The sequence below is a fragment of the Chelon labrosus genome (assembly GCF_963514085.1).
Source record: "Chelon labrosus genome assembly, chromosome: 8".
Classification (NCBI taxonomy): domain Eukaryota; kingdom Metazoa; phylum Chordata; class Actinopteri; order Mugiliformes; family Mugilidae; genus Chelon; species Chelon labrosus.
In genome coordinates this window covers 2,809,663-3,098,020 of record NC_140358.1, presented here as the reverse complement: position 1 = coordinate 3,098,020, position 288,358 = coordinate 2,809,663, and the positions used below count along the sequence as shown (strand labels likewise).

At 39.6% G+C, this 288,358-nt stretch overlaps 6 protein-coding genes across 8 annotated transcripts; all 6 read left to right on the top strand.

Moving 5' to 3' along the window:
- Nucleotides 1-23,473: 23,473 nt before the first annotated feature.
- Nucleotides 23,474-35,300, top strand: qdpra (quinoid dihydropteridine reductase a). The gene is made up of 7 exons (XM_084549610.1): nt 23,474-23,766; nt 23,863-23,955; nt 24,825-24,921; nt 25,644-25,784; nt 29,609-29,717; nt 32,043-32,126; nt 34,422-35,300. Exons 1-7 carry the CDS (start codon nt 23,683-23,685, stop codon nt 34,522-34,524), a joined length of 711 nt encoding a protein of 236 aa, XP_084405736.1. The 5' UTR covers nt 23,474-23,682; the 3' UTR covers nt 34,525-35,300.
- A 30,803-nt stretch (nt 35,301-66,103) lies between these two features.
- ldb2a (LIM domain binding 2a) lies at nt 66,104-158,395 on the top strand. 2 transcript variants are annotated; one of them, XM_084549972.1, is made up of 9 exons: nt 66,104-66,346; nt 91,943-92,045; nt 126,731-126,903; nt 135,933-136,055; nt 141,993-142,076; nt 147,593-147,716; nt 149,477-149,530; nt 150,201-150,331; nt 158,018-158,395. In XM_084549972.1, exons 1-9 carry the CDS (start codon nt 66,215-66,217, stop codon nt 158,246-158,248), a joined length of 1,155 nt encoding a protein of 384 aa, XP_084406098.1. In that variant the 5' UTR covers nt 66,104-66,214; the 3' UTR covers nt 158,249-158,395. The 2 variants fall into 2 exon arrangements, with proteins under 2 accessions (XP_084406098.1, XP_084406097.1); XM_084549971.1 differs by having other exon boundaries at nt 150,189-150,337.
- Nucleotides 158,396-161,815: 3,420 nt separating this feature from the next.
- tapt1a (transmembrane anterior posterior transformation 1a) lies at nt 161,816-187,500 on the top strand. 2 transcript variants are annotated; one of them, XM_084550280.1, is made up of 15 exons: nt 161,816-162,149; nt 164,198-164,328; nt 165,507-165,625; nt 167,441-167,473; nt 171,098-171,260; nt 172,330-172,465; nt 172,639-172,736; nt 173,014-173,083; nt 174,670-174,750; nt 177,140-177,249; nt 177,354-177,413; nt 177,533-177,601; nt 177,770-177,846; nt 179,690-179,859; nt 184,233-187,500. In XM_084550280.1, the coding sequence occupies exons 1-15, from the start codon at nt 161,960-161,962 to the stop codon at nt 184,541-184,543; spliced, it is 1,818 nt and encodes a 605-aa protein (XP_084406406.1). In that variant the 5' UTR covers nt 161,816-161,959; the 3' UTR covers nt 184,544-187,500. The 2 variants fall into 2 exon arrangements, with proteins under 2 accessions (XP_084406406.1, XP_084406407.1); XM_084550281.1 differs by lacking the exon at nt 167,441-167,473 and having other exon boundaries at nt 161,818-162,149.
- prom1a (prominin 1a) lies at nt 187,266-269,763 on the top strand (the record flags this gene model as incomplete). Its single annotated transcript, XM_084549223.1, has 32 exons — nt 187,266-187,396; nt 188,010-188,192; nt 188,302-188,545; nt 190,918-191,201; nt 191,318-191,604; nt 223,598-223,656; nt 224,121-224,147; nt 228,478-228,683; nt 245,661-245,781; nt 247,042-247,105; nt 247,562-247,651; nt 247,931-247,954; nt 249,964-250,193; nt 250,781-250,855; nt 250,991-251,054; nt 251,261-251,420; nt 251,861-252,013; nt 252,602-252,725; nt 253,805-253,908; nt 254,624-254,708; nt 257,436-257,582; nt 258,526-258,597; nt 259,164-259,256; nt 261,062-261,079; nt 261,516-261,569; nt 261,655-261,735; nt 261,822-261,890; nt 262,405-262,494; nt 263,841-263,956; nt 264,596-264,619; nt 265,025-265,093; nt 268,202-269,763. The coding sequence occupies 32 exons, from the start codon at nt 187,266-187,268 to the stop codon at nt 268,269-268,271; spliced, it is 3,618 nt and encodes a 1,205-aa protein (XP_084405349.1). The 3' UTR covers nt 268,272-269,763.
- A 7,955-nt stretch (nt 269,764-277,718) lies between these two features.
- fgfbp2a (fibroblast growth factor binding protein 2a) lies at nt 277,719-279,074 on the top strand (the record flags this gene model as incomplete). The annotated part of the gene is made up of 2 exons (XM_084549475.1): nt 277,719-278,390; nt 278,569-279,074. One exon carries the CDS (start codon nt 277,719-277,721, stop codon nt 278,379-278,381), a length of 663 nt encoding a protein of 220 aa, XP_084405601.1. The 3' UTR covers nt 278,382-278,390; nt 278,569-279,074.
- Nucleotides 279,075-280,792: 1,718 nt separating this feature from the next.
- Nucleotides 280,793-281,636, top strand: fgfbp1a (fibroblast growth factor binding protein 1a). The gene has a single exon (XM_084549291.1). It carries the CDS (start codon nt 280,994-280,996, stop codon nt 281,621-281,623), a length of 630 nt encoding a protein of 209 aa, XP_084405417.1. The 5' UTR covers nt 280,793-280,993; the 3' UTR covers nt 281,624-281,636.
- The last annotated feature ends 6,722 nt before the right edge of the window (nt 281,637-288,358 follow it).

Below are 288,358 nucleotides of genomic sequence, written 5' to 3'. Positions count from 1 at the left end.
TGAAACATTTGACCACTTGTACCTGCTAGCGCCTCGAAAAACTGTTTGGATGAAACTGTTAGGAGAGGAAGTGTCTTTTACAAGAAGATCTGAGTGAAAAAGACACTGAACAACTCACTTAATCTTTAATGGTCCGATGTTTTATCATCTGTTTTAAGGTAAAATGTTAATCAGTACCAGTAACTGTCATATAGTAGTGCTGGACCACAAAGCACAATATTTCCTCCTGAAATGTAGCTGAGTAAAAGTATTACATAGTAATAAATTGAAGTATAACTAAAGAAACTACTTCAAAATTGCATTCAGTTCTTCAATATGTGTGGTTAGACAGAGAATGTGTGTTAAAGTCACGTGTAAAGCTTGAAACCAGAGGAGAAGGAGATAAACTGAGGCTCAAGGAAACAGATCTGGATCAGTACCAAGCTCTGACAGGAAACACAATGAATCTTCGGGGGTTTTTTTCTTTCTCCTCCGCACAAAGAAATCAAATGAACAGAACCGCTCCATATGGACAGATGTGATAATATGGATGTAAAAATATACTCTGCATAATGTGCATTTTGTAATCGTGTGGATGCTAATCTGCAAATGACCACCTTAGGTGTCAGGCCCCACACGTGCAACGACAAAAACACACTGAGGTAAACACACATTAGCAGAAAGAAGCTTCGGCCTGATGCCAAAACGCACCAACAGGAATAAGAACAGCGAGGGATATTCAAATGTTTCTGTTCGGAACAGTAAAACATAACCCAAAAAGATGGATTCCTTTGATGAATTCTTAACTTTGATGTTCTCTAATGAATGAGTTTCTATCTTTATATTTGACCCTGAAGTCTGATGTTAAGCTTGTGATATATCTGGATGCGCTATGTGAGTTATGAACAATCCAGTCACAGCTTTATACTTACATCTATGATTTATATGCACGCCTGCATTCTGTCCATATTGTGATCAGATCTCATTATGCAAAGCAAGCGAACATGGCAGCTGTTGCTCTACAACCTCGACTTAATTTTGCTCTTGCTGCAGAGGTGGGTCCGCTTCTCACAGCAAATGACTCTCTGGCGAGGGGAGACAGAAGTGACAACAAGAAAGGCCACACTGATGATTTATTTAACAGTTTCCAGGAGGATTATTGGCCTTTTGGTAAGCACGCTCATAGTGATGCTGCTTCTTCATGAAGGTCAGAAGTTAAAACACTTGACTTATCGTGAAATTTCTCTTCAACTGTGACTGCTCTGTGCAATTTGTATGACTTTTCTATGTTGGGACGAATAAACCAAGCCAAGAATAAACACAGACAGCACAGACTACAGCCAGCTGCATATACAACTCCACACCAGCAGGTGGCAGCGGTCTGTATTTGTCATTAAAAAGGGGAATCAGGAAGAGCCACTATTAGCTTTCACGCTAGCAGGCTCATGCAGCGCTGTCTTCAGTTGGTGCACAGTCTACTGAGGATGTCTACGAGTCTATGAAGATGAAAACTGGGAGGGACTTCTGCATGTGCCCTTTCAACATTGCTGTTTTGTTCACTTTCTGTTTCTCGTCTCGTGCACTCGTTCACTAAAAATTTATCAGCCAATCAGTGAGGAATCAGTGGTCAACCACGAACATCGGCTTGGTGTGTCACAGCCTTAGGAATATGCAACATAAATAAAAATAAACCATCTTAGACAAGGTTCATACTGTCCTTTAATGATTCATGTTGCAAGAATTTTGCCTGTTTGGATAGCCTAGATTTGTCTCTGAATAACATCCGATGGGCTGACTAGTCACATTTCCTCAGCAAAGAACCATGGAGGCAGGAAATCAATGGATAAAGAGGTCAGATATGTAGATATTAAGCAATCCTTCCGATATATTATTCTTTCCAGTTGTTTCACTGTTTATTTCCTTTTATTGTGCCCATCTGTGATTTCCAAGAAAAAGAAAAAAGTACTTTTTGTCTTCTAACTTCACATATGCTTTTTAATGTCGGGTCATCTTCACAAAGAAAAATGGTGATAATTAAGCAATCAGACATGTGCAATGTGTGGAAGCTGCAATTAATCTGGCAAACCGTTAGCATAGGTATTGTGGTGCAAAAAGGAAAAAAAACTATATCAAAGTTAATTAACAAGAGACAGACAAATTTAAGTTTGCATAGAGAAAGCCTTTTACACAGTAATTAACAGAAGCAGAAATGTGTTTTTAAGTGACTTAATGCGTGAACGGACATGTTTATCACGTACAGCGTTTGGCTCTTGCCGAGTTTCAGCTACAGCTGAAAAAGATAAATAATGAAGCTTCAGGGTTCTATTCTTAGTTCATTTGACAGTGATGGAGTAAAGTGCAAATGTGGCATCTTAAATCATTTAGTCCTTACTGCCTTCCAGCCCATCTGTCGTGTCATTACTTTCCACAATAATTACTGCAACAAACTGTTTGTTCATTACAGTTTAAAAAAAAAAAAAAAAAAAAAAAACTAAGCTCCTGTTTTAAATGCAGTAAACTTACAGTATAATTAATGAGTTGCCCCTACTTAATATTTATTTACATGAAAACTTGGTTAAACAAACACACCTCTAAGAAAAGAGAGTATGGTGGGATTGAGCACATTAAGATGAATACAGAAATGCTGTATCTGTACAGCAGAAGAAAGAAATGTAGCACTTTCTCTTTTGACTGACAGGATATATCATCATATGGTGCAAATATCTGAGCTCTAACCTTTTCCACAGAATATGCTCAGCTGAATGAAAACAGGGGCATTAGGATTATATTGTGCATGGAAGGATCACTGGTTACCACCAGGCTGCTTACAAGAATAATGAAAGTATGACTACGCCATCATCATCTTTCTTTTTATGCTGCAAGGTTTTCATGTTTGGTGGTCTTTTTCCTTGGCACTGCGTGACCTGTGAATATCCAAAAAAACTGTTGATTTCCAACTCTTACATAAAATATGGTATGCGGCTCTACTCCAGCCCTGCAAATTGCTGGAAACTTCCAGGGCTGACAAAATAAAGCCAACCCAGACGTGCCAAACGCTGCAGTCCCTTAAATGACCACTTGAGGCTGGCTCCAAAAGCGAATCATTGCCAGCATATCCCATTTAAAAACTGCCAACCTTACAGAAAAAAATACACACAGGCACAAAAAAATATGCTTCAGTCTGTACAGCTCATTTCTCCATTAATGGCAATGGTTTGTGGGAGAGTGTCCATGTAACTAACCTGTTTAAATGATATTGAGACTTAGAATTAGAGTTATACCTAAGGCACTGCCAAGATGGTGACGCCTGGAGACGCCACGCAGAGCTTCAAAACTGCTCTTCATGTAACTACAGGTGATGGAGGGTTTGTCCATCTTTATATGCAGTCAGTGGGTAGAGCTGACAGGAAACAAGCAACAGTCTTAATTTGAAATCAGACGATTCAGTTTACACATCTGACATCAAATTTTGGAAACACATTAAGCTGCAATATATTAAAGTGCGTGCGAAAATGTTCAATGTTGGGGGTAACACAATCTGTGACCACATGTGAATATATCAGCGTGTTAAAAGCTTTTAAGGCATCCAAGTCCAGGAACTCCTGAAGGAAACATCTAAATCCTCTTTAGCTGATAATTACTCCAACATGTTCACCAACTGGTTGTTAACTTTCTCTGCCTGCTGTTTGCTCCTCAGCAGGTAGTGTACAGTAGATTTATCCAAAGCTTTTTTCACAGAAAACTAGCTCCCTGCTGCTTCGGGAAATGATGTTGTGTGAGCTAAAAGAACTGCATATTTGAGTTAATAATAATAAAAATATTGATTTGAAAAGCTTTAAATAAAGATGGCAGATCTTTGTGCTACTGTATCTTACTTTCCTTTTACAACACTTTTTCTTCTATGTCTACATAGATGACACTCATATATTCCTGACCTAAACCCCAGTGATGTTGCATTTCCGACAGACATCAATGCAGCATCTTTGAAAAGATTTCTGAAGCTTCAGGACTCAGCACGCCCGAGTCATCAAAGACGATTTGTCCTGATATTTGGCTGTAAATGTCAAACATCAGTCAGAACCCAGGGCGTTATCTTTTTTGTTCTCCTGTTTCCGACACTGAAAAGAACATCAACATAAATACAAAATCTTGTTTTATCAGCCAGAAAACCTTTGCGAGATAAGTTACCCTTTTATCTTCTATCTGTTCACATCGGTATTTATTTTCCCGTTGCAGCTTGCGGCCAACATTGTTAAAAAACAGACGAGGACGTTATTTATTTCTTTTCACCGATATTCTCACAAGCCCGAACTTTAATTTAGAAAACGTCGCTTTCAACATCCCATTTTTAAGAAAAATAAGCATTTATCTGTTTTCTTTTACACCTCGGTTTCTCTGTCCTCCAGCACTGTTTGGACCGGTTTATTGAAGCACAAACTTTTCTTAATTAAAGCAATCTTTTACCATCACCAAATAATTTTCAAATTAAGCGAGACTCATAATTTTTGCAAATAAAAAATAAATGTCACCCATGTGACATTTAACTCGGTGTCCTGAGCCAGCCAATCAGAAGATTCAGGTGAGCAGGATAATACACGGTGAAGTGATTTTCTTTTGGCTTAATTAATCATGCCCACAGTTTGGACACGAGGGAGCAGCTGCTGGCGGTTTCACAGTAAACTCTTTCTCCTTCTTTAAGCCCAAAATCCCCGACACAGATGTATCAATCCCGTTCTCGATTCTTCCCCAACTTCATCTTGATTGTTTCCTCACACCGAGGAAAGCAAGCACCTGAGCAGATGCTGGAGATTCCCTGGGATTTTACATCCAATCTCTCTCTAATCACAGGTTCATGTGAAAGCTCTCTTCCAGGTCCCCCTCCCACCGATCACTACAGTATCACACTTTATTGCTTCTCCTCGCTGATCTTAAGTCTCACTCCAGGCGAGCTGTACTTTTATCCTGCAGCAGTTGCCGGCGTTTCTTCCTCTGTCTACCAGCAGATTACCCTCTTTTCCTCCCCATCTCTCGCCCTCTAGTAAACTTCTGACACCAATATCAGCTTCGTAATCCACTTTAGGGCAAGCTGCTGTGAGATCTGAGACATTACGCCCCTCCAGCATCACTATCTAATCCCCTCTGTTTAGATCACCTGGCCCACAATGGCACACGGCTTTGTTTTCTGAGCTCATACTTTGTCTACAGGCCTCTGCGATGCTACGGGATGCCCTGCGTTTAACCGGGGCGTTTCGTGCTTTACTTCCCATTAGCACAGTCGCTTCTCTGCATAATCTCTGTGTAATCTCTTCATTTGCATCGACATTATATGTTCTCAAAGGCAAAACGGCATGTTCGATCATTTTTACAGGGATTTTGGAGAGGCTGTGTGAAAATGCCAAGAGCTCGGGCTGGTAACGTTTTTATCAAAGGCTCATGGGGACATCTAGTGTTGACTGAGAAAAAGCAATGGTCCTGTTATTTTTCCTGCACAAAGATCAGACACACTCCTTTCAGTTACAGTCATCATTCAAAAGACAAAAAGGCACAGATTTCAGGTTCATTCTTATAATAACCATTGAAAAAAAAAAAATCCAAAACAGGGAACATTTAATTCATATTAAAAAGCTTACAGATTACATTTTTTACTGTGACTATTTATTTTATAATCTTAAAAATGCTTTGTAGATGTTTTTCATCCCCTTTTAAATCATTGCATGCATCTGTTTTATAATATTTTGATATCTTTACACTGTTTATCAGTTGGCTGTTTTTCATCTCTTTGTGGTTGTTTTTTTAATCTATGTGGACAACTGGACTCTAGATACAGCTGAGATGTTTACATACACTGTGTTAAAAGACACAAACATTTTTTCCTCACTGTCTGAAGTTAAATCAGACAAAACCTCTCCTGTTTTAGGTCAGTTAGGATTACTAAAATTATTCCTATTTGCTAAATGCCACAATAATGAGAGAGAGAATTTCTTCGAGAATTTTTTATTACGGGCGGCACAGTGGCACTGATGCCTCACAGTGAGAAGATCACCGGTTCGAATCCATGGGCCGGCTGGGCCTTTCTGTGTGTTCATATGGAACAGTGGTGTTGCGATTTGCACTCATGCCTCACAGCGAGAAGGGTCTGGGTTTGGCCTTTGTGTAGTTTGCATGTTCTCCCTGTGTCTGCGTGGGTTCTCTCCAGGTACTCTGGCTTCCTCCCACTGACCAAAGACATGCTCATTAGGTTAATTGGTGATTCTAAATTGGCCATAGGTGTGAGCGTGAATGGTTGTCTGTCTCTGTATTAGCCCTGCGATGGACTGGCGACCTGTCCAGGGTGTACCCCCGCCTCTCGCCCGATGACAGCTGAGATAGGCTCCAGCAGACCCCTGCGACCCTTAACAGGGTCAAGCAGGTACAGAAGATGAATTAATTAATTTTTTATTACTTTCTTCAAAGTCAGAAGTTTACATACATTTCCTTAGTATTTGGTAGCATTGCCTTTAAACTGTATGACTTGGGTCAAACGTTTTGGGTATCCTTCCACAAGCTTCTCGCAATAGTCTGCTGGAATTCTGGTCCATTCCTCCTGACAGAACTTGTGTAACTGAGTCAGGGTTGTAGGCCACCTCGCTCCAATGTTGTCATGATGCCGTCTATTTTATGAAGTGCACCAGTTCCTCCTGCGGCAAAACAGCCCCACAACATGATGCTACCACCCCCATACTTCACAGTTGGGATGGTGTTCTCAGGCTTACAAGCTTCCCGCTTTTTCCTCCAAATGTAACGATGGTCATTATGGCCAAACAGTTCCACTTTAGTTTCATCAGATCACAGGACATGTCTCCAAATATTAAGGTCTTTGTCCCTGTGTGTATTTGCAAACTGTAATCTGGCTTTTTTATGTTACTTTTGGAGTAATGGCTTCTTCCTCGCTGAGTGGCCTTTCAGTTCATGTCGGTACAAGACCCGTTTCACTGTTGATAATGACACTCTCTTACCAGCTTCAGCCATCATCTTGACAAGGTCTTTAGCTTTTGTTCTGGGGTTGATTCGCACGTTTTGAAACAAAACACGTTCATCTCTGGGACATAGAACCCGTCTCCTTCCTGAGCGGTATGATGGCTGGACGTCTATACTTGCGTATAATTGTTTGAACAGATGAACGTGGCACCTTCAAGCATCTGGAAATTGTACCCAAAGATGAACCAGACTTGTGGAGCTCCACAATTCTCTTCCTGATATCTTGGCTGATTTCTTTTGATTTTCCCATGATGTCAAACAAGGAAGCAGTGTGTTTGAGGTGTAGCCTTAAAATACATCCACAGGTGTGCCTCCAGTTAACTCAAATGTTGTCTGTTAACCTGTCAGAAGCTTCCAAAGCCATGATATCATCATCAGGGCTTTCCTTCATTGTTTAAAGACATAGTAATCTTTGTGTATGTAAACTTCTGACTTAGCAAATAGAAATAATTTTGGTAATCCTAACTGACCTAAAACAGGAGGGGTTTAGTCTGATTTAACTTCAGACAGTGAGGAAAAAAGATTTATGTGTCTTTTAACACAGTGTATGTAAATATCTGGTTTCAACTGTAGTAGATATTTTGATTCTCTGTCCAATAATTTGAGACATTAAGTCTCTTTATTGTCATTTTGTGTTTTTTGAATCCCATTTTAAATATTTTACATTTCTTCCCAGGCAATTAGAGGCGATTTTGTGGTTGTTTTGTGACAATTCAAGACCAAGGTTTCTTTATTAGGACCCAAGGGTACAAATCATCAGAACGAGAATTCTGGCCGGGGAGTGCCCAAATTCAGGCACATCCAGGAGGCTCATTTATATCCCTCCACTGACCTCCTGTTATCTATCTCTTTCCTCCCCTGCTGCTTCGTGCTTTGATTAGCTCCCATTAACAAACCACTCCAAGGCGCTCAGCTACTCAACACATTTACAACTTATAAAGTGTTGCAATCAACAGACTCGCACTAGGACGACGCACTCCACACGTCTATTTGGGGACTGCCACTGAGAAAGACAGGATTCAAATGGCAGCAAAGTGGTGCTTGACACAGCTCAGGGATGAATGAAAACGCTGCTGCGGATTTATGTCATCAAAGTCCACGAGAGAGTGAGACCCTGGGGTCGTTTGGATGCCAGTATGTTCTCTGTCAATATCGAGGGAATGAGTCCAAACTTTCCCACTGGATGTTGCTGGCTGCCGCACATGGAAACCAAAACAATAGCAACATTTGTAAGTGGCAAAGAGGGAGAACGCAGCTAATGGATTTTGCAGAGTTTCATCCACAGCCAGAAGATTATGAGAAGCAAACGTAGCAAACTGTTAAAAAATGCATTCACCTTGGATCTGCGATAGTCTGGCACAACAAATGGTGTTTGGTTTCTTTTTTGTTTTGTTTTTTTTCTGAGCAAAAGAGTTCAGATCTTAGTGCACTGAGTGAGCAAGAACTTACAGTGACACTGAATGATGTGAGGAGAAGGATTTATGTCAGTAAAGGGGAAGCTCTATCTAAAGGTAGAGTAATTACATTAAACTGCTAAAATGTTAATATGATGCTTTTTCCGGTATAATGTGAGACCTCTTGTCTGCTCAGAGGGACGATTAACTGCAAATCAATGCAGAGTCATCACTTTTGTCCAGTGATGACACAGATCTATCCCGATGGGAAGGGAGATAATTAACTATGCTTTTATTTTATCCACTTTTATAGCAGCCTTTTCACTTGTCTCAGCTGATTTGTTTACAAGTGGTGTAGAAAAGTAGGAAAGGATAAGTGGTCAAGGAGGTTATATGAAACTTAATAGACTTAATTTCAGTTTATAATCAGATATTCATTCATTCATTCATTCATCTTCTGTAACCGCTTGTTCCTGTGAAGGGTCTGCTGGAGCCTATCCCAGATGTCATCGGGCGAGAGGCGGGGTACACCCTGAACAGGTCTCCAGTCTATCACAGGGCTAACACAGAGAGACAAACAACCATTCACACTCACGTACACATTCACACACTGAAAAAAGGGGAAAAGGGGGATTGTTCAATTTACATGTATACATTTCGTAAGGAAGACATGATTGAGTTATGTTCTCCTCTGAACATGATTCAATCATGTATAATCCCTTAAATCTTGGTGGATGCAAAATCTGCATTCTCAGTCATGTTAACAAAACAGAAAATAGTTATGTTTCCTCTGGAAACTCCGCCCCCTCGGAAAACGTCTGCAGGAATTTTGGCCGCCATCTTTTCACCCTCACTGGACAAATTGAAGTCGACTTGGAGAGTTATGGACAAGGTAAGGACAATTAAAACTTATCAAATGTTTGTCAGAGTTCACGGTAGTCACTTTAGACGTATAGTTTTCATAAAGCCGATGTTTTTATCAGCCAGGAACATTGAGCAACATGAATAAGACGATGTTAGCTAACATTTACTGGAGTTTACGTTTAGTGGAGAGGGGAGGGTCATAACCGCCCTGTTAGCCTGCGGAGTCATATCCGCGGTCGCGAGGTGTAGAAAGTCAAAGTCGCCCTGGAAAGTTTTGGGGAAACAGCTACGGCTGCCTTTAGTTTACTGCAGATATTTACAGTGGACGCCCCTACTCGGCCGAAGTCCATCCACGTTATCCGATGACAGAAAATTGTTACCACGATGAGTTATATCAGCCTTAATGAGAGAAAAAAAAACGTTCACAGTACAGGCTTCATATTCAGCACATGAGGAAACTGTACACTGCTCTAATAACTGACCCATAGTGAGACAAGGAGGAGCTAACAGGCGCTAGTTATTTACATTTAATTATATTCATCACATGGATTCCTGTCTTCCACATCCAGTTAGTACGGTGGCCCTGAAGGTCAAAACACAGCATTTCACAAGACACAACAACATTTGGAAATGGCTGGAACAACCAACACTTCTTGTTTCCGATTGGACAGAACCCGACAGTGTAACGTCATTTCCTGTTTATACTTCACTGTGTCCGTGCACGAGTTTTAAACCGCGTTGGAATAAATGGAGGACGAAATGGCATTAATAGATTATTATAAAATATTCAGAGGGATTCAGAGATTTCTATATAATATTAGTGCAGACATTCAGTATAATGCTTCAAGTGTATATATTTAATGTGTTTTGTTTGATCTCACTTTGTTACTTTTGTGACTGTGCGCTCTGCATGCCACGCCAGTAAGGGGCGGGGCCAATGGGCCACATCGTGATGACATCACATGGCTATGCCCGTAAGGGGCGGGGCCAATAGGCTACATCGTGATGACATCATTATGACGTCATCGAGTTACCAGCAAAAGTTTTTAAATAGGACTCACTAATAGTCTGTAGGTTAGGATCCAAGGGCTAGGATTCGAATCCAGGATAGCATCCAAGGACAAGGGATCGAATCCAGGCTAGGGTTCCAATCCAGGATAGCATCCAAGGACAAGGGATCGAATCCAGGCTAGGGTTCCAATCCAGGATAGCATCCAAGGACAAGGGATCGAATCCAGGCTAGGGCTCGAATACAGGATAGCATCCAAGGACAAGGGATCGAATCCAGGCTAGGGTTCCAATCCAGGATAGCATCCAAGGACAAGGGATCGAATCCAGGCTAGGGTTCCAATCCAGGATAGCATCCAAGGACAAGGGATCGAATCCAGACTAGGGTTCCAATCCAGGATACCATCCAAGGACAAGGGATCGAATCCAGGCTAGGGCTCGAATCCAGGATAGCATCCAAGGACAAGGGATCGAATCCAGGCTAGGGCTCCAATCCAGGATAGCATCCAAGGACAAGGGATCAAATCCAGGCTAGGGCTCGAATCCAGGATAGCATCCAAGGACAAGGGATCGAATCCAGGCTAGGGTTCCAATCCAGGATAGCATCCAAGGACAAGGGATCGAATCCAGGCTAGGATTCGAATCCAGGATAGCATTCAAGGACAAGGGATCGAATCCAGACTTCGAATCCAGACTAGGGTTCCAATCCAGGATAGCATCCAAGGACAAGGGATCGAATCCAGGCTAGGGTTCCAATCCAGGATAGCATCCAAGGACAAGGGATCGAATCCAGGCTAGGGCTCGAATCCAGGATAGCATCCAAGGACAAGGGATCGAATCCAGGCTAGGGTTCCAATCCAGGATAGCATCCAAGGACAAGGGATCGAATCCAGGCTAGGGTTCCAATCCAGGATAGCATCCAAGGACAAGGGATCGAATCCAGGCTAGGGTTCCAATCCAGGATAGCATCCAAGGACAAGGGATCGAATCCAGGCTAGGGCTCGAATCCAGGATAGCATCCAAGGACAAGGGATCGAATCCAGGCTAGGGTTCCAATCCAGGATAGCATCCAAGGACAAGGGATCGAATCGAGGCTAGGATTCGAATCCAGGATAGCATCCAAGGACAAGGGATCGAATCCAGACTAGGTTTCCAATCCAGGATAGCATCCAAGGACAAGGGATCGAATCCAGGCTAGGGTTCGAATCCAGGATAGCATCCAAGGACAAGGGATCGAATCCAAGCTAGGGTTCCAATCCAGGATAGCATCCAAGGACAAGGGATCGAATCGAGGCTAGGATTCGAATCCAGGATAGCATCCAAGGACAAGGGATCGAATCCAGACTAGGGTTCCAATCCAGGATAGCATCCAAGGACAAGGGATCGAATCCAGGCTAGGGTTCCAATCCAGGATAGCATCCAAGGACAAGGGATCGAATCCAGACTAGGGTTCCAATCCAGGATAGCATCCAAGGACAAGGGATCGAATCCAGGCTAGGGCTCGAATCCAGGATAGCATCCAAGGACAAGGGATCGAATCCAGGCTAGGGTTCCAATCCAGGATAGCATCCAAGGACAAGGGATCGAATCCAGGCTAGGGTTCCAATCCAGGATAGCATCCAAGGACAAGGGATCGAATCCAGGCTAGGGTTCCAATCCAGGATAGCATCCAAGGACAAGGGATCGAATCCAGGCTAGGGCTCGAATCCAGGATAGCATCCAAGGACAAGGGATCGAATCCAGGCTAGGATTCGAATCCAGGATAGCATTCAAGGACAAGGGATCGAATCCAGGCTAGGATTCGAATCCAGGATAGCATTCAAGGACAAGGGATCGAATCCAGACTAGGGTTCCAATCCAGGATAGCATCCAAGGACAAGGGATCGAATCCAGGCTGGGGTTCCAATCCAGGATAGTATCCAAGGACAAGGGATCGAATCCAGGCTAGGGTTCCAATCCAGGATAGCATCCAAGGACAAGGGATCGAATCCAGGCTGGGGCTCGAATCCAGGATAGCATCCAAGGACAAGGGATCGAATCCAGGCTAGGGTTCCAATCCAGGATAGCATCCAAGGACAAGGGATCGAATCCAGGCTAGGGTTCCAATCCAGGATAGCATCCAAGGACAAGGGATCGAATCCAGGCTAGGGTTCCTATCCAGGATAGCATCCAAGGACAAGGGATCGAATCCAGGCTAGGGTTCCAATCCAGGATAGCATCCCAGGACAAGGGATCGAATCCAGGCCAGGATCCTAGTACTATGAGAATAGGATCCTCAGATCCTCGGTGTCGAATCGAATCCGGAATAGATGGACTGATAGATGGATAGATTGATGGATAGAAGAATAGATGAATAGATGGATAGATGAATAGATGGATTGATGGCTACATAGATGGATAGATGAATAGATGAATGGATGGATAGCTGGATAGATCGATGGATGGATAGATAGATGGATAGCTGGATGAATGCATGGATGGATAGATAGATGGATGTATGGATAGCTGGATGGATGTATGGATGGATAGATAGATGGATACATGGATAGCTGGATGGATACATGGATGGATCGATAGATGGATACATGGATAGCTGGATGGATGTATGGATGGATAGATAGATGGATACATGGATAGCTGGATAGATATCACAGTAAAGGCTTCATATTCAGCACATGAGGAAACTGTACACTGCTCTAATAACTGACCCATAGTGAGACAAGGAGGAGCTAACAGGCGCTAGTTATTTACATTTAATTATATTCATCACATGGATTCCTGTCTTCCACATCCAGTTAGTACGGTGGCCCTGAAGGTCAAAACACAGCATTTCACAAGACACAACAACATTTGGAAATGGCTGGAACAACCAACACTTCTTGTTTCCGATTGGACAGAACCCGACAGTGTAACATCATTTCCTGTTTATACTTCACTGTGTCCGTGCACGAGTTTTAAACCGCGTTGGAATAAATGGAGGACGAAATGGCATTAATAGATTATTATAAAATATTCAGAGGGATTCAGAGATTTGTATATTATTAGTGCAGACATTCAGTATAATGTTTCAAGTGTATATATTTAATGTGTTTTGTTTGATCTCGCTTTGTTACTTTTGTGACTGTGCGCTCTGCATGCCACGCCAGTAAGGGGCGGGGCCAATGGGCCACATCGTGATGACATCACATGGCTATGCCCGTAAGGGGCGGGGCCAATAGGCTACATCGTGATGACATCATTATGACGTCATCGAGTTACCAGCAAAAGTTTTTAAATAGGACTCACTAATAGTTTGTAGGTTAGGATCCAAGGGCTAGGATTCGAATCCAGGATAGCATCCAAGGACAAGGGATCGAATCCAGGCTAGGGTTCCAATCCAGGATAGCATCCAAGGACAAGGGATCGAATCCAGGCTAGGGTTCCAATCCAGGATAGCATCCAAGGACAAGGGCTCGAATCCAGGCTAGGGCTCGAATCCAGGATAGCATCCAAGGACAAGGGATCGAATCCAGGCTAGGGTTCCAATCCAGGATAGCATCCAAGGACAAGGGATCGAATCCAGGCTAGGGTTCCAATCCAGGATAGCATCCAAGGACAAGGGATCGAATCCAGGCTAGGGTTCCAATCCAGGATAGCATCCAAGGACAAGGGATCGAATCCAGGCTAGGGTTCCAATCCAGGATAGCATCCAAGGACAAGGGATCGAATCCAGGCTAGGGTCCGAATCCAGGATAATATCCCAGGACAAGGGATCGAATCCAGGCCAGGATCCTAGTACTGTGAGAATAGGATCCTCAGATCCTCGGTGTCGAATCGAATCCGGAATAGATGGACTGATAGATGGATAGATTGATGAATGGATGAATAGATGGATAGCTGGATAGATGGATGGATGGACAGATAGATAGATGGATAGCTGGATGAATGTATGGATGGATAGATAGATGGATACATGGATAGCTGGATGGATGTATGGATGGATAGATAGATGGATACATGGATAGCTGGATAGATATCACAGTAAAGGCTTCATATTCCGCACATGAGGAAACTGTACACTGCTCTAATAACTGACCGATAGTGAGAGAAGGAGGAGCTAACAGGCGCTAGTTATTTACATTTAATTATATTCATCACATGGATTCCTGTCTTCCACATCCAGTTATACGGTGGCCCTGAAGGTCAAAACACAGCATTTCACAAGACACAACAACATTTGGAAATGGCTGGAACAACCAACACTTCTTGTTTCCAATTGGACAGAACCTGACAGTGTAACGTCATTTCCTGTTTATACTTCACTGTGTCCGTGCACGAGTTTTAAACCGCGTTGGAATAAATGGAGGACGAAATGGCATTAATAGATTATTATAAAATATTCAGAGGGATTCAGAGATTTGTATATTGTTAGTGCAGACATTCAGTATAATGTTTCAAGTGTATATATTTAATGTGTTTTGTTTGATCTCACTTTGTTACTTTTGTGACTGTGCGCTCTGCAGGCAGAAGATGAAGCCCTCCTTCCAAGGATCCATTGAGGAGAACATGGTGGGGGAATATATGTCGTTAGACATGATGCTACCAGTAAACCTGAAGACATTGTGGTTGTCTTGGAAGGCCAGATGGTACTGCATGATCTGGACAACATTGCATTAGATGCTGCCATGTTATTTGGCCTAATGTATGCTTTGAACCTCAGCTACCCTCCTGAACTGAAGTATTTTTTGAAGTGCTTCAGAAAGTTGTGATGAAGTTGGGCGAAAACACGCTCTCTAAGAAAGCCCAAGTCCTCAAATACAGACTCTGTGGGTCTGTATTTGAGGTTGGTCTTTTGTTCCTGTTGTACTGGAGTTTGGCATATATGCTGTGTTTTCATTTTCTTCCAAAATGTACCTTGCAGTGTTCTTTGACAAAATAAAATCACTAGTAAGTTTTTCTTTATGTCTTATTTGTTTTTGGAAATTTCATGGTAAATGCTGTTAATAAGAGCTTAGGTTGGATCAGACAGAAGGATGTACAAAATGGATTTATTTAAGTAACAGAAATTAGTGCACAATAATTTTATCATGCAATGGATGAGCAAAGTATGTAAAAGCTTTATAACTTAATAGTGTAAGATTTACTTGTCCGGGTCAGGTAGATTGAACAGAACAACAGTGTGTGTAATTTATGTAAAAAGCTTATGTTGCTTTAACAGATGATAATTGAATATAACAAGCATAAAAAGCTTTAACGTAACATTTAAAATAATTATGTTGGTTTAACATAGAGTAATTGAATACACTTAAAATTAAAGAAAATTGTTGAATTAACATACAAAAGTCATGTTTCTTTAACAAAAAGTAATTCAGTATATTTAACGTGAATAAATAATTATAAGGAAACGTAACTTTAATATGTGCAACCGATGTACATACTTTTTTCTTTTAGGTCCAACGGCCCTTTTTTTTCTGTGCACCTACGGACAATTTAGAATCACCAATGAACCGGACGGTGGGAGGAAGCCGGAGTACCTGGAGAAAACACACGCAGACACAGAGAGAACATGCAAACTCCACACAGAAAGGCTCAGTCGGCCCATGGATCCAAACACGGGAACTTCTCGCAGGTATTTGGTGTGAGGCATCGCCGTGAGGCATCAGTGCTAACCACCTCGCCACTGTGCCGCCCTATAATCAGATATTTATCCATATAAGCTGGAGGATCACCAACTAAATATCTGCTCTATAAAATACATGATAATAGGTTTATATTAAAAAGGTTGGTTAGGAAACTGCATTTGCTGCACGTAAAACAGTTTTGCTGAATTACTGGATTTCAAATGAGCCACAGAATCTCAGATTAAGATAATGTAACATTCAACCTGCTGCCCATGGAATATCTGACATAGGAGGAAAAATTTACTCTGGAACCACATAAGGATGACTAAATGCTGAGAGGGGATCTAATTAGGAGAAAAAGAGAACTAAATTAGTTCTTTATTTGGAATACGCAGTGTACTTACGCTGTTGGAAGGGGTGATTATTGTTAAATATGAGTGAACAGGTTAATATAGTGAAGCAAAAGTGAAAATGTTAATAAAGACATTTTCAAAATCATTTGAATTTTTTTTTAAGGCTTTTCTTCACTCTGCCCACTAAAAATAAAGTCTCTAAAGACCACTGATTGAGGTTTGTCATGCTGAGATGGTTCTCAGTCATCCAGGTCACGGTATACCCAAAAAAGCTGAAACGAAGGTAATTGGACTTGTAGAGTTTCTTGAAGATGTGTTTTGCAGCTGCAGAAATGTTGACTTGCCACAGTGTGAAATTCTGCCTTGAAATGAAACTAAACTCACACAAAATCCTTGGTGTTCAAAAGACATTTAAACATGCTGCTAGGTAACTGGTAACTGGCTAGAATCCTCCGTGGGTAACTGTTCCAGCCAACGACTGGTTAACTTAATGAAAGGATGACGCTGTTGGGAATATCAACGCTTTCCTCAGACATATTATAAAACCATATCTCTGTATGACTACCAGCTTAACTTACCTCCACCCTTTCTGAAACAGACGCATCAAAACGTGACCAGACAGAAACTTTCCACTTGTTTCCATTTGTTTTGGTTGTGAATAGCACAAGAGGTGGACATTCATATGAACTTTTCTTGTAAACGCTGTAAACCAAGGGTGTGAAACTCATTATAGTTCAGGGGCCATATCCAGCGGGCCGGACCCGTAATCTAATAGTGTAATAAATAACAACAACTGCCTTTGTTTTAGTGCAAAACAAATGTACATAATGTAGAACAAGTACATAATGATGAACTATCCTTTTACAAAACATTTAATGAACAACCTGCCATTTTTATAAGTACAGTCTTGGCACATTGCTGTCTGCTGTTTAGCTATGTTGTGTTCTTTTTGCTACTCTTAGAATAGAAATTAGTAATAGCAGTTACTTTGGTTGAAAAATTGTTGTTAAAGTTGCAAATTCATGCTGTGGGGCCTAATACTGGAGACCTCTGCTGTAATCACAACCCCATTAGAAGGTACCAAAAAGCAAAGGTGTTACTGATAGAATTAAAGATATCTTAAAAATCCATTGTGTAAGAGCAGCTGCCTTTAAATGTGGCGATGTTCAAGAAGAAAAGTACAGCCCCCCTCTTGTATTCACCACCTCAAAAGTCTAAATCTTTTGTAAAGGTCCAAGATCATGTCATTGTAAGTTAATATATTGTAATTTAGCTGCGTAGAGTTTTAATTTTATAACATGTCAACAGTCCCATTCTTTCATTATGCCTGCATTTCCTTTATTAAGTTAGCCGGTCATTAGCAGGCTAAACCGTTAGCCCCAGTGACTTCTCGACGCCAACAGGGACATTCAGAATTTCCATAGATATAAATCCCCCTGAAGGCAGCGGTGTGCTCAAACATGTGAAGAAAACCTTTATAAAAGGTAAGAGCCACTTATTAACTGAACTGCATTGTCATGGGTCATTTCAGAAACAAATTTTACAAAGTGCTGCACAACAGATAAATACACACGATCCACACTATTGAACAAAACACGGCACAGTGCCGGTAGATATGTAACAAAGCGTTGGGGTAAAGGTGCACTCTTTCAGGCTGTGTGTGAGGTGAGGGGGATTAAAACAAAGCAGCAAAGTGGAGTAATAGTGAAAATGACAATAAAATCACTTATATGTAAATTGGTTGAAAGACCGACAACATTTTCTAAAGGTTAAACTGTGGGGTTTTGTTCTCTTTCAGTCCAAAGTGTAGGATATATTACTCCATTTACATACCCGTTACTGGATTTGAGACATCGGAAAGAGAGCAAACCTTTACATTTCATATGCAAAGTTTTTCATGAAATGTAATACTTGAGGAGTTCACTTTTTACTTCTTTCTGTCAGGTCAAATGAAGTTAATGCCATCTCAGCTGCTTGCAAGCCAAAATTCAATGAGCAGTTTGTGTCTGGAACCACATTTAGGAATGTAACAAAAGACTTCCAACTTTGAGAATATAGATTTGATATAAAAGATATGCTATTCAGCAACATAAGTTAAATTCTTAGATGCTTTGTTTTCTGCTTGTATCAATATTAGAGAAGGTAAAGTCAATTTTAAGTCAATTTTAAGTGGATAAATATAAAGATAAACTAAAAGTTTTGTAATATTTGTTGCTAGTAGTGATAAATTACTGACTGAATTTCCTATTTCCATCAAATTACAGAGCTTTAAGGCATCTTTTAGCTCATTGTTTTGTGTAACTGTAACATTTTGGCTCTTAAAGTAGTCCTGACACTGGTAAACCAACTAAGTAAGTGTAGACAGCAGACAAACACAGTCAGTGGAGAAGTTTAGCAGCTACAAAAGCAGATATTTCCCTCAAGATGTAACAGATGGACCTAACTAAGACTGAATATTGGAGAAAATAAAATGACTTTGTTATGCTGGAAGAGTCAGGTACATCAGTTAAAACAGAAATGACAAAATCAGTTTGTAGACAAATGATCTGTAATTACAGATCCAGATGTACCATGTTGTTCCAGAAATACAGCAAACCAATTGTTGGCAATTTACAATTAAAAATACGTCGACTTCTTCTCATCAAAGCTGTGCAGTTTCATACGCAAACTGTTTTTTTATAGTTGTCCAGACTCCAAAAGGTTTCAAACTGAATTTACTTAAATGATGAAAGGCAGCAGATATAGACAGACACACAAACTACAAGCTGTTGCTTTCCAAGTACGTATTGTTGTTTGTTTTTTGTTGTTGTATTTTTGAGGGGCAGTAATATCGACAGGCGACATGTCTACAATCATACTCAAGAATCTAGAGGATGAAAGGCAGGGGAAGAGGCTCTTACTGCTGTCACATTTTCAAACTGGAGCTTCTCATTTCATTCCTTATCCTCTCCTTAATCACTGAAGAGTGTGTATGATACAGGGATCCTCTTCTAAGCTTCTAAGTCGATGACTAGATGGGCAAAGTGTTATAAACAAGAGTTACTGCTGCACTCTGAGGTCCAAGTAAATTATTTGACCTAATCTGAAGTTTCCACCCACAGGGTTTTGAATACCACAAAACAGGGAGGTTCATCTGGACTTTTCTTTTGAACGTAGTAAACACAACCCCTTTGGAAGACAGAAAAAGTGTTCACAGTGAGTCTGTGCAGAAAATGTTACTCAAATCTTATAAATAATGTCTAGCAGCTGAGGCAGATTAGTGTAAAAGCAAAGGATAAAACCATGGCTCTACTGTAGCCTTGAGTGGACAAAACAAACACTAAATCTAGAGTTAGTCTTTCACATTTTTGAATAAAATGCTGAGATAATGAAAAATATCATGAAGTCACCACTAGATGTGTCTAAATCCTGCACGCTAGTCTTTTAAAGCATGAGTACAGGATGTTTATTCTACACATTCTGTTTTTAAAGCAGGATTATTTTTTGCCTGGCCATAGGGAGGCAGCAAAGCTTTCAGAACAGCACTGGCATAGTACCTGTTAAGCTAATATTGCAGACCTGTTAGCAAACAAGTTTTATCTACATAAGTGGCAGCAACCAGATCAACATTAGTATTCATCTGTGGGTTCATCACAGCGAGTTGTTCAGACACGTTTGAAAGGATGGATGAAGCCGAAATTGGCTGCTGAATATAGTGTGGGCGAAAGTTCAGTAAGTAATATCTATTTCCTCATCTCGTCCGGTTTATTACGCTGTCAGAAATCATTCCATTCGGAATATTTGCTTCACCATTCTTGTCAAATGACCTTTCCCCCCCCCCACCGTCTCTGATCGAATCAATCACAAAGTCTCTGCACTTTAAATTCGTTGTGTCGCTCCACTTCTCCACCTCCCACTGGTTGTCCTAAGAGTCTTTATCTGAGGTCTCGTTCAGAGATCTGCTGCTGACTCTACCACCAAAATACTTTTCCAAAACCAAAATAGCATCATGTTCACTGCCACTAATCAGCCCTCAAGCCCTACAAATCCACATGAGGACAAATTCACAAAACCCATAATGTGCCGCTAAGTAAATTACATGCATTAAGCTATTTCCACTAGCACATTAATATCCTCATTTTAGATGATTACACACATCACATTCCATCACATTTTTTCCTGTTTGGCATCTGAACACATGCTACCCCTCTCTTCAGTCTTAAACTTGGTGTTACAGGGAACTTTTAAAAGGTCTTCAGTCTGTGTCAGGGCTGTTTTACCCAAACACCTGGCAAAGGAGACACAGCAGAGATGACAAAAAAAAAAAAAAAAGACTCCAGATATAATTTCAAGATTCAATTTTTCACTCAGCAACAAAACACTCCTGCACATTTAGCATGTAAAAAAGAGTTGTGACTGATGTTTTGGGGCATGTAAACGCACAACTTATCAGATAATTTTGTATTGCCTCAATTGAGTAAGAATCTCTAAACAGGATGATTTTAGCCCATTTGAAGACATATTGTGCATCTTAGTATAGTTACTTGTTATCATTGTCAACTGTAGAGTAATGCATTGTGTTAGCAGAAAATTGTACACATGTCATGGACATTGCATTTTATATGTAGTAGATACATAACTCAGAGATGAGACACTCGAGAGAGACAGGGCAGCACTGCAGTCATTACAGCCATGCTGCATTGCTAAAAATATTAGTAGTCCTGCTAGTGTTAACTAGACAACGAAAGAATAAAATGCAACCATCAGAACAGACATCTGCCATTAAGCTCCTTCAGCTACCTGGAAAAGGTTGTCATGCTACCCAACCACTTGTGTCATATTTACAGTACATATCATATATCAGTTGTCAAGTTTTTCACAGTTCTTGGTCCTGCTTTCAAACTATCAACTTTTCTGGGCGACCGTCAGTCTTGTAACAAACGCCACTACTACAATAACCTCCCCTACTATAGTCATTTCCATGTCCACGAGATGCTGAGCTGCTGACATATCAGCCTGGCACAGATTACTTTACCCCTAATTTTGTGTTTGTCGAGTGTCAGGAATCAGCAGGACGTGTCTTCCAGGCCTGAAGCACACAGCAGGGCATAATTATTGTGTGCTTCTCCGGTACGCCACCCAGCTCTCGAGGAGAAACGAGCTCCCATCACCCAAACAGCTCCTCCTCATCTCACACTCTAAAGGAAATGTGTGTGTTTGTTTGTGCATGTGTGTTTCCTACATTTTCTCTGGGAGATAGGAAGACAGGCAGGAAGGGATGGCATAATACTTTTGTTTACAACACTGGGAAAAGTGTGTATTTGTTTTTCTTGCGCTTTCTTTCGGTGTGTGCGTGAATGTCAGACTAGACAAACCAAGCATTTATTCCCGGTAGCAGAACTGTGTGTCATATCCAGGTGAGTGTGACAGATCGGGGGCTGCACTAAAGTGACAGGGGAGCCAAGGCCATCTTGTTTGTATTATTCATGAGGGACTTGTTGGCATGCTGCTTTGGCACAGCACTGATAGCACAGCAGCCACATAACGGGAAGATGTAGCTGACTGCTGTGTCATCAGCAGCACACAATCGTATAGCAGCACCTAGTGCTCACTGTACTGTATGTAAACTAAAGGCAGGGAGCTGTGCGACATTCTGACTTTTTTTCAGGTGAAATACTCTGGGTTTTTCTTTTCTGATTACAGTACTCTCGAAATGTAGAGCTGCATGAATAGTGAACAAAAGCTTGTGATGCAACTTGAGATCTTGGCTTAAAAACTACAAGTTAGTGTTTCCTGAAGCTGTGGGAAGTATTGGAGGCTTTGCTGATTGGGGGCAGTAAAGCCATAAATTAAAACACACTTTACTGAAATGTGTAACTGGAGTTATGTCCACACTCTGTGTGAATGGTCTGGAGGGGTCTGGTAAGGCCAGTGTAGGAGAAGACTGCTGATCCTTCCATGAACTATTGCAGCTATGGGTGCTTGGTAGCAATTTGGTTCCAAGTAAGACATTTGTTCTTGTTGTTGTCCTTCCTTTTCATCTTCTTCTTCTTCTTCTCATTACAAATAAGGAAAAGGAATACATAAAGTGAACACATAATTGCCAAGCATGCAGACAATGATGATTTGTATACTGACACAAGTAAATGCCAACAATGAGGATACAAAAATAGTTTCTTATTATTATTATTATTATTTGATGCCGATTTTATTTATATTTTGCCAACTTCATTGAAGACTAGGGAGACAGACTTTGACAGAGACACCAGCCATCTGAATGTGTTCCTCCAGTGCAATAAACATAAGTCTAAGAAAAAAATAACAATATAAAGTATATATATATAGAGAGAGAGAGAGAGAGACAGAGAGAGAATATATAGAATATATAAAACATCTGATAAAAAGTTTGGATTTAAATGACTGTTTTAAGTAGTAAAATAATGGTATACCATTATGTATACCTTAATTGTTCAAGATTCAAGATTCAAGATTCAAGATTCAAGATTTCTTTATTGTCAATTTCTCAATACGTTTGCAACATACAGAAAAATCGAAAAAACGTTTCTCTCTCTTTCTCACATAATAATAAATAAAATAAAATAAAAACCTAAATAGACCTAAAGTGGGTGAGGTTGGCAGTGAAACAGTTGCTATGTAAACATCTGTATATAATATAAATATAGTGAATAAATAGAAAAAGAAATTTCTATGTACATCAGTGCAATGTATAGTTACAGCTTGGATTTTTATTTATTTTATTTATTTTTTTATTTTTTTATTTTAAATGTGCAAAGGTGCGGTAAGGTGCAGTTTGCCGTCAGAAGGCAGGTGAGGTAGAGTCCCTGTGTGATGGGTGGGTTATGGTCCGGCAGGGGGCATGAGGCGGGGGGGGGAGGGGGAGCATTTGTGCATTGACAAATGAGGTGAGTTAATGACACAGGTTGTGATTGTGACTTCAGTTGAATATTATTTGAATATTATTTATCAGATATTCAGGTTGTAAAATCGCATCTCATTTTTTGCAAAATAAGACCATAATTCCCCTGAAATCAAAACATTGCTATTAATTTACATTATAATATATAAAACTCACTAACACTAAAACAATAATATTGGAATATGGAAAATTTGATGATTTCAGTCACTGACTGTCTTAACAACTCATCGAACTGATAGAAAGTCGGTTTAGTTCATTCAGTGTCATTTTCATAATCCACAACCAAAGAATCGCTTTTCTCGTATTCGATAATTTTGGGCTTCGGGGCTCTCCTTACAACTTCCGGGGTGCGAGCTTCGCACGGATCCACAGAACGCGCGTCCCTCGCTCTGTTTTTCGGGGGAACACATCCCAACGAGGGAACTGGTTCAGACAGAAGACCGTCAACCTGTTGCACACAGCACAGAAACGCCCCCCACCGTTTACCGTCTCCTCTCTCTGTGTAATTCAGCAAAAGCTCTCACTGCTGACGGAGGAACCGGAGCGTTAACATGGCTTCTAACCGGGTGATCGTGTACGGAGGGAAAGGCGCTCTGGGCTCAAAGTGTGTCCAGCATTTCAAAACCAAAGGATGGGTGAGAGACAGCGGCTAACGGTAGATGCTAACGCTGCTAGACTGTAAACGCTAACGGTGTTTTTTTGTTGTTTTTTTGTTACTGTTTCTGAAACAGTGGGTCACTAGCATCGACATGGCTGCAAACGAGGAGGCGAATGAAAACGTGATTGTGAAGTCGAGTGAATCTTTCACCGAGCAGGCAGGACAGGTGAGCTGCAGGTGACAGACAGCACGATGCTACAGGTGTCAAACTGAGGAGCAGTTAGCTTACTGAAGTCTAACTTGTAAGAAGAACTTCATTGTCATTGCACACAAGTTATAACGAAATGTTGTTTGGCAGCAATGTCTATGTCTAGTAGCAGCTTGAGGTCATGTGTTTATAAAGGTAATACATATATTTAAAAAATATTAAATTTTATTTTTGAATATTTTAATTGTAATTATTGTAATAAAATCTCTGTAAGTGTCTATGAAATCTACAATATAAATGTTTTAATATAAATAAATAAATATTTTAAGATTAATTAACATAAAAAAATCTCATTTTCATTTTCTTCATTTTATATTATTATTATTGAAAACATTGAAATACAACAAAATCTTAGCTTCTTGAAAGTTATGTGGTATTCAGCATTTGATTAAAATAACTGAGAGAGCTGTTGATTTAACTGTGTTTTCGTTTTGGAGGCTGTGGTTTGTAACACTATTGAATTGTGTTGTGATTCTGTTATTTTGACATCCACATTGTTTGCCATGGGAGCATGGCTAAATAACAGAAACTCTTATGACTTTATGTCAAAACTGTTTAACAGTACAGCACCACAAACTACATCCTCCAAAATAATCACAAAGTTACAAAACACCCTTTGTGTGTATGTGTGTGTGTGTGTTTAAAAAAAAGCAACAGCTGCTGTGAATGGTTTCTAAATATCCTTCTTTTGTTTGTAGACCTGAACTAACATTGTCCAGGTGGCGTGCAGCCTCAAACGTAATTGGCATTTAAAGACCTTTTCAGTTTGTCCGCGAGCCCGGTCGCTTTATGAAAAGGCGTCAACAGTTATCTCTGGTTTTGTGCAGGTGACGGCAGATGTGGCCCAGTTGCTAGGGGAACACAAAGTGGATGCCATCTTGTGTGTGGCGGGTGGCTGGGCAGGAGGAAACTGCAGTTCCAAAGGTCAGAGTTCATCCGTTTTTTGGTATTGTGTTAATCATTAGTCATTTTCATTTCTGCTGCTAGTCATGGTTAAACCTGAAGTCAAACTAAATGGATTTATGTTGCATGTACTCTGTTAAATCATCTGGTTTCATTTCTGGTGGACAGTTAGAAGAGAACACAGGAACCTTTCACAGATCTGCTGCTGCTGTTATTTTGTTTATTACCTTGGAATCAATAACTTAAACACCTCTATAATTCAGTAGAGTGCAGAAGCACAAACTGCTTCCTCCAAAATGACAGTAAATCCGAATCAACACTTATTTTAGACACTTATAGGAAAAATCTGAACATGATGAAGGTTTGATAAATTAGTCTGCATTGGGTTTACTTAATAAACTGCCAAGTGAGCGTATCTGCCAGCATATTTCTTGGCTCTGATCAGTTGTCAGCCGGCCAGGTGAGACTCCAGAAAGTTGTCAGCCAAGAAATAGCCTGTCTTGTCATTTAAAATGATGATTTCTTATTTTTACACTGTGGCTTTTATACAGATGAAACAAATATCTCAATTTATCAGTTGTAGAGGTGCTGGTAGAAAGGTTTTGGTACTGTTTCAAAGTTGCAATCCAGCTCTTTCAGTAGTGTAGCTTTCGACAAGAACGCAAATTAGCACATTTCCCAACATATGGAAAGGCTGACATTGTTTTATCAATAATATATGGTAATACTGTCTTTTCCTGCAGACTTATACAAAAATACAGATTTGATGTGGAAGCAGAGTGTGTGGACCTCAACCATCTCCAGCCACCTCGCCGCTCTGCACCTAAAATCAGGCGGACTGTTGACTTTGGCCGGAGCTAAAGCCGCCCAGTCGGGCACTGGAGGTGAGGCCCGCTGTTGTGTTTACTGTTCTCATCATAATGACCTGATGACCTGCTTCGCTTGTGCGTCACGTCATGGTTACAGGCTTTGGCCATGCAGGGAATTGACATCCTGATCAGGCACGGGGAAAAAGCTCGCCCGGCTCACAACAGGCAGGGGGGAAATGTGTCAATAAAATGGATCCAAGAAACAACGCAAGAAAACAAAAGCTGATGAGCTGTGAGGCTGCAGTGGTGCTCAGTCGTTAGAGTCTTTTCCACAAACAAGAAGTCATTGGTTTGATTCCCAGAACGACCTGTTTGTCCATCAGGAACCTAACCCATCTCTCTCTGTGTGGTTGAGCTATTGATTCAGCCCCGACCCGCTGACTCGTTTGAAGAGCTGGTAAATATTTAAAGAAATAAGATTCACTGCAGCAGATAAATTAGGAAACTAGCCAGAGAAGATATGTCAAGTAGCATAAATTAATTCAAAGAGTCTTTATTGTTATTCTGACCATGAAAAACATTAAAAGAACGAATTGTAGAACTCAGATCTGTCTCAAGTTAATTCATTTATTATCCTTAATACACAATCTAGGCTACAAGTACTACAAGACTCTTAGTTTAGTGACGAAATATAAGTATAATATATATTTATTTTAAGAAAATTATTACATTTGCATATGCAGTGCCCATATATATATATCAGAAAGATGTCATTAAAATGCATATTGCTGTTTATAATCATTGCCGTCGATATAAAATAAAATTAATGGTGAGAGCTATTTCAGTTCTGGTTGGTTCGACACCACCTGTCGTTGGTGGTAACAAGGTCACAGAATTCTTAGGGCAGTAAAACAACTGCTGTTGGTTTAATAAAGAAGTTAGGCCATAGTTGGACTCTTTTTCCATCTTTGTGTGAGCAACCATGATCTGATGTTATGCTGCACAGTGAAAGGTGTTGCTTACCTGCAGCTCTTCATCTAACAGCTCACTGTGGCTGCTCCTTCCTGTTCCATTACTCCCTGCAATAATCCAAACTGATTCGCTGTCAAAAAATAACAAACATGTCATGTTGTTTTGTAGATACATTTTTGTTTGCATTCTCTGCTTCGTAATGTCAGCTTTTATTTGTCCATTTAAATAATTTTAATGGGAAGTTGCAGCTGAAGAAAATGCTCTAGTCACGTTAGCAGCTGTCTCTGTACTGGTCCCTTATCAGATGAGGATTTAGCATTCTGCATTCATATTCAGATATCTGTTTATAAAGATTACATTAGCATGAAGACAGCACAGCATTTTTTCCTCAAAAGTTGCCGCAGCTCATAATAATAAAAATATATAAACAGTTCAGATCGGTTTAATTGTTCTAGTTTGTTAGTTGCTGCCTTATTAATATGTGACCAGTCCAGATCATCAGCCTCATCTCGAGAGGCTTTGGTGTGTGTGGCCATGTGATGAGCAAACCCCTCTGTAACCAAGCCAGCCATGTGATGGGCTGTGATCCAACTCAACAGCAACACAAAGCCCTGGCTCAGCAGTCCACACAGAGCTCACAAGCTCATTGTCTGCTGGCTTAGGAAGAGAATGACTCAGCAGATATAGCTCCTCACACAATAACCCCCTGAAACGGACAGAGGCACCTTTATGGCTATTGTTCTCTTCGCCCTGTGTTTTTATAGAGCTCTGTGATTGCAACAAAAAAATCTATCTCTTTAAACTCTAATTAAATGTGAGGCAATACCAGGAACCAAATGTTAAGATGCATAACAAACAGCTTTGAGAGCCACTCACGCTCATCCTTTCTTTGAGTGCTTTGATCAAACAAACTGAGAGGAAAGTTAATGAGCATCAGCCAAATCTAGATCGTGTGTGCAGAGGAAACTGAAAAGCAGATTAGGATGACTAATTGTTCTGACTTTGTTGTCGTTCATCAGAGTTTTGTGAATGAACAGGCTGTTAAATGCTGGAATCCGCTAACACAGATCACATCAGGTAAAGTGGTAAAATGAAAGATAATTTAGAAAATGATCAAACGCTGGATGACTAAAACGGTTTGACTGGAACTTACAAAGCAACTGAAAACATCATGAAAGGGTTGGAAAATCACATGAATGTCTTTCTTTTGTGAATTTCCTCCCAGATTTGGGATTTAAAATAGAGGTTGAACTCCAGAAGCTTTAGGGTTGGGGGAGATCTCTCTGCTTAATCATGTGAGTTTTTCATTGTTGGTGATTATCCTCCAAGATATGCAACTTAAAGCAACTTGCTTCCCATTTAAGTTCATGCAGAAACCAGTTTATGCTGTGTTTTGACTTTCACTAGATGAGGATTAGCCTGTGAGAAGTCAGTAGGACAGGCTCTTAAACAGAACGGGCTATGAAGAGACTTGTTTCGTGGTCAAAGTGGCAGACTCTGAGACTCTGAAGTATAATTTGTAACATCTTGATAACATGGCTCCCATTTCACCAGCCTCCCTTTAGCAACTTGCCCTAGCTGTCAAACTTTACTGCTACATAAACAACCAAGGTGAAGGATCAATCTAAAACATTAGGAACTGTGATCAACGGATACAGCGCAGTTATCAGATTTTCAAAGCATTGTCAGTTTTTGCTCATGAATTCTTTTTTAAACAGTTGACTTTTAATTGGAAACAACTGAAGCTGTTGTAGAGGAGCAGATCACATGGCAATTATATAAGACATTATTTCTGTTTTGTTTTTTTAACTCAATGAAATAAATCTCGAGTTTTAAATTTAAAAGGTTTATAAAACCCAATCTTGATGATGGATAGGCCTATCTCTTCATATTAACATGTTGGATGGTGCTGCTTAAAGGCTTGCACCTGCTACATTTACATTTCTTATAATCACAATAACCCAGTCAGAACTTACAATGCCTCATGTAACCACCTCAGTCCGATCAGACTGGCCTGATCAGAAGGATCTTCAGTCAGATTGAGAGGGGTGGTGTAAACCACTGATAATCTGTTAATATTAGTTAACAGAAAATATTAGTTCCTAGTAATCATGTAAACCCTTGAACCGATTGTTTCTCTGTGGTTGGAATAAATCTATTTTTTTGTCCCACGTATTTGTCCCACAAGAGGTAAAGATGCGTACGGGAGCAATGGGAAAAACACAACACAAGCACAGCGTTGTTTGAAACGTGTAAAAATACTTCCAATTTGTTTCCAAGAGTTTGAGTGTTTAATTAAATAATTAGATTTAATTGTTGACGGACTCTAGACGAGTTTGAGCATAGTACAGGATGTCTAAACCTTAGCTATTCTGGTTATATACCAATCAGTGGGTGGTACCACCAACTCCTTAGGAATTTGTCCTGATTTTGCTCTTTAAGAAGGAAAAAAAAGAAAGAAAGAAAAGTCATATCACCGCCCCCCATTTCCATTGGTCAGTGCTTTGTAAGCCTGTCATAAGATGGTTCAGGGGGGTGAGCAGATGCTTGGCATTCTTTAGAAAGCCTATTAAGTTGTTGCGGGGAGAAGCACTTATTGTTTCCAGATGCTAAAGTTTCAGAACAGTCTATGAAGTTAGCCCAGACTGTTTCATCTTCAAATTCACAAAAAAAAAAAAATCACACAAACTTTTTGATCCTGCCTGTCCAACTCTTCTCATCAACATGTACCACCATGTGAAGAGCAGGGCTGCATTTTTACATTGCCACTATTCCAGCTTTAAAAGTCTCAGGATATCCCTTCTGTAGATTCATAGTCCACTTGACCTTCTTCCACTAAATCAATGTCCTGGGCACAGTGTGTGATGAATTTGATGTGGTCTGTGTTCCGAATGAAAACTGAATAATATTCCATCTGCACCCTCCAGGCATGATAGGCTACGGAATGGCCAAGGCTGCCGTCCACCAGCTGTGTCAGAGCCTGGCAGCAAAAAACAGTGGGATGCCCACCGGAGCTGCTGCTGTTGCTATTCTACCGTGAGTACTTAACACACTTGGTCAAAATGCACATCAAGTCCCGGACTTAATAACTTCCAATGTGCCAGGGGAGCACTTTAAATCCTAATATCACAGTTTAAGGTGTGTAATATGTACACCAATGACAGATGGATGCCTTAAAGGTGTAATCAACTGAAAGTCTATCTCTTGAGCATCAGATGTTGAATCTGTAATGACTTGCTGAGAGCTGAGCAGTTCAGATTGAACTGTCTAACCAGAGTCTAGTCAAAGTCACAGCAAAAAATGTGACAACCTGTTACCACCAGTCCAAACTCTTTTCACCAATAAATCGTTATCTAGGCCACTTCCAAATCAATCTTATTGCTAAGAGCGTGTGGCTGACACATAAATTATTGTAATAAGAACAACTAAGAATACTGGAGAAATACATTATGTTTTTTTAAGTTTAAGGTAAAGACGAATCAAACCAACCGACCCACCCGCACCAAAAGTTGACTGTAACATTGCCTCATGTGACCTGTGTCTGGGCCAAAAGAGTTGCTTTTGCACACCACAAAGACTACGGCCAGCTGCCGCATTCTGTGTCTGCATGGAAATAACTCTTTTGGAAAACCTGCAGAGATACTATGAACTGGAAGCCGTGGAAGCTAGGAAGAGCTACAAACCTTAGCACAGAGCTGCCTCTCCTGAATCATGCAACTTGGTCTACAGTATATTAACTCTAGATGATCATGCTGTGAAGATTTTGTATATTTGACTGTTCAGATGAGATGAAGATGTAAAACAACAAAAAAAATAGCTTCGCTGTTTTGTTTGCTTTTGTCACTTTCATGTCCCTTCTTGTGTACTTGTTCGTTAAGCTGAACAGCCAATCAAAAGTGGCCTCTCTGACCGACTCGTTTCACCAAGTGGTTGAAAAGCTGCCAACAGAGGTGTGGGACACGCTGCCAGAAATCGGGCCACAGACGCTCGCTGACGGCCTGACACAAAATCTAACAAGCAATGCCCTTTGTTGTTAAGATGTAGAATAACTTAATAGATGAAACACTTTGAAGGGGTAGTCCAGTTATTTATTATTTAAGCTTCCAAAAATACTGGATCTTACGTTCTTGTGTGTGTCATCAGACTTTCTTTGCCTCCTTCTTCAAATGCTGCACACCTTTTTAATGCAAAAAGCAACAAAATGAAACCAATAGAACTGCGGCAGATTGATGGACTGAAACAAACACAGCTTTTTGCCCTGAGTGTTGATTAAATCCAAATGCCGTAGCAGGACAAACATGTAGGATCTCAGTTCAGTACGCTGTGAAATTTGCATTTAGTGCTTCGCGTTGAAAAATATGGTGTGTATTTGCTTTAACAAAGAAATCTTGCACACTGCTTCTTTAAATGCGCCAACAACTAGTGAAAGGACTGAAGACTATTGTGCTGCAAAATTAGCTGTATCACACGCTCTTTGTCATGTTGGCTGGATAAGTGCTAGGTTGATGATAAGCTGTGGGAATATGAATGAGGAGCAGTCATTTACACCCAGTAGATCTCTGTTTATGCACACAATCAGCTTCAGTTGAATGCTGCATGCAGTAGTCTGTGTTTGCTTTATTGACTTTAAAGCCCATTTTTGCATTGTCATTGTGAGAAGCTAGAAATGGGTTTTCAGGGGGTGTATCTTGGTCCTGCACTCTCTTTGGATGATTTTCCTCCAACGACAGGCCAGACTGAGGCTGTTTCTCCAGCATGCTGTCACAGCTGTTTAGCATTAGCTCCGTGACTTGCATTTCTGCTGTTGCACCCAACCCCCCTACTGCCATATCATATATGGTGGACGTTTACAAAACAGAGGGTATTCCTCTAAATGGCAGACGATAATTGAATAGGGGTTTTAAAATAGATCAAATGGAGGCACCCCGATGCTGACTTCCAGTTGTTTTTTGAACACCAGATTGCATCTCACTTTCACATCATGGTGCCTCTTCCCTTGACAGTTCCTGTGCTGCTCATATAGCTCTCTTGTGTTACTATTTTAAAACCCCAATCACTGAACAGTAGCTGTTCTTTAATTTAAAAATGTCCTTATTTTGGAAATCCTCTATTTTTCTTAAAAAGTTCTCTCTCTCTCTTTCTCTCGCACACGTATCTATACATTTTCTAAAGAATAATATAATCATGTTTATGATGATTCCACCAGAAATACTACAGCACGTTCGGGAGATCAGGATGTTTCAGCATGCTTTCAAAAAGACTTGTGTACAGTGTGTGATATGTGCGTGGAGGTGCTGCCGTCTGCCAGCGCCGCTCAGATGCAGCTGCTCACCCTGATTGTCATCTTGCTTCATTTGGCAGCGTTACCCTGGATACGGCGATGAACAGGAAGTTCATGCCTGACGCAGATTTTGGTTCCTGGACGCCGCTGGAGTACATCGCAGAGTGAGTGCTGAGCCAATAATGATTTTATGTGATCATCTTCCTTATTCATAGGCAGAAGAGAGTTCTGGAAACACAAATGGTTTTATATTAGAGTAGAGATCAATATTTGGTTGTTTGCTTTGAAAGCTGCCATATTCCATCATAAAAACATCTCTCCCATCATGGATTAAAATATTTGCATCAAAGATGGTTCATGGTTCAGTTTTCTGATTAACAATTTTTGTTTTAAACCCTCACTTTTAACCTGCCCCTAGTTGAGATTTAGTTCTGTCTCTATTTCCCAAATCTTAGGTGCTTTAGCTTTTATTTGCTGTGTTTACATGAACGCTAGTATTCATTAGTCCAAATAAATCTATTTCATGTGACCACAGATCTAGAGGGGTGGTGTAAACCTTTGTTAATCCACTCAGTAGATGAATATTAGCTTCTGATAACCATGTACACACTTGATCTGATTATTTCTTTCTGTTTGGAATAAATCCATTCTTTCTGTGCATGTTTCTCCCATGTGGAATAAACATCAGATGACATGATGAGTTACAAGCACGGATAGAAACATGAAGGTAGAACCAGTTGTTTAAACAAATGTTTGAAAAGATGAATGAAGCTGGACAGCGACAAGGAAAACGTGGCTCCTCCTTGATCATCGTCAAGAGAGACTCTTGTGAGGAAATAATATCACACGTCTTTCATTCTCTGATATTGTGCAGCTGCTGCGTGGCTCTTGTACATGTCTCTGATCACAACGGGCCCCCTGCTGACACTCAAACATGTCTTCATGTGGCTGATTCTGTCTTTTTAGGGATGCTGTGGACAGAGAAGCTGAGTGTCTTTCTGATCATTCAGCGTTGGGCCAAGGAGCTCTTTGATTCTTAGGGGCCGACACCATAATCATCACATGTATCTTTGATATGTTGGATCACAGAAACATTTTCAGCTATCAAATTACATTAAAGTCATTGAAAATACCTGACACACAGTTTTACACAGGAGACATGAGCCAAGAACATACAGTATATTACTGATAGCTTTTTGTACCAACAACTATATAACTCAAATGCAAAACACCCCAGTGTAGTATATTTAAGTGTATATTTTATATTTTCCAATCTTACTTTAACTTAAATCTAAAATTAAAAAACGTATTTGTGGAAAAATAATTATAAATTCATTTAAAATCATCCAGATAACTAGAGCACTGGAGCACATCTGGATAAATGTTGTATGTGTTTAGGCAGATGTTTGTGTTGATATCTGTGGTGTTTATCGCCGTGTGCGTGTGTCAGGCCTGTGGAGATTAGATGGAATTTGATCCACTTTGATAATCCCTGAGGAAACGGATGAGGACAAAAATAGAAACGTTCTGGGTGACTGGAAATGAAAGGAGGAGGCAATAAGTTTGCCATTTTGTTATCCTTTGCCTACCTTTCTGGCCAGCATCTAAAGACGGTGCGCTTAACACCTGCTCTCCATCAGAATTTTATTTATTCACCTGAAAATATTACAAAAATAAAAATAACTTACTCAATGACATATTTAGTCACCATTCTTGTATTTAGACTAGTTGGATTCATAATTGAACATCCCTGCGTGGACAAATTGCTGTGGTGATGTTTCTGGTCTGACCATAAATCCATGCACGGTAATAGCATATAATGTATGTGCACAAAGCAGCCCATGAGCTCTGATCAAAAATACTCTTCACATGTCCCAATTAATCCTGTCAAAGACATTATGGACAGCAGAAATGCTAATGTTTCTTTAAAGCTTTTCAGCGATGCACACACAGACACAAACTCAAAATTTGAATTCATATCTCACCAGTGGCAGGAAAAAAATTAAGAGTAGTGTAATGTCGGAGAAGTTTTAGTGATCAGTCCTTTGATAATTTGTTCAGCAGGAAAATAATAGATCCTAATAACCACGTAGACACTTGATCTGGCTGGAATAAATCCATTCTTATTGCACGTGGGATAAACATCCAGCAGGGACGGAAACATAGTGGTAGCAAAACAACCAGTTAAAAATCAGTGTCGACTACACTGTTGATCTTGGTCATCTTCTTCTGTTCAGTGTTGTCAATTAAATTGGGGGGAAAATGTCTCTGGAATATGTCTCTGCTATATTTTCAGCAGATTTGAGGGTGTGAAGAACCACACATCTACCTTATCAGATCATTTTGTGTAGCGTGCACATCATAAACCCGGTCTATAAATATAATATGGTTTCATAGAGGTGTGTGTGGGCTCTACATCCTTCAATACACTTTTTCCCCGTGTCTTCATTTTTCTGCAGAACGTTCTTCGGCTGGGCCACCGGCGAGGACCGTCCGGCGTCAGGAAGCCTGATGCAGCTGCTGACCTCCGGAGGCAAAACCCAAGCTGTGGCCGCTCAGTAGAGGACAGAGCAAAGCTGAGGAGACGGCTGTGGGGGTTGGTAGGGGAGGGGAGAGATAAAGATGGATGGAAGCAGAGAGAGGGGCTGGTGGAGGGATGAAGAAGAGGATATGGGGATGAAGAGTCAGAGATAGGAGGAGTGATGAGGATGGTTGGAGGGTGTAGAGGTGAGGAAGAGAAATGGTGACAGAGGAACTGAATAAAATAAGGAGGTGGAGAGGAGTGAGCCAGATGTGTTTGTTGTGCGAGGAGGAGGGAGGGCTTTCTTTGAAAATGCAGCCTCACAGCGCCATCTAGTGGCAGATCACTGCAACTGTCTCTGTAACAGACTTGAATTTCCAGTAGTGCTCATAACACCAGTGGAGCAGTAAGTCATATTCAAGTACCAGTGACGTGAAACCGTGTTCTAACAGTGTTAAAGATTCCCTATATTTAATCATGTTTTTAAAGTCCCCATTCTTCATCCCCACAACACCTGTGACTTCAGTCTGACATGTGTGATCTGTAAACCTTTGAGTTTCCTCTGCATTGTCCCTGAGGTTTGTCTGCCACTGGTGAAAAAACTTAAAGAAAGCTGCCGACTTCTCTCAAACGGACAATACGATTTAGAGTGGAATGACCCTATATTTCTTCTTCATAGCTGTCAAAGTGTCCTTGGTGTCTGTCTGTGTGAAGGTGTCCTGTTCTTTTTGTGAGTGTTTTTTTTTTCTTTTCCTTTTTTTTTTAAATTATGTGTTGTCACTGTGTCAAAATTCACAATAAAACGAGCAGGAAACCATCTCACCTCCCGATCCATTTATTTTCAATTCAAAATGGATACTTGGTGAATGCTGCAACTCATGAAATCTTCAGCTGCGTCATTGGAAAGTCTTTTGTCGGTAATAGATAGATAGATAGATAGACAGACAACTTTATTGATCCTTTGGGAGGTTCACTTTGGGTGATCTAATTCTTAAAAAAAAAAAGTGACAAATTTGCTTATATTTTTGAAAAAGTTTTCCAAAATGAACTCAGCACTTATGTTTTTAAGAAATGTTATGCTGTGGTGGGGTTTAGGGGAACTGTTTTCATCTATAAATCTGGAGCATTGTGTTGGTGATGATTTATGTGTACCTACAGGGGACTCATGGACATTGCTGGCATCAATCCTTCACATTTCTTCAAAGGTTTTGGGTCGAATTTCTCAAAAGAAAGTATAATTTAAATTTATTGGCTATGTATATCTACACATTTCTTCACATTTTCTTTAGGGGTTAAATGTCTTGCTTAAGGAGGTTTGATGGGGTGATGGAAGTTTTATAGCCAGGTTAACTTGTGGCGAAACATTCTCAGGAGCTTGGAAATTCTAGCACAGAAACATTTATCGACAACTTGATCAAGGAAATGAAATGACGTGATTTGTATTGCCACCGCAAAAAAAAACCTGCTGTCTCTCCCAGCAGGTCGCTTTTATGTGACTTACTTTTTTGGAATATTTACAGAGGAAATGATTTATGCGTTAAGGTTACTGCTTAGGGTTCATAGAGACAGACCTGGCCTCTGGATTATTTCTATTTTGGTACCAGCACTTTCGGCACTGGGACCCAAATAAGCTGTATCCTCAATGGACAGCTGCATCTAGTAATGGAAAATACCTCCACTCAGATCGGTTTGTCATTTGATTTCAGTGATACCAGAGTTAAAATATAGTTGTAGTAAAGAATTTTATCTTCAGTGCTCTGGCCAATTAGAAGTAATTATCATAAGTGCATAGCTCAGTTGCATTTTCCTTTTGTTCAGATCATTTCTTCATTGTATAAATCAGTGTCATACAAGGAAATGTGTCTTTGATCAAGTCTTTTGCGCAAACTGAATATTTCAGTAAAGGAACGCCCACTAGATGGTGCTCTTTAACAATGAGAGTCTTGCTGCTGCCCTGCCACTCTTGCGTTTCTCACTGGAAGTTGCATTAATCAAATGGATGAGCTAACGTCCAGAGCTGCGTATGCACCGCCGTGCGTACACTGTATAACTTACCTAGGGGCCCTTTAGCATTCACTCCCCCTGCATGAACTGATTGCTGAGGCCCTTCACCTTGGCAAATGCAAATCTCCACGGCAGCAGCGACATGTGGGAAGACATCAATTTAAAACCCGGATTATGACAAATAGATTATTTTACAGTCCCGTTCCTCTTTGCACAAAATGTTGTTGTTGTTCAACCAACCCATATATCCACCCTGAGCGTGGACCTGAATGCACATAAATAGACTACGGGGCAGCTGCTGGGCCTTAGTCTTAAACTCTACTATTTCTCCCGGCTGGCCACAGTTCCAGGGGACTATATGGCTGTTGACAAGCACACTGCAATAAATCACCATGCTGAGGATTAATAGGAAAGAGCAAAGCGCCCCAGCTCACTGTAGCTGATATGTATTTATTCTAGGTGGCGTAGCAATTCATCTCACTGTGTGTACCCTGTGTGTGTGTGAGGGCCTGAGGCGAATTCAACATGCATACATTACCTCCCATGATGCCAGCACTATAGAGTGATTGCCCATGGGGATCGAGTCAATGTTTATCACAGAAAGCGCTTCAGCTGATCAAAGATTACCGCTGAGACAGAGCATGTTGTTCCTGTTTCAGCTGGGCCAGATAAGTTGTCACCCGGTGCCACAGATGCCGTTGTTTTGTGCGTTGTAAACCTATGAGAAGCGAATTATTTGTATGTCGCAGGTGCAGTGATGCGCTAAAGAGAGTGTATATCTGGGGTATTCTTTCTTTCAAGCTGCAGCGTTGAGTTTTCAGCGTCAGATGTGCTGAGGCTGATGGCCGGTATGTAAACACAGAATAGGTAATGTGGTGTGTGAAAGTCTGCACAGTCAAATGAGGACAGCAGAGTCATGTGGTGGGAACGTTTCTGCTACACTTTGGTCTCCAAGGAGATTCAACCCAAATACTGAATGATGTTGAGTTGTCTGGATCGCTGAGGAAGATGTGTACACCCTTTGATTCCTTTAAATGGGCATTTTTAAGAAGAAATATTAGGAAAAATTGAGGGGGAAATGCCACAGTGGTTTCTTTCGCACCGCTTATCGTCTTTGAAAGGTGGACTTTCATGAATGACTGTAGAAACTTCACAGCTTCAGGACAATGCAAATGATCTCCCGTTTAAAGTTAAAGTTTCAGACTGACTAAATAATACGCTGCTCATAAATCCATGTGTCTATAACAATAATGTATAAATATCACTTCCTACAAAGTATATATTTTGAAAGTACTTATTTATTTTAGATCAGTCTCTTTCTTACCACTTACTGTCCGTAAAGGGTGGAGTTTACGTCAAGTTCAGACCCTAACTGCTGCAGAGTTGCTATGGAAACTGGACACTAAAAAGCTCCAATCTAATCTGAGGCTAAACTGGACCAGGTATACCATGAGCAGTGTGAACAGACGAAGAACGCGGACGAAAAAATGTGTCACCTGAACAGATGTCAAAGGTACACATGGATCCTGCTGTGCACAGCATGGTGAAAATGATGTCAGGTTTGTTCTTGAACATTTAAACTGGCTTTTCTCTGAGTCTGTAAACGTCAGTTTCAACATGAAACTGGAGCTAACCTGAGATCAAAGCAGCCTACAGCCTCCTGCACATCAACTCCTCCTCTCTTTATCCATTTATATATTTTCCTCCACATTAACCAAAACCTGCTCCTAAACACGCACACGCACACATGTTAAACAAAATGCTAACACAATGGCTCCCTCGAATAAAGAATACTGAGTTTTCATCTCAGGTGCTGATGAATGTGCCCACATGCTGCATATGAAACCATATAGCAGATTACAGTGCACACAAAAAACCTAGGATAGCATTAGCTTTATTGACAGTGGACCGAGGCTTTCGAGCACAGGCTGTCTCGGTGATTCAATTCATTGTGTGAAGCAGGGAGAAGAGCAGCGTCCAGTCCTGCTTAGATGAAACCCCTCGAGGTGAATTTCCTGATTAAAGCCCCCCCCCCCCCTGCACTCCCCCTCCCCCTCTCCCAAACCCTTGCAGATGTGTGTCTGCGCACGCATACATGCATGTGGGTTGCATGTGCGTGCTGCCTTTACTGCGTGTGTGTGTGGTGCATGTGAATTAACGTGTATGGTTGTGTGCCGTTTTTGGGTACATGTCGGTGCAGGGAGAGCATACGACCACTTACATTATGTGCGTGCATGCATGTGTAATAAATGTGCATGTATTTATGAAGCTAAATTCATGCATATTTAAAACCCCACCTGTTTGTTTTGTCTTTTTCTTGATCTTCCACCTTAATGTTTTTGTTGTTTCCTTTCTTCTGCCAAACCACATTTGCGCAATGTGATTAAAATTTGCTCTAATGTGTTTATGCGGGCGTAGATGTGCACACATTCACGTACCCACATGAGTTTGCATATCAGTGCGGATCAGTTTTATGAATGTGTATTTCTGTGTGTTTGTGTGTTGTAGAGGTTATGTCTGAGATGGCGGGGTGCCATGTGGAAGCCATTGGGACCTGGAGCGGTGGTGAAACATGGAAGGTGAGGCCAGATGGTAGTGGTTAGCCCTTGGCTGCTCTGGGTAACCTGACCTGCAGGGGAGGACCCCTCTACCTCCCGAGGACCAGCCGCCACATGTGTTGCGTGAGAGTAAGTCACCCAAAACCCAGGAACCGCCTCTCGGCTTCCTGGCCGCCTGTTCTCATAGCCGGGGCTGTTTTTTTAACTGAGGATCTAAAACAACAAACGAGAAACAGGATCAGACAGGAACAGTTCAGAGACAGGATCATGGATCTGATGAAGGTGCTGAAAGCCTCTGATACATGTTTTTACATCTGCATTAGCGCATTATTCAGTGGTTAATAATATCCATGCTCAAGTATACTGTAGTACTGAATGGAGGTATGATCAAGGGATTCCAGTTTATGGTACTTCATACTTCAGCTCCACTACATTTTCTGCACATTTTCAAATGACATGTATAATTACAAGCCTGTGAGTTGGTTAAAGTTCAGGTTAAAGGTTCATACTGACTAACTCAAAGACTGCTCAGAAATCCACGTATCTATGTTTAAACATAACTTTATAGCAGGGCCCATTCTGCTTTGATTAGTGTTACTGATATTTAAGTACATCATTTTTTTGTAATTTTGTATTTCAGATAAAAATTGTGATCAGATTTGAACAAATTAAACTAGCCAGCTGTATCATCTCCAGATCAAACGGCTAAATTCTACTTCCATATCATACCTAAAGTCATCCAGGTCATGGTATATCTGAAAACCAAAGCTAAAACAAAGGCAGCTGGACTTGTCTGAGTTTCACAACTCATCCAAGTGACTTCTTCAGTTCTAAATGACTGGCGGAGAGTTTTCATTTCAGAACATCTGTGGATGGTGCACATCAGTGAATCACTACCAAATAATGAAGATGATATACTAATAAAATATGTTCCATTGCGTTCACATGGGTTGTTTCTGTGACTGCATTTACTCTGATTTTTTATTTCTTTATTTATTCTTTTGGAGAATTTTAGAGAAGGTACCTCCACAAAGGCATGCATGTACAGTACATACAGACAGTGTATTTAAATATAAAAATATATTTTAAGGCGAATTTAAGCTGAAGTAGGAGCCATAGGAAGCTCAAGACTTCTCCAAAAAAACCCTGCTGGGCATTCAGGTAGCATGGACCAAAGTAAGCTTTAGGTGAAGCTCTTACACATCAATATCAATCCATAAACAGATGAATAGAGGAGGCACATTAATTAAAACCTGCTCCTATGCTAACACAATATAAATAACACAATACCTCTTTAGACAAAGAATAACGATCATTTGAAATGCACCACATTCACATTGTCTGCTTCCTTTACTCTGATTTTTATTTCTTTACGTGTTCTTTATGCATGTTATAGGAGGAACATTCATACATATACAGTACACACAGTATCTTGAAATATAAAAATTGTAAGTAAATAAAAGTCACATCCAGAGAGCTTGGTGCAAAAAACTTCTCTACTCCAGAAAATCGTGGTTAAGACTCAAAGTAGGAACAGGAATAGATTAAATAGAAATAATAACAGGCACGCATGCAATTACAAAATGAATGAAACAAAAATAACATCCTAAAATTGAATCTACTACTCCTTTACAGAAAAAAAATAATTATTATATTCTTCATTTGTACTTCACTGAAAAGTAAAGTCTCTGACCTCTGTGTTTTTGAGTGACAGAGAGAATAGTTGCCTAAGCAGAAATGCTGATTTCTGCAGTGGCTACTCTTTACATTTATATATCCTAAAACGTCATAGGTCACCCAAGAATGTTGGAGAACAATGTGTATCAGGTATGTGTCCATTAATATCTATCAATGTATTACCATTAAAGTATAAAGAAAGTCAGGGTCATGCAGTCAGAGTATTCAAAGTCATGATGAGCTGCCTTCTCTGTAACATCAGTGTTTTAGTTCCACCCCACTTCGACCTCTAGATGGCACTAAGTCATAAGTGAACCTGCACTATGTGGCAGCATAATTAAAACGTGAGTGATAAGTTTTTGATTTAATTAAATGCCCCTCAAGCCAGTAACTCACAGCGCCGGGTCGACGTGGATAGAGAATTTATTTTTTCAACGTCAGGACCCGGTGTCTCTTAAGATCAAGGCAGCTTGAGATGGTACTCAGCATCTGCTCAGTGAGAGGTGAGCCACTGCTTGAAAAATCCATGTCAATGAATAAATGATGTGCCGATGAAGACTTGCTCCAGATATCGTTTCAATGCACACAATAATGAAATCTCAGAAATTACTCAACGGAAATGTCAAAACAAAAAAAAGAGAGGAATCTTGTTGGTGAAAATACTAAATGTAATCACGCACAAACAGAGAGAAGCTCCTGATTACACTGAAGTTATGTGGGAACATGTTTTACAGGCCTGTCAGGTATGTCACTTTCACAGGAACGACAGGCTGACAGCATTGGCTTGCTTTGCACATACTTTCTGTCAAACCGCTACTATACATATTACTGTTTCCTGTCTCCGAATATTCGGTGGCAGTTTTTGACATAATATACTGTCCTTTCAGAGGGACATAGTGTGATGGATAGTAGAGGAGTCTGATGCTGGTTTGGGGCAGGGTTTTTTACTATTTTATAACACTAGAATTGTGAAAAGTAAAACCTGTTACTTTATTGAAGACGTTAAACCTGGGAATAAGTTACGAGGCGTCACATGTTGTCTTAGTTTTCTTTTGTTTTACAATTTACATTCAGACATGTTGCTGTCGCGTAGCTCTCTCTGCTGTTTTCTGTTTCTGTAATATATCTCCACGGCTGTCAGAGTAGCTGCTTTGGTACCATCTTTTAGTTTCTAGCCTGTTTTCAAACTTCCCACTTATTGTGACTATTTTTACAAAACCACATATACAATTGAAATTCTTTATTAATTTCCTGTCTTTCTTGAAAAATAGCTTAATAAATATAGACTAAAACTCTAGTAAAACCGTGGATATACCCTGATGTGCCAAAATTTGTGAAAAACTAATTTATATAACAGTCCTGTACTAGATCTCCACTCATGTTTGTGGTGCTGTTAAACTGGATTGAATTAAACACACAAGTGTTTCTGTTATCTAGCTAGCCCACTGACTAAAATTCCAAAATAATAGGAACATGTATTGGTACAACACAATATAATTCAATAGCACGACAAACCACCATGAAAATACAGTTAAATCAACTAAGTAATTTATTTTATTTTTTTTTACAAATGCTGAATCCCATAACCTTCATGAAGCTAACATTTAGTGCAGGACTGTTATATTAGAATGCATTCATTTTCCCTAGGGAATTGGCAAGTGGGTGTACATCCGTACAGCATTATGTTTTAATGTCACAAGTTTTCGGTTTCTGTTTTGCAAATATTCTGCCCCAGATCACACACCTTCTTCAGATGGCTCCAGAATCTGTACCATGCAACACTCTCAGTCCTCAGACCGTTTATTGGTCATGAACAGAAAAGATTTGATTTGATTTTAATCGATAGCTTACAAATCTGAGTTAGTTATTATTATTATCTATGACAATTATTGCAACTCATGTATTCAAATAGCGTTTCCGTTAATCTTATCGACAGTCTTAAACTCGATAGTCGGTTTTCATACAAAACAGGTTTGGTCCCATTTTTCCATTCATTTCGTCAAACTGAATGGGGTCACATTTGAATTCATATTTTTGCCAATGGGAGTAGAAGATGGCAGACATTTTCACCATTTATCCGTTACTTCGGCTGTCTGTTCTGCTTTCTTTCAGCTCCTGCGTGAGGTATTGAGTTGCCATCCCTGTTTGATTTTCTCCTGACAGTAATCACACTAAACATCAGCCTCACGCTAATTCTCTGTTGTATATGATTATAAATTAAGCAGGGTTCTATGCTTGACCATGAAATCGGATTTTTAAAAAGCAGTCTGAAGATGTCAGCTTGAACTCTTTGAACTTGTGCCGACTAAACCTTTAATCAAAACTGACACATAAATGATGAACAGAAATGGAGCATTTGTTTGAATAAACTATTTGGAAATCCCATAGTACACCACCACCACCAGCACATAAGCCCCCGCTTCTCCCTCACGCTGACCCCATGTGTCATCAGGGGAGGCGGTGCCGGAGGAGGTGGCGGCCCAGAGTCAGAGGCCCGGGGCCTCGGGGTATCTGAGCCAACACTGACTCCTTCTCCCTCAACTCTCACTGCTCAACAAGCATGTCTTTGTCACACATTTAAGCAACACATTCATGCTGGGACCTGCTGCACCCCCAGTTGCCATTTGCCCGTGACGCTGATGATCCAGTAATGGAAGTTTCTTGTCCTGTTGCTCTTAGTTTGAGTGTCTTTGGATAAATGCCCAAAATGTAAATACAATGTAAATGCCTCTGGCCAAACTGGACTAAAGTGATGACAACCAGGGACATCAGAGGGGATGAAGGCAGGCTGCCATTAAAGGTAATAGCCTCGTTATTAGGCCTGCAGCATGGGCGGGTGAGGCTGAGGGTGGGGTGGGGGCAGCCTCACATATGACCCATCTAATCACATCTGTCACATCCAGGACCAGAGATATCTGACAGGCTCTTGTTCCTGGTTGTTTTTACAAAGCAGGTGAAGCATTTGTTTTCACATTGGGGATCAGTATAGGTCTGGGAGGACGTGATCCTGATGATACATGTGACCACAATGTGTACCTGTTTACCTGTTTGATGTCTGCAACATCTCCCTGGAGGTGCGGAGGTGCTGCTGTCAAAATGTAATCCATGTTGGATACAAACACAAGTCTAAAAGGTTATTAATGTTTTAAGGCATTTGGATTCTCAGCTTATTCATTAATTAAATAATACGTGCATGCTAAATAGAAATGCAAAGATTCTCATTTGAAACCACAATTGCACACATTACCTGCAAAATTATGCAAATATTTTATTCACTATGCAGATTTGGAGACTTGATGTGAAATTATTAGCCATATAACTGTAAAACTCAGACTTCTTCTGTCATGAATAGTTGTGTCTGATGGATACTTTTTGGGCTTTTTTACATTTATGTGGTAGGTATTGGTGGAGAAAGACAAAGCGTAGACACGCAGCAGAGAGTGCAGGTTGGAATTGGATTTCAGAATCACAGCAAACCCCTATTTTGTCTTTCAGGTTTGAAACATTTTTGGTTAAAAACAGTGTATTTGTAATGTTTCAATGTAAAGCAGGTCAAAACTTCATGATTAAACATAGTTGCCGAAATACTCTTATGACAGTATGTACAGTATAACGTGCAGTACATATTCAAATGTATCAACATATCAATGAAGTTTAGTTTAATTTAACTTTTGCTTTATACAAAATTTAACTTTTTTAACAAATTTTTCGAGTCAACTGTTGATTATCAAAATGATAAATACAAATACAGGAAAAGTGGACTAACTCATGCTGCTGATACAACTAAAAGGTCCAGAACTGTCTCTAACTGGAACGTACTAAATTAATTAGGATTCTTGGTTAAAACTGGAATTTGTGTGTAGCTGAAAGTATTTTCTGATATATTAATGTGAAGCAAGTCTTACATGATCACATATAGTCACTGAAATACTGTTGTTATGCGGCATCCTGTCTATAAGCTACATATTCAAACATACCAACATTTTAATCAAGTTTAGTTTAATTAAAAATTAGTCTGATATAAAATGTAGTTGTTGATATGTGAATTCTTTTATTTGTACCTATATAACCGAAAAACCTACATATACACCAATCAGCCACAACACTATGACCACTGACAGGAGAAGTAACATTGACCATCTTGTGACAATTCAGTGATCTGCTGGGAAACTTTTGGACCTGGCACTCATGTGGATGTTACTTAGACATGTAGCACCCACCTAGACCAGACCAGGCACCCCCACCCCATAGCAATGACACTCCTTGATGGCAGCAGCCATCCCCAGCAGGATGCTGCCTGACACAGACACACACACAAAAACACTTTAGGAACAACTTAAAAACATGAAGAACAGAACAAGGTGTTGACCTGGCCTCCAAATTCACTAGATCGCAAACTGATCAAGTATCTGTGGGATGATCCACAGAGGCCCCTCCCCTCAACCCATAGGATCCAAAGGCCCCCACTCCCCCACATTCTATTGCCAGACACCACAGGACACCCTCAGAAGGACCATGTCCATTCTCTGATGAGTTACAACTGTTTTGGAGGCACAAGGGAGACCTACACAATATTAGGAAGGTGGTCAGAATGTTATGGCTGATTGGTGTATAAGATAAGACAACATAAGAGATGTACCTTAATATACAGTAATTGTAGCAAACACATTTCAGTTTATTTTGGACGTAGCCTATGAGAATCATCAAAATTATTTAAACAAATACAGCCCATAGAAACTTTTAAAAAATCTGTTGTACTGATGAAGACCTTGTGACACAACTGAAATGTCCAACACAGCTACTAAATGGACAGTTAGATGTCTTATTCCAGCTCTCCAGCTCAACCATTGTTCCTACGTGCACTACAGCTATACTACCACTGTCATGATTATGATACCATTACTACTGCTGCTGTAGTACTAGTAGCGTCAGTGCTTCCACCGTCAGTACTGCTGTGTTCTCTTGTACTTCCACTAGTATTTCTGATCGTGCTACTTCTGGTTTTGCAAATACTGCTGCTAATCCTTTCAGTTCATCATCAGGTCAAACAACATTTATAAAAAAATATCAGCGAAACAATTATTCCCCTCTCAGCTAGAACATCCAACAGCCAGCAGACCCTGGAAGTCGATGTGGGCGGATACCGCAGGCAGCAGCCAGTCAAATCCAGGTCAGTGGGGGTGGGAGGGTGTGAGTGTTAGTGTGTGTGCAGTTGTGGTGGTGGTGGTGGTGTTGTACTATACACTGGACAAACGATGTGACCGAATTGAGGGTTTCCATACAAGCAACGGGATCTGACCAAGATAAGCCTCTTGGGAGTCGTGCGGTCCTCTCTCAGGGCGGATTACACACAAACACACTTCTCTCTCTCTAATACAAACACACACACACATCTGTCCTTATGCCTGTCAGTCAGTCTGTCTGTCTTTTTTTTTTTTATTTTCCCCTTGTTGACTTCCAAGGATGGCGCCTCATGCAGTCCAACAAGGATCCAAGTTTGGGATTTTCTGGTTCCTCTAAGCCTCAGGTCTTTGTGGAAACATAGTGGCCCCACCACCACCCCCACCCCCTCCTACACATCTGTTTCTCATTTACATCCTGGGTGTAAGTTCAGAGTGGTGGCGGGGTTGGGGAACAGAAACATCCTAAGTCTCCCGTATGTAGCTTTTCTTGTCACTGTAAGCAAAGACTTAAAAACACAGACGCCCACTCCTACTGTAGGAAATGATTAAAAGCTTAGATTCACAGCAGATGAGTGTGGCTTTTAAAAGGTGACAGCTAATGTGAGACCTTTGTTGACAGAATAATTACACATGTGCAGCATGACATTTTCAAGTAATTACTGAATAATAAACATCAAGAGGGCACTAGCTGTGTTTCAAATTTAAGATATCTCAATTTTAGTTCTGACTAGTTGTGATTTAAATGAAAGATTATCCAAATAACATTTTTATTATTCAAAGCAAATGACATTGACTGTTAGCTAACGCCACCCCCTTTATTTACTGTTGCTATTCTTGTAAAGGTCTATACCCAACAAACCTATGCAGAGCCTGCATCTTAACACATCCTAACCTACGCAAGTGGCCTACGCTGTTCATGACATTTATGTCATGGTTCTGTAATTACGGCACTAAAACGCTAGAGGAGTTGATTCACAACCAAGGATTTCAGCATCCAAAGACTCCACTTACAAACCTCGAGGTAACTTTTGGCATCATTCAGCTAAAGTTAAACACTTTCTGACTAAGCTCCCTACCTAGCAAGTTCACTACATGTGTAGCTGATTTGTTAGCTGACTGAATATCCATTTTCTGAGAAGTATCTAGCTTGCCAGCCAATTTACAGCGTGCATGATGTGTACTATATTTCTGATAACTCTTCATAACTCTCATCTCTACAGCAGGTGTTAGCATACATTTCATGTATCAGTAAATGGTCTTTATTGCCGTCAGTCACTTCATCCATGTGCAGAGCAAAGCAGTGGCTTTCTCCTACCTTGTCATTAAGCTGCTCCTCTATGTCCTTTGACATTTCAGATGCACCTCATGATTGTGTTGTTTAGTAGAGAAAGTGCTTTTAGCTTGCTTGCTGTTGCTTCCTCAACCATCATTGCGATCATATCGATAGCAGAGGGAAATATTAATTCCTCTGCTATAGTGTACATTTTTTTTTTACACTGAGCAACTCTGTAAGCTACTTTATAGCAATAAAGCAATTCTGTTGGGTACAACAGAGATCAACTGGCTTGTCCTTACGCTCTGGAAGATCTCCATGTGGCATCTTAACTTTAAGTTTCATACTGTGGGACAGGTGGGTGTCCACACAAGCTGCTTGCTGTCCTCTTTCGCTCCTCTCATGCACTTCCTCTTTGCTCAGTTTTAAATAAGCCTGACATTAGGAGGAATCAGGGAATGCCAAGATGGAGACGCGCAGAGCAAATACACCGAGCCTCAAAGCTACTGTTCAGGAATGATATGGGTGACGTCATGGAGGGTTGTCCATCTCTAGACTATAGAGACTACAGAGCTCCAGGCGCCACGTGACTTTTTTTGTTGACACCGCCATATTGGCAGGAAAACTGTGAGGAAAAATTAATGGCACCAGCACTGATTTCAGGCCGTCAGAGATTACTGCGCACTTTAAACAGGTAGAAATTGACCAGTACAAGGCTAAATGCAGACAATGTTCCTGCAGTATCCGTGTATATATATAAAACTATCTCATTAACTTTCCTTTGTCCTACTCCAGAGAGTCACTGAAAGCATACATTGAAATTTTTTTCTGAGGAGGTTCATGACAGTAATGTAACTACAATAACAACTAACTGTTTAATCCCGAATTTCTTTCTCATTGTGAGTAGTTTTGGTGCTGAATGAGCAACACTCCTTTGTAATCCACGTTATAAATATTAACCTAACTTGCCTTTATGAAAAGAAATCTGTTGGGCATCGTGTTGAAAACATGCTAAATAAACAAGACATTACACTTGGAAAACGCTGAATTCTGTACCTGATATAAAGTGATCGTTACACAAGCCAAATCCATTTCTTGAAGGATCCCACGTTCCGTTTTCTGCTGCTTCTTGAGCGTTTTATTGCGGTAGTCCACATCTGCCAGATCTTTGGGAATCCTGTATAACAATTCCGCCTTTGCTTGTCCCCTACTATTCAGGCATCCTGGGGCACAACAGCTGTCGGACATTTTTGGATGTGACTAGTACGAGGACAAGTTAGTTAGTTCCTCGCAGTTGTCAACCGAATAGTAATTCGAAAAGCGTGCTTTCCTGCCAATATGGCGGCGTTGTGATTGCTGGTGCAGGGTGACGTCAGCTACCGGAGCTCTACAGTAATGTAAAAATAAGCCACAGTAGCCAAATCCACGGTAATAAAACAACACCCAGCTTCACCCAGAGTGAAGGTGTTGATAACTGATTTGTTTTCGATATATTTAGGACGCAAATAGAGTTTTTAAAAGTTTGGATATGATATTGAGAGGTAACTTTCAAACAAGTCTGATTTCAGCCTTTTGCAGTCTTGTATTGTTAAAAACACAGTTTATACAATAATAAAACAATCACATTCTAATTCTAATTAGAGGAAATTAAGCCTTGATGTGGGAACCTGCTAGACTTATAAACATAAAAATCACTGCTTAAAAAAACGCAAAAAAAAAATAAAAAAACTGCAGTGGAATTATGTAAAAAATAAAACAGCTGCCCATGCTGAGTGTATTCTTAGACACAGCTTCAGTAACTGCATGTAAACAATGCAGTTATTAGGGACTCTGTGGCCTATTTGACCACACAAAGACATTTTCTCTTACGTTCCTAAATGAGGGATTTCTTTGAATTAGGACTTTAAAGGAGCTCTCATCCTTCATTACTCATGCTAATTTATGCAACAGAATACCCAACTAATAAAAATTTGGAATATATAAGTGTGTCCTGGTCTGGAGTAATGAGATATGCCAATAATAATATGTAAATTTGGTGAATTATTGAATAGGCATGACTGAGGATTTCTTATTAGTTTGCATGTTTATCTCCAAAAATCCATCAATTTTTCAGAGTGCTTCTTCTGCCTCATCCAATAAGTAAATCTAATCAAACACTGAAATCAATAATTCAGGCATTTGTGTGCCGCTGCTGTGTGTGTTGTACAGTAGATTTAGTTTTGTCTGGTCTTCATTTACAAAATACAGTCTCCAAACTTTTGCCCTCATTGTTAACTTGGCACAGTTTCTACAGTAATGAAGTCGTGACTGATCTGAAATCAATACTGTTTATCAACGGCTCACTGTGGATTATTTCTAAGTGGATGTTTTAATTACTCAGCCTCATCATCAGCTGTTGGAAGAGGACTTTAAGAGCAGCAGTAGATGTACAGTGGTGTATGTATGTGATATGTTAGCCAATGGTGAGCTGGTAAAAAAAAAGAAAAAAAAAAGCTGTGCCAAATGTGTTTTTTTTTTTTTCCCCCTTCTTCTTCTTCTTCTTCTTCTTCTTCTTCTCCTCCATTCCCCTGCCTCATTTGCAATGATTATGTTATCAGGGCAGCCAGGCAAAAGGGTGGAGCAACCATAATTTCAGAGCGGGATTAGGCAGAAATAACGAGGTCACCAAGTTACAGTTGCCATGGCAACGAAACATCCAAGAACACAGGATGCCATTGCTTTAAAAAAAAAAAAAAAATAGAGGAAGCAGGGCCCAGGATTTTTTTTTTCCTCTCTCCCTCTCGCTCACTCTCTTTCTGTGTGCCTGTTTTTTTTTTCATACCACTCCCTCCCCATCTCCCATCCTCTCTCTCTCGCTCTCTCTTTTTTTTTCTTTTTTTTTTTAGGCAGTGAGGAGCAGAGCGGGAAGCAGTTCACTTTCACTCCCTCTGTTTTCCACAGCCTTTTGTTTCTGAACACATTCAGAATAATAAATTCACTGTTGAGTGCATTTGCATCTTTCTGGTATTCATATTTGGTGGGAGGTCTGTTTCCTCTCATTTCAACGTGACTGTACCCATTCTATAAAGCTCATTAGGGAACACCCCCTCCTCACCCTTTCCCCAAAACCTCCCACACTCTTGAAAAAAAATAAATAAAACACAAAACTCAGAGTTCTTCACATCTTTCTGGCAGATTTCTGTTTTTTTTGTTGGAAACTGTTGGAGTCGGGAAAACTTTACAAATAAGACAGAATGTTTTTTGATTTTTTAGGGGGGGTTTTTTGTGTTTATCTGGTGTCCTGGCCTGAGCATTGATTTAGACCGAAGTTGCCAGAAGCTTTGGGCTTTTATTCAAACAGATATCCATTCCCATGTTACACCTGGCTGCTGGTAAGAGCAGAGCCCGGCAAACCGACTCACACTATGCAAAGTCCAATAATCAGCAGGCCTGGAGATAGCACCCAGTCCAGAGCTGTAATATTGAAGCGCTATTGATCGTCTTTGGGATGATGCCGATTACACAAAGCCTTGAAAAAAGGCATTGTGGGAGTTTGAAAATGATACAAGGACACAGGCTGAGGGCTGGCAAGGTAAACACCAGGGATAAATTAAGCAGTGAACTGTGGTGTGTGTGTCCAGTTGGCTGTTGATAGTTAAAAAGTCTGGAGGATAATGACAGTAAACCTCAGTGGGCTGGACTGCAGTTGTAACAAAAGGCAATGAGAACACAACCTGCTCAGGAGCAATCTGTACTTTATCATACATCCTCTGTAGTGTACCGCATGCACACCTTATATACAGTACACATTATAGTAGCTTGTATCTGTACCATGGTTAAAAAATACTCACAAATAAAAGTTCTGCTTACTTTTATTTTGTTATGGTATTTTGTTTTTTTAATTTTCTGTTTTTGCTTCTATTTTGTTTCAACCGTCCCTTTATTTATCATAAAAAAAAAATATCTATTTATCAGTTTATTCTGTAACAACATATATCTACCAGGTGTTTTTTGACAATGCTGGACCAGTTTTATGTACATAAACACATATAGATACACAAGGCAAACAAAAAGTAAAAGTACAACATTTCCCTCTGAAATACAGAACACTAGACCTGTCCAGGGTGTACCCCGCCTCTCACCAGATGACAGCTGGGATAGGCTCCAGCCCCCCCGTGACCCTGCACAGGAGAAGTGGTAGAAGATGAATGACTGAATTTATACAGAGCACTAGCGTAAAATCGAATTTAAAGAAAAAATGTACCTCCAAATTATACTCACCACACAGTTATTGAGTAAAGAACTACTACATGCAGAATGTCACATACCGTACTAAACAAAATACTAGACTTCATAGTTCAATAAGAAGTGTACGTGACATGTATGTATGTATGGATTATCAGCCATACCTGTACCATAATTATGACTGATTTAAGGACTTTTTTCATACCCTTTTAATTACTTAACTAAAAACCGACCAGCATGTGGGAAGAAATCCAAACAGACTCAGTAACTCAGCAATGCAGAGGAGTGCGCAACTGAAAAGTTTTCCTAAAGCAGAACTGAACTTTCTGTGTGCTTCATTAGGTGGTGCAGAAATAGAAATATACAGTGCTAGTATTGGCTGACTTGTATAGCATAGTAGAGTATTGTAAAGCATAGCTTGTATGTGTAACAATTGCAGCAGGATTAGGAATAAGAAAATGTTGTCTAATGAGTATGACTTCTCATATTGTCATAGCTGCAGGGTTACTGCAAAAGGTCCCATTATGTCTTGATATTAGAAATAATGTTTGCGAATGTGTAATTTTATTTTATTTGTCTGTTTTGAAATTGATTAGTATGGCTAACTTAGATTTAGTCTTATTGTAATTCTATTTACTCCCTTTTGTTGGTGGGTTTATCCTTTTCTTAACATTTAGATGAACGATTATACTTTTAACTGCATTAAAGGACCAATGTGAAGGATTCAGGGGCGATCTATTAGCAGAAGTTGAATATAGTACACCTAATTCTTTTCACTAGTTTTTCCATGACACCTTAGCTTGCTCTGGGGGCTTTGGGCTTAGGGTACTGTGTAGCGTCTTCGGACAGTTCGATTTGTTTTTGACACTATATAAATAACTTAACTGAACAATTTTACAATCACTAACTATCAGTGGAAGCTGTTTTTTGGGAGCTGCAATGTTACTCCACTGTTTTTCTACAGTAGTCCACAATTGAGAAACCAAACACTTTTGTCATTTTACAGTGAAGTGACAGCTGGAATTTAGTGGTGCTAAATTACAACGACTACCTTTCATGTAAAGAAAAGACTAGACAATAGAGTGACAGGTACCAAGTCAATGTAATGTCAGCTATGAGAGGAAAAATATTTAGTTAGAACAGCTGACTGACATATTACTAAAAGAGTTTCCAAAATGTTTACAAATTTACCATGCAGATACCAGACTCAGATACAGAATCAGGTGAACCCACATGGAGTGGCTGAGGCATCATTGATGGTACTTCCTTTTCAAATAGACAACAGCAACGGCAAAAAGAGTTAGCTCCATCCATACACTACAAATATTTTTATGTTTTGCTTGTCTCACTCAGAAACATTCAGACTGGGAAACATACAAGAAGGTTACCTAGGCAACCAGAGCCTCGAACATCCACTAGCAACCAACTGCCAGCTTTAAAGCGATGACAAGCAAATTGCGTTACATATGGACCAGGCTTTAAGTTCTAACATGTTAAAAAGGAAGATCAAGTGGGAGTATTCAGTTGGTTGCAATCTGTAATCTCACCACTAGGTGCTACTAAATCCTACACACTGGTCCTTTAAAGTGAGTATGGGCAAACAGGCAGTGAAATCAGCATTACCACAAATAAAACTTAAGGCAAACCACATAAAAAACATATACAGATGCAAAACTATTTCAAAATTCACATTAAAAGCAAATGGAAAGTTAAAATTAAGCAAAGCTTAGTGACTCTGTCTCACAGCCCTTAATTATAGTGCCACTGTGTTCAAATGCTTCAAACATCTTTGAAATTAAAAATCCCATCAGGTTTCTGAGAAGTAATCTTGCACAGCTAAAATGAATCAGTCCTGAGCTGCTGTGAGTGTTATATTATGAAGGTGCAGGGAGGGCAGCAGGACCACCACAGATCGCTGTCTGCCTTCAACCATGGACTCTTAAAGCACTTTATTTAAACAGCACTGAAGGTATACCATAAACTTTTTGTCTTTTTTTTTTATTCTCCACTAGTTTTAAATTGATTTTTGATACTAATCAGCTTTAAATACATGCATGGATTTAAATGGAATTAGGGCCGTAGCAGTGTGTGATTTTTCTGTTTTGTGTGAATAGCAGAGGAACATTCATTGTGTTTGGTTTCTGGAATATTCTCTCTGCCTCACATCAGGTAGCAGAGAGAGATGGGCTGTGCGTGTATGTGTGTGTGTGTGTGTGCGTACGTTTATGTATGTGTGTGCTTTGTATGCATGTGTATTTGTGTGTCTGTGAGCAAGTGTGTGTGTGTGTGTGTGTGTGTAGGCGCATTTGTGCGAGGCTGCTGCCATGCCTACGAGATGGGGGATGGTAGCAGCACAGCCAGCTATTTTTCTTTCTTTCTTTCTCTCCTGAACATCAAGTTTGGTCTCCCATCAGCCTCGCCCTCTACAGAAAAAGGTTGTTGGTAAAAGAAGCAAACATCTCTTAATAAACCAAAAAGCATTAGTGATTAACTCAGTGTGGTACGGATGTTTTTCGATTCATGAAAATGTCGTATATGTTGATTGACTGGAAAATGGTGCGAATACAGATCTGTTGAGCCAAGTAACAGATACAGATAGATTAACTAAATAAAAATATTAGACAAAGATAAATTTACAAGAGGCAGGTTCTAATTGACAAATTTGTTTATTTGCTTGCACAGATATTATAAGGCACAGGCAGATTGTTACTGTTTAATAACACAAAAATATTGGAAATTTGGGTTTTAGCACACTTTGCAAACTGGTCTGGCTGCACTTAAAGGTTCTTAATGGGTTAAGTAGGGGTGTTTGAATTAGACAATGACTGTAAATATTACAAAGAGTGAAGCTGTCACTTATGATTGTCTGAAGTGTCACTGCGGCAAAGGAGAGACAACAAAAAAGGTGAAACCGGCTCAACTTTCATGTTCCGCTTTTTGCCACGTAACAGCAAGTGTTTGATGTCAGCTGGACGCTTCATGTCGCTGGCTCCCTCTGGATTTGTGTTGTAGCTTGTTCTCTCACTGCTACTGAGACCAATAAATTGTAACAAAATTCTGAAAGTTTTAGTGACAATAGGCAAAACCCCTCTTGAAGTAACTTGAAGTAAGTGGGTACCAACTTGAACTAATCTCGATTTTGAGCAACTGATACCGTTTTCCAAACGTTTCCCGCAAGGAAACACTGTCTGCAACTTTGGTTACTGCCACCAAATTCACCATGGTGATAGCAGGCTTGATGTTGGGTGAACATAGATAGTGCAGCAGCGTTGTTGACAGTGTTTTCTTTTCAGATAGTGACGCCAATAAGAGGTAATTTTTGGCTATCCAAAAGATACGATTTTGACTTTACTAGGGCTTGTCTGTGAACTAAAGGGAAATTGAATGAATTATCCCTGTTGAAGCGTCCATACTTAGAAACAGTGGAGTAGAGTAGCGTCAGTCAGCTACAAAGCAATTGGTGACGCATGTAATTAGTTTGTATGTGGACGGGGCTTAAGTCTGCTGAAATGCTGCATAGTGCATCTCTCAAACAACCTCATTTGAAAAGTTAAGACTAACAGGAAACACTCTCTTGCCTGTTTGACGGATTGTTAGCTGCACACCAGTAGGCGATTGCTTTGGAGGACAGGGCTGCCTTTACACACATTCACATTGTTAAAATATTGAAGACGGATTTGTACCACATAATACATGAAAACAAGTAAGAATGAGTGGAAACAATACCTGTGTCTCTATAAGCTGTACAGACACTGAAGAGAAACATTGGCATCGATAACAAAGTTCAAGCAATAAGGATGTTTATTCTATTTTGATGCCAATAAATGAAGAAACCCTGACTAGAATCTCGTCATCTGCTGACACAGTTGGAATGAAAACACTGCCACATTGTTAGAGTTAACACTCATCACTGTAATGTATTTGTGTAATTCCATCCCCATCAGAGTTAATTTAACACTTTCAGATAGTTTTGAACAGCCTCCAAGCCACATCCACTCTGAGTGCTTAATCAACACTTATAGGATAATAGCCACTGAACGATCAATGCTTTTGGAAGTTTACTGTGTGGAAGGGGGGTGGGAATCGTAATACAATTTTCATTTTTTTTGTGTGTGTGTGCGAGGAAAGTTATGCACCTGAGTTGTTGCGATGACATGCCATCGCAACAAGGCTGGACCAGGCAGCTTATTAACTGCCTGGTCCAGCCTTGGTGCAACTCACCTAACTGAACCTGAAATCCGTTCAGTAAATGTTGTGGAGCCCTGTGTGTGTGCGGACACAGCAAGCCACCACAGATAGGCCCATTTGTATTTATTTTTGCCGCTCTTTGAAAATGCATTTATTCTCATAAAGATTCTCCTCTACTCACTAATGCTTGCAGGTTGGGTAATTAGGATCCTGCACATTGTGCACTTTGGCAGCCTTTGGGGCTAACCTCTACACGACCTCTCTCTGTCTGAGGAATGTTGGCCACTATTCATGCTAACGTCTAGCTCACCAACCGTTGGCCAGCACCACCGCCGCCGCACCAGCGACTGCAGGAGTCGACTGAGGGGCATTTTGTCGGCACTTGGCAGTTGGCGCAGCTTCCTCACTAAGAAAACATACCCAAAACATCTGCAGCAGAGTGAGCAGAGAGGAGAGGGGAAGGAGGTTGAAGGGGGAGGATGGGGGGAGGAATGGTGGTTAGAGGGATGGGGAGATGTGGTGGTGGTGGTGGTGGTGCTGGGGGGGGCAGAGATGTGGGGGCGGCAGGCAGCAGAAGTACGTCTGCGCTGCAAATCTGACGAGGACTTTTGAAAGGCTAAATCCCAAAGAGAGCGCTGCTGCCTCGGCTTGCTGCACTACAAACAGCCAGAGCTGAGACAGGCTGGGCTTTTTTTTTTCCAACTGGAGGTGCTCCACGAGTAGAGAAGAAAAAATAATTATAATGATAACCTCTGTGTGCTACACCTGACAAATGTTGCAGATGGAGAATATTTACAATGCAAAAAGTGCAGGAATATTTCATATGTAAAGTGTCAGTGTTATTATTCGGAGCATTTTCATGGTGTAAATGTTTGGCTTCAGCATTTCATGGAGAGACGCTCATTGAAAGTTGTGTATATGTGTGTGTGTTTCACTTCTCCATTTCCACAATTTTTCCACCACTGTCATGGTGTATTTAGGGGTGGAGAATAACATTTTTGTTTGAAAAAAAATCTCATTTACAATTAGGGGGTGTGTTTTTACATCACACAACATATCAGCTCCTTTATGAATATTATTTTTGTGAATTATCTCCTTGTTGCGGGAAGAAGGGGGAGGTGACAACAAATAGGAATTCTTTATGATTAGGTCCAAACCGCACTGAACGCAGCCTATAATTGCCTCTTATTCAATGGTGCCTGACAAGCCGAGCTCTTCCACATTTAGTCTGACAGCCAGGCGACGGCATCGGGTGTCGTCTGTGAACAATTCAATTCGGCAGCAACACTGGTTTTACAATCTGTGTGACTGTTAATCCCATTGGAACAGTGGAGGTAATCTGCACATGAAGGTGGAGGAATCTCTCTCTCTGGAGATCCGGTCCAGATTCTCTTTATATGTTGCAACCACGGAAAATGGGATTGGATCCTTCCTCTTACTCAGCTAAATCTCATCAAGGCGAGAGAGAAAAAAATCACATTGCTGAAAATATGAATATGAATATAAATTGAGAAGCATATGAGCAGAAGCTAGTTCTCTGCTCCTCCTGCATGTTGTGTACATGTGCAGGCTCAGTGCAGTGAGTATTGTTTTCCCTGAGTAAATACAACCCCGTTGGAGGCATGAATCATACTCAGTATTGCCGGGCAACATGATTCATCAGACCTCTGTCATTTTGTCCTGAAACACACTCTCTAAAACCAAATGGGTCAGTCAAAAATGTTTGTACTAATTTACAAAAACCAAATTAAGGGTTAAAGTTCCCAGAGAGAAAACATTTACTTTATTTTGTGCTATTATGTCTGCTGATTTTTCCAAAGCTGCAAACATGTTTCCGCTCACTCTGTTCATTTACAGCAAAACTTGTCAATCTGATTTGCATGGTTATCCAAGTGAATCTGTTCCGGCGGTTCTGTGTTTACTCTCAGACTCGTCCATGTAACGCAGGGACACCGTTAGATGGAGCTGTGGGTTTGAGGAGGAAAGAAGAAGGCGGAGGTGGAGAAGGAAAAGGGGGGAGGGGATGGGGGGTGACTTTCTCAACATTTGAAGTTGAGACAGGAGTGTGGAAAAGCCACTGTTTCTAAATCTACGGGGCAACTCATTAGTAGCACTGTACCCACTGATGTTCCTGCGTTCTTTGCTGTGTGTGTGTGTTTACATTTGCCAGAGTGAAATGGAGGCTTTTGTGCATCACAGACTATCACCGCATGTCCCCGAAGACTGTGTCGCCATTAACTTAATGATGGCTTCTTGATGATTCAGGGGGAAAATAAGTGTTTTTCTTAGGTAGTGGTCACTTTACGTAAAGGGATGGGGAGACGTCTCCTGAAACACACTCCAGGGACTCACTGTGTTTGTGTGTGGGGATGTTTGCGCGCTGTCTGTGTGCATGCACGTGCACTTGTGTGTGTTTGTGTGTGTGTGTGTGTCTGTCAGGTTTCCTGCTGCGCGGTGTGGCTGGGAGCCCTAGCGAGGGTAAAATTCCATTCTCTCAGTGGAGCAGCATTCTGCATGAGCCAATTCCCAGGAGACACTGCTCTGCATGTCCTCCAGACAGCCAAGCTGAGGCACAGGCTCAGGCTCGCTTATTAACTGACCTGAGGGGGGCGGCGGCGGCGGTGATGGTGGTGCTGGAGGAGGAGGGTGGAGGAGGAGGGAGGGATGGGGGGAGGTATGGAGGGAGGGAGGGAGGGAGGGAGGGGGGGCAGAGATGGAGAATGGAGGAGGAGGAGGAGAGGAGGAAGAGGAGGATGAGGGAAGGGAGGGTGAGCCCAGGGAGGCAGGAGGAGGCGGTGGGTGAGGAGGGAGAGGGGGAGGTGGTGTTGGGAATTATGGGTTTGTGTGTGTGCATGTGTGTGTGCATGTGTGTGTGCGTGGGAGTGTGCGTGCATCTGAGTGTGATCAGGGGTGATGGGTTGTGGGGATACGAGCGTGCGTGTGTGTGTGTGTGCGCGTGTGTGTGTGTGTCAGAGGCAGAACTGGTTGAAAATATTAACTCTTTGCTCGCTGCGCTGCTTCCCTGCAAAAAATTCAGCATAAGAAAAGAAGAGCCTTAACAAGCTGTGCCTGTGTCGTTGTATTCTGCGCAAGGGGCCGCAAAAGCCAGGTTAATCACTTTAAACATGTAGTATGACATTTTCTGAACTTGGAGCTACATCAATTTATCAGCTTTCCGCGTCGTCTCCACCATTTTCCTCTGGCAAAAGGCTCCACATTGTTTTCATGTCATGTCACTTTAGCACCAGAGCTCAGGATATTGGTGCAAATGGGGTTTTATTCCCCATGTATACACACTCAATCCATTCCTGCAATAGAACTAAAAGCATCTACTTCCCGTATTAATCTATTTGCACTAATTTGTCATCCCTGTGTGCAAATATTAGTTTGTAGTTTTGTGTGTCTTCCTATAATTGCTTGACACAACTGGAAGACTCATTTGTCACCAGTATGAGGAAAGAGCATAATTGAAAAGTGCTTTTCAATTACAATTTGTTTAACTTAAATAATGAAATAAAATATGCTCCTTTAAAGTTTTACTTCTCTTTTTTTATTATTATTATTATTCCATCCAGCAGCAAGGAGGAAAGAGAGAGAGAGCGAGAGAGAGAAAAATCACTCAAGGCAAAATGCAAATGAGCCTGGAAGCTATTACGATGCTAATGAGATTCCACCATAGAAGTTGCTGCTCCGGCATCCGGGGTATATTTCATCCATATTTGGAAAACAGTTGTGTGCTCAAAATAGGGGACACGCTTCCCAGTGTTCACAGTTTGTTATACTTTCTGCCGAGTCCATGAGCAGCGTGATTCTGACAAGAGTTAGACCAGAAGAAGGATTTTCTCAGGTAGCGTTACCTGGCTGGTTACAGTGGTTTGTTTGCGGTCTTAATGCTGTGAAATTCTGCTCTGTTTTTAGAACTTCCTTTGTCTCATCATTGCTTGTCAATCACCAGTGAGGTCCTTTTATTAACCATCAGACTCTTCCTCTCAGCTTCAAAAAACTCTCAAACAGTCTGCATGTTGGCACATGTTTCGCTCAACAACAAAAAAAGCCAAATGAGTGCGATTGTTTACAGCAGCAGCAGCAGCTGAATCAAACACAGCTACAACTTTACATTTTCACGCTCGCCTGTGAAACAGGATAAGACGTGTTGCGCTGGTTCTTCCGAACGGGAGCGACATCGGTGCGTTCAGGTGCAAAACCTGTAGCACGGCTGTGAGGGTGTGTAGTTTTGTGCGTTAGAGGCAGGTAGGAAGAAAGGTAGGTAGGTAGGGAGATAGGGTACGTTACCATAGTAACACCAAGAGGGAACCCAGCAGAAGCAGAGTGTCTATATGTGTCCTGACCCATTTCCATTCTCATCCACAAGTGTTTTGTCTCCCTCACCTTGCTGTTTCACAACTAAAAGCACCTCTCCTTCTTCATCCTTGATGCATTTGCTGTATTTAACAAATGGCCGAGGCTCGAAACATTCAGCAGGACACAACACAACAAACTCTCGAGGTCTCGAGGACATTTGGTATCCCATACGATTGGTTTAATTTAACTTCACCAAAAGTAAAAATGTGAATAAAACATATATATATATATATATATATATATATATATAAAAGGACATAGCAGTCATGAATTGGGAACGTTTTCATCTAAACTATGTCCTCCTCAACATAGACAACTCCAAGACAAGACAGCTTTTCTCCTTCTAATGGCTGGAAATTAAATGAGCTCCTCATGCTTTAATTTTAGTGAACTTAAACCTTCTACAGAAAAGAACAAACGCAAATGTAACGATTAAGTTCCAAGCAGCAAGTACTGCTTTCTGTTTATATTGAAAGGATAAGGCTGGACTATATCTTACTTATAGTCAACAAATCTGATGAAATGACCAAAACTATGCTCACATCAAACTATATCTATGAACCGGAATAAAATACAAAGAAAGTATGTAGCAGTGATAAATAAGGAAATTTTCATCTCAACTATGTCCTACTAAACAAAGACAACACAGAGCTTATGTAAATAAGCTCCTCATACTTTAATTGTAGTGAACTTCTTTCCAAATACCAACAATCATTCAGGTCAGTTCAGTAACAAAAAAATAAATAAATAAAAAAATTTAAAAAAATCAACAGTGTTTACATTAAAAACAGCATTAATTAGTTGAGCATTATTTTAATCATGTGAAGTAACAGAAACACTAATGAATGAATTTCACCAAGCATGACTGATTAGACCTGGTGTTAACATGTGATCAATATCTGGATCTGTTATGTGGATAACGACATCTGATCTACAGGTCTTTTCAATTCTACCTGGGATTGAAATAAACCGTCTCATTATCATGATTGTGTAGGAACGTCATCAACTCTTCTACCTGTTGCTTTCGTCAGACTAGAATTAGGCACTAAGGAGTCAGGTGACCTTCATTTGTGTTCTTCTGAACACCTTGGATCGGATCCTGCAGGTATGAGCATGTCGTGTTAACGTATGGTTCAACATATCCAGATGCAGATCACATTTAAAGACCAGGTTTTAAAGAGCTTTCCAATCAGTCAGCATCAGAGCAGCTTTAGATTTGAATCATAACGAAATTCTAACATGTATGTGTTCAGTTTTTGTTAAGCAAGGACTGCTTTCTATTTATATTGGAAGCATAAGGCTTCATTGTCATGAAGTCTGATGAGAATACCAAAAACTAAACTGTGTGACCTCATATTTAAATACTTTCCAGTTCACCTACCACATTCATGACCCTTAATGTACGGACCCACCAACAACAAAGGTCAGCTGTCATTTGTCACGTCGCCTGTGTCTGGACGAAAACTTTAACAAACCGCCAAGACTACAGCCAATGCTAGCAACATACTATTGGTTCAGCACCTGCATGAAAGGAAGTAACACTTCATACCACTAGGTGGCAGTAGTCTGGTCATTCAACCAAGCTCCTATTAGCTGGGAGGCTAGGAAGTTAAGAAGAGATTGGGATTTCAAAATGTTTCAATTTTAATACAGAGATAAAGTAATTCTGCACACAATAGCACAACCAATCTGAGACATTTTGTTGTTACAATTCTGTCCATCACCACATAAAACCTTGTACAAACAGTTTAATTGGTCCAGCAGATCTTTGCCAGGGCATAATCATTTCCCAGCGGAGCGACTCCAGATCATCTTTCCGCTGCAGAGATTTTGTGGACAGATTCTGTGTGAACTAACTGAAAAGCCATGTGCTCCAACATGCTCCAACTTTATATGTCATTGTTTTGTGGTTTAATTTTGTTATAAAAAAGACCGAGTAGCTTTCAGCTGTATTTTTTTTTATCAAATATTACGCAAATAAGCAGGAAATAGTGTTTTTGTTGGGGATCTTTAGCTGTAAAAGAATACACAGCATTCAGAATTACAGGATCAAGACAGCAGCTTGAGATTGATACCTAATAAAGTACTAATGCTGATCTTACTGAAGCAACTGGATATTATGCTTAAGAGACATATTTCTTAATAATATGAAGAGGAAACACTGCACATCCTTGTCCATTAATGCAATTTGTAGGTTGTTTGTGTGATTTTCAAATTTCACCAGTGTAGTCAGTGGGAAAGCTTAATTGTTTTTCTGGACTTTTAATGACAATGAGTCGTTATCTATTAATGAATATTTCAACTCGTGAATGTCGTTGCTTGATGACAACTTAGACTACGGCGTAGGTTTTTTATGTGATTTTGAATTTAAATTCTGTTTTGTTTTGTGTTTTTGTGGGTTTTGGAGAACATCAGATAAAATGTTCTCATCATAACGTCTTCACAGAGACACACTCTGCTGCACATTCTGCCATCAGCAGACCTGTAACCTCTCATGCAGGTTGTGTTTACGATCATTTGTACAATACAGCGAGTTAATACTGAAATCTGGTAAATGAGCTGTTCACTTCAATGTAGTGTATTGCAGCCACACTCGAGTGGTAAGCGCTTTAGGCGAGCAACCAAATCCTGTTAGAAATGTCAATTGAAAAGGTCTTGAGATATTAAAAATGTAGTTTTTAATTAAAGGTTTATTAATAGATTTTTCAAACTTTTTTTTAATTACCCGACCGGATGCCTGAGGCATTTGGATTACAACTTTTATCTCACTCGATTCAGACTGCCTCTCCCCATTCAGCCATTTTGGATTAAAAGTCAGACTTCATAAATGCTGTTCATTAATTCCCAGTGTGGGCAGTTAATGTGAGATTCGGTTGCAACGTTACAGCCGGTCTGAGTGTCTGTTTATTTTTAGATTCTTGTGGCTACTTTGCAGCCGAAGCCTAATCTGTCACGGAGGAGAACATGGAGGAAATCTTAATCAGTGTGCCAAAAAAAGATTTCCAGTGCATGCTGCTGTGTCTGGTTTGGAGGTTGAACATGTTAGTAACACATACTGTCACAGTAAATTATATTATTGACATGTGTTGCATGGATTATACTGTGAAAATGTTGAAATATATTAGAACCCGTCTGCGTTAGGCTGTTTGCATGCAGTGCTGCTACCATGTAATGTTGCTATCAAGGTATGATGTGAGTAATAAACGGCTGGCTTGCTAATTAAACACAGAGGTGTTCAGAAATAGGCATTTTGGGGTTTTAGATTAATGAATTCATGTTCACTCAGCAATACATATAAAAGCAAGCCAATTAAAATGAATCACAATGGATCTGATGATTTAAAATCCGGATTACATAGTTTCAATTCAAACAAAAACCCACATTCAATAAGTTCAGGTATATTCAGTGTAGTTATCCAGAGGCATTATAGGATATTTAAGAAGCCACAAAGGAGTATAAAGAGCTCACATGACGGGTCAGGTAAGTTGGTTACGTCAAAAACCCTGGTGAAATTGGTGGTAGCAATGTGAAGTAATAATTACTAGTACTAGTTATTTTGTGTGTATATTTGTGTGGTGACATTGCTTTTTAAGATCTAACATAGTGTCTGGCACTGATTGTGCAAACAACCAGGTTGTCTCTATTTATTGGGAGACTGGTTTCTGATGAAAATGCACATTTACTGTGCAAAACATAAAGGAAACTGCAAATGTGCAACTCTGGCATCTGTGTCCACTAAGGCAGGTCCCACTTTCTCAGCTACTATTATTGCTCTATGTAAAGGTCTTTGTTACATCAGTGCTCACATGGTGCATGTTTCTAATTGTAATTAAAGTATTGTACCACAAACCAACAAAAATGAACAATCCAGCAATAGAGCAGTAGTCGTACACAGATGCACATGAGGGGAGGTCGTAGTAGCAAATTTTTAGCCCACGTCCTCTCAACATGTTAATCTGATCATGGTGACAAGCCCAGCATTCTGTAAGCGAAAGCTCATGAATCATTATTGTATCTAATCAACATACATAGAGCCGGGCGAGATTCTTATCACGCAGTACCATCGGGCAGCATCTGATCAGTCCTAGATTCATTTTGCAGCAGGACAATGAGCCCAAACATCAATGTTGTTGTTGTCATGATGATTTGTCTTCAGCTACAAGAAGAAAATATCCTGCAGGAGATGGGGTATTTTCCGCAGAGTCCTGATCTCAACACCATGTAGTCAGATTGGGATTACACTGAGATAGCCTAAAGTTCTTGAAATTGCACAAATTTCCTTTTTGTACTTGACATTATAAAGTCGGAGGTTGGCCTTCTAACATGGATTTGATTTGTCTTAGTTTCCATTTTGTATGAAGTTCAAGATAGAGTGAGGAGCTTCGGTCTCTTTCGTAACTCATCTTCCATAATTGGTGTGCTTGGTTGAGAGTGTCAACCACGGATGCCAGATTTAAGTCTCTTGCATTACTGTGAAATTAGATTTAATGCTTCTCATTGGCAGCCTTAAATGCAAATGTCCCACACTACTTGATCAATGAAACAACTAATAACTATTTTTGGAAGTATCCACAATTACAATAGCTTATACTCATATCCCTGGAAACCAGTCTGACTTCCTACAAAATTTGTCAAAGATGCCATGGGCCAATCAGATTGTTTGGGCAACCTTTATGCAATGATCAACAGAAGAATAGCAGTGATTTAGTCATACATGTCATCTGAGCGCTGTGGAGTTCTTTAGAACTGAGTCTGGTACCACCAGGCTAGTTAACTCATGCAAAACTGTGGTTTATGATGTTTTATTCTGCTTGTCTTTTAAAATTCTACCACTGGAAGGCTTCAAAATCAGTTGATGAAAATTCACTTCCATTTATCCAAATTCATGCACATGGAGCCTTTAAATCTAGTGTTTCAGCCAAAACACTGTACAGGTAAAGCAAATGACATGTTTTGAATGTGTCTTGGCTAGTAAAGATTCGGAGTGATGCTGTGGATCAGTGACCAACAGTGCAGAAGGCAAAGCAGCGAATTTTCCACTGCAGGACGGTGACACGTAACAACCTGTGAAGGCAACTGCCTGTCAATCAAAGCAGCCCTAAATTACATCATTTTAAGCCTTGATATAATTCATACAGGGGAAATTTCAGCCCAGCACAGTCGTCATGAAAGATGAAATTATCTATAAGGTCAAAACTCTTTTTTTTGTACAAGGCTGTAGACATTGTAATTTTTGCTGTTAAATTACACGATGATCCATGGGGAATGACTCACTTTAGGAGCAGCCTCTAGTGGCCATTAAAGGAAGTGCATTTTTTAGCCCTACATTTTTATTATTACTATTATTTCGTCGCCAGATACTGTGAGTCTTCACACATTTAATTCTTAAGGTCATCACACACCAAGCCGGCAGTCAATTGTAGTATTGGGCCATTGTTGTTTATTTGTGACTCTAGTTTTTGCGTCGTATCCTGCACCGCTGGCACCAGTGGACCCCTGCTGGCAGCATTTTAGCCGACTCAGCATGTTGGATCAGTGGAGAAAATTTGAAGGGCACACACGGACTGCTCTCCTCATGTTTCACCTCATCTGAATATTCACCTTGTTTCCTCTTTTGAATGATGAATACAGACTGCTGCCACCTGCTGGTATGAAGAGTTATTGCCTCTCAGGCATGCACAGAACATATAGTATGTGCCAGCTGCCACACTTCATTGTAATACTGTTACTTCACATTCACATCTTTTTCAGTCAAAACATGTCCCAAAGCAAACTATTCTGAATTTTTTATGTTTTTTTTTTTTTTTTTTTTTATGTGAACAGTCAACATTAGGTAAAGAAGTACTTTATTCATGGTGCCAGTGTCAGTACATGTAAACTAAAACAATGCACGACTCCAGACAGGAAAACACTCGCACATATGCACGCAGAGATCTTACTTGAACTTTGCAAGAGTGCAAAACTGAGTGTTGGTCTTGAGAGAACAGGAAACGACTTCCCTCCTCCCCCTTCAATTCTGCCCCCCCCTACCCATCGTTCCTCCCCCTCCTCCCCCTCCTCCCCTTCTCCCTTTCCTCCCTCCTCCCTCCTCTTCCAGCACCACGCTATAGCAGCGAACTAGGCAGGCCAACTTGCAGAGTGCAGCTCAGCCTCGACAGCGGCTGCTTCCTACTGGGGGTCTTCGGAGAGCATCGCACTCCCATGTGCGCTGCCGTACCCGCTGGATGTTGAAATCGCGCCGTGCGCCTCGCCAGGAGCCACCATGTCCAACCCAACCCACGACCCGTTCTACTCCTCTCCGTTCGGACCCTTCTACAGGAGACACTCGCCCTACATGGTCCAGCCCGAGTATCGGATCTACGAGATGAACAAGCGGCTGCAGGCGCGCACAGAGGTGAGCCGCCCGGACGTAAACCGCCGCACGGTCCCGTTTAGGTCGAGGCACCGGTGGGAAGCGTAGCGGGCTGGGGAGGTCCGGTGTGCGGGGAAAGGAAGGGAAGGGACGCAGGGGCTGGATAGAAAGATGAGCCACGGAGGTCCGTCAATCAGAACATATGGATGTGATGCCAAAGTGCCAAACATTCCTGAGGTGAAAGTAAACCGGCTCTAGTCTGCGCTGCAGGAAATACCCTCCACTGAAGTGGTTTGTTGTAGTTATGAGTCTTAAATTTTACATCTTAAGTTGGGAAATGCTGATTTGTGGAGGAGGCGCTTTCACGTGGCTAATTAACCTGCAAAAAATTCATGACTTAAGTGTCACCTGAGAGACTCACCTGGAGTAGGAAGAACTGGTTACAATTAAACATTAAAAATCAGATAAACTTTGCATCAAACATATGAATTGACTGTTAAGACTTGATCTGACATTATACTATTATTTAAAAATCTAACATATTTATTAGAGAAAGTTATATTTAATATTTAAATACTCTAAAAGAAGACTAGACTATTGAAGTGGGCTTTACAGACTGAGGCAAAGTAGCCTTTTCACTGCATTTAATAGATTTGCATATATTTACATATTGCCTGGTTTTAAATATTTGCATACTGTCTCGATCATGGAAAAAGCCACAGCTTGTCCACTGAGGGTAAGACTTTCTGGTCCAACTGTTGAAGCCACATATTGCATCTGAAGCTTCATGATTCGTCACCGTGGATGAAAATCTATCAATGAAATTGGCCATGATTGCAAACGTATGACTGCATGGGGTGAAATTAATTTCACGTCAGTTTGCTGATGCTTCAACTCACTGGGCGCTAAGCGCGTGTGGAGCACAGTGTCACTCACACTGAACCTTTGGCGATCCCACTGCGAGTTGAATGGCGAGCATCTGCATTCAGCATCTGTTTTTGATGCTGAATGATCAAGTGGTGTGGCCACAAATGTGCAAATCTGCAGATAAAAAGTTCAGCAACATGTCACGTTCTGCTCACAGAGCGTCTTTAGAGGCTCAAACAGAAGCCAAATGCAATGAAAGAATGTTTTAGCAGCTTAACTGTCCAGGTTTTTGAAATATTTTCATCAGTCTGATTATTTGTTTTGTCTATAAAATGATGGCAAATGGCAAAATTGTATATCGCAAGTTCCCAAAGTCAGTTCATACTTCTTAGAAATGTCTTGCTTTGTCTGACATCCCAAAATATTCAGTTTACTTTCACATAATAGTGTGAAAACCAGAACCAAATATCCACCTTTGAGAAGCTGGATCTACTAGTTTGACCTTATTTATTATTCTCTATAAATCATTCAGTTGATTTCCAGTTTTAAATAATCCGACTTCTCGTTGCATTTTAAAGCTTTTTGGTTTGAATTTGGTTCCAAGGAGATGTTTGAAACCAAGTCATTTGAGAAGCTGAAACCAGTAAAAAGATTCTCTATAAATCAACTAACTGATTTACTATTTTAAAGAATTCAACTTCTACTTGCTGTTTGAAGCTTTTAGCACAAAATCTGATTCCCATAAGACGTTTGAAACTGAGGCGATCTTAAGAAACACATTAAATGACTTCATGTGTATGTTTTTGAAGCTTTTTTGGAAATGGCTTTAAAGCCAGCCGAGTTACTGCAGCAGCTCGCAGGAGCGGTGCTGACTCCTCTAAAGAGAAACTTGCAACTTTAAGCAGACCAAGGCAATGTTGCTGAGATGCAACGGCCCAGTCTGATGCATTATTCATGTGGAGTGGTCCAAGCCCCAGTGGACCTCAACTCCTGTACCACACATGCTCAGACACCGAAAGCAATCACCACGCGCACTCTCACGTGCACCATCTCACATACATGCACACGTACAGTATGTACATTAAATGTACACACAGATGGGTGTTATATTTGTGGTAATTCCAGCTCGGACCTGACACTTATAATACACATGGATGATCTGCACGAACACACAAACACACATTATAAAGACACATGGCAATTTAGTCCATTACCTTCATCTCCTCAGTCTAAATTATATAATTGCATAATAATATAATTAGTTTTTTCTTCCCGTTGGTGTTCGTAGCGTATTCTTCATCTTTTTCTTTCTCCAGCGGTGAGAGTGTATAACACATCTTCTCTTTAGAGATGTAGTTATTGTTTGATTAAAATGCAGGTGGTGGATATAATGAGGAAGAAGTAGTGTCCTATAGCGGGAAAATAAATGCCTCGAGTTTTGTGATTTGTTTGCATCCAGATGTACCGTACAGCTTGGTGCAGGCTTTTAACAAAATTATATAGTAATTATCCTCGTGAATACAAAAACTGCTGCCATCATTTTACAAAAATCGACTGCATGTGGCAAAGAAAGAAGATTGTAAAGAGGAATCTCCCTTTACAGAGCTACAAATGCACCATATTGGCTCTTTTAATAAGACAGAAAAGCTGTGCAGAAATATTAAACATTCCTCTTGAAGCAGACTTACTAGAGCTGTTTACTTCTTGTTAAGCGAGGGTGGCTGCTGGTCCCTTAATGATGATGCGTGCCTGAAGGGTCATTCTGCTGCTTCTTTTATCACCGAGCTGCTGCTCAGTCCATCTAGCTCAGTCAGTGCACATTGAAGAACGAGACCTTGCCAGTGTCAGCAGGGGTCAAGCTGATGTTACGAAATAGGAAGTTTGAGATATTTCTCTCTTAAAAAATAACATCAAACCTGGTTTCCATTAAAAGAAAACATCTGAATTGTCCTGGTGGATGGTTCCTTGAATATTTCATCAAGGTTTTGCCGCTAGCAGCTGTTGCATATTTGTCTCAAGTTAATGGCTAGGGTTTCTGAAAATATATTACATTGTTAATTCTTGTATTGTCTTGTTGTTTGGGATCCAACAGCTGTATCCCAAGTATACAAAAGTTGTGACCCCTGTTTGTCCTAAATCTGAAATTATGAGCGTGATGCACTGTCAATACACCAATTGTGTCATATGTGCAATAATGTTTTATGAGTCATACACGAACGACTATATTATTATTTTGTTTGCTAAAACGTCTTCAGAGACTAAAGCTGCACAGTGTGCTGTCACATAACTTGATCTCTTAAGAACCAACTGTTCCATAACAGAAATTGACGTATATAGGGATTAGTACTGTCAACACCAATCCAATGAAGTGTAATGAAAAAAATATCTTGTACTTTAGCAGCTGATCCCAAACTGAAGTGATTTTCTCGAGCAGATTTGTGACACATGTTTGAAATCCAGCGACGCTCTGAAAATTAGAAAAACTGTGGACACTATCAGTTAAGCAGGGTATTTTTTTTTTTTTCAGAAATTAACTTGAGGAAAAAAAGAAAAAAATAATAAATAAAAAAAGACTATATTATATTGAGCGCTCATGCTGGTTTTTTGTTTGAAGCTATTGGATCTATGTTGTTGTTGCTATACTTGTGCTGATACAGTCAAACATCATCTCAAAATTATTGCCCATGCTTAATATCTTATTGTTGAGAGTAAGAATAGCTCAGAGCGTACTTTACTTTGTGCTTGCTGGCGCACTGTTGACTCACTATAGCTTGAATTAAGTCTTTTTTTTTGACTAAGCCTCAGTATGACACCACCCTTTTGGAAAAAAGCGTTGAAGGAGTCGACTAAAGTTGGCCCTCTGTTAGCAGTTCTTTCATTTGTCTTATTCATGAGTGTGCTTTTGAATTTGCTTGGCTGGTGGTGCAACTGCTGCTCGCACTGGCAGGCGTAGGACTCAAGGGTTTGACACTTGGAGGAGACTTACTTACCTCGAGAGGACTCTGTACGAGCAGAAGTGACGTCTGTAGCCGAAGCTTAGTAACAATTACACAGCGATATGGTATTCTACTTGACATCTTATGTGCAGTGCTGTTGTGGGAACTAGAACGTTAGGTGTGAAATATTTGTGTCCTCAGAAAGTTCTTTGCCACTATAGACAGTTAAACGTAAACTCTGATCATGTTCTGTACATTCGAAGGTTTATTATTAGGTGCACGCAGTCTCCCATTAATGAGTTTGTTGCCCCAAATAGAAAAGTATTCTGTCTATGAGGTGTGCATGTACGTAGGTGGAGAGACTAGAAGTGCTGTGTAGGGCTGCAACTGATGCTCACTTTATCAGCTAGTCAATTAATCAGTCGGTCAGAACGCTGCGAAAAATTCCCGACTCAGACTTCCAGTATTGTGTCCAACATTCAGTTTGCAATTAAAGAAAAAGTGCTGTATATTGTCAAAGCTGTAACCTGAATATTAATAGAAGTGATTAATTGATTTTAAAAGTAGTTGCTGAATAGTTTTTATTAAAGATTGAGAGTAATCAAATAACCCTTCCAGCTTGTACTGTAATGATGATGGTGTTAAGGCTGCAGCTAATGGTTATTTTCATTAACGATCCATCTGCAGAAATTTCTCTCGACTAAATGGTGAGTTCTAAAAACTTTCTAACGCGTTTAATCCGCTTTTTTTGTGAAACCAATGGACAATGTTCGGTTTAATGTCTCACAACAAATATTTAATTTGTTATAAAAATAACGACTGATTTCCATTTCAGAAGATAATAGATTAGTCGACTGATCCCTTCAACTTTATTACCGGGATTATAATGACAGTTATTTTAGTTCTGATTAATCTGTAGACAGTTTTCTTGATGAATCAAATATGTTTTTGGTTGAAAACAAAAAGTTCCTGTGAAGGGTCGCGGGGGGCTGGAGCCTATCCCAGCTGTCATCGGGCGAGAGGCGGGGTACACCCTGGACAGGTCCCCAGTCTATCACAGGCCTAACACAGAGAGACAGACAACCATTCACACTCACATGCACACCTACGGCCCAGTCACCAATCAGAATCACCAATTAACCTAACCAGCATGTCTTTGGACAGTGGGAGGAAGCTGGAGTTTCCAGAGAGAACCCACACAGACACGGGGAGAACATGCAAACTCCACACAGAAAGGCCCAGTCGAATCGAACCCAGAACCTTCTAGCTGTTAGATGGTATGAAGAATAGCAGCTTGGCCCGAAGTATTAATTGATTATCAAAATAGTTACTCGTTCATTTGTTCCTTCAAACAGTGTTGTGACGGGCCTCCACGCAGTCTCCTTTACGCTCGTTAAAAATCAGATACTTTCATTTTTTTGGGGAGAGGGACAGTTTTATTTTTTGTTCCTTCTCAGTAACAACCTTTCCACCTGCCGTGCACTCTGAGGCACGCATGGAAATAAGGAGGAATGAAAGCTAACGACACCAGCAGTCCCGTGTGTTTGTCGGGGATCAGTGCTCACCTTTGAACTGATAACTGTGCTGCAGCTAAAACAGTCCTGCTCCCGTGAAGAGTCGGGGTCTGTTTCTATCCCAACCTTATTACCTGCTCCATTCATACTTATTACCTGCCTGGCTGTATTTCTGCACCGGGCTGACTGCTATCCCATTACCTTCATTTTACACAATGTGAACCTGCGGTGACCCGGCAATCTAAACAGGCTTTGATGTGGATTTGATGCTATGCATACGGTGTGACCACATTGTTTCTGTGCTGTCGCTCGGGGGGGCACGGGCCTCGCCGCACGGAGGCAGCTGCGATGATTTGTGGGGGAATTTGACACTTAAGCGTATGCAAATGAGGCAGCGGATTAACATTCAGAGGAGGAGCTTGCTCGACCTCAGCTGGTGTAAGGCCATTAGCATAGAGGACATTAATATTCAGCGGCAGAGAGCGGGGACGCAGAATAACACTGTAAGTAAAACTACAACACAGAGGGTGAAACAGAAGGAAAACAAAAGCATTTTAATGGAGGCGCTGTAATAATACCCACAGGGCTGTGTTCAGAAGCCTCTCTGCCGCTGCTGCTGCTGACAGTGGGTCTAATGGTCACACTCTTCCTCTGCGGATAGACATGCAATCAGTAACAGTGATTGGCAGGCCATTCATTGGATTCTTGTGTCTATTGCACATAGTTAGTCTCATTCTCATTATTCAAATGGGCCCACAGACCTGACTCATTGGCTCCGCTGTGGAACTGGAGGAACTGGAGTGTTCATTATGGCAAAATGCCTTGTTCCTGTCAGGAGCAAAGTGGATCTGTTCCCATCAGCACGACGTGTCAGATTGACATGAATAGGCTTATGATGCGGAGGTCAAGTTGGCACTGAGCTGTGAGGTTCACAGAGAGGGATTAAAGATGAGCCACCAAGAGCACACCAGAAGATTTCCTTTTGTGAGAATTGACCTTCACGTGAAGTTCTCAATTCACGTAGCAACTCCACTTAATGCTGATTTTTATTCTAGTTTTCCCAAAGATAGGTGTTCAAATAATTTGGTTAAACAACTCCATAGATTTCATTTAATTTATTATTATATAAGTCAAACAGAAGTTGAACGTGATCAAGTTTGAGGAGCTGGAATTGGTAAATTCTGGGTAATTATTACACGAAATGCTGTTTGTTTTCTGTTGATCAATCATCCAATTGTTTCTGCTCTTCAAGATATTCATTTCAGAAAGCATTTTCAAGCTAAAAACAACATTAGGCATGAGTCTAGGCTAGTTTTCCTTTAAGTGAAATGCAAACATCCATTTATAGTTGATCGATTTGGTTGTCTGTTATTTTGGAACAAAGAAGAGGCAATCATATCGTTGCAGCTCTCAGTTTGTGTGAAAATGCTGTTTTTCTTTTTCACTATTTTCCAACCCTTCAAAGACCAAAAAAAAATAATTATCAAGAAAATAACTGGCACATTCATTATAAATTAATTGTGAATTTGCAGCCCTAATCTAAAGTTAGCCCACATTTGCAGATATTTTGCATTAATTGTTAATTGTTAACGTCTTTAAGTATGATCTCACATAGTTTACTGCCAGTTTACGACAAAACTTTTGCTGATCAGAGAAACATTTCAGCTCATTTAAGGACGTTAGGTCTCACTAAAATCTATAAATACTCTGACATTTTTATTTATTTATTTTTTGGCGGCGTATGTGTGCGAAACTGTCTGAGAGTAATTACCAGAAAGGTGTTGAACATCTTGTTGCCCTTATCTGAACCATTACTGCTGGATTTATCTAGCGTCAGAGAAAACAAGCCGCTGTAGGTGTCACTTTAAACCTTAAAATGTGTCACAGCTGAGTCTACACTTATTTAAATAAAGAAATGCCTTTTGAAAATCAGCAACATCTTCCACATGTTGTAGATGATCAGTAGACTGAGTCTTTTCTTAAAATGTTTAGACACCTAAGGCTCAGTGATAGAAATCTTCTTTAGCAGAATGTAATTACAGATTGGGACAATTATCAAATACGTTGCAAATTAAAGATCATTTTTATTTAGATAAACACTGGTTACATTATGCTCCACTTATTCTCCCTCCCACACATAAAGCCACAAAACAATAGAGGAAAAAGCCACGTTGCTTAAATAAGTCTGCGCCGTTTGTTATTTACTTGGCTCGACTGAGTATAAAAAAGCATCATTATTTATTTCTCCATCAGCCGAATCTCTAATATATGTTGTCGTTATGATTCACAGCCGCATTGACAATGAACAGACATCTGCTTTTGTGGACTCGTCGCTCGAAGCTCTTACATTAAAAACAAAAACATTTTATATTTTCGTATGCTGCCAGTCAGTGAAAGGACTGCTTCCCCGCCAACAGCCCCTCCTCGCTAAATTAAAGAATAATACGTCTAAAAGGTGAGCGGACCAGCTGAGAAAGTAACCTTACCCTGAGAGGACTGGTCAGAGCTGAATACCTCTTGCCTGTTTGCCATTTTATTCCTAAGAAAGCATCTCTTTGGTGAGAAATCACTGAATAGAGACAAAAAAATTCGAATTACTGTCTTGAGGTAAATTCACTGTCCTGTCTTATTCTGTTCTGCTGGTAATTAATGTGTTTATACAGAGCACTGTGATTTTATTTTTATTACTCTTCAGAGGAAAAACTTTTTTTTTCCTTTCATAAAGGACCGTCAATCAACTTTGTCCCAAGAGGATGTTAGTGCTGTCAAGAGCCACTAAATTACGTCTTTAGAGCAGTTATAATCAATTTTTAATACTAAGAATGTTTCACATGACAAATTGAAAGAGTACCTTGTAGTGATGAGCCTGAATTTATTGGCCTGGAAGCCAGACAAACTTTCCTGTCCACAAATTCTTTGTGTTGGAAAGTATGTCTGGAACCGCTTTGTTGGGAACTGATTATGTTCCAGCAAAGTTCTGCTGGGCCAATCAAATCATACTGTCATGCTTGATAAAGTGATCGATTGAAAAGTGGCAGCAGCATAGTCATACACGACGTGGAGTTGAATTTGTTTACAACAAAACAGCTCTGATTGGTTGTTGGAATATCCTATTGCATGTAGAGTTATTCTTTTTTTTTCTCTATATCGACTGAAACATGCCTCAAGATGAAATCCAAATGGCGCCTAACCAGACTAATAAGAATTAAGTCTGGATACACCAGGCTTTGAATTTGTAGCTCTTTGTGGCTTAACAGAGCTATATTGGCAAAACTTTTCCGCTTTGTTTCACTCTCAAAATGTAGTTTTTATTAATGTCCACAAACCCACTGGACCTGCTCAGCGACGAAATCAGATGAACACAGTTAGCAGTTAGCGGGCAAGCTAGCAGTGCTGAAGGTTTCCCATTGAAGGATGGTAGTGACCAAAAACTGAACAAAAGGAGCTACGAAGAGAGTCAAAATCACATGGCCAGAAATACAACTCCAGTTGTCCTTAATTACTGCTGCTGAGTATTTGCTAAGTTATACCAACTTGAAAGGTTAAATATGTGAGTATTGTGTTCACAGCTTGTTTCAGCTACTCCAAAGTGGCCAAAAACAAACAAAAAGTGATATACTAATTGTTAGCCCTGCAAAACAAGCAAATAAGAAAAGTGAACCTTGAAAATTGCTTTAGAATCCATAGAGATGAAACAAAACCTTACAAATGATGTCAAAACTCATTAAAAGTATCCCACTCTTTGGTATAGTTCTCTTCATCTGTGTCCTTAAACGAACTGTTGGCTCAGCCACTGTAAACACAGAACAGAGGGAGACCTTCAGACTGAACCGCGGTCGAACTCTACCTCCAGTTCTTTCCCTGAAAAACCTTCTTTGGTGAATCATCAGTCAAAAGTATTTTAGAACGAGCCTTGAGAATTCAATTATTCATTTAAAATCTGACTTTCATATTTATAATAAGCCCTGTTTTCCCCTTCAGTGTCAAATCAATACAGTTATATTTGTAGATTACCATTTCAGAAGGTTTTTTACATTCAGTTCAAATATATCATGGAGTTAATTGTAGTATTTTATCTTGCTGCTTAGTGTAATTTTGCATGTATTGCTTTTTAATTATAGGGCCATTTAATAATAATGTAAATGCATACATATAATTACTATGTTTTGTAGATAATGTTAAAATACTATTGTACTATACTAGAGAGACATTAAAAAGATTGGGATATGTATATCATGTCTAGTAATATATTGCTCATGGGATGCTCTGAGAGGATGTTCCCAAAACGTCATATGAAGAGTGAAAAAAAGACCCCTGATCAAATCACGAGAGTCAGTCACATCCAGCAGGATGCTTGGACAATAGACCCACCTTTTTCCTGGTCCTTTCCCGTGGTTCCTTCCAGGCTGCACTGTTGCTCAGATAACAGTGAAGACAGACGGGCCTGTAGTCCGTCTATGTCCTGTTGTTGTCTCTGCGCGATGCTGTTCCGTCCTGAAATGTGGAGGTCACGGATTGAAATCTTACATCGGAACAACTCTGTGTTCTGTTGAAGCGTCTTTTTGAGGTCTTTGCACTTGTTTTTGAGCATTTTTTCAAATTGCAAGACATATCTGCTTAACAGTGGAATGATTTAGCATACGGTAGCCTGGTCTTGCACATATCAACCAAATTTCTTAATGTCTAGGCTTTGGGTTTAGACCATAAACATGTCTGGAAGTCCACAGCCACACTTAGAAGTTAGAATGCTAACATCAGTATACTATGATGGTCTTTGCTACAATAATGTGCTGATGTTTCCATGTTCAGACATATTTTTGGATGTTAGCATGCAAATTACTCATTAAATAAGCTAGTGGGACTGCCATTCGTTCAGCTTTTCAAGATAATTCATTTTGACCTGAGGTGGGCATTATAGACATTATTATCTATAATGTCAAATTTCATAGCAATTTAATCCGATCAGTATTTATTGAGATATTTGGGTTAAGACCAAAGTATATAATTGTAATGAGTCTAAAAAGTGGCTTAAATTATTTTGTAAGAAGCTTGAGTTCGCTGAAAAGTTTGAGGTGAGCAGCTCACTGTGTTTGCTCCTTCGTTTTCCTATAATCCCTGCAGTATTTCAAACTTCGTCCATAGACGAATGCTTGGTTAACACATTGCAACTTATTGGCCACTGATGACTACTTCATATTTAATTCACATTATATTTTTCCAGTTAAATGCTTTTAGCATGAAGGTGCACCAGTAGGAAAAGTTTGCATTAGCAGCCATCAGTTGACTATAGTCTGATGGCGATTTCTGTATTTATAACCGCATAACTGTTTGTAGAGATTATATCAGGAGTGAGTAAATTTCTTTCAGGAACCTCACTACAGGTGCCCAGTTTATTACAATGCAAATGTCAATGGGCCATAGACTCAGTTACCATTGTGTTACCTCATTCAGAGATAGACAGTAACTTAACAGACATTTATTTAAATTAAAACATTTGATTTCAAACTTAAAACTACTGATATATGGGGCATTTTTACTTTGAATAAAATCCAAATTAGTTGAATTATGACTGCTGTTGAGTTCATTCTCAACTGTCTCCATCTTTATTGCCCTCATCAACAGTATTAAATAAAGTGGAGGTGGTCTTCATTTTGCATACAGCCTGGCAATTAGCTGGTCAAAGGAGATTTATTTTAATCCTTGAGCACTGATTCACATTCCTGGGTGCTTCTTAGCTCACAGAAAGCAGTGTAATCCCTGCTATATATTTAACCAAAAATATTTCAACCTTATAATATTTCATTGCTGAGCAGAAAAACACAATTCAGCAGCAGAGAGTGTGAGCGCAGCGAGGGACACTGTACTTCAGGTTAGTTACACCAGCAGCCAGGCTCTGCTCTGCGCTGGTTTCTGGGTGTTTCGTCATTTTGCTGATCAGCTGTTTGATGTGTTTTTTTTTCCCTGTGAGATGAATTATTCGGAATAAGTAAGCAGTGGACTAGACAGTTTTCACTTGCTTATTCTTTTATGCACATTAAGTCAGAGAACACTTGCTGAGCACTCCTTTAGCAACCATATCTTCCAGGCATGAATATGAAATAACTCTTGGCTTTGTGCATGCATGCAAGTATCTGCCCTGCTGAAGTGTCGCTGAGCAAGACACTGAACCTGAGAGTTTTGCACTGGGGCTGATCCTGACCTCTGGCATCCTGAGAGAGGATTTAACTTTCAACAACGTTATCATTGTAGTCATTCTTATACCGAAAGTGTTGGTTTGAAGTGATTATTAGAGATTAAGCTTGCAGTCATAGAACTAATCCAAACAAGTCACATTCACCCTGGATCTCCCTTGATCTAACACTGATAACTATTTATGTATTTCACAATTATTTTTTTTTTTTTTAACAAAATTCATATATAAGCTGTTTTAACCATTTAAATAGGGACGATAAACCCACCAAATGGCCGAAAAAGGTTAACAGATCAGTCAAAATAGAATTTTATCATTAAATAATACAGCTGTTCAAAAAGGCTCAAAGATTTGAAAGGTCACTGTCTATTGCCACATGAGATAACTGTACGAGTGGAGTTTTATATCTGGCACTGTTTTACCTTCTACCAAGGTGCATGGAGGAGGAGGAGGAGGAGGAGAGATTTGAAGTGGTCAAAAAGAAATTGTTCATTAGACCACATGAGGCAACAAAATGTTGATTGGGACTGTGACCCATGAATGGACTTATATGGAAGTTCCTCATATTTACAGTATTTGAAAATGGATGAGGCGGCGCAGTGGAGAGGTGGTTAGCACTAATGCCTCACAGCGAGAAGGTCCTGGGTTTGAATCCATGGGCCGACTGGGCCTTTCTGTGTGGAGTTTGCATGTTCTCCCTGTGTCTGCGTGGGTTCTCTCCAGGTACTCCAGCTTCCTCCCACCGTCCAAAGACATGATTTCAGGTTCACTGGTGATTCTAGTTTGGCTGTATAGGTGTGAGTGTGAGTGTGAATGGTTGTCTGTCTCTCTGTGTTAGCCCTGCAATAGACTGTTGACCTGTCCAGGGCGTACCCCGCCTCTCGCCCAATGACAGCTAGGCTCCAGCAGACCCCTTAACAGGAATAAGCGGTTACAGAAGATGAATGAATGAATGAAAATGGAAGTCCGTGGAGACGCTTGTCGCCAAAGAGAATGGAACATGAATCTTTGAGATTTCCACTTTAAATAATAAATAATTTAATGTACTCTAATATGTTGGTGAAATAAACTCAAATCTACTCTACTCTTCTATTACTCATTTTATAGTATAAAATGTATACAGAAGTAAAAATGCATTGTAGAAAATGAATAAAGCAGCAAAATCCAGCAACAGTCATTTTTAAGAAGCTGTGATGTGCTAACAGAGCAGCTGGTTTTGACTATTCAGTGTCTCAACAAGTAGTCTAACCACTATTTACTGCTGACCTTATATGGAACTTGTGGTGGTTACAACATGGGAAGAAGTGTACACAAAATGCTGGACCTTCAAGTTGTAACTTCAGCCGTTGCTAGGCAACTGTTGACGTCTAGAAAGCTAACAGTTTTGCAAGCTAACAAGTGGGTAACGTAATGTAGGAAATGCAAAAGCTTAATGACAGGACGAGGCCATTGGGAATATTAACATTTTCCTCAGACATATTAGAAAATGAAAACTCTGTGGGAATAAATTACAATATATTAACTTACCATCTACCTACACCATTTCAGAAACATAAACATGACCTCAGACCTTATGTGCACGGGTAAGATTGTGAATAAAGAAGGGTAAACACAGTAACATGGTAAACATGATCCCATCTGAAGGCAGCATAAGGCTGCTGGTGATGTGCTCAGTCAGTGTGGTGTCATTCAGCGGCCTAATGAGCAACAGGTGAGGATGGGTTCAAAGCAACATTACAGCAGAGTACATTCACAAACTGATCATTATCAGTGGATTTGATGAAATCCACTATTGATCAGGTGTCTTGCTCGGCAGTGGGAGGAAGTGTGCCATGTTGATTGTTTATTGGCCTAATTAGCGCAGCAGAGGGAAATCCGGGCTACACGGGTAGAATACTGTCATTGTGTCCACGCCAGAAGCTGCATCCTGACTTCTCCTTTGATTTTAATTTCTCTTGAGTGTGGTATCTATAATTTTATTTCCCGGCTTTGTCATTCATGCGTCTTGTTGTTGCTGTAGCATTTTCATCCTTATTGATGGTTTGTTTTTGTCACTAAACACAGTGCGCCATTCTTGTGTCTGTGCCAGTGATATTGACTTCTTTTTGTTTGTCTCCACCGAGGTGAAGCACCTTTCAGGCTGTTTGGGTTTTCAGTGAACTTGTACACTTTTCAGTACTTTTTTGTTTTATGAAGTTTAAGTGTGGACTTGTTGATGATGTGTTTTTTTTTTTATTATTTAATTTGTTTATATTCTCCAAAGGCATCTCTTCAATTAGCCTGTTTTTTGTTTTCTCATGAAGAGTCTAAAGATATTCATATTGTAATTACATAAAAAAGGGAGGGAAACAGCAGCGTTCAACATTTCCCAATCTAGAGGTTGAAGGTACATCTGATTAAATCAAATCAACACATTTTCCTTCTACATACAGCCGTGTTTAAATATTTTAATTTATTTTTGGATTGTTTTATTTCACAAGTTATTATATTTGCTGATCAGTGAGCCGTGAACTTATTTTCCATGGATTCTCTAAAAGGATGGCAGTGAGTACTCCAACCTGTAAAACCTTTGTTCACATGGACACTGGTATTCCACTAATAATTAGAATTAAAAGTGCCTCATGTAATCACCTTAATCAGAACAGACTGGCCTGATCAGATTCAGAGGCATGGCTATGTAAACACTTGATCTGATTGTTTCTTGTGGTTGGAGTGAATCTGTCCTTTCTGCGCACGTTTGCCCCACGTGGGGTGACAATTTTCACGGAGGGACAGAAACACGGAGGTAGCAAAATAACGAGCTGTTCAAACCATTGTTTGACAAGATGAACGAGCTGCAATTGATGTGGGAAGCAATGTTGAAAATGTAGGTCTGTCTCAGACATCCTCTTTTATTGAATGTATTCGGCGTCATCAGTGAAGTTGGAGAAAAAATTCTCTTTCTGTTATGTTTCGGCAGATTTGACGCTCAACAGCAAACAGAACCAGTTTGCACATGCCAAAAATCTTCTATTACAATTGGTGCTTTGTGACATGTAAACACATACATCTCATCAGATGATTCGTTTTGCATCCACGTAAACAGTTAATTTGGAAGTCAAGTGTACTTGTCCATGACGCAACCGTGTAACTTGACCAAGGGCACCTCAGCAACAGAGTAATATTGCTGCCGCTTTTGGAATCAATCCTGCAGCCTTACGGGTGAAAGCCAGCTGTGTTGATAGTGCTCTCCAGTCATTGTCCAAGCTCCTCTTCCATTCATGTTTCCTGTATTAAAACAGCAGACACATGACATGTTAACCACGACCTTAAGCCTTCACTGTAACATAGATTGTCTCATCTGAACCACTTCTTGTAAAGTCTGACTCTAAAACAAAAGAGAGAAGAGAGAGAGTGGAATGGGAAGGATGCCTAAGTAAACTGGCAGACTTGCAATTAAACACAAGAATTTCTTCACTGACTTCATTTATAGGGAGAAAGTTCGTTCCTGGGCAATGTGCAGCGGCTGTTCAAGGGCAATGACTTTTCTCCCCGCTGCATTCATTTCTCTTGATTTGCATAATGCTTGGCTGGTGGCTGTACGGCAGCCAAATGCAGCAACATGTTACATCTGTATTATAAAAAACACTTAAGGCCCAAGAGGATAAACCTGTGTTGATATCCGACATTAATGTGCTCTGGATCTTGACTTGATTAAAGGGGTGTTGTTTATGCAGTCTAAAGGAGAGTTCCTTGTACTTTGTCACCTTAAGGACACCTTAATACATACAGTTCCTGTGTGGTAAAGGTTATTTTTATCTCAGGGGCTACATGCTTTTGGAGTTGTTTCGTCAAACCATGAAATTAACCAGCCTTAACAGCATTAAGCACAATTATTTCTATTACAATGCAATACTATACATGAAAATGGTCTTGTTTAAGTACTGATTTGCTCGAACTGTAAAGAAAGAAACCCTCAAACCCTTTTGTATTCTGACCAAATCCAAACATTTTCAGTGTGTAGCAATACATTTAAAAAGATGAATCCGCCAAACATTCATATTTTTGGCTTGTTAATTACTAAAATGACCAGTTGTCATACTTTTTATCTAAGAATCTGCCAATTGATTGATCGATCAAATTCTTTTAGCATTATGTCATGCATTTCAGGCAGAAACTCAATTTATGTAGGAGGGAATGTGTCCTCCAGTCAAGGTGCCTCCGGAAGCCTTGAGATAACCAGAATTGCGCACCTGAAGCGTGACTTAAAAGAAGTATATCTTCTATTTGAAAGGTGTTCCATCGATGGCCTTCACCATACAATGAAAACAAACCTTGCCAAAGAACATTTCCAGACATCATCGCTTCTGTTAAGTTGTAGTGCTCCTCAATAACCCGAAGCTGTTTGAATCTTTGACGACGGTAAAACTTTCTGGGCCCACCAGTCAGCTGTGCCACATGCTATTCAGGAGCTGAATGGGGTTTCAGACGTTGATAATTCTCCAAGGTCAGGCCCCAGACACGCCTACACTCTCCGAGGCTTTTCTGCCACAAGAGGCTGGAAGCAGCAGTGAAGAAATGCAGACTAACAAAAGCTTGCTGTGAAGATTGTTACAGACATATGTGAGCAAGGGAAAACAGTGGTCTTCCCTCAAATGGGGACACTGGATATAAGTTTTACTACAAAAAGTGAATGTGTTGTATGTACTTGCTGAATACATGCAATACTCATGGTAGAGTCAGAGAGTCTTTTTATGGACAGTGAAACTTTGTGTCATCTGCCTGTCCATCCTGTATGGATATTTCTCTGTGCGAGGCCTTAACCCTCAGCTCTGTTGCTATTTACCAAGGATCCTCCCTATGCTGTCCCACCAATCCTCTGGATTTCCTGTAAATCCCTGGGCCTGGCCAGCGCTGGTGATTTGTGGTTGGCTAGTGGGCAATTGACACATTGATAAATCCCCCTCAGATGGGGTACGATCTGTTTGAATCAATAGAGCCTTATCGGCTGACGACCGTCACGGCTGCGACCATGTCAGTTCACCTCGGGTCCCTCGGAGTCGGCCTGATTTGTAGCATTTGACAACAAACATCTTCACGCCACGTGGTTCGTCAGAGAGTCCGCGGGCGTAAATGAAGGCAGGACGTCGTCTGTCAGTGAGCGGCGGCGCAGGGGATGGGAGACAGACAGTGAGAGGGAGGTGGATATGAAGACAGACAGGCGGAGATAAAACAAAAACAGGGTGATAGGATATCGGAAGACGGAACAGTGCAGGCTTCATTTCTCATCGCGAATATGTGTCATTTACCATTTTTAAAATCTGCTACCAATCACAGAATGAAAGCTGCTAACATTTCCTCATGAAGAGCACTGTGAGACTCCCCTGTGGTGGGTTCAGCTACAGCCAGAGGATTCATATGGCGTGTGTCCACTGGCCAGGCTTTAGCTGTTCTCCCGCCTGCCTGGCTCTGATCCAGCTTCTCCTCTGCCTTTAGATCCGGGCCAAACGTGGCTGCTCCACTGCTCAGCCAGCCACGTTTCACAATTTGGCGAGAGGCTGGCCAAAAGCAGCCTGAAAGCTCCATTTTGGGGATTAATGGTTACCAATTTTAAATACAGTGTTTTTTTTATCAATATAATGGAAAAGTTTTGAGCAATAATTAGCCTTATTAGCTATAATTACAAAATAAGTGATTTGTAGACGCACAATAAAAACCGCCAAGTCCCATTTGTTTGATTGTTGTGAAGGCTGAAACTAAGCACTGTTCGTGCGCTTGAAATGTGCTTGTTATTTTCAGATTCTTCTGTTGTCTGGGTGGGAGGCTTTTCAACAGAGACACAAACTAAACCATATGATCTATGGCTGAACCCTGCTGGGCCAAGCCGAGCTAATGGAGACGAGACAATAGACACACTGCTGTCAACTCTGCTCTTTGTGAAAGAAATGCTCTTTTTTTTAAGGGGAGGATGTATTCCAGAGCCAAATATCAGTCAACTGCCAAAATGATCTATATTGAGTCAGAGCATAAAATATTATTTTGTGAAAAGGTTCAGTTTCAGAAAAGAGAAAAAAAAAACTTGACAAACGGGGAGGGGAAGGCAGAGAGAGGAATAATTTGAAAATGATGGTAAAAGTGAGTGTACCCCTGTGGAAAGCTGAATGTTTAACTCAGAATAAGCCGAGGTTAACCAACACTCCTCTGCAGAACTGAATGAAGGGGATTTTAAGAAAGACGGTGTTCTGTAAAACAGGGGGAGCTTAAGTGAAACACTTTTCATTAAAACAGTGAGAGGAAGCTTAATGAACACCGGAGTCCGTAAAACAGAGTGATGGAAGCCCTCAGGATGACAGCCCTTGAAAAATTGATCTCCAACTCTAAATCCAGGCAGTTTATGTCAAAACGGGATCATGCTTTTATATGAAATCCCCTTTTAGCAGCAGTTCAACACTTCAAAGTTCAACAGAGGTGAAAACAGTTTATTGCCTGACACCAGAAAAGTATTCATTTGCTGAAATTAAGAGATAAAGCTTATGATAATCAGTATTTCATGGTATCTGTGCTCATGTTTAATTCTTTGGCTGTCACCTGTTGTTGTTGCCGTGTTTATTATTCATTTAATGGTCTCTTATTCTTTGTGGTACGGAACTTATTCAAATCCTTTAACTGAGTAAAAATACTTATAAATTAATAGAAATATAATTAAGGTTATATAAGATTACTTTTACTTAAATTACAAAAAAGCAAATCTACTTAGTATTAAAAGTACTCAGTGCAGTAGAATGTCCCCTGGGCTTATATACTATTATCTCATTGCATGCATTCATGTATAAGCGGCTTTTTATTTTAGGAACTGGATGAATTGATTGTTTGCATTTGATAGATAGATAGATAGATAGATAGATAGATAGATAGATAGATAGTTTCTTTATTAATCCCAAACTGGGAAATTTCACTGTTGCGGCAGCAATGTACAGGCACTCGACTTGTGCGGAACTAATGATTTTTTTATTTATTTTTTTATTTTTACTGTGATTAGGAATGTTTTAAAAGTAGTGAAAAAGGCCATCACACTTACTCACAACACTTGTATGGTTAAACCAATTGCCCAAACCTCCAAGTTATTAAGCGAGTATTAGAATTGGCTGCATTTTTTAAATTAAAAATGACAGATTGCAGCTTAATGGGTTTATTGATAAAATTGTTTAAGCTTCACTTGTATTTATTATAGGGCAGTTATGACGTAATGGAAGAATATGTCTTTAAAAGTATTTTGTATTTTTTTTAAATTTTTTTTTTTTTGGTAAAAAGCCCATAAGGACACAAGGTTTGTGTCAACATAACTTCACAAATTATGCAGATACTGATTATTAGCTTTTCTTTAAAAAAATATATATATATTTGTAAGTTTGAAGGTGGATATTTGTATGCTCACATAAATGCTATATTAGCTGAATACTGTGTTGTTGAACAGTCATATATGGATTCTTTGCTGGTAAAGAAATGCTACACAATAATATAATATAAATATTCTTAAAATAAGATTTTGCTAATAGTTAACTATAATTTAAAATTAACTGCTTTCCTGTAGGACTTTTTTAAAAGTTAAATTCAGCAGACGTAAAATTAATTGGCAGCCATTTTTAATAACTGATTCATCATTTCTAAAGCGCCAAACATCTTCCAGTTGTAACTTGTAAAATGCTGATTGATACCAGATCTTAGAGACTGTGCAGGAGTATTATGCTAAGTTTATCGGTGTGCTCATGGAGCTACAGAGCCGTCGTGTTTTATTCATCACTGAAGCTTTTGTGAAGCATCAGTTGAAAGAGTTAGACCATCATACAGCCAGGGATGCTGTAATATAAATGAGCCACGCCGATGCACTGGGTGACATTTGCTTCATTATGATGAACACAGGCCTCTGTGGTTTATTTTACAGTCACTCCCACATACTGTCCTGTTGCCTTATAAATTTACCACTGCACTAAATGCGTATTAATCAATGTCTTGAAATATGCAACAAATACATTATTTATTTCTGTTAAAGTAATGTTTTCTTACAGTGGCCAGCAGTTCAAGGAGAACTGTGGGACAAACATTAGAACCATATATTGGTGTTAATATTAACATCATTATTAGGATCAAGGATCGGAGCTGAGTGATACAGACAGAGTAGATACATTGACAGACTGAATATATGGTAAGAAAAATAAACAAGGGCCAGCCTTAAGATGCATTTACATTAAGATGCATTTGCATCATATACACTCACTTAACAAAACATTAGGTACACCAGTGAAAACAAGTGCATTCTGATATAACACTCCTGCACTGAATCCTCCTTTGAAACTGTTATAATGATCACTTTATGTTGAAACAGCATCAGAAAACTGGTAATTCAACTGGATGATCATTTTGGAGAATGTAGTTTGTGGTGCTGTTAAACTGGATTGAACCTAGCCCGCTGATGGGGTTGTCAAAAAAATAGAAACGTGTCAGTACAACACAATATAATTCAATAGTACTACAAACCACAGCCTCTAAAATAGAAACACAGTTGAATCAACAGCTCCTCACCTTCATGAAGATAAGATTTAGTGCAAGGCTCTTATATTAAAAGTAGGGGTGGAACTTTAACGCGTTAACTGCGATTAATTAATTAATTAATTACAAAAAATGGTCGCGTTAAAAACGCATTTTATCGCAGTTTGCATTCCAAACAACGCGCAACGTTTGTCAGTGGAATGGATGGAAGGCAAATTTCATTTAAAAAAAACTACCAGATGGAAGCCTTGATAAAAGCGTCTTTTTGTGCAAATTGGGCACAACAGAGTTTGCATACCACTGAAGTACTTCAGCCCTATGGTACCATCTAAATGCAAAGCATTTAGTCCCGGTCCGAGTACAAACAAGAGGTGTCAGCAGCCCAATATTTTTTTTTTTTTTTTTTTTTTGTACCATTTAAAGTCAATACTGTTCTGAAATGGCACTTTAGGTCTGTACAGTTTTGGCCAGGGATATTTTCTTTCTTTTTCTACTGTTTTGAAATGAAATGCAATTAAATGCATTTTTCCAGACATTAAAAGAGCTTGAGTTTACAATATTCATGTCTGTGTCTATTATTTGATTCACTAAAATCCATTTCAATTAAAAAATGTTGCTTTTTGGGGCAAATATTGTTGTGTGATTAAAATGTAATTAATTGATATTAATTAATTACAAAGCCTCTAATTTATTAGATTACTTTTTTTAATTGAGTCCCAGCCCTAATTTAAATGCATTTGTTTTCACTAGTGAACCTAATGAACTGGCAGGTGAGTCTACAAGTTTGTGACCAGTGAACAAAAAATTACACCTAATGAATGATGCAGATCTAATGGTGAGTACTAGAGTAGCAATATTTTCAATATTTCAGCAATATTTCAATTAAATAAATTGAATAAAAATAAACAGAACCATTAAACTTTTTAACTTTTAGTAAAAAGTTTTCTCAAAATAGCAAAACATGAAATCTAATAAATCCAGAAACAGTTTAATTTTGATTTAATTTTAACTTTTAGGGACTCGTTGGTCTAGGACATACATGTCAAACTCAAGGCCCCTGTATTTTATATGTATCCGAATTGGCCCGTAGGTATTTTGCGAGCGCACCATTGATACTACAAATTCCAGACTGCACTGTAATAGTTGAACTTTTGGCATCAGGCATGTACGTCAATCTATGGAAAACCCATCATACCGTCACCCATTAGATTTCTGAAGCGCAAAATGAAGCCCCAAGTGGGCGGAGCATGTGGTCGCCATGTTGGTTGTGCTTTACTCTGCCCACACACGTATACTCCAAAAATGGGCATGGGTGTCGTGTTGGGGCAAACCGAAGCAAGCCTGGTTGTTGAAACCTGCCCAACCAACTCTCTGCTACCGTGTTAACTCAGGCTACAGAGCTAGGCTAATCACTATTCTAGATGCTAGCCGGCTAACACAGTGACCTCACTCACAGTTTTGATACTACTTGTCCTGCCTCACGTTACAAACCTTGTTTGAAAACATGTTTACTTGTACATTATATAGTCTTAAATATAGTCATCATTTTGAATTTAATGTCTTTAATTAAGAAACAAACAAAAAAAATTGTTCCGTTATAAGTTATAGGGCACATTTCAATAAATTCTATTTGCATTTACACTCCTTAGGTCTTTAGTTCTGACTGTAAAAGCTGTAACCTCCGGGTCTGAGCAATGAAGCCCATCGTTGACCTAATAAGGAAAGGCATTGTCTTATTTTATGCTAATGAGTAGCATAGATGATGTTGATTTGCAGAATTTAACTTCAGTGGATACTTTATGATTCTAATCAGAAATTCAGCTGTAATTATTTATCTGTAGAAGGTTGTTACATCTACGTAGTGTGTGATGTCATTGGTAATCTGTGTCGTTTCATTTTATATGTCAACATGTGCAGAAACAAGCTGCTTACAACTTCTAAATGCAGTGTCTGAAATACAACGGTGACTTCCAGCCACTGACTTAAACCAAGAATAAGACAAAACTCACTCTATGTACGTTGCTCTCTTGTCGTTTTGAGGTCAGAAAGTCACAGCTACGTGATTGTGCTGCTGTGGTAGACCATTAATGTACAATCATATTTGTACATTTTGTGTTTAAGTTGCTGCACCGTAGGCCTTTGAGGAAAGACATTTCAGTCCTGTGTATTTCAATCCTGTGACATGAATTGACAATAAAGCTGACTTTGACTTGGACTTAAATTTTTACAGTGCATCCATTTTATATGTTTTCTGTTTTACCAGAATTACCATACTTTTGACAATTAATTTAAAGCCTTTACAGATATTGTTTTTAATTTTTTTCAGAATGCTTGGCGGTGGGAGCCAGTATATTGAGATGAATATGGGCATCCTTTAGCGTTGATTACATTGTCGTGCAGCCCTAGTGCATACTGTTTGAATCCCAACCTTGAGTTTTACATGACCGGAATGCAACATTTAACATCTGTCAAGGTGTCTATTTGTAAAAGGAGCTCTTTTCCTCTCATGTGCTTTTTTGTATTATTAAAAATAGTGTGAGTATAGACATTCGTTGTTGAGATTTACTGCGCTCACCTTACACTTGACTGTCAATGCTAGCAGTGCCTGCCCCCTCATGGTGCTGGATTATGACTTGACTCAATCTGAATGCTGAGCAGCACCATAAGTCAGTCTTCATCTCTCTCTGTCTGTTTGGTCCTGGTGTGTCACTCTTCTTTGTCTGTCTTTTTGAAATAGATGTATTCACATGACACCACACACATGCTGGTCGTTCATACCTGCTGAGTCTCACAGTACGACACAGTCAGTCAAACGCACACACACACACACACACACACACTCCAAAAACCGACACGGCATTTCATTTCCCAATGGACAGATGGTCAGTGGTGTGTGTTTGACCACCATATTTTCACTTAAAAGATTTTCAGGAAAATATTCTTTAGTGTTTGAGAGGGAGACTTTGATGCTGTTCTACCATCTACGCTGGCAGCTCATTCTTGTAAAACACACACATTCATGTATCGGTTTGTTTTATGGTTTTGCAGTGAGGGTGTAAACAATTACTCTGATTGACCCAATGGGAGTGCCGTAATTACAATTCAACAGTTTCTAGTAAAAGCTGATGTTTTTGGCACAGCTGTTGTAGTCTTTAATGAAATGTGCAGGGCCGGTATATTTGGATGAATGTTGCTGAACACTGAGAAGCCATAAATTACTGCGCCTCTTCTTCATTTTATTATTTTTTTTTTTTCAAAATTCATAAACTATTCTTTTTTGTGTGTTTTATTTAATCAATAACAGTTTTGGTAAACTGATTAATGTTGAAAAAAGGTCAAACATTTGCTGCCTCCTCCATCTTCTCAGATGTGACGGTATGCTCGTCTCTGTATAAAGTTCTCTGCAAGAAATTTTGCAGATGGAACAGATTCCTACAGAAAAATAAAAAAAAATATTAGATTAAATGAAAATTAAAAAATATTTTGAAATCTAGTGTCTGCTTTTTTAAGTTCTCCCACTGAGTCTCAGTTCAGTGCGTTGTCCACACTTCAGCAGCATGTCATCCTAAACACCTCCCCACTAACTCCTGATCAGCTATTGATTGACCGGCTGGACCAGGGTTAGCTCCATGTCGTCCACACCGCATGTCTTTCTCTTTGCATCCAAATTATTGTGTATGAGACACGCTGACCCCCGGGGCGCTCCGGTCACCACTTAACGGGCTTGACACTCCTCGATGGTGACAACGCTAATTGTCAACATCTGGGAAGTGCCTGCCGTCCCTCATCTCAGCGCAGAGTGAAACGTGGTGATCTGTCATAACCTGTCAGAGGAAATTAGCATCAGTTGAACGTCGGTGGAGGGAGGGAGGGAGGAGGGCAGCGGGAGTGGGGGTTATCCCGTCGACATTATCAGGGGTTTTTGTGGGGAGGGGGAAGAGGGTAAATGGCTATTAGAGGAGTAATTTCAGGGCAAAGGGATTTACATGATTGTGTTTCCTCAAAGAGTTGCTGCCCCAGCTGTGATACGATGAGTACTACATCTACTGCCTAACAGACAGGATTACTACTATTACTACTGCAACTACTTCTACTTCTACTACAATTACTACTACTACCACTACTACCACTATGCTTTTTATACTACTACTACTACTACTACTACAGTGATTAATACAGTACTATTGTCACTTCTACTTTTGCTGATACCACTACTATAGTCCAAATACACCTAATAATACGAATCAGAATAAGAATAGTAGTAGTAGTAGAAGGAGGAGGGCAGTTGTGCTTCCACTGGCCTTACTACAGCGATTACTACTAGTGTTACAATCAGCCCTGCTACTCCTTCCTCTACTATACCACGACTTCTTTCACTGTACTACAGCCAAGTACTACTATTGTTACTCTATTTATGCTATACTATAGGTGCTGCTAAAAGCTTTCTGCTGGCAGTGTCACAACTTAGACCTGCCCTACTCCTTCTATTACTACTACTAATACTACTTACCACCTAACAGTACTACCACTATTTATATTAATACCATTCTACTACAGCTACAGCTGCAAATACATCTCAGAATTTGCCACTTTTACTCAAACTAATAAAAGTAATACAACTACATGTAATATTGTTGCCACAGCTTCTACTACCATTATTGGTATTACACCTAATATGTAATTATTATTACTACTACTACTAATGATACTGTTACTATTGGGCTATTACTAATATTAATAATAATGTTATAATGAAATAATAAAATTCAAACATGAATATGTTAAGTAAATCCCGCACATTTTTTATTTTTTTTTTTATGGTAACTGAAAGAAAATATCCTAAAATGCCTAAAGTATTGTTGTCTTGATAGCACACTTAAAGGTACAAGCCAAAGTTACCTGCCCTGCCGTGAAAGGCAGAAAGAGCAGTGACTTATAAAGCTGACCTCAGCTTGTATTTCAGACTTGTAGGAGCCTGAGGCAGGGCTCTCCCAAAATCCAGGCTAAAGAAAAGTGAAGGGTCTTACCAGGATTTGGTTTTATATCAACCTGCATCGAATGTTTCGCCCAGCAGAGAGCATCTTCTTTATTAAAACATGATTTCACACACGTATGCTTTAATTCTTACTTAACTTCAGTTTTCTTTTGTGGTTCTATTCTACTGTTCATACTTGATTGGCGTTTTAGGACTGTGGTTTAAATAAAGATCATGAAGTTCATTACACTGAACTGCTGACCTCATATATGAAAAAACAATGTTCTTTTTTGTCTAGTCTCGTAGAAGAGCTTGCACGGTCACAATATCTTTGTCTTATCGGAATGAATCAATATTGAATTTATGTAAGAAAAAAAAATAAGCAATAGCACAAGAGCAACACTGTGGATAAAGGAAATTCACTGGCTTATTAAATAGTAAAAGAAAATATAGAATTGCATACTAAACTGAAACAACCTTCTGTCCTTTGAGGAGCAGTGTATCGGAAGCCGATCATTATTATTGAAAATGCAATAAACAATACTGTTTGTGCCACAAACAGTATTGTTTAATAGAGATGAAGTGGTAAACCTGTCTTGATGGCCTTTGACTCTGTTTGTCCTCCAACAGGAAAGTGACAGTTTGTGGTGGGATGCCTTCGCTACAGAGTTTTTTGAGGAAGACGCCACTCTCACGCTCTCCTTCTGCCTCGAAGATGGACCAAAGAGATACAGTAAGACATAAATAATGCAATCACCTCATTAGTTTCATTCTGAAACTCTGAACTGAATTTTGTTAATATGGCCATTTATTACTCATCTGTTTGAAGCCCATTAGTGCAGCTGACACTAATCATCATTTGGATGATAGTTTCACAGGTATAGTTTCACCAGCTAGATGTTAGAACATTTGGTGTAAGCCCTACGTCGGGCTTGGCTACGTCCGGTCTTGTTATAAATACTTACACCAGCTGCACCATCTAAAACTAGGTGCAGCTAGAAAACAGATTAAAAACAACTGCAGAGACAATGAAATGATAATGAAAGTACTCAGACTGAAACTGGACTCTACAGTAAGTACAGTAGGTTGCGAAGCACTATGCCAGTGAGCTGTCGTCCCCCCACACGTGGATTCCTGATCTGCAGGCATTGAAGTGCAAAAGAGTAATGACAGATCGAGCCAAACCTGTGGATACTATAATACAGTGATTTTGTTTTCAGTAGTGCAACAGGTATTTATTCTTTGCAGATCTTAAAGCACATTTTATGCTCATGACTGGGTGTACGTCCAGCTGGTATTTCACGTCCAATTAAATGCTTAATTTTACAACATAAGAGGAATCAGGTGTACTTCTGTTTTACTGTAGGTGAAGTTGTGGCATTTCCTTTAAAGCAGCTTAAACTAACAATCTGCCGGTAGTTCAGTCCCATTTATACGGAAGTCAGTGTCCAGTAAGAGTAAAGTCAAGTTTATTAGTGGCCATGAAGCACAACTCACCGTTATGTTCTACTGACACTCAGACACCTTTATCTGTGGTGTTCATCATTTATTTGCCTGAAATAAAAAATGTCAAAAATTATGCGGTATTTCCACTTCGCTTTAACCTGCCATGTCCTGTCCCAGTTGTTATTGATTTCCCGAATTTCCCAAAAATGCCTTTATGCCTTTGTAACACCTCCAAGAAAAAAATTAAATAAAATAGTGTAAACTTGTTGAGTAAGAGAGTGAGACTTTTCCAGTAAAGATTTGTGCCACTGACTCAAACATTTCTGCATTCTGCTCTGCCAAGGCCCTGTCAGTAAGAAAATTGGTATCTCTCCTTCTACTAACAATAGGTTTTTCTCTGCATGTGATTGCTGAACATTGGTGCAACTGCTGGTAACCTCTTTCTGAAAATTTCATCACAGACCTCTATTGTAGTTTGCACTCTTTAAATGAAGATGTGAGTATAAACTGCAGTCTTGAAAATAGGCGAATTATTGGGTATGGCTTTATTGAAACACAAAACATCTGCTTTTGTACAAGATCATAATGGCGAGGCTTTATGACAGCATGGCTTTTTACCTAGAAAAGCGCCGAACAACCTGTTATCACGTCTGTATTATATATGATTTGTTTCCAATAGAGTTTTACATTTTAAGGTCTCACTTGTAAGTCTTTTAAAAGTGCTTCAAGGCTTGACACAAATCTGTCTAGAATGGATGTGATTCTTAAGTTAAAACCCTTTAGCAGTTTAAATATATGGCTAAGTTTGACAAATGCACAACCATGTGCAAGATAGCATTTAATGAGCTATCATTCACCTCTCCAAATGACGTCTTCTTGATAATAGCCGCCTGCTTAAGCCAGCCAACCAACTACTATATCAACTTAATATATATATATGTATCTTAGCACAATGTCAGGCTAGCTGTTTCCCTTGCTTTTAGTCTTTATGAGCTATATGAGCTAACTGGTCCGCTGGGTCTTGTTCAGTTGTCGATGCATAGACATGTAAGACATGAAAAGCACCGTGTCGAGCATCTCCTCTGACTCTTGTAAAGAAGGCAAGTTAGCCTTAGTGCTAGGGCTTTTTGATTATTTGCACTTTGACCTCAAGAAAGAAATACCATCTACCTTATGACGTTCAGCAGCAAATACGAGAGCAGAGGCTGATACTGAGTTTGTGATATTGTTCCCTCCATCTCATCTGCATGGGTTTGTGTTTTGATATCTGAAACATATTGAATATCACAGAGACATAGATAAGGAGGTGCTGCTCTGAAATGAGCAGATGTGTGTGTGTGTGTGTGTGTGTGTGTGTCTGCTGTGTTTTTGTGTGTTAGAGTGTGTGATTCAGCTCAGTCATGGAGGAGGAAGAGAGAGAGAGAGAGCGACCGAGAGAGAAGAGACATGCAGCGGAGGATTGTTGTGAGCCGGGCCCCGGTTTGCTTTTCAAATGTAAAAATAAAAATCCCCAGTGGTGTAGAGACGGTAACCCTGTTCCCCCGGGAACGGGAGGCTTAACACCATGGCGATGATGACTCACCGTCAGTTGCAAGCCTTCCTCGATTCACATTCAGGTGTGCTAAGTTAACACACATGCGCACGCACCCGAAAACATCATCCAGGAAAAATCCACCTCCCTCGTTCAGGGGCAACGTTTTTTTAATTTTGTTGTCTATGTTTTGCATTGACCGCTATGCATACTGTACACAGAAATAATAACACTATACTGTATATTATAAAGCACTACTCATTAGATGAAAATTCCACTTCTCAGCATTGTCCTTATTTTCAGATACAGAACAGATTGCAAGACGTTAGTGCCCTTCTCAGTGCAACTTAAATTTTCTTCAGGGGAGAAATTCCTGTCAGTTCAAGTTAAGTGACTCATGCGACTCGCTAACATTTATCATAACAACTGTGAATCTCTCTGTGTTTTGTCTCATATGCCTTGATATACTGTATTATACAGTACAATCTGGAAACACGCTGAACAGACTTCATTTTAAAGACACTGCATGCTGCACTTAAATAATCAGGAGAGTATACTGAAAAGAAATCTTGAATCTTAATCTTAGTCTTAAAGGTAAAATTATAATTTTGACATTTGACAGCAATAAAAATACCCTAAACATCACTCTCTCAGCCTCAAATTGTGAACTAAATTACACAAAAATTTTAAGATTTTAAAATTGTACACTGAGGCTGTTTCGGGTCATATTTGACCCGTATCTTTTGAGATGGATTTTGTTAGTGTGTAATATTTATGGGACAGTGGTGACAGAGTTCAAGGGGGACCTCGACACTATCATGAAGAAGAAGTCAGTGTTCCGACATTTACCTCATCTCCTCAGATTCCTGCAGAGACAGACACCTGCTGGTTTTTGAAGGGGCATGGGGGAATCTCAAAACACTGAAATTGTAAAATAGAGTGATCAAATATGGTGCACAAAGGGAACAGAATTCATCTAGAAGTCAGAGGGTGCCTTGTCACAGACCCAATATCTGCACCTGTAAGTACAAGCACCTGTAATGTAATAAAATAACAAGTAACACATTTGAATCAGTTTGGGTTTGGAGAGCGGTGGTGGTGGTGGGGTTCATAACATTCTAAAGGTATCTGAGCTGCCGTTTCAGTGACTGACATCATGGCAGCAAGACTTAGGTGTAACAGACGCATGATCTGTTCTTCCTAGCTGAGGAGGTTGATAGTAATCAAATATATTTAAATCATTATGGCTTTTAGGTTTTTATGTCCTATGTAAAACAGGACATGATAATATGTAATAGCAGACGTTCAAAAATGAATGTTGTAAAAAAGACACTCTCTCTGCTCTCTGAAAGGATTAGTTTAAAAGATGGTATAGACACTTAGTATGAGGGAATTCTTTGTGCCACGGTGAAGGACAAAACACACAGAGAGCAACAAAATAGCAAATAGATAGCATTATCTTTCTTGCTTTGATTGCATCTTTACATTTTCTCCCTGAGGCTTTGGTCAGTCGTACAGAATCGTTCTCGTGACACAGGTATATCTATCCTTTCTTTTTGTCGGAGAGCTTTTGACATCCTCCACCCTTTAGCTTTTTTGATTTTACCATTGGCACTTCAGAAATTTAAGCTGCTGTCGTGCCCACGGTTTGTCACTCCGCTCAGGAAGCTAACTGCCTAAAATATAAAATGGAAATGTGACCTTAGTCTGAAACAATCTTTCACCTTCCAGCTCTGCGATCATCGCTCATATATTATATGTAGTTATTGTCACGCAGGTCAGAACAACGTCAATCCGTGGAGACGTGAGCGGTGAAGGAAGTGGAGAGTTGTTAAACAGGCAACGCGTACATGTTGTTAGAGTTACAGTAAAAAAAAAAAAAAGGAGAAAATCATCAGATATATTGAGCACTCTCTGATTCTGATGTGAATCCTAAGGCTACAGATTTGTTCTTATTATAATGGAGCTAATTTTAGCTCCACAGTCTTGTTTTTCATGGCATTTCTACGACGAAGAGAGAATATTTGTATCCTTAAAGATCAAATCTGCTCAGCCGAAGAAAAGGGCATGTTTTTATATTTTACTAAACAGCTTCATCTTGTACTGCACGTATTCTTATAGCTCAGGTTATTTCCTTTATAATGTTTATTATTCCATTAAAATAATCTTGGTGTATTTATTTATTCCACAGGGGCACTCCTTAATAACATATAGAGGTATAAATACGACAACCCCAATCCTTCTTGAAATTAAACCATATTTGAGTCAGACAATAGGTTCTATGATAATTACACGGAAACAATCATTTCACTTCATTCTGAGGTGCTCTAATTTCATAACGTTCAGCAGTGGAAAAATTAGAAAAGCTAATTTACCTAATCTGTTTAGTTTTTTTTTGCCTTGCATTGCATGGACCTGTGTTTAGGTGCTTTGTAACTCATCTCCAGCTGGTGTTCATTGTTGCTTCTCAGAGGTAATAGCTCATACTGGAAATGGCTGTGTGTTAATTGTTGCAGGACGAACGGTGATACATTTGTATCCTTCATGAGCTCTCTCCGTCTCTGTCTTTTCCATCATCTTATCCTTCATTCTGACGTCAGCTCTGACCTTTAACGAGATTCGAAAGAGTTAGTTATTTGTTAAGTAGTCAATCAGATGGTCATTTATCACGCAAAAATGCTTAACGTTTGCTCTGTCCTTTGTGTCTTTGAATGTAAAGACTTATACTTGGCTATATGAAAGCTTCACCTCATGCTCAAGGAAGTCAAAGTGTGCATTATCCACAGTTTTCCCCTCGCATTTTTTAGACAAAACTATTAATTAATCATTAATAATCAATATTTTAAATGATAATAAGAATAAATCCTGCCTTAAAACCCCATGCATAAAATAGCTTTTGAATTCATCAAGCATAAATGCCAAAAGTCACTTCTGGCTTCTGAAATTTATAATTTTTTCACTAATGCCTCTAACTGGGGAGTGACAGATTTTTATAGAATTGAACCATATAAGGTGGTGTCTGATGTTAAGATAATGGAGGGCATTTAACAATATTTTGGCTACTAATATCTGCTGCAGTGTATTACTTGTTCCAGTGTTTCAAATATTAGGATTTGGGGCTTTACTTGGTTTTATTTCATTGTCAACCTTGGCATTAAACTGCTGACTGAAATATCAAGACACCAACTTAGGTTTTGGGAAACTGTGACTGGCTTTCTGACTGTAACCGATAATAAAAACAATAATTTAAACTCAATTGTGTGCTGTAGCGATTAAATTCACAGATTTACTTTACAGTGTTATTAGCCTACCAGCCACCTTGAATGACTGTTTGTTTCCTGGCAGAGCTGACACTCTTAAGAGCCAGAACACGTGGCTGCTTCTGAGTAGTTTCCCACCCTGTGTCACAAATGAAAAGCAAACCTCACCAGATCGTCTGTTGCCTCTAATTGTAATCTACATGTATCAGTAACAATAACCATGACAGGAGACGACATAAGCAGCTTATCCACACAGACCGCATTATTTCTTGCCTCGCCTTGTTCTTGCAAAGATCTGAGGAGCGCTAAATGCGAGCAGTGAGAATTTTTCAGTCTCAGATATGTCATTATATTTTATAGCATCGCTGGAAATAAAACTTAATAAAGACTTGTATTGTCATGTCAGTATATTGCTTTGATAGAAGTTAATATTTTTAATATGTACTTGTTGGCATTGCATTTATAGTATCTTTGGGATGAGAGAAATTTGGTGCACATTATTTATCCCTGTATGTGTGTAAAGCAGTCCTCCATCGGTCCTGGCCAATTATTGTTTTCTACAGTACACCGAATATTCTGAAACTCTATCACTATCTAATTATACCCTCAATTGCCATGGCCTTAACATTCGCCCTGGTACCTTGTCTGGCTCTGCAATCTATGAGGCATCTGATGAAAGCTGCACTCCATGATGCAATCAAAGAGCAAGGCTCATTTTAGAAGTAGTTCAAACAAGAGAGGGAAAAGTCTGCATGTTTAGTGGGCTGGTTTAGGGCAAACTGCAAAAGTGATTCATGACGCATTTACAATTCATCTAGTTATTCTTGCATTGCGGCACGCAATTATTGCAGCGATAAAATGACCGCAGCTAATAATCTTTAAGCAAGCATGAGGACATAATGAGGAGGAGGAAAACACGGGGAAACAGTTTTAATACGTGTGAAGGAATAAACTGGACCGGGTCTGCCGTGGATGCGAGCTTAACAAGCAACTCAATGTGGTGCTATGAATTAAAAGTGGGACTTTTTCAATCAATAAACACATTACATACTGCTGGAGGTGTGATAATGATTATATCTTTTCTTAGACGTGTCTTCTACTGTAAACGGCAACGACATCATAATGAGTAGTTTTAGTTCACTGCCATTGTATTAGTTAAAAAGTTATACATAGTTATAGATACATTTATTTAGCTGGTTTTATGATGTAACATTTGAAATGGTAATTTAATTTATATTTCAGTCTTGTGTGTATCAGTGGCATTAACCATCTTCAAATGGTTTTATTCTAATGTGAGAGACTTTACTGGTGAGATGTAAAATTCTCTTAACTGTGGAAAAACAGTACTTGGCCACATTATTAATCAAATTAAATAATAAGTAAAATAGCACAAAATAATGAGTTTGCTTCCCTCCTGCTACCTTCCAGGATTCAGTGGATTAATTATATAGCATTTAACAAATAAGACCAAATCAGAGCCCATATTGAGCCAAAAAGTGGACTTAACTTTAAAATTGTACCTTTTTTAAAAAAAAAAATCAAATCAGCTTTATTTGCCATGTATCTGTGTGGACAAATACAAGGAGTTTATTCTCTGCATTCATTCCATCCAATTGAGCACACTAGGAGCAGGTGCTTGCTCAAGGCATCTCAGCCATGGACATAGAGGGGATGGAACCAGTGACGTCATGTCCCAAAACTTGCTTCTCTAACCACTAGGCCACAGCTGCCCGATAAACCCACATGAATTCCAGCTGCTAGATACAGCTGCTCAGCTAGAGTCCACAGACATTCTTGCACCAGCATTTTATCAGTCCATGAAATTGACTGCTTTTAGCTCTGTTTTGGTCTCCACCAAAAGCTGGAAATCATTTGTGGCAGGTTATTGCTGCTAACTTTGCCTGTCTCCCTTTTGATGTACCCTGAGTTTATCAGGACTTGTTGGTGAAAACAGCTCCATGTTACTGCTGCTAACCTGACCGAACTATATTGTAAATGTGGCGTACAGTGAAAATAATGACAGACAGGAAAAGCTGCACAGAGACAATGACAATCTCTGCAGTTTCGTCATTCATTACTCTTCTCACACCACATGCATTTGATATTAATAGAAAAAAATATGCATGTAAATATGTATGCGGAATATTAATGCAGTAAGTCTGAAGATAAGAAAGAAGAATCACAAACTTTAGAAGGGAATGAAGTTTATTTCCTCCTTCCAAAAGACACCATAATGTTGCTGATATCCACTGATTCTTATAATTATGTTAATGGCTAGCCTGAGTCAAGACCCCTCCTTTATCTCTATGATGTTTACAAGTCTCACTCTTAGCCCTTTACATAATCAAGAAGATGTCTGCAGAGAGAGCGACAGAGGAGATAAGGCCAGTTATTATTACAGAATTCATATATATGATGATTATTTGGTGTTAATTATCAAGCTCGTTTCAGCGCTCGCCCCTCTCTCTGTTTGTGTGGGTATTCATGTTTGTCTGTATGACTCTGTATCTTTTTGTGTTCTCTTTGCTCGAGCGGTGGCGAATGCTTGTGTCTTAGCGAATGTGTGTTGGGCTGAGAGTTACAGGGATCTGGGCGCTTCTGTGGTGACTGTTTGTTTTGAAAGAAGGAGGGGAGACGAGGAGGGGGGACAGCGCTGCGAATCTGCTTTACAGAGAGATGGATAGGATGGATTGAAGGTGTAGAGCGGTGATTGGCAGGCGGGATGATGCGGCCCTGGCTCAGCTGCAGCGCTGAGATGTAGGCAGCTGCTGATTGACAGTCGAAGCCGAGCCTGGGAACCACAGCGCTGGATTGGACACAAAGAAAGAGTAAGAGAGAGAAGTGATAGATTTAAACAGAAATATGTAGCCCCTAACATTTGGCTGTGTATTCTGTTCCTGGATAGTTCGATACTGCCATCTATTGTAAACTACGCTGGTGGTGTTTTTATGATATTTGTGTCTGCTGACATTGTACTAAAACAAGCGTGAATGTGTTCAGCTGAATTGGAAAAAGAGAGAGTGATGAAGGGAGAGAGGCAGAAAGTAAGAGGACTGAATGACAGGGAGCCCTTTAGAGGAACAAGAAATGAGTCAGAAGGTAAACAGTGTCTGTGTGCGAGAGCAGGCAACATAATGAAGCTTGAGCCTAAAACAGCAGTTAATGTTTTATTTTTTTTAATTAACTGATTGTTAATCATTGTATAAAACAAGAAAAATACACTCACATTGTTCACATTGACAAAGGTCATTGATTTACAGCCCAAAAGCAAGCAAACCAAAGAATGTTTAGAAATTTGTCTTGATCTGTAACTGTCAATCAGCTATCAGTCGATCTTCCCTTCTCTCCTGTCCTTTAGTTCCCAAAGCGTGTGTAGTTATAATGCTAGCCTTTCTTAAAGAAAGAACTTATTGTATGTGTAGTAAGAAGAGGTTCATAACAGTTCACAGACACTGATTGCGGAGGCTGTGCAAGGTGTTGACTTCATCTTGGTGTTAGCGAAACTGCTATTAAATAAGTTAATTACTTTTCTCTGCTGTTCAGTGTTCTAAGTTTTGTGTCTCTAACCCTGTGGCCTCTCTCTGGCCTATGGATATGGGCAGCTGAATGGCTACTAGCTGTAAATACCTGCTTTGTGAAGGCAACCGCATTCAGTTTTTTTTTTTTTTTTTTTTTTTTTCATGAGCATGTGTGATTGTATGATGTTCTCCTTTTATTCAGTTGCAACACAAAATGTCTCAGTGAGTTTTGACCTGAAGGTCCACGTAAGACATTTTCTGTAGACCACTGTCTTTGAGAACTGCAGGATTTTTAACTATTACCTGCCGCTCCGGCAGATCCACAATCCCACTCCTGTGTGAACCTGCAGAGAGTGAACAGTCTAGCTTTCTTCTGAAAGCCCGTCTGCCTCACCATGTAGGAAAAACAAGACGCATGTAGGTCTTATAGATTTTCTTTTTGAAAAATCTAAAGTAATGCTATGAGTGTTACTCAACTGTTTAAAAAGAGGACATAACACGAGATTGACCCTTGCCTTTAAATGTAAAGACACAAACCAATAAAAGTGGATAAAATTGTTGGATGAATCATGTCCCTGTTTAGTTTATGTGGTTTCCCATAGCAACAAATTCAAACAAGATGCTGGAATGTCAGATGTCAGAGCAGCATCAGTTATGGATTAGAGATAGAAAGCTTATTTTAGTTTAAAAGAGACGTATGTAACTAACTGCACAGTGAGTCTTAAGAGCGAGGGTGCGTGGATGTAACCAGAGATCAAAAAAGAGAAAATAAACTGAAACTTCACCTTATTTGGTCATGTGTTCTGAGCAACATGATGATGATGTTGTTTTAATATTTAGTTCTGCAAAAAAACAGGCACATGGGGTTACTACAAGCTAATAAAAAAAAACAGAATCAGAAATGCTTCCATTTTGAATTATTATCGTCCAAAAAGTCCTGAAATAAAGAACACCAGTTGACAAAACTTAACTCAATCACTTAGACCTTTATGTCTACATAAAAAATCCATAAAATATTTACAAAGTCGAACAAGCAAGATTGAAAATGACTAATTAACCTTTTAGCGTACAGTTTTCCCTGTTTGTTTTCTCTTAAGTAGCTTTAGCGTTTTTCATCTTCATCATATTTTTCCTCTCCGTCTGCGTGAGACAGTCTGTCTATCAGCTTTATTAAATTTATATGACAATTACACAAAATGCTCACAAGCTTTTGTTTGAGCTATGTCACCCATTTTCTTCTTTGGCAGCTGTTTTCTCTGTGTTTGCACCCGAGCCAAAGTTTTTCCAACAGAAACAAAAACCCTCTTTGTTTTTCCTCCCAAGCCTCATGCACCGAAAGAAGACGTTCTGGATGTCTTTTACATTCAGACCGATATGTTTGCTATCTCTGTAAACTTGGTGATCTACGCTAGAATTAAAAACTAAATTTTTGTTCATTTATTTTTGGTTTGGTTTGAACAAACCTTTGACTGAATCAAATATTGGGTGTTGCACACCATTTGCGTCACAATCACACTAATAATGTTTTGTCCAAACTGACTGGACATGAACAATTACAGCTAAATGTTTTATTATCAAAAGTGACGCTGAAAATCAAAATGCAAAGCAGGCATATGCTTTAACAGGCACTGAATTTTGTGTGACTTATCTGTATTTGTCCAGTGTAAACAGGAAGCAGAGAGTTTTTTTTTTTTTTTTTTTAATGCCCATATGGACACATGACTATTTTGGTGAGATGCCATCTTTTAATAGCAATAAAATCACATGCTTTGCCTGCACAGCACTGATATTGTCCTGTCCCTAGGTTCTGTGACCTAGAATTTAATTGGCCGTTAACACTCGTATAAAAAGTACAAATTTTGTGTTATGAAATAATTATTAACTGAGTCAATTTCAAAGTCTAATTGCGGGTATGCCTTGTATTTTATGCACTTTCTAACTGCAGTGACTGCAGGCAATTAAGACACTGACTCCGGCTTGCTGATTGTTTAGTTAGTGGCAGAACAGAAAGAGTTTTACTGTTTCTGTTTATTTTTCTCCTGGTGATAAGCCCGTTATCGGCCCTTCTCTGGCAACTGGCCTCCTCTACTGTCTGTGTGGGCTTTGTGCAACCAATCAGATCCTCTGCCAGCAGTCTGAGTTAGAGCATAGTGAGGTGAACATGGCTACTTCCCATTATTAAGCAAGAAGTGTAAGGATGGAAGGCAAGTTTCACTGGGCAGAATAGGAGTAGTCAACCTTGGGGAAATTCATTGTGGCAGATCACGTGGGCACATTTTAAAGGCACCAGTGATGATCAAAAACAGTCCCTTGATTTCCATGACAGTAACATGTTGTCTGTAGCTGACTACCTTTTATCAGATTAGATGCATACATTGGTGAGATCAGAGGAAAAGTTCAGTTACTGTTATTTAAATTTCCCCTTCGAGTTGCTTGTGGATTCACTTTTACAAAAAAAACATTGTCACCAGTGTCTTTTGTTTGAATTCGTCATGGATAATTTGCATCCAGAGTTTATGAAAGCATGGAAGAGCCAAAGTCACAGCATGCTGAGATAATTTTTTCTGGCTTTAAATTATCAGCGGAATAGAAAAACAGATGCAATTAAAATGCAGTAGGAATCACCGTCAAAATTAAGTCAGACCGAGCAGGAGACAAAATGATCTGATTGTTCTCTGACTCTTAATCAACCTTTTGCTATAATGCCGATCAATAACAGGGTCTTGAACTGATGTGATTCCTGATGATGATTTATTTATTTTTGATTTTTTTTCATGTGGTATGTGTTAATTCATGGGTGTTTGCACAGTGTGCATTTTATCTGAGGGCCTGACAAAAAAAAAAAAAAAAAAGAAAATACAGCAGCAGATGTGAGCAGTGGTTTGGATGCACCGTCTGACCTGACAAGAAAGAGAGGGACCTTTTAAAGACATAATTTGGTTCCTCTGAGTTTGCCAGGAATTGTAGCCTTTTCATTCTAAAAGAATATCCAGTATCTAAAATAATTGATTCCTACTCTTGCACAAATAGCGCGCTGGCATGAGAGTAAGGCACATTTTGGAGACACCTGCAGAATCTTTTTATTTTATGTTTTCTTAACAAAACAACACATATGACTCTCTGCTTAAAAATACTGTTGTGTGCCAGCAGCATATTCTTACTGACGCAAACTACCTACGCACAAAGCGCCATAAGAACAGGCTTTCCAATTTTCAAGTAATAGCATGAGAGTTTGCATGTGTGTGTTGCAAAGTGTTAGAATGAGTAGAATAATTTTGGAAAACAGTGTGCAGGTCCTGCATTTATCTGAAAGGGACTTGAAGCCGACCTAGTTTCTATAGAAATAATATCCGAGAGGACCTTTCCTTATTGGGATTATGAGCATGACAGTGAAGCAGTGAGCTGTGACGTTTAGCCACTGGCAGGAGAGCACATAATTTACCATAAAAATGTCCCGTTAAGTGTCCTGGACTTCTTTGTATAACAATATGTGACCAATGGATAAAGCTTTTTTTTTTTTTTCCGCAGTAAGAGCATTGCTCAGTAAACAAATTAGCTCCTGACATGCCAAAAAAAAAAGAAAAAAAAAAGAAGAAGAAGTACTTCAACCTAAAAATGCAGCTAGGCATTCTTTTTTACAGTATCATCATTGGCTGTGAATTTTAGACATCCTGTCTCAAAGCTGAAGCTGAAGCTGCATGCCTACAGCCAGCCTTTACTTTAAAGGGATAGCGCTGGGAGAGTGAGGTGGGGTTATATGAGGTTCCTATTCATAGTCAGTATCTTACCTACCACACAGTGGACTGCTGTGGACCAGGTCAGCAGCAATAAACATTTTGATCACTTAAAAGAATGTCTGCCTAAAAATTTTTTAGAATTTAGACTATTATCCTGCAGTGGCAATCCAACAATAAGTCTGAGTTTTCTGATGGGGACGGAAGCTCTTATATCGATCTGTGACCTCCTCAAAGCCACCAGACTCCATTGACAAAAACAGTCATTTTGCCTCACATAACATGGGGCTTGCTTGTCTACTTCTTTCCTCGAGTGGTTTGTTTGTTTGTTTGTGTTATTGTGCAACTTTGGCGTGTTAACATGTATCTTGGGATCCAGCATAATGTGTTAAAGTGGCAGAAGCACACATTGGTGGACCAGCAACTCATGTGTTCTGAGGGGTAAAATGACTCTGTTTGTCAGTGGAGTCATACTACAGTATGTTGCAATGTACAATTCACAAACTTTAATTTAACAGAGAGAAGTTTTTCATTTATTAGTGCGTGCAGTACACATGCAGGAAAACATTTTTTTTTCTGGACATTTCCTTGTCAATGTCTCTTGTGTTTCCCACAGTATGTAACATTAGGTTCCTTCAACCTGGTGTGCGTGTAGTGATATTTCTCCGGCATATATCGACTGATTTGTGGAGATGACTGTTGAGGCATTGAGTGGTATGGCTGCTGTGCATCCTAACCACGGGAATGACTTTATTCATGATGTTGCATAAGCAGAGGAATATAGGAGAGACTCTATAAATTCCATCTCTATAGTTGCATGGAGGTTATGCTGGTGACTTGCAGAAAAATGGCTGACAGACATCTGGGAATCGTAGTAAATCAGATGACATGCTTTCATATGATGAAGAGGACATAGTTTTAGGGAAAACTAGTTGTACCGCATATTCGTGATGCAGTTTCAAAGCCTTTCAAAAAGAGTGGTTGGTCGCGTTGGTTTCCAGGTGGCCAAGATCAGGGTGGGAACCATTGTATGTGGCTAACAGGAAGGGGGGAACAGCTATCGGAGGGCACCAGCTGTCCGTGAGGATGGGCAGGTCCCCTGGCTTCCTGTTTCTCAACACTCGTGTGCCGGAGCAAAACAACACCAGCTTCCCTTCCAGTTTGAGAAACAATAGATGTTGCAAACATCCCTCCTCTGCTTCCACCCTCCTCCTTCCCTCCTTTCTTTCGTCCTTTCTCTTTCTCTGCCACCTCTCTTTTATCATCATCTGTATGCTCTCTCCATTTCTTTTTGCTCCTCATCCACTTCACGTTGTGGCTCTATCTTTCATCCTCCCTTTTGTTTTTGTCATTCATTTTCTTCTGCTTCTTCCCACTCCTGCCTCTTCTCTTGCTTCTTATTCCACATTTTCTCTGTCTTACTCTTCCTCTACTCCGTTCCCTTCCTGTTTCTTTACATTAAAAGAGAAATGTTGCAAATGCATAATGAATTGCCTGGTGAATTTGCAATTTGTAAACTTAAAATAATTGTCATGTCGATTCCAAGAGAGTTGGAAAATACTGTATGCACTTTTATTTTTCTGTTGCACAAGCAGTTTTTTTTTTTTGGGAAAAAAGAAATACTGCAGCATCTTCTGAATTTAAAAATTGCATCATCCACCATCTCCACTTGCGTTTAGTTTTCAAATCACTGTAAAGCTACATTTTGTAATATATGAAATAAACATGAAATTACATTTAAAGCATCCTGGGAAATCTCCCCCCTGAGATCCCTTACCGCACACTTCTGCGATTTGTTTTGCTAAAATGGAATTTGTGAATGTTTGCTAGAAGTCATGATGACAAACATGCCGCTCATGAAAAAGTGAAGACTGAAAAGCAACACGAGCTTTTAACAGTAGATTCTAGAAAGGTCAACATGATGAGCTGTGAGAGAGAAAGAGAGTTTTATCAATAATAAATAGAATTTTCTTCGGCACACGGGAGAGTAGAAGAAGAAGAATTTCGCACAGAAAACATGCAGGGTATGCATACCTCGCACACACGACGGTACATGCACACACTCATATCACTCGTATCACCTAATACACTTAGAGAAAGCAAGTGTAAGCCCAACACATGAACAAGCACATAGACATGTAGGTATCCTCCACATTCACACACGCAGAGAGCACATCTGGACTCAAACAAGAAGTGAGAAAACTGTTGGCACATGTACAAAACACACACACACACAGTTGTGTATGTGTAGGATCCCAGTGTAGAGTTATTGACACATGGAGAAATCCATATTTATATATAATACAGTGTGGTGGAGACCCATCAGTCTCCATAGTCTGTGAAAGGGTCTGCAACGCTTTACTTAAGGTATTAAATGTTTATGTGGCGCTTTTTCAACCCTCAATAACCCTCCTTTCAACACACACGAACGTGCACTCACAATGGCAGCTTCCCAAATTGGAAGAGAAATTCACAATTTTAAAATGATATAAATGTTTTTTTTTGTTTTTTTTTTCAGTTTATTGGCTCATTCTTTTTGCTTTTTTGACAATAGATGGCACGCAAATCCCCAAATTATGCTCTTGTTAACAATTCTTAGTTTTAGCATCACATGCTATACTGTAACTGAAGCTACTCTCCAACAATTAATTCAGTTTTTATCTTCCAGTAAACCTACCATATATGTGCCGTCCATAACTTACAGGAAGTGGCTCCCAACCATTTTAACTTTTCACTCCTTAAAATGAGGTAATGGATAATTATGACATTCATCTCAAGTAGAAAAAAACATCTTATATTCTTAAATTTGAAGGATTTTTAAAGATCCTGAAGAGGTAATTTTACCGTAAGTAATAAAAAATTGAGAAATGACCAACTATAAACATAATTTCTTTGTAATAGTAAAGCATACTTTTCTTCTTTTATGCATTTAATTATCCTGTCACTGCTCAGGTTTAACTTGAGACTCCTGCTGGCTTAGTGAGTAACTGCAGGGAAGATGGATGGACACACAAAGACTCTGTGTCTGGGTGTCTGAGGTTCAGGTCCCATTTGATGCTGCAAATCAATGTGGACTATTTTGTGTTGAACCAAGACTGATTTCTTTGCAATATAAATATTTGTTCTTTGCATCTCAGGGGTGGGACTGTTTTAAAATGTGAAATCTGAGAGTCAAGTTTATTTTATGATCATTTCTACCGAGATTCTTCTGCTCCTGATTAGTGTACAGACTAAGAAATCGTCATCTCTGCTTTATGCCTCCTCCTTTATGTGTCATCCGGTGTACTAATAGTACTAATAGTACTAAATATTAAGTTCTTCCTTATGTCCCGACCGTAACCCCGTCCCCAGGTGAGCTGCTGAGATCCTGGCAGGTACCGCCGCCACTTTTAGATCAGAGCTCGATTATCAGAGGCCAAACAGTGCAAAGCGATGCTCATTATTATTGATTCAGGCTCACCAGGGTTCTGAGTCATACAAGACCTGTGTGTGTGTGTCTGTTTGTTTGTGTGAGTTGTTAATTCACGCTATGAGGATTCTCTGATCACGTGGATGGAGTCTGGTTGAGGGCTCATGATGCAGCGTGAGGTGAAATTTCACTTTATCCCTTCAGAATGAATGCCTGACTGGAATTTGGCTTAACTTATGTGGGAAATGATGCATCTCACCACTGAGTTCTGGCATTTTTTTTCCGGTGTTGCACTATTTGTCCCACTATTATTGGTGTGTGCAGTGGTCCGGGTGGTGGTGGTGGTGGTGGGGTGTCTTTGTCTCTTCCTCCTCTGTGTGTGTTGTGTCCTCCCTGCGGATCTGCGCCCCTGGGGGTCTGTGCGGCTGGAGGGGGTGGACCCTGTTGAATTATGGATGGAGGTGAAGAGGGGATGAGGTTTGGCCTCGAGGGGACATACCCCCCTCCATCCCCAACACTTCCGAATCTCCCCCACCCCTCCCCCATCCTTTCCATCTCTCCTGCTTCCCTCTCTGCCCAAACAGTCACCATCCACGCGTGGCGTGAGGTTGGATGAGGGTGACTGGAGATGCGTCTCTCTCTCTCTCTCTCTCTCTCTCTCTCTCTCTCTCTCTCCCTCTCTCTCTCTGTCTTTCTGCTTTGCTGTTTTTTCTTTCTCTCTTGTTACACTCTCGTCCTTATCTCCTTCTTGCTCATCCTCCCAGATTTCAGCTGGGCAAGTCAAAATGATCGAGGTCCATTCAGCCGAAAATGCTCTGCAGATGTGAGAAAACCAGACAACGACATAGAGTATCTTGATTTTCATCCTCTGTGAATTACCAGCAGGAAACAGCTTGTTATGGCTGTTTCACTAACAACCTGATCACATCTCCTTCTATTATCCTATGTATTGCTGTATTTTATCATCTTATTCTAACTAACTGAATCATGATGTAGTCGGTTTTGAGGAGGTCTTAGTGTGTCATTGTAGTTATACAATATAATAATGTTTGTGACATTTCGCAACAACGTTTCTACACGGAGAAAACCATCAACTGGTTAGCTGTTGTACGACCAGGGAGACAACATGGTCCAACTTGTTCCAGCTGAATAGCATGTCTTAGTGTAGAAGAGACATGATTTTACTGTTTCAGAACGTAAACTCTCAATGAATATCTGGTCAGTCAGCATGGAGACAGGTGCGTGTCCATCATAATGCTGGATGACACACTCTTTGCCTCCTTACAGTTGAGAGTAATCGCAAATTAATCACTCTTATTCTTAAAAATGTGTTCTAAATGCACCTTAAAGGGAAATTTTGTATTTGTATGTTTTAAACAAGCTTATCTACATGAGAGTGGACAAATGTTATTCTTACTGCAACAGTCAAGCTCAAATACCTTCCAGAATAACTTCAAGTGTATGCTACATATTGTGGGTTTTTTGCGTGGTCTGCCTTTGGCAACTTGGTGGAGGGCTCTCTGCATCAGTTGTGGCTAGAGTGGAGTGTTTGGGACTGTGGCGTTGGCTCGGTTAGTGTCCAGAGCGAACGCAGGTGGCTTTGTTTTTTGTCAGGTTTAGCCATCTGGTGGGGCTTTGGGCTGAGCTTGTCATTCAGACAGCTCTTACCTCCGTCCGTTTCTGCTCACAGAAGTTTGCTTATGCTTGCCATTCATGGTGGCGCTTCTCCATCACTTCCTGATTCCCAAACTATGGGTCAGACAATGCGCACACATTAATCGTACTGTACGTGCCATCGAAATTTATTTGAATTTTTGCATTTTCTTTTTAATCCACATTAGAAGAGAACTTAAAAATCGAAGAAAAACATTTATTCTAGAGGTATTATAATAAATTAAAATTATTCATCCGCACTCGTTTTGCCTACTTAATCTGATTACTGTTCAGTGGTTCTGATGAGACAGAAATCACGGTCCTGGTAAAAAACCGAACACTGACTAGAAGCACATGCCAAGAAACATACACTTTATCTAATTAATAACAATGCCCGTTAAAAATAGACAACTAAAATATTTGCAAAATTAAAATCAATATGTGTTGAATGAACTCATATTAGACTTGCGAACGAACAAACAACTCCAAATGATTCCCTACTGTCTTCAGCACTTTTAGGCTAATTTCAAGCACAATTTGGCATCACGGCTGACTGTCGAGATTGGACTGATTTTTTATGCTTGGCCTTTATGATTTTAATTTGGTCCTTGAAGCATACGGCATACAGAAGACACATATGAGCGTTGCACTAGTATTACAGTCTGGACTCTGGAGCATGCTAAAAAACATATGACAAATTGTATGAGTGAGAAGTATACTAAAACGTCCTGTCTTTTGATTGATAATCGTTCATGATCCTGTAAATGAAACTAAAGTCACTAGTCAATGTAATAGTATGCATGCTAACGATTTTCTTGTCATGAGCTATACCGAGGCCTTGGTAGGATTATACTCCCCTTGTCTGAGTACTGTGCTTTGAGTGACAATAACTTTGATAACAGGGGACCTCTAAAACTCAACATCACAGTATTAAACGAGGACCGCTCCTTGCTTTGCCACCCAGAAGCTCGCTCTCTCTCTCTCTCTATTTTATTTAATTTTTTTGGAGATGTAATTTTGAACTACATGAACAGTGGTTTCCTCCGTCTGAAATGTAGCGCCGTCTTAAGGATGTGCTTTGGCTCGTGCATTTGGACAATTGCTCAAAAGGGGTTTTAATGAAATCTACTATTATTTAGTTTATTTTTTTTTTTCATTGCAGGGGCAGTGTGTGTCTGTGTGTGTGTGTGTGTGTGTGGGGGGGGGGGTGTTTACCTCACAAAATAGAATACAGCAGCCCCCAAAATGACAGGAAATACAGAGAGAGAAAGAGAAAGAGAGAGAGAGATTGAATTAAAGTTTTATGACTGATGAATATTTCATGCTCTGGGCAGTGATTCCCACATTCTGGAGTGTGTTTGTGCACGAGCCTCAGTATGTGTATGTCTGAGTGTTCCTCTAGAATATATGATTTGTGTTTTAACCCTTTATCTGCTGTGTTAAGACAGTACATTCACTACATACAGTATCCAATATATAATCTCACACTGGTTTTGGTTTTAGAGTTGCATTCCTCATTGACAGCGTTCTTGGTTGGTCCTTCCTCCTCTCCGAGCTGTCAGCGAAGACACCTCCTCCAGGTGTAGCTAAAAGATCGGCAGACAAAAATCTTCTCATTATTCGCGAAAAATGCTTTTTTTAAAGTTGAGCCCAATATAAATTGAGGCTTCAGCAGTCTGGAGTTGGACAAATGGGGTGGGTATCATTATCAGGTTTATTTCTGGTGCAGTGTCCACTACATGCAACTGCCAAAATGTGTCCATCTGTCGTTGGCTGGCAAGGGAAGGCCAGGGAAACACATAGGGAGGGAAATTTGTACTTAAACAACTGCAGAAGACAGCCCTTTATTATGGAGCAGGTTTAATGCTTGCCATAATTGGTGAAGGATGTAGCGTTATATTTTAAACATTGATATGGTCCCTGCACAACTAGACTGATGCACCGTACACAATCAGGGCTGTGCTCTAATTTTCATTCCCACATTGTGTTTATACACACAGGAAAGGTAGAATGGTCTACCTCCTATTAAGACACTTTAGTTACACAGTTCTGTAGTTGACTTTGCTTTGGAGATTTTTTACAGACTATTACTGAGTATCCAAAAACAAATCTATAACAAAGGCAACTGGACGTGTTGAGTTTTCTTGAAGACGTCCACTCCCTAATTCAAGCGGCTTCTCCTGTTCTCAGAGACTAGTGTTAGAGGTGTTAAGTTTTTTATTTAGAACAACATCTGAGGATATTGCACGCTCGAAATTCGCACGAGAACGGTCTGTTAACGACGCAATACCCGTCTGCAATTAGAGGATGTTCAGATTAACCTGTTTCTTTTCCAATGAGCGCTTCTCTAATGAGCCATTAATGTCCAAAATGAACAAATACCTCCATTTGCAATTCCTCCACACCATATAGAAGTGAAGAAGCCGCTTGGATGAGAGGTGAAACGTCTTCAAGTTAACTTAATCCTTTTAGCGACCTTCCGTTTTAGCTTTTAACTTTTTTCAGAAATACCATTACATGGATAACTGACAATCTTCGCAGATACACAATTACTTAATGCTTCTCCAACTTACTAACATTGTCTTCACCCTCTCTGTATTTGCATTAGAAACCTTTAAGAGAAAAGAGCTCTCGTAGCTTGGAGTTTAGTTGCATTCTTGAGGAAGTGTCTGTCCTGTATTGCGACTACCTACATATTCCCATATTCCCATTTAAAACACCCATTTAACACGGTCTAAGCTTTAGTTCCATCTTACATTTGGTATGCATTTTTCTAAAACTTTCAGTCTGGATCAACAAAACAACTGTTCTGCTCATGTCCTTTGTGAAGCCCTTTGCGACAGTGCTGTTTGTCAGAGACTTGACGTACAGTTAACTTCAGCTGACTTAATCAGTTTGCCAATGATCTAATACCCCTCCCTGTTGACTCGGTAATGGTAGCTCATGATGGGCGTTTAGATAGAGATATGAGTCGATGAGGACAGACGTTTGTTTGCCAAGAAGTGTAAGCTCTCTTCAACCATTGATTAAGCTCGCAGATCAATATGTCAGCTTGGTTTTCATCCACGCATCTTTCCCCCTCTCCGATCATCAACACTGGCTTACACCGAGGGGTAATAATCGATTTTAATAGTATTTTTAGCTTAGCTTATTGATTACAGCACATACTGTAGGTCTAAGCAAGCACTGGTTTGTACACACGTCACAGGCTGGAGAAAATCAATATTACCAATGTGAGTCTGCAATCCACTCTATTTTTCAGCTCCCGTAATCTGTTTGCTTTAGTCTAACCTTATGTATAGGTTATGAGGTGGAGGGAGAGACCGTTCGGTAACTGGGAAGGTCGTGGGTTGATCCTCAAGAGAGACATTAAATCTCTGCTCCGTCATTTTAACCACTTGGGACCGGAATCACTTGGGAGGCGGCTGAATGTCTTAAAATGCAAAAAAGGGCAGCTGAGGTGTAAAGACAGTCCACCGGGAAAACATACGCTTCAGCCTGAATTACAGAACAATGCATTCAATACAGTGACTTCTGCCTTTTAGCCAGTGTCCTTACATTTGCTCTACATGATCAGAACTTTTCCCCTTATAACTGTTTACAATGGGGTCTTAATTCTATTCTACCTGTATGTTTGAATTTTTATGCACTTGATATCTGAATGAGATATTCTGCCTCTGTCATTCTTTTGTATTGCACCTGAAGGGAAGTATTGAAACTGTAAATTCTTAATGACTATGATGTCTGCAGAACACCACACATAAGGTCAAAATTTCAACATTATTTGAGTCAAAAAGTTTTTTTTGTTTTTTTTTCATGCATTTCGAATTTACTCTCCTTGGACTCATGACGGAGGCTTGAAAGACAAAATGGAAATTGGCAGCAGAATCACAGATATTCAAAATTTTCTCGCCTTCTTCTATGACGACAGAGTTTAGTAGCATGCTCTGGGTGGACAGAAGTAGCTCAGGTGGAAGTAAACAGTATTATATGATTATTATTGTAAATAGAAGATAAAGTGCAGAAGTTTCATTTAAAGCAACTAAAAAATCATTTTCTTGGTGTAGGTAGTAGGGCAGTGACGGTAACTCATGATAGCACTGAATATTTTGAAGAAATAACCCAGTATTATTTAAACTGTGCAGGATTAGTCTCTTGGCTTTTCCATGAGGCCACACAGGGAGGTGATCTTCTCACCCTCTAATTGTTCTCCTCTTTCCACTGAGCCACACGGGGAATTAAACCCCTAACCTCTCACTCCGCAAAATGCCTTGCTCTCCCAGTTGAGCTTAATTTAAACAAGGAAACAGTTGTCTGATGAATATTTGCAGGATGCAGACATTATGGATCATCGACAACTTCTCCCCCCCCCCCTTCTCATTTCCATTCTTTTCTCTCCTGCACTGCGGAGAACAGTGTTTGCTGCATAATCTCTCACTGAGTACTCCCGACTTTCTCACCTCTTCCTCGTCTCCCCCCACCGACCTAACTTCTTAATTGGGTTTCCTTGTGCGAGTTGTACTCCACCAGCATTTGATTTAATCATCAACTAGCTGGACAGGTTGGACCAACACTGCAGACAAGTCTGAGTGGTCCAGGTTTGACTAGTCTCATTCCAAACCGATATAAAGAATATAAATAAAGAATATCCTTTCTTGTTAAAATGATCGATAGCACAAAATTAGACAGAAATGACTGTACTTTTCAAAGGTTAGTAGCTATAAATGATTACGCCTCAGCACAGTAGATTGTCTATATTTTGTAGATAGTGAACTTTTATTAATGACTTCCAGATAATGACTTTCTTTTAGAGTTGAACCCCTGTTGTGTTCGCTGCCACGTGGAGGCCACACTTTCACTGATATTTATCAGTATTTTAGTCCACCATTGTCACCGCCTATAACTCTCAGGCTGCTCTCAGCTTAATGAAAAAATGGGATTGATACTTGCTGACTGGTTCTGGGCCTGCTTTGACTCTGGACGTACAGTATTTGCTCTCAAACGTCAAACTTCAAGTATTTATCATTAAATAGTTGAGGCATTTAACATCAGTCTTAGTTTTCTTGATTTAGTGACCAATACACAGTGGACTCTTAGACAAGTGACGTGACTGTAAATAAATGCACAATGTTACATGAGTTGATAAAATAACAATTGAAATATATCACTTTATTAATTATGATTAAGTCTCTCCGCTTTGTGGGAAAATATTTTATGTACTGTTTTAGTTCTGTGTCATGGAAAGTATTCTTATATCTATATTTAACAATGGATGCTCTGTTTACTGAAGGAGGATGAAAGAAGTGATCCTATAGTCCGCTTGTGTTTCCTGGCACATCTCTGCATGTTTACATGGATTTATTTTTGTCCATGCATGTGAGTGTGCATATTGTTTACCTAGCTTCCTCTGTACTCCCTCGGTGCATCATTACTGTACATGTATTTGCTGTATGCGCATGCGTGTGTGTTTGTGAGTGTTGAAGTGGACAACACAGACACAGTAGACTCACAGTAATGCTGTGCAGCATGCATGCAAACACACAGCATATCTAGCACTTAGAGCCCGAATCACATTCTTAGATATACTGTACGGTATATACACACAAAAACACACAGAGTAATGCACAGGGACAAATACACTGTAAACGTAGCATGTGCGTAAGTGAATACCAAACAGTGTAACACTACAAGAGTGTTTTTTTTATGGGCTTTACTTGTGTACTTTGTCCATATATATGCTATAGTGCTAAATTCTTTTCTTTTTCCAGCACTAATGGAGTAAAAACACATGGTCAGATCCATTATCTTTTTTTTTTATACAGTAAAATAACAATATTCCCATTTTTTTTAGGCCTTGTATTGAGGCAGTATCTCTTCGACGTTTGTGAAGTTTGTCAAAAAGCTGTTTTATTCCTTGCAGCAATGTGTCAAAAAAAGTTTCACCGTCCGCGATTGCTGCGTTGTAAATATTGCAAAACTTTGACAACCAGCTCAAACAGACATTAGTCAGATTTCTTTCACTGTCAACAAATCCTGAAAAATCCTGTACCATAGAGTTCCATTCTAGTCCAAAAAAAACAAAACAGAACACACCACTGGGCCATGTTGTTGCTCTGGGTTGCTCCTCCAGTCGCCGTGAACACAAACGCGGTAGTTTATATTTATTCAGTGCAGCATATGACTTCTTGCAAAAAAGCACCAAATGTGTATTACCGCAGCTGAAAATGATTCTATTTACTGTTAAAGTATATTCAACAAATACTGCAGTGAAATTACTTTTCCCTTTTTAAAAGAAAAAATATATAAATTTGTGACCTGATTTTGGATTATTGTTACGCCTTCAGCAAAAGCAAATAAACTTGGCAGACACAAAGTGTGAAATTTGTATTAGTATCATTATTTTTTTGTGTGTTTTTATGTGATTTTTTTAAAGAATCTTTTAGAATAGTACACAAACATTTTGATTTGAGGGTCCATAATGGGGTTTGAATAGTATCCTGCATATATGCTTAAGTGTGTTTTTGAGTTAAGTGTAAGTGCCTTTATGTTCTGTGTGTGTTTGTGCCCATGGCCCTTCTTTCCTCTGATGCCCCGCTCTCGCTGCGGAGCAGAGAAATCGCTCTTGCTGTTTCGCTGGCTGCTGGTGCTGGCAGGAGTCCTGGGGACCAACGGGGGGAAACAATCCCAACAAAGTGGCGTGAATTAATGTGACTAATTAACACCACGTTAATTATTTGTAAATTGCATGTTTGGGTACACATTACTTGAGAGACATATGCTGCTTGTCGTGTTCGCCCAAACAAGTGCCAGCTAATCTGTATCTCTGGAGTGCCCCGCGACTGAAGACGGGCCAATCAGCACAGTGCAGGAAAAAGAAAACACATGAAGGAGAAAGAGAAAGAGAGATGTCGAGTGAAGAGGAAGGAAGACTGAATAAGATCGCCAAATATATTTCATCTCATCCGGGCTCCGTCTGAAGTTTGTTAGGCTCGTGCTCTGCTGGGGAGTGTAAACTTGGTCTGCCTATTAGGATTTTCAACAGTGAGGGTTTGCAACGTGAGGCTGGCGGTGAGTTTTAGTGCTCACACTTTTGTCTCATGTCACTGCGAGTTTTTCCCTTCCATCCTCTGACTGCCATATTTCGGTTTTATTGAGTCAGATTTTCTTCGCCTGGTTGTGTGCAGCTCCTCCGATTCTGAAATGCCAAACATTTTCTGGCTCTAGTTTCTCAAATTCCTTTCTCTGTTGAACATAATTCTAGATTGAATATCTTTTTGGTAACTTTAGCTGAATAAGGCAAGCAATCTGAGACCATCACCTAGGAGGAGACTTGTTTTTTGTGCTTCTTTGATACATTTTGTGATTAATCAAGTGAACTATGCCAATCAATAGATCTGAAAGCCCAAGGTGACATCTTTAATTTACCTTTCTTTTCCAACCAACTGTCAACAATCCAAAATATAGCCAGTAATCTGTCTTTATATTCAATCAAAAAAAAACTTAACTTACACTCAGTTGCCAAAACTAAATCTAAGTTTCAGGAAGGTTGTGGTTTTCTCCCTGGTGTTTGTTTCTATTATTTTGACCAACCCATTTTAGTCAATCCTGATCATGATGATACAGTTGAATGATCACCTTTCTGATGTTGTTTGAACATAGACTGAACATTATAACAGTCATGAAGGAGGATTTAATGCAGGACTTACATCAGATTGTGTTTTCCCTAGTCATCCTAATATTTTGACAATTGTGTATAATGAACATAATAATTAGTTTCAGCGCTAATTGGAACATGTCACCTAAGTTATGTTTCTACCTACGATTTTCAGGACAATATTTGCATTCACCTTTGGGTATTTAATTGCTTAGAAATTAAAAATGCAATCAGTATTAATGGTCTAAATGGACGGACCAATCTTTTTACCATGATATCTAATTTACAGCTATATTTCTGTGCATTTCTGTTCAGTGTAGACAGACAGAAAACAATATGAATGTTCATTCAAATAGATTAAAACTACCAAAAAAAAACGACAGCCAAATCCTCTACCTTTGAGAAAGACAATGAAGTCTGTTGACTTGCAGCACCTCGGCTAAAGATGTTTGCCTGCAATGTAAATATTGAGTGAGGAAGCCCAGAAAATATTTGAACCTCAGCCTAGAGACTATCTGAAGAGAAACACAAGACTACTGTGCTTGAAATGATCCAAGACTTGCTAGCATGGCTACCATTACATGCTTATCTATCACTCTGTCACCCCGGGCTACGCACACTGGGTTTTATTAGGACAGTTTTGGTTGAGGAGACGCAACCAAAACTCCTGCATGGTTTGGTGAGGTGGGCAAGAAGCAGATATGCGTATCACCTGAGCACCCCCTCACCCCCACCCCCCACCCCTCCTTCCTTCCTGCCTCCCTCCCTCTTGCTGTCTCCCTCTACTTCTCTGTCTCACCCTCTCTTGCTGTCTCTCCCTCCTATTACCTCTCAGTGAGTCTTCTTTCCCTCATTGACAAGCACTTATTTTTTCATCTTCCCTTCTAGTTTCTTCTCTCCCTCTCACTGTTTCTCTCTCTCTCTTTCATCCCTCTCTCATTTTTTCTGTCCCAATCCTTCTAGCCCCCACCCCTCCTCCTCCTCCCCCCTTTCTCCCCTCTCGTCTCCTCAGAGCTCCTCCGCATTAGCAGTCAGCTCCACTCCTAGACGTACTTTGTTTTTCAACCGTGGTAGAGACCGAGCGAGGGAGGGAGGGAGGGAGCGAAATACAGAGAGAGAGAGAGAGGGAGAGCGGAGAGAGAGAGGGTGCAGTGCAAGCGATAGAAAGAGAAAGGGAAAGGGAGAGAGAGAGTGTGAGCGAGAGAGCATCATTTACACAGTCATCCACGCTGAGCAGACCCTGCAGATCACCCTCCGCTCCCTCCTCTTCCCTCAGCCACTGCTCGCGATGCCAAACATTTTATGTGTTATTTAGTCATGCCTGACTTTATCGAATTTGAAAAACATGCCAGTCACGGGTACCCAACCCCCCAACCCCCCATCACCATACACCCCACCCCACCCTCGCCCGCCCGCCAAAATCATCCTCATTGCCCTCTCTTTCCCTCGCTCGACTCTACCATCCAGGTCTGACCTCAACAGTCTCTCGAGCCGCCGTCTTTGGGGACATTTCACTTCTAAATGAAGTTTTATTCCCAGGCTTCACTCCCTCCCTTTCTCCCCCTCGCGCCCCCACACACCTCCTCCTGACCACCCACCCTGGGGGAAGGGGAGAAAGAGCATAATTCTAGCCAACAGAGTGTTGGCTCTAAGATGGATTATTTCTGCTTGAAATCAGAGGCCATGTGCTGCTGGATAATGTGGCCTGTCCCGATTTTTTTTTCCTAATGATGGAGATTTGACAGGCAGGAAAATGCAGAAGAATAGAGAGACTTGTTCCACTAGACAAGGAACGAGAGGCTAAAGGAAATCCCAACATACTTGCCTTCATAATCCCAAAGTCAGGATTTATGCTTGTTTTGTTTTTTCTGCTGTTATTTAACAGTCGGCCGTAGCTCAGTGGGTAGAGCAGGTCACTAACGCCCGCTGGGATTAGTGAGTGTGGTTCTCGGTTAAAACCAATGATGCTGAAAAGAAAACAAAACAAGAAAAAAAATGTAGTGGTGCTCTAGATTTCTTTCAAAATCATGTGCCCTTTCAGCCCCACCTTGCATGTCCCAATTGTGGTCATATGCAGATATTTGAAAGTTTGACGCTGCATGCTCATCTTGGAATAACAAGACAATTTAAATTGTCATAGGCTGGATATTTCTGTTAGTTTGAACTACATGGGAAGAATGGGCTTGTCACTGCTTGTGAAGAATTATAATCGTTGATTGTTACAATAAATGTACTAAAGATCAGCTTCCGTGAATCCTGTTTATTGTCTGGAATACAAATATGTGGGTGTATTTTTTTTCCCCCAGACCAAATCATAGTCATTTTTTCAAATTAGCCAAGCTGCTCTACAATCTTTCCATGTACCCCCTGGTAACTGCAGAAGAGCTCCCGTGGGTACAAGTACCCCTGGTTGGAACTCACTGATTTTAGTCAGCATTTAGACCAACATGGAGCCCTGCGTAAAACAACACAGCTCCCATCATTCATTTGAATGAGGCCATTCCGATGACGCAGTGGGATGCCAATGCACAAAGCTCCAGTCAGTGTAAAAACCAAAGTGGAACCTGGTTTAAATTTGAAATGCATTTAACATGACATTGCCTTTTTGATAGGCCTCATAAGTAAGTAAAACTAAAAAAATGGGATCTGAATATCTGGATATTTACAGAGGAGGACATTAGAAGTTTGCCGACAGCACAAGTCTTGTCAGTATAGGACCAAACAAGTTGTTGGTTCAGATTCCCTGTGCATTCAAGTGGATGAGGAGCACTTTCCCCTCCAGAAACTACCAGCCCTGCCCTTGAGCAAGTCAAGTTGTTCAAGTGGAACTGCCCAGTGTTGTTTGGATGCAGCCTGTGGTTGCAGCTCTCAGGCGTGTATGTGTACAGGAGTGTGAAGCAGGGCGTTGCTGGAAATGAGTATCAGTGTTCAGCAGAAACCCTATAGCTGGAAAAAATAAAAGCTGGAAAAGCAGACTCTTTAAGGAAGAATGTGTTGCCAAGAAGTATTGTAGGAGATGGTAGGAGTCGTTCTGCCGATTGGGTGTGCACAGCTGCTCTACACGTTACTAAAACTGCAATATTGTGCTCTGCAGTTACCAGAAGAGGCTGCAATTTTTGTCCCAAGCGAAAAGCTGTTTGATGCAGCTGCGTTCAGTTGGTGGTGTGCAGAATGCCTGATCTACATATTAAGTTGTGCTTTGAAGACAATCTTTGTATTCTGGGTAAATCCTGTGCAGTGATATCAAATGTTTTCACTATTTCTCCTAAGTACTGAAATAAATCTGGCTAGGCCTAGATGCTGCAAAACACACACATCTTAAATCCTGTTATGAAGTATGGTTGACTAAGTTTCAGTTTAATAGAGATTACTTAATCAACAACCTTTTTGATGAATCATTTTGTTGTTTTGTGTACTAAATGCTAGAAAACTGAGTTGTTTGTTTGCTTTCCACTTGGGTGCGGTCTTGCTTTTGTGCGTGCTGCAGTTCCACGAATGACCACTTGAGGCTAGCTCCAAAACTGAGTCAGTCAACATAAACCACCATGTTAAAATGTCCAACTTTACAGCACAAATAAACACATTTACTGTTCTGTACGCCAACATTTTTTTTGGTGTCTATAGCTTATTACCCCATTCATGACAACTGTGCAGGTTGGATAACTCATCTGTTTACATTATATCAAGTCTTAAAGTTATGTGTAGGTAGGGGTTTGGCGGCTATGAGTGACAGGTGGGAGCCGACTCAGGTTGCTAGGCGTCAAACTCCACCTTGGTTAGGCAGAGTCAGGCTCTACCAAGATGGCGCCAGCCACAGACACTCACTGAGCTTCAAAACTGCTCTTCAGTGACGCTATTGGTGACGTCATGGAGTGTTCGTCCATCTATATTCAGTCAGTGGCTTTGAGAAGTCAAAATGTCTACCAGAGAAAATGTTTATCATACTGTATATCCGTTAAATTGATTAATTGTTATTCTGAGTTCAACTTTTAAGGCAGTTTTTATGTTGAGTCAAAATCATAGCAAGTAGATTTTCTTTCTGAACCTGTATATTGGTAGATAAAATGCCAAAGTGTAAAAGGTAAAGAAGCAGAGACTCTCATAGCTGTAGCTGCGGAAGATTTGGCATGAATACATTGCTATGAAAGATGATTTGTCTTGTCAAAGATTATTTTTAAAACCTATAATGAGGAAGCCAAATTAACCAACAGTAAACCGCTAAGCAAATACACTAGTTAGTTAAAAGCTGAGAAGGCAAAGCAGTTCAGGGAATGATTGCATACTATAAAATAAATCCAAGTGTTCAGGAATCTGTATCTTTCTGCATTCCTTCACAGTGCATTCAAAATGTAATGGGAAATGTAAGCCTCATGCACTGTATCATCCATTCCTCTCCTTGAAGCCAGCGAACACAGAGGAGATAGAAACCAGACAAAGCCTGAGGGCTATAAAACACTGAAGACACTTTCTCCCTCCCTGACTCCTCCTCCAGTTTTCATCATGCAGCCTGTTCATTGTCTCTTTAGGCTTCTGCAGAAAGTTTGCTCTGCAGAAGTTGTCCATCTTAATAATTCAGTTTAATACCAAACTAAGTCATGGAGTCTTATTATTCTGAAAAATCGGTGAGAGTGCTTTTTCTTTCTTGTGGAGTCTCACTCATACGAGGAATATTCAAAACTTGGCGTATTATATGAAGTGCTATATCTTGGAAGAAGTGGACTGTAAAACCAAAATATATGATCTTTAAACTTCAGATGTGTATTTGAATTCACCTTCACTGGAAGATTTATTTGAGACTTGCTTAAAGGATAAAAAAAATCTGACTCAATTTAAGAATAAAGGATTTGGGAATAGTTTATCAATGTATTTCAGGATAATCCAATAGTCTCTGTAAATCTATAATGTGCCTGTTACTTTGAGAGTCTTGATTCATAAACTGACCGCTGCTCGATAGCATATCAAGAGCACGATCGTTCAGGTTACTCATAATTACCACAGCGCTGCTAAAATGTTGTAAATGATTTGTGTAGGATTATTGTTCACTGTCAATAAAGAGCTTTTCATCTTTAATGAGACCTGGGTATGAATGAGTGCATAGACATTTTTCATGTGTTTTATTTTAAGTTGCTTATCTGGAGCAGATAGGTTAAGGTCTAATCAATAGTCTGGAATGATTTTCTATTTTATGAAAGGAGTCACACTGCAAAATAGAACATAATCAATTCCATTCATGTGAACATGCGATCAGTCTCTGCCTCCTCCCGAGAGCTTTTCACGGACAATAACATGTTCATCTTTATTAGTGAATCTGAAGACGTTGTCTTTATTAAGCAGGCCCTTTGCAATTATTTTAATCTTAGCACATATTTTTTGATTCTGGGTCGTGCTCTCTGAAAGCTTTCATTTGAATTTAATTTAATATTTTTCCTTATAGGTTGTAATGTCTGTCTAGTGTGATGATTTGTTATCTTTGTAGTTTCTTTAAATTTACTTGATTTTATTTGGTACTTGGCATTTCGAAGTCAAATATACCTGGTCAGGGTTATGATACACCAAAAATACACTGACTATTATTATTAAATTTGTTTGTATTGTGGACGCTGTGTTTTTTTTTAATACTATTGAATTGCATTGTGTTGTACTGACACATGTTCCTATTGTTATTTCCCATATTAGTCAGTGCACTCACAGAAATGAATCATGGTAGAGTTTATTTTTAAGCATATAAATCTATTTGATTTTATTCAAATACTCATATTTTTAAAATGTATGTATTTAAATTAATTAAAATATGTATAATTCTGCCAATTCTAAAATATATTAAATGTAATTACTTAATACATATTAACATGGTTTAAATAATCAAAGCTTTGAAACAAACAGGATTCTTTTATTTAAAATGTATGTGATTGGTTTACAGACAACTTAGGGGAAGTGAAATCGGGAAACAGGAAGTGACATCGTTATTTTCCGCTGGACGTGAACTTCATTACACGGACTGTGCTGCCTCAGGCTTAATGGTGAGTAATCCGAGTCATCCTTTGTCTACTTGCATACATCTGTGTATTATTCGTGCAGTTTTTTCTCATATTACATTAATATCAGTTCATTGATGATTAAATCTACGTAGTTTATCTTTAGGCCTACTACGTCGTGTGTACCGGCGCTCGCTAGCTAACGTTAGCTAGCAACTCACTAAACTTGGTGCTCTATGCGGAGTATGAAAATAATCAATGATGGCGAATTGAAATGCATTTCATTCAAAACTTTTCGGGTAGGGGTGCACGATAATTATCGGCCGATAACAGGAAATTATTACGTTATTATTACGTTACGCTGTGTGCACTGTGTGCAGAGCTGGCACATATGTTTCAGTTTCTAACCCTCTGAGGACGGATTGGGCGGTGAGTTCAGGATGGTCAAGGAGGAAAATGTCAGTGGCTTGGCTAGCCTCAGTACATGCATGTTAGTGTGTCTCTGACACTGACCAGCATGGAATCCTGTAATGTTTGTTTCAGAGTGAAGACATCAATGGGAGGCGTGATGGTGTGCTGAGCTGTCAGAGCATCTACCTCAGTGAAGACCTGGACACACTGGTCAAAGAATACGTGGTAAGTATGTCCTTCTGTCCTTTGTGCCAGATGTAATTAATTTCCCTCCAGGTGTGCCAGATAACATGTGGCGTTCATGAGAATTGGATGGACATTAGGTCACACTGACCAGCAATAGTTTGAGTCCATTGCATTTTAAAAAAAAATTTTTTGAGTAAGACATTCCCTCGAGGCAAAGGTGGTAATGCTGTCACTTGTAGAAAGTAAATCCACATGGTCTGGAGGAGTCTGAGCTTAAGGGTCGGGTCCTGGAACCTAAGCATCTCCAGTATGCCAGTGACGACAATTTTGCCCCAAACTAGAAGGTGAGGACACAGAAACTTAATCGTTCTCATAAAGCAGCAGTTATGTAATTGACACCTGTTTTGGAAATGTTATTTAGTAAGAAAGGCCTTGGTGTTTCACTAGGATGCATGTTGTGGACTGTCTGCTTATGAACTCAAACGCCTTGAGAACATCAGAGAGAAGGAAGCCTTCTCGTCTTCCTTGAAGTTATTGCAGGTAAGTGGACATGTTGACTGGAACTCTAACCAACACAAGACTGATCAACTGGTCTTTCTCTTCCTCTCTCTCTATCCTATCACACTTTGTCTGTCTCCCCCTACTCTCTCCTTTCTGTCTCCCTCCCTCCCTCTTTCTGTGTCTGGCCGTCTCCCTCTCTCTCTCCCTCTTCCCTCTATCTCTCCGTCCTTTTTCTCTCTTCCCCTAGGTCTTCTCCCTCCCTCTCTCTGTCTTGTTGATGATCATTGAATGTACAACTCCATTTATACATAATGTAACTTTTTGACTTTTTGTTTTGTTTTCCAGGCTTTTAGCAAGTCAAAGATCATGAGGTCATTGTGACCTTGAACTTGTGTCCATCTCATTCTCACGAACGCTATATGTACAGTGCCTTAAAGGGATTTCTTTAAATTAACACGTGCTTGATGAGCTGCTTAGAATTTGGTGGTCAAAGGTCAAGGTTAGGGTGACACAGCTCATTGTTCTCTGTTCCCTCCATCTTTCAGGACATTGAATGCAGTGAGGCCGAGGCAGACGTCGCAGGGACGACCATGGCAGTCTACCCCGTTTGAGCTGAGGGTGATGATGATGATCATCATCAACATTTTTCATGTTCCATCTACAGTAGTAGATGACTTGGTTGAAGAGCTACACTACCTGCTGAGTACTGTGTCTGGGTGAAGAGAAGAGCTTTTAATGTTAATAAATTTGTTGAATCAACAAGCTGGTCTGATTGTTTGCATCATTGAGATATTGTTGAATGGACAATAGAAAAATTAATTGGATATTAATCATAAAAATACATAAATCTAATGTATTTTGATTGAATTTAAGCTTAATTAATATGTATTTCAAACACATACACAGTATTCATCTTGAATAGGTAACCTAATTACTATGTAATTCAAACAAATATACTTAATGTATTCTGAATACATAATCTGATTAATATGCATTTAAATTCAATAAATTATATTAATACTGAATACATAAACCTGGTGAATATGCATTTCAAATGAATAGGCTTTATTACACTGATGCGTATGCATCATGTAAAGTTTATTAGATAGGTTTATGTTCAAAATATTAAAAAAATTAAATGGAACTTTGTCATGTAATTATTTTACATAAATCTTAAAAGTTAGGGTTAAATATTTCTGTGAGTGTGGGCTAGGGTAAATAACAGAAACGGTTTGGAGTTTAATTCAGCCTAGTTTAACATCACCATAAACTGCATCCTCCAGAAGGATCATATAGTTGAATTACCACCTTTCTGATGTTGTTTCAACATTAACAGTCATAAGCTGAAATTTGGCGCAGGGCTATTATATTAGAATGGATTGGTTTTATAATGGAAATAATGTCACCTGAGTCATATACCTACATATAAATCACTATTTGCTTTCACATGTGGACGTTCTGTTTATTTCTGAAAAAGAATTTAGTGCAGGACCGCTACATCAGAATGCATTTGTTTTCACTAGTGTACCTAATGAACTGGCAAACTGTCCCGAGCCAGGAGGCGAAGGGCTCAGCTTAGCATAAAATCTTAAACAACAGCTAACCTCGCTGTGTCCACAGCTGAAAAAATCCATCCATCCGTCTCTCTTCACTTCACTGTCTCATTTGCATATTCTGTATTCAAATAGAAGCGTGAAGTAAAAAAAACAGTGGCTTCATTTGTGGTGTAAGAACTTTACACGCAGCTGGGGTAGCTGCTTCCTGCTGTTTCCAGTATTTCTGCTAAGTTAAGCTAATTGTCTCCCTGCTTCAGCTTGGTACTTAACTGACAGACTTAAGAGTGGCGTCAATCTTCTCATCTACCTCATGGCAAGAAAACAAATGGGACAAATTATTCCTCTAATGTTTGGAAAATAGAAAGGTTCTGGTATCTGTATTAACATCAGCAGCACACAGACCTGAATGCTATTTGCAGCAGTAGCAGCCTGTAGTTGTTAACTGTAATAATAAGGTTTTACTAGTGGCTGTATTTTATGCTGCCACCTTCTTCTGCTTTTCTATTGGCCGTCAAGCCTACTATCTTCATTTCATTTCATGTTTGGTTTCCATCTATACTAAGCAGCTCTTCTGTCTCCCACAGCGATCGGCCGGACGTTGATCCCCCGTTATTTCAGCACGGTGTTCGAGGGAGGGGTCACCGAGCTTCACTACATCCTCAAACACTCCAAGGAGTCCTTCCACAACTCCTGCATCACCCTGGACTGTGATCAGTGCACCATGGTCACCCAGCACGGGAAGCCAATGTTTACAAAGGTAACACCTGACCTCTGAGCTTCTCCCACCATGAATAATTGATCACAGGCTATGATAATGGCCCGGGTGAGGCGTTTAACTGGTTAAAGATCAAATCCATTTACACCCTTTGACTCCTTTTTTTTTTTTTTTTTCATTTCATGATGTCCCTCGGTTTTTGAACCCATGCCAGGTGGCTTTGCTGTCATACATGGGAAAGTCTTAAAATAAGATAGTCCTTTAATTTATCTCACAGTGGGTTATAAATTGACATGTTATCTTTATGTTTATTTTAAATGTGTATCCCACATTTCTTAAGGAGTAGTTATTTCCTGACACTCCTTGGGACTTTAAGCACTAAATCAGCAATACATACCATTTTTTTGAGTTAGTAAATAATTGTACTATCATTACTATTCATTAGAAGTAGAGAGGAGAAAATACATTATTCTTTAGGGCAATACAAATATAAATAAACTTACTTCAAATTAGCACTTTAACCATCAGAGTTATTAGCTTAAACATGGAGCTCGCATGTATTTTTCCTGGACCAAATATCTGCACCAAGCAATGTTGTTAGATTTATGAATTCATGCAGGGAAATGTCACACACACTCATATTTACTCTCTTCACTTATCAGCATTTTGGCCTCTGCCTAGACCTCCAAATCCACTGGCATTTCTCATGTTAAAGATGCCGACTGATTCTTAAGCCCGCGGGTACTCCAAAGGCAATGCCGGCGGGACATGAATAAGATCTTTGAAGAGTTTCGGTTTAGTTTGCGGCATAAGCGACGCGCGGAGAGCAGCTAGGGAAGCAGAGGAAACACAAATTGCGCCGGTGAAATAATCCAAACCTGACAGCGAGGTCTAGTGAAAGCACTAAAGCTGAGCTATCTGCTTTTGTCTTTGGGGAAAGAATCCCCCTGTGAGCTGAAGTGAATATCTGCTGCACCACAGTCTGATCCAGATGGCTCGCTGACTCCTAGTGTTCTTCTGCTGACTGTCTAAATGAATCTGGGGCCAGATACCTTGTCAGCGCCGAGCAGCCGAGCTAAAGGGATTCCATGTTCCCTGTAGCATGAACCCTGAGCTGAAGCACCAGACCGGATTGTTCTGACATTAAACAGCTCTACGCCCTCTTGTTTTCAGGACTTGACAGTATGCACTCACTCTTGTGTGTCTGTGTGTGTGTAAACTGTGCGAAGTGAGTCCGAAATTAAACTTCTTGGCTGACCTGCCAAGTGCTGTGAGACTAAGAAGTGAATTAGTCTTTGTTTTACCGAGTAAATTCAATGGCAGATAGCTTTCCGTAAATGGGATCTAAAAATCTTGCTTTATAAAATGAAATTTAAAGAAAAAATGTGCCATTAGGCTGATGTTATCTTTTACTTTTCAGTACAAATGAACTTAATTGAAACATTTCTTGATGTCAAGATAGTTTTTTGGTAATAGAGCAGTATTTTCTTTTTCCTTTGTTGCATTTAGATATTGATTCTTGGAGAAAATTCTCCTCAAACAAAGGAAAACAGCATCAAAGTTATCTTACACCGTTCCCAGATTCTATTTCTCTAGTTTTAAGATTAATTGGAATTTGAATTCAAAACATTTCTTTTTTTTTTTCAGCACGAATAAAAAAAAAATACTGTGTGGGTGTGTTTGATTTCTTTTACTTTGTTTCAGACTGATTCGAACATTTAACCCTCCTTTTACCTTTAAATTTACACCTTTTATTTTTGACCCCAGCAATTTAAACCTCCTGAAAAAGATTATAATTCAAATTGTTACCCAAGTTTATGTGTCAGGTACTTTATCATTGTGTGTTGACTACCTAAATAGCTCTTTAAATAAAACAACCCGCCACCCCACCCCTTATACATCCAGAATAAGTGTTATGCGACTATGAAGAAATATGCAGATCACCATAAAATCTTACTTTAATTCGCTCTATATTATTTCTAAGTACATATTCTTGTTATCTATAACATTTGGTATGAAAAACAATTTGTCAAGAATAATGACATATGCCCCCCCCCCCCCCCCCCCCCCCAAATGTGTCATCTCAAGTATATCCTTTCTCATTGATAGTGTTATGAAGAGCTCAAATGCTGATTTGATGTCTTGAACATGACTGACAGTACATCTGTTGGGGCCTGGAACCATTTTGATGACATTAGCAGCACTAAGTCTAGCCTGTTGTTCAAGTAGGGAGCTGGACCATAATATCTTTCCATTTTTGGAAGGTAGTGTGTTTACTGGTTGAGAGACAACAGGAAGGTCTCATTCTCATCAGAGAAGGATGTCTCATTATCAGGGTCCTCCTCAGCAACGTCCTCTGTCTCAGACACATTCTCACATGAGAGAGAGCAGAAAGATAGAGCACACAGAGCACCAAGAGAAATTCAGAACATTTCGAAGGCTGCTGTGCAAGCTTTCATATGTTGCTTCACCCCTATGTTGTGTGGACTATCAATATCTTCCTAACCTATCATGCTGCCCCCACAGCATGATAGGTTAGGGCCCTAAAGATTTCTGAAGATTATAAAATTGCATGTTACAGTGACCTCAATATGATCCAAAACAACCACAACAAATGTGTGTAAAATGTTGATATTTCTTAAATATTTTATACAGCTAAAAGAGCCTGGGGTCAGATTGACACCGATGCATACAAAATGGGTGCAAGAGATAGAAAACATATCATTGTTTTAATTTTATGTTTACCCAGTGGTCTCCATTAAATTAGGAAAAGTGAAACAATGAAGTAATTTCTTTATTGTTAATCACTGAAACCGTGGCATGCTATATGATTTTCGAAGCCCAACATCTACCCTACTTGTATCACCCCACCTATGTTGACATATGACCTCCATACTAACAAGACACCTCACATTTAAGATGCATTCTGTGAAAATATGTTAATTTCCATGTGGAAAAGTTTGTGAGTGGTGTAGTGCAGGACCTTCATTTGAAATCCCGTCCATGTGGCAGGTGTTTACCGTGTGTGGGTGTACGTTTATGTTCACATGCATGACTGCCTGCATGTGAGTTGTGGGGGTATCTGAGGTCAGTGTTTCAGTTGAAGGGAGGGTGATTTTGTGTGCATGTGGTGATTGAGTGGGGGTTGGGCATGTGTATGTGTGTAAATGTGTGTAGGTTGGTTATTAAGGAACATCCCCAATTAGACACACAGGAAATGTCCTTTTATGTTCTTCTAAGGTTCTTGTAAGCAACATTTCCCAAAAGGAATAAGACCAAGTACAAAAAAACATCAACAAAAAAAGAAAAAAACATAATATATTACAAGTGTCCGATATTAACCGTACAGAACAGGAACAGAACGGCCCAGGCCCCGGTCAACAAAAAGCTAAATTTGATGCTCGCAGCGCTGCTCTCTTTTCATCTTCACCTAAATTGGATGAGAAGAATTAATTCATTAGAAAAAAAAATTCCAATAACTGAGCGTGTTCTCCCTGAGCTCCCAGCAGCAGCAGCAGCAGCAGCGAGCCTGCAGCTCTGGAGGCCCGAATCTCAATCAGCTCTGCCTCGCCTCGCTTTCCTCCACCACCACCACCCAGCCTCCCCCCGTCCTCCTCCACCACCACGTTTCCCCCTCTCTCTCGTTCATCCTCCCCCCTGACTTACTCGCTCTCGCTCTATACTCCAACCCCCCTTCCCCTGCACCCTCAACACACACACACACACACATTTAGACACACACAAACCCGCATCCTTCATCCCTAGAGAAATCATCCCCAGCTCCCAGCTCGCTCTCTTGCTCTCCCCTTCTCTCTCTCTCTCTTTCTCTCACTGCCTATATCTGTCTCTTTATTTTCCTATCTCTCCCTCTCTCTGTCTTTCAAAATGTCTAATTCGGACCATATTTTAAGAAGAATTCTGGTTTATTAAAACTTATTTTTATGGGTTTGGACATCTATCCAATCAGAAACAACAGCCCTGTAGTTAATATGTGAGGTCTGGGAAACACTGTGGCGTCTCTTAAACAAAGTCAGACAGGGCAGAAAACACAGATCTTTCTGAGATGGTCGGACAGAAAATGAGGAGTGAAAGAAATGCATGCAACAAATGTCAAACAAAGGCCAAAATGGAACTGCTGACATACCATTGTGGTTCATATTTGAGACCCTAGGCCACTGGTAGTGAATCCCACAGGTATTAAACAAAGTAAATACCTGTTCTTCCCAAGGTGGAACAAAATAAAAGCTAATTATAAAATGATTATTAGGCAAACTGTTTGCACACAGGCTTCTAGGTGCAACTGTATTTCCTTTAGCTGTGTATGTAGGTATACCTTTCTTGTGCAGTGGGGTTTTATTATCAACATTTTATGTGTGCCAAATTTGGCTTTCCCCCCAGTTGTGATGGTTTATATGCAGGGTTCTTAAATGTTCCTTTTTTTTTTATAGCTGGTTTGCATCCTGATTCAGACATTGTTGGCTGTTTTTGATTCCTAATGCTACCCTTTAACGTTACAACGAAAACGGAGAACCATTCATTATTTATCCAGTATTTTCTCTTTGATGTGCTAGAAAACCTAAATAGAATTCAGTTCAGTTTAAATGTGTTGTGAGTCGTTTTGAAGTTCTGGATTTTTTGCCATGTATATGCAGGCGTTTACTACGCTCTTTATTGCACCAAAGACAAATTCCTCATGTGTGTGCATATATGTGGAAATAAATCCAGTTCTGATTCCGTTTAATAACAGATTCTAATTTTAATGGTGAAAATCATCAGATGGCCGGTTCTAAAGGAGTACCTTCATGTCATTGCTAATGGGACAGAGGTGCCACAGCCTAACGAATGGGTGGGGCCACTTAGAGTGGGCGGCGTTCTCCAGGTGTTGCTTGACAATGTGCGCTGAGCTTGTGGGTGGGGTGTGGGGGGGGGGGTGATGGGTGGCGAGGTGTTGACAAGGTGACACCGGGTGCCAATTTGACCAAAAGCTCCCAACCTCTCAGCCGCCCCCGGTTTCCCGGCACCTCTATTCACTACCCAGCAGGCCCTGCTTTCCCCTGACCGGTGAGTGTTAGCTCGGAGGGCACGGCCCTTGTTACCGGTGCCCAGCTGGGGTTTTCTGCATGCTGGGAGGCGAGCAAAGAGCAAAAGACGAGTTCACGACACGGTGATCTCCGCTCAAGTGAATTTAATTCCCTGAGTGGATTTTTTTTTTTTTTTTGTGGGGGTGAGAAATTGTTATCAGCAATCTGTGTCACTAGTTCCTGCTGTTATTTTTAGTCCTCTTTAAAATACCACCAGAAAACTCTAATTGTAATGTCTTTCTGGATCAGATTTGACCATGAGAGGCTCAGCAGTAGATACTGACATTCCTTTTAACACTGTAACTCAATATGAGTCAGTGTCAACAAGTACAGTAGAGCTTCATAAACATTTCCCCCTCTCTTTCCTTACTTATTATTTATACATTTTGTCATCTCAGATTTTCCTCTATTGGTTTACTATGACACATTTTAGCTTATTCCATTCACCTGTGTTCATATATGTGCGTAGGATTACAGGCATTTTCACCTTAATTGGCAGCAGACAGCAGTCAGGAAATATGTGCAGAGAGAGAGAGAGACCGGGATATCGCAACAAAGGCTGCAGTCGAACTGGCAGCACTGCAGTCACCTCTTAATAGTGAGACATCCCAATGACATTTTACTCTTAGGCTGGAAATACACTCTGCAGGACACAAACATGTCACGTTTACCCTAAATAAAAATGATTGTATTGATTTAAAACTGTTAAACTAGGTCCGCAGTTGCAAGATGATTGTCACGTTGAGGTTTTCAATTATCTTGAAGCAACACTCACTGTAATATATTTGCTTTAAGGCTGCATCTGATGGTCGTTTTCATTAGAAATTAATGAATTAGTCATGTGGGCTATAAAATGTAGAAAACAAATAAACCCAGCAGTAATTTTTGGCAGTTTTCCATAAATATTATCAACTAATAATTTCAGTTACAAGCTCAACACACATGTAAAGTAACTTAATCGTCTATACATTAGGCATGTCAGCAGCTTGTTGCTATAAATTCAGCATCTCTGACTCTTTATATTCACCAGAAGTAGTCATGGATGCCCATAATAATCAGTGTAATGACCTTTAGTGCCTCTGTTGTTAATTGATTGTCAGGTTAGGATACAGTATTGAATAGTGTCTCAGTTGTAGGACGCTGTTATTCTTTCTTGCTCTTTTGAGCCAGAGATCCCCTGATCTCAGCCCCGTTGTGTGGAAGATTTATGACCCTGCTCTTAAATCAATGGGGACTCTCTGTGAGGGGCTGTACTGTTTAATGGACCACTTTTTAATTCACTAGGATTTTCCTCCTTTTAAGTTTTCATAAGGGAAACACTATTTAGCTTTAAAAAAAAGAAAATGGTTTCGCCAATTGTTAGAAATATTAGATTTTAACCTATTGGCTTTTGCTGAGGAAGAAATAAATAGCTTTGTATGATTGCTCTGGATTCTGAGGAAAAAGGGCTGCATTTGTGGTTCATAAAGTGTCTCCGCATCAGTGCCACTAAGACGAATTCCTGCACATTTATTGCACTTGGCAATTAAAGTGATTCTTATTCTGGTTCTGATTTAGATGGTTTACCAGTTGGCTTATCGGATACAGATGAGCAGAAACTTTGTAGAGAGAAATAAGAGTAATATTGGAGGCAGGGCTAAGGACACAGTTGGCACTATGGAAAGAGGAATCAATAGTGAATTGTTGTTTCACTTTAGGCTACAGCACCTGGAAAGCATCAGAAGGGTCTCTAGTAAACACAATTCACGCTATTTCACTGCTGGTGGCTAAATAGTGTAAATCTACAAAAAGCACACTTTCAGGAATGATGTAAGGAATTACTCGTTTCCCTCATACATGACTAAATATTTGGTCCTTTAATAGGTTTCGGTGGCCCGGGGGCAGAAAACTCATACACGACTTAATGACAACGATGCATTTCATTTCAAAGGAGGAAAAGAAAAACAGCAAAGTTAAAGTTGAATGTTTATTTGAGTGCTAGTGGATTAATTACAACATTCGTACTTATAATTGAACATGGCCGAAGAACCTGGAGGTCAGAGATAATTAGGAGGTGGTTTCGTGGTTTTAATTTTACGTGTGCATTCCTTTGAAACGGAAGGAATGTCAACTAGCTAGGAAAGAAAAGCTAAGAAAAAACAATGACAGTGACAGTATATTTTGCAGGTGATCCAGTAAGTGTTTAAATTTTCTTGCTTTATCTAAATACCTAAAAACTCACAAATTTAAAGAGGTTTTCCTTACAGTTACATTTTTTTTCTTTTTATTTTGGGGTAGTTACAAGTTAATGATGCATCCATACAGCATCTTTTCATGCTGAGCTCTGAGGTCATCTGTTGGACAAACCACTGCTGGAATTAGACTAGATAGAATTAGAATACATACAAATATTAAATAAAAAAATAATAAATTTCATTGTCCATTAAACACCGCAGATTATTTCCAAACATTGCTTTAGTCTAATCTAGCTCAGGCAAGCCCACTATCAGACCACACAGAGCCCTTTGCACATCAAACCAAACCAGTAAAGTCACTGAGAGGAATTGTTCATTTCCAAAAACTACCGGTTTCTCATTCTGTATCTGAAAAGTAAGACTTTGAGGGGAAAGTGAACAAATAATAAGCATTGCAGTACAGTAGTGCTACTCCAGCAACCCGTAAGTGTAATTGTGAGAAATAAATACAATCTATATCATAATATATTCAATTAATAGTCTTAACACATGTGTACAGTGTATTCACATGTACACATAGTGTTCAGTACTAATAAACTACTGTGAAAATAAAGGAAATAATAATATAATAATTGCCACTGAAACTGATTCTATACTTTACCTGCGTTAACATCAACAGTAGAAAGTAGTAGAATAATAGAAACACCATGTCACCATTTTCTCCCCAAAATTTGAGGTATTTTCTTGCAGAACTAAACTTTTTTGTGTATATTGTAATCTGCTTGAAGAACTCAGGAATCAGGCCATTTCACAAAGAGTGGAAAGATTATACAGTATTCACATTTTTAGTCAAGACAGCAGAGAAACAGCGCTGCGTTCAGGGGCTTTTGGAGCAGTTAAGCTTCTATTTATTCTTTTTTTTTTTTTTTTTTACTGAATGCATTGGCACGTGACCAACAGAGGTAGGTGGGTGGGTGGTGTGTGGGGGGGGGGGGGGGGGGGGGGGGGGTGAGGAGGGCTGTGGTGGTGGGATGAAGGGGAGGCGGGGTTGTGGGGGTGCAGTATGGCCGCTAGCCTCTTTCTTGTTGATCCTCAGGAGACCATCTGCGCTGGGGGCATTGATTAGAGTGTGTCTGGTGGGATTACATCTTTGCTGTTGCCATGCCAACTAATCAGCTGATTCCCCCCCACCCCCCTCTGTCTGTCTGTCTGTCTGTCTCTCTGTCTCTCTCTCTCTCTCTCTCTCGCTCTCTCTCTCCTCTCTTTGCCTGGTTGTCACAGCAACGAAATACGGGAGAAGCGCAAGGGCCCCGGCAAGCGCTGAATTCAGCTAAAGGGGCAAAAAAAATGTTTCTCTCTCTCTCTCTCTCTCTCTCTCTCTCTCTCTCTGTTTCTCTCTGTCTCCTCCTAATTGGCAACTCTCTCTGACCTGAAGTTCTTTTGTCTCTGGCGTAAACACACCCCTCTCCAGATTACATTTATTTTCACATTTTAGAAATAGCTGGATGGTTGTGAGGCCCAAGGACAGATGCTCTGAATGAGAGATACGAGCAGAGTAAATATTGGGAGCATAATAGCCCGCTCCATGCCACAAAGTCCTTGAACCAATCCCCCCCCCCAAAAAAAAAATAAAATAAAATGAGACAAAACACTCCCAGCATTCCTTCTTTTTTCAAATCAAAATTATACCTGGCCAATAAACACTAATTTCTTTGTCGCCTGTGTCCAGATCAGCTGACGGTTGCCTATGAGCCGGCTAAAGTAGACTGAAAAAAAAAAATGTAAAGTAACACCAACTATGTGATCTTTTCCCCAGGTTTGTACAGAGGGTCGTTTGATACTGGAGTTCGCCTTTGATGATCTGATGAGGATCAAGACGTGGCACTTTACCATCCGGCAGTACCGAGAGCTCATCCCCCGCAGTATCCTGGCCATGCACGTGAGTGTGACATCATTAACATGCGACAAAACACCCCCCAAAAAACTCACATCGGTCACATGGTTTTTAGGTGTCACTTTTTGACTCCGCACTCGGCAAAGACACTTTTTAGAAGGTATTCATCAGAAATTTAAACGCCAACAAAGCAGTTTGGAGGGATTTTTGCGAACCAATTTATTTGCAGACATCAAAGGCCACTGAGGATAAAAAAAAAGGCTCTTGTCTGAAAAAAGAGAGAGGGAGGAAAAAAAACAAGGTCGAATGAATAATCTGCTTAATTCCACTAAGTGTAACACATTTAGTCACTGGAGCTGCAGCGAACAGAAGGTCTTCTGTTTTCACATGAATCTATTCTGAAATTGTACAATGCTGCACTGCCGTTAGAGGATAGAAAAACACAATATTTCATCAATAAATGAAACCGAACTGTACATATATTCACTATGCCCAACAGTACACAATGAGGCTTTTGTATGTTTCAAGGGCCCAAGGATTGTGAAACTTTTTCAAGCCCCCTTTCAGAAGTGCACATCTTTACATCAGTGCGACATCAGTTTTACATTACAGTCTGTGAATGAGCGTCCAGGTCAAGTCATGATGGAAATCTGACAGGCTAACATCAGCACTCCACGCGGAACAAGTCCGATCTGAATACAGTTAATATAATAGTACAGCAGAACAAGGTTAAATACACAAAGAGAAATGAAATAATAATTTTCTCAAGTATAATATTCTATGCTTAGAAAGAAAATAGTCAAATAGACAATGAACTACTTTGAATACGTGAACTTTAAATTGTGAGGCAGATTCTCCTCAGGTCAGATAAGAAAACACATGAGTGTTCCTGAATTCTGGAAATAAAAAATTAAAGAACATCGAGCTGTAATTACACCGTGTCCCTCTTTATATTTTCAGTTTTGAGCTGAATATCCAGCAAAAAATATTTGTCATTAAATTGCAGCCACAATGGTCATTATTAACAGCTTTTTAAATTTTTATTTTAAAATCTATCAGTATCAAATATCGATACCACACAAGACATTTGGCTCTTCCTGTAAGCGAGGCGAACCTGGGAGTGCAGGGTCACTGGTTCAGGACTGATTGAGAGAAACGTGCAAGGGTGGAGTGAGTGACCAGAGCTTTCCCTTCAGCGTCCACGGCTGAAGTGCACATAAGCAAGTCGCTTAAATAATCTGAGCTCTCCTGGAGCTGCATGTGGCTGCCCAGTGCTCTGAGTGTGCTCACTACCTCGTGGTTGCGTGTGTGTGTGGACCAAATGGTTGGGTTAAATGCAGAGGAAAAATGTTCATGTGTGTAAAAATATTTTCTTTGAACAATTAAGGGGCCTAGTGGTTAGAAAAGCTTTGTGACCGTGAGGACTGCACAGGTTTGCATCCCCCTATGTCCATGACTCTCTGCTTCCTGCACACCTCAAGAGAGTTCCCCCATGAGGGATCAGTAAAGGAAAAAAAAACAAAAAAAAAACATTAACGTAAAAATTGGCTAAATGGTAAAGACCACCACAAACCAGCGGTGTCTGTATTTACATGGACACTAATATTAGGAATTTTCCATCCGATTGAGAGAATAGGCAGAAACCTCTGAAACACCTGATCAGATCGTTTCTCTCTACTTGGAATAAATCTGTTCTTTCTGCACGTTGGCCTCATAGACTGTACAAAAAAGCAGACGAAACATCTCCACTTCCTTCCATTGGTCAAACGGACACTAGAATTCAAGGGATATGGGCGGTGCCATCTTGCGAGTTTGGAGCCAGAGTCTGTCCACACATCCTCCAGACTCACTTACGTTTTGATTAACGCCGTGCTCTGCTCTACCTCCACCAGTTATCTGACGTGTACTTTAGTGTTTTATTTTAGTCCAAGTCCCCTCTACTAACATGGAGAGGGTGGAGCTTATGACCTATACTGCAGCCAGTCACCAGGGGGAGCTCTACTTGCTTTGGCTTCACTTTGAGGAGCTGTCATGGCATCCACGTTATATACAGTCTATGGTTTGTCCATGTGGTAAAATTACAAATTTCCAGGAGAGCAGGGAGGCAGAAAAAAAAAACAGTTTTTCAAACAAGTGTTTGATCAGAATCTATGTGGGCAGCAACATTAAAAATGCATCTCCACACTTGTCCTCGTCTTTGATTGAATGAATTCAGTGTTGTCAATAAAGGTGGAATTTTTTTGTTGTTCTTCCTCTATTATATTTCTGGTAAAACCTAGAACCACTTGTTCTATTGTGATTGGTGTTTTGGGGCATGTAAACACATACAATATATCTCAAGAGAAGATGTAAACAGTTAAACCGTTAAGTTAGAATCTGATCAGAAATATTTTAATCAGCTTGAAGAGGTGTTGTCTGTGTAAAATATTTCATGTCTAAAAGAGACTTTAGTTAAAACAAAACAAGAATAAAAATCAATTTAAATGGAGGTTTTTTTTCAGATGATATATATGCAGCTTCTCCCACTTGCTTAATAAGCAAACTAGGATTCATTCCTTCAACATTTTCTATTTACCCCCATGGAACTAAAGGTGTGTGTTAGAGGCAGCCTGTTCATCCAGCCTTGCTCTTTTTGGCCAAATCTTCATATGAATTTCACTCAACGATAAATTGGCCCCTCTGGGTGTTCACTCTAATTCCTGGAGAGTGGGATATTGTGGGGGGTATTGCAGGTCCCGACCAGATCTTCAATGATTTGTGTGTGTGTGTGAGTTCACTCTTTTGATCGCTGCCTGGACTAATGAAAGCGGATACAGACACAGGGGAGTCAGAACAGGGAAGTTGAAGCTGCAGATCCTGGTGTGTAGCTGCTGTGGAAGGCCTACTTTTTGAAGTAAGCTCAACTTTTTGGTTTTATTTTGCCGGCTCTTGTGAGGAATGGTTTGGAAGAGACATAGAGTAGTTTGAGGTTTTAAAGAGTGGGCTCGTAACTGGTATTATTATATTGTCCATTACAGACTGACTCATCAAATAAGGATGGAGCAAGCAGGAAGGAGGTTTCAGTGAAGCAGAAATAGAAAACAACATCAGGGTTAAATTAAATGACTCAAACTTTACAGGATTTTATACAGGAAATTACAAGGACAATTAATAAGTGCATTAAAAAGGTATTGAAAGAAATTGCTTATTTTTATATTGCACTCATGAATTAAGCAGCTTACCTCTCTAATAAAGCCTGATATTTAAATAATGACCCGGACTCAAGTACTAACGTGTCTTCCTCATGTCGTCTAGTTAGTCGACATGGAAATGATTCAGTTCACAGCTGATCTCTGCAGTTCCTGCAACGCCCACTAGACCAGAAACTCACCTGGCTGGCAGTAACAAAGCCATCGATTGTTTTTTCACTCCTACGTTTATCTCGATAAGGGTTTGAACAGTTTCACATCACAGAAGACACTACTTGAGTGACAGGTCTATCACACTCAGGCCTTGTCCCTCCAACATGGCAGACAGCAGTGGCACTTAATCCCTAAGTGAACAAGTATTTCTTTGTCATGGATACAAATATACAGATGTTAAAGATTAACAATAACAAAAACAAGTAAGTAATACAATCTCCAATCAACATAGAGAATTCAGCACATAGTATATGCAACGCATGTTTTTATGCAGTGTGTCAATTAAATCAGCTTCATCTGTACTGAGAGGCAGTGCAGTGTTTTAAAATGAATGTATTCATCATGTTGAGTAGCACCTGTTCACGTTTAGTGCTTTATTGCATTACTGTGTTATTATCAGTGATCTAAATATCATACACTTAAATGTCATATACAACTGTAACAATGTAGTTGGTTGAAGATTGGTTGAATTTGGGTGGAAATGCACCCAAATATTGCTGCAGCAGTGCTCAATGGCAGTTGTTAAGGATGAATAATATCAGCAATACAATCTTCAACCTATGCAGAGACACTGGCATCAATGAAATCAACTGCAACTGGACTGAGAAACAGTGGAAGAAGAAGTTTTGAGATCTTTGACTAAAGTATTGCTACTCTTAAGTAAGCAAGGTCGCATTAATGGCATTAATGGAAGATTTCTGGTACACATTACAAATCAAAATTCTGCTTTCAAAATTTTAGTTAAGTAAAAGTCTTACCAAGATAATGTTCTGTGTAAAATGGTTAAGATGGTGGGCGTCCGTGTCTCAGCAGGTATAGTTGGTGGAGTGGGTTGTCCATTAATAGCAGGGTAGAGGGCTCAATCTCTGGCCAATTTAAAGCCGGTCGAAGTGTTGTTGGGCAAGATCCAGAATTGGCAAGCACATTACACGTCAGCTTCCGCCATGAGAATGGGAGAATGAGAAACACTGAAGCACTTTGGGTACTGCTGAGGTAGTGGAGACCATTTACTGTTTATAATGTGCACTGTCCTTTAAACTAAATGCTGCTGCAACACTGCAGATATCCCCCCTGTGGGATAAAGAAAAAGGATTATCTTATCTTTTCCTAATGTGGACGTAACATTGACTGTTGTTTGAGACTGAACTCATTTGGACAACATTATGTTTAGGTAATTTAACTTGTTCAAATATGTTCTAATTTATAATACAGGGTAATCATTTATCTTAATCTGCAACTGGCAAATAAATGTAGGACATTATAAAGAGCAGTGTTCCTCTCCTAAATTGCTACCTCCACTATAATAAAAGAAAAATTTGATTGAGCTGCAGAGAAGCCTCCTGCCGTCTCCTGCTTTAGTTTTGATGCGTATGCTGTATGTACACACTGACACTGTCTTCATTGTTTAAAGTTTTGTTTTTTGGATCTCCGCCATGCATCCTAAATCCTGAATATGTTCCTCTACAGTTTGTTGTTCCTCTGGCCTCTTGAACTGAGTGCCTCTGTCGTCCCTGCGCCATATGTGCCAGTGTTTACTCCACAAATTGTTGATACGCCGCTGTACCGCAGCTGCCAAGACAAAATTCGTATACAGTACAGTTCATCCTAATTCTGCTTGATGAGTGAAGTAATTCAGATTGTGATCCGCCCGGCTGCCAATAGCGCACGCTAGTTCAATTCTCCCGTCACTCATGTTGGTCTGCTGACGGTACAAAAAGACTCCCCCGCTTCCCTCTTGACTTTCTCAAACACAGAGATGCGACTGGAGATAGAATTATGCATTTTTCATGAGGAAGTGAATGCAAGTGTGCTCGCTGCTTCTGCTCAGTCTGACTTATGTTTTGCTCTGTCAATACCCACAGCATTTTATGATTTGAATGCTTATTCGTGGAGCAGCAAACAAGCTTAGTGAATAATCATGTGTCCTCAGATGCTTTCCTGTAATTTTTGTCTGATCGTGTGTTTTGTTTTTTTGCATTTTTTACACGTGAGATTTATCAATATAATCAATTTGAAATTACAGTTTTTAAATAATTTGAATGGTGGTTAGCTCGTATTATTTGTTTGTAATTTGACCACATCACTGTGAACCTATTTAAAATGGAAGGCTGTATCACATCAGCAGATTTCCAGCTGTAGTTTTCTGTCACTTATCATTATTTATTACATTTTCTCTGCAGCACGGACCTTCTATATAAACACACATACAGTCAGCAGCATTGTCAAGTTCAATTAAGATAAAAACAAATGGAAATGTGTGTGGAAATGTGAATGAAACGACAAAGTAATATTGATTAATTAGCGCACAAATTGACATGGGTGGGAAATGAACGTCAAAAATAATTCTATTCAGGTTCATGGCACAACTGCAGCAACAGTGTTAAGTAGCCGCATTTATGACTCGAGGGTGTGAAAGTGTCGATTGTGCATATCCAATGAATGCCAATTAGCCTAATTGGTTATAGATAATTGCTTTTGTGGGATTCAGCTGAAAACAAAAATATAGAAATGTTGTGCGTGCATTTGTGTGTATATTTATTTGTATAACTTTTTCTTTTAATTCCTCTGCCTCTGACTTTAGGCACAAGACCCTCAGGTGCTGGAACAACTGTCCAAAAACATCACTCGTATGGGCCTGACCAACTTCACCCTCAACTACCTCAGGGTAAGTGCTCTGTGTCTGTGTGGCAACGTCTATGACTGTCATTCTGACTTTGTTTTTGTTCTCCTCACACTTGACGCAGTTCGAGGAACAATTCTAGTCCATTTTTAAACACCATAATTCATGTTACTCGAACTAACCTGCATGTCTAGACGGCATAAAGTTGTTTTATTATGCAGAATAGTCATGTTTTGTCACGTATAATGTGGTCCTTGTTGCAATAACGTGACATGCTCTGCAATAAATCTATGATGAGTTTAGCATTTGCAGGTATGTTCTGTGTCTGACTTAGAGTTTCATTCCCAGACATTGTTTTCTACTGTCTCAAATTCAGTTCCCAATCATGTTGTTAGTGTAAATGGGTTTTTTTTTTCTTACTGAAAGTGAAAGCTGTATTTCATGTGCTGAACACGTTTTACGGCTCTTTGGCGCATGAAACTTCAGTGTATAATTCAAAAGTGCACGGCATCAAAACAAAAAAAAAAAAAAGCACTTATTTCTTCTTTACTCCCCGCATATATGTGTTTTTCTACCTGACCGAAGCAATATAATTTACAGAAATAGGAAGTCTAATCCGGCTGAATGCATTAGTGATTATTTCACAGGGTTTTGTTTGTGTTTCTCGACGGCACAGTTGACTGACAGCTACGATTTCCAAATGGGAGAACAAGAGCGAGCGCGAGAGAGACGGGGAAAGGGAAGAATTAATTGGATACAGAAAATTAGCATAACATTAATGAACGCTCCCTGTTGAGACTCATAATTGTGAAATGGCGCGCGAATCAGGGAACGGCACCTCCACTGCTTATAATAACTGAGTGAAGAAAGACACAGGGAAAAGGAGAGAGAGAGAGAGAGAGAGAGAGAGAGCGAGGGAGCAGGCTGGCTGTTTTTGTTGTTCTATAACAATGATTTTCTATACAGAAAGCAACTGTAATGCAGCCGGAAGAGAAAACACATAATTCAAGTATCTGTAATTACACACTAAAGGTTCAGCTTCTGTTCATTCTGCTCCTTTATTTTGGTGAATCAGATGGTCACTTCTCTGTAAATGAAACAATGCTTTGTTTTCTGTTTGCTGACAACACCATTTTAAGGAAGAGGTCCCTGCTTCACTGACAGAGGTTCAAACCTGAAATAATTCACGTGTGATTTGATTTTAAATGCAACAGAAAATATTCATCTTTACTAGGGATTTAACATTTTTTAAATATTGTTCTTTCATTACAGTAGTAAAGAAAATATCCACAACATAAATGTAATGTCATTTAGTTTATTGAATCTGCATTTCCCAGTTTGTCTGTTTGAATGGACATCAAGAAATAGGATTTCCAGTGAACCCTAACACAAAACTTAAACCGCTCAATACACATTTTCAAGTCACCTTTATAAACTGTTTTGTGTGGATTTTATTTTTATCCAGTGTTTCACAAGGACATGAGAGTGGTTCCTCTTTCCGACGCTCAATAATCATCTAACAATCTTGCGTCCACTTCAGACATCCCCATTTTAAATTTGGGAACCACTGCTGTTTCGTCACTGCTCTTCAACATGTCACTCACTTTGCAAGTGATATTTTCTCCTACTGTTATCGGCGGGTGTAAAGAAAAAATACACCCTTTCCTCACATTAAGCTGACAATAATGTGTCTCCCCAGCCTTTCCCAGCGTTTATCAGTCCCTCCAAAAGAAACGGACGGTTTCCTGGCTAAAAGGTTACAACCTTTCCCTTACTCTCAAACACACCCTCACACACATACACACACACACATTTTTTTTTTTATTTGGAGTATTTAAGCCTTTCCATGTACCGGAGCCACTGCCTTCCTACAATTCAGCCTGAAAATAGCCCTTGTTTTCAGGCTGAGAGCCAGGGCTTGTTGGCTGAGCTGGGGAGGGATATTACTGTGTCAGGAGGGAACTATCAGAGGAGAACACGGGATTAGTCTGCCACAGGGATGTTCACTTTACCTCGAGCGGCATGGCCTCAAAACACTGCTGTCCTAGCGGGGCAAAAAGCGACAGACATTGCTATGGTTATGTTGGGTAATTTGGCGTAAGCAGCCGCGTCTACGATTGTTCAAATGACTAGTTTCAAACCCCTGACTGGTGGAGGTTAGTGCTTTGAATCATGCAAAAACATTTCGGCAAGGGTTCCTGATGTCGTCAGGCGATTTGTATAAAAGCATCCAAAGCTGTTGTACATATAGAAGTATATGCCAGATACTGTATAAGATCCACACCTCCTAGAAAGTTTTTGACGATTTATCTTCAAGTCGCCGCACAGTCCAGCTAAAGATAGTAAGAGCCCGTTGATTAGAATTGACATCAGAAAAGTAGGAGTGGTGGGGGGCTGAAGGTCAGACGAGATCATCTGAGCATGCAGTGAATGATTAACAGTCTCCTTTCTCTCAGTAATGACTGTCAGAGTGCCCTTGAGCAACCGAGTAAACCCACGCCTACTTTCACTGCAGCAGTTTTGACCTCTCTGTTTGCGAGGCAGTAACAGCATATATATGGACTTCTTGTCTTGTTAGCCATACACGAAGCTGCAGTGAGCCAAATTATTCACTCCTGGTTGAAGACACTTACTGTTGTGTGTTTTTGGGCACGTCAAGGCCTTGACACATTAAAACGACATTATAAAACTGCCGGAAACAAAGGCAGACTGTGACATCGCCTCACATTGCCTGTGTCTGGACTAAAAAGTTGCACTTGAACACACCGCAGACACTACAACCGTTGGCCACAGCCTGTGTGAAAGCGTGTTTGAAAGGTGGCAGTATCCGTCATTCAAAAGAGGAAACTGGAAGAGCTACTATCAGCTGGGAGGCTAGCAATAGCAACAAGAGTGAGCTGGCCTCTCCTGAATCATGCCGATCAGTTGGTCTATTCATTCGAGATGATCATAGTTTCGTGAAAATAGTTCTGTATTGGAATGTTCAAGAGGAGCCTCCTTTTAATTTTCTTTACTTTCGTCACTTCAGTGTCACTGGTTTACAAAGGTTATCAGCCAAACAGATTGATCTCTCTCACCTACAGTTTCTGCTGATTCAACATGCTGAACAGGCTGAAAATCTCCCAACAAGGGTCCGATTAGTGGGAGGCAATGGTGCAGGATACACCTACGAAACTATGGTTACAGTGACATTGGTCATCAATCGATGGTCAGCTTGGTGTGTCACAGCCTTTATCTTGTTTGAAAATTTTTGGATAATCAGTCCAGCAAGTCAACTCGACGTCCATGCTACATGGACCAGGAATTAAATATGTTTGCATTTAAGTGACATAAACCTTCTTTCAGCCATGAATTAGAATGTGGCTAAGCAGCATGACGTTATAAAACCCTAACAGAAGTTGTCACACTTCAGGACACTGTTTGCTTTCTATTTCCTACTGACTGTCAACTATAGTTTGACCACAATAGCCTTAACAACAAAAGTATTTTAACCCAAAATCCTTTCATGAGCCGTGATCAAGCTGTTAAACTTAATTATAATGTTGTCAAATCTAAATCTCAAATGATGATTTTTAACAACTTAAAGAACTTGCTTGACGCTGTGTGGCTGTGTTGGCCCGGACTTGTTCTGCTGGGTTGATTTTACAGGCCAGAATGTGATAAAAATTCAAAATGTAATTGTACCCTGTGTCGAGGAAACATCTGTTTCACTTTGTGAAGGTATTGCAAGTTCTCACAAGCAATGCGCTCTGACACACGGCTGCAAATTGCAACACCGACAAGGAACTTCTACAAAACACCCTTGTGACCGTTACGGTTAAACAAAGAGCTGCCTCCAAAATCAACATGTCCTGAAACCTAAATTACCCATTTCAGCATTTTACAGATGTTGCACACCACTTAGTGTAAAACAGAATCACTGGGCTTTGCAAGTTCTAGACGTTCCTAAAAAAGCTTGTGGTCATAGTTACGGTAAGTGAAAGATTGTCTTCAGTGTCAAAAGACGCCAATATTGACAGTTAATAGGAGACAGATTTGAAGTCCAGTGATAGAGTCAGATATTTGCGAAGCACGTCCACCCACTAAGACTCCTGCTAAAGACATTTGCCAGCTCCTTCCTGATTTCCTGCTGAACATACAGTAAAGGCTATTTGAGCAAATGATCATGCTGCTTTTCTCCTTTGAGGACCATTTCTTATTTGTTAGCCGTGTTCTGCTTTTATTTGTAAGTTATCAGTGGGTCACCAGGATGTCCCTTCTTCATAGTCCTATTCTGATATTAAATAAAAAATAGTTCTTTTTACAAAACAGGACGTTGCTGAAAATCTAATGGTCAGGTTTTGAAGGCAGAGAGAAGTCAGACAGAGAAGCAGAACGGTTTTATCCAGTTAGAGGATATGCACAGGGCATCCTGTCTGGAGTTTGATCCCAGCGTTGCCCTGTGATTGGTTTAATGTAGATGGCTGTCCAGTTTCACCAGCAACTTCATGCGGATGGTTACCACTGCCGAACAAGGCAGGCTGACCAGCTTGTAATGTTATCCAGATGTTATCTGGATAGGCTAATCCTGATGTATTTAGGATGACAGGCTGATCCCCGGTTCAATTCAATTCAATTCAATTTTATTTATATAGCGTCAATATATATAGGTTCCTCTCACTGTAGATCACCAGAGGTACAGTTTTCTCCAGACTGAATGTTGTACGTAAGGTCTTTTCAGATTCGAATAACTGGAGCACAGTGTGGGAATGAGGGGCCATTCGGTGTTCCTAAATAGAGAAGAGCATGACAAAAGTGTGTTTCCAATCATGCAAGCATTAATATGTGCATTGTTCACATTTTAGAAAGAGCTCAACCAAGTCACCTCATATTAAAATATATCTTTCAGCTGATCTTTCCCTGATTCTAAATTGGCCGTAGGTGTGCATGTGAGTGTGAATGGTTGTCTGTCTCTCTGTGTTAGCCCTGTGATACACTGGCAACCTGTCCAGGGTGTACGCCACCTCTCGCCGATGACAGCTGGGATAGGCTCCAGCCGCCCCGGCCCTTCAGAGGACAAGCGAAAATGAATGAATGAATGATCTTTTTCTCTCTGGCTGTCTCCTTCTGTTTCTTATTAGTAGAAACTAATCATTCATTCAATTATTTTCTGTAACTGCTTGTCCTGGGAAGGGTCCATCTCAGGGCTAACACAGAATCCCCAATGAACCTAATGAGCATGTCTTTGGATGGTGGGAGGAAGCTGGAGTACCCGGAGAGAACCCATGCAGACACAGGGAGAACATGCAAACTCCACACAGAAAGGCCCAGTCGGCCTGGATTCGAAGCCAGAACTTTCTTGCTGTGAGGCATCAGTGTTAACCACCACGCCACTGTGCCGCCCATTTGTTCCCTTATTAATCACTCAAAGTCAGTTTGTTTGTGCTTAATTGAGCAACTAACTCAGCATTTTTATGGACGTCTTGCTTTACCTTGATAAATGCTGCAGCGAAGAAGGCACCGTTCTCTCATCAGTTAATTGGTTTTAACCAAATCTGTGGTTTGTCCTGTTTTGTCTGCAGTTGTGTGTCATCCTGGAGCCCATGCAGGAACTCATGTCGAGGCACAAGACCTACAACCTCAGCCCCCGAGACTGTCTCAAGACATGCCTATTCCAAAAATGGCAGAGAATGGTAGCCCCACCAGGTAACTATCTTATATTTACTGGTAAAGCACACTGACCCAAAGAGTTGTTTAAGTCTTTTGATTTCCAGATAATTTAGGGCAAACCTGCTTCTCTGAACAGATGTTTCTGTTAAGCAAGTTTTCTAAAAGAGTTAATCATTTCCTCTACTGAGCTTTTAAGTTTTTTCCTTTTAAACAGCTTTTAATTCCATCCCATCACTCATCGTGCAGAAATATGAATATTTTCACACAGAATGTGTTATTCATTGCATCATTTATGTTCCCAAATTTGCTATTATATGTCTTAATCCCTTAAATATGTTTTGCCTGTCAGGTATGTGAAATTAATCAGAATTCAGGGTTGCCTCTTGAATCTCAACCTCGCCAATCTTAACAGGCCTCTCAGCTTTCCGTGATTGATGTTTGTGGGGTGGTTTCTGAAAAGTACCAGGCTTAAATTGGCTGCGCGCTCTTAAGCTGGAGAGAAAGAGTAAGCCGAGTTTTCTTTTTTTTTTTTTTTTGGACACATCGGAGTGGCTGCAAATTACAGCAATGCTTAGCGAGGCGTGACGAGATGTCTTTAAAAACCAACACCAGTCAAAAAGCCTTTGACTCAGACCTGTGTAACTTTAATTAAGAGTGCCGGGTGTAATCAAACTAGTAGATCCAGCTCCCCGGCCAGCGGCTCCCCAGTGTCGACGACGTTCTTCAAAGAAAAGAGAATAAAAAACATAGAGAGCATTTTATGAATATAAAGTCTTTGAGGGAAAAAAAGACTCCTGTATGGATAGTTAATTGTGCTCATGGAATAAAACCACGGCTTCATATGAAATCCCTTTTATTTAGTTCAATTGTGTTTGTTGCTCAGTCCTTAAACATGAAGGTCATTTCATGCCATCTATCTATATTTTGACGTGACGTTTGCCTGATCGTAGCAGTTTAGCTGGAATTGGGGTTTTCCTTATTGGTGGCGTGTTATTCCCCTTTTCCTGCGATTCTTCTCCAGCTTGGAAACTGGTTGGGATTTAGCCAGGAAGGAAGCCGCAGGCGCATTTATGCTCTGATAAGTCCTTTTGGTGGAAATGGAAGTGATTTTTGTGCGTCACCGGTTCAGCATCGGAGGAAACCGGTTGGATAACAGAAATGATTGTCTCTCACAATAGGTCTGCTTTTTTTTTTTTTCCCAAACACACGTCCGTCAAAGTCAGAAAAGAGATACCGATAAAAAATCCCGCTTATTGTTTCGCCTCTGATTTATAGTTTGAGTTTTGCTTGTATCATGAGTCACTGGTTGTTCCGACCGAATATGAAAGCATCTCCCTTGGTGTGATTAGTAAGAACCTCGAAAAATGTATTTCATTTCCAGACATCTGTTTGAAGATCACAGCAGTGCTTTCTTGTCCCTCTTGAGATTAAAGGGAATAATGTTTCTAACAAATGTTGGCAGGATTTGCTAAATTTTGTATTCATAAATTATGCACGATGTAAATTATTTTGTAAATAGCAGAAACGCTAAGATCTCTGTTTAACCTGTGTCAGTACTTTATATATTTTTCATAATAATGATTTCATTTGTGATTTAATTGTACCTTCAGGAATCCTGTATTGCTCATAAGAGGAGGAATAGCTTTCATCTAAGTAGCATCTGTTTAGCATTGAATGTTCAATTATTTCCCTCCCTTCTCTCTGTTGTCGTCTCTGGTCTCCTTCTGTCATAAATTGTTTAAGAAATTATTTTAACCGCCTGAGTAAAATAAAACTGATTTTGGCTCCGGTTTCAGCTGGACACCCACAGAACTTCAAAACGGAAATATTTCCCACAAATCACAAAAAAGGTATCTTCTCTCTTACAGTGTCAATTGTCTGTAGTTTGTAATAAGAAAGCAGAGCTCTGGAGCTCGCTGGAATGCACTGAAATACATTTTTGTGTGCAAGTTTATCATGGATGCTCAACTGCATGTAGATAAATCGCTGTTTTTAAATATGCCATGTTTAATGCATGTAAAGACTAAAACTATAACACACTCATGCTCAGCAAATCAAATCTACAGGAATAAAACTAAGGTGAAATGTTCATGAAGACGAACACGACGTGCAGTTTTAATACGGTTGATGCTGTTGAGGAATGTCGGTTTGTCGATTTACATTCTGTTCGTGCATCAGCCCATTGTTGAGCATTTATGCAAATAAACGAGTTCTTTCTTACTAGTGCATGTCTTGGGAGATGTTAACACTCGTGTGGTTTCACCTCTGAAGAAAACAAAGCATGGATCATTGTAAAATAGTGGCTCTTATTTTTGTAACACGTGTGTGTTCTCTCTGCATGCATACAGTATATTTATTTTTATTTCTATTTTTTTGCATGTTTTGGTGTTTCTACAAGTGAATTGACCTGCTTTATAGTGCTTCTCACACGCACTGTGCACACACCCCTACACCTCGTCTTGTCTGTATGCATTATGTTCTTGGCATTGCCTCTGTTTCTCTTTGCTGGTCGTGCCAAAGCTGAGCCTGCCCGACAGACAACCACGAAGAGGAGGAAACGGAAGAACTCCGCCAGCAGCGCCAACAGCAGCGTGGGCACCACCGCCAGCAAGAAACGCAGCCCCGCCACCAACTTCAGCCTCTCCAGTCAGGTACCTGTAAGCATCAGCTCCACTCGGTTTGCCTCCTCTTTTATTGTTTCCTATGTCTTCACATGCATATTTGCATTGTTACACGCAGTCAGGAGAAATTCCTAATGGTATTGCAGCTATTAGGTTTAATTTATTTGCACAAATGAGAGAAAACACTCCAGGAGGAGAGGGTGGGAAAAAAAATAACTCGAAGCCGCGTAGTGAGACAATGAAACCTCGAGGGACGTTTATGAAAACATCTCGCCCCAAAAAATACATGAAATATCATAAAGAGTGACACAAGTGACATTAAAAATCATCAAAGGAAAAAATAGTACAAAGAATCTAGGAGCTGGATTTAGAAATGACAATAAAGAAGTTGAACTGAAGTGCTCTTCTGCTGCTTTGCTGCAGTTTATTTTACATTGTTTAACTAACAGTTGTAGCCTCAACTTCTTGGAATATGAATGTTTAAAAAGACCCAGCTGACACTGTTGCTCAACCAAGTGGCTGTAGCCTGGAGGTTTAAAAAAAAAAAAAAGGTTTGGATCTCCGGATTTCCGGACCAAATGGGAAAATGTGGGTGGGGGAAGTGACACTCTGCCCTCTCTCAGCCACCACACTGAAAATGCCCTTGAGCAAGGCAGTGAACTCACAGCTTCCCCTAGGACTGGTGGCAAACTGCACTTGTACATGAATTTGGTCATTTGGAGATTGCTGGTCTGTGACTGTGAGGTCTGAATCAGATGTGTGAAAAGATAAGAGGCTTTTTGAGCAGATAACAAAATCCATTGTGTGTGTAACACAGTAACACATGCTGTATCCTATGAAATATTAGCCAACATTACTTTTTATAGACAATGATTCTGAAAGCAGCTAAACAATAAATTTAACTATCAAAGTAACTGCAAATCAACAAAAAACAGACTTTTGTTTAAAATGTTACTGCAAATATAATTGTTATAAATAACTGAAACACCAGAAATATTTCAACCTTGATTTTGACCAAGTGAAAACCTTTAAACTATAGGCCTCATTTTCAACTGCTGAAAATAATGTATTCACTTGTGTATAATTCTAGTGTCCTGATAAAACACACTTCTACGTTTACGGCAGACTTGTGAGAGTCAATATATGGAACACAGCATCAATTTAAGACTTCATTTCCGCACTTCAGAGTGAATATCCCTTTAGGTTGATGCAGTGGCACCCGAAACCATAGCACAAAGTCTTACCATTACCTGTACCAAGACTGGTGCTAATAAAGTAAAGCATCTGCTAAGCAGCTGATGCTTCTTCACTCTAGATTAGATTAAATTTTATTGTCATTCCATATAGTACAGGCACATACAAACAAAATGCAGTTTGTTACCTATACAAATAGCAGCAGAATTAATCCAATACTAGGGTTTAGGCTATGACTATTGCATAAGTATTTTATTGCATAAAATAGTTTGTAATATTAGGTATATGTTCTATAGAAAGCATAGACGTTAAGTGGGTAGGCTGCATGTGTGGGATGCTACATAGTTAGCATGCCCTTATGCAGTGTTTGTTGCCAGATGCCCTCCTAAGGGGGCACTCGGCCACTCAAGCTACAAAACTGTGATTTGATTGATATTTCAAAGGCAGTGTAGATATTTCTATATTTAATCTGCAGTAAATGTTGCAGCTAACAAAAGTTGCATATTAGCTCATATCATACTAAATAGATTTGGTGGAAACATTCAACAATCGGGTATTTATTTTATCAATTTTTAGCCTCAAAAAAGGCCCCAAAACTGCATTTAGGCCAAAGTTAAACACTTAAAATAAATAAATAATAAAATAAACAAAACTAGAAAAATAGCTTAACTGGAATTGGATTATTAGTGTTTTACCACATCCAGACACACTCTGAAATTATAATTTATCACATTATTGCCTTTGAATTAAAAATTCTTCCAACAGCTTGCCTTCCACTGGAAGATGTGAATGACCAGACTGTGTAATGTAGCACACTAATAACCAACAATTATAACAAATAAAAACATATCTAAAGACAAGTTTTAAGAATGATTCTGGGTGCTGTGTTTCAGGGTATAAAATACTAATTTGGCTTCGTGTCTCCATAAAAGGCCACTTGACACAGTTAGAGGTTAAACAGCCTCTTAAACGGCTGAATATTACACCACATGCCTGGCGCTCCCCTCCAGGATTCAATGCCGTTCCGAGTGCGTTGTCTGCAGAGGCACAACTTTTATTCCATACCCGTCTCATTATACATGTACTGTATTATATTTACACCACAGCTTCCAATTTACTGTTCTGTGGCCTCGCTGGTGTGGCACACCGGCGATTCTGAGCACATATCGTTCCGGCACAGCAAGGAATTTGTCGGTGTTAAAGTGAAGCTGTTTGGCGTTAATGCGTGATCATCTTGTACACAGGGCTAATTCTGGTTAATGGGAAATTTAAGGGTGCTATTGCCTTTCAATACAGCGTGTGCGCTCCCAGAAATTCCGTTTATATACTACTAATTTGAAAAGAAGACATAATCTGTTCCTTGATTATGTTCCCTGGAAGTGTCTTTTTGTAATGTTGGAAGTGCTGCTTTTATGGAGGATATACTGGATACTGGAGAATGCCTGTGTTTAGCCAACTGTAGCTTCTGTGGTTTCAGTTAAGTTTTTAACTTCTATTATATTTGCCCAAGACCATAATCTAATCTATGAGTTGCTAAAACCATAAAAAAAAATAAAAGTTTTATAATTCCTGTCTAGAAAAACTAATGAGATACGTCATCAGTGACATGTTTTGCAAACTGGCACAGAACTTGCAGAAACTTTTGGTTTCGTCTTTCCTCAATTATGAAATTACATGAAGGTTGTTCTTCTGCTGGTTTCATAATTTCTTGATGTTCTAACAGTACCACTGAATAAGAAGCACACTCACCTCACCTCACCTCACCACCACACTCTTATACTTTACTGACATCTTTTCAGATTCCTTGCCCTCGCTCTCTTCTTTTACCTCCTTCCCTGCGTCTCACATAATGCATAATGTACGTCTCACACACACACACACACGTACACCCACGTACACATACAGCACGCGCAAATTGTTTTCTCTCTAGAAGGCAGTGTGGCTCTGTGCCAGCTCTCATTATCACCGATATCTGTATACACCCTCCACCCCCAGCCCCTTCCTCCTTCACATGCACACTCTCTACTCCATCACTGCTCGCCCTCCTCCCCACCACCACCACCGCCACCCTCCCACCCACACATGCACACACACACACACACACACACATTGCACACACCAGCCGTACCACTCATGTCGTGCATTCACACGCCTCTTAAAGACTGGCAGCGTGGCTGGTAACATGCTGGTTACATATGTTGCGCGCCTGCTGTCTTTGTCTGCGAAGTTGTTCGTTTGTGGCTGAACACAAGCCTACGTGAGCCCAATAACAATAAGGAGTGGACCCTCGCATGGGGAAGGGGAAGGGGTGGGGGGGTGGGGGTTACCAGCGGCTGGAGGAGAGGAGGAGGAGGTGGTGGTGGGGTGTTCATACGACGAGCAACACTGACCTCTAGTGGTTTGAATTAAATGCCGAACTTGTGTGGCTTGTTTTACCCAGCAGGCCCCTAGCAGCTACTCAGTTATTTCTCTTTGTGAGAGAGGAAGATAAAAAGCGATCACAAGATGAATGGTAAAGTAAACAATTAACCGACTGTCCGTCTAGCACAGGGGTGTCAAACTCATTTTAGTTCAGGGGCCACATACAGCCCAGTTTGATTTGAAGCAAATTCATGCCACGGGCCAGATCAGACCCTCTGGCGGGCCAGTTCCGGCCAGCGGGCCATATGTTTGATACCCCAGGTCTAGGGTTTATAAAACAGTAGAGCTGACAGTCTGAGAATATGTCTAAGAAAATTCTCAGTTATCCGTGTTGTGGTTTATCTAAAACAAAACTGGACTTTTCTTGAAGATGTTTTACCACTCCGCCTTCGCACCGCTTACCAGCCACTTACAATGTTAACATCTCTCCTCGATAAATTTCACCCCATTCACATTCACTTGAGTCTTAAGAGTTTTGTTAGAGAACCATTTACCAGGCAAAGAGGACACCACCCAGGTTAATCTGAACTACATCCTCTAACTCAGTTGAGTATCTTGTTGTTAAGAGACTCAAGTCACGTGAGTTTCAAGTATGCACCACCCACAGGTGGTCCTGAGAAAAACTTAAACTTCCCACGAATCAATTAAAGCTGAACACTTGGATGAATCATCTTCAAGAAAACAATTCCAGTTACTTTTGTTTTAGAAAGACAGTTTGAGAAATCCACTGATGATTTTCTGCTGCCACACAAACAGTAGTTTCCCCCATGTTGCAGTTGATAGTGAAAAGATTTTATAGGCTGTTTACACTCAATTTTAATTCCACTCATCTGATGAGAAAGAAAATAAACAAGAAGGCTTTAATTTTATTCAGTCACATGACAAAAACCATCAATACATGGAGCCACAAACAAGCATTGAGTATGAATGTTTGTTTCTTTGCAGTGAACATATAAATGTTCACCAAATGTGTACACCACTGAAAATAATCCCCAACTAGTCTTTGAAACTTTTGTTCATTTTTAAGTGAACTGGTGTTTATGAACTAGTTTAAATATTTGTTTCTTCAGTAGAAATGAATGAGGTCAGGTCTCCACAGAAAGAGTAGGAAACCAGCCAAGAGCTAATAAGAAAAACATTAGCTCTTATCCTTTAACGTTAACATTAGGTATTGATTATGAATGTAAAACCTATATAACAGAGCTTGTTTCTTTGCGTAAACATGTAAATATTCACCAAATATGTATTGCTCCGCCGCTGGAAATATGCCCCAACTACTTTTAGTAACTTTTACACTGCTCAGCCTTTTTAGATTACTTATTTTTAAAGGAAACTGTGTTTATGACCTGTTATAAATGTTTATATATTCAGTAGGAATGAATGAGCTCAGGTCTAAAAGCCCCAAAAGGAGTAGGAAACTGACAATAAGAAAACAGTAGCTCTTATCCTTTAAGGTTAACTAGTATTGATTATGAAAATGAAAACCCGACAGAGCTTCTTTAATCACAATAAACATTTAAATACTCACTGGAGACAACAAATGAGTATTCATCTGCCACTGAAAATAATCCCTAACCAAGGTTGAAGTAAATTTTGTTTATGGCTGTTTCTGGAAGTTACAACTTTTAAATTAAACTATATGTTTGTGACTTATTTTAAATATATTTGAATAGAAATGAATACATTTGAAAGGCATGGGAAATCAGAAACCAACTAACAAATAGTTTTCGATAGTAAGAAAAAAATAAGATCATATTTAGTTTAGCAGTTTCAGGAATTTACACACTTTTTAAAAGAAACTGTATATTTTTCTTCTATTTATATATGCATGTCTTGAATAGCAATCAATGAGAGTCTCAGTCAGCCCCAGAAAAAGTAGGAACAAACTAACAAAGTGCTTTTTTGAAAGAAAAATTTATTCTCTTATCCTCTAAAGTAGTTTTTACATGCGAGGAACACAAAAGAACAAACAAGCTGACAAAGAAGACATCCTCTTGTTGCTCGTCGTCATCCCGCCAAATTCCCACTTGTTGTTTTGGAGGCCCGAGGAGCAAACATGTCCTGCTTGCCGCTAATCTCTGTAAAAATATGCTAATGACTCAGCTCAGCGAATGAAGGGAAGCGTGGAGGAGGCGTCCGTCGCCCCATTCAAAGCCTCAATGCTTAGCTAGTGCGAAAGCTAACTCCTAACGAGATGAGTAGACAAGTAGACAGTATTAATTATCTCACAATTAGCACTCCCCAGTCTCAGACTAGCCACCAGCTGTTATCATCGGAGGGAATTTTTATTTATTTTTTTTTTGAGGGGGGTGGGTGGTGCCCAAAATTGGCCAGAGGTAGGTTGACAGGCCTCCTCACAGGAACAGATGGTGAATAGTGAGGCTTGTTGGCAATCAGCACGTTTTTAGCTAATGACTTAATTAGCTATGCAAATTGACAAATCAGTGTGGATATTGTCATTTAGTTGAAAAGCTCACCTAAATTAATTAGCCTGATTAAGGCATAGTGGGGTGTAGAAGTGGTCGCTAGGGGGGAGTTTCGGGGACTGCTTGGGTAAATAAGCTGCCGCTCCTCGTTGGTGCTTTCCTTGAAAGTGTGTGTGTGTGTGTTTTGGGTTTTTCTTTTTTGGGTTGGGGTGGGTTGAAGTGTGCTTTTGTTTGCATGTTTACATCAACACTCGTGTGTTTTATCTGCGTCCGTCTTTGTGTGGGTTTGTGGCCCGTTCTGGTGCAGGGTTGATTTACATTCATGGGCCTTTGTCTGCGTTCCTGTTCAGGTGTGTGATCGTGTGCTAAGGTGTGATTGTACAGTAAGCTTATCTAGGTTTGTGTGCCAGTGCATGTGAGTGTTTGTCTGTGCTTTCTTTGCGTGTGCGTTGCAGAGGAGATGGCTGAGGAAAGCGAGATCTCCCCAGCCAGGCAGCGTTGACACACATGGCCAGTGAAGCGTGCGCTCCATTTAACTGTACAGCTTCTTCCCAGGTTACGAGGGGTGGTGCTTAGGCTCGCCAGCAGGGGAGATGCTTAGACAGCCAAAGGAAGATGAGATTCAAAAACTCACAAACAAAAAAAAAAGACTTGATTCTCACTTATTGATTGTTACTGATCAACATTAGAGTGCGGAGGAATTTGACAAAACGCAAGCATCACTGAGGGAGGGATTCGTCTCTAAAGAATTATCAGGAGTCCCCCACATCGCGTCACAGATATCAGTGGATAATGGATAAATCTCTCTCCTTCCCTTCCTTGACCCGCCGTGAGAGGGCCATCTCTGTGAAATATGTCTTACATGATGAGTATTGATTGGGGCGGGCACAGAGCGCTGGTGGGGGGGGGGGGGGGTTCATTTTCTGTACGGGAAGGTTTCATTTGCACGGGGCGCTTGGAGAGGGGTCGACCGTACGGATGGGTTCACTGGATGTGCCAGTCCTAAACACACTGAAACACCCACCTGCGCTGTCATTCCACTGCAAGCAGGGGGTCTGTATTGAAAGAGGAAAATACACTTCTCTGTAAAGCTTTGTCTTCTTGCCCTTTTGCTATTTTGAACCCACAGTTTTAAAAGGCTGCTGATTAAATTCTAATTATGGAAAGCAGACAACATACATCATCATTTATTTGAAGTAATGCAAATGTTATTATGAGGTCTTTTTGTGTGCAGCTGCGTTCACTTGACATTCAGCCGGCGCTTTGGTCTGAGAATTAGATGAAACAGATATGCATTCATTTCTTCTCTGCTGATTTCTCACTCTCTTTAGCATATTAATTTCAAATTGCCCTGAGGCCAAATGTGGACAGTCCTGAACAAAACCAAAAACATAATCTGTAAAAAATCATTATATTTGTTTAGTAGATTTCAAAACTAGTTGGAGGCTTACTTTAAAAAATGTAAACTAGAGAAATTCGGAAACCGGGAAGAACAAAAAGATAGATAGATTGGTAAGTAGGCAGGTTGGCCTAGTCAAAAACAAACACTTTTGTCAATGAAAAGCTAATACCCAGCAGTGAAAGAGTGTAAGAAGTATGTGAATTAAAACAGTTGGACTAAATGTGTATCCAACTTGTAAACGTTTTCAGTCTCTATCTCTCTCCCTCCCTCCAGGACGTGATGGTAGTGGGAGAGCCGACCCTGATGGGTGGCGAGTTCGGGGACGAGGATGAGCGCCTGATCACCCGTCTGGAGAACACGCAGTACGATGCCACCAACGGCCTGGACGACGAGGACGACTTCAACAGCTCCCCGGCTCTGGGCAACAACGCCCCCTGGAGCAGCAAACCCCCCGCCAGCCAGGACAGCAAGCCTGAGAGCACTGCGCCTCAACCTTCGCAGTAAAAACAAAAGAAGAACAGATCTTTGATTCCATGTGGACTGGACTTTTTAACCTCTCCCCATCCCCTGAGGGCAGTGCTTCTGCACCTCATAACATTGTACTGAATCAACCCCCCCCCTCCCTGTCTGCAAACTCACCGCCGGCATGTCCAGCCAAAAATATGTCCGTCCTGGATATTTTCTTCTTCTCTGAATCTCTGTAACATCTAGGAGAACACTGAGAACTGGCAGCATTGCACAGCAATATCCACAGACACGAAACGCATACAAGTTGTGTGCAACTGTAATGTAAAAATAGGTGAGGTGTGGGCATTTTTTTCTTTTTCCCCAAGAATGCAGCGGAAAATTACGGATCAAATTCTCCTCAGATACAAAGCTCTCGTCTAGTGGAATACCACAGCTGTGATTGGTTGACCTGCAGGTCACAAGTCATCACGCTGACAGTAGACAGTGAGGAGGAAAGAAGAAGAGTAAAAACAACAAACAAAATGTCTCAAAAATAGCAAGGTGGTTTTTTAGCAGCCAGCAGAGCCAATGGAAGCATCTAAACACATTGGAGACAAATGAAACATTGTTTGAGGCAATTGCATTTTTATTGGAAATTCAGGCGGCTGTTGGTTTCTTTCTGCTGTTGCTGTTTATTTCCATTTCCAATTAAGAGGAAATAAAAGTTCTCTACCGCTATGGACTCCTTTCAAACGAGGGAAAATCGTGTCCTAGGATTGTTTTTCCACATTACTGCGGTCGTCACAGATTGTGATTTCATGCAAACCAGTTTGATTGTGTTCGTAGTCTATTGGTATTTTGCTTCTCTCAGAATCCTTTGCAGTCACGTTGTAATTTTGCCGATCAGTATGTGAACTCTGCCAACCCGCGTTGATGCATTAATGTTGATTTTTCTTTTTCTTTCCCCACTTGGAAAATTGGACTTCTTTCCCTTTAACGACCTACTCCCAAACTGATACTAAAGCCTTTTCCTGCATGATTTTATAGGAATTTGATTTCATTTGATAAATGTGCTTTTTAAAACACACCAGTTGGATTTTGCTTTTGGGTTCATCAGTTTGGGAACACTGTTACAAGGTTTGTAGCTCTGTAAATAGAGGTGGAATCTATTTTGTCCACTGTAAATGAGCCACTGAACGCAGTTTGGATATGGCAGCTGTTTTGTTTTTGTACAGGAGGTTTGGATTTCTGTAGGGTGGTTTGGATGGATGCTGGTTTTCCTCTTACCGCTCCCTGTCCTCTTTAGCTAGTGCACAACCAAAGCCACAAAGTTAATAAACATCCACACAGTCACATCGTCATGATTTGTTGTGGGAAGAATCCAATTCTACATTTAAAAAAACAAAAAAACAAGATAAAATCCTATCCACCCTACAGGAACACTTTGAGATCCCTGTGTTTGTGTTCACACTTGTTCTTTAATCTTTAATTGATACTACAGTATAATCCCTGATCTCTTTTGTTGGACTTCAGTTTGAAAATGGGTGAGAAGACAGCGACGGACGTCTTTATACAATTGGATCTTATGGGTATTTATTTGTGCATTTGTAAGGAAGCTAACACATTTCTAAATATGTTTGAGCCTAGTATTATTAGACACCATTTGTACATTATATAGCAGAGGTGTTCAGTGTCATATCTGATGTCTGGTATGTATGCTTTACCATTATGTGTGCCAATAAACCGTGCTTACAAAGGAGCTGGATTTGGTTTGGTTACATTCGTGTAGCCGTTTCTGGGCTCATTTACTTTAAGCAACTCTGAATTGTTAAAAGAAATGTAAGATTAAAAGTTCCTCCAGAAGGTCTGTTTAGTAGCTGTTCTGGAGATTTCTACCATAATCTCTGCAGCTAAATATGCTCGGTTACAATATTTTCATCTTATCCTATAGTTTTTTTTTATTTTTTTTCTGATTTTCATTGATAACTGGCCCAATTTCATCACTTGTGTGCACCTGTAATGTCTTATATCAGAAAAGGACTCAGTTGTCCTTCGTTAACACCTGTTTCTACATGTCATGATCATATTGGGAGAAATCCTCTGCAGAAGATAAAGATTTTTATGTCCAAAAAACACTCAGAAGACCACAAGTTTCAAGATTATGATTATAAGCATCCCCCACTATTCATTCATCTTCTGTCACCGCTTGTCCTGTGAAGGGTCGCGGGGGTGCTGGAGCCTATCCCAGCTAGACAGGTCTCCAGTTTATCGCAGAGCTAACACAGAGAGACAGAACACTCACACTCACATGCACACCTACGGCCAATTTAGAATCACCAATGAACCTAACCAGCATGTCTTTGGACAGTGGGAGGAAGCTGGAGTACCTGGAGAGAACCCACGCAGACACAGGGAGAACATGCAAACTCCACACAGAAAGGCCCAGTTGGAACCTTCTTACTGTAAGGCATCAGTGCTAACCACCACCCTGCTGCCCACCCCCCATGTATCAATTTCTTTATTTCCCATTTTGCTAGCTCCAAAGGTACATGCATTCCTCCCTGCACCTTTGGACCTAGCAAAATGGGAAATTAAGAAGTTGATACACGGCGAATACGTTTAAAAACTTCCCCCCTGACTCTATCAGCACAGATGTTTTATTTAATTCGAGCCTACATGCACTGCTGTTGCTATTACACAAACACTGACCCTGTTTACCAGCTGGTTGAGCCTTTAAATGTCACCGTAGGTTAGCTGTGTTTGTGTCTTGCTATTTACGTGGATTTTGAACATTAAACATTAAATACAGACAGAATGAATTCTATAACATCTATATTCTCTTGTAGGTTTTTTTTATTGAAATATTGACATGTAGGGGCCTGTTTCAAGCAGTGGTTACCTGAATTATTTATCTAAAAAAAACCTGGAATATGAGTATGTTTGAAACTTATCTAGATAGCCGAGGGAAGATGCTTCAGGACTGTTGTTGGGTAGACTTTAAGTCCAGGACGATTTGGTGGAACGTTGGCGACACCAAGTGGAAGTTCTTGGGTACGGCAATAACATTACATTCTGAGAGGTTTAATCACACCAAAAATATATATTTTTGAAAGCTTAACTGTTTTGTGATTAAATCAGTTCAACCTCAGAACATTTAGTTTTTATATTTTTGACAAATAATGCCAGAAAACGGCATGGATTATATTTTGTATTCTTAAAAATGAAAAAAAAAAAAATAATAAAAAAATGCTAATAATATACAGCACATATGCTTGCTAATGAGCTATATACATTTTTACAGAACACGCGTGTTAAGTAAGAGTTAATTTACAGAACACAGAATTAAATATCCACACGTTTCAGTGTGCCCCAGAAAAAAAATAAAAAATCGATCAATTAATTGATTAGTTGGTTGACAGGTACACATTTTATTATACATTTTTCCAGCTAATCATTTAAAATATTATTTTTTTTATAGGAAATGGATAATTTGGGTTTGGTAATAATTCAATTACCGATAAATCGATTATAGAATATAAACAAAATATAAAGCATTGTCGTGGGAAAGATGTATAGAATTAATTTTATTATTTTCATATGTAATAATGGTACATCTTTGTGTTTTTTTTTTTAAATATATTTAAACTCTATAATCCATGTTAAACTGTTGAATGTACCTGCTCATGTGCCTCGCCGTGACGTAGTTTATTTATTTTGTTTACCTACGGGATGACGTAGCACAGAGCGACGCGGCGGCCAAAAGTAAAGATGGCGGACTTCTCGGGGACCGAGCTGTCAGAGGAGAAAGAAGCCGAAATTGAGCTGAAGAAAAGGCAGAAAAGACCGTGGGAGGATTTGCACAAGTCGGGTAAAATCAGCATAAGCCCGGAATTACCGGAGACGTTGGGATTTTACGACATAAGCGCTGTCCGGAGGGAGCAACGGGAGCTCGCAGCAGGTAACCGGCGGGTCTCCCCAGCTGACGTTCACCTACAGCTAATAACCGTTTTAAAATGTTTTATTTATAAATTAGGCTGCATATTATCTTTGCAACTGTTATGAATGCGTAGATAAAACTCTCTATCGATAATGTTTAAGTTATAAAAAAAAAACTTATTTAGTAGCCATTACGAGTAAAGCTCTTGTTTACAGTCTGTGCTAGCTTGATAAAGTAGCTAATTATGAACCGTATGTCGCTCATTAATATACTTTAAAGCCAGTTCTCCGTTCTCTCTGTTACTATCAAGCCACTCTACTAACGTCTAGAACTATCTTGGTACTTTAAGGTGAACATAAATCATGCCCTCCAAGTGGTAGGCTAACATCTGTCACCTGTCAGATTCTGCCTTACGAGTTTCAGCTGTTTTGCTACTGTCACCCCAAAAAATGGCACCTCTATAGTATTTATACATTACGGGATCAAATAATTTAACCTGTGTCAACACATATGGAGATAAATAATGATAGATGTGAACGCGTTGCAGTATTTTGATAATCGGATCGATTATTTTGTTAGAAAATGGGCCAGAAACAAAGTTTTTCCGTGTTATAAATAATTGTAAACTAAGTATGCACGCACTTGCCAGTTCATTAGGTACACTAGTAAAAACTAATGCATTCTAAAACAGTCCTGCATTAAGTCTCAGCTTCATAAAGGTTATGGCATTCAACATATGTTTAAAATAACTGATATGAACTGAAAACTTTTATAATGAATTTGTTTCCACTAGTGTTCCTTATATTTTGGCAATGGAGTGTACCACTTTTTACAGACAGTTTTCTCAGTAAGTTGAAGAAATTATTGGAAAATTAATCATTGATGAAAATAATTATCTGCTGCAAGTCTACTGCCCCTGCAGTATCTGTCAATATTTGGCTGACCTTTGGTCTTAAGTCTGGTACTCTGGTACTGGATATCACAGCTAGCAAAATTATTGTCTTTATTTCAATAACATTGAGGCATCATTGGGGGAGTAACATTTGAAATAAAATATGCAGCATTATTCGTAGGCCATACGCTCTCGCTTGAATCCTTGTTTCACTCTGCACGAATCCTTGTTTCACTCTGAATGTATCGACACGTAAAGTCTGATATCAGGTAAAACACTGCTAAATTTATACAGAACCACATGAGATACAAATAGTTAACACTCTATTTAAATATGTGTTTGCACAGGAGGGAGAGTTTAATGTATATATTACTGTCTTTCAGTGGCAAAAAGCTTTCTATTTTTGCTTCAACACAGTTAGATTTGGATGTTGCATGTTGAGCTGACATTCATCTGCAGGTCAAGAGGTGTTTAATTAGCTCATATGTGTCCTTGATTTATGAAGCAAAGTATGTTTGACATGTTCTCACAGACTGAGGTCAAGTGGAAAGAATTTCAAGACAGTATGTGCGTGTTTAGAGCAAAATCTGACAGAAACCACTCAACAAAACCAGTTGCTTAGCAAACGAGAGAGTTCATCCCTGTTTGTTTTAACCTTAAGTTAGTGTTATTGTTGTTAAATAGACATGTATGTTTTTAACGATTTAAACATCTAGATATCTATTTTTCTGCCGTTTAATGATTTTAAAAGCCCTCATAAAGTATTGTATATGATCAGTTTTCAAAGCCTTCTGTGATAGTTAACTGTATAGCTTTGAGTTTTAGACCACTGTTTGGATTTAACCAACAAAAAATGTCATAAACTGAGAAAATAGACCAGTTAGTGGTAAAAAAAAAACAATCATTAGTTGCAGTGCTAGTGTCATAATCTACTACAACAAACCCTTCATACATCACAAAAAACTTTATCATTCTTGATGTTTTATGAAGTCACATTCACTGTGCATTAAATCAGCCAATAAAGCCTCTTGTTCTAGTTTTCATCATTTGAGCAGTTTCATCCTATTTCACTATGCGGGGCAGTGCTCTGAAGGCTAGAGGTCTCATTGTGTTGACAGCTATAATTGTTGCAGACAATGGCTTTGTGGTAACACTGTTGCTCTCACGCTGTTTCCAGATCCGTCGCTGACACGCTTCATTTGTGCCGAGCTCACCAGAGGTTACTTCCTGGAACACAATGAGGCAAAGTACACAGAGCGCAGGGAGAGAGTGTACACATGCATGCGTATTCCCAAGGAGCTGGAGAAGGTAGAGTATGATAACAGCCCTGAACTCAGCTGCCCTCCTTTCTCTTCAGCCATCTCCTTCGGTCTGCTTTCGTTTCCAACTGAAGGCATGTCATCATTTCACCAGTTCAGTCTGTAACTTCTTTTGCAATTAAATAATTGTATCAGTTATTTGGATATGGATTTTTTTTAATTATTTTTTTTTTAAATATTAGACACAGATGAACTGTGAATTTGTCGTCATTTTATGCACCAAATTATAATTTATCGAACAACAATAATGGGACAATTGTATTAATAATTTAAATTTGAATTACTTAGACTTGCAGTTACACACACAAGAATCCTTAAACTACATGTTTTTAATTAAGTAGATTTCTTTTTCTTTTTTTTTTATTACTATTTTTGTTATTCCTCTCATTAACCAACAGGTGGCAGTGTTAAATCACAAAAGCGGAGTTTACGTTTAGCGCATCAGTTGTATATTATATTCCTTTTGTCCAGGTATCTTTAATGATATCTCTTACTGACTAGTTTTCCTCATCACATAAACCATTGAGCTCGATGTTGAAAATATATTGAAAACACAAGTTTAAATCACTACAGTGATTACAGTGACAGACATAACCACAGTGAAAATCACACAGTTAAGCTGCTGAGACTGTCCTCTGTGTTTTCATGTGTACAAGTCTTTATTTAGACCTTCTTACAGACTTATACTGGCTCAGGTTTTTCCACTGGGGGCAACAGGAATGTTTGCAAACATGAAAGGCCTCATTGACTCCACGATGTTAAACAGACTAACCTCCTTCGAATACCTGACTAGGCCTTAGGAAAAGTCACACAAACTCTACCAATGAGAAGCAAACCCTCCCACCAGATTCCACCACTACTTTAGTGCCTCCATGTTTTTCCTGTTAGAAGAAGGAATAAGGAGATATCAGATGGTGTTTCTACGGAACTTTTCCTTTTAAATGACATGGCAATGGCTCTACGTATATGGGAGACAGTGAAGGTATGCGTCTGCTGCATAATGTGGTTTAGAGGTCTAGTCTTTCCTTTTTTTTGTTGTCACATGTGGTGGTTATTAGCTTTCCTTTGGCTGGATCAGATCAGAGAAGAGGTGTGAAGTCATTTTTTCAGCTAGAATGAACGCTGACAGTTGTAGTTTGACTTAAAGCTGTTGTCTGACTTTTCCAGCTGATGATCTTCGGCTTCTTCTTGTGTGTGGATGCCTTTCTGTACGTCTTCACCCTGCTCCCCCTTAGGGTGCTTCTGGCCCTGCTCCGCCTCCTCACGCTGCCATGCTGTGGCTTCAGGTCAGAACTCAACCACACACACACTCTCCAACTCTCCGAAGATGATATAAAATATAATCACCACTCATTTCTTTGGATCTTTGTTTAACTCCTTTTACATAAACATCTACAAACATTAAACTAGTGATAGGCCTGTCATTGTTGTAATTTTTTTTAGTCTTGTCTGAGTGTGGCAAAAAGGTGTGCACATGAATGACAGTTTACTGGTGGAAACTGTCAGCACCCCAGTTTCATTATTATCTATTATTATTATAGCCCCAATACCATACTGTGTATACTAGGTAGGTATACACCATTGACTGTATATAGAAGATGGATGACTTCACATCTCCTCAAAAGTGAAACTGGAGCATGTAGACATCCCCTGATGGTTGGCTGCAGTATAGGTGATAAAGCCCACCCCTGTGTCAATGGACGGGACATGAGCCAAACTAAAAAGTCAAAAAACACATCAAATACATTTTTCCCAAATGTAGTTTCTGTAATTTGATGTCATTCTTATCACACTGTTGCACACTGAAGTGTTCATGTTTTTCTAATAAGTTTTGGGTTAAGTAGTTAGTTGATGCTGTGGTTGACAGCTGCTCTCATGGAAAGGGAGGTTCCTGTAAACTTCAGAGATGCAGCGTTCACTTTACAAAACTTTAACGGTCTGTTTTAAATGGACAAGATGAGTGACTCTACAGTAAACTGAACTTACCGACCTATGACCTGAAGGATTGTTGCATTATCGCTGAAATTTCAGTTTGCAAACTAAATAAAATTTAGCAGTACAACCAGCAGCAAACACCATCAACAATCAGGCTGTCAAGTCCGCGGGGGTTTGAATCTTGTAGCGCCACCCTCGAACACTACTGTGCAACTGTTTTTTGCACTGTTCGCTTTGACCAAGAGGAGGAAGTGAAGACAAGTCCTGAAACTTTATGTACAGTCTATGATATACACAGCATAGTTGGAGATGATACTGCTTAGGTCACTTATGTATTCTTTCTAAATTGTTTATCAATTAGCTTCAAACTTACTCAATATTTGGTGGCTTTTAAAGTGGTACCTATTCTCTGTTCGCTGTTTCTAAACATCTCAAATGAATAAAAATTTTTACAGTATTGTATCCATCAAATAAAGGAAGATGTGAACATTGTCATAGAGGTGCATTACTATGACACTAGTATTTATGATCAGATTGTTTAGTTCTGTTTGGACTTTGTCACCCTGCTATTTAGCCTAACCTTGATTAGTATTATTTTTAACCAATCAAAACTTATTGTTTTTATAATACTGACTTGAATCTTGTCTGAAAAGGTCACAAGAGTGTTTTTCTGCTTCCTCTCTTCCAGCATGGTTTTATTTACTGGGCTACGTGTTTTAACAGAAAACAGTCATTGAAATAAAATAATATAGCTCTGCCGTACCGACTTTCAACATCGATATGCAGTGATACCCCTGCTCCATGCTTGTCGTTTATATATTTTCTATACAACACCATAATTGTTTTCCTCCCATTTTTCACAACGATTTTCAAGGTATCCAATAAGGCATTCCTATTGGTCTCTCACCAGGATTATTCTCCTGTCTATGCGAAATCGTACACGTTAGTTTAGGCCTTTAAGCTTTATTTACTTCATGTTTCCTGTAAAACAGAAATACAGTGTACTGGTTTGACCAAATTTTTAGGGGACAGACATCTCTTTATATTGTTAAGAGCAGTACAATGATGAGTACAACAGTAAATAGTCCAGTAAACATACAACCCCCGATGCTTCTCTTCTATCTCGCCTCACCATGACTCTCCTCATGCCTTCCTCCCCCCTGCAGGGCACGCACATGCCCCTACTGCAGAAGAAGCAGGTACGCTCCCACAAGCCCATCATCAAGACTTCACAAACATGATCACTGTCCTGACCTGGCCCACATCCATTCACCAATCTCCCTTCATCTGTCTGTTAATATACAGCTTGGCATATCATGTCCCAGTCTTCGAGGCGAAGCCGAAAAATTGGTTCCTTATATGATCAGGGAAGATTTGCTGAGCCTGCATGGTCGTTCTCATCACTGTGTTCCTTGTCATGATAAAGGGCCGCCTTCTATATCAGCCTATTGAAGCAGTGTGGGACACCTTGTTCTGAGTTATCTCTCTCAGTTGTTGTTGGAGGAAATCCACCTTCCATGTTCAGATGTCCCCAACTGCTTGACAGAAGCTAAAAATAGCTGTTTTCTACTCACATGTCAGCTTGTCTAACAAAGCTTTTATATCAGAAATAAATCAAGCCATCTCTTCTCACCCTGGGTTTTAAATTGTGTGTTTGCGGCTGATACATTGTGAATGGCACACAGTGATGGCAACTTGCAGTGGAGCAGAGCTGAGTACACTCAAATGTAATGTACACATATGTTACAGAGATAATGCTTGTCAAATGGAGATAGTGAGAACTGCTTTGTGAAGTGTACCAGCTGGCTGCAGCAGCTTTGCATGCAGAGATCTCAGTGTCAATTCTCTCATCTACTGTTTACCAGCAAATTTTAAAGTGTCAAAATTTGGTAAAGATCAATTCTATCAAGTCTTTGCTGCTGCCTAATTTTAGTGGTTGGTAACACACTGTTGGCACTAGTTTTCAGGCGCTTTTTAGCTCCTTCAGCATGTTGAGTTGGTGCACAAGAAGAAAAATGGATGAGACAAAATTAAACTAAACAACCATGTTCAAAGGGCTTTTCTTATTTTCATGTTCATCTAATCTGAACATCCACATACACAAATATTTTCACAACAACATGGTCATCTAGAACTGTTTCGTTTTCCCCTTTTGAGTGAAGAATATTATTAATGACGTATTCAAATGTAATATTTTGTTACTGACACGGGAGACGTGATGTCACAGATGGCTTTCTGCCAGTTGTTTATTTGAGGTCCGTTTGGTGGGTCCGTTCCTTTAAATGTGAGGAATAGCTGTTTTTGTCTATTTAAATCATTACATGGTGCTCAAGGAACCTTTAATGAACATTTTTTTTGAGTGTAATTAATCTTTTGTAGAGTAATACATTTTCTAGAGTAAAATACTATCTATATAATTGGAAATTTAATTGATCTTAATTGGACTTATGCTAGGCGGCACAGTGGGGTGGTGGTTAGCACTGATGCCTCACAGCAAGAAGTTTTCGAGTTCGAATCAATGGCCCGAGGACCTTTCTGTGTGGAGTTTGCATGTTCTCCCTGTGTCTGCGTGGGTTCTCTCCAGGTACTCTGGCTTCCTCCCACCATCCAAAGACATGCTGGTTAGGTTCATTGGTGATTCTAAATTGGCTGTAGGTGTGCATGTGAGTCTGACTGTCTCTAGCCCTGCGATAGACTGGCAACCTGTTAACAGGACAAGCGGTTACAGAAGATGAATGAATGAATGAATGAATGAATGAATGGCTGAGTGAATGAATGAATGAATGAATGGCTGAATGAATCTCTTTTTATTTGAGTCTCTTTTTATATATATTTTTTAGGTATATAGCAATATTTCAAACAGTTTTATCTTCTGTGGTACCTTTTTGCCGTTTTTTACACTACACTTATATTTCATATAAGCGCTGAAGCTTTTGTTGTAATTTTCACATGAATGACTGCATGAAGGTTCTAGATTCAAATCCATGGGCCGACTGGGATTTTTCTGTGTGGAGTTTGCATTTTTCCCTGTGCCTAATTAGGTTAATTGGTGATTCTAAACTGGCCGTAGGTGTGAGTGTGAATTGTTGCCTGTATCTCTGTGTTAGTCCTGCGATAGACTAGCCCACGACAGACAGGGTACACCCTGCCCCCACCCCCCCTACCCAACCCTCCAGAGGACATGCGGTTTCAGAAAATGAATGAACGAATGAGGACTTCATATATGACCACTGGATGGAGGCAAAGCCTCAGAAAAGCAAGCAACATTAACCCATTCCCTAGTTTAGCAAAATATTATCTGCATCTTCTCCTTCATGATATGAATAATTATGAGAGAACACAATACAAGTTAATGGCCTTTATTTAAGTTCACCTCATCAGCGTAACTCCTCGAAATCTTTAATAAAATGTACTATATGTGTACTTAGAACCCCAGTAGTTCTTAGCTGTGAGGGCAATCATTGTCCTTTTATCCTATGAAGAAAAAGGCCCAGATGTTCATCTCATGTATTTCTTCACAGCTCCGTGCTCAGCTGTGCAGCGATTCAGAAGAGTTAGATGCTTGATTAAGCTGATTTACTCATTGGACTAAAATAGTTCAGATCTCTGCTCCTTCCACCAATCTAAAACATGATTTCTATTTCTTAGTTTTTTAATCAGTGGCCACTACAGTTAATGAAGGTAAAATGGCTTTTAGTTAATTTGTGTTAATCTTGTTGTGTCTTGTGCACTAGTGAGTTGGGTCAGACATTAGTCAGTGTAGTTTATAGTGATGCTGCTGTAATTAAAACACATTATATTAGGAGGTAGGTATCTGTCAGTAAGCTATTTTTCCTTTGTGATAATAATAAATATGGTGATTAATGGCACTGAGGTTTAAGGGCAGTAAGCAACCCGTGTGTTGAGCAGATAAAATATTTTCAACACAGTAGTTTGGTCACACAGCTGACGTGGAAAATATGCAGGATGTGTTTGAGTTAAGCTCTGCAGCTCTTCCAGGGCATCCCTGTCATAGTAAATAACCGCTCCTATGGATTTGTCAGCACTCCTCCTTAACATGCTCCAAAGCTGCCAGCTCTTACTTATAAAAGCTGCATATGTTTGACACATATGGTATTACTCCTAAAAGACATGCTTTGCTGTTCTTGCACAGCTGAAGTGTGCATCCTTCCATTTATTTGTTCAGAAACATTTCTGTTTAAAATGCTGCACCATGTCTTACTGATATATTTCCATAAAGATCGATGCTCATACAAACAGGGATTCTTGTTGATGTCTGATTGTTAGATAACAACAACAAAAGATTCAATCTAATAACAACTGATTTGACAGAGAACAAAAATGGAATGATATTAAAAGGAGCTGAATCTTATGAATAAGGAGATACTAACTGTAATATGTTGTATCGTGTTTTTGTGCTATCACTTCTCCTTTATGTGGTTTATCTCATTTTGAACAGAAATGAATTATTTTCCCCTCTGGGTGTGTTGCCTTAATGTTTCCTTACATGGGATAAAAAGCAGAAATTATTCAGAGCCTGTGCATTTAATGTGTTCCGTCTTCACTTCTTTGGCCTCAATGAATGGCAGAAAATCTGTTTGATGATGGCAAGTTTCAAAATGGTGTGTGTGATGATGCTGTAAATGTTTGTATGCATTTCACAAAATGTACTTGTCAACATACATTACATCTTGACGTAAACACATTTAACTGTTCATCCATGTGCATGTTATATATTATCTGTTTATCTGTCTCAGCATGCAAGAGTGCATTCAAATACCCACAAATGGTCTGAATATGTTAATCTTTGTGTGTGTGGTCAGTGGGTCGCGGCTGCTGCAGCCAGCACAGGTGTGCGACGTGCTGAAGGGCCTGATCTTGGTGCTGTGCTTCTCCATGATGCATTACGTGGATTACTCCATGATGTACCACCTGATCAGAGGACAGTCTGTCATTAAACTCTACATCATCTACAACATGTTGGAGGTAGCCCAAACTTTATACACTTTTACCTAGATTGTTTTATAAAACACAAGGAATTTGAGTCACCATTCTGTTCCATGTAAGATACACAGATCAGCCATAACATTAGACAACTAGACGTCTAACTAAAGGTGTGCGGTATCTGGCACCAAAACATTAACAGCAGATGAGACTTGTTTGTCCATCACATCCCTCAAATGCTCGGTAGGATTGAGATGCGGGGAATTTGGAAGTCAACACCTTGAACTTGTTGTTCAAGGCGCACTGCCATCAGGGAGTACTGTTTCCAGGAAAAGGTGTTCCAAAGCTCCATTTGAGCTACAGTTTTATTGGATCTTCATTCCCAACATGCATCAATCACCTGTTCACCTCTTTTCCTTGCGTGGACAACTTTTGATAGGTACTGACACTGCAGACCAGAAACACCCAACAAGAGCTGCAGTTTTTGACCCACTCATCTAGCCTTCACAATTTTGCTTTTGTCAAAGTCACTCAAATCCTTCCACTAACCCTGAAAGGTTCTATGAAACCGAGATACCTAGCGTTATTCTTTTTACCTGTCTGTGGTCTTAATGTTGTGGCTGATTGGTGTATATGCAGTATACCGGAGGTTGAAGCTGTTGCTCTTATAAATATCTCCACATTTCCAGGGTTTTTACAAGCCTGCCATGTTCATGTTTCCAGTGTTTGTAAATACAAACTGGAGACATTGTTTTTCATTTAATTTATAAATCAGAGCTCTGGTTTCATTCTTTTCTCTCCTGCCAAGCCCACAAAATGGTGCAAAATTCTTTGAACTTTTTTTTTTTTGGTCACAAATGATGTGGCCTAATCCATAAGAACGGCAGGCCAGTTCCAGTCCAGAAATACGCTTCCACTTTACATGAGGCATTTGTAAAGATGCTGAAAAGCGCATCTAACGGTTTGAATAATAAAAGTTTGAATTAAAGCCTGCGCATGAAAAGAAATTGGATCGGTTGTTGGCTGACAAATAAAAAAAACATGTGTTTATTGTGTTTATATAGGTAAGATAAAAGAGGAAACATGATATGATCTGTCCTTCCTCTTTAAGGTTGCAGACCGCCTCTTCTCCTCCTTTGGTCAAGACATCCTGGATGCTCTGTACTGGACGGCCACAGAACCCAAAGAACGGAAGAGAGACAGCATAGGAGTCATCCCCCACTTTTTCATGGCCGTCTTTTATGTCTGTATCCTTCTTATTAAAACTCGGCTGTAGTTGAACTCAGTTTTGAATGTCTATAGTTTTCTCTTAAAGACAAAGAGTGTAAAAAATTGTCATGTGTAGTATAACATACATTAATCTTTTCGTTTCTTAAGCTTACTTTTAAAGCTGTTGTTTTCCTGAGTATTTGTTCTTCAGTTCTTCATTCCATCCTCATCATGGTCCAAGCCTCGACTCTTAATGTTGCCTTCAACTCCCACAACAAGTCTCTGCTCACCATCATGATGTCCAACAATGTCAGTATACACACACCCACACACACACACACACAGTTTTCAGTTGTACAACAAGCTCTCTAAAATGATTGCTTAAGCAGTTAAATTCACAAAGTCTCTTCTTACAAACAACACCATACTTGAAAAGTGTTTGCATGCAGTTGTATCACAGAAAAATTTAAGTTGGCACATTGGTGATGAAATGTTTCTGTAGCAGCTGCAAGAGACAAGAGAGTTTGTCTTTTTATTTCCTTAATAAATATGTGAGTTTTCTTTGTACCTCTGTTCCCTCAAACAGTTTGTGGAAATCAAGGGAAGTGTGTTCAAGAAATTTGAGAAGAACAACTTATTCCAAATGTCCAACAGCGGTAAGATATTCAGCGACTGATCAGAAATCACTGTTTAAATTATGGCTGTCAAAGTTAACACTTTGGGAGATCAGGAAGAGATGTAGCATTGTTGATGGTAAGCAGAAACAAACCTTCTTGAGGAGAAATAAAAATGAAAGAAGAGGGTCTTTTGAAAAGCAAATTTAGCTTCAGAGCCCTGCAAGATGACCCTCTCAATAAGAACAAAGTTATTTGCATTTACTGTTGATGTGAACTGAATTACCACTACTTCAAGTCTCAAATACCATTTGCTGCCCAAGAACGTAGCTGATACCAAAGGCAGACCATACTCAATAGTTTACAGCGTAGATGCAGCATATATGTGGATCATTCAGTACCTCTGTATCCTGGAAGCCAGCTTGACGTTCCTCCGCCCCCAATACTGGGAGAATTTTGGTCTGGAGTCAGTCTTTTCAGAATTCATTATACCCTGTAAAGACCTGATGGACCAGTGCATCCTTTACAGAAGAGTAATAGCGACGTAGAGTTTGTTTACAATTAGATTTCTGCCCTTGGAAACGCAAGATGTTTAGACTCTGCAGTCATGTCTGTTGTGAAAGGTATTGAACGTGAAATAACAGTTAATAGTGATTAAGGTGTTTGTCAAGATACATAGGTCACATAATTTGTTGATCTGATTGTTTGTATGGCCATCCAGCTGAGTGCAGAGGTATATTTTTCTCTGTATCACTTGAAACCCACCCCATAATGAAATCGAAATGCTGTGCTAAAAGACTTTGTACCTGTACTGTTGCATTAGTGATGCCATGCATTTTCCTAAGGCAAGCGTGTTTGTCCACTACCATGTTGATAATAGTCCTAAAAACCTGAAAAAAATGGGTGATTAATTTGCTAACTATTTTAATTAATTGATAGTCCCATTTACTATCAATTAATATTAGATTCATGAATGTTCAACATTACGAGTATTTGATGGGATCTGCATTTACAACAAAAGTTTCAACAGTATCTATTTTTCTATTTTTCTAGCATTTTTCTAGTTTGACATTTCCCATTATAAACTATAATGGGAAAATAGAAATATCTAAGCATACAGAGGCTCAAATAACCTTTCTTACATTGTAAACTTACTGTATATAGACCTGCCAGACAATGTTACAAATTTAACACATTATGAATTTCTTTTTATATTCCCAGAGGCAGCAAGTTTTTATCTTTTATTGTGATCAAATGACAGAGGAAGACAATGAGCCATAATCAGCTATCATTTCCCTTACTGTTCACTCACACCCCAACACCACCAGCATAAGGAACTCGTCTTTGTCCTTAGTAGCAGCCTATAGATAACTGCTCTAACTGCTAATTATAGTACATTGACACTTATTGGATGTTTTTTCTGTGGTAAAATCTACCGTAATTTTGATAACCTGTTCTAATGTATGTACAGTCACTCGCAGCTCTATGCACAATTAAAAAAAACAGCTAGGCCTCCTTTAAAACACAACCTGTTAAAATGCATAACTACAGTTGAATGTTAGTTGAAAGCAACTTGCGCTCCGCTTTACTATTGACATATTTTAACTTGTGTTTCTTTTATCCTGCAGATATCAAAGAACGGTTCACCAGCTACGTTCTCCTGCTCATCGTTTGTCTCAGGAATATGGAGCAGTTTTCGTGGAACCCAGGTGCTCCCCTCACAGTTTAATACATTTTTTACATAATATATGGTATATTTCCATCCCAACACTAGATATGCTGAGCAGCTCCTTTGCTGCTGACCCACTGAGACACCTTGGGGAGTTCTCTCCTACAGACAGTCAGTGAGACCGAGCAGAGGGTGTATACAGATCACAAGTAGTTTATTTGTCCTCCATGCTGCAGCAGTATTGTCTGTAGGTCTCTATCTGGAGTTAAAACAAAGCACCTGATAATTACCAAGAAATGATTTAATTCATTCTAATGATGGTTAGAATGGCCGTCACTCTACCGGGCTAATAGAAAGGAGCTTTGAAGCATTTTGTTTGTTGGATTTTTACCATGTCATTTCTCAGTTTTGAATCTGAATGTGTTAATATAGTGGTGTTAAACTCATTTTAGTTCAGGGGCCACATACAGCCTAATTTGATCTTGAGGGGACCGGACCAGTAACAGAAAGCATAATAACATATATATAACTCCAAATGTTTCCTTTGTTTTAGTGCAAATAAGTACATTATGAGAATGTTTATATTTAATCAACTATCCTTTTACAAAACATTTTATGAACAACCTGAAATTTCAGTGCATTGCTGCCATCTGCTGTTTAGTCCTGGGTCTCGGTGTTGTGTTATGTCCGCAACTCTTAGCGAAAAACTTAATAAAGCAATACTAGTTACTTTTATTGAAAAATTGCGGTTAATGCCTTCAGTGTAATTTTCGCACTTTGCACATCATCATTAATTGTCATCAATGAGAATTAGGCAAGGCAAGGCAAGGCATTTTTATTTATATAGCGCATTTCATACCAAGAGGCAACTCAATGTGCTTTACATAAAAACAGAACAAATTAGAACACACAGTTAAAAGCAAGAACAAAGAAAAAGAAAAAAAAGAAAAAGAAAAGTGTATTATATATATACATATATTAAAACGATTAAGAGGACTTACAGTGTAAATCCAAGATTACGATTTAAAATGATTTAAAAGGGCTCAGCCATATGCACATGAAAAAAGAAATGTTTTTAACCTAGATTTAAAAGTGCTTACAGTTGGGGCTGATTTCAGCTCTGCTGGTAGTTTGTTCCATTTGTGTGCAGCGTAACAGCTAAATGCTGCTTCACCGTGTTTGGTTTTAACTCTGTGCTCCACTATCTGACCTGAGTCAGTCGATCTCAGAGCTCGACTGGGTTTATACATTGCTAACATGTCATTCATGTATTCTGGACCTAAACCATTCAGTGATTTGTAAACCAGTAGCAGAACTTTAAAATCTATTCTGTAGCTGACTGGGAGCCAATGTAAAGACTTAAGAACTGGGGTGATATGCTCTGATTTCTTTGTTCTGGTTAAAACTCGAGCTGCAGCGTTTTGGATGAGCTGCAGCTGTTTGATACTTTTTTGGGGGAGTCCAGTCAGAAGACCGTTACAGTAGTCAAGTCTATTGGAAATGAAAGCATGAATCAGCTTCTCCTGATCTGTTTGCGACATGAAGCCCTTAATTCTGGATATGTTCTTAAGTTGATAAAAGGCTGTTTTGGTGATTGATTTGATATGACTGTTGAAGGTCAGATCTGAGTCTATCAGCACGCCAAGGTTTCGGACCTGGTCTTTAGTTTCTAGAGACAGTGACTCAAGGTGTTTACTGACAGTAACCCTCTTCTCTTTATTGCCAAAAACAATGACCTCAGTTTTTTCTTGATTTAACTGCAGGAAGTTCTGGTTCATCCAATTTTTGACTTTCTCTAAACAGTGACACAATGACTCTATTTGACTGCAGTCATCTGGAGACGATGCAAGATATATCTGTGTGTCATCTGCATAACTATGATAGTTGACATTTGAATTCTGGAGAATTTGACCCAAAGGCAACATATATTTAGCATCATATATTAGCATCATTCACTGGTTTTACTGCTTCTGAATTGACACACCAAGCCAACTGTTGACCAGTGTCGGCGAATACTGACTATTGCCACCTGCTGGTATGAAGAGTTATTTCCTCTCACACAGAATGTATTGACCAGCTTTTTGTAGGCTGTAGACTTTGCGTTGTGTTCAAGTGCAAGTTTTTGGACCAGAAACAGGAAACATGTGGTGACGTCAGCCAAAGTCAAAGTCAGCCTTTGTTGCCGCGAGAACTTTGATATTGATTTGGTGTGACCATACCTTTTAAATGTCAGGATGTGCTGTTTTTAATTCATTATAAATAGAATACATTTGCAATTTATCATTATTTTCTGACATTGTAATATTCTACATTATTAATCATCTAATAAATGTTCCAGTATATTCACACTGACATTAGTCACTAGTTCCTAATAAATGTTAAGTTAAAACTCTGAAGTAACAACAAGATAATGTGTTTCTTTCCCTCAGAGCACCTGTGGGTGTTGTTCCCTGACGTCTTTATGGTCGTCACATCTGAAGTTGCTGTTGACATCATTAAACATGCTTTCATCACAAAGTTCAACGACATAACTGCAGATGTAAGAAGCAAACCTGCTGTTTATTTATCAGCTACCGTATCCAGTTAATGACTGTACATGTTCAATACTGTATGTAATGCATTCTCTTTCTTGTCTGTCTCCAGGTGTACAGTGAATACAGAGCTAGTTTGGCTTTCGATCTCGTCAGCAGTCGACAGAAGAATGTAAGCAACTCTCTTTTTTTTCCACATCATTATACTTACGTAAACAGCCTCTTGCCCACGCAGCTAATCAATTCAGTTTTGTCAAGTGCTGTAATTTGTGCTCGTCTGTCACTGTGTAGGCTTGCACTGACTACAGTGACTCAGTGGCCCGGAGGATGGGCTTCATCCCTCTGCCACTGGCTGTTCTGGTAAGAGAGGCTGCAGTCTGTTGCTATTCAGAAACTAAATACCAGAAGAGAGTTAGTCATTGACGCATAAACACGTAAAACTCTACTGTAGTGACACAAGCATGAAAATACCTTTTTTAAAAGTGGAGAAATAACCATTTATTCTTTGCTCGTTTTTTGTCATAACAGCTGATCCGAGTGGTGATGAGTTCAGTGAAGGTGCAGGGAGCGCTGTCGTACACTTGTGTCTTCCTGTTTTATCTTGGGTAAGTCTGATTTTATTGAAGTTTGACCACCAATCAAACCATAATATTATGTCTACTGACAGGTGAAGTAAAAACACAGATTATCTAATTTTCATGGCGCCCATCAGTGGGTGGAACATATTAGGCAGCAAGTGAAGCAGGGAAAAATGGACAAGTGGAAGGATTTGAGCAACGTTAATAAATGCGAAATTGTGATGGCTAGATGACTGGGTCAGAGCATCTCCAGAACTGCAGCTCTTGCGGGTGTTCCCGGTCTGGTGTGGTCAGCATCTGTCAAAAGTGGTGCAAGGGAGAAATAGGGGTCCTGCAATTCATGTGGATGTTACTTTGACACGTGCCACTTACCTAAGCTTAATGGCAGACCATGTACACCCTCAAATGAAAACGCTATTCCCTGATGGTAGTGGGCTCTTTCAGTAGGATAATGCACCCTGCCACAGATCACAAATGGTTCAGAAAAAATTGGAGGAACACCATAATGAGTTCAAGGTGTTGTCTTGGCCTCCTGATTCTCTAGATCCCGGTCCAATCAGCATCTGTAGGATGTGCTGTACAAACAAGTCAGATCCACAAAGGTCCCACGACGCAATATGCAGGACTTAAAGCATCTGCTGTTAATGTCTTGGTGTCAAATACCACAGCACACCTTTAGAGGTCTAGTGGACTCCATGCCTCGATGGGTTATGTCTGTTTCGGTGGCAAAAAAGGGGGACCTGCACAATACTAGGCAGGTGGTCTTAATGTTATGGCTGCTGAAAGGCAGATATTTTAATCTGTCAGTAAAAAGAAGCTCAAAAGCAAATGTAATGACGAAAACTGATTTGTCATTTGTTCATGCACATTAATCTGATAATAAGACACATGGTTACTTCCTCCCTCTTTATTAAAAGACTGAAATGCAGGTTTAATTCAGAATATTTTGTGTCTTAAAACAGAATTAAAGTTCTTTGTTTAATTATAGCATGACTCACCAAAGCGCACACACAGTCATGTTCAGGATAAAGACTCATGAATGCACCCTAACACATGCAGGCGCTGTCATAAACACACATTCAGATTCAGAGACACACGTGGTTACATAAGCATCAACGCTGTGCCCTCTCCCTCTGTGCGCCTCGCTCATTCTCATTTGCCGGATCCCACTGGGCCCGTACCATTGAAGAGTTTCCCTCGGGGTGAAGAATACAATGTTGTCATCTCTAGTGCTATCTCTGGCCATCCCTTTCCCCTAATTTAAAAATAGCTCTGGCTTCAACAGACCGCTGCGCCTTGGCAAAGATTCAGCCACACTGACAAGCTCTCAGTCCGAAACACTCCGTCGCAGCGAGCAGTGGTCCACAGACCCAAATGTGTCGGTTTCTCACTCATCACAGTGTCCAAGTCTGGGCCTTTTAGCAAAGCCCACAAACACAGAAGGATGGTACACATCAACATCTTGCTGTGAGGGATGTGAAAAGTGGCGACTGAAACCAGATGGTCGAGGAGACTCATTATAGATGACTGTGATAACTCGACATCTTGGCACTAAATTACCTAGGGATCATAATTCTGTTGTGTCTGTATTTAGTCACAGATCAAATAGTACCAGTTTCTATTCTGATCATTCAAATTGGTATAGAAGTGCACATTGCAGAAAAGAAACAATTCTTTGGCAGCCAAAAACTGCACTGTGATAGGTGTGTCGCCTTAAATCACAGCTGTGTTTATTATTATTATTATTATTATTATTATTTATCCAGAGAAGTCTGTTATAATGGTTTAGAGATACTTTTCTAAATCACAAGTAGCTTGATTCTTACATTCAGATATGTACCACTCTAACTGCAGCCTTGTCCCTCTACAGACTGGTCACACTGAAAGTGTTGAACAGTATTGTGCTGCTGGGAAAGTCGTGTGTTTACGTCAAGAGAGCCAACATGGAGGACAAACTGTTTGAGAGGCCCTCGACTGCTCCATCCTCCTCCGCCAAGAGCCCCAGCAAAGCCGAGCCTGCCAGATGCTCCTCTCCTTCAGGTAAAACACATATTTCAATATATATGTACATGTATATGTATTTAATGTTTAATGTTACAGCAGCAAATTTTAAACTGGTTTTGAATTCACATTATATTCATCATAACATGACTAATAATTTATTTATGGTCCAAGAAGTGATGCCAGAAAACTGTTTAAAATGTCAGACAGAAAAGTGTTTTGATTGTAATCAACATCTATTAATAAAAAAGTTGGAAATTACAAATAAATACATTTACTGGCTGAAATTCAAATAAATTTTAACCCCACTCTGTGCATTACCCTTTAAATCAATTAATTATAATCAGTTTAACTTGTAGAGCATGTCGCCAACGACCCCTTATCCCCAGATCAATTTAATCATGTACTTGTTGTTTATTAAAAGAGAACTTAGGTTGACCCAGTGTTCCCAATCATTTTACATAATTATACAATCATCTCAGCTTAATAACAATGTGCTTCCATCAGGGTTCCTACAACCAAGCCCATGAGCACTGAAGTTACATTTGAGGACTGATATATGAATATATTTGGATTTGTTGTTGGATTTTATTCATATTTTCTTTGTTATTGTAGCTAGTATACCCAGCATGTTCTAGATAATAAAGTAAATAATGATTAAATAAGCCCTAAAAACATATCTCACTACTAAAACTAAACAAGACTTTTTATTTTTATTTTTTACCATCTTTACAAATTCAGCAACCTTCATCTGAGCGCACAGCATGATTTTGGATCTTGCAGATGAAGCAGCATAGAAATACTTTGCATGCAGCCCTACATCTGACAGAGAATATAGAACATGTATTTATTCTGTTGACTAAAACCTTGGTTTGAAATATTTCGGAGATTTGAAGTGCAGAGACTTTAGAGAGGCTTTTTCTGTCTGACATGAATACATATGTAGTAAATGAGACGTCCTGGGAATTAATCTTGATAATGATTAACGATGCTTGTTGCTCTCTGCCTCCAACTCAGCTCTTAATCTAGCTCGTCTCCCTGTACTTTAACAAAGTGCATCAAATAAAACACAAATATCCTTAAAAAACAAATTCACAAAGGAAACAATGCTGCTAGTTAATACTTGAAATGAAATCATGTTTGTCTTTTAGATGTGGCACAGCTTCCAAGGCAGTACCATACTAACCAACTGGCCCTGCCTGAGAGCAGAATTATGTTTATATTAACATTTGCAGGCATTTACCTGACACTTAAATTTACATCTTAGGCATTTAGCTGACGCATACGTCCAGACAAATATGTCAGCAGGTAGGAGCTCAGCTTCGGGCATTTGATGGAGACATTCGGTGATGCAGAAATCAAACCTGTGACCTTTTGGTTGTACAAGTCTCTAAATGTCAGCCTGTAACTCATTAGATTCACAAACATCTACGAGGTAAAACAAACATACTTCTCTGTGTGTTGTGTTAAACACCAAAACAAATTTTAGGAGTGTATAAAATAGCTTACCATATGCTCATAACATTATAATATGTCAAACGTTATACACACAGTATATATGTTTCTATTTAAATGTAACTGCTTATTTTGTTGAATGAACACAAAAAAATTGAGAAATAACGTGAATTAGTGAGCAGGTAGCACATATTTGACATTTTGAAGTTTGACCATTGATTTTAGCACCCAGGAGAATTAATTTAATTTGTCTTGACTTAAGCCCCGTCCACAAATAAAGTGATTTGATTGTCAATTGCCTAGGTAACACTCTTGTATAATCTCAAATGTTTCCTAGTGTAAAAATATTGCTAATGTATGGACTAGGGTCAGGTTTCAGATTCATGCAAAAGATCCAATATCAATTCACAATATCCCTAGATCAATTTTTCAGTCTCACGAGACTGGTTTCGCATGACTAGTCTTGCGAGACCGTGCAACAAGATTGATCCACGTGTGAGGGAGATCCAAAACATGACAGAAGCTACAGCTCACCATCAGGCCTGAAAGCAAAGAGAAGAGCTGGACAAAAGCAAAGACATATGGCAGCTTTTTTAATAATGCACCTGGTCAGAATCCCATTGTGCAACTTGCAACATTTGGTTTGTGAGAAAAAATAATTCTGAAACAGAAAAATAATCAGAAACTGTTGTTATCGTTTTCAAGCAGGTTCCAATCTGTGAGAATTTTTGGTTATATTTTATAATTATATAATTTTAATATTGTCTGCTGCTTTTAAGACAAGACATTTTATTATGTCCCCTTGGACACTATTTTCTTTATCAGCCAGTTAATTGATAAAGGCAGCATGTTTCATTAAGTCGAGGGCTGAAGCTATCAACTATTTCCTCTGAAAAAGCTTTGTATTGTAAATACACACAAAAACAGCCTGTTCCCTTATTTAACATTCAAGTGTCAAACATGCACTGTAGCTACAGTAACACACAATCAGACTCAGATTTTGAGGTGACTATATCTTCCTGTCATTTGAAGCCAAATCCCTGCAGATCTTTTCTTACCTGCATGCCGCAGACCCACCTGCCGCGCTGAGCCAGGAGCTTTAAAATGACAAAGATCCAAATGGCGCATAATGTCACCAAACATCAAAGCTCCTACCGAGGCGCATGTTTCAAATGAATCTGGTTTCTCTGAGAGCTGAGGCTGTGTGTCTTAAGACCTCTCACTGCAGCAAATACGGTATAATAACCCCTTTGAACCTTCGACCTCAGACACCACGCTCACGTTTCTGAACATTCTTCTCCACTGATTTCACCACGCAATTGTGGTCATCTGCACGTCTTTGTCTTTACAATGAACTGCATTCTTGTAACACTTAGATCAACCATCTGTCCGTATGGGATGATTTTGTCTGGAGGGCAGAAACGGCTAATGAGCAGTTTCACATCAGCCATCTTAAGCCATATGGTGGTTAACTTTTATTAAGGCTCACATACAGTATCTCCAGAGGAGAACTGGGTGACTCTGTAGTTACTCAGTATGTGACTCAAATAGCAATGCTTCCAAATCTTTACAACCAGAGCTGCAAATATTAGTCGATCAACAGGGAATTAAACTATTTAGATGATAATTATTCTTCAGAAACATTTGACGTTTAATAAAATTACACTGATCTGTAGGTAATTTTAACCAAGATTTTTATACGCTGGGCAGTTAATGGAGAAAGTAACTGGCAGATTCATTGAAAATGAAAATACATTGCAGCCCAAAATCTGTAATTTTCTCCAAATGACATCAATCATTAGCAGAAATAAATACAACAGAGAGGGTGTGTTCACCGTCTACAGGTATACCTTGTTATAAATTCACTGAATTATTTAGTTGCAACTAAAACGTCCAACATTCAGTTAGCCTACAATTTCTTTTTTCTTTTCTTTCTGTTTTAACGCCTTTCTAAAAAACACATACAGTATGTACTCTTTCTATGAGCTTGTGGGTTGCAGTCCTTCATTGTAATGTGTCTGTTCAGCTCTGTCTACACTAAAAACTGGAGGTTTGTTGTAGTCTGATAGCTCGGGGCGAGGCGGTCGTCTCTGTGGACAATCTTCTTAATATCCAACACTGCTTCGCTCAATTCTCTCTCATGTGATGAATTATTCTGTTTGGTTGATTTTCCTAATATGACTGCGCTCTGTGTTTTCAAAGTACAACGCTCTTGCAGTGTTTTATCGTAACATAATGTGGTGGGTTGTGATGAGAACCGGCTGTAGGGGCTGTGTGTTTTACATCAATGTCTTATTATTTTACCTCTGTGCTGTGTGGAACATGAGCAGCTTTAGCAATCTAAAGCTTTTCTTTCATGCACTCTCCCCTCTCCTTTTGTTTTTTTATGTGGCCTACGGTTCATCTTTTAGAGTTGTTAAATGACATTACACACCTGTATTTTGTGCTAGTGTTAGTACGACACAATGCAAGACTTGCACCTTGCAGACAAGCTCATTTCTGAGAACACGAACATTGAAAATCTGCTCCCAGGAGCTACCGATTTGATTGTATCTTCTTAGATGATTGTAACTAGATGAAGGGCAGCCTTGTGGCACGGTTTGGTGTGGTTTGCACCTTTTACCTCCCATTTCCTTTAACAATTTAGAATTTTATGTTTGAGTGACAGTGCTCAATATATGCTGGTTCTAGCTTCTCCACAGTTATTTGCTTTTTTGCTGAAGACTGATACAGTTTTCATATCTGTATGTTAAGTGTGGAGAAGCACCAAGAGTTCATTTGCATAGCTTGATAAATAAATTAATGAATAAAACTACATAATGTACTTCAATCTCACACAATAAAACAGACTTGCAGCATCAACAGAGTCCAGTTAGTAAATATTTTGAACAACATAAATTCCACTCATCAGTGTTTAATCTATTTTTAATTAAAATGTTGTCTGCTGTTGTTCACAGCTGAATCTACAGTGGAGCTGATCCCTGCCACACCCTGTAGCCTATCCTCCCCCTCTTCCTCTTCTGTGACCACCCAGCCGACTCCCAGGACTGATTTGTTTCGTCCTCCGCTCACTGAGTCCTCCCCTACTTCACAAGCCAGCCGCCCTCCCACTCCACCACCCGAACCTGAACCTGAACAACCTACACCCTCACTATCAAAGGAAGAGGAGGAGGACCTGCAAGGAGCCTCTGAAATAAAGCACAGGACTCCCAATAAAGACCTACTGGAGATCGACCGTTTCACAATCTGTGGTAACCGCATCGACTGACCAGCAGCAGCCGCTGATGTAGCGATTAACCACTCAGGAAAGACGGAGAGACAAGGCCTCCCAGCCTGGCTCTCCAGGCCAACAGCAGCAGAAAGCAGAGTATTTATTAAAGCCAGTAAGTTCCTGTGAACATGGACACATGGTGTCAGATGATCCTGCTGTTGTTGAAGTCTGATGTCGAAAGGTTTGAAGAAAACTTTAGCTGGCTGATAAACAGCAGGAGATAGAAAGTGGCATGTGTCACTGTGTGTGTGTGTGTGTGTGTGTGTGTGTGTGTGTGTGTGTGAGGATGGTTCAGTATTTGGAGTGAGTGTTCATGTGTGTGTGTGACAGAATATGTGTGAGCGTGACAGCACACAAGCACTTCCTGAATGAGCAGCACTGGGACCAGAAGAAGAAAAGTTCCTCAGAAAAACTGACTGATTAAAGGCAACACTTGGCTCGTTAGTGTTTCCTTTGTCAGCCAGAAAACAAGTGTTGGAGTTTATTTTTAAATCACGTCATCAACATGTCAAGACAAACCAGACTCCTCAGACTCTGGTAGTAACATGCATCCTGGGTGATATGATCACAAGTGACCAGCTTTAGGTACAGGTGTGAACACATCCAAGACACATTGAGGATGCATTTGAGATCTGATTGCTCAGATCACACAGAGTTTTATTTCATTCATTCCAAAATGATCAAGTGTTAGATAACCTCTTATTCTCTCCTTGTAGTTGTTAACTTAATAATAAATCTAAACAAGAATTAGTAAATTAAATGACTGAATATGAGGAGGTTGTGTTGAAAAAAAGATATCCACATGCGGTTAATTAGCAATGTGCTGATGTTGACATGCACTAACTAGGCGTGTGTGGAAACTTCCAGGGTTCAAGTTATAATCTGAGCTACTAACATCAGATTCTGAGATCAATAGATGAATAATAACGTGTGCTTTCAGTGAGTTAGATCTTTTACAGCTCATTATGTTCCACTATTTGTATCATGTCCCCATGCTGGGATGCAAGCACAGCAAAAGGACAGCAGCTGTTAACAATGTTCTGCTGCGCCCCAAATGATGTTGGTGTTTATTTGCAAACAGAGCGCGAAACTGAGATTGGATCACCCAGGACGCATGTTAATACCAAGTCTGAGGTTTTTCTTTAGAACAAATGAGCCAAAACATTTAGATCTGGAGTCGGATAAAAAGTCAGTGGTTTCCAACCTGAGAATCAGGGCCATTCGCATGGGTCATACAATTATTAACAAGCAGGAAAAAAAAAAAAAAAAAAAAAACGCATCTGCTTCTCAACATTATGTTTATCAGACTTTCCTGTCACATTTACATTTTAGGTGTTTAAAATATATCCTGATAAAACTAAATGCACACCACTTCACTGGGTGATGAGGAGTTTCAGTCAGACACTGGTTTGATTAAGGGGTCACAAGTAAAGCAGGTTGGGAATCACTGCTCTGAGCAGTGACACACTGTCAGTATGAGAGTCTATTGATTTCCGCTCACTCCATTAACCACTCAGTTCAGTTCTAGTGATTACAGTCTATACCTCAGTGGAGCAGGTTTAAATGTTGAAGTGAACATCGTTTGATGATGTTACAAACATGACTAAAAAAGTGACTTTTAAAATAGAGCCTTAAGTAGAGCTTTATGTTTACACAGTCATTAGATAAAGTCACTTACAGCTCACACTGCGCTTTCAGCCAGTGAAAGACATTTCATTTAAGCAGCCAGTCATCTGTTACGACATTAACAGAAGCCGACGGTCAAGTGATGGTAAATCTGCTGCTTCTACCAGCCTCTTCCAGCCGGGTCCATTTAGTTTGTGGTTAAATCATTTTATAGGTATATAATAGGTGAGTAATCATCTGAAATCCATCATTTAATATCTCTATAAAACAGATAATCAATGGAACAGGGTTATAAAGAGATAGAACACAAATCATTTTATTATTAAAATGGTATTTAATCTTTCATTACTTTCGTCTGGAGGATGTTTGCACTGATGGACCGTACTGTCTTCGGATACGGTCACGTTTCTCGTTCGACTCAAGTAATGCTCTAATGTTTACATCTTAGGATGATAGAAGCAATATTTCCACAACTAAATGCCTTTTTTTCTGCATGTGTGTGACATAAAATACAGATTTGTTTGTTGACTGACATCGTGAAGTTATTTGAACTTTGCTTTTATTGCAATGTTGACATCTATAAATTTAAAATATATAAATCAGCTTTCATTTGCCACCCACATATATATATATAATGAAACACACACACATATATATATATATACATATATATATGCGTGTGTGTATGTTTATAACAGAGTGTAAGAAAAATAGAACTGTTCCTAACTTTATTAGAGTTTTCAATTAACGCCTGATGTTTGATTTGTATCAGAGTTCAGTCACTTCTGTTAATTTGATCTAAATTTATTTAAGTTACATTCGTAGTACTCACTACGTAGTAGTACTCACTTTATTTGGGAACATTAAAAGGTACTCTTCTGCCTGTGAAAGTAATATATTTAATGTTGCTTTGGCAAAGAAATAATTTTTATGTTAAGCAGAAGGAAAATGTGCATGGTGTTGATTTGATTGGAGAAAGGGGTCTTTATAATGTCCATTGTAATAAGGAATAAAGTTCTATTTTTGGAGCTGCAAGTTGTGATAATAATATTTTTGTTCATGAAATCTGACTCTGGTCGGTCTTTCATATTGAATGTCTCGTCTCCACTGGCTGGATCTCAGCCTCGTTGTGGTCGGAGATAAAAGGAACCTCAGTGAACCACATCTGGACCCAGCTGAGCTCAGCAGAGCTGATGGAGACGAGGCAGAGGTGTCGTCGGTCTGGTACACTGCCTGCTTTGTTCCATCACTTTGGTTCCATATTTAATTCCTGCCTTGATATTGTATGAACTATGAAGCTTTGGAATAATAAAAGTTGGTTTCCTAAGTGTCTTGCTTCACATTGTCTTTTTAAAATACTGTAGGAGACTGAAGATGAATTAGTCTGAGTGAATTTTGAGCCTCCTCCTAAATCAGAGTCAAACTTCCTACAGATGTGAAACTGATCAGGTATGATTCATAAAACTCTTAAAGTTTATTGCACATGTTGAGCTTCTAGTCTGGATAAACTACATACATAGAAAGATTAAATACCATTAATTTGTTTCATGTGAAAAATAGTAAAAAATAGTTACTGTTTAAAGTATTTAAAATGCTCCCCCTCTCATCATGTATCCAGTGAGTATGTGACCAGCACAGAGAGGAGGCATACACACACCTAGACCACAGAATCCCCCTCCCCACCACCAACCATCTCATCAGCCCAGGTACACAATCCTGAGGAGGATCAACCCTCGCACAGCAGCAGGGCCAGATGACATCCCTGGACAAGCCCTTAGAGCACGTGCCAACGAGCTGATGGACATTCTCATCTCCATCTTCAACCCCTCTCTCTCAGCCAGAGCACTGTACCCTCATGCTTCAAGACAACAACGATCGCCCCCCTCCCCAAAAAGAGCCCACCAACCTGCCTGAATGACTACAGGCCAATAGCACTCACCCTAATCATCATGAAGTGCTTTGAGAAAGTGGTGCTGGCCCACATCCAGAGCAGCGTATCGGACACACTGGAGCCTGCAGTGTGCCTATCGCGTCAACATGGTCATACCACACAAACTCACCCACAAGCTGTCTACATTAAGACTGCACCTCACACTCTGTGACTGGCTCCTCGACTTTTTGACTGCCAGGTCCCGGTCTGTGTGGATTGGGAACAGCTCCACGAACATTGGCACCCCACAGGGTTGTATCCTCAGCCCCATCCTGTACACCCTGTTCACCCACGACTGTGTTGCCTCACACAAGGATAACACCATCCTGAAGTTTACAGACGACACCGCAGTGACAGGACGCATCACTGGCAGGGACGAAGTAGCCTACAGGAGGGAGGTGGCCAGCACAACCTCACCCAGGGACAAGACCAAGGAGATGACAGTAGACATGAGGAGGGATAGATGAATTGCTGTTTGAAGTGAGCTTGAAGTGAGTGAGGTGAGTAGCTTTAAGTCCCTGGGGGTCCGCATCACTGAAGACCTCAGCTGGACACTGAACACCACACAGCTGGTCAAGAAGACTCAACAGCTGCTGTACTTCCTGAGGAGACTGAGGAAGTTCAGCATAAGATCCTCTGCAACTTCTACAGCTGCGTTGTTCCGAGCATCTTGACCAGTTGCATCACCGTGTGGTACAACAGCACTACAACTATAGACCGAAAACGTCTGCACAGAGTGGTGAAGACTGCAGAGAGGATCACCAGGACTCCACTCCCCTCTCTGCAGAGCATCTATCAGCATAGAGTCCACAGGAGAGCTGCCTCCATCACTAAGGAAGTCACCCACCCCCAACACGGACTGTTCACGCTCCTACCCTCAGGCTGGAGGTACTGGAGTGTGAAATGTAGGACCTCGAGACGGAAGAAGTCCTTTTTCCCCACTGCCATCAGACTGCTTAACAGCTAGCAAGAGTCTAGATTCATTGACTAAAATCATGGACTACTCATGTCATACAATGCACTGTTCACTGTTTCTGTTCACATTTCAGTTCATTGTTTATTGTTGACATTCCCAGTTACACATAGTTGCACTAGTTATTTTATATTTTGTATTATATCTTTCTATGTTCTATTTCTAAGATTTTTTTTATATTAGGCATTTGGGTGGACGGCAAAAGAAGAATTTCTTTGTACAAGGAAACATGTCTCTACACTCTGCACATGACACTCTTTGAATCTTGAATCTTGAAATCACGGGCACTCTGTATGAAACTTCTCCCTGCTTGGTAAATCATATCAAATATGGAATAGTGTCTCTATTCGACAACAAAAAAAAGTATAAACAAAATTTCTTTTAGTTCCCGTAAGCCACGGTTTACACCACTGCTGACCTCACCTGTCCTGAGTCCTGGACCTGTGCAGGAGGTCAAATCTGCAGCAGACATTCTTAGAGGGCTAAGCTCCTTACACTGATCAGGACTGAGACAAGCCTCAGCTCTGTCACCACTACCAGCAAGCTGTCTTAATAAAGGAAGGCAGGAGTAGTAGTAGTACTTGGAGAGAATCCAAAAAAGAATATCGGCCACTTGCAGCACAGAAAACTAAACTCTGCTGTCTATATTTTTCACATGTTTTCAACTGGAAATCAGTTTATGGATAGGTTATGGGTCCTCAACTCAGCGTTATCTCTACAACTAAAAGTCCCCATCAGCCCCTCTGCAGGAGTAATGAGTGTGAAGGAAGGCACTCACAATGAGCGATCAAAGGTTTCCACACAGGAGCCCCTCCTGTCTCCAGGAGTCGCGGCCCCATGTGCTCCGGAGAGCGAGGACAAGGACGTTATTGTGTAAAGAGACAGAAGCAAAGCCCACCTGTTCGCTGCTCGGCCAATCAAGTCACCCCTTCTGAGTTAAACTGCAGGTATCTTCTGTCTGCCCACTGGGTGGAAAAGAGGTCAGAGGTCGACAAGACAGAGCGCTCCTGTTAGCAAGAAGGAGAGAAAAGAGCTTTGAGATACGTGTCTCTGAAAACTTTTAAACTTACAAAAAATGAATATCTTGAAGGTGTTTTAAAGTGTCTAATAAGTAAAAAAAATAATAAAAAATGAACCCATGTTACTTTAACTCTTAGACCACCACTAGACCACCAACCATAGTCAACCATGTAACGGTATTCCCTGGTGGTAATGGCCTCTTTTAGCAGCGTAGTGCTCTGTGCCACAAAGTAAAAATGGTTTGGGAATTTTTGGAAGAGTTCAAGGTGTTGGCTTGCCATCCAAAATTCCCCAGATCTCAGTCCAATCCAGCAGCTGATGGTCTGGACAAACAAGTCTGATTCATGTAGGGCCAACCTCACAACTTGCAGGACTTAAAATAATCTGCCGCGAATGTTTTGGTGTCAGATACAATAGCACACCTTCAGAGATCTAGTGGAGTCCATGACTTGATGGGTCAGGGCTGTTCTGGACATAATGGTCATAATGTTATGGCTGACATAGTGTGTTTTATGTAATTCACTGATCTGGCTCTGTCTCTATAAACTCCCACAGCCAAACATTGTTAAAAACCACTTCTTCTTTACAATATATCCGTTTTATTGTAAATGTAAAGTTAATGTTTCTAAAATGATCCAGAAGGCCGTGAAAACAAAATAAAAACAAAACATTGATAGACAATGTGTGATAATGTTAGACAGTGAAATGTGGATGAACAACACACATTTCTCTTTATCAATACATACACAAGTAGCCTAAAACTGACTGAAGCTGGATTTAACTGATCAATAACTGATTAAATAGATGTTCTCTAACATCCAGCCTCCTCTCCCCGGCAGGAGGAGCGCTTCCCTCTGGACCAGTCCTCGGCGGCGCGCACCCCGGCCCGCCCGCTCCCGTGACGCAGCGCATCCCCGTGCGCACAGATGCCGGAGTGGAAGCGACAGGCGCGCTCATCTCGGTGGGACTGAACGCGTCGAGGACCGGAGATTGGAGGGGAGAGGAGTAGATCGCGTCCGTCGAGGAGCCTCAGTCCGCGGGGAACGATGCTCAGAACGAGTCTCTCCGCGGGCAGCAGGACTTAAAAAGCTGCGCTCCATCCGCCGGTACACTTTTCTATTTACCCTCATCCTGTCGGCTCTTTATCTCCCCGATAAGAGACACAAGAAGAATTCAGTCAGTCGTCGTGCAGTTTGCTCGCTCTTTGAGTATTTAACTCCAGCTGGGTGACAGATCGGGGTATTCCCTTGGACAAGATGTGGAAACCCGGGACGACTCTGCTGCTGCCGCTGCTGCTGCTGGTGATGGTGTGGGTGTTTTCAGCGACCGGTGAACTCCAGCAAGAGACGGAGCCGCGAAGACTGCCACCCCCGGGAAAGTTGGATTTCGGTTATGTGCCCGCGGGAGTTTACGAGACGCTCGCCCATTACGAACCGGGACCGATAGGGATTCTGTTCCACCTGGTGCACGCCTTTCTGTACGCGGTGCAGCCCAACGCTTTCCCACACGGTAAGCATCCGCATCCGGGCTCACAGTAGCTAGGGGTACGTGAAATCCATGGAGAATGAGACTGAAAACCTGAGTAATATTAATGGAATTCAACGGAACGTACTTTGATGGGTTCCTTTAAGTTAAATCTGACTTAAACCCGTGTATAACTGCAGCAAACTGTCTTTTTATTTAAAAGTGCACACACAAACCTATTAAAATTGGTTTTATGAGTGATTATAAATCAGCAGCGTCTGTTTCAGTTGTTATCTTCATTGCGTAAAAAGCTGTCACTTGAGGATTTGTTGCCCATTTGTGCGTCACGTCCCTCCACGCAGCGCGCGTCTCCTTTTGCGCACTGGATGTTGGTGTTTTTTTGCCGGCGGCGCACTTTGTGTCAGGATAATTACAGTTAATGATGCTCTTGCTGACAGCACATGCTCAGTGGTCATTTCGCGTGTGTGTGAATATTAGTTGACCCACCCAAAAAGCCTCAACCCGCGCGTCCCTACATTTAATGCAATTAGACCTGACTGCTTAAACACATCCAAGAGTTGTGTTTAATTGGGTCTCGGATGCTGAAATGACGAGGCTCCCCTTCCATGCCTCTCAGTCTGTGTCCGTACTCCATCGGAACATTTTGCAGATTAGTAGCTCTCTGAGTCACCTTGTTAATTGAGTAATCCCATAAGCCCCTGCGCCATATGTTGTTGGCCTTTTAGTTTTCAGTTTGTCACCCGCACTCGGGGGCTCATGGCCTAATCCTGTGGAGCACACAAGACCACTGCTCAGTGAAGCTCATTCATGGGTGCAGCCACCAGAGGATGAAAAAATGGAAGTCATGTGGAAATTGTTGGGTTCATAAACAGTTATTTGGTTTTGGTCATCTCAAAATCTAGATGTTATAAAGAAAATGCCATCTGCTTTTTAACAGAATTAATTTGTGCATAGATTTTTAAATCTGAATACACTCCATTAGTTTGTGGCTGGAGGTGGTGCAGACGCAGTGTGGAGGTCTGTTCAGGCCGAGTGGACACGGGTGTCTCCAAGTCACAATGTTCTATTCCAGCAGAAATTTAAAGAAGGAATCGCTGCAATCCTACATTTAAAAAATGCAAAAAATAAAAATAAATAAATAAAAATGTCCAGTTGTTGCTCATCTTCAAATCACATCTTATTTAAAGAGACAGTTAAACCCAAAGCACCAAGAGTTGATGCAACAGCAAAGCCGCAACACCTTTGGCAACGCAAAGTAGGGAAGGTACCAAAGTCGCTCATCACTTTTTTGGCTGACAGCTGATTGCAAGTGGACATTCCTGGTTTTGGTTACCTTGGTAACACCCTTATTTTCCACTTCAAGAAGTTGTGTGTGGAAATATTGATTGTGTGTGGACGGAGCAAGTCTCGGCCTTAACTGTGACAATTCAGCCAGTTTTCTTTCAGATCAGACAGGTCTTAGATCAGCTAAGCTAGCTCTTTTTGCCATCACTGCTCTCTGTCTGAAAAGAAAATACTGACGCTCCATCTGGATTCACCTGACACTCTAAGCTTGATATAAGCACAGTGAATTTGGTGGTAGGAATTAAAATTGTGGACGTTTAGGGGAATTTATCGCTACCATTGGTCATTGCCTCAAAATTGAGATTAGTTCAGGTTGGTACCGTTCGTGTTGCTAAAGGTTATAGGACAACTCGTTGAATGGCATTAACAATAAATGGCATGTTGTTGCCACATCACTGCTAGCATTTCTAGTGTGTACGCTCCTTTAGCTAAAAAGGGTTATAAGATCCTGCTGCTTCTGTTTAAATTACTGTCACATAATGGCTACAACAAACCTATCATTGTTTATTTTATCTTTTGTTAATGAGTAGATAGAGGTTGGGTTTTTGTTACAGAAAATTATCAAAAATGCTAAAGTTTATAGTGTTTACATACTATCCTGCTCATTCATATTAAAAGAGATGACAGTGTCTACAATGTATATCTCTGCCAACACAGAATGATCAGAAATCTGGATCAGGTGTTTCTTTCACAGTTCTTGAAACAGAAAAGGAGAAAATTCATCATTTACCAAACCAACTGTTGATTAATCTACTGTTACTTGGCAGAAATTTGACTTTGGTAGTGGAAAAAATGAGAAAACTGGGCTGCAGTGAAGGAGAATCACAATGCCACATTATTTAATGAGTGGAAACATGTTGGATTAAACGCCATGGAGTATGGACTATGGATAAAATGAGTCTGTTTGCCATCTTAATTAGGTCAGTGAAGGCATCACGAGTGAACTGGTAGAAGTCCCTTCTGAAATGCAGTTTAGGATCAGGCTCTTGTGTGCTGTGTGCAAATTACAGACGGATGGATATCACAGATTTAGTAGTCGGCATCAAAACTGCAATTTCCAACACCAGATTTGATCAGTAAGCAAGTAAATAAACAATCAAGTGACTGCATTTAATATGTAAATGCAAATTTTTGGAAGACATATGAACAGCACCAAGCTCACATTGTGAGCAACTACCATGTTAGCCTACACAAGCTAACATTAGGCCTTTTGATGAGTTAATATAAATTTGTGCCTTCAAATGCGTGTGAGCTTGTGGTACGTACACAAAATGTTTTGCATTCAAGTGGTAACATCAGCCGCAAGTTGTGAGAAAACCGCTGCTAGGCAACTGCTGCTGTCTCGAAGCCATCAAGCCATCATTAGTTAGCAAGCTAACTGCCAGTTAGCTAAATGTAGGAAGAGTAATGGCATAATGAGAGGATGAGAGAATATCCACAAAATAAAAACACTGTACAACTACATTTCAAAATCTACCATCCACTTTCTGTGTTACCACGAGTCAAAGCCTTCACAACTTCAGTTTGGCCAATTTGCAGGACTGTAAGTGGAACAACAAATTCCACTTTTTGTGAAAGTTTGTGAACACCACAAGAGGCAGACATTCATATTCATTTAAATGCACCCTCTCACCTTAAATTCATTCAGATGTCTGTTTTTGAAGATAAATTTGTGGAGCTTCCTACAACACTTTGAAACCCTTCTGTTAGTCAATAATTTAGCTTTTATTCATTAAAGCTGCATTTGTTTTTTTAAAATTACAACTCTAATATCAAACCTTAATATTACTCTGAGTATCAGACATTGTCGAACAACCATAAGTCATTAAGAGTCTGCTTTGTTCAGAAAGCTTCTAATTTAAATCAAAATTAGATAATACAAGTTAGAATAAAATATGCATTTTATTCTAACTTGTATTATTGCAGCTTTCTTAGACAGTATTAAGGTTTGGAGAACGTTCTTTTTTTCTAAAACATAAACTGGTTTCTAATCTTAAGTCAATTGCAGATTCTTCAGCACCAAAACTCAAGAATCAAATTATAATTTCACTCACTATGTGACTTCTCACTGCAGATGCTAAGCTTTGTCTTAAGTTTTTGGGGATTTAAGTCAAAACAATCAGCTACTCGTACCAACCTGTTACGTCTCTCTAACCCTGTAAACGACTGTGAGATGAACATTGTGTCGTGTAATTAGAGGCAACCAATCACCACATCTTTTATAATCACCGTGTGACATTTTACATTGTAGAACATCTTTATAATCTCATGAATGTTTGATTCAGTCCACCGATGTGTTCATCAAGGCACGCAGGCTCCGAGCTCGTAGGAGGTGTTATTAGTGAGGCAGCAACAAATGTCTGTCATGGACGCCCACACAAAGTAAATGAACGGCGACATATTTCCAACGATGATTTTTTAAATCAGCCTTTCGCTGCTGCGTGGAAACCCACAGGAGCTGTTGGCGCCCCACCGCCTCCGTCACACCAACCTATACTCTCACCAACACACAACATGCCCATATGCAGGCATATGACATACAGGATCTGAAGCCCTTTTCACACAATGAAGACACAATATTCATGGATTCATGGGGACCTTTTAGTCATACAGATGCTCTATATTTATTAAAATATAGCAGGAAATGTACAGAACAGACCCCTCAATATCTCACACCTGCCACAAGAGAGGAGGTTGGGGAAGCAGCTGTGAGTTGAAAAAGGAAAAGATCTGAAGGCAGAGGAGAGCTTTCTGTTTGCTGACAAGCTGCAGAACTGAAAAAAAAGATCCTTGCCCCCTCTTCTCTTTCAGAAAATCTCTTGTTGACAGTACCGCTGCATAGACGTGCCTTTCCTAGATATTCCCTTAATCATCAGTGCTGTTGAAATGAAGGAAAGTTTGAAAAATAGTCTCTAAAATCATAAAAACTTGTTTACATTATTTCATAACTTATTCAGCTGGTTTTTGTTACATCAGCGAACTTCTGCTTGTTGCAAACAAACCTTTTAAAAATCTTACATGATCTCATGTATCATTATTACTTTCACAAACAGCTGGGAATATTAGGCCAAGCTAAAAACAAATAAAGGTGTGCTTATTGACACTGAGGGACTCTCAGCTGCTGCGTTACCAACTGGCGATATCCAGGACTGCAGTTCCCTAAATGTCCACTTGAGGGTGGCTCTGAAAGTGAGTCAATATCCATAGACATCCATGTCAGTTTTGAACTTTGGAGAACAAATAAACAGGTTTACGTCCTGGTACAAAAACAGTAATGGTCATATAGCTAATTTCTTGAGTCATAACTATATAGGGGACACATTTTTATATAACTAACCTGTTTGAATTAAACTGAGTCCAAAAACTATGCATAATTAAGGGTGTGGCTGCTTTTAGTGACAGGTGGCTGCCCTCACAGGTTGCTAGCTGTCTGCCTCGGCGTCACCCACCCGATTCACGCTCCAGCTCTTTGTCCATTTTTGAATCAGCTGGGGTGGAGTCAGGTACTGCCAACATGGCGGCTAGCGGAGACACCACACTGAGCTTCAAAATTTTTTAATTCATTGACATCATGGGTTTGGAAAATGTTTTCCTGGTACTTACATCCTATATATTGAAATAAATTGTTAGTAAATGGATAATCTGGATATGCAACCAAACATAATAAATTCATTCAGCTCACTAGCCAACATATTATTAGATTTGTCTACTAAAAGAAAACCATTGCTTATAGGTCACTGATAAATAATAATAAAAATAATTAAGTGAATGTAGTGAAGTTTAGTATTGGGAATAAATCAGTTGAAAATGTTCAACCATCAAACATTAAAAGCAGCATTAGATGGTAATTTTTATCTGACATTTGATTCAGACTTCTGCTCAGGGAGTGGAACAGAATGTTACTTGGTTTGAACTAGTAAAGTTACTGAAACGTTTGATTCATTTCTTCACATTTAGTTCAGACAAGTCCACACATAAAATCCAATATGGCACATGTGCTTTTTGAGCCATTTTACTTTGTTCCTGGGCTGAGAATAGTTTATTTTGAATAGTTTATTTTCCTCCCAAATGTATAAAAACTGTAAATACGACATATTGATGTAATTCTTATGATTCGTTTTGGTGTAAATCAGCCATCTCGTGAGAACAGAAGTCTTTTAAGCTCCTTCTGCAGTAGTATCATTTCATGCCTGTGGGTGAGCTCGGCTGGGGAGTTGATTGCATCCACCATCATGTAGCTGATCCCCTGTTGGAAAGTGTTTTCTCATTAGCATCTGTGTTCCCTCTCTTCAAGAAACCTTGTTAAGGTAGAGTCCAGACAGCAGAGGTCTAATGAAAATCAGCCGTTAATTCACCCATCTGCAGTGAAGTAAAAATACTGCGGTGCAAGGTAGATTCAAACAGATCAGGTTAAATAGTCCCTCCACGTGCTTGTCACTTAATCCCGGTGTGTTTTCGCCAGCACAGAAAACACTAAAGCATCTTTGGTGATGCTTGAAAGAAACTGCAGACTTCAAAAGATTTCTAACCCAGGACAAGGATGAGATCGAGACGCCTCCTGAGGTGCATCAGAGATTTAGTGGAATTACAAAGTAGCAACCATTTATTTTTTATGTCTTTCATGTTCTGAGAATGAAATATTGATAAAGCTGAGTCTGTTTAAGGTTAAACACTAATAAATCTCAAATATGACAGGAAAATAATGGTCAAACATTGGAGTATTTTCGCTTTACCCTGCTATTGTCCTTTCTTAGTAAATATTTTTGCTTCTCAAAAGTTGACAGCTTGCTGGGACTTCACATTTCCCCAAAATACAGTACAAAGCCTGCAGTCACACATTAAAAAGCAGCAAATAAATGCAGCAGAGCGAAGATATTCTGACTAACAAGTCAGTGGTGGTTAGTTATAGAAACAGGCTGTGAATATTTATTGGACAGAGGTGTAATGTGATCATGTCTTTGGGCTTATTCTGCATCGTAAGTTTGTAACTTTTGGGGATTTTTCCAGTGTGTCTTGCTTCATTGCCACTCGTCTGACCGCGTCGTAGTACTTCGGTGTTGGTGTGTCTATATCTTTAGGATATACTGTTGGATATTAAAGGGTCCAACACAGCTATACTAATTACTGTTTACACTAATGCAGCTCACGAATTGGAACATGATGTCATAATTTCATTTTATAATCTATTGCACAAAGCTGATTCACATCATTACAGCCTGTTAACCTGAACAAGGGCCAAATTACATGCATAACAAATCACACAGTGCCTTTTAGAATTTCACAGCTAAAGTGTAAATGCCAGGAAACGGCATGATTCTGTGCGTTCAGCCGGATGTTCAAGTTTTAAAAATGTTGTGATTTTGCAGATGAACTAAATTTGTTTTTTAGAATCTGGTACATATTTGGATATATGAGCATTTGTGAGGCTGTTTGGTGCAGATAAGATAACACTTATATGCAGATGAGGAAGTTTGTCAGGATTTCTGTTTAGTTTTGGTCGTGATGTTTCGACCTTGAACACAACTGAGGCCGTTCACTCTCCAGGGTTTAATTTGACTGAACCAAAAAAGCCAGAATAAAAAGTCAGATAATGAATTTCATGTGCCCACAGGTCATTCATAACACACGATGACTGGGAGATGCTGCAGGCACTGTCACACAACAGCACAGTGCTAAAATGATTAAAGAGAGTGTCCTTCAACTGGAAGGTCGCGGCTCGAGCTCCTTGACAGCAAGCATCTGCTCTGCTGTTGTGTCCTTGAGCAAGATACTGAGTGTGTGACGCAAAAGTCATTTACTGACCCCAGCGTGTTCACGTCTTTGTGTAGGAAGGTGACGGCAAATACAAATCTTTTAGTTGAGGGTGTCGGAAGAAAGGAGTAGTCATGAGTCATGAGTCATTTTTTAGTATTTTTCCAGGCTGTTTCCTAATTAGAGATTTTTTCAGCAGCAGTAACATCTGTGGAGATTATCATTAGATGCTGTGATGATCCCCAAAGGGGTTTAAATTTTACAATCATAATGTTCTGCAGGACTGAATCATTTCTCTATCCATAACGCAAAATCACGCAGAACAAAGTGAGCTGAACTGATGGGCTGGTGTCTTATTTTGCTGCGGAAATGCAATTAAATAAATGAAATGAACATGAAACGCAAAGACCAGGCAAGATTGTAGCAGCTCTTCATGAGGACATGTCTCGCTGGGTTAATAGGAGAACTTTAACAACGTTTCTCTAACATTAGCAGAACAAACTGCTTCACAGATGTCTCTCGTTCACCCGTTCACAGACACACTCACACAACAGTGGCAGCAGAGATACCGTGCAAAGCCCTGGCAGGCAACTTGAAGTTCACTAACTACATGGACGATATTTCTTCAAGCCGAATAAAATCATTTTGATTAGAGATTCACACTTAACTGAATAGAAGAACGTGACCAGTATGGTTTCAGTGCTGCTGCCCACATTGATCCTAGCTCCGTTCATCTATTCACACATTAGTTTGAACAACTGGTTGTTTTACTACCTCCATGTTTCTGTCCCTCCTGGAAACTCGTCACTTTGCCTGATGTTATGAAAGATAATGGATCAAGCGTATACATAGTTATCAGGAGATAATATTATCTAACTAAATGGATCTTTATACCAATCTCTCAACAAGTCGACTGTGTCCGCAATATGTATATTATTTTAAATTGAGCTAAACCATTATGTATGCATTATGTATGTAGATAAAATCTAGTTTAATTAATTTTAAATCAAATCAATTTTTTGTTCTGATTGGACAGTTATTCAAATTCTTATCAGAACAACTGTGTCCATATAAATGAAGCAAATTTCTCTGACAAACCATGGCTTTAACCGCTGACCTTGATATTAGTGCACAACCTGCTATCTAGGAGCAACACAAGGATGTTCCTGGTGGTGCAGTGGAAACTCAGATGCTTGAAATGAACCATGCACACGGAGGTCACTTTGTGTACAGCTTGTCTCAGATGGTATTAGCAGGGCAAGCAGAGAAACAGCTTGTTTTAACCTTTTTACATCTCCAAAAAGTGATCATGGTGGTAACACAGAGATAAAACACTGACCTGACCTCTATTCCAGCAGCTTCAGTTTTTCAGAAAAATGTAAAATATGCTGAGCACGATCTACAGCAACTGGCTGTTAGAAACTGAAAACTTTTTAAAAACTGAATAATTTGTTGGCAGATAAGAAGTTTCAACTCCAGTGTCAGTGAGGCAACACAGGACCATGCACCATGGTAACCTGGTTTTATCCATACGATGTACATAATGTTTTAACTGCGACCTCTCTTTGACAAATGACAATGAGTTTTTACCAAACACAGTCATCTTGTTGAAATGAAAGAGGGAACTGACATGAACAAGGCTGAGTGCTGCTCATCTAAATCTGTTTAAGACATATGAAAGTAGTCTGCTCCTCATTACATGTCTAGCTACCATCTGCTCTAGTAAATAAGTGAGTATACTGTATGTCTGAAAACAGGGGCGGCACAGTTGGTGTGGTGGTTATCATTGAAGCCTCACAGCAAGAAGGTTCTGAGTTCGAATCCGTCGGTCTGTGGAGTTTGCATGTTCTCCCTGTGTCTGCGTGGGTTCTCTCGGGGTACTCCAGCTTCCTCCCACCATCCAAAGACATGCTCATTAGGTTAACTGGTGATTCTAAATTGGCTGTAGGTGTGCATGTGAGTGTGAATAGTTTTCTGTCTCTCTGTGTTAGCCCTGTGCTAGACTGGAGACCTGTCCAGGGTGTACCCTTCACAACTCCATAAAAATGTAGCGTTTTTCATATTAATGTTAATGGCCATTGCTAGCTGACACAAATGAGCAATATTCACTGTCCTATTAATTATTAGGTCCAGATGCACTTTTTTACAGCTCCATTTGTGCATAATGTTTCAAAAATGTTTTAAAAAAGCAGAAATATAACTGATGCTTATTGTGGCCTGCTAGTGATGTGAACAAATCCTGACACGCTCAGAGAAAATGGAATCACGTCGCTGCTTTTCCATTATTGTGTAGGATTGGATGGCTGCCCCTGAGGCCAAGAACATAAACATGTGCATAACGTTTCCGTGTCCTCAATATTTTTAACTTTTCACAGCTTCCATCTGCTTCTAAACAAGAAATCAAATGTGAGGATTCATGCAAGCATGACGGGACGTTATTATAATATAGTCTAATTATCTAATCAAATCAAGACAATTACTGTGACATGGACATTTCACAAATCCTCAATTTAATCTCAAATTATTATTAATATATACGATGTGTCTTTAAAATCTGAGAAAACAGTCCAACTATAAATAATCCTGCTTCTCTGCGAGACTGTGAGACCTCCTGGCTCAGTCGTACTGTAGTAGCATCTGTATGACAGAAAGTGATGTGTGCGGTTCCTCTGTGTTGTTTTTTTTTTCCCCCCTGCTGTCACATGCAGTCATGTCATTACTCTGACAGTGATGGCCCTCGGCATTTGGACGCTTCAGGACACACACAGGCACAGTCTTACTCGCCTCCAACATAATGCCAGCTGATAGCCAGAGGCAATATGTCACTGCAGCACAGAGCTAAGGAGGCCATGGCAGGTGAAAATCTACAGAACTGACTTTATTTACAGATATTGCATCATAAGTTACAGCAACACAAATTTGTATTTATCATACCACATATCTGGCATGATGCACACTGTTGGTGGATCCTTCTAGAAAATAACTGCAGTGCTGCTGGCCTCTGACAATTCGTAGCAGACGATTGAAAGGTAGTATCTTTGCGTTTGGCATCCGGATGATTTCTTGAAATTCAACGAATCTTGCAGATAGAAAAATGTGTGCTGTGCATTAATCACCAAAATATGTACACCTACCTATTCAGTGTGTTTGTATGATCTCTTAGCTACTGACTGATAGAAACCCACTTGTGTTATTTTATTTTATTCAAGTCTTTTCCTTTTGTCTCAGTGCATATCTGCCTCAGCTCCCACCACATATGATGAATTTACAACCCTTCCGGTCTTTGCACCGACTTTACATGAAATCGTTTGAACACACCCAAAAGGAATAACTTATTTGCACAGCAGTCAGCCTGGCTGATCAGATTTTCCTAACAATTATATCTTGTGTGGCGTCTCCTGGAAGGGTATAGTATTACCCAGTTCTGTCTTAACCATAAGGCTGCCTGACACTAGCTACCTTAAGTCTATGACACGTCAAGCTGGTGGTTGGCCGTTTTCTATTATAGTGCTGCTGGTGAATGTATCTTAACTTTACTGCCACATTTTTGGCACTAGTTCCACCACTGTCTCTGTGTTTTCAGCCAACTAAACTAAGTGGTCAGATATATCTCTTTAATCAGAATCAGAATCAGAATCATATTTATGGTCGCGTATGTTTGCACATATGAGGAATTGGTTTTGGTGGTTGGTACAATAAACATAAATCGTGAGAAATCAAACAATACAAAAAAATATATAAATCATATAAATAGAGGAGGAATTGTATAGGAACAGATTGTGAATGAAAATGGTGCGCATTAACAAGCAAAGTGTGTTAATGTAACACAGGTAGACTTATGATGGGAGTCAGATCATTTTAAGTTGCAGATGGAAAGAAACCATTCCTGTGGTGTAATTAATTAATTGTCTGATTAGTGTGGTAAATGGAAATGACAGCGTTCAAAGGGCATACAAAACTCTAACCCTAATCTTTCTTGTTTTACATCTTCAACTAATCTAAAACATTCAAATACACACATATTTTAACAACATTGAATGAAGAAACTGCAGATCAGCATGACTCAGAAGAGGCCAGCTCTGTACAACAGTTTGTTCTCCTAGCTTTCTTGCCTCCCAGCTAAAAGTATCTCTTCCGTTATTTCCTTGCACACAGGCAGAGAACATCGACTGTAATCTTTGTGATGTCTTCAAGTGCAATTTTTTGGTCCAGGCACAGGTGACGTCAGAGTCAGCTTTCGATGCCAGTAGTTCTTTGATACTGGTTTGGTGTGTCCATACCTTTAGACGGAGCCAGGCTAGCTATTTCTCACTAAACTAAACTGCTGCTGGCTGTAGCTTCTTATTGAACGTGAAGGTATTAAGTGGTATTGAAACATTATTTTGTTTGGTTAAGCAAAGTTGGAAAATTGTGACACTATTCATTTAATGGTGTGTTTACACTAAACACTAGCCATCTGGATTCAGTAGCTTTCATTCCAAGGAAAGGCATTGACACAAAACCTGAATTACCTCAATACTGACTGACTGTGCTTGGTACAAACCATGAAACAATTACATGATTAATTAGTTAGAAAATGTTTTAACTCTGGTTCCAGATTTTGTTAAATGTTTTTGATGCTGTGACAGAAAAAATGCAGATTGAAAATAACTTCAAACTTTAGAAAGCTCTGATGGTCTATTTTCGCTATATTCTAACTGTTAAAGCTAAACTCTAGTTTAATGGATAGACTAAAATAATCAGCACTAAGAAAGCTATTCGCTAAACTTTTTATATACCTGATAATTTCTGTCACACAAAGCTTTCCCTTTTACCGTGTTTTTTAATTAATAGTCTCACAAAAACTTTACTACTGTATTTTTTATTTTTGTTTGGTTAATGGATGACAGATGAGAGAAACATGCTTTTCATGCCAAACTTAGATATATAAACTGCTCTCCCTCTTGTCACACAACAGGTTGTCTAAGACTTAAGCTGCTGCTGCCCCAGCTTTGTTAGAAAAGATCACACTGCATAATCAGAACACAAAAAGTAATATTGTACAACGCTGTAATTCCCTGCCTGCAGCTCCAGGACTGTGAATAGATATCAAAATAGCCCTTAGCTACATGTTGTTACTCTTGAAACGGATCCACAAATCTGGGATTAGTCTTTCTGAAGGCTCAGCGAGACAGACGAGGTAGCCAGCTTCAATCCAAAATGAGTATTCAGTCAGTTAAATCAATGAGACGGATGCACAAGCAGAAGAACAAAATGTGAAGTGAACTAATTACTTTACACAATTCAAAGCCCACCTGAAGGACGGAGAGATTGCAGTCGTTTCATAAAAAAGTGAAGTGAGAGAAACAGGTTTCTTGTGTAAAAAATTGATTGAAGGGATGAGACATAGCGAGAGACAGGCAGCAGCAGCTTTACATAAAAATGCTGTTTGAAAAGTAAAGCTGTGCATGTGGTAGATTTTGAAGTGCCAATCTGCAAGCTTTCCAGTAATGGTTTATCTGCATGTTGTTGTTTTAAGAAAAAAGAAGTGTGACATTAGTTACATTTCTGGGGCGATGCACATGCATAGATATGGTGTGGCTCCAACGTAGAAGCATAAATTTAAATCGGGCACAGTGTGACACATCGGCTGTCATCTGATATTTTGGTAGTATATCTGTTTGTACAGGTTACATTGGCAGTAACCATTTCCAGAAGTATTTCCACAGACACCAAGTTACTACTAATCTGAACATGTAATAACTGTAATACTTTCGTCAGCGGCGTTAAAACTGTCACTTTATTTATTTAGTTAACAACTCTGTAAATTCAATGCAGCGTTATTTACTTTTTATCCTTCCGTGTACATGTCTTACTTTTTCACTTTTATCGTTTACAGGATTGTCAAGCATTTGTAGCGTAGCCGTGCAGGCAGGCGATCTAAATGTAAAATATGTTACCACAATGCAAGTTCCAATCAATAAAAGCCTTCAAACTGCTATTACTTTGGGGCAGCGCATCAGCTGCTGCGTGGAGAAGATTTTGCAGTCATGCTCAAGACATATTTAAAAGCGCTGATGATGGACACTTTGCTATTTTAGGGCCTAACTGTGTGAACCATGATTGACAGGTTTTGCTCTCATTTGCTCTTAGCTTTCTGTCACCCTCCCTGCACTGTTATCCAGTGTTTAACCCCCAAAGAATCATCTTAAATTTGCATTAAGAGTAAATACTATAATTTTTTTTTAAAGCATTCCTTTATTGGACAGAAAATAACAGCCAATGCAAACGTTTCCTTTTCTGAACCTGGTTACTGCGAGCCTAAATGCCTTCAAAGGAGAATCTGAGAGTAGTTGTTATCCAGACACACAGACCCCCCGTAGTGACCCACATAAAGCTTTTTGTGTATCACTCTTGTCAGTGCAGCGCTTGGTTCTTCAAATACTTTCATAATTCGAGGTGTGTCATCAGAACAGCTTTACTGATCCAGTACAAGTTGTTCAAGTGGCACCGCATGAGTCCATTACAATGTTGCCTGACACTTTTTGAAGTAAAAAGCCCCTTCCATGTACAATAGGTTCTCTGTATTGAGGTGTGTCTTTCTGGTATAAAGGGGAAAGGGTAGATCAATAGACTCAACAGGCAGCTTGTGGATTATGAGGGAAAAGTGACACAGCTCATTTAGAAAGCTTGCTTCACTAAAGGCTGGCATATTAGCAGACTAAGTAAGGGGAGATAAGAGCTATGGCATTAAGATAAGTTGAACGGTTGAGACATTTCAAGGTAATATTATAATGCCACCTTCAGCTTAAGCTCCCAGCTATCAGACAGGGAGCAGGTGAGAAATGTGGCGCAGCCAGACAGAGTGAAAGCACAGGTAGAAAATCAAAGAAAATCTAAAGATTACGGTGGCGAGAAAAAGCCGCAGAGATATCGGCTTATTTAAAGAAGCAAGCAAGAAAGGAGAAATAAATGGAGGGAATGCGTCTTGAGAAAGAACTGTCACTTCCCCGGGTGCTGCTAAAGCCGTGTTTCATTTGGGCACGTCAGATTTGGGTCAGGCCTGGGTAGCCAAGCAGGAGAGAGGCGAGGGCGAGGCGAAGCAAGCGGCTCAGTCCTGCTGAATGGATGGCAAGTCATGCATTCTCTGTCCCTTTGTTCCGCTTCATTGGTGGGTGCAGTGGTGCCCGCTACGAGTCGACTTGGGACATGGTGAGCTGTAATTGCAGATGTGTGGAAATAAGGGGTCAACCTGCCAACGCCAGAGATGACTAGCCTAAATGGTCCTCCTCTCTCTCTCTCTCTCTCTCTCTCTCTCTCTCTCTGTTTAGCCTCAGTGCCGTTTGTCTCACCCCTTCACACAATCCTTGTAGCCTTCACTCAGCTGTGCAGAGACTGTTTCACTGAGTGGGATGTGTCACGGGAACATGGCTGTCACAACTCATGGAGGACTTTTGGTGTGTGTAATTTAGCTCTCAGTGACAAGCTGGGTGTCAAGGATGTTCAATCAAGGAAAACAGCCTTTATAATAACTGGTTTAGGGTCAATACTGATCTATACACTATCCAAACTTTTTGGTGCTCTCTTTATTCATCTTTATTTTAAATACAGCAGTCATAACCAACAATTAATTGTTGGATGAGTGTATCTATACTTTTAGCATAGTTAATACTCACTTAACATTCCTTGGCATATATGTTGACAGCAGTGTGAGTAAATGTATACTGATATGCATCTGAGACCTGAGGCAAGGTTTTCGATTTATGAGTCGAGCTATGTTGTAACCCTCACCTATGGTCAAGAACTTTTCAGTAGGGTGGGTGGGCTTCGCCTTAAAGACAGGTAATGAAGCTCGGACATCCAGAAGGAGCTCAAAGTAGGGCCACAGTTCCTTTGCCTCAGCAGAGCCCAGTGGAGGTGGTTTGGGCATCTGGTGAGGATGTCTCCAGTACGCCTTCCTTTTGGGGTTTACTGGGCACAAAGGACACCCCAGGTTAGATCCAGAATTCTCTTTAGGGATTATGTAGTTCAATTTGCCTGGGAAAGTCTTTTGATATCTCAAGGAACTGGTATATCCCGCTTCCATTCAGAGCATCAGTTGTGCATGTCGTCATAAATTAATAAAGCTATACATATGCAAGATGCAATACACACATTATGGTATGGAGCAGTGTGGGACAGTATTGTGAGGGGAATGGTGGAGATAATAGAGGCCAGAGGAAAACTTAAGTTGTTTTAATTTTATTCCTAGGAACTAGCATCAAGTGTCAGCTTGTCAACTATAGTTGGCTACCAATTTAATAAGGTCACACATTAATGCAATGACTGAGTGACTGTATGTCAGTCAGAATAGTCCTTGGCGCTGCATAAAAATATTTAATCAACAAGTTTGATGCAGCAGGATTCATGGACTTCATGCATCATGCATTCTTGTAAAAATATGCTCAACTCATATCGTACAAACAGCATCAGATAAAGGACTGAAGTGAGACTTTCTCCAGTCTTCATGGGGAAGATGTGGCCCAAACATTTCAACAGCGTGTCTCTCATGTTATCTATCAGCAGGTGGATGTTAGATTGTCTCCTCAGATTGGTCAGTCTTCCCAGTCTCAGGTCACCACTCCTGTCTATCATTGTCTTTGCAGCCTGGCTTCAGCCTTGATTAGCTGATGGTAATCTCTGAGGTTGTTTACCTGAGCCAGACTTCGGATACAATCCTCTTGGATGTCTAGCAGTCAGCATGATGACAAGACTCCACCGCCCACCACCTGTCCTTTTGTCCCTGGATTCCCAATTAGCTACTTAGCCTAAAGGTTAGAATAGCAAGCATGTGGCCAGAAGACCTCAACTCTGAAATACTGATCATAATAAATATCAATGATTGAGTTTGCTGGACATTATAACAAAGCATTATGTCCAGGTAAAGCAATTCAAATAGGGTGTTTTAAGAAATCAAAAGCTTCAGTAAACATGAAACTAATTAGTTTAGGAACCACAAATACAGGTAGCGTTTATACCTCGTCATAAGGGCCACATTTACCATTAAAGCCTTCTGCTGGCTGCATTACTCCCTGACTCTGCAAGCACTTCAGGTTTTGAGTATCTTTCACTGTAGTCTCATGAAAATGACTGATAAAGTTGGGGATAATGGTGTGCACTTTTCAACATTCCCATCATAATGTCCTTTGTGGCATTTCACTCACTTTCATCCTTCAAATAGAATCCAAAGTAGCAAAGTGGAGAATGAATACAGAGAGTTTGAGAGAGAAGATCAAATACTTTTAAATTTCGTGCCTCCACATGACTAAGTAAAAATCAACAATGTCAGATTGTTAGTTTTTGGATTGCCTTGATCACCCGCTGTGGAGCCGGAAATGTAATAGAAGGAGGTTATTGGCGACAATGACGTCTTCTAATAGAAGGAGATGGCCAAGACGGAGCCATGTTTACAACGCTGATGCTGCTTCAATTTTAGCTTTGAATGGATTTATTCAAACCAGAGAGAAATTATCACATCAGAAGTGTTGACATGATTATTAGGAACTTATCAAAGGTTTCCCCCGCCCCTTTCAATCTGATTAAAAATTGCTTTCCGATCCGGCCTGTCTGATCCAATCCAGGTGGTTACACAAGATCTTTTTATTTTGACTGAGCCATTATTCTGATTACTATATTTTCCATGTAGTTTAGAACTTGACAGTACTCCAACAATGAACCAATGTCACACATGAAAACTAAATTTGACCAAGTGTTTTTAAACTGTACTCTTCTGTTCTACAGGAGAAAAAGACTGAAAACTGACTGGTTGATTTGATAAATGTTGGTATCTGTAAAGCACAATGCAGTGACAGAAGAACTCCGAATGACCGAATGTTTGCAGTAAATGTTAAAACCTAATTTTTATTATTTATTATTAGTCATCTTCATCACTAATGATTGGTTTCTGACCTGACAAACACACAAAAAACTTTGTTGACTGCTAATCTTAATGTTTTTAATATTATTGCCAGAAACTAATCTAATTGACATATAAAATAACCTTCCTACATACAGCCAGAAATACAAAGTAACACATGTTGCTGTCTGTATCTCTACAGATGTATCACTGCATGGTTCAGATCCCCAGCACACCCGATTAATTATGTCTCGAAGTGAGGGGGCCACATTACATCAAGTCCCCGTGCAATGGAACATGGTTTATGAAAATCTGTTGAGATGGCTCCCAGATTTATTTTTATCTCTGTGCGTTTGTGTGAGTGTGTGCACATCCTCATGCATGTCCACATGTCGAGGAGAGGATGTCAGGTTCATTAATGTGCTAAATGTGCAGACTGGATTGTATTTACACGTATATTGCAGAAGCTCTATTTGAATGTGAGCATATGGGCTTACTTAATAATAATAATAATAATAATACATTTTATTTAAAAGCGCTTTTCAAGATACTCAAAGACACTTTACATAAAAAGGACATCAAATTAGCAAAACAATGTGAAATATAACATCAAAAACACAATAAACTGAGCTAAACATTAAAAGCAATTTTAAAAAGGTGTGTTTTTGTCAGAGATTTGAAGGTAGGAAGGTCGGTACAGTCGCGGATGTGTTTGGGGAGAGAGTTCCAGAGGGAGGGGGCAGCTGCAGAGAAGGCTCTGTCGCCCCAGGTTCGATGCTTGGTCTTGAGTGGTGGAGTAAGGAGGTTTGCGTCACATGAACGGAGGCTGCGGGATGGATTGTGGCGATGGAGCAGGTCAGTGAGATAGGAAGGGGCCTGGTTATGGAGGGCTTTGTGTGTGAGGAGGAGGATTTTGAACTGAATACGCTGTGGAACTGGGAGCCAGTGGAGTTTCTGGAGGACAGGAGTGATGTGATCACGGGAGCGGGTGTGGGTGAGCAGACGTGCAGCAGAATTTTGGATGTACTGAAGTTTATTTAAAGTTTTGGATGGTGTGCCATAGAGGATGCTGTTGCAGTAGTCAATTCTGGAAGTGATGAAGGCGTGAATGAGGGTTTCAGCAGCAGAGAAGGAGAGTGATGGACGGAGTCGGGCAATGTTCTTGAGGTGGAAGAAGGCAGTTCTGGTGATTTGATTGATGTGATGATCAAAGGAGAGGTTACTGTCAAAGATGACTCCGAGGTTGCGGCTGTTGGGGGATGGAGACAAGGTGGAGTTGTCGATGGTGAGGCGGTGATCACATAGGTGATGTGTATTTACTGTGATTGTTTCTTACTCATGGGTTCATCTGGTGAATTAAGTGCAGAGTGAGACTCCAGCTGTATACTTAGCCAAGAGACTCAGCTGTTTACATGAAAGTGTTCTCCACACACCCACATTATTTGTATATGGATGGAAAGATTCACCACTTGAGTTTGACGCATTCACATCAGGATCTAACAAAAGGCTGAGAATTGAGCAACCGGAATATTCTTTTTTAATTGAAATATGACTTTCTCCTTACAGGTTGAGTTGTCTAGCCCAGCTAATTCTTTTACACAAGCCCATGGTACAAAAGAAAGAGGCACATCTTCTCTGTTGGGTTTAATTCTTCACATGTCGTAGTGTGAATATTGTTACCAAGTCATGGAGGTAAAAGCTTAGCTGTTTTAAATTAAATGTCTCTCATAGTGTGTGTGTACTCTGCTCCTGTCTTCTAGTTGTGTAAAGTTAAGCCCAGATTGTCCCTCCATAGTTACAGGTTCTATGGTAACGGAGTGTTTATCCTGAGCGGAGGTGTTCTTACAGCGAGCTCATGGGAAGTCATCTCTGATAGGAACAGCCAGCCCCGGAGACACACACCAACTTGTTCTCCTTTATCAAAAACATTTCAGCTAAATGTCAACCAGCATTGAATGGAAAACATTTACCAAAACAGAACGAGACTGACTCCAGCAAATAATGTTTGCCTCCTTTTTAAAGGTTAACATCAATTTTGATTTCACATATTCATGAGCATTTGTACTATTAAGGGGCGGCACAGTGGAGAGGTGGTTAGCACTGATGCCTCACAGCAAGAAGGTCACCGGTTCGAATCCATGGGCCCTGTGTGGAGTTTGCATGTTCTCCCTGTGTCTAAATTGGCCGTAGGTGTGCATGTGAGTGTTAATGGTTGTCTGTCTCTGTGTTATCCCTGCGATGGACTGGCGACCTGTCCAGGGTGTTCCCCTGCCTCTCGCCCGATGACAGCTGGGATAGGCTCCAGCAGACCCCCGTGACCCTTAACAGGACTAAATGGGTATAGAAGATGAATGAATGAATGTACTATTAAGCTGAAATCACGTAGAAGCCAATGCTACTGTGTCCACATTAATTGTTTAGTTTTTTAATATATTTATAATTAGAATGGCCATAGCTTCTAATGTTTTATGTGGTTTTCTTTATACATTTTGTAGACTTTGTTTAATAAATTTATTTTTTCAACATAATCAATATAAATATGCTTTGTTACAATCAAGAAGCAACCTCAGAATCTAAAAGATGAATTCAATTCATGGAGGAATGAGAAATGTTAGCATGCATTTACAATGTGGTAATCTGCATTTTCAGCATTTTTTCAAGTACACATCTCATCCAGACTTTGTAAGTTGTGTTTTACAATGAGCTTCAACATGCAGGACCAAGAAAATGGCCAGTATATAATGTCACTTAGGAGATGAAATTGTCAGATTATTCTGCTGCTGTTTTATATTTATGCCAATCAACACAATCATTAACTCACTCTTTTTCATGATTCGTTTCAGTCACGTTGTCTGTTTTGTTATTTCACATGTAGGCCCAGATAATTAGGTAACTTACAAGTTGCTGTCAAATTTTATGAAGTGAATTGAGTGAGTACCAAGCTGATCTAATCTCAATTTTAAGGTGATGGGAGCAACATACATGGTGAACTGATATATGACGCAAATACAGAGTTCTCCAAATATTAACTGCAAGGAAACAATGTCTACAACTTTGGTTCCTACCACCAAATTCACCATGCTGATGGCAGGCTTGGAGAAAAAGCCAGGATTTTCTTTTCAAGCTCAGTTCCCACTGCGGTCATACCATTTAATCTAAGTTGCACGTCGTAGTGTGAATATTTCGTATCCTTCTTCTTCATCCTTACTTTGAACTCTCTAGTAAAACACAAAAATGCCAAAGCCATTATCCAAAGGTACTGAAAACAGTTTTGTTGCATAGCAACAGGTAGAAAGGCTCCTTGCATGCTTTCAGCTCCTTCAGTTCGCAGACATGGACAGCAGCACTTTGAGACAAGCCTCGTGTCTCATCAAAGTGTCGGGTCCAGACACCTCCTAAAGGTGTCACAATTATCATGCCACAGTAACTTAACATATTGGAAAGACATAAGCTGCTATAAAAGTGGTAATGCACAAAAACTCGTTTTTGTGAGTGTTGCTTCCTTGAAATAAATTCTAAAATAGCTTTTTAAGTTGATATATAAGATAAGATAAGATAAGATAAGAAGATAAGATAAGAAAAACCTTTATTCGTCCCACAATGGGGAAATTGCAGTTTGCAACAGCATGCAGAAATGATATAATAATAGATATATAATAATAGATATATTGCACATATTAGGAGTGCTCGTTGAGGAGCCTAACAGCAGCAGGAAGGAAAGACCTTCTGTATCTTTCCTTCACACATCGAGGGTGAAGCAGTCTGTCACTGAAGCTGCTAAAATATCTTCGTTTGTAGCTGATAGCAGCTTTTTGATAAACTGATACTAAGCAGTTATCGTAGACACCACACATTTGCAGTATTGTGTATATTTATGAATTTTACCTAATGGAGTTCTAATGACTGAATGATTAGAATTTTTTTCTGTTTCTTTAAGAAATGCTTTAACAAGATTGTTGCATAGCTTTTTTTTTACTGAGATCTGTTTTCTGCTGCATTTATATGGATACTTGTATTCTCAGGGTTTCCGTGGAGTCTTAAAAATTTGATAATTCCAATTTAATTTGATAATTCCAATTTAAGCATATGAGCAATACGAGCATATTTTGCATTGTTGGTCTTAATGAATGAATGAATGAATGAATGAATGAACTTCATTGTCAGTATAACAAGTACAGCGAAATTACAGCACAAATTACATTTAGTAAAGTCTCATATCTTTACGTCCACTAACTGCTTCTTTGGCTCTTTGTTCAATGCGTTGGTGGCATTCACATTCAGTTATGGGTGTTCTGTAGTACGCAGTACGCAGAAATAAAACTACAAATGAGACCTGGAAGTGGAATCCAGAGTTCATGACGCCCGGATCTCTATAGCTGTCCATTGAAAATCAATATGTTTCAAAGCCATTTAATTCCATGAAATCCATTACAAAACTATGCATGACCCATGGGATGGATGAAGTTGGGACATGTCTCAATGCATGTTATCACATCTAGAGGGTATAAGCTTTCAGATAGTTATGCTGTTCTAAGATTTGTGATTCATTAATGAAAAGAAAAGTTGGTTTGGTGGGCGGGGGATTGCAGCATGACGCCCTCCGGCCCATGGCCTATTACGTTTCTGTTCCTCATTAGTGGAGCCCACCCCAGGGTTGTCCTGAGTTGATAGTTGAATGACAATAAATGTTGTTATTTTGAAAGTAATTTTAGGTCTCTGATTTTCCTTATTTTTCGTACTTCATGTAGGTCTTAAGTTTAACACACAATGGTCCAAAAAATGTCTTAAAAAGTCTTAAATTTCACTTGTTCACACCTGCAGAAACCCTGTATTCCACTAATAATCACAATAATAGTCCTTTGATAATCTGCAATAGGAGAATTTTATCTCCTAATAACCATGCAAACAAATCAATTTGATGATTTCTCTGTGGATGGAATAAATCCATTGTTTCTGTGCGGGTTTGCCCCAGTGGGGGTAAAAATCAGGTGACACAAGGTTTTTTCAGGAGGGACAATCTATTGAAAAGATGAAGAAAGAAAGAAAATTGAAAACATGGCTCAGCCTCAGTCCGTCCTGGTCAGTGTAGCCGGTAAAACCTTTGTCATTTGACTGATTGTTACTGAAAAAGTATCGATTGCAGCAGCTTCAAGTAGAGTCTATTCGTATGTAAATCCCTTAAGTTATTCCACGGGAGTGAAGAAACGAAGGCCAAGCAGAGTTCCTTGTCTGCATTAGTGTTACAACTCCTGCTGAATTTAATTCTTACCACAAATCTCCCTCCTGTTTGTGTGTGTGTGTGTGTGTGTGTGTGTGTGTGTGTGTCCTCAGATAACTTTGTGAGGGAGAATCCATGCAGTTGGCAACAGCATTCCTCTGTTCAGTAAAAATCCCCCAAGTGGCTGTCTGCTTTGTGGCACTGCTCGCCTTACAAGCAGAGCTGGGCTGAATGAAGTTTTGTGCTGTGGAAGTGTATCTCATGGCAAGGCTTACTTTCTTATTTAATAATTTATTTATTTTTAATAAGCCTGTTAGCATGGGTGTTGTCACACATGCCTGCCAGGGCTTAGCAGGGGAAATATTAGAATTTTGTTGATTCGGCTGGTGGACTTTGGAGCAAGATTTTATTTTTGTGTGTGTGTGTAGTTCACATACTGTAGCTGTGCTGTAAATACTCTCTACTGTACTGGATAAAAGAGTATGAAGACTTCAGGTTACATAAAATCTTTAGCTCTTTGCTGTCGTATCACTTTAAATATCCTTGCATCTATTATTGGCCTATCTCTCCATGGTATGTTCATCCCTCTACACTTCCACTTCTTCCTCCATTTACAAAGCCATCTCTTAGTAGCTGACAGTTGGACGCTAGTGGACTTTCCAGGCTCTGGTTGCCTAGGTAACCCTCTTGCAGCATAAAAATATTACTAGCGTTTGAACGAAGCATGCTTCTCTTGGCGTCACCGCTCTCCGTTTGAAAAGAAGACACCTGCAACCACGCTGCCATTTCATCTTGGTACACCCCACGCTCCAAGCCCCGCTAACTACAAAAGAAGCCCGATACTGATCCAATCTGGTCATTTTGAAAATGCCTGAATCTGCCCCGATACCGGTTAGGACATCCCTAATAGTAACATAAAAGAAGTGATAATGGAAAATAAGCTTCATTTCCACCATCAGCAAACAGCCATAGCTGGCAGGGAAAAGTTATTTACTCCAATTCCTTTTCAAGTTTGGGCACCACACCTGATAGATGCTGTCCCTACAATAACTTCGAGTGAAATAAAACTCTTCATTGAGGTTCAACATTTTCTTTTCAGTACTGTAACGCTGGTCCCAACCCTCCCAGGTAGCTCCATGGTCAACCGAACCTCTTTCATTCGAGAAAAAAGGCTTTCATCTCCCACAGGGACGAGGTTATTTGCTTTTCATGGACTGGATGTTATAAGATATCCCTCAATAGCCGATGCTGTTTGAGCCTCAGCGCAGCATTTACAAAGGTCAGTCATCTCAACAAAGCTCTGCCGCAATAACAACCACAGGATTTCCTGTTAGTTACCAGACTGTCACAGAGCAGAAAGACGCCTGTTCAAATCACACACTGGGAACTGCTGAGAACGCTGAACAACCAGCATCATCTTTCATTTGTCCTCTGTTACTGCACATGTACGAGAAATATATCCTTGTGAACAGAGACATTCCCACACACCTCCGCTTTACATGGAAATGTCTGCGTATTTACAGAAAGCATTAAAAGAACACGCCAATGTTTGTGTGTTTGTGAATGTAAAGATTTGCACACTACCTGAATTAATAAATATATGATGCTTTTAGTCCAAAAGCAGGCTCAGTTTTTTAAAGCTTTAGTTCGAGATAATATTTCCTCCAGAGCAGATAGTATACACACATAGGACCTCAACACTCCTATGGTACTGACTGAAAGGTGTCTGTGGCACTGTCACTTTCACAGACATCTAGTTTTTTTTAAGCCCTCTATGGCAGAAAAGATGAAGCCACTGCAGAAGGTCTATAGATGCCATATTAATTTCAACTTTGGTACGTTCAAATATATCTTATGACTTAAAGTTAGTCTAGCTACTTTGATTGACAGGTCTTGCAGGTGGGTAGCTTTCTGCAAAGATCTCACCCGCGTGCTTCAACTCCACTCCGCCTCTTTACCCAATTTTTAAATAGTTGGTAGTTAGACATAGTCTGGCACTGGCAAGATGGCAAAGGGCAGAGACACCTCACTGATTCATTTTGGACTAAATGAAGCACTGGCAGCCTTTGTACAGTAGATAGGACGACAGAGGTTTGATTCTCAAGCCATTCATAGTTCCAGTATGTCCCAGTAACAGCTGACTGACTGCTTTAACTCCACCCTACTGCTCACATCTGTCCAGAAACCTACTTCATCAGCCAAGTATGTTAACAGATACAAGGAATTTGACTCTGGTTTGACCTGCCCTCGGTACACTTAGAGTATATGTAGAGAACAGGAGGACACAAATAGAGATATTAACTTAAAGATGAGAAGGTGTACAGAGATAAGCAAATACAAACCTGAACTAGAACAGTGTGTACAAGCATACAAGCACCGCTCCAGTTTGCTGTAGTGTAGTTCATCTGTATTTAAAATCTAACCTAAATCGTGCATAGCATTGTAATATTTTCTATTTTATTTCCTAAGAATTGGAGCACAGCATGAGGTAGAGATGGCAGGGTGGCTTAATGCCATTGGAGCCTTTCTGCTGAAAATCCTCACGAACAATCGATGCACAGACAAACTTGGTGTTTATTATTTTCAGTCACTAAAGACGTGGGCGTGAACGCTTCTGTCAAATCATTTAATCCATCGCGCTAATCTCCTTTTCTTCCATGGACACTGCTGGGAGGATTATCAGTCACACATCTCATTTGTTTGCTGTCTATTGTTTGTCGTATTACTTAAATTAACTAATGAAATACAAGCCCTTATGGTACAGTATAAAATGTATAAATGTTTTTTACTTTACTTCTGACAATTTAGACCATACCCTTTTACAATAGATGACTATGCCTTTTATTTACTTGATTAATTAGATTATTGTTTAGACTACAAAATGTCAGAAAACAGTGTGACTTCATCTTGTCCAAAATCCTGTTGAGATTACATGTAAAATAGAAGATTTTATGATAATAAATATGACAAGTGTTTGTATGACTCACAATTTGGAGTAACTCTGATGTGTCATCTGTGAAAGGGAATAGCTGCCATATCCAGTTTGAACTTATCAAGACTCAGACACAAACTGTCATTTGCAATAGTTTGGTGCAGAAACAAGATGAAGTTTAAGATGTTTCAGCAGAGGTTTTGTCTCTTCATCCACACTGACTCGTGTTACTGTAAACACAAGGATGAACTAAGGACAACTATGACTTGACTTACACTTCACACTTTTGTTCCTTTCTTTTTTTTTTTTATCTTTCCTCCAGTCTGAACCTTAGCGTTAAATTAAAGCACTGATTTGGAATCGAGCTAGTAAATTACAGGACGGTGAAAAGTGGAACAGTAATTTCTAGCTGCATAAACAGGCAGTGGCTACATTTACTATTCCACTAATAATGAGAATAACAGCCCAGTTGGTTCAAACCTCATGTAACCACTTCATTCAGACCAGTCAGAGGGAACTATTTATCAGATCGTGACATGTGGTGTAAACCTTTAATAATCTGTTAAAAAGCAAAATATTTGCGCCTAGTAACCATGTCAACACTTGATCTGAATGTTTCTCTCCAGTTGGAATAAATCATTTAAGAATAAACACCAGGTGACAGATTTACAGGACAGAAATGTGGAGGTATAATAAGTGTTTCAAAAAACGAACAAAGCTACAAATCCATGTGGACAGTAATGTAAAAACTTGGTCATCCTCCTCTATTGAAGCAATTCAGTGGTTTCAAAATAGTTGGGGAAAAATCTTCTTCTTCTACTTGCCTGTCAAAGAATTTATGTCGTGAATGATGTTTCGGGGGAAGTCAGCACATACACCAATCAGGTATAACATTATGACCACTTATCTATATAAATAAAATTGAATTGAATTGAATTATCTAATATTGTGTGGAACATATATAAAAAACAAAAACAAACAAACAAACAAAAAAAAAAACACAAAAAGAATGGACATGGGCCTTCTGAGGGTGTCCTGTGGTGTCTGGAAACAGAATGTTGTTAGTGGGGGTCTTTGTGTCCTATGGGTTGAGGGGAGGGGCCTCTGTGGATCATCCCACAGATACTTGATCAGTTTGAGATCTAGTGAATTTGGAGGCCAGGTCAACACCTTGTACTGTTCTTCATGTTTTTTGAGTCCTAAAGCCTTTTTGTGTGTATGTCTGTGTCAGGCTGCATCCTGCTGGGGATGGCTGCTGCCATCAAGGAGTGTCATTGCTATGGGTTTTTTTTATTTTACGTCCACTTGACTTTAACTGAAGTAAACTGAAACGTAGGTGTCAGGCCTGTATGTGCACATTTTAACCCAAACTATAAATATTTAACGAGTGCAGGACGCTGATATCTGGTGAGACAGATAGACCTTTGATAGGCAGAAGGTAAGCAAAACATAAAAAATCCATTTGGAGAAAGGTGCAGTTTGGGCTGATCATATTAAGCAACGTTTTTGTGTATTCTTAGCTGAGACGGAGACCACCTACAGAAAGCAAGGTTACATGAACTGCCTTCAAATTAGTTTTGACTGCCTGCTGTCAAGATCACACAGGTCGGTTCGATAAACAAGCTGCCTGAGCCCATGCTCTTTTTAAAAAGCCTTGCTTCACGACTGGGCAACACAAACATAACCTGACCAACTTTAAAGTGGTGTTGCAAAGCCAAATGTGATACTTCAGCTGCATAATTTATTTCCCTACCCTGGCGAGACTAAAGTTCTGGTCCTGGAAAGCGTTCGGTATCCAGTGAAACCCCACTGTTTATGGTCAATCAAAGTAGCTTTTTCCTCTGCTGTGCTGAAACCGAGCAGCTGAACCAAGATAGAGAGCTGCTGGATTCCTCAGGGCGGGCGACTCCCTTCTGGAGTAAATGATGAAAAATTCATCTTGCCAGGTTCTGCTTTATCTTGAGCTCCCTGCAAAGCTTCATTAAATCTGTTGGAAAAGCTCTACCTCGATTTTATTTGGCGTTCAGAAGCTACTGGAGCTGGCTTCTATTATGTATTTACATTTATATTAATATCCCACATACATTTACATGGACACTTTAAATACTGTGCATACATTTTCCTGAGAAAATTTCATCTCGAAGAATCAGTTTAAACCACTTAAGATAGGTTAAAGTTCACAAGACAAACAACAGGTTAGTTAGTGGTTAGAGGGGTTAAAGGTCAAAGCATTCCAACAAATCTGTGCCTTTTCAATGACAAGTACTCGCAGAAAGGGAGGAGAAGAGCTGACGTGGGTGGAAACCAGCATCAAGTGAGCATTTCGTTCATGGAGAGGGATTAGACGCCTCTCACAGGAGACTAGAAACTGAATTCAATCCAACCCTCTCTCCCTGTTGCTCGTCTCTCTTTCACCTCCCGTTTGTCTCATCCTCCCGTCTTTGATCTTCTCCTTCCTCTTTCTTTTATTTCTTTATTCAGCAGTGCTTCTTTTATTTCTCATGACTGAGTACCCTTGCAGTGGCAAGTTCATTCACTCGGTTTTGGAGGTTGGAGTTTTAGTTGAACAAGCCAGCAAAGTTTTTTTTTTTTTTGGTCAGCTACCGTACTGTCAGTGGGGAATGGAAAACTTATATCTCTTAACAATATTATTAGACGAATCTGTTTCTCAGACATTTTACTGGCATTGGGTTTTGTCTACTTCTCCCAACCAGCACCAATGTTTGGGAAAGATGATATTTAAGATTCCAAACTGACTTGAAGCGTGAGCTTATAGGCAAACCTCAGCATCCAGCAGTGACCCCTGTGCTTTACAAGCTCTTTACAAGCCAACCATGCCAGGTCCTTGTGACTTTTACGCTGCGATTTAAAAAAACACACAAGCTACTGCACCAGAACAAAGGTTTGCGAGTTGGTAAAAAGGTAACTAATTACTAGGTGGTTACGTTTAATTCAAATTGTAATCTTCTTTCTTTTATCTTCTTGAGAAAGTAAACATTTATGGAGTGTGGGGTATTTCCCAGACAATGTAAGGAATTTGAAGTTTTGCAAAAGTGAGACAACTTTATAGACAATTTAATTACCAATTAATCAACATTTAGTTGAGAAACGTAGAGATTCAGGCTCTGAGGCACCTTGAGGCAACTGGATTTGGGCAATTTCAAGCTAAGTGTTTCTAGCCAAAACAACAGTGGCCAATTGCAGCCCTATGAGGGATTAAAAGGCATCTGTGGGCAGGTTTTAGGTGTGAGGAAGCAAGAAGTATACTCTCAGTGTGCAATATTTTTCTTAAGTCACCATAAATCATTAACCAACATGGCTAGAAACAATGACTGCTTGTTAGCTTTTAAAGCTCCAGAATGCAACTTGTTGTGTTTCACTGGAAGATATGTTGCACTGTTTATGAAGTCTGATATATCATGTGTAAGTCAAGGGTCCTAACTTGCTATTGATCTGTCACTCTGTCCTAATTTAGTCGCAACACCTATCTCTAACAACTCATCACCCAGTGAGCACAAAACTGAAGCAACACTTACGGTACTGTGACATATTATTACAGAGTTATATATGGCCCAAAGGCTTGTTACAGAGATCTTTTGTTTACTCTCATACTACCATTACAGTTTTCACCCTCTGGGGTTAAAGGGAATTTAAACACACCTTCACAAAAAGGTCACACACACGCACACACCCACACACACACTCAGTATCACCAGAACAAGAAAAGATAATAGCTGGACTGGCTCACTGTACTCATTTCCCTCCAAAAGGCAGGGTAATCTTACACCTTGACCTGAAACACACAATAGTGACTGACAACAGCCATTCTGGGCTGAAGGAACCAACACACACACACACACACTAACAGGCTGACCTATAAAGTAGACCTACATTTCCAGAACTTGGGAGGAAAACTCTGGAGAGAAATGGATCACAGTGCTTTGCTGTTTGATTACAGTAAAGTGGCGTACACACAGGAAGAGACTAGCTGTGTTGTGGTGACAAGAGACCAGTGAATGTTCACTGAGTTGAACTGAGTTATAGTGATGTTAGGTGAAAAAAATATATATTTTAGGATGTAAAGTGCTACAAGTCTTTAGGTGATGAACAATGGGAGAATATGATACAGCTAATTGTCATATGACACAAACAAGTTCCCCAAACCTTTATTGCAAGGAAACACTGTCAACAACTTTGTTTTTTATCACCAAATTTAACATGCTGATAGCGAGCTCGGGCAGCGGGGGAACCCAGATGAAGTACCGTCGCACCACTGACACTATTTTCTCGTAAAATAAAAAGTGGTGACAACAAGAAGACCCAGCTTTGTTCATACACATTTGAGGTGGGAAATATACAACCAATGGGAGCATCTGATACAGATAATATGATGCAAACACGCATTTACCGGAAGGAAACACCATCCACAACTTTGGCCCAATCCACCATGCTGATAGCAGGCTTGGAGCATTGGGTGAAAAAAGATGGAGCAGTGATGCTGTTGACCAGATATTTCTTTTAAAATAGAGAGAAGTGACTGCAAGAAGATCTTGGCGATCCATTATGCACAGCTTTGATCTAAAAAAACAAAAAGCCAAAAGAAAAGTGGGTGTGACTGTTTAAGAGTAGCATAGCTCCACCCATATTCTAATAACATATTAATGTTCTTTCTGTTGCATTTGGAAACATTTGGGGTTTGAAATACCTAGGAGACCACAGCCTGCAACGACTACTAGTAACCAACTTTGCCAATTGCTTTATATGTGGACATGACTTACAGCTTCTGTCAAACTGCAGTTGAGCAAGGCCTTTAAGCCACATCCGTTCTATCTCTGCAGAAGGAAGTACAAAAAATCCTGTATAATAAATGTTTAAATAAAGCCAATTAGACACAACTTCTATAAAAGATGAGCTCTTTCCAAAACAGCCATAATAAAAGAAAAGCCTGAGGCAGCCTCCTCTAGTACAAATCTCATGCTCTGAAATAGAGGCAAGGATCAGAGGTTTGCAAGGTAATAAATTAAAACAATACTTCAACACTTCTTCTACAGAAAATATGCATTCTTCAGAAAAGAAGAAACACTGCTTTGCAGAAGGAGGAAAACTCCTGTGTGCTTTGCATCTTATTTTTGGAAACCCATTGCCTCAGAGGACCCTTGCTGTCTCTGTCATCATTATGTGGTGAGTCACAACCAGCACTGCTCCAGGTGCAGACATGAAGGAGAACAGCCACATACAGTATTTGTTAGGAGATTGCATGTTTTGAACAATCTCACTGAATATGATTAAAAAAAAGGATTTAATTGGCTTCATCTCCATGCTTTCAAAGTTTGCATAGCAGCAGGGGTCCAGCTGAAGAATTTTTGTTCAACCAAGGATCCACCCAAAATAATTGGTATACTGTTTATATTTCTATCACGAATCAGGAAGACGTGCTGCTTCTAAAAGTATTCTCCTCCTGTAAAGTGTGGGTTGATGAGAGGTACTACTTCTAAATTTTCTCCTTTCTTCTAACAAATCGCTTTTATCAGTTGATATATGCAAAGTGTAACAAGACCCATGCACCTCATAGTTTGGTACAGAAAAGGTGGTACACATAGCCTCAAAGTTTGAGGGTAAAAACTGAATGAATGTTAAAAAGTCAATATTATTGTAACCGTTACCTGACAAGTTCTACAAATTAAATTTAAAATCCCTCGTGCCGGTAGGGATATGCTTAGGGAATACAGTCTTAACCCCAGTGTTATTAGGCACTTCTACCATTGCATTTTTGTTTGCCTCGAAGCCAATGATGCCCCAAAGTTTTAATCGGGAAATCTGGACAGAAAAGTAACGGCGATTTAGTCATACACATAATCGGAGCGTTGTTCAGTTTATTTTGTATTTGTTTGCAACACAACTGTCAAACCTTCACCAATTTTATAGACTGTTCAGTTAACTATTAATTAGTATTTCCAGCCTTTATTTAACTGAGAAGTGGCGAGGTGTGTGATTTATCTTACAAGGCAGCTGGATTGCCACAAGATCACAAGGAATACATATTTTGCCAGGTTTTGTTGGGTTGTGGTTAAATTTATCGGAACGTTTAAAGGAACCAGTGGAAGCTAAGGTGTTTAAGGTGGGACAAAAGCAAGAAGCAATGACACACAAACTTCCCTTACAAAGACAGTAAGAATTGTCTACTAACATGCTAACCACAGAATAGTTAGTTGTTTTGCTCAGATATAATTTTATCTTTGAGTTTCATAACACAAACAACACAGCATGCAAAATTACAATGACTTGAACTTCCATAAACTAACTTGCCAAAGTTGCCCGGCTGAACTTATTGCACTGGGAGTGAAAGAAGGATCCAAACATGATGTCAGTCCACAAATAAATAAAATAAATTTTCCTCATACTGTCAGACTTTCCTCAGTCTAAACCCAGTAGGAATAGCTGGGGATGAAGGGGACACTGCAGTGGCACAGTGTGGCTCTGGATTTCATGGCACTGTCGTGTCAAAAAATGTCAACGTGCAGCTTCAGCTTGACAAAAATGATTCCCCATAATAAATATATTCTGCCGTTTGCTACCTGTGCAAAGTTTCCTTACCAAGCCCATTACACACATGCTGGCAAACAACATACTGAGTTGAAGCATGAAGGATTGAGCTTTGTGCACACATTAAAAAATACAAACAATATTTTCTGGGCATTAGCCTAGTGTGCTGTCATAGTGATCAGTCTTAGCATGTTACTGCATCTGTTGTATACTGCGCAGAAATGGGTAAAGCCTCTGTTTGAAGAAGGTGCCAGAAATTCATACGACGCAATCCTTTTACTACATAATGCGCTGGATAAAAGAATCTGCCATGCATGTTATTTTCATTATATTGTGTTTGTTTTCTCTCTTTCAGATCTTATTGTCAAACTGGCGAAGGACAAGTTCGGAGCCATTCAGACGGAGTATCAAAAGGTAAGTGAGTGTGTGTGAAGTGATTGCCTTTCATTCACCTTGCTGCTTTTGATTTTTCCTGATTGGATGCAGCAATTTGTTATAAAAATTACAGAAGAAATGTACCCCTGAGTTGCTCTGTAGTCCGTGACTTCTCTTAAGCAAGGTTTTAATAGCTTTTATTAGCCAAGGCAAAACCAATCTTTCACTGGCATCCCAAAATTGCAATAGTTTCTGGCACAACCTGCGAATTTAGAGAAGGATTCATCATTTGAGTTTTTTTTACGTACAAACGCGAAGCTGAATGAGTGAGTCTACGTGCAGTGTTACAATATGCAACTATGTGGATATGCATGCCAGTTTTAAATTCTTTCTGTTGTTCTGTTTCATCATATGTGTTTTTGTTTTGCGGCCTTGTCTTTCTTTGACGCTGCATTGCCTTTGCCTTCTGCATGCCCTCTTCATCTTCATCTGGCCTCGTTCAGCCAGAGAACATAGTGCTGACCCTTCAGGTAAAGTCTGAACACTGGACTTACTGTCCCAACCCATCCCTCGTCTCATAATGCTCCACTGTGGAAGTCAGCATGGCTGCACAATTACAGCTAAAATAGATCTCTCTGTATATGTATATTTTTACTCATTGGTGGTATAAACTGATTATTGGACTATACATGGTTAGTTGTGCAGCCTTATGGCTTCCACCCAGCCATCCCATCCTCCTTACAACTAACCCAACCTTTAGCTTAATATATGTCCACAGATGGAGCTATAGAGAGGAGCAACAATGCTGACTGCACAACCACAGTTTTAGACAGTTTGCTGTGGTTTTGTGTATATCAGCGTATTAATAGTGTTCAGTGCTGAATAGCAACTCTCTGCAGTATTTGCTCTGATATCCACCCAAACCACAGCAAATAAAAGCCACGCGTGACCACAAACACACACTTGATCGTCTTCGCGGCCTTGACATACAATATGCATTAACTACATAATCTGCATTCGTTTTAAAAAGGAGAAATCCAATCAATGTTTAAAAAGGGAAAGCTAGTGTACTGCAGTTATATTTGACGATTGCAAGGTCCCTCTAAAGAACTTTATAGCAGATGGGTCGTGGGAGGGTGAGATAATAGAACATTATTGAGGCAATGATGAAGACAGGAATTAGCAGACAATTTTTGTTCGAACATTTCTAATTGGTGTGGAAACAACCTGCTGCCATATGCCACATATAAACCTTTCTAAAATTGATGTTTGTTTAATTTAAAACGAGCTGACGTCAGAGTAATGACAACATATATATACCCCACTGAGGTGATGAGTGATCTCTAAATTGGAGAACATAATCTGTGGGATGACGTTAGAGCTCTTCTGCTCACAGGTCAACAAAGCAGAACTATTGTTTAACCTTAATTCAGTCGACCAACATTTAAAAAGGATTATGTTTATAACAATGGTTTTATCAAAAGCACTCATTCCAAGTATTTTGACTAAACCATTCTTTAAAGATCAAAGAAAGATGGACCAAGTCCCAGCATGATCTAAACTAATGTCAGTAGGGTGTATTCATGTATTCACTGTGTCTATTATGAGTCATACTAGAGCTGCTATCTGCTATCTTTTGGAAAATAAACCCCCATGTTTGTTTCTGATATCCCTTCAACCTTTCCACCACATCAGAACTAAATTGGTTAAATTTTTTGCAGGGGAATTGGCGTTGACACCTCCTAGTATGCCGCCACTAAATACAGATGATAGTGTGCAATCTCGGTTTGAACCGAAGCCTGCATAGAGAGGATTTAAATAGTGCAGCTGTGGTCAAAGGCATTACAGTCTTCTTTTCTGCTAGCCTGGAAATCATAACAATAGTGCTGAGAATATTGAGTTTCTCGCTGTTTTAAGGACTCAAGAGTTCTATTATTCCCTTCAAAACAAATTGATCAGATTCAAAACAGGACAAAGAGAAGGAACTGACCAAGAAAAACTAAAATCCAGGCCCCTAGAGTCTATCCCAAGCATTTAGCTGGGATAGCAGAGTTTAGAGTAACAGTTTCTTGCTTGAGGACACTTCAGCAAGTTGCAGAAATGCCTGTCTTCACTGCTCAGACATGCTGCCAACCCATCATCTAGTTTGTTCTTATGGGAAGGTCACCTTCTTCTTTTGGGCACTTGCCAAGACAAAGCTATAGTCCAAAAATAGTCAGAGCTGCAGGCCCTTGAAGAGTGGTGGTGGAAAAAAAATGAAAGAGTTTTGACCTTTTTTTTGTGAAGATTCTCCCAATAACAAGAGGAGCCCAGGAGCAGAATGACAATGCAAGCATTCAGATTTGCGCCATGTCCTCAACAACTGGGCTGGCATCGGTGCTTTTAGAGGACACAGTGTCTTCTTTTTTTCTTTGCCTCTCAGCATTGTCAAGTCTCTGGTTTCCGTTTTCCATCCATTTCCAACGACACTGCAATCATCCATATTTGTATTGCTTGAGGTTAGAAAGAACGTGATCGACAGACTGTTTCTTTCTACATCTCGTACAACACATCTCGTATCTTCACTCGTATCTTCACTCTTCCAAATATTACCTCTTGGAATGAAGATTATAGTCACTGCCTTATATTTCCAAGCCTTACCTTTTTACTCTCACCATGTTAAAAAGCAAAAGCTGTAGGTCTTCGGAGGAGGCAGGGTCACTGACTTACGAATGCGATTAAGATGAGTGTGAATCATCTTGGAGCGCAGTTGGTCCATTCAGGAGAAGTGATAGCGGCGCCGCTTTGAACCTGTCATAACGAGAAGCTATAGCTAGAAGCACAGAACACCACTGTGACAAGTTCCGTATGGTGTGGGATTTGCCAATCCCCTGTTCAATTTTGATAATTTCCAAAGCCTATGCTGAGTGCAGCCTAGATAGAGGTAGATTAGGTGGGAGTGTTGTGGTGAATAACAAGAGGAAGTGGAAGAACTACTGCAAACCTGCAGTATGACTCTCTCGATGTATCAGGAGGAATTTTTTGAGTCTCCTTGAATATTTCTAATAGTTAATCAAAGTAAAGGATTATTGAGGCTTTGAGATGACATACACAGAATCCTAATTCAGGCAATATAATAAAACAGTCAGCTTTGTTGAACACTCTCTCCGTGCATTTTAATCTTACTGACCATCACTACCTATAATTTAGACCTCCTACTGGCCTTACAACACTCTTAGTTGTTGTCTAACCACAATGACTACCCTCTAATGTCCACAATCGATTCACTAGAAGTACTACAGGTGCATGTAAACCTTGTTCTACTATCTTATGTATAAAACGTTTATGTTGAATTAAACACAGCAAGAATACCATTTTCTAGTTTACCCAAGCTGGAATTTTCCAAGCCACAAAGGTAATATACACACAGTTGCCAGTTTATTAGCCACACCTAGCTAAAACTGTTTAACAGCCATGCAATAAATTATTTTTTCTAATATGACTTCACGGTCATATTAGCCATATGTCTGTGGCGATTCTCAGACATCCAGATTATGATCTTTTTCAGTTCTAAATGACTGGCTCTCGATTTTGTGGTGTTGCATACCTGAAAACATGAGCGTTTCTGGTGGACACCATCTGCAGATGTTCTAAAATAAAAACCTAAGTGCTCCACCAGTCAGTTTGAACTAAGGAATTCCATTTAGCTGAGTTGTGCACAGCATGTAAACTGTATTTTAATATCTGGTGTAACCCTGCCTATATATGTACTTTAAATGGGCAAACTGTTTAGGTTTTTTTTCCAGCTTCATGAAGGTTGGATATCGAATTTATTTATTTATTTATTTTACAGCATTAGTTTTTGCTGAGTGTGGTAAATGAAATACATTTTTATAATTCTTCTGCAGCTACAAAGCTGGATTTGTAAGGTCTGCATCAAACCATAATCTCAGCAGATAATAATTAGGAAGTAGCTAAGTGATATACCTTATATAAAGGTATCATTATCTCACACTGGGGGCGGATTTGTCAGGATTTTCATTATTCAATATGAGTCTAAAGGGCTTCTTGTGAAGGAGTTGTTCTGCAGTGTGCTAACTGCCTTGTAGTCCATTCCTATTGAAGCAGGTTTTTCATCAGAAATGCTGTCTTTCCCATTCATTAGGGTGTGAAAACTGCACCACAGGGCTGCATGGATAGCTCTGACTCCTTTGAGTATTTTCCCCATCATCCTTCATGTGTTGCTATCCCCTCAGTGCATATTGCAGTTCCTTGTAAATTTATGCCAAAAAACTACCTTTAAAAATTGCTTTCTGTGAAAGTCTCAACCGATTTTACGCTTACAGTTCCAGCTGGCTTGATAGCGTGTGAGAACAATAGTCTCATCCTACGTTTTTTTTGTTTGTTTGTTTGTTTTTTTAGTCTTGGCATTTATTTTGTGTAATAATGCAGTTAAGGAGTCGATTACTGAATTTTCTTGTGGTATTTAAGGTTTGCAAAGAAAGGATTCTCCTGCAGTGAGTAGTGTTCTGCAATGTGTTTTTGGTTTATCCACAAATCCCTTTTGAATAAAGAGTAGGGAGAGTTTCTAGTGGTGGGATTCTAAAGGATATTTTTAGATTTGTTGCTCATTTTATCCTTGGCCTCCTTGTGTATATTGTTGTCCCTTCTTTTCCTGGATGCTTTTATTAATCAACCCTTTCTAACTAATTATCTTCTCCGAATTTAATTTTCCTCTTGTTGTTTTTATCACATTTCTCCACCCCCTTTGCTCTAATTCTCATTTCCATGTTCACCTCCTTTCACTGTTATGTTTCCTAAATAATTCGTCTCTCATTTTTCATCTCATTTTTCCTTTGACTCCACTCCCGCTGACCCCAGGCCATCTACTATGAGATAGGCTTCCTAATATGTGCAGCAGTGGGCCTGCTGTTTGCCGTTCTGATGCCGATAGCCGGGCTCTTCTTCTGCATGTGCCGCTGCTGTGACAACTGCGGTGGTGAGATGCACCAGCGCCAGAGGAAGAACGCGGATTGCCGGCGTGGCCTGCTGGGAACGCTCCTCTTCTCCACCTCACTGGTCATCACGTGAGTATGACACATGCAGCAAAATATGTGGAAATCAGCGTTCATTTTGGTGCAGATAAACAGTGTTTGTGCTTGTTTGCCTGCACGTATACACAAGGATCATATGCAAGCTGCACGTCTGCCTTTTACAGTCTTGTACATACATGTGTGTCGACATTCAGGCAAAAACAAAACACTGCACACACACACAAACACACACACACACATACTCCTCCTCTGGTCAAATGCACACAGTCATCAGCTTTCCCCATCCCCCCCTGCTGTTTGCTATATATAGTTAAGTCTGTACTGTAGATGCTATGTGGCAGCACCCTTCATACTTGTGTTCAGTCTAAGCAACAGCCACTTAAACCTGCAGAGAGTTCATATACTAAGAATTCAAAGACAAGTGTACAAAATATCTTAACATTTCAACACAATAATTCTGGGTTTTTATGCTAATCATCAATACCTACTGCATCATCCTTAATGATTTAATACATCACTGCTGCAGCTGTCATTTCTCTGTATTATATGCACATTTTAAGCATTAAGCTGATTGTTTTCTCCAGTTTAGAAGAAGAATTAATTCCTTGATTATTACTGCTTCAGACTGAAGTAACTAATTGTTGTAATCTAGGATTTTATTTCATATTCAGCAATATGGATATTTAAGCCTGGAGCCTGAAAGCCAAACCCCCATGAATCAAACTATGTCAGACTTTCTTGACAGTGTGTGCCGACATCTAGGAATTTTAGATGTTGCCTCCAGCTTTGTCCAAGTTGGAGAGGGTTGTCGATCATACCAGTCAATCCAAACCAACATTGGCAGTGTTGGTCTCTTCAGATAAGAGCTTCAAGCTGATTTCAAGGACCTTCTTAGGGTTTATAGTCCATACCTGTTAGAAATATATCAATAACACCACGTAGGACCTTTTAGATGTGGCCTAGCAGATCGTCAACTTGTCTTTCCAAGAATAGACATTTGTTAAGAATGACCGCCCACTATTTTGCTAAACATAAGATATTGTTTTGGTATGTTGTCCTAATAGTGGAGAGCCACCATTGTGTAAAGTGATAAATAGAAATAGTAGTGAAGTAAGTGATGAGATTTAGATTTGAAAAATAAGGTGTGAGGAATACAGCTTTAGGTTTACTCGGTGCTTCTTCAGCATTAGCCTCTTACATCACCTGACTGTCCCGTAACTTGATGAAACATATCTCAGAAAATGGACCTCAGGAAACTCAGTCGTCTCTGTACTGTGGTTTACAGTCTCAGTGGTAGAAGAAACAGTAGCTCCTGGGGATACAGCCACAGTACAAAAGGTTTGGGAGAGCTGGTTTGCCTCTTGTGTTTGACTGAAGGGATCCAGGAGTGCACTTGATGTTTCTGTCTTTGTTGGAACGAAGCCTGGTTATAAGAAATTCCAGAGCAATATCCTAGCAGCCCAGACACAAGAGTCTGAGAGCATCCTCACAGCTCTTATTAAATCTCCCCAGCTACCAGGCAGAGATGCAGCAGAGGCTCTAATGAAGCAATTACAGGCTAGAGAGGGATGAGTACCAAGCCCGAGCCCAGGCTGCGGTTTACTGCCACTGGAAAGCTGACAGCCAGGCATAGGACTGGCAGGGGTGACATTTATTTACCCCAGAGTGTTAAAATCGGATTAAGACACCCAGGTATGGATGAAAACACTGTGAAGTGGCCAAGGGTAAGGCATAAGACGGAGCTGATGGATACTGAAACTCGGACTCATACTCAGTGACAGTGTCAGACATACAGATCAAGGCTCACTGTATGTGTGTCCATGAGTTACATGTTTTACATTATTTTGCCAAACACTTCTTTCTTTCCAGAGATCCATTTTAACCTAGTGTGGGCAGGATTTTATGATGATCTAGTGAGTCAAGTCAAGATGTAGAGGATTTTACAAAGGACTGGATATTTGTTTATTAAATTTGAGTGCTGCAAAGTGGACTCACAGTCAGGTGGACTACATATACTGCTCTTAAGGACACACACAGTTTATATCGTCAAAATTCAATCTGCCAGATGGGCTTACGAGCTTATGTACCGAAGGACATAAAACTTTTTCTGAGTTTATATGGTAAGACATACACTTCCCTACTTAAATATTATCAATAAATGCGTAGTCTTATCCCAGTGACAGAGGGGAAACTAGTCAAAAGGTATTGTCAAACAAGAATACAGAAATAAATTAAGAAATACAGAAACCTCCATGATGTCACCCATAGTTTTCCTGAAGAGTGGTTCTGAAGCTCAATGTGGAGTCTCTGGCCGTCGCCATCTTGGCAGTGCCTGACTCCATTTAACTCTTGGTTAATTCAAGAATGGTCAAAGAGAGGAAGTATGACCGAGCTAAGGTGGGTGGGTGAAGCTGAGGCTAGCAACTTGAGAGGGCACTCACCTGTCAGTCAAAGCATCCACACTTCTTTTAATGTGTAACTTTAATCCTTGATATAACAAAATATCAACTGATCATTGTTCATTGTGTCAAATGTGTATTTCTGCTGTAACGTTGGCGATTTTAACACAAAGGTCAGTCTCAAGTGTTCATTTGAGGACCTGCAGTGTTTGGTACGTCATTTTTCTAGAGGTTGCTGCTCATAAATGGATTACAAAGAGACTCCTAATTGTACTCAGTGTGTCATGGCAAAAATTGTGCTGCCTTGTGACTGTACATTCAGTATTTTAATTTCCAAAATATGTGACCACTACTGAGAACTTCTGATTAAAGAATAAATCCTTACTGACCGAGATATCCATGTCCATCCCTATCAGGTGTAGCTTTAGCCCAGTGCCAATAGAAAGGTTGTGGGTGTGTAGTCTCGCAATGAGGCTGATTTCTACTTCTGGCATTCCTTCAGTATAATATATAACAAAAACAAATTAAAATAAATCAGTGGACAAGATTGAAATGAGAAGAAATATATCTCTCTCTCTTAATTAAAAACAAAAAAGTTGATGAAACAATTTCACTTTCTCATTGCGCGCTTCTTTGAAGGTTGAAAGCTCAAAACCCAGAGGAGCTGCCAAAAAGCTGTGGTTGTAAACGTGAATGAGTCAATGTTCACTGGGTTAGAGTAGTGCTGTAGGGATTTGGGGTTTGATTCACACGAATGCCAGTCATGCTGAAAATGCACGCAGTCCTGTTCGGGCAACAAATGTACTACATAAGTAACGGCAACCTTGTTGTCAGTGTTGGAGCAAACCCACCAAACACAGAGTAGATGTGAAGTTCACCGCAGTGTTCATTGTGTCAACCACTGAGCATCTTTAAATTAAGCAGAAAATTAGGATTGGAAACAGCAATATTCTGATTAGTGCAGCTGTCTTATTAACACCAGGTTAAATTAGGTGAATGAGGATTGAAATCTAAATGAGCATGAAGTGATTAACAATCTTGCATGAATCCTCAATGACTTTGTCATGTAACAACATCTGACTGATTTCTTTCAGAGCTTTGAATTTGGGCAAACACCAGGAAAGAGTGCCAGTCAAAGAAATAAAAGAAACATGTTAACAGTTGTGTAAAATCACAGTGCCACTCAGTCAAGAGCCAAAAAGAGTCAGGTTTACAGTGAGATGAATTCTTATAATGATGCAGAAATAATAAATTGATGAATGAATAAATGGCTTTATTATATTTTGTCAGATGAAGGCTGCTGATCTCTGGCTTTGCAAACATTACAAGTTTATTCTTTATTTTTATACCATCAGACATCATATATCATACATACATCATACACCAATCAGACATAACATTATGTCCACTGACAGGTGAATGAATAACACTGATTATGTTGTTAGCATGGCACCTGTCAGTGTATGGGATGTAGTCGGTAGCAAATTAATATTATGTCATTAAAGTTAATGTGATAAAAATTGGAAAAATGGGTCAGATATCGCAACATGCAGGACTTAAATGATCTGGTGCTAATGCCTTGGTGCCAGATACCACAGCACACCTTCAAAGGTCTAGTGGAGACCATTCCTCGACGGGTCAGGGCTGTTTTGGCAGCAAAAGGGGGACCGACAAAGCTGATCGGTGTATCAGCATTGGTCAGGCAGGTTTAAACATGTTTAGAGAATCAGACATCCCTCTCTTAATTAAAAAAAATAATATATATATATATATATATATAAATTAATATGTTGCTATGTGAGATCACAGCCTCTCAGCGCTACACCACACCAACCGATGTGCGTGCCAAAGTTATTAACATATCATGTCTCAGCTCACATGAATTCACTGAGTACTAAAACAGCATGTCAGCCAGCCACACCATATATTATCAAAAGAAGGAGCTATTTCAGTCTCTCTACTAATCAGCTCAGATTTCACATAAACCCTGCATGGATTTATAATAATACAATGACAGACAGAAGATCCTTCCCTCTGTTCAAGCCAAGTGGAAGACCCCTGCCTCATGCTATTACCCAGCATGCATTTCATGAGCCTATTTCAGTCGCTGGGTGTCTGACACTATTAACACGAAAGGTCCTGACATTATGGGCTTAGCAGTCTATGCTAATAACCTAGGGTTTAATTAATGATAATGCAGTGAACAGTGAACACTCAGTTCACTCAGTGTTTGTCCTCAAAAGAGATATTTGCGATTTGGGGTATTTGTAAAAGGGTGGCCTAAATTTGTGATCTAAATTGTAGATGGTTCCACCTCTCGCTTCAATGATTTCTTGTCATTCTTCACAAATTCACTGCTAAAAGAAAGACAAATATAAGAAAAGATACTTTGAAATAGCACCTAAATTTAGTTTTTATAGATTTGATAGTAACCTGACACTGCATAATCACTTTCACAAATTTAGAAGTTACTGTAATAGTTTCTCTGGGTTTTGTACCACATTACATATAATCATTAAATCCAACGATTTCCCAGCGCCTGTCCCAGACAAATAGGAATATCCATTGACGTCTTTATGATTTTTGATCATATTTTGCTTTGAAATGGGACTTAGTGTCTAAATGCCTTCAGGCGTTGATGAGTGTAATGCCATTACCTCAAACAACCACTACATAATTATGCATGTTAGTGTATTTCAAAGTCCACGGGCTATTTTGCCATTTTTATTTTTATTTTTTAATGCAGATGCCACTTGCCTTATCCAATTCCTTACCCAGGATTTCTGTAAAACAACTAAAGGCGGTAGAGGGGATATCTCATCATGCAAATACATATTATTCTGCAATGGGTGCCAACTCTTGTTAAAACATATCCTCTTACTTGTACTGTAGCCCGTGCTGTTCTTATGTCACTTTAGTTAAGTCTACACCCGGTATGTTTTAGAGAATATAAACTTCCACATTTTGCAAGGCTCAGTAAAATTTCACTCCTACTTATGTGACAAGAGATATTAGAACTCAATTCTGCTGAATTATTAATTAAGAGACCCAATTAATGTGTAGAAAAAGGTTTTTATCATTGGTCCACTTTTTTTGGAGCACAGAGTGCTGAAGGGACAGCACCAGGAGCTCAGCGGCAAATCTAGACGTGCAACGCGCTAGATGAACTCTCTGACTTTGTGAAGTGTTTGAGCCCACAGCCTCAGATTTTTTGAAGTGATCTGATCTGGTTCATTTATGGGGAGTGCATGAATAAAAGTTTATCTGGGAGACTGGGAGTGCTGAAAATGGCATGATGTAATCAGTAAGAAGACTTTTCAATCTGTGCTGAACTACAGAAGCAGTGACGGTACAGCAGAGGCTACTGGAAGCACTCTGATCAGAGATTCAGCTGTTTACAAGGGCTAAATAAAACAATCAGATAAGATCTATGAGCTGACATGGCCAAAAATATCAATCAGAATCAGAATCTACCATAAATATAACAGCATAGCTGTTTCCCTCCAACCTGAGAACGTTACTGAATTCATTCAATAGAAAAAGATGATGACATCCTGACCACATTGATTCCAACGTTGTTAATCTTTTCCAATACTTGAAATATTTGAACAACTTCGTTTGCTATCTCCAAGATTTTGTCACCTGATGTTTACCCCATGTGGGGCAAACATGCACAGAAAGAATGGATTTATTCCAACTGTGAAACAAGAGTTTACAAGGTTATTAGGAGCTAATATTTTTCTGTTGAATAGGCTATAAGATTTACACCACCACTCAGAGTCACTTCAGTCTGTTCTGGTTAAGGTGGTTACATGAGACATTTTTATTTTCACTGTTATTGGACTTATTAATGACATACCAGTGTCTATGTAAACCTAGCCAGTGTTACAGAGTGACGCATTGTTTGTGGAAAAGTCTGTTTCAAACCAGACAATGGCAAAGTTGTTGTCCAGTCAAGATCTGGAAGTGACTGTAGCAGTATGAGTGCTTGCACTGCAGAGTGGTGGTTGGGCTGCAGTGATTCTGTGGTCAAGTACCTACTGTTGTGCTATACATGATTAGATTTGTCATCACACAGATCTGGGAATAGTTTTAAAGGTTAAAGTTTTACAATTTGAAATTCAAACTGCCACTGGAATCCCTGCCTGCTGTAGTTCAGTAAATTTATATTTCTACACAAACCTGTCACATATTTCCAAGAGTTTTTACTTATTTTTTCAGTCATCTTTCTTTCAGAGACTGATAATGATCCTTTTGACATTTAAAAGTTTATTGAACTATGTTTTTGATTACAGGGAGCAACCAGTAATTTGGGCAAATGAGCTCTCAATCACCCACTTACTGCTGACACAAATACATAAACATATTCTGGCTTTCTCTGAGACACACAAAAAACAAGCACACACTCACATTCACACATCCTGTGCCTCCTGTAAGCCACACATCGCTCAGTTACCAGCATCCTTGAGGAGTCATCACATGCTTGTCTATTTTTAGGGGATTCATTAATAGTGTGATGTGCCTTAACTTCACTCTGTCATGAAAGAACAGTGACTTTGAAGATGGAACTTGCTGACTAAATGTCAGGCTACTGGAATGTCCTTACGGGGAATTTCTTTCTAATGCTAGAGCCCGGTTTTGGATCAGTTACTTGCTGCAAAATGTAAAATTAGGTTCATTGGTGATTCTAAATTGTCCGTAGGTGTGAATGTGAGTGTGAATGGTTGTCTGTCTCTCTGTGTTAGCCCTGTGATAGACTGGAGACCTGTCCAGGGTGTACCACACCCCTCGACCGATGACAGCTGGGATAGGCTCCAGCAGACCCTGCAACCCTTCACAGCAACATGCGGTTACAAAAAATGAATGAATGAATCAAACAGTACAGGAACCACAGCGCTGCAATAAACTCCACGTCCCCCACTGCTTTCACGTGATTATCTCCTAATATCCTATTTTTTCTGCCAAAATTATGACCAATCACAAAACTGTTTGCAAGTACATATTGTTGAGGGCTTGTCTCGGCCTTGTCTGGATTGCTTTGTGTCAACTTCCCTGTAAACATGAAGCAATTCTCTTGTTGTCACTGCTCTTTATTTGAAACCTCACAACCTCATCTTCAGTTTAAGTGCAACAGTATAGAATATCCTTTATTCCTAACATGGTCTATAAAGTTTAATGTCCGTGTGTAAAAATGTCAGTTATTGGTGGAGGTGCAGAGACTTATGGACTACTGATGCAGTAACATGAGAACAGAGCTGATACAGCAAGCATGGAGAGAGCAAAACCTCACACTGTGCATGAGTATCCAGCAATGAAACAATACACGACAGCAAAGAAAATATTGCTGCATTATACTTGTTAGGCGATAATCTAATTTCACTTCAATTCAATTCATTTATCTGTTTTATTTATATAGCGTCAGTAACGACACAAATTGTCTCCAGACGCTTTACAAACTCCGGTCTGAAACCCAGCCTGAAATCCTTCAAAGTGTTCATTCATAGGGGATCATCTAAGGTTTTAATTTTCATTGAAACCTATTTAAATAATCAGTTTAAATGCCTTAATGTCAATAGAACAACTGTAAACTGCATGGATATCTATTTGCTCCTACCTTCTATACTGATTGTTGTCTGAAGGCTTATTTTATACTGGAATAGATTTTTATTGCATTCATTTTTTCCATTGTATGTGCTGTCCCCTGTTAACTCTTCTATTCTTGCTATGTGCATAGCACATTGACAGAACACAATGGCACCTTCATACAAACCACTACCAAGCTAATTAACAAGAGATTGTTGTCAAAATTTGCTGTGAATCCCATAATTTATTGCATCTGCTGGAGAGATTTAACTCTTAATAATCAGTCTAATATGCTATCATTTCTGGCTTATAGCACAGATGCACTTTATTTCTTTCTAATTATATTCTCTCTCTCACACTGGGGTCTTTTATGTTCTGTAGTTTATTGCAGTGTGCACATTACACATGAACATGCAAAATACAAGAAATCTACATAGTGAAAGTAATCGATGTTCACAGCTTGGCCAGGCTTCCTTGTGAATTTACAGGAGACATTTGTGTTACAATAGTGATGATATGGCACATGGTTGTCGCACAGGAGAGAAAAGATATGAGACGGCAAAGCTGCAGGGCTCCGTGCTGTGGTTTACGGCTAAGAGGTGCTCTCTATCTCAGGGACGGTTAGCTTGGAGGATTTATAACCCAGAAATAGCAGCATTTGTAATGCAGATAGGTCCGTCTTTCATTTCTTTGTGTCACTGTGTTTTTAATGTGTGGTCAAGCCAGGAGGGGCAAGAACGAATATTAAGCCACCAGCCAAATGACTGGAGTGGAGGCTAGAAGATGCTTTACTTTACCAGCCACTTTGACCAATTATTATTAAATATTAAATAAAAGCTTTGGGATTAGCTGCTCTGGCTTTTACTGGTTGGATCTTTTGGAATTATATTGACACGGCTTGGGTGTATCTATGTAGGAGAGTCTTTCTGTACAAACATCTACCCCCATCAGCGGTCGTATCAGTGCTAACATTAGATTGATGATTCTCTGACAGCACAGAGATAAGATGTGTAGTAAGTAAATCTTTAAATGTGTAAAGAGTTGAACATCTGATCTGATTTTAATTCATCTGAGCAGCAAAGAGTGTTATGGCGACACTGCTAAGAATCTTACATGAATTTAGGAAAAATCTACAATCTGAAATACAACCATATAGTCATATGTTCAACATTTTGGAGGAAATATGTTCATCAAAAGCTCCTGATAAAACACAGGCGCATGGGCTACTATATAGAGTCAGTGGGAATAAACATGAAGTTGTGGCAGTTACTGTGTTCATATGGAAGAATAATCAGAATAAAAACGCCTCATGTAACCACCTCCATCAGAATGTCGGCCTGTAGTCGGTGTTGTGAAATAAATCTGTTATATTTCCTGCAGATTTGACAGAACCACTTTGTCAAAAAAGTTCTATTCTGATAGATGTATTGGGGGCAGGTAAACACATATATCTTATCAGACACTTTTATTTAGCGTACATGTAAACAGTCAAGCTGGATTCTCTAATCAGAATAATTTCAGTCTGGTTCAAGAAATATTGTCCATGTAAACATAGCCAATGTTCCATGCTCCATGATGTGACTGCGATTCAGCTGATCTCTACCTTTATTGAACTTTAGGGCTCCTGGAAGAAAATGTAATCTAGAGCAGAATAATTAAATATAAATCACACTTGATTAAAGTACAGGTTTGATAGGGGAAGGCTTAAAAGGATGCAACTATATGATGTGAAGAGTACTTAACCTGCTCTCTCTTCTTGGACTGGTAAATTATGTAGCCACTATTAACTTGACAGGGTATTTATTGTGTATGTGAATCGCTCCTAATGAACTCTATTTGTTGTGTTTTGCAAACTTAAGACATGCAGTTGACTGACAGATGTTTTTCAACATAAATATTACTTAATTGACAAATGTGTCAAGTTACAAACTAGATTTTATGACCCAAATATACTAAATATATCAATTTGTAAAATGTTTGAAAGTGCAAATGCAAAAGTCCATGCACTTTAGAAGATGTTTTTAGTCTTGTGTCCTCTTTACAGATTTCTAAATACTCTGTTGCAGTGACCTTTTGTGGCTGTTTGCACAACCTGCTATCCTGGAGGCTGTTTGGCTCACGGTTTAGTATTCATATCATTCCTGGACTGTTTACTGTGGAATTAATGGTCTGTTGTCTCCAATCAAACTGCTGCAGCCAGTCTTTAGATGGAACAGACGGCAACTGTCGCACAGCATCCAAAACAAAATAGCACTGTCTATACTGCGTTGTCATGTCCAGAGCAGAGTCAGAAAGCTTAAGTATTCATTGTCTGGTTGTATTCCTTACATTCTTTCTAAGACACAATGCTGCAGTGGGAAAGTCAGCTTCAGACTGTGACCTGGCAAGCTCTGAGGAGAAAGCAGGAGATAAAAGGAATTTAACAGTGTTGACTTGAAAGGAAAAGGGCAGCATAAGGGAATGAGAAGAGGCGAACCTGAGGCTCCACGGAATAACATCGTTGCTAAATTGAATATAACAGTTGTGACTGTACACTAATAAATAAACAGTGGCTGCCACTGCGACCCCTTAATGTTATAATATGCGTGTAAATAACATTAGCTACTAAGACATAGAATGATTTATTTCAAAAGACATTACAGTGTCTGTTCAGGGGGAAAAAAGTCAGGATTCATCGTTTTGGCTATTTACTTTTTAGTCAGCAGATTTATTGCCCTACATACAGTTTATACAAAACAAGCAGCAAGCTGTATGAGCTTTAAAATGCAGGTCACTCTGATCAGACTGAAACAAAAAATATCTCAGTTTTTATACTCAAATATTAAATATAAATATTCAGAGAATTGTGTCCAGACTGAGACCAGTGCTCACTACTACACTGTCTACTTTTGTTTTAGACTTATTACAGTGAATACAGTTCGTATTCTGTTAGTGAAAGATAGGATAACAGAGGGCCAGTTCCAGCAGTGTGACAGCAGGGAGGGGCTGAAAGGCGACTGTCCCAGCCTCGCAACTACAATCACGCTGAATGCGGGCCATTGTTGGAGTTTGTAAGAAGCTATGGAGCCACCAGACCATGTAATACTCACTTCCCCAGCCCCCAGTAGTGGCCTAGATTCTGGGGGCTCTGCACTAGTTTGCTGCTCTTCTTCATCTGCTGTTGTGGGGCTTCCACCCTGAGGGAGAGTTTCATGTGTCATTTGGCTTTTGCTCAGTCAGGAAATAGAGCCCTTTTTTAAAGTTGTTAGAGGTAAATCTTCCTCCTGCTGTGTTTGAATTGTCCCCTGCGGTCAAAAGCTAGTGTGTTGGTTTTGGCATTGGTGACAGCAGAAATGTGGCGATGCAACACAACAGACCATTGGCTAATTTTCTCAAAGTGCAGTTGACTTGATAAATGGCATATTTAAAGGAACTGAAGAAACTGCAACAAATTCCTGAAAATTACAAGAATGGCTGAAAGTATTTCTCCACAAAAGTTGTTTGTCAAAGTCACAGCTCTACTTTTGGCATGGTCTGTTAGAGAAAGGTGACACGTAAAAAGAAAACTCAACATTTAAGTTTATTTTTTAAAATCCAAACCTCAGTCCTTCAAACTTCATTGATCTCTTTGCTGTCATGCACAATTCATGTCTTTTCTGTACAAGTTAGCTAATAAAGTCAGTTTCAGCTGAAAGCTGGAATATTCCCTGGTAACTTGTGATATAAAAGACATCATTAAGTGTAAGTTGAAAGAAAGGTGACACCCCAGGGGGATTGAATCTGTCTTGGCAAAGGCTGACATGCTGTTTCTTGTTTCCTGGTTTGAAATGCTGCTAGAGAAAAAGGGTTTTCTCTGAGTTTTTTGCTCCAAAGCAGTGCTCATCTATTTTTTATTGTTTAACTCTGGCATGCCTTGCTTGTTATTTTGAATGGGTTGATAGTTTAATGAGCTTGCAAATGTTTTATCTTCTGATTTAATTCCATCACAAATCTAAACTTGAACTAAACGAGACAAACTAAAACTTGTTTTCAAAAAAGTTAAAGGACGTAAAACTAAAGTATGGTGGACGGACATGTACCCACAGCTCGTTGCAAAGCGCTTTGCTTTTTTCTCAAAGAGTCTTTGTTCGGCCACAGATTCCAGTGACCTTGCTGAAAACCCGCAAGGAGAGGGAGTGAGCGAGAGACAAAGGAAAAGAGAGGGAGGTGGGTAGAGGAAGAGAGAGAGAGAAGAGAGAGGGAACTGAGGGCAAAACAGGAGACAGAGGAAGAGAAACGAGAAGAGGGAGGGTGATGTAGGAAAATGAGAATAAAGTATGAGCTTGGGAAAGAGAGGAAACGATAAATAAGAAAGTGTGTGCAAGGGAGATATAAAGAGAAATACAGGTGTAGTGAAAGAGACAGATGAAAACAGGCAAGCCAGAGGAGAAAGACAAATGAGAAGTGGCCTGAGAGAAATAAGAAAGGAAAGTATGGGGATGGCTATAAAGAGAGGCTATTGTGAATTTGTGTATTGTGTGTACAAAACTGAGAGGCAGGTTTATGAATCCGTGCACTTGCGAGTGAGAAAAAAGGACGAAGAGAGGGCAGAGAAAGTGTCTGACAAAAGGCTTTTGTTGTCAGAGTGGCCATTTTGAATCTTCCCCTGGTTACGGATGGCTCCACTTCAGTGTCCCAGCCTAGTTGTTTGGCCTAGTTTCTCATTAAGTCTCCACTTATACGATGACAGTGTTTACTCTGTCGGCCCACTCACTATTTATGGCAGACATCATCACAATTCCACCAGACGTGGAGCAGCTCCATGCTCGATGCCGTACAGCTGAAAGATTTTCTCTCTGAAGGGCAGCGCATGATCCAATCACACATTTGTTCTTTATATGAGTGAATTTGAATATTTTATAAAGCCTTTTAACTATAAATTGTACTCTACAAATAAGATACATGAAAAGTATTTTCAGGACTGTTTTGGATGATCTTTTACTAGACAGATGTTCATTACTGTAATTAGTTTTAATCTACGGCTGTCCAAGTTAACACAAGAATAATGTGTTAGAAATAGATAAATAAAAGGATCTTTTGAATGGGAGGTTCAGACTCAGAGTCTTGCAAGATATTTCAGACCAAAGTTATTTGAATTTGCTGTGGAAAAATTTACTACCTGAATATTTTAAGTCCCAAATACCACTTGCTGGCCAAACTCAAACACACAGCTGATGCAGAGAGCCGTCCTCCCCCTCAGCATATCCTCTGAGCATGCAGTACCTTTGAGGTTATTCTGTCCACTCCTATGTTGATAAGACTATCAAAATTAAAAAAATATATATACAGTATATATATATATATATATATACACACACACATACACACAGTACATTTACAACAGATTAAAAAGTATGTTTAATTTGTGATGAATCGTTCACTAACTACCGACAATGCTGCCAATAATTGTGATAAATATTTAATTGACTTACAGCCATATATGAATCATATGCCAAATAGCAACTGACTAATTATCTAATTTTTAAACAATCCCAACAATTATTCACACCTTAAGATTTGTTTCCAAAAATAACTGTCTTTACTTAGTAATGGCATCAACAAAACTCCTAGGATTTTCATGCTGTACTGGCACAACCTGCCCAAGCTGGGAGACATTTGAGAGTCGTACGCTGCACTTTTTTTTTTTTTGTCTAGAGCTGAAACTATTTAACAATTTCTTAGTTAACTGAAAGAAGTAATCAAAACAAGTTAATCACTTCACCGGTCTTCTCAGTTTTATAGCTGGGCACATGGTTTGAAATATATGCACTATTACATTTCATTTCATAAATTTAGGTAATTGTGGTAATCTGCAAAAGCTCTACTCATAAGCCTTCAGAACTCATTAGGCCTTAATTGACTGAAAATTATCTGAAGACTGATAACGCTTCACGTAACAACCAAGATCTGAAAAGGGACCTTACTAATGCCAAAAAGACAAGAGCAAGAAAACCTTTAGATAAAAAAGAGCATTTGTTGAGCAGAACAGGAAAGTAAAACCTCCATATGACTGCTAAAGACCTGCAGAACGGTTTAGCTCACACAGTTCTACAGTGCAGCACTGATGCACCAAGAGGAAGAAGGGAACTTCACCTGCAACCTCATAAGCATGCAAAGCAACATCTGGAAAAGCAACAGCCAGAGTCATTTTTGGAAGTAAGAGGTGTGGACAGATGGAGGTAAAAATGAGCACTTGACCACAGTCACCAGAGATCTGTTTGAAGAAAAGAATTAGCAGCATGTGGTGGACAAGTAAACACAGGGGTAAGAACATTCTGTTTCGGGGTTCTGTGGCAACCATTAGCAGTTTACTTTGCATAGATATAGGGAAGAACAGGTTCGACTAATTTTGGAGGCAAATGTCACACAGAAAGTACCAACGGTGAAAAAGGGGGCTGGCAAGGACGGGACAGTGATCCAAAACCAAAATCCACATCAACTATTGCAAGAAACACAAGGGAAGCTTTTGGAAAGGCCATCAGTAATCATCACTGAAAATCAGTGGCAAGATCCCAAACACCACAGTTCCTTAATTAGACAGAGAGACTCTTAGCTGGCTACAAAAAGGTTTTGCAAACAGTGATATCTGGCAGAGAGGAAATAGTGATTTAGGATGGTGCCCAGAGTTTACTTTTTTAATTTATAAAATAAATATTATATTTGAAGAAATGCCAAAAATGATCAATTTAGGCTTAGACTTCTGATCAGACAAAAGATTGTACTTTGAAGACATGAAGGTTTGGGTGTATGTGATGTTTTAGTTCACCCTAAATTTAGGCATTTTCATTAATTCTTAGACAAACATATATTTGTCTATTATATATTGAGGAACTAATTAACCATCTACTTTGTTGTATTCCACAGTAGTATGGCGTACTTAGATGTACACCTTCAACAAAGTGGGAATACAATGACATGGGTTAAGGGTTGCAACAGCTTGTGGATTAAATAAATATGTCGGTTTGTGCGGAATATATTGAAGCGTTGCAATGTTTATGTCCATCCCCTATTGCGAATACCCAAACGAACGTCAAAACTGGGAATTCAGAGAAGTTGCACGCTTTATATAAATGACACAGCCCACGGTTGTAGCACAGCCACCAAGCGCAACCAGCTCAACACAAGAGATCATACTTAACACTACTGTCTTTGCTAATTAATGACAGAATGCAGAACAACACGTGTCCTAATTGGGTCAAACCTGCATAAATCTTTAAAAACATAAAGCTTGAAATGGGTTCCTCATTAATAAATATCATGTTAATTTATTTCATTATAATTACGTTTGAATAAAATGTTGAATAGCGGAAGATCTGATTATTATTTATCATCAGCGGGCATAACCCAGCTTTGTATGCACATGCCATACATACATAGAAGCTGTTGTCACAGGCCCACATCCAAAGACCACTGCCTTTTTAATAGAGTGAGTCACAACAACCTGATTCATCTCCATTGATCTAAACCTTCCCCGTGGCTTCTGAGTCAGTCCTTTTGTTATTCCGTTCTGCAAGTCATCTTACATCATTCATAAAGCTGTTTATTCCACCGAGGTATTCCCATGAAGGCGCTGTGTTAACAACTCTTCTTGATTCACTTGACTGCATCGTACACAGGTTTTTTGCGGAACTTGAAAAAACTCAGGAACCCCAGCCATACATAAAAACATACGCACACTTAAATGCACATGGTAGCTGTGAGGTACCAAGCGCCCAAATTCAGCTGGGATGAGAGTGAGTCATGGAAACCGCTTAATATGAGCTGTCTTTCCCTTGATGTTGCTCAGGCTAATTAAGCCTTGTAGTGAGATGCTCAGGTCTGTTTGAAGTATGCAAGAGACTCATTTTAATGGTCTTCTTTATGCAATTCTGTGTTTCCACATTTAATTTGAATATGTTTACAACCCAGGACCTTAGATAGACAGATAGGAGCATCAGAGTTTAACGTAAACAGGCCTGTATTTCAGGCCAGGAGTTCATTTCCAAATTGCTTGGGAAACAACATCTCTTCACAAATGCTTCTCTTATTATCTGAAAAATGCAGTCTACAGACAAAACTTTGCTGGAAGAAAAGTGATTCAGTGATCTCTGAATATGTGTGGTTTAAGTTCAGCTTTTTCAAGCTGAAAAAAAAAAGGGCAGACATTTGGCCACGTTTCACCACACATCCAAGTAGCCTCTTTAGTTCTAAAAAACTAGTGGGGAGTTGGGGTTTAAATAGGAACATCAGTGGGTGTCACTCTTCAGACCCTGTATGACTAGGGCCTGTTCACAACTAGATACTTGCCCCTAGTTGGTGGAAATTGTTTGATTTGATTCTGTCATCTTTCTCCAGTGTATGATTCTCTAACAACCCATTATTAACCAGAAATCTCAGTGTGAACAAGTGTGAAACTTCTTGTGGACAGGTGTTAAGACTGTTTAAAATGATAGCAGATTATATCTCAGTCCACCTCCTCTCTTCAGAGAAGGATTTTCCAATTTGACATAGATGCTTCTATGTTCCTACTCCTCTTTCTGTCTTCTCTGGCTAAAATGTCCACATTTGTCCTTTAGGTGTAAGTCGACAGCTGAAATGTTTCGTTATGAGCTGGTTCTCCTGTTTTGTTTCCCCAAATACAAGTCTGCACGTCACATGAATGTGGTCTGTAACGACAAGACACTTAACTGTAATTAGAGGAATGACTCATTACAGTAAATATACTATGTTATGCCACAACACTAATAAAAATGCAATTAAATCAACCCTTATATGAGGACAGGAGAAAATGTTGTGCGTTGATAATTACACCTAACTCATGTAATTCTGGCTGTCAGTTAAATGAAACCAACTCTACAGGTGCACTCAGTAGAAATTGCAAAGACAATGTCATGGTATATGTGATGGTGCACACTGACCCCTACTGTTGATGACATGCTATGATCCTGCTCTGTAAAACTCACTCCTGTGCTACAGCGTAGAGACTGATGTGGGATTGGCAGGGTCACTCAGTGTCTGTGTTTGTTTTCAGGATCGGAGTGCTGTGTGCATACGCTGCCAACCAGAACCTGAGCTCTCAGGTGAAGAACATAAGAAGACTGGTCAACAGCAACATGAGGGACCTGCACACCTTCGCTAATGACACACCAATGGTGAGATGAAGAGTTCTGAGAGAGTAATAGAGTAGGGTTTGTGTGTGTGTCTTCTTTAAACATAATACCAAATTTAGAATATGTGAAATAGGTAGTTACCAGTAACCAGGTAAATACACCGATCAGCCACTGACAGGAGAAGTAAATAACATTGACCATCTTGGCAGTTCAGTGTTCTGCTGGGAAACTTTTGGACCTGGTATTCATGTGGATGTTACTTAGACATGTAGCACCCACCTAGACCAGACCAGACACCCCCACCCCATAGCAATGACACTCCTCGATGGCAGCAGCCATCCTCAGCAGGATGCAGCCTGACACAGACACACACACAAAAACACTTTAGGAACAACCCAAAAAATATGAAGAACAGCACAAGGTGTTGACCCGGCCTCCAAATTCACTAGATCCCAAACTGAACTGTGGGATGATCCACAGAGGCCCATCTCCTCAATGCATAGGACCAAAGATGTCATACCCTCAGAAGGCCCATGTCCATTCTCTAATGAGACAACTGTTTTGGAGGCACAAGGGAGACCTACACAGTATTAGGTCGTAATGTTATGCCTGATCGGTGTAATTTGAGTAAAGCATGAAAATGATTGAGTCATGTCAAAATGAAAAGACAAAATTCACTCACTTTAAAATATTCTCAACTCACATCACCTGCGTCTGGACCAAAAAAGCACTGGAACACACCACAAACGCTACATGAAACAACCTCTAAAGCTGATCATCCAGTCGGAGAGGTAACTAATCGACTTCGTCTGCCGCCAAAAAGCTGGCAACAGGAGTGCCAGACACCGATGGCAGACCATCAACTTGGTGTGTCATGGCCCTTAGACTTGAAAGCAAATGAACCCGTGTCTGAGCCTTTTTCTATGTGAAACCTAACATAGTCTAGCTATGTCACCTTCATGTAATCCTTTCAAAGTGGGAAAAGCGAATTTTCCCACCTTCAGCGCGTGCAGCAGCTGCATTTCATACATTGCCTTCGCGCTGTGAAATTTCTTCAGCTCAGGCTTTCAGTCTCACTCTTGTGGGTGTTATTTGGTGATGTTCTGAGAACAAAAATACACTCAGCTGGTTTAAAATTATATCGTAATGGAACCCTGCATCATATTTGATCATTTTCTCCATTTCACTGTGATAAATAACATACAACAGAAACTGTGGTTTACTCCAGAGTGTTTACTGATAAACTTATTTCTGTGTTCTTTCATTTGTAAACCTCTGCTCTGCTCTGTTTCCTGTTTGCAGCAAATTGATTACCTAATATCCCAATACGCAACAGCCAAGAACAAAGTCGTCTATGACCTAGATAGTAAGTAGACCTTCTCTGTGCCTCTGAAAGTGAATTAAGTGGACAGAAACAATTCACTGAACTCTTACACTTGGTTGTGTATCGTGCTTATTATCTGGATTTACCGTGTCTGCTCCTCATGATGTGTTTTCACAACCGATTTGTGACATAACTAGGTCTAGATAGCTACAGCAGTCATAGCCATAGCCATGTTATAGAGATCTCTTGAGGACTCTACCTGTATCTTCCCTGCAGGCAGATCTTTCCTGAAAGTCGAGACCTGTATTAACAGTTCCATACATTCAAGTACAGGATGTTGATGTTATGTCTGTCTATACCAGCCAACTATTAGACCACAAGCTGAGATGGTTGAATAGTGAGCAAATGCTTTGCAGAAAGAAAAAAAGGGTATCATAAAAGAGTAGATGGGACTATTTTACATTGTTTCCTGTTGATCTGCTGCCGTGTTTTCCCCAGACATAGGTCCATTATTGGGAGGAAGGATACATAATCAGCTGGATAAGGAAGTCCATCCTGCCTTGGACCAAGTCCTCAATATGGCTGGAGGTACATCTGCTTACTTTTAATTTCCTCCCTCTGTTATCATCAGAAAATCTTTCTGACTGCGAGCTGCTATAAGAAGATAACAGTACTGCAGATATTGCCATATTGTCAGTAGCTGCACTTAAAAACAAGCAGAATTATATCCCTACTAAAGATATGGTTTTATACTCTATTTGTGATTAAGGTTGATATTTTTGCAATTTAATTTCAGTATTAAACCAGTAAGTCTTCCAACTTGTATTGTTAAGATTCTTTTTTTAATCTTTATGCCTTTTTATGAAGTCAAAATCGAGAGAGCCATCAAAGGTAACCGTGACAGATCAATAACACACAATCCTTTGACCCCTGACCTTGTGAACCTTGACTCCAGTGTTGCTCCTGTGGATGTGTTTCCTGTGTTTTCTCCTTTGACCACTTGGACCTACCCTAAGTTACGCCCAAATGTAATTTATACTGCACTATGAAATGTCTTATATTGGTGACCACAAATAGAAGAAAGTTTTAAGGTGATCTTTATTATTTATTCCCAAGGGTATCTTTACCTCCTCCTGCATGCCTGCGTGAACTTTCTGTTGTCACCAGATAAACTGTTTTTATGGGCATACAGAAAGAATCTGTGAACTGTTACATTTAAACCCAAATGATTTATGATTCTCTTACCATAAAAATAATCCATAGTGCAGTTTTAAGTTAAACTGATCTTAAGCATAGTTCTGCACCTGGATGCCTCCCTTTTATACTGCAACTGTGTTCCCTCAATGTGGAAATAAAAACTTATGTGTTTGTGTAACCGGTCATACTTTATTTTAAATTTTATCAAAAATTGCAAAGGACGTCCATGCAATATTAAACAACCACTTGGATATTTAACTACGGCAATATTTTATATTTGATTAGTTGAATATCATTGGAAAAATTAAGAAATAATAGTCAGCAAGCATGCCAGTAGCTCATGTGCTAAAGTGCCTAAACACCAATATGACTGTGGTTATAGTTTGTGTTGTTAATGTGTGTTCTTACTGGGGCTGAGCCGAGTAGTTGACGAAACTTGTCTGAGGAACTGTCTGAATCCTAATGGCCTTCAAGATTCATGATTAGAAATTAGAATGAAAAATAACATGCATTTTTAAAATGTAAAGTAAACATGGTATTTAATAATTTATCTGTCCTTTTGCCTTTCACTGGGTTGCGAAGGATTTAGCCATGTGATGTCCCCCCTCTTGCATCTTTTATACCTCTGTTCGAGGATGCCAGTGTTTTTGTATTCTTTACCCTGTTTTAATTTTAAAAGCCTGCTGAGGGCTATTCTGTGTCTGCTAAGTAATGCTGGCTGCTGTCTTGCGATGCACTCAGTTGCTTGGGGAAAAGTCCTTATTTGAACAGCAGGTGTTGGAGCCTATTAGCCTAGTTTTTAATATAAGTCAATAAATTCACATTACTCGCTGTGTTCATGTTAGTTTATTGTGTGCCAAAAGCAGGGCAGTCAAAATGTTTGAGATGATCCAGGTTCACACCAGCATATGAAGACACTATGAACACAAATGACATTTACTAACACTAGGGCTTAGAATACACTCGGCTCAGGCTTGGTCCTTACAATGATTTGTCTGTGTCCTCTGTGAGTCTGTATGTGTGTAACATGAGTACAAACTGTCTTCTGTGTATGTTGATTTAAAAAAAAATCAATTTGTCATACTTTCAGACCACTTTCAAAGGTAACTGATAAATACCTGATGGTACTGGTAGGTACCAAATGTTTTCAATGCCAGAAACAGTGGCTTCATAATTGACAAATATAATAATAATTATATTACTGCCTGAAAATAAATGTGCGTTTACTGTGCATTGATACAATACTTCCACTGAATCTCCCAGGACAGAAGCAAAACATTCAAATAAAATATTCATGATTCTTTATTAGCCATTTTGCAGGAGAGCTACATAAACTGGAGCCCATAAGAAAAACTCGTTCAGATTTATATATTTATATAAGTATAAAATAGCTAATGAGAAAATGTTTTCTTAATATAGTTGAATAGTTAAGGCACTCCAGCTGGACCAACAACAACACTCAACTTAAATAACATTTTAGCAGAACAATCCAAGTTTAAAATGGAACAACAGTGCCTCATATTGCAGTCACACTACAAGCAATAGAGCAACAAGCTACATGACAAGCATGATGCGCTACATATCAAAGTTGAGCTGTTGTTGTTTGTTTTTTTTGATGCGTCAGTGATTCATGTGTGTATCCAGTTTACCTTTACATCAACCCAATCCACGTTCACTCTCATCTGTGCTCACTTTCATTTCAGCAATGCGAGAAACCAAGGAGGCTCTGGAGAACGTTAGCGTGTCTCTGGAGGTGCTCCAGGAAGGGACAGGGAAACTCAACTACAACCTGAGCCTAGTTCGGACCAACATCAACCAGACACTCAACGACCCCGGCTGTCGTGACGAGGAGTCAGACGCCACCACTGCCCAGCTGTGCCGCAACATCCGCCAGTCACTGAACCAGCTCCAGATCAGTGCGAATTTCACACGGGTACAGAAACTGAACACAGCACTCTGATATGCAGACTGTATGCTGGGAACTAACTAACATCATAGCTATAGTGTTAGTTTAGCTGTAATCATTCCTCATTTTTATACAAGCCTTTGTTACCATCTTTTTCTGTTCAGCAAGGAAAGACTGCTCCCAGGATCACAAAGGGGTTGATTTGCATTTAAGACTAAAAAGCACAGGAGTAGGATGAGTGTGAACTTTGTTCCCTGTCAACTGCAATGAAAGTGCATTAGAAAGGGACTTTGTCAGGCCAGTAGAAAGATATCACACCAGTTCAGGCTTCATATGAGTGCCTTACTTTTTTTCAGACAGACTTCAAAGATCATGAACCTATCCTTTGATTATAAGGTAGAGCTATAACCCAGACAAACCTGCACTGAATCCATAACTGAGACAAACCTGCACTGAAAATGTGCTAATCCCCCAGGATGTGGTGTCTCTTGCTTTACAGGGAAATAGTTACATATTTCAGTTCAAATGTTTTGATGGCTGAAAGAAGACACAGTGGCAGTGACTCTTGAGTCATTTATAACTTTATGTTATGTGCTTTCTTGTGTGTTTGTTAGCTACCCAATGTGAACGCTCAGATGGAAAAGATGAACCAAGTACTAAAAACTGACCTCAGCGCTATCGTCCAAAGGGTGAGCCCATAACTAAAGATTGTTCTTCCTTTCAGTCTAATTTGCCTGATCTGAATGCCTTTAAATTGCCATTACATAGTTAAAAATTGCCTGAAAAGTAAACACGATCAAGGAACTTCATGTGTCCTTTCACAGGGCTTCTCCTCTCTGAACGACACACCACATATGGTGATTGAACAGACCAGAAGTGTTGTTGAGAGTAAGTGACTTTTAAATTGCTTTAAATGAACGTACATACAAATCTAATGACTTGCTGACTGTATGTGTCACTGGGATTTATTTCTTCTTCTTCTGGTTTGTAAATTTGAGCAAAATCTGATGGAAATGAAGCATGTTTATTTTTGAATTAGAAGCCAGACAAACAAGTCAACATGAGCCTGTGTCTGATAAATATCTTTCTTCCAGGCGTACAGAGTTTGGTGGACGGCATTGGCAATAACATCAGCAGCTTTTCCAAAGCATTCCCAGTGCAGAGCTGCCTGTCCAACTTCACCATCTTCATTAGCCATGCCCATGCTAAGATTGAAGACTGTTACCCTGAAATTGATAAAATGGACTTCTACAGGTACACCCACATCAAGGGTTTCATCACATGAATACACTACATGCTCAAACCAGGGCTTGACCCTTGTAAGGGTCAAGGCAAGAAAACATGTTTTTTTATTAAGAAGATACAGGAATGTTGACATAAGAGGCTGCATTCAGTGTAATACTCCAGTCCCCCAGGACAAGTGGTTACAGAAGATGAATGAATGAATGAATGAATGAATTAAATATTCTTATCACTTCTATATCCATTTAAAATAGTACAGGGGGTGTAAGATCTGAATTACATTTTCATTTGACTCCATTTAGCTTTATGAGTCGCTTTATGAGTAAGCATGCAGAGCTTCATTTTCTTGTTCAAGGCTGTTTTGGCAGGAAACACTAAAGCTGTAGTCATTTTTATGTTATATTAAATAATGTTCTGTGAGATGTCTAACTAGCTTTGCCTGCCGTTTACAGGTGGATTGGCTGTATTGCTCTTTGCTGCATGGTTGTTCTGGTTCTGGCCTTCAACTACTTGGGCTTGCTGTGTGGCACGCTGGGTTACGACAAGCACGCCTCGCCTACGACCCGTGGGTGCATCTCCAGTACGGGAGGAACGATGCTGATGGCGTAAGTCAATCCTTCACATGACAAGTTTATTAAGTTTCAAGATCTAAAGGTAATGACACACAAAGCTGGCAAGAAAGGTCTGACTGTAGCATCAAATCACATAGTCCATGTCAGGATCACTTCAACACATTGTAAAGACTACATTCAATCAGTGCATTGTTGGGTATTTAGTTGCTAGCTAACTCTTCATACCAGCAGATGTCAGCTGTCTATATTAATCATTTAAAGTGGGGGGAGCTACTTTTATGTGGGAAGTGAGGAAGCGCTCCAAACAGTCATACAGAGCTGACCTCTCCTGAATCATGCTGAACAGTTGGTCTACAATTTATCTATTTCTTATAGATGGATACATTTTTATATTTAAATGTTCAGATGAGATGAACAGCCTTCTGTGTTTCTTTTGTTTTGCACTGGTTCTCTAAAACAATCGGCCAGTCAGAGCCATGATTTAGCCTCCCGAACTGGCTTGCCGACGAGGATACGATTGGTTCTAATTTTGTGGGACACATCACTAACACTAGATTCACAGCTACACATTCCATTCTATACTTTGGCCGTACCTAAGGACCCGTGTGTTCGTCTCCACAGTGGCGTTGGATTTAGCTTCATCTTCTCCTGGGTGCTGATGGGAGTGGTGACCGCCATGTTCCTGGCTGGAGGGAATATGGAAAGGCTTGTTTGTGAACCATTTCACACCAAAGAGCTCTTCAAGGCAAGTCACACAATCAGAAACAGGATATTTGAACTCAGAGATGATGTGAAGGTGAAGACCAACAAAAATTTCAAGTACAGGCACCATCAGTGGATAACAACAGAGCACATCCAAAGCAGTAATACATCTGGATCCAGCTAACTAAACTATTCTGCAGTTTTACTTTAATTTATGGTGCATCTTTACGCTCCAACAAAATATCTTGATTTATTACTAACAATAACTTAGAGAAACTTCCTGAAATGGACATTCCTGCAGCCCTTTTCTCCTGTGCATTTACTGTTGCCAAAAAGAAAAATAGACAACTGAAAGTATTAGGTAAAATAGATTCAGATTAATTCAACATTATAACAGTATCTTTGTGTAAAATCTTAGTGAGCATGCATAGTTTTTCAGCTTTTCTTTGTCTTCATTTTTTATCAATAAACATACACCAATCAGCCATAACATTACGACCAATTATTCATATTCACAGAATTATTGACACTGACCCACCATGATAGCACCTGTCAGTGGGTGGAGTAAATTAGGCTTAAAGTGAGTATTTTGTCCTCATATTAGATGTGTGTGTGAGAGATGTTTTCTTTTAAATCAAGTGGATGGCCAAGTGTGTGTGCCGCTTACCTGGGGAAGTCATAGCATCATGATGCCCTATGAGAGGAAGGCAAGCTGGCAGAGATGTTCAATCTTGTTGACGTTCATGTTGACGTTACTTTGACACGTACCACCTTCCTAAGCATTGCTGCAGACCATGTACACCCTTTCATGGAATTCCTTGATGGCAGTGGCCTCTTTAAGCAGGATAATGTGCCTTGCCACAAAGAAAAAAAAGGTTCAGGATTGACTTGAAGACCACCACAACTAACTACCACCTTCAGAGGTCAAGTAGATTCCATGCCTCAACAGGTCAGGGCTGTTTTGGTGACAAAAAGAGGACCTATGCAATAATAGGCAGGTTGTCGTAATGTTATGGCTGATATGTTTCTAATTTGAGTTTATTACATTTATTTTTTTATCCATTTTGCTCCCCATGAGAGTAATCGATCACACATCCTCTTTCCTGCCCTCTAATTCTCCAGGTTGTGGACACCCCATACCTCATCAACCAAGAGTGGAAGAACTTCATCCCCGGCTACATGTACAACGACTCTGAACTGGATTTGACAGCAGAGAGCTTGTACAGGTGAGGCAAACTCATTTTTATGTATTTAGGTGACACTTTTATGTCAGCCACCTCACAGAAGCTCTGTGATTTGTCTTCTATATATTTCATGTATACATTAGATTAACTTCTTTAACACTTGGCTGAATTAATTTTAGTTTTGACTCAGTTGTTTGGTCAGACATCAAGCGTGCAACTAAATGTTTTATTTTCGTTGATGGTGATGCAAATGCGAGAGAGTTGCCTTTAACCTGGTTCAGCTAATTAGCATTATTTCTCTACACGGTCTGTGCTACTTTTCTGGAGCCTCTATCTGAGTGATTTCATGAGCTTTCATCATCTCCCTCTAGTGAGAAGCTGCATATCCTCAGTACTCTACAATGACACACCCACAGTTATTATACTTCCAAATAGAGCAGTGTTCCTTCAGCAAGTCTTTGCTCATTAAAAGGCAAGCAGTGTGTACATTCCGTGTGTGTCTATAAAGACTAAATATCATCGTGGAATATGTATCTTAAATATATTAGCAAACATCCTGGGCATTTGTGGAACATTTCACTGTTTCCTATTAGGGGTGGTGTCAGTCATGTACTCCCAGTCTGTTTCACTTGGTGGCAGCAAATATTTCCACAATGGCTGAAACTTATAAGTTGACATTTCTCTCTCCTTCTTTCTTTGTTTTTTTCTTACTGTAAATTTTGTCTGTTTGTGTCTGCATGGTTTTTTTTTTTTTTAGTACTTGCAAGCTGAACAGAGGTATCTACTCTGCCATGCGTTTGGACAAAGTCTTCAACATCTCCTCTTTCCTGAACACTACAGTGGTTAGTAACCCTGACACACAGCAGAAGTAGCATTTGGTTATATGCTGCACTCTGCCATTGTTTGTTAGCTAAAAGTTTTTTTTCTGCAATGTATGATGTTAATCTATAACATGTTTTAGCCAAATATACAAACAATTCACAATATATAGTTATACATTAGTGCCAGTTGATTAGGGACACTAGTGAACATGAATGCATTCTACCTTAGCTTCACAAAGGTTATGGTGTGCATATGTTTGTTTTAAATAGCTGAGAAAGCGGCATATTGTAAATAAGCACTAGGTTGAGGAGCTCTGTCTCCTACTTAAACTCTATTTTCTGTGTCTTTCTAATTTCTGCATCCATGTGAGAGACCTAATAATACATTCTAAACTGTAGGTTCTCATTTTTATGTCTTTCCTTTCCGGGTAAAATACACTGCATGCTCAAACCAGGGCTAGATTTCAAATATTTCACAATTAGGTCATGTATTTCTATTAGCAAACGGCGGATGAGTGTGCAGTCATCTCAGTTCTTGATTGCAGAACTTCACTGGCCTTACCGCATAAATTCTTTTCTGCCAAACCAAAGCGCATGCTAAGAGCTGATAGTAGTAACATGCCTTAGCCCATACCTCAGTGTGTGATATTAAACTGATGTAAGTTTCTATTTCTTTCTTTGACCCTGAGCCAGCCACTTCTGTCTGCCTAAGACATTCAGCACATTGCTGCCAGTTTGGCAAGACTTACTTGGCCCTGTGTTGCCAAGCTGATATGGTCCATGCTGTGCCTGTTTCTGGACTTTGGTCATTTGTCTTCATTAAACTCTGCAAATGTCGGAAGATTTTCCACAAGTCTGACACTTATTACAGTTATTTTATCACAATGTCTTGTTTTCTTGTAAGCTTTTAGTAAAGCCTCTAAAGAAATTTTGGGCATTTCTCACTAGTCTTTTTTTATTATTTTTATTTTACTTATTTTATTGTTGTATTTTTGGCTCTGTCCCATTTCTGTCGAGCTAATATTCCATTCATTTTTAACAGTCAGTGTAGTAAAGTGGTGAAGTTTTCTTTGTAGCATTTTGAATGGACACACCACTTAAAAGACTGTACCACATTAGATTTATTATAACTGCCTAAACATACACTTTGTCGAATTGCTAGTAACTATGTATTTAGTTAAAGGATAGCTTTTAGACGACTGTTAGCTAGCGGCTAACATTAGCTGCGTAGACTGCAGGTTGTCTGTTAGCAAACAGCTAGAGCTATCAGCTGAGGAAGCTTTCATACCTAATAAGGGCTCCTTCATGTCAGAAGTAACTGCTAAAATACTTTGGATAAATATTTTTAAGCTAATATATTTTAAGCTGACATATTTTGTTTAAATTTAGCTATCAAAACACAGAATGTCCATTCATCTCGTAATTAATACCACTAATAAAATTCACTAATTCATTTTCTGTAACCGCTTGTCCTCTGGATACCATCAGAACCAGTCTCCAGTCTCGTTAGTTACAGAAAGTAGTAGTGACTCTCAAAACCCCATAATAGAAGTTTTTACAAAACTATACAACAACATGTACAAAGGTAGCATAATAACTAGCTAGCCTCATACAGTATTTCTTGTTTGCAGTCTTAGTTTTAGCAGGATATATTTATTGGCATAGGTAATAAAAAATAAACATGTAAAATAAAAATAATAAAAAAGACTGGTGAGAAATGCCCAACATAGGATATCTCTCCAAGAAAGAGAAATGAAAATGAAAACAATAGCATCTAAAATCATAGTTTATCAACTACATGGTTGTTTATTACAGTAATACATATTCTTTTCACCAAGAGCTTTAAATGCTAAATGATGCCAATCACTGTTAAATACCCAAAGCTTAGTTAGTTTCCCTAGTAAATTGGATTTTATTTCATACCTCAAAGCAAATTCAGTATACTCATTCTTAGGTTTGTATAATCTATACTGACATAAATGACTCCAAACATAAAAGCAGGGAAATCATTGTCTAAAAATACAGAATCCAGGTATAGTTTTTGGAGCTTTTATTGATGTAATTGTTAGGAGTCAAGCAGATACAGGTTTGTACACACAGTGTACACACTTAATATGCCAGACATGTCTCAGTTTTATGGGAATTCCAAAGCATCTGAACAGACAGTCATGTGCACCGAGAAGAAACTTTATTGTCAACATATTCCTTTTTGGTTCTTTTTTTGGTTTTGAAATTGCATATTTCTATTCGAGACGTCCTTTGTTAAAATTTGACAATGTATGCCATGGTACATCCATGGATTGAAGAACATCCCAGAAAAAGGAAAAACTAACCGACTTACTTACAGAACTTCTACAATAGCTGCATTATGACATGCAAGGATGTACAGAAATAGTGACGGCAGGATGGGGTAGGAATAAGGAGAAAGTGGTAAAACAAACAACATCAAGAAAAAAACATTAGTGGGATATGTAGACTTCCATCCAAACCACAACTTTAAGTTCTCTGGTGGCCCAAGTTGCAACATTTGTTTTGCATTTTTGTTAGCCTTTCATTATGTCAATGATGTGTATGCATACGTACAGTGCTTCCCCATCTCTGCCGTACACTTACTAGAAAAGGAATTCAAATTAGTTTATTGTAAAACCGCAAGTCCCCAGAAAACTATTTCTTTCTTGACATTTATCAACAGTTAAATATGCTCTAGTACCCTTATTAAAGCTATTGCAATATGTTTTCTGTTTACAGTTCACTAAGGATGTGGTCAGTCAGCTGGACAGCGTTAAGATCGACCTCAGAGGGATAATCCTGTTGGAGGCAGAGGGGAAGCAGAATCTTGTGGATTTCTCTGAAGCTGGGCTGTCAGAAATCAACTATGCCGACTACCTGGAAGAGGTGACACATGCACACAAATACAGAAACATATGAGCCCATGAGCAGGGAGTGAAAAACAGATACAAACAAAAATCACTTGGAACGTGCATGAATGAGCAGGGAATCACATAATTGGAAAATCGGGGCACACAAAACCACGCAGGAAGTAACAAAAAAAGAGTGCACACAACACAAATTATACTGGCAGACAGATGCTCATGTTTTAAAATAAGCTGCAAATGTCGGAATGAATCGACAGTGTTTATCTGAGAAAGAGCAGTGCATGTAAAAGATAATAAGATAATAAAAGATTGTGATAAATACTACCCAAACATACTTGAGTTGTACTTTAATGCTACCAGAAATAGCTAAGCCCTGCATACTCAAGTTTATCAGCCACCTCCTCTGCTGTCACTAAACATACAGCAGGCAGCCGTGCTTTACCTGATATCAGCTGCAACATGACACAGTACGCTGGGTTCTGCTAAGGACCACTGAAGCTCAATTATCCAATCGCGATCCTGCCAAGGCAAAGAGTGTGTCGGAACAAGCTGGGACTTGGCATCCCCTGTCTCCTCCAACACTACCTGTCAGGTTCACTTAGATTTATTTCCTGAGGGCGGAAAAAAGGAGACTCTATATAAGTATACCACCTGCTCAGTGCTGATACACACTCTCAGAAAGTTAAGAGTCGGATGCTTTTTATGTTCGCCAAGCTAATGTGTGTCGCACAGAAAATGTAAACTAATTCTGGTAATATACAGGAAGCTAGGATAAAATTCAAGCCACTTAATTTACTTTAGTCTATGCAGCAACTTGATGGGCATAATGTAAGAGTGTGTTTGTTCATTTAATTCAGGTTGAAATCAAATAACTGCAACGTTGACTTTATTCGCCCCCTAATGCTGCCACGCCCACCAGAACATTTACATTGTCTTTTGTCTTTCTGCATTATTATCTTCAGGTGAATAAAGGAGTCACTGCGGTTGATCTGCTCTCATTTGCCAGAGAACTTGAGTCCCAGACAGACCTCATGGTAAGAACACCTCAGTGTCAACTCAGTGTCACATATACAAACACCCACTCTGTGTATTTTAACAGTGTTTCTTCAGTGCGCACACACTTAATTAGATTAAATCGGTTATTTACAATGCCACAGGAGCACTCCCACACAAATTTTGGAGTTCTTGCTCTCCGAGCTTTCTCTGCCACTCTGCCTAAACAGAGGTCCGACTGCTTTGCCCTGAGGTGGTTCAGGCAACACAACGCATTTATTCACATTCAAATGGCAAGTCCATTAGGCTACTCTGGAAAGATGGAGTTTGTATTTAGTTAAGAGGAAGAAGCTTTTCAAACTGGATTTAATTTAAAGTTGCCATCAGTTTGTTGTAAATAATGACTACTAAGTGAAGTACTGCAGGCAGCATTTTCCTGTTATTCATAATTAAAAACAACCAGTCAGATAGCTGATGCTATGTCCTGTAATTGTGTGAAAGCTTTATAAAAACTATTTTCTTGATCACATCTGGGATATGCGTAATGTATGGACTTCAATTTCCTCCAGGGCTTTCACAAAATAGTGTGTTTGTCTGTGTATTTCAGCCCAGGGGGCGTCTGCAGACCGCTCTGAAAGGCCACATTGGCACTCTGCAGCAGATCCACAGGCAACAGATCGTCCCCATGGAGCAAGCCATGGTAAGACTGCACTGTTTGTCTCAGACACTTATTCCTGGCTGGACTTTTTTGGTCAGATCAGATCCTCTTTCAGGAAAACATCCTCCCTAAACCATTTCAAAACTATGCAGAAACAAAGGCAGACTTTTATTTCTTTTTTCAAGTTTTGCATCCATATGCCCAATTCTGTGTTTATGATCATTATTCTTCAATTCACCCCAAAAATGTACTAACAGTCAGTAGCCTACGATAAAATCCATGAATGCAAAAACAACCTTAAAGAAACAAAGAAGTAAATAACATGTTACCATTTTTACAAGTCATCACCGATGCACCTGTATAATCTGGATACGGCAGCCACATTCTCTAGGTGTTATATCGTTTGTTATATGTGATTTTTTTTTCAAGATGTATACAACTGTTCATTTCCGAGGACCATCTAGTAATGAGGAGAGGAGAATCAGACTTCCGTGTCACAGTAATATTTTTGCTGGCCACTTATAAAGCAATATCATCCTCTCCCGCACTTTCATCAAAAGAGGTCTAGAAATCAGTCAGTGAGATATTGTGATTTGCTGCAAGGACAAAGCACATTCTCACCTTCTCTTGACTGGGTGGCACATGAAAAAATGACCACAATAAAAGTGTTTAAGAGCTGGGTTTAGTCTTTTAGGGCCACGGCACAGCAAGCAATAGTTTTTTTTGGTGTGTCCCACGCCGTTGGTGGTCTTCTTTTTCATCTAAGCCTGATAGTAGCGTACTCTATCTGGCTATGCAACAAATGCATGAAGAGAAAAGGAACTGAAAAAAGTGAGCAAAGTCAAGAGGTCTCCCACCCACAGAAGACTCTTCTCATTGTTTATCTTTATGCCACCTTTTACATTCAAATAAGCAAATACTTTCACCATGAGATGGCCATCTGGAAAAAAGGAACACCAGACCAATTGGCCAGTTGTGTATAACAGTTTGTAGCTCTTCATAGCTTCCTAGCTAGGCCTTGCTCATCCCATTTTCCATTTTGAATGATGAATACAGACAACTGCCATACTTCTATGTATATTAATAGATGTCACTTGCAGTTCTCTTTGGCTCTACAGAGCATTTTAGCACTTTTCATCTCTGTTTTTGTTTTACCATTTCACCTGAGCAGCAATCTGGTTTCAGTGAAAGCAAAAAAAAAGAAAAAAAACACCATACACTGTCTACCATTTATCTGCCAAATAAATGCTTCACCCAGATAGATGGCCACAAGCTGGTGGAACTTATAAATTGGTAGAGGCCGAAACAGAGCTAAACAAAGAGTGACAATACTGTACTGAACATAGATTCCTGCCACAAATCCAACTAAATGAATGCTAATGTTGCTATATGTGCTGGCTGACTTCATAAAACACTGTTGACAACTTTGTAGGTTGAGAATATGTCACTTTCCCACGCTCAGAAACAGATTCCTCTAGGGCAACTGTTTTAATGTGCTGTAGTATAAGATACTGAGTAGCAATAGTCTCTCTCTCTCCTTTGCAAATGTCTATTTAAGAAAACGGCATCACCCTTGGCAGAGAAAATATATTTACACGTTTCATTTAATTTCATCAAAAGCAGTCATGTTCATGACCCTCGAGCATGTGTCAAACATGTCACGACTGCGTGAAAAAACAAATTAAATTCTGCTTTATTTTCTCTGTCAAAGCCAGAGTCATTCTTTTGAATTCCACCGAGGATTTACAGCTACAAGAGATTCAGACAAGTGGTGATGTGCTCCAACGCAGCTTTTACTACAGCTCTTTTTTTGTTGTTGTTGTTCTTTTTCCATGTTCAACTTCAAGAAATATGTTAGAGCAAGGGTAAGCAGAAATGTGTCCATTCTGTGCATTTAGTGTCCTCATTCATTACATGGAACATTCAGAGAATCGCTGTGTCTTGCAGATGACATACTGTTTTGTAAATGAAGGATTTTGAGCCAAAATGTTACAAAATATCCACTTTTAGAAAAGAAATGCCAGATAGCATCTGTATATGTTTTATCACTGGTGGAAAAACCAAGGAAAACTATCACAGAGTGTGCTTTTATCATGAAGGTAGGTGAATTATTTCATTCTTGGCATTGTGGATATTTAATTTTGGAACAAAATTCTTCAGCATGCCAGAAATAAAAACATAACGTTGCTCATCCAGTGTTGGTTGGTTTTCCTAGTCTCCGTTTGTGTTTCACTGATGTATGTTTTTAAGCATTAAAATGACTCCTGACCTTTGACACTGGTAATTTGTTTCCATTTAAAGAGCGCATTGAACCAGAGTATGAGGTTCCTGGAGAGAACAGCCTCTGACCTTCCGGTAAGTAAACAATCCTCGAGTCTGAGACAAAAATCTAGACTTGAATTTAATCTCAATCTCAGCATATGTTGTTTCATCTCTGCAGAACAAAGTCTTAGCTGTTATCGATGCCATTGATGCTGCCCAGTACCTCATCTCCAAAAACGCTACACAAATAATCAACCGGGTAATTATAGAATGACTTTCTTTCTTTCTTTGTATTCTCAGCTTGCAAATGGTATTTAACTCACGTTATGCCCTTATCTTCTTCAGGAAACAAGAAAATACACAGCAACCATTATTGGCTACTTCAGTCAATACATAGAATGGGTCAAAACTTCTGTAAGTGTGTTCATTTGTTAACATGTTTGCAAATTTGCTGCAGTTCTCAGGTGTTTTCTTACATATTAAGACCAGTGTCTGTTTAGTCAGAACCAAATGCTGTTGATACACAGACAGTTATGTAAAGGCAAAGCAACAACTGTCACATAAGTGTTTTGAATGAAGCACAGAGAAGACGAATATAACAGTTACAACGTCTATAAATTTGAGGAATTTGCTTTGTGGTTCTTGGGTTTCTGCTGTAGTTAACCTAAGGAATTCAGACCAAAGTAAAAAAAAAAAAAAGAAAAAGTACAAGAATCCTGGAGCTTTTGTTGTTGATCTCAGAGCTGTCGATAAAACATTGTTATTTCAATCATAACATACTTGTTGTTTTCCAAGAGCACTTAAAGTACGGGTTTCAAACAGAAACAGGATTTAACATACAGAGTAGGGATGTGGTATTCCTGAGGATCTATAGTATGTATACCTGAATCTGTTGTGTGCTGACATTTCCTCTTTTCACATTCTATAGCTGGCCATGGAGGTTGCACCATGCAAGCCTTTCAGCAACATCTTGGACACGGCGGAAATCATGACCTGCAGTTTCTTGGTCGACTCTATGGTAAGGATGTTGGAGATGAAGCGAAAACCCCATATGAACAGCCTTGGATGGTTTGCTGTGGCTCACTGGGGTTGGATTTATAAAAGATTTAGTTCATTTTGGGTAAAGTGAAGAAACATTTATCATATGCCACCTCTGTAAGTCACAGCCAGTGATAAACTTAAATATTGTGTTTATGCTGGATATAAAGTCAATGGGATCTTCTTTTTTTGTTATCATAGTAGATTTAAGATACATCTTGCAACAGCCCATTGGCCTGGTTTACCTTTTGAATTTCATTATGGCAGTACAAAAAGTACCTCCGTGCACAAGTGGGTAGTCCTACAACTAATCAGAGCCAATTTGTTGCAAAAACACAACTCCACACATATGGTCCGCCCAAACAGCCCAGTAGATTTTTGACGAGACATAATCAGTTCTCAATGGAGCAACCCCAGACCAACTTTTCAGTGCAAAAAAAGTTATGGGTGGGAGAATTCGGGCTAGACTTATAATTCATCAATGGGCATACTATAAGACAGTGGTTCTCAAATGGGGGTACGCGTACCCCTGGGGGTACGTGAAGGCACTCCAGGGGGTACTTGAGATTTTAAAATATACATATATTTAAAAAGTAGCATCCATGCAAAAATCCTTTAAAAATAATTATTTAATAAATAATTATACCAGGATGGTTCGACCCAACCTGTCACGTACCTGCCATCACCTGTCAATCACTGTTAAAACTCAAACGATGGAGTCTTGGTTGAAGCGTAGCGGCAATTCTTTTGAAAACACCGAGGGACAAGTGGCAAAGAAGGCCAAACGACAGCCGGCAAAATTCCGGCTGTATCTTGAAGAGTATGTTTTATTTGGATTTACGTCCACAAGTTGCAACCCACCCAGTGCACTGTGTTTTTTCTGTGGGGAGAAATTAGCTAACAGTTGCATGAAGCCAGCACATCTGCAGCGTCATCTTAATACAAAACATGGATGTCACGTCGGTAAGCCACCTGACTTTTTGACACTAAAAATGCTTTGTGCTGGTTAGGGGGTACTTGGCTGAAAAAATATTTCACAGGGGGTACATCACTGAAAAAAGGTTGAGAACCACTGCTATAAGAGATCTGAAGGGCTGCAACTTGAATGACTTTTGGCACTGATCAGTTATTTATTTGTCCATAAAATGTCTGAAAATAGTACAAAAAAATGCCCACTAGATTCAAGTTCAAAACACAATTTCTTATCACAAAAGACAAACAAAGCAGCAGGATAAACACCTTAATTAAAGATGAATAAATAAATGATTGTCACTGTGGCATTCGACCAGTCATTTTACCTCTAAATGTCTTCTGTCTTTCCAACAGAACACTTTCTGGATGGGCCTGGGCTGCAGCACTCTCTTCCTGCTCCCAAGCGTCATCCTAGCAGTGAAATTAGCCAAGTACTACCGCAGGATGGACACAGAGGACGTTTACGATGAGTGAGTACTTTCATTTGTTCATCTGCTGTGGCATTTACTTTACAACATTTATAGTTTTCATGGTTAAGGTTGGAATTGTACAGATCTGACACTGCCATGTGAATACTGTATATACATATATATTTTATAGCCCATACTGTTAATGGTTGCAGGACTTCTTTCTGTCTCTTCAGCTTCTTATTCTCTACCTGCTTTCTCCACTCACTTGCAATATTATTTGAAAACTTTTAGAGTTTTTAGGGGTTTATAATGAGGTAAATAACCTTTGTATGGTTTCTGTTTTTTGATGCTCTACTAGTTTATCGGTGATTTATTTGCTCCCCCCTTCTCTCTTCCTTGTAGCTCCTCTGTTTCTGGGACTTGGCATTTTACTTTGTGATAACCATTTCTACTATTTCCATTTTCCATACCTTCATTTTGTGTTTTCATCCCTCTCTGTCAAGCACTCGGCACTTTACAAAGAGACATTGACGCTTTTGTCAATTTATATTTTCTTCTTCATGCAATTTTTGTTCATTCTTATGCAAATTTACACATCTCTTGTAATCTGACCTGGAATACAGGCATCTCTCCAGTGCAGTTTTCTTTTCACCTCAATGACATTTTTTATGTTGCTGTTTTTTTTGTGTATCTTTATAGCATTGAGACAATTCCCATGAAAACGTAAGACACTTTACCCACCCACCTCCCTCCTCTTCTCAGCTTCTATCACTCTGTGCTTTTCTCTGAATCTTGTACATACAACTGTTTACTAAATTCTTGGTGCTGGTTTGCATTTTTAAGCTTGGAATTGCTCTTATGGGTGGATGGTGTGGCTTCTTGTCGTGTGCTACCTTTTGAAAAGTGCCCCTTACCTTTCATGAAGGGCTCTTGCAATCATTACCTTACAAGTCCACCAGTTTGTTTTTTTTTGTTTTTTTGTAAGTTACGGTGTAAATAAAACACTATGGTTTATACTCAAAATATGTTTGGCTCCTCATAGAGAAAGCATTTTTACTCAGCATGCCCACCATGTCTCTCATGTCTCATCCTTCATCCCTCTTTTTGTATACAATATTTTGTTTTCAGTATGGAAATTGGTAATAATGGTTATCATAGTGAGCCCTCACAAGGTATTCCTAATCCTATGATGACAAGGTAAAGTTTAAGTTAATCCGGTTGCCTGCATGTGATGGGGAGGTGGAGGTTATATAATGTGACATGGCCCGACAACATGCATGGCTGCAGGGGAGTTGATTCATTGCGCACACACAAACACACATAGCAAATCTCTCTGGATGTTTTCACATAATAGATACATGAAAGCAGACAAGTAATGGTAGCTTTTATGAGAAAGGATTTTAAATTACACTACGCTTTTGTCAAAGAAGTCAAGGAATAATTCGATTTTTGGGGCATTACTGTGCATTAAGTATGGAGTGAAGGCGATTAGCCTAGTTTAGTATAAAGACTGGAAGCAGAGGAGAACAGGCCATTTGGCTTAGTCTAAAATGAAAACATATTTGCTTCAAACACCTCTAAAGTTCATATATGCACCACACACGCTGGAGACATGATAACATGTACCTTTATTAGTAGAAATTCACAAGATAATGAGAAGATTAATAAAATCTGCATATATATACGTGTGGTAAGAAAATAACAGGCTTTAAATAATGTATATGTACGTGTATATGGCGTATTCATTCATCCATCTATAAGTAGAGTTGCAAATGTTAGTCCATGTTAGTGGATGGGACTTGGGCCAAAATAAAACACTGAAATACACATCAAATAATAATAAAAAAAAAAAAAAAATCAAAGATAGTTTATATAATCAAATCAAAGATAGTTAATATAATACTAATGCATTCTCATCTGCACATTTTTCTGATGAGTTTCGCTTTATTTAGTTATTTGACGCTATAGAAATAGGATGTGACAGAAGTGTGAGCGGGTCATAACACGGCTCTGCATTTGACCAGTGCAAGGAAGTAGGGGGGCGTTGTTATTAATATACAGTCTATGGCCATAAACATGCAATCTTCTTTACATTTCTGTTTCTTGTACAGATTCAGAGAGGTAATTAGTGAGCTTTAATGACGTTGATATTCATGTTAAGATAAGCTAATCGTGTCCAGACTGAAGCTCCATATTTAATCCACACAAAATGAGAGTGGTGTCCATTTCTAATCGTCACTCTCACTCAGAAATGAAATGTCAAACTATTTATTAAAATTAGCTATTTGACACTGACGACAGGATGCAAGAAGTTACTCATCACCTTAATAATAACAGGATATTCTGCTACCATTACTTTTCTCTGTCATGTTGTCAAATGTTGTGCTCTGTGGTTTTTGGAGAATCTCTCGTATCACTAACCTACTGCATGCTGTGTGTGTGCACGCTGGGACGTTGATGTGGAGTGAAAAAAACCTTCCTGTTTCCTCTCGTTTAGAGTCAGCCAAAATCCGATGAATGTACACCTGATCATTTTATTCAGAGAGAGGCAAGCATGTCAAGCTTTGGTGTGATGCTGGAAATGCTGCTCTTTTAGATTTTTATTTCCTCCTTAATCTAACAAAACACCTAACTGCATGTTCTGCTGTACATTTTTAAGTTGCACTTGGATGGGGATAAGTCAGGCTGACCAAACCCACAGTAACAGAAGCTATAGGCCAGAGAGCAAAATAGCGAAATCGCTGGTCTTTGCTTCCACAAGTATCTTTGAAACTTGTCTTTTACATGACATTTCATTCCAAGAATGACATTTTGAGTTAGTAATACCTTACTGGGACGCAGAAAATGCATAGAACATGACGATAATGTGACGTTTTGAGGCATTTACCTGGATAACATTTTAAAGAAGAAATCATTGTCCAAATCTGAAGAGGCAGTAAGTAATTCATATCTCGTGCTGACCTTCTGAAATCAGTCACACCTGAAACACTGCTGGCTACTTTTACATGGTAATCAAATAATCAGAATAGAAAAGCCTCATGTAACCACCTCAATCAAAACAGAATGGCCTGATCAGAATGAATTTAGAGGGGTGGTGTTAACCTTTGATGATCTGTTTACCATGGAAACACTTAATCGGATGGTTTCTCTCAGGTTGGAATAAATCTATTCTTTCTGTGTAAATATCAAGCGATGAGTTTCCAGGAGGGAAAGAAACGTGGAGGTGGCAAAGCAACCAGTTGTTCCATCTAATGACAGAAAAGAGGAACTAGAGGCTGGAATGGATGTGCGCAGCAACTTGAAAATGAAAATGTCTCCATCTTCTATTGAAAAAATGTTCTTCTGTTATATTTCTGGGGGATTTGACGCTCCAGAGCGGGCAAAAAAGTTCTATCCTGATTGATGTTTTGGGACATGTGAACACATGCATTTACTTGCCAGTTCATTAGGTACACCAGTGAACACAAATGCTAATATAACTGTCTTGCACTATAGCTTCATGGAAGTGGATTCATCTTTTCATTTTGGAGTCTGTGGTTTGTAGCACCATTAAATTGTATTGTGTTGTATAGACACATGTTCCTATATTGTTCTGACAAAAACAGAAACACTTAAAGGTTAAGGTCAACCTAGTTTAACAGCACCACAAGCTACATCCTACAAAATCAGCATCCAGTTGAATTACCACATTTCCTACACTGTTTCAACATAAACTGAACATTTTAACAGTCATGAAGGGGGATTTTGCGTAAGACTGTTATATTAGAAAAGACCTTTTTTCACCAGTGTACCTAATGTTTTGCCAAGTGAGCTTATAGCTAATTGGATCATTTTGATTTGGTGTTCAAAGAGTTAAGTTTGAATCTCAAATCAGAATGATTTCAATAGGTTTAAACAAATATTGTCCATGTAAATGTAGCCACAGATGTTTATTGAAGCAGCAACCAGGAGGTTAGCTGAGCAGACAGAAATACGGTCATTTAAATGCCCCAAGCAACAGAATCCCTGGTAATCCAAATATATTGCTGACACCAGCGCTGATACCTTCTATTATTGTTACTTGGAGCTATCATAGACTTACTTAATGCCTCTTTAAGTGACTGTACAGTTAAACCCTCCCAGGATGTTGATGAAGCCGTTTTGCTCTCCGCCTTGTCAACCGCTTACTCGTCATTCTCCTCTTTGCCAAACGAAAGAAGAGAAGCAAACTGGTTTCACAAAATGATGATGAATAAATTAGTTGAATTTTCTGTGTGTGTGGTTGCTAATGCTGTGCCCTGTGTGTGTGTGTTGCTGTGTGGGTAGCATCCCTACCTATGATACCATGAACAGGTTTCCACGGGCCTCGGCTCCCCCGAGGCACATCGACTGGTGACAGAGAGCAGACTCTTGTTCTGGCTCCTGAAAGGTACTCGAAATAAAAACAAACAAAAAACAACAACAGGCTTTGTTGTTTCTCTAACAGCATTTTATTTATTTCAATCCCTTCTAACACCTTTCCTTCACACAGAGGCTTTTGTCACCGTGCCATCTATCCTTCTCCTCCGATCTTAATCTTTCTAATCTATTTCTAAGATGCCACATCATCCTAACTCTTTTAACACTTCTTTACAGCTTGTTTTAGTGTTTTTATGCTGGCAGGAAAACCATCATGGTGAGAATTCCTAACAAATAAATGTCCTCATTTTTGTTTGACTGCTTGTTATAGTCGTGATGGTTCACCCTTACTTGCTTTGTTTCATGCTTTGCAATAATAATTAGTGCCTCTACCCCGTCTAACCACCTTCATGTCTTTGATGGGAATGTATTTGCAATCTATGTCCATCTTATATTTGTTTCCACTCGTGCTGGCAGGCTGTACTGCTCAAAAAATAATATGTGTTAAAAGAGAAGAGGCCACCTGTTCAGTGCTCAGTTTGTCTGAAGGTCTCTCTGGCAGAACTGCCTGCTTTAAGCAACAAAAGCCTTTTGCAAAAAAGGACATTTTAACATGTCACAATAGGAAAATAATAATGGTGTAAATAATAAAACTGGAAAAATGTCCGAGTTATATTTAGCTGCTTCCCTTTTAAGCTCCTGGTCTTGATCGTGCTGTCAACACTTGAATGCAACAGAGTCTGCAACAGAGTCTTAGTTAATGAATTGTTTTTGATGATAGCTAAGAAGGGGATTTTTTTCCCTCAACTTGTTGAGGTGTCTTTAAATGGGTTTAGTCATTATGAGAGCTGGTTGAATTTCATATATTACGTTGCTCGCCAAATTGCTAGCCTCGTTGGTTTATAGAGGCCAACAGTTGCCTAGCAGCAAATCAATAATGTTAACATATTTTTCGCATCAACATTTCAAAGTGCCTAACAAAGACATACAAAATCGGATGTTTTAAAAACACATAAAACAAGGTTAATAAAAAAAATAAATAAAAATGATAAAACACACAAAAATGCCAAAGGTTCTCAGATGAAGACATGTTTTAAGCAGTTTTACAGGAGATCAGATGGATAGATTGTTGATCTCCGTACGAAGATCTCATGGTAGTGTACACTCCGACACGGCCATGGAGAGTTTAAAAGTAATCAGTAAGCTATTAAAATCTGTTCTAAAACGTGCAGTTATAACTGGGGCTGTCAAAGTTAATCTAAATTCATTTTCATTTTTTTGACCCAACCTGTCCAATCCCATGTTTAGAATAGTATTTAGTATTTAGAAAAATATCCATTTAAGGTAGATTTAGAACATTTTTACGATTTGTAAAAGTAAAATTTATGGCAGAGGTGTTGGATTGCATTGGAGTGTAATTTTTGGTCACACTGTAGTTGGTGTATTAAAAATTTAATTATATATAGCATTTAGAAATGTAACTGGCACCACAACACCACAACACCACAGGCTTTTTTGTTTAATAGTCACAATGTCTTTTATTTCACAACCCAGCCAGACCTGCATTAATCTCGTGGGCCATTCAAAAGAATAAAGAGGTGCTTTTAATTAATTGCTTAACAGCTGAACAAATCTGATTCATTTTTCTCTAATATTTTTCTTCCCAGTGCCCTCGACAACTGGAACTAAAACATACCACAGTAAGTCCTTTGTATTTTTACATTTTAGATTCTTGCCATTCAGTCTAATGTGCAGCGGATCCAAGAGCTGAATGGGGATCAATACCCAAACACGGTTAACATGCCCATTTAACAAGCAATTTACTCGCATATCAAATGTGAAAATCCAATTTAGCACAAGTTTGCTATGAGAGTTCAGAGCAATCCAACACTTTGAAATGCAGGTTGCTATTATCAGCAAAATTAATTGTTTTGGACTGAGGTGATTTTGAATCAAGTGGGATTATTTCATCCCGTTAAAGTACTAATTTATTAATTTATGAGACAGAATTGAGTCAAGAATTGAATTAAGAATTTGTACAACTTCTTAACTCAACATAAATGTCCATTTCAGACCATTTCACTTTATGCACACTTAATTGTACAATTACATTTCAATGGAAAGTTTTTTTTATTTTTTTTTATTTTCCAATTAAGCCCATAGTGACAACGTAATGATGGAGAATCTTTCACAAATAAATGTATTCAGATGCAGCAATTGCAGTTATGAGTCTTCTTGGGTAAGTCTCTGCAGGCTTTGCACACCTGGATTTGGACAGTTTTCCTTCCTGGCAGATCCAGTAAAACTGTTTCCGAGTGGAGGGAAAGCATCAGCAAACTGCCATATTCAGGTCTCTCCACTGATGTTCTCTGAGCTTAAAGTCCAGCTTTTTGTTCGGGCACACGAACACAGTCAAAAACTTGTCTCAAAGCCACTCCAGCGTTGTCTCGGTTGTTTGCTTTAGATAATGACAGCAGTGACCCTTCTGTGAATTCGGATCAGTCTGCTCAACAATCAAGGCTGGTGGGATACTCATCCTTTCAGCAGGTTCTCCACATCTTCAGAGTACTCCTGAATCTCTGTTAGAGTGGCTATTGGGTTCTCGACCACTTCTCTGACCAAGTACCTAGCTGCTCGGTCACTTAGATTGGCTGGACGGCTTCCAAACTTCTTACATTTCAGAACCATTTAGGCCTCTGTCATCCAAGGCGCACTCAGAGCATTAGAGTTTTGTATTGGGACTTCATTGTTCTGTTTTTAACCAGAAATGCTGTGTGAATTGTGGGATTTTGATTAGACAGGTGTTTGCTTTTCTAAAGTAGCTCTGTATTTAATCCCTTTAGTTTGCCATACGTGAACAATCAAGTTATAGACACACCTGATTACAGTTTAGACTCTTAATCGTACTCCATACTGTTCATGAGAGGTGTCCATGTTTGAAATGGAAAGAGAAAAAATGTCAGTATTATTTTGAGATTAAATACCATTTTTATCTGTTCGAAATTTAATGTACAAACAACCAATTGTGCAAACTGTGAAATGGGTCTGAATACTTTCTGAAGCGGCGGTATTCTTTATGTTGACTAACCTGAGCATGTTCTGTTTTCTCATCTGTTTTTAAGCAGTTTGTTTCCCAATTCCTCGGACCAGGCGATGCTCCATTAAAGCAGGTTTCCTTAAACAAAACAAGAACACACAAAGTCCTGCAACTATTATTATCTCTGAAGAGCAACTGAACCGTCTCAATCAAGGCCTATCAAAGCCTCCAGTTTGGTTACTGCCTGCAGGACGTCAAACTCTTCTCAACCCCTCCACGTCAATCTGAGCCAGGCTTGTTCTGCATTTTCTCAAAGGACTTCTGTGTCTGCGTTTACATTTGTTCGCTCACAAAATCAAGCTGAGAAAACATTCGGTGAGAGGACATTAACTGTGATGCTTATTTGTTTTAATGTACTTAACTTGTGCTTAAGAAAACAGAGACTGAAAGGTCACCTGAAGGTAACAGCAAAAGGACAGAGGACACTTTTTCCATCCTGCACTTAAAATCGCAGTGACAGTTTCAACTGAGACTTGTGGTAAAGGTGTTTGAATACACCTGCAACGAAAGGTGCAAACTAACATGAAATACAGTTTGCTCAGAAAGTGCCGTTTTGTTGGATATGGCACATCTTTTTTAAGCATGCAGCATGTGTGAGACGGTGGATGTGTGGAAACTTAACGACGGAAAACTGGATGATCTGAATAAAATTGTAAAATGATGGAAAAAGAGGAAATTTAGCATAACTTTTTTTTTTAAATGTTTACAATATTACAAGGAAGTTTTTTTTGTGGGGGGGGCGTACATTGCAAATGACTGGTTGCCTTTCAGAATTATGTTTCACCCTGTCAGATACTCCTTTTCGAAAGAGAAAATCCACCAGAATATAGGAAAATTATCATGCCATGACTCAAAACTGCAAAAAGATTTAAAACGTTTAATCGCAGTGTTTGAAAGCTTTAAATCTAAAGAAAAAATTTATTGTATTATAAAAAGTCTGGTAACATGCCATTTGAATTTTATTATGGGGCATGTTTCAACCATCACATGGAAGAAATATCTCTACATGCAATTGGATAGTCCCACAACCAATCAAAGCAACAAATTATGTAACATATGCTTCTCAACAAATGCCATTTATTGCTGTTAACTGTTCTTTAAAAGACGTTAAATAGATGCGATCTTCTCATTTCTTAGACAGCAGTCATTTTGTTGTGAACACAATCAACCTAACGGTGTTCGGATGACTTAGATTTACTCTTCTTGTCCATCACCACATAAAACCGACCCAAACCATTTGATGAATTCTGAAGCAAGTCCACACTCAAATTCCCCCACTAACGCTTTGTAGTTGTGGGAAGTTTGGCTGAGCTTCTAGTCTATGGATTGAGAGAGAATGTTCCCTCCTGCAGGATGTTTTGGTTTTCAGTGTTTAAAACCATGGCATTGGGAATGGGATGAATTTAAAGTCTGATAATGTGTCAAAACATTTTCAATCTTCCAAGTCATGGTATATCTAAAAATACAAAGCTAACACAAAGGCAGCTGAAGTTGGTTGACTTTTCTTGAAGACGTTTCACCATTAATCCAAGTGCTTTCTTCAGTTTTAATCGATTGGTGAGGAGTTTTTATTTCTCAGGAACATCTCAGGGTGATGCTCAGCTGAACCTCACTCACACTCACTAGGGGGTGTTATCGAGCCAAAAATCAAGTAAAATTTGTAGAGATTAATCTTTTACAGACTTTCTCATCCTTTAACAAGCCTTATTCGTTTGAGTTCAAGCTTTCAACCTCTGAGTTTCAACCCACTAGAACATTTTTCTTGCAGTTTCATCATCTGTGGTATGATATTAATCCCAATACGAGAAGCTTACACTGCTGAAAATAAAACAATCTGGAAAATATTTTGTGGTTCAGTGTGAATACACAATTTCCCTTAAGCTGTGCCATCTACATTTGGTCTTAGTTTCCTACATTTCCCCAGATGCCTTTAAAGAACCAGCAAAAATTTGAATAAAGACAACATGGTTTGATGCAGCAATGCATTCTGGTCCACTGAGGCTAGTGTCATAATATTAATTTTTACTCTATGTAGACACCAAATTCTGTTTTAGATCAGTAGTTCCCAATGTTCCATTTAGTTATTCTTTCAAACCTTGCGTTGTGTATGTCAAAGAACATTCATGATATTATTTTATTTTATTTATATGTTATTAATGTGCAAGAGAACTATCTATATATTTTTTCTACACAAAAACAACAAAATCACAGAATAATTTCAACAACAGTGCAGGTGTTTTTGGTGGATTTTCCCTTTAAATATAATAAAGCCAGAGGAAAGGTTCACTGTGTGATGAATTCACAAGTTCACTAACACAATATTTCTTGCTTCCATAGTGGTAACACTTTTAAAGTGGAGAATTAATTCTTAAGCCAAATCCTGTTTTCTTTCTTTGTTTTCTTTTGTACTGTAGGTCTCAGGTCTTTAGTGGTCTATCAACCATGTATATTTTCTGCTTTTACCCACAGCAGCTATGGATACATTTAATATGAAACAAATGAATATATTCCAGAGCTATTATTTTTTATTTTGTACTGCTTGAAATAGAAGTTGACTGATAAACTATGCTGAAATATGATATAAGCATTGGATAAGCCAATCTAGTTATCCCACCCACCTCGCCTTCATGTTTACAGGTTAGATTTAAAGCTGCTGTCTGGCAATGATGGTAGAAAGTATTAGACAATCCATCCATCGTCAATCAAATAGAAACAAGAAGCATGCTTTACGGTTTCCACAGCTGATGGTGTTGATGCACACTGTGAAAAAATAATGTCCATTTTAACAATGCAAATTTGGATTGTTATTATTTCTGCAAATTGTAAACCTATTGACAGTAATTTAATGTTTTGTTTTTGTTGAATCAAGTTAAAAATAAATAGTCAGTGAGGTGAAATATTATTTTTTTGGACATAATAAAGATAACAGTGAAATAACTCTGTTGCTAAGTATTTGATCCACTACCGTTACAACCACGTTAGCACTACTTAGGCCTGGTAATATACAATCCACCTAGTTTCTTCAGCTACTAGGCTAGCTAACTTCTCCTATGACACTAACCGTGTTCACATTTAATGACAATTGTTAGCAGTGATCGCACTGAATTGTTTAATCACGTAAAATTTTGGGTGAATAAATGAGTTACTGTAATCTAAGATTTTAAAATAACTTTGATGCTAGGTATTTTATATACTAATGTTAGCGTCAAAAAGTTATTATCAGAAACTAATTGAAATACTGTATTTCACCACTTGCATCTTGATCCCATTTTATTATTTTTTATGTATTTTAACTTTTCCTTTTACATTACCTTTACATTACAAACTGACTGAGGTTGATACAAGAAAAGCTCACAGATTCTATTTGTTTTGATTTTGAGAAGCCAAACAAACACAGTCTAGGCTAGTTAGCTAATTGGCAAGCTACTAACCAAACCTATTGGCAAGTTACTAAGCTGACCTCTTTCATGAGGTTTTTCCCATTTTATTTTTCTTAACAATTATCAAACTGAATAACTGAATCCAGTAATATATTAAATAAATAAATTAGTAAGTTGTGTAAGCTAACAAGATTTTCAGGTATTTTATTCGCTGATATTAGCATCAACTGCTTAGCATAGGAAACTATTTGAAATTAGCCTATTCAAAATACAGTGTTTTACCTCTTGCGTCTAATTACCATTTTAATTATTGTTATGTTTGTATTTAAACTTAAATTAACTCACAAAACAAACAAAATGATGCTCTCTATTTTACATAAGTCAAATGTTTTCCCACATTCTTCATGCTATTTTATCACAGTTATGGTATAAATATGCAGTATGAGGAACTACCAGCCTTCAAAAGTTTTCTAATATTTACGCAGTGTAAATTTGAAACAGCCTCCATTTCTGTTCACTTGGCTGTTAAACTGGACATTTTTCAAGTACCAGTGTGCTTAATTTGACAGGACTATCATTGGTTTTCTGGTCTGCTAGAGTCTGTATGTGACCCGTTTTGAGAGAAAAAAAAAAAAGGATGATTTTAAGTGCTTAAATGTTGTGATACCCTGGATGGATCAGATACAGTGGTAACTGGTTTGAACTATGATGCTCTAAAGTTGGGAACTGATGGAGCCACTGGAGAGTAACTTTGTTGTGAAAAGAGAGTGTATAATTTGTGAATAAACTTTGAAATTCAAGTTATTGTTTCACTGTTGTTCTTCTGATTGAAGAATTGACCCTACACTTTGAGGTTGCGCGTTTGTAATTTTTGTCAAGTTTGGATTTAACACAAATCTGAAAATATGTGTGAAATTAACATAAATTACATGTTAAATTAGAATAGCATGTAACTAAATGTTTGCACACAGTGTAACTTAAGAGTTTAACACAACACTGCACATTTTTATGTGGCGCTGCCACTGCTGGCTTCGAACCACGTGCGTTACTGGTCAGCTATTTCAATAAGAGATGATTATCATCTTCCATAAGCTTTGTTCTGAGGTTTTCTCAGGCACCAAACAGTATGTGAATAAATACCACCAGCAAAACCACATGCCAGCTCATTGCTGGCCCTAAATAGGCCCGTATAAAGACAGACAAGAACAGAACTGGTCAAAAACAGAAGCTGCAGTTAAGAAGAAAATATGTTTTTCTGTTGTGTTTAATGTTCACTGATTTCTGCAGAATTTCCCTTTGTTTTCATTTAGCTTAATGTGCCATACAACAGCCAAACAACATGAGATGCTATTAAAGTATGCAGTTTGAGATGATTTTCAGAGATGTATTTACAGACTGAAATGCATAACACATAACTTAATTTAGAATCTGTACTTGAACTAAATGTACACACAGTACAGTTTAAACTTGTGAAGTTAATTAAGTTTTTGGTTGTTATTTGCTAGTCTATCATGTTACTTGTGTTGTGAGATGCTGCATACTGCTGCCTTTATATGGCTGAATTAAACCGTATTAAACTGAATATTGTGGGCAGTTGTCAGTGAACTATATATTTACATAGTGAGAAGGGCCAAACTGGCTAGTAGACTTTGCCAGACCATCTCCAAAACTGTAGTTCTTGTGGGTGTTTCTATTCTACAGATGTCGGTGCTTATCAAAAGCAGTCCAATAAAGAAAAAACAGTGAACTAGAGAACTAGAGTGGCCAAAACTCACAGATGTGTCTTGAGGAGCGAAGGCTGGCCCATATCTCCCAACAAATTTGCCGAAAAAGTTCATGCTGGCTCTGAAATATGTCAGAAAACACAGTGCATCACACATTGTTTTGTATGAGGCAATGTAGCCATAGACAAGTCAAGGTGTCCACGCTGACCTATGTCCATTGTTGGAAGTGAACCACAGATAAATGGAAGAAGGTGACCTAGTCTGATAAAGGATGTTCTTCTTTTGCTTAATGTGCATAGCTGAATGTCTGTGCATAGTTTATCTTAGGAACACATGGCACCAGGATGCAAGGCACAACCTCTTGCTATTGCTGGGATGTGGTTGGTTGGCAACAACGTTTAATTAGGGGTAGGTATCAAAGTAACATCCACACAAACGCCAGGATTGTTAAACCCTAACCCCAACCCTTGTCCTGCATCCACCATTCTTAAACTCTGACTCAGTCCCACATCACTCACAAAGAGGCCTTCTTGAAACAGGCCTGAAAGGCACTTAAAGACATTCAGACCCTCTCTCGGCAAGTCTTATATATGCATTTATTGTTCTTTCTTAATTACTCACAACTCTGCACGCTGACCTCAGGCCACCGTGTGCAAGAGACTTCTACTCATATTTCTCTGCGGCCATGGACTGTGTTTATGTTTGGAGGGAAATTATAGGTTGCACTGTTGCGAGCTCCAACTGCCTTTTAAAACAAGCAGGAACTCGTAGGCTTCAAGACGCTTGCTAGAATGAGTATATTCTCAGACCTGCCACATTTCTTTTTAATTGAATTGTATTTTGTGATTTTACATGACTGCATAAGGCCTGGGGCAACAACTGTTTTATAGGCTTCAATGAGGTGCATTTAACATAACTGAGCTCTTCAGGAATGTCTACATGTGTGACAGTATGCACGTTTTTACATAACACCTGTAAACATGAGCATCGGCGTCAACATCTAGCTGGTTTGACATGTGGCCCTAACTTTCTTTCTTTTTCCTGACAGCAGTAACTGATGTTGATATTCTCCTCCTCCTCCTCCTCCTCCTCCTCCTCCTCCTCCTCCCATACAGCTAGTGTTTTTAAGTGTGTCTGCTTTTTTTTTTGTATCCTCAATTCCCTCTTTGTCTGCTTAGCCAATAAATAGCAGGAGGGACCCTTAGCTCGAGCAGTCCCATTCTCCTCCTCTTACACTCAGCATCATGTGGATCCAGGCCACCGCTCTGCTGCTCGCCTGTTGCCTCTGGCCAGCTGAGGCTCAGAGGAGACAAAGCATCTGGGACGAGCCAATCAAATTCAACACCAAGGCTAAGGACTCATGCACCATGATCATCACCGGTCAAGGGGAATACACAAGGTTGAGGCTGTCATGTCAGGGCGCGAAACGCTCCTACTGGTGCGAGTATGTGGGCATGCCACAAACCTGCCGAGCTTACAACAAAAACCCCCGCCACTATTTCGTCCAGATGTCTTGGGGCCTGAGGAAGCTCTACAACGCCTGCCAGGCGCCGAGAGAGATCAAACCTTTCATGTGCAGGAAGGCGTCTGATGACTCTCAGATGATCTTCTCAGCTGCCTCCTTCTCCCGGTCAGAAGCTCCTTCTAGGACAGATGCAAGACCAGCAGTGCAGCCTAGGAGACCTCAACGTCCACCTGCGCCTACAAGGCCTGATTCAGCAAGGCAGGCTGCCGCAAAAACAGCTCGAATGCCACAAAGAGTAAAGACCACACAGACCCCTACTTCCCAACCAATAACGACGACAACTCCTTCTGTTGAGAGCAATCCTAAGAGGATGGCTCGGCAGTACTGCTGGAGGTCACTGCAAGGCATCTGCTCCTACGTCATTGGTTTGTTTCGCAGTTAATCTAATGAGGTGAGCATTCAACACACAACATTTATGACTAATTTTATGACTAATCTAAGAGTCCTCTGAAGGAAAAGAGTGCATTTTATCAAATGTTGATACAGCATTTATTTGCAAACTTCTAAGTTTTACTGCTGCACATGATTTTAAACTCTATATGCAATCCCTTTCTCTGTTGTATTCCCAGATAAATCTAAAGAATTCTGATGAAGATAATTCCTGACGTCTGAGTAAAACAGACCTCGGGGAAACTTTCAGACCAGTCACAGTTTGTGGAAGAAGAACTGTAGCACCATCTTGAGAGGAAATGGTGATACTGCAGTGACTCAGAAATACACCTGAAGAACTTCACTACCTGACTTGATTATGTAAACATGTTGCATATATGAAACGGTACTGCTTTAACTTGTGATAACATGTATTTATGTTTTTTACTTGTATATAATCCTACTCAGATCACATACCTTGAGTATTATATTGTTGGGAGATCTGAATTTTTACTCTGATTTAAAGAGGAAACGACTTCTGTACTAATGTTTTTGACAGAAAGATAAAAATAATGTGAAAATGATTTATTAAAACAATAAATCGTATTTCAAATCATTGTGTTGAGCACTCAGGAATTATTCAGGAACAGTTTTGTAATTGATTTCTCTACAGTGTCCGTGTTTTTAAAAATCACCTGTTAATGTATTTGACCACTTGGCATTTCAGACATCAGGACTGCCAAGTTCAATCAGTCAGAGATTTTCTCCTGCGGGGACATCTTGCTGCTTATGAGATATTTCAAGTCATTTTATCTTTGGCAGGCTGCACTCACAGATGGCCCAGTGAGTGTCTTAAAAGACGATTTGCATTTGTTTTAAATAAAGAACTTAAATCTAAAGCAGGAGGGACTTCCTGGAACAGGCTGCACAATCTGCCACAACAGATTACTTTTAGTTGTGATATCTCAACATAAGTCTGGTAGATGGTTATAAATGATTGAAATTCATAGACATGCAAGCTTAAAGCCTCCGTCCTGTATGGTTTAGTTAAGTCTGAACTTGGAGAAAACATGAAGGAATTTGTGAAGTTGTAGGTTAATCAGCATCCTTATCTGGTTTTCTTGCATTTAAAACATTTATTTTAACCTCTATCTTTCTTCACATGAATGTGAAATGCTCATATTTTTCCAAATCTTTCCGTTTAAAAGTATGACCTCAAGAAACTTTATAAGCCCTTCAGTCATGCTGCGAGTGTATGTGTGTGTGTGATCTTGTACAGCTATCTTTCTGAGGACCAGTTTAAGTTTTATACCAATGGAGTGAGGACATTTTGGACGGTCCTCACTTCTTTACAAGGCTGTTTGAAGGTTAAGACTTGGTTTTAGGGTAAAGGTTACAATTAGGTTATGTTAGGATTAGGCACTTAGTTGAGATGGTTAGGGTTAGTGTAAGATACTAGGGAATGCATTATGTTAATAAATGTCCTCACAAAGATAACCATGCAAACGTGTGTGTGTGTGTGTGTGTGTGTGTGTGTGTGTGTGTGTGTGTGTGTGTGTGTGTGGTGTGTGTGTGTGTATTTGAAGGGGAGGGCTGATTGTGCAGCAGCATACTGCAGGCTGCAGGTAAAGACGACTCAAGTCTCATGTGTTCGGACTGCAAACCAAACTTTCTCTGAAAATTTTCAGGTAAGTTAAGTTACTACTGTTTTATCTGTTTACTTTTATTATTAGTAAGTATAAATATATACTTATATGACACTCCACTAGTGCATGCAATATAATATAACAGTCCTGCTCTAAATCATAGCTTCCTGAAGGTTCTGGTATTCAGCATTCGTTAAAAATAACTGAGAGAGCTGTTGATTCAAGTGTGTTTTCATTTTGGAGGCTGTACTGCGCTGACAAATGTTTTTTATTATTGTTTGACAACCCCATTTTAATCAGAGGGCTTTATTAAATAACAGAAAAACTTATGTTTAATTCAATACAAACTACATCCTCCAAAATCTGAATTACCACCTTTCTGAAAATGTTTCAACATAAACAGAACATTAACACAGGCATGAAGAGGGATTTAGTGCAGGACTGTTATATTAGAATGCATTTATTTTCACTTGTGTACCTAATGAAATGGCAAGGGAGTGTATATGCGAGTAGTGGTTGCTACATATGTCAGTACTTTCTCTCTTAATGTTCATATTATCATCCAGTGCCATCATTTTCTTCTATAATAAACTGCTTCAATACTTACAATTCTATATTAACCTGAGTATCTATTAACTGTTGTTGCATGTTTGCTTTACCCTTTAACGGGATATGTATTATTATTATTATTATGATATGCATTAATATTATGTATTTCCACTTTTAGATTAAAGCTTGGTTTGTCACTTAAAGTTTACTCATTCAAAGCAATGTCCTATATTGATGTGCCATTTGTCTTTATTGTACGTACCTTCAAATGTTTTTAAATTTCCTTGAAGATGCTATAAAGAAAGGCTTTGCCTTGTCTTTCACTGCCCCAATATCCACACAATAATCACCTAAAATGTAGATCTTGGAGGGATTTGAGGTCTGATATCTAAATCTGGATTTATTGTTTTTATCACAGACTGCTGGTTTCATGGCGTTTCTCACCAACATCACCATTCTTCTGGTCCTGGCTTGTGTGTCCCATCAGCTGATGCTGGGCGCCTGTCAGAAGAGCCATGGACGGAAGGGGCGAGGCATGGACAGGGGACAGAACAAGGATAGGTCTGGGCTGAAGATGGACCGCCAGCCGAAGTCGGTCTCTGCACAACCCATTAAAGGAAAACTGGTCACCAAAGACAAGTCAGAGTGTACCTGGGCAGCAACGGGTGAGGAGATCTTCATCCTCAGAGTCACCTGCAGGAAGGGGGAGTGGAGCTTCAGCTGCGAGTATGCTGCCAAACCGGCTGTTTGTCCTCAGTACTCCTCCAACATTGAACTTTACTGGAAGCAAATTGCCAGGGCACTGAGGAAGCAGAAGAGCCTGTGCCAGGACAGTGGTGCGCTGGTCAGAGCTGGTATGTGCAGAAATGCTGCCAGAGATGCTCATTTCAGACTCCGTGTTGCACAGAGGAGGAGCACTCTCCAGCCTTATATTCCACCTTCCACAGCTGTCAATTCCTGTCAACCTGAAAACAAGAAGCGAGCAGAGGAGTACTGCAATTACTCATGGTCAAGCTTATGCACGTTCTTTTTTACTATGGTGCAGGATTATGATTGTTAAGACAGTAAACTGCAATAAACTCAGCTTTGTATGCATCACATTACAGACTTTTTATAGAGGCTGAGCTAAACTGTTCTCACAGAATAGTTAGATTTTTTGTAGAGTGCACACCTCCACATTGTTAACAGTGGTTTCTCCCTCAATAAATACTTTTTCTGTCTATTCTATGTCTGCTTTGTCCATTTGAAAAAAATCAACTAAATCAACTACTAATACAAAAAGAACCCAGTCTGCCCTTATAAAACAATCTAAGTCATGTCAAATCCATTTTCTGTCTTTCCCAAATGTGTACAGTCCTGAAGGCATTTGCTGAGAGATTAGAGGTTTGAGATTACTGGGTATTGACACAGTAATTTAACCAAAGTGAGTGTGATTTCTGGAAGCCTCAGCCTGCATACCTTGGCACTGAGAAGCCTCTGAAGCCACACTCTCAGTGTGAAACCAGTCAAACTTCACATATTCAACTTGCACAATCAAAGTCAAAGGGCACCAGGGCCTGGATAGATCTAATAAAACTAACAATTCAAATTTTTGGCATGCTATGTTTGGCTTTTTGAAAGCAATCAATGGAACTTCCCATGCTTGCCAGTTCAAATCCTGAGAAGAAAAATCAGGAAAATAAAAAGCCAAATTAGAGTGGTCCATCATTTAACACAATGTTTTCCATTTCAGACTTTCTTCTTTTTTCAACCAGAGCAGCTCAAACAGACCAGAACAGAGCAGCCCGATGACATGCTGTTATCTCAGAAAAGGGAATGACACTCCTTTTCCCTTGATGATTGAATCTTCATCTCCTGCTGTAACCATAATGCATTACCCACAGCTGAAATCCATCAAGTTTAGACTCTCAGCAGGTTGCATTCTGGACTTTATAGGAAATATGTTACTGACAGATGAGTCAGACCAAAGCCATGTGGCTGCAGCAGAAAAAAAGCAAATTAGAGGGCAGTCGCAAAGTCACTACAAGAATGCAATGAATATACAAGTGTATTTAGGGAGGAGTTTTTCTTCAAGCGAAACCTTAAAAAAACAGCTGCTGAAAACGCAAGACTTTAATTCTGCTGGGCGGCTTGAGCAATGTAATGTAAGGAAGTGGTTTGGATAGCACGCTCAGTATAAACTGTGGCCATGAAAACTAAAATGCCATAAGAACACCTGCTCACTCCTAAATGAACAGCTTAGTGGATACTTTTATTAAAGACTGTAGTGTTTAAAGCTGATAAAATGACAGGCAAGCCGCTGAAACAGTATTTCTAAGACAATTGTCAGTAATGTGATAAAATTGCACTAAAGTTGTTTTATAGTCCAATAAGCAGTCACTCTCCCAACCAATAATGTGTTTTAACCTAGACCTAATTCAGAAACCACACGATCCCCTTTCAGAAAATGTCAGACAAAAAAAAAAAACACAAAATGAGCTGCTGCCAGACTGTGAACTCAACATCTCAGTGAACAAATAGGGACTGCTCTGCTGTGTCATGCTTTGCATAAAAAGCCTCCGTTTAAGAGTAATTTTTTGTTCTGCTTCTATGTGATTTGTCTTGCCACTGGTGTCTTAGAAGCACAGCGTGCAGCTCAGTTAAATGTCTCAATCCTCGGAAAGTGTGTTTTTTTTGCAGGTGCAGTAATTATGGGAAATGAAGACAAGCATTTTCATAAACAATTATAGCTGAAGTACTCTTTGTCTTTAAAATGTCATGTAGTACCGAAAATTGGTATCACATTTTATCATAGCCCTAAACATGAACCAGTACTTTCAAGACAAGGTTTCCATTCGCATTACATTATTCAAGTCACAAAGGTATTTATGGATTGGCATTTTTAAAGCTGCACTACTGTGTTTTTTTTTTTTTTTTTCTATATTTCATCAAGTCAAACAACTCTCATCAGCAACATCTCTGCAGCACCAATCAGCTGCATTTTTCCATGTGACTGGACACATGCATTGCCTTTTCTATCCTAGCAACCGTAACACAGATAAAGAGTAGGAGCCTTCTGGTTGTTGAAAGAAAAATATCTTTTATGTGCCACCTGATAAACTTGATGTTTCCCTGTGTCTGCTGGATGTTTATAATTAAAACCTTACTAATATGATGGCAGTAAATGTTTAAATGTTTTGTGATCAACATGATGACATTAGACAGGATATGAAAAGAAATTTTCTAAATTTACATTGCCCATAGGGACAATATATAATAGTGTATGTATGTCTGGATGTCCGTGGCTCTCAGCCTGGTAGGAAGGCAATCTTCTAAATCACCTGTTGCTAAAAAGGGTTTCAGAATGTTTCCTCTAAGCAGCCTTATTCAGCGCCATCGCTGGCTTCCAGACTTACCCCAGAATTACAGCCAACAGCATCCTTCCTGAGTGGACCCTGGTTGGTGAGGACTCACAGGTGGTCTGACTGCCCGCAGCTCCTGATTGGCTGAGAGATGTGAGTCGAACTGAAAGTAAAGGACTCCAGCACCACTGACACTAAGGAGATCTGGGCCAGCCTGCACATGTGCGGCTTACGAGCTCATACGAAAGCCTTTGTATGTGTGTGAATGAGCATTTGGTTTATAAAGAGCTTTAGACTCTAAGATTACAAAGAACTGTGGGGAATTAATGGAACACCACAAAAAATGTCATTGTTAACATGAAACTTGACTAATACTTGTGTGGTTCTGGCGGCCAAGTGAACACAGAATCAGCGTCCACGTGGTTGGCAAAAAAAGTTATATAATCACACCACACAGATCATAATTTTAACTTGTGAATGAAATGTGATCCCGGAGGCTTGTTTAACACATCTTCCTGCAGTGGAGATCAGCTGTATTGACACTGATTAAGACCCAAACCAGATATTCCTAATAAAAACTTAAACTCCCTTACTAGTCGTTTAGAACTGAAGACTAAACTTGGATGAGTGTTGCAACATTTTCAAGAAAACTCAAACAAGTCCAAATGCCTTTGTTTTAGCTTTGTCTTTGGATTTATGGTTAATATATCTCTCCCATTACTGTACCGTCATCATATGCTTGTTTGATTTTGTGGCTTTATGCTGGCATTTTAAATACTCCTCTGCTTCTGTTTAATTTCACAAAATGTGTCTGCAAAAGCGCATCATATCCACAACAAAATAATACAGGGGATTAACTGCAATAAAAGCTACAGAAATGATCTTGTGGCTTCTTACCTGAATGACTTTAACTACAGAGTGATGCTAACATAATTTCCCCAGGCATTTTGCAGGGAGCTGGAGTGAACACATGTTTGCAGAGAGAGCATGCCAATACACGAAAATACTTTCCAACTTGAGCCTTGAGGTGTTTTTCGGAATACATAACACCTCATCTAGCAGACATGCATTCGTAAAAACTGAATGCAGGCTTTTCTGACCTATCAAGTTTTATTTTATGACTTTAGGGTGACTATAAATACTGTCAAACTGTGGTGCTCACGTAGATAATATTTTCAACACCACCCGAAGAGATGCTTTGATGAGCTCATATTACTGCAAACTGATATTGTGAGGCTTTCTCAGGCCATTATTTCAAATTCTAGCACAGATTCAGATTAAAAAGTATTTATTATGTGAAGCCAAATTACAGTGACATGAAAGGAAACATGCAAACAAGACAGAAAAATAAAACAGACAAAATAAACGGTTAAAAAAATTTACAAAAAATTTGTCAATCTTTAAATTAACAAAGAGTGAGACTACATGAATTCAGTCAGATGGTTTTTCAGAGTAAAATACTTAAAAAACTGTGTAGAGCAGTGGTGTCAAACTCATTTTAGTTCAGGGGCCACATACAGCCAAATTTGATTTCAAAGGGGCCGGACCAGTAACACAAAAGCATAATAATATAATAACAGCACATAATAACACCAACTCCAGTTGTTTCCTTTTGTTTTAGTGTGAAGAACTACATTATGAAAATGTTTACATTTAATGAACTATCCTTTTACAAAACATTTTATGAACAACCTGAAAAAAGAAAAGTAAATGTGGAAAATTTAGAAATAGCCATTCCTTTTGTAGTACACCACCTGCCGTTAATAATTCTGAGAAATCGCTCTTTGCATGAGAGGTAAACTGGTGACAGGTCTACTAAAGTGTTGAATATTGGATGTGTGTGTATACCAGCAGTTAGAATGTATCACTCTTTCTAGGGCGCAGAGAAGTTGCTAGCATTTAGCTATGCTGCCCATGTGAGCTCAACCTGCATGCATTAACAAAACCACTGCAGCCCCATAGGTCCCGACCATTGGTCCCTACTAGTGGTGGGCGGATCAATCCAAATATCGATCAATATCGATACCAATATAATCAGATCGATACTTATGTTTCAGTGTCTCTCTTGTACGACTGCAGCGGTTTCATTAAAGAGGTGACCTGACTGTGTTTGTCTAAATGCTGCTGCTGTCACAGAACAGAGCAGGCTCACTTTCTCCTCCTAATTGTATTATACAGAGCCGTTTCTTGCTATAGGTGAACTAGGCGAACGCCTTGGGCCCCCAAGCCACCAGGGGGGCCCCAAAACTGCATGTTCATCCTCAACTAATGAGAATTAAAATGTCCTGTCTTTATCTGTAGCTATCTCGTGTGTTTGTTATACGTCCCTTATATGCTTAAAAATAAACGTAGGATATAAATAAAATAAACTGCAATGATAAGCAGTGGCTGGTGTTTTTATGGCATTATTGCGTCATATTCGTTGGACCCTAGTATATACAGTAAATGGATGGACCGCACTGTCGCACAGTGAGTGACGTAGCGGGCCGTCGACAGGTATGATGGGAATGATTGACAGCTACCCATCATTCCCATTAGTGAGAATATTAAACAAAACATACACAGTAATGGCATCAAAAAGGAGTTTTCTCAGTGGCGTGGAAAAACCGAAGGAAAACGGTCAAAAGATAAAGGTAAGGCTTTTCTTGGTGATGTGGGCTGAATAGGTGGAGGTGAAACGCCGTTTTTTATCAAGTTTGTTTGTTTGTCCTGCTAGCCAGCTAGCTGGCCCTGGATAAATGTTAGCTAGCTGGTCCTGGAAAAATGTTAGCAAGCTAGGATTTGTTTGTCATAAACTCAGCTTTAGTGTTTTCTTCATGAAAGTTGGCTAATATAAAATGAATATGTCGCATGTGAATGGACAGTCTGTGCAGCCATGGTCGTGACTGACTGACTCCAGACCCCTTTATTCATATTATTATTATTTTTAATGTTGTAGTCTGCTCTGTCATTGTTCAGTGGAAGTTGTCTTTCATATATTTGACACTTAACATTATTTTAGCATTACTTAGGATGCTTTGTTTTTTAAGTGATGTATAAATATGAGACATCGCGCTTATTATTTTAGACTATTGTAGCAGTGGATCATTTATCTTAGTTTCATTTCTTTAACTAGTCCAATGTGTAAATTAATGCAGAAAAGTCTTAAAAGTGACAACTTTTAGGTGGGTATTTGGGTACAAGCTTTCTTAGGGCTTAGCGGTAACATGCGTGGACAGCACATTTTAGCTCTTACGTCCATAAACGTGTTCACTGCTGAATTGGGGGTGTTATAGACACGTACTTGGACACTTACACTGCCATCTGGTGGTGTCAGAAGAGTCTAGCATAGTACGGTAAAAATTCAAAATGGCGGCAAGCACAAGGGAAGATTCAAGTGGCCGCTCCATACACAAACATCGACCAGGTAAGAAATCCTATCTTATTTTATGGCTTATTCTTATTTAGATATCTATAAAAGTGTTGGATATTTGTCATGACAATCAAATTTCGAAAAAAAAGTGTAAAAATAAGAGCTTAGCATGTCGCTAAACATGAAGTACACATATGTGCACTTATGGACTGATGCTCCTCAAAACAGCTAAAATGCTTGTAAACATGCGCACATGTAAAATGAGTAAAAAAGTATCTCTGGTGCAGCTAAAAAGTTGTGCATTGTCTAAATGTAATAAATAACAATTCAATCACTAAATACATGTATACATTCATAGATTAGTTGGGTTAAAAATGTCAGTAAAATGTAATATGCTAGTAAACTAAACTAGCTTGCAGCTAACTCTGGTGCAGCTAAAGGCTGTACATTGTACCATTGAAATAATTTACAAATAAATAATGCATAACTACATGAATGACATTGATTTGTATTTGATTTTGTCATGTTTTTATTTCCAGAGCGTTATTCTGTGCAAAAAATATTGGAGCTACTTGGGTTAATTGATGGAAACAACTCAGATCTGGACTTGTCTGACAACGATGATCCCATCCTGGATGAAAATTACCAACCATCACCACAGGAACAAAGTAGCAGTGAGGATGAGGGTGACATTAGTGATAATGAGGACCCCATTCCTGAGCCCACTGAGCACAGCAGAGGACGTAAACGTCTCCGCGGTGCAGATAATGGTTAGCCAAGACCCAGTAGATTTTTTTTATGTTATGTAGTTAGGGCCTCAGGGTTACGTGAAGGATTGGAGGCAAAATGCTTATTTATAACACTTGTTGACAGGTCCATTGACAGGGACAGAGAGTACAGGGACAGGTTCATCCCGCGCTCCCAGACGTCGATGTCAAACTGAAACATTTGAGACTGATTGCTCAGAAGATGACTCTGAGGAGCCAACACCAGGACCAAGCCAGACCAAAAAAAAGATAACGGGAGAGTCCAAACAAGGTAATTTTTATCATGTTAGCACGCCTTGAGGGTAAATCTTCAATCTTCATGTAAACGTCCACAC

Excerpts from the sequence above, each read along its gene's own strand:
- qdpra (XM_084549610.1), top strand. The coding sequence starts at position 23,683 with ATGGCTTCTAACCGGGTGATCGTGTACGGAGGGAAAGGCGCTCTGGGC. Across the intron at positions 24,922-25,643 it reads AGGAAACTGCAGTTCCAAAG|ACTTATACAAAAATACAGAT; the intron begins GTCAGAGTTCAT and ends CTTTTCCTGCAG. Across the intron at positions 29,718-32,042 it reads GCTGCTGTTGCTATTCTACC|CGTTACCCTGGATACGGCGA; the intron begins GTGAGTACTTAA and ends TTCATTTGGCAG.
- ldb2a (XM_084549971.1), top strand. The coding sequence starts at position 66,215 with ATGTCCAACCCAACCCACGACCCGTTCTACTCCTCTCCGTTCGGACCC. Across the intron at positions 66,347-91,942 it reads GGCTGCAGGCGCGCACAGAG|GAAAGTGACAGTTTGTGGTG; the intron begins GTGAGCCGCCCG and ends GTCCTCCAACAG. Across the intron at positions 92,046-126,730 it reads AGATGGACCAAAGAGATACA|CGATCGGCCGGACGTTGATC; the intron begins GTAAGACATAAA and ends TGTCTCCCACAG.
- tapt1a (XM_084550280.1), top strand. The coding sequence starts at position 161,960 with ATGGCGGACTTCTCGGGGACCGAGCTGTCAGAGGAGAAAGAAGCCGAA. Across the intron at positions 165,626-167,440 it reads CTGCCATGCTGTGGCTTCAG|GGCACGCACATGCCCCTACT; the intron begins GTCAGAACTCAA and ends TCCCCCCTGCAG. Across the intron at positions 174,751-177,139 it reads GCAGTTTTCGTGGAACCCAG|AGCACCTGTGGGTGTTGTTC; the intron begins GTGCTCCCCTCA and ends TCTTTCCCTCAG.
- fgfbp1a (XM_084549291.1), top strand. The coding sequence starts at position 280,994 with ATGGCGTTTCTCACCAACATCACCATTCTTCTGGTCCTGGCTTGTGTG.